The 203,661-nt window shown below is 42.7% G+C and overlaps 16 protein-coding genes across 32 annotated transcripts; 9 read left to right on the top strand and 7 right to left on the bottom strand.

Moving 5' to 3' along the window:
* Positions 1-45,121: 45,121 nt before the first annotated feature.
* On the top strand, positions 45,122-56,103 carry fscn2b (fascin actin-bundling protein 2b, retinal). Of its 3 annotated transcripts, none has more exons than XM_010906021.4 (9): positions 45,122-45,191; positions 45,608-45,713; positions 46,189-46,423; positions 46,527-46,628; positions 46,848-47,574; positions 52,508-52,664; positions 53,975-54,096; positions 54,255-54,422; positions 54,584-56,103. In XM_010906021.4, the coding sequence occupies exons 2-9, from the start codon at positions 45,706-45,708 to the stop codon at positions 54,784-54,786; spliced, it is 1,722 nt and encodes a 573-aa protein (XP_010904323.2). In that variant the 5' UTR covers positions 45,122-45,191; positions 45,608-45,705; the 3' UTR covers positions 54,787-56,103. The 3 variants fall into 3 exon arrangements, with proteins under 3 accessions (XP_010904323.2, XP_010904329.2, XP_019901784.2); XM_010906027.4 differs by having other exon boundaries at positions 45,138-45,164; XM_020046225.2 differs by lacking the exon at positions 45,122-45,191 and having other exon boundaries at positions 45,465-45,713.
* A 183-nt stretch (positions 56,104-56,286) lies between these two features.
* On the bottom strand, positions 56,287-61,229 carry faap100 (FA core complex associated protein 100). Its single transcript, XM_010864009.4, has 8 exons — positions 60,895-61,229; positions 59,678-59,799; positions 58,612-59,579; positions 58,379-58,535; positions 57,240-58,218; positions 56,979-57,086; positions 56,795-56,881; positions 56,287-56,629 (listed from the first exon to the last, which is right to left on the bottom strand). Exons 1-8 carry the CDS (start codon positions 61,048-61,050, stop codon positions 56,498-56,500), a joined length of 2,709 nt encoding a protein of 902 aa, XP_010862311.2. The 5' UTR covers positions 61,051-61,229; the 3' UTR covers positions 56,287-56,497.
* A 101-nt stretch (positions 61,230-61,330) lies between these two features.
* birc5a (baculoviral IAP repeat containing 5a) lies at positions 61,331-63,560 on the top strand. Its single transcript, XM_010906038.4, has 4 exons — positions 61,331-61,535; positions 62,239-62,348; positions 62,916-63,033; positions 63,327-63,560. The coding sequence occupies exons 1-4, from the start codon at positions 61,428-61,430 to the stop codon at positions 63,417-63,419; spliced, it is 429 nt and encodes a 142-aa protein (XP_010904340.1). The 5' UTR covers positions 61,331-61,427; the 3' UTR covers positions 63,420-63,560.
* Positions 63,561-64,023: 463 nt separating this feature from the next.
* Positions 64,024-71,206, top strand: tmem235b (transmembrane protein 235b). The gene is made up of 4 exons (XM_010864007.2): positions 64,024-64,201; positions 64,485-64,550; positions 64,725-64,862; positions 70,953-71,206. Exons 1-4 carry the CDS (start codon positions 64,024-64,026, stop codon positions 71,156-71,158), a joined length of 588 nt encoding a protein of 195 aa, XP_010862309.2. The 3' UTR covers positions 71,159-71,206.
* Positions 71,207-77,127: 5,921 nt separating this feature from the next.
* Positions 77,128-84,282, bottom strand: LOC105031513 (uncharacterized protein C16orf52 homolog B). 2 transcript variants are annotated; one of them, XM_020046303.2, is made up of 4 exons: positions 83,844-84,282; positions 83,436-83,582; positions 79,457-79,669; positions 77,128-78,178 (listed from the first exon to the last, which is right to left on the bottom strand). In XM_020046303.2, the coding sequence occupies exons 2-4, from the start codon at positions 83,548-83,550 to the stop codon at positions 77,994-77,996; spliced, it is 513 nt and encodes a 170-aa protein (XP_019901862.1). In that variant the 5' UTR covers positions 83,551-83,582; positions 83,844-84,282; the 3' UTR covers positions 77,128-77,993. The 2 variants fall into 2 exon arrangements, with proteins under 2 accessions (XP_019901862.1, XP_010904303.1); XM_010906001.3 differs by having other exon boundaries at positions 83,445-84,282.
* Positions 84,283-85,951: 1,669 nt separating this feature from the next.
* On the bottom strand, positions 85,952-94,390 carry LOC105031505 (cytochrome b-c1 complex subunit 2, mitochondrial). The gene is made up of 14 exons (XM_010905981.4): positions 94,269-94,390; positions 92,823-92,903; positions 92,383-92,532; positions 92,185-92,249; positions 91,979-92,035; positions 89,355-89,479; positions 89,162-89,259; positions 88,923-88,980; positions 88,699-88,794; positions 88,364-88,563; positions 87,916-87,996; positions 87,664-87,737; positions 86,420-86,573; positions 85,952-86,249 (listed from the first exon to the last, which is right to left on the bottom strand). Exons 1-14 carry the CDS (start codon positions 94,299-94,301, stop codon positions 86,166-86,168), a joined length of 1,356 nt encoding a protein of 451 aa, XP_010904283.2. The 5' UTR covers positions 94,302-94,390; the 3' UTR covers positions 85,952-86,165.
* Positions 94,391-95,868: 1,478 nt separating this feature from the next.
* snu13b (SNU13 homolog, small nuclear ribonucleoprotein b (U4/U6.U5)) lies at positions 95,869-99,222 on the top strand. The gene is given in 3 exon segments (NM_001303773.1): positions 95,869-96,048; positions 96,219-96,339; positions 98,715-99,222. Coding segments are annotated over 3 exon segments (387 nt in total). The 5' UTR covers positions 95,869-96,045; the 3' UTR covers positions 98,978-99,222.
* Positions 99,223-99,392: 170 nt separating this feature from the next.
* Positions 99,393-102,679, top strand: crym (crystallin, mu). The gene is made up of 8 exons (XM_010905953.5): positions 99,393-99,812; positions 99,881-100,031; positions 100,193-100,255; positions 100,345-100,446; positions 100,847-101,030; positions 101,936-102,057; positions 102,201-102,285; positions 102,489-102,679. Exons 1-8 carry the CDS (start codon positions 99,649-99,651, stop codon positions 102,551-102,553), a joined length of 936 nt encoding a protein of 311 aa, XP_010904255.2. The 5' UTR covers positions 99,393-99,648; the 3' UTR covers positions 102,554-102,679.
* On the bottom strand, positions 102,018-107,651 carry LOC105031492 (Rac family small GTPase 1). Of its 2 annotated transcripts, XM_010905969.3 has the most exons (7): positions 107,323-107,651; positions 106,052-106,123; positions 105,589-105,706; positions 104,966-105,028; positions 104,666-104,825; positions 104,211-104,364; positions 102,018-102,106 (listed from the first exon to the last, which is right to left on the bottom strand). In XM_010905969.3, the coding sequence occupies exons 1-6, from the start codon at positions 107,355-107,357 to the stop codon at positions 104,234-104,236; spliced, it is 579 nt and encodes a 192-aa protein (XP_010904271.1). In that variant the 5' UTR covers positions 107,358-107,651; the 3' UTR covers positions 102,018-102,106; positions 104,211-104,233. The 2 variants fall into 2 exon arrangements, with proteins under 2 accessions (XP_010904271.1, XP_010904265.1); XM_010905963.4 differs by lacking the exon at positions 102,018-102,106 and having other exon boundaries at positions 102,670-104,364.
* Positions 107,652-118,972: 11,321 nt separating this feature from the next.
* Positions 118,973-143,787, top strand: LOC105031472 (cytohesin-3). 2 transcript variants are annotated; one of them, XM_034292214.1, is made up of 14 exons: positions 118,973-119,337; positions 120,791-120,928; positions 130,656-130,738; positions 130,979-131,043; positions 131,443-131,509; positions 131,821-131,939; positions 133,844-133,924; positions 134,110-134,222; positions 135,289-135,437; positions 135,538-135,649; positions 139,915-139,991; positions 140,648-140,719; positions 140,809-140,963; positions 142,711-143,787. In XM_034292214.1, exons 2-14 carry the CDS (start codon positions 120,922-120,924, stop codon positions 142,781-142,783), a joined length of 1,173 nt encoding a protein of 390 aa, XP_034148105.1. In that variant the 5' UTR covers positions 118,973-119,337; positions 120,791-120,921; the 3' UTR covers positions 142,784-143,787. The 2 variants fall into 2 exon arrangements, with proteins under 2 accessions (XP_034148105.1, XP_010904230.1); XM_010905928.4 differs by lacking the exon at positions 120,791-120,928.
* On the bottom strand, positions 143,727-156,730 carry usp42 (ubiquitin specific peptidase 42). Of its 3 annotated transcripts, none has more exons than XM_010905897.5 (18): positions 156,602-156,730; positions 154,118-154,376; positions 153,121-153,330; positions 152,862-152,972; positions 152,400-152,499; positions 152,200-152,267; positions 151,913-151,983; positions 151,707-151,789; positions 151,467-151,578; positions 151,246-151,386; positions 151,008-151,108; positions 150,672-150,837; positions 148,112-148,726; positions 147,941-148,017; positions 146,717-147,835; positions 145,876-146,243; positions 145,665-145,767; positions 143,727-145,523 (listed from the first exon to the last, which is right to left on the bottom strand). In XM_010905897.5, the coding sequence occupies exons 2-17, from the start codon at positions 154,365-154,367 to the stop codon at positions 145,691-145,693; spliced, it is 3,669 nt and encodes a 1,222-aa protein (XP_010904199.2). In that variant the 5' UTR covers positions 154,368-154,376; positions 156,602-156,730; the 3' UTR covers positions 143,727-145,523; positions 145,665-145,690. The 3 variants fall into 3 exon arrangements, with proteins under 3 accessions (XP_010904199.2, XP_010904216.2, XP_019902299.2); XM_010905914.3 differs by lacking the exon at positions 156,602-156,730 and adding an exon at positions 156,068-156,405; XM_020046740.2 differs by lacking the exon at positions 156,602-156,730 and adding an exon at positions 154,779-154,798.
* Positions 156,731-157,803: 1,073 nt separating this feature from the next.
* eif2ak1 (eukaryotic translation initiation factor 2-alpha kinase 1) lies at positions 157,804-173,687 on the bottom strand. 6 transcript variants are annotated; one of them, XM_020046856.2, is made up of 16 exons: positions 172,554-172,829; positions 172,034-172,198; positions 171,496-171,531; positions 170,919-171,055; positions 170,791-170,834; positions 169,479-169,578; positions 169,299-169,379; positions 168,950-169,046; positions 168,777-168,819; positions 168,341-168,695; positions 168,072-168,168; positions 167,076-167,182; positions 162,087-162,216; positions 161,662-161,741; positions 159,490-159,723; positions 157,804-159,262 (listed from the first exon to the last, which is right to left on the bottom strand). In XM_020046856.2, the coding sequence occupies exons 1-16, from the start codon at positions 172,606-172,608 to the stop codon at positions 159,137-159,139; spliced, it is 1,887 nt and encodes a 628-aa protein (XP_019902415.2). In that variant the 5' UTR covers positions 172,609-172,829; the 3' UTR covers positions 157,804-159,136. The 6 variants fall into 6 exon arrangements, with proteins under 6 accessions (XP_019902415.2, XP_019902412.2, XP_010904149.2 ...); XM_020046853.2 differs by lacking the exon at positions 172,554-172,829 and adding an exon at positions 173,323-173,687 and having other exon boundaries at positions 157,806-159,262; XM_010905847.3 differs by lacking the exon at positions 172,554-172,829 and adding an exon at positions 173,323-173,687 and having other exon boundaries at positions 157,973-159,262; positions 162,096-162,216.
* On the top strand, positions 162,836-166,321 carry LOC106024295 (ankyrin repeat domain-containing protein 61). Its single transcript, XM_034292307.1, has 4 exons — positions 162,836-163,509; positions 163,878-163,972; positions 165,091-165,262; positions 165,931-166,321. Exons 1-4 carry the CDS (start codon positions 163,357-163,359, stop codon positions 166,144-166,146), a joined length of 636 nt encoding a protein of 211 aa, XP_034148198.1. The 5' UTR covers positions 162,836-163,356; the 3' UTR covers positions 166,147-166,321.
* A 1,969-nt stretch (positions 173,688-175,656) lies between the features above and the next one.
* Positions 175,657-184,253, top strand: pms2 (PMS1 homolog 2, mismatch repair system component). The gene is made up of 10 exons (XM_010905887.4): positions 175,657-175,974; positions 176,141-176,280; positions 177,059-177,145; positions 177,298-177,400; positions 177,897-178,080; positions 178,311-179,851; positions 180,462-180,629; positions 180,727-180,827; positions 182,309-182,478; positions 184,065-184,253. Exons 1-10 carry the CDS (start codon positions 175,961-175,963, stop codon positions 184,206-184,208), a joined length of 2,652 nt encoding a protein of 883 aa, XP_010904189.2. The 5' UTR covers positions 175,657-175,960; the 3' UTR covers positions 184,209-184,253.
* An 837-nt stretch (positions 184,254-185,090) lies between these two features.
* On the top strand, positions 185,091-191,192 carry rsph10b (radial spoke head 10 homolog B). Of its 5 annotated transcripts, none has more exons than XM_010905834.3 (19): positions 185,091-185,361; positions 185,508-185,583; positions 185,682-185,750; positions 185,905-186,027; positions 186,113-186,198; positions 186,288-186,408; positions 186,551-186,727; positions 186,815-186,959; positions 187,058-187,191; positions 187,323-187,512; positions 187,657-187,765; positions 187,878-187,957; positions 188,047-188,195; positions 188,399-188,506; positions 188,942-189,169; positions 189,254-189,347; positions 189,448-189,579; positions 190,191-190,407; positions 190,568-191,192. In XM_010905834.3, the coding sequence occupies exons 1-19, from the start codon at positions 185,255-185,257 to the stop codon at positions 190,740-190,742; spliced, it is 2,520 nt and encodes an 839-aa protein (XP_010904136.3). In that variant the 5' UTR covers positions 185,091-185,254; the 3' UTR covers positions 190,743-191,192. The 5 variants fall into 5 exon arrangements, 4 of the variants coding, with proteins under 4 accessions (XP_010904136.3, XP_019901776.2, XP_010904130.2 ...); XM_020046217.2 differs by having other exon boundaries at positions 185,854-186,027; positions 187,061-187,191; XM_010905828.3 differs by having other exon boundaries at positions 185,854-186,027; positions 187,660-187,765.
* Positions 191,193-191,627: 435 nt separating this feature from the next.
* dlgap5 (discs, large (Drosophila) homolog-associated protein 5) lies at positions 191,628-201,625 on the bottom strand. The gene is made up of 16 exons (XM_010905815.5): positions 201,497-201,625; positions 201,010-201,239; positions 199,425-199,600; positions 199,137-199,205; positions 198,946-198,985; positions 198,782-198,841; positions 198,496-198,645; positions 198,157-198,421; positions 194,936-195,109; positions 194,750-194,838; positions 194,479-194,639; positions 194,017-194,350; positions 192,922-193,769; positions 192,654-192,828; positions 192,495-192,538; positions 191,628-191,735 (listed from the first exon to the last, which is right to left on the bottom strand). Exons 2-16 carry the CDS (start codon positions 201,233-201,235, stop codon positions 191,628-191,630), a joined length of 2,919 nt encoding a protein of 972 aa, XP_010904117.2. The 5' UTR covers positions 201,236-201,239; positions 201,497-201,625.
* Positions 201,626-203,661: the final 2,036 nt, after the last annotated feature.

The raw sequence follows: 203,661 nt of genomic DNA, 5'->3' as shown, positions 1-203,661 counted from the left end.
AAGGCTGGGTGTCTCTGTAGAGCACTGTGTGACAACTGCTGTTGTAAAAAGGGCTTTATGAATACATTTGATTGATTGATTGATAAAAGGCATATGGCATGCATGAAGGATTCTGAGAGCGTTAAGGAAAAAGATGATCTGGTCTGACCAAAATCTAACTATTCTATTATAAATGAAGTCTGTATCACAACAAAACATGGATAAGGTTAAGGAGCTGGAATACTTTCAGAAGGCCTTTTATATAGGACATCTCAGTCAGTCATATCTCCTTATAGACAAGCCAGCACTTGTCTCTTCCCTACTGATTTGACTGATAATTTCTAAATTGAAGAAACTTACTAGAATTGGGGTGATTGGTCATTCTAAGAACTCTAAGAACTCTAAGTCAGTCTGGATAATAGTGTCTGCTAATATATAAAATGTAAGATATGGTGACCTAAGGGCAGACCTTGCGGAAGCAGTACAGGACCATGTGTTTAGAAGAGCGGAACAGAGATGTTAAAAGTACAATGCACCCACATCACATTAACTAAGCAGGAACGCACATTTAAAAGAGCTGGATGTTTCTGACTTTATTATATTATTATATATCGGGGACACACATTCTGTCCCCATTTAGAAAAATGATATATATTTTTAGGTTAAGTATTAGGGTTAAGGTAAAAGTCCTTTAGGTTTAGGAGATAGGGTAAGGTTAAATTTAAGCATAAAAGTTTGGTTATTAAGGTTAGGTTTAGGGTTAAGAGCTAGGGTTAGGATTAGTCAAAATATACAGCCTACACCCTGTAAAATATAGTTTCTTGAACAAAGGTGTGTAAAAAAGTGTAGATTTGAGAATTTGATACTTCCAGTGATACATTCATATATTTACATTGTATTATAACAGTATCCTTTGTCACATGGATTAGTGTCATACCCTGGCCTCATGTTACTGTAGTCAGGTCATGGTAGCTTATACAGCCTGGTAGCTACAGGACTTAAATTTTATTCTACTGGCTCCTTTGTTAACCATTGCAATGTTTTAGATCAATATTTGGTAAATGTAAGGTGATCTTAAACCTGTGCATGGTAGTGACTTTTAAACTAAACAGTGTTCAAATTCAAAATGGAGGCTGTGTTGTCTCCACTGTAGCATTTTGTTTTGTCCAAACTGGAAAAGTTTCTTTCCTGAGTGATTGTGTTAATGGTCCTTGTCCGTCAGGGTGGTTGTCTATGTAGCTCTTCTTCTGTCTCTCCAGGTGGGTGAGTGGGCAGGTCACCTCATTATGGTGGAGACACATACATGAAGCTGTGTGCCGATCTGTCTGAACACACACACAGACACACACTCCCTCAGATTTACCAACCCACAGGTCCACATAGAGGAAAGACGTACTGCTTACTTTTAATATCTCTACTACACCCCCCCACCAACCAACCAACGCCTTGAAAACACAAACATTAAGAGCTCTCTTTGACTGCTTATCTGCACGTTTGCATTAAGCTTATCTGGTTGACATTGTTAAACTACTTTACCCATCATGCCGAGGGAGATATGGTTACAATGGGAGGCCAGGGGTGGAGCCAGGGATGACCTTAGGGTTAATGAGAGAAGGGCTTTCAGATACAAAGAGAGAAACACTATTCAAAACCTTTGCTGTGTGTGTTGGGTGTGACCTACAGAAAGGGGTTGAGGGGTCAGGGGTGTGTTGGGGGGGTCAAAGTGGGGTGGAGTGGGGAGGGATGGGGGCAAACAGACACACCTCTCTAAGGTGTGTGAGGTTAGTGGGACTCCAAGGACGTCCATCAACTGGTCAATGACTGACAAACAACCTGCCTCTCTGTGTGTGTGTGTGTGTGTGTGTGGGTGTGGGTGTGTGGGTGTGTGTGTGAGAGAAAGAGAGTGCTAAGTCATTCAAGAGAAAAAAGGAAAAAGGAGTGGATACATTGGAGAAAGGAAATGGATGAGAAATGACAGTAAGCACTTTGAAAAGAGGATGTGGTTTCCAAAAGGAATTGTTCAGAGATGTGTGTGTGTGTGTGTGTGTGTGTAGTCCCATGAAGTCATGTCATAATTGGGCCATGGTTCAGGTTTAGGTTTAGGCATTAGGGTTTGATTACAGAAGTTAATGCTAGAGTTATGTTAAGGGAAGATTTGGGGTTAATATTACAGATTAAGTTTAGGGTTAGGGTTAGGTTTAGGGTTAGGGGATAGGGAATAGAAGGAAAATAATTGTTCTGGTCCCCACAAGGACGGGAAAACAAATGTGTGTGTCAGTTAGGATAAATGTTCAGATAAAGCCTGTTTGGGTCTGCACCTGCGTGTGTTCATGAACATGTGTCTGAGTGTGTGTGTGTGTTAATAAGGTGCATGTGTGCTACAGTAGGGGTATTTTGGGGTCATGGGTTGAGAGCGAGTGGAAGGAGATCACCCCTACTCTGACTCACCTCATCCATCGTCCACTTGATATCCTGTGCTATACGGCTACTTATGGGTAAGCTTGTGCGTTCCCAAGTCTGTATGTGTAGCTGGCAGAAGCTAGATAACATGACACGTGACCCAGGAGCTGGTGTGCTGTCTTAATTTTCCCTCTGCTGAGAGTGTGCTAAGATCAAACCTGCTGTTCTCTTCTAGTTCAGGACTTAACAATCAAGGCCAGATTACAGAGCGTCATGTGTGGACCCAGGGATCCAGACCTCCCCGCAGAAAGCATATTACAATAGAATGTACAGAATAGCAGGTCATCTGCTTTAAAGATTCAAAATGTAATCTCAGCCTCATGGCAAAATGTTAACAGCAGCATGAGATGAGCTATAAAATAATAGTATGAGATGAGCTATAAAATAATAGTATGAGATCAGCTATACAATTGTAGTATGAGATGAGCTATAAAACAGCACATTTTAGGAGCCCTGGGCCCCAAATGCAGTGGTGATTTGATTGGTGGAGACTGCTGACCTTTCCCGGAAACAGGCCTGTGGCTGTTCAGTGAGAGAACTCTGCACCGGGTCAGCAGGGGTTTGTTTGTGACGACACACAGTACCAGCTGAACCAAAGAAACCAGCTGTAACAACTGAAAAAAACAACCGTACCAACTGAACAAACAAGTTGTACAAGCTGAACCAAAGAAACCAGCTGTAACAACTGAAAAAAACAACCGTACCAACTGAACAAACAAGTTGTATGAGCTGAACCAAAGAAACCAGCTGTAACAACTGAAAAAAAAAAACGTACCAACTGAACAAACAAGTTGTACAAGCTGAACCAAAGAAACCAGCTGTAACAACTGAAAAAAACAACCGTACCAACTGAACAAACCAGTTGCACAAGCTGAACCAAAGAAACCAGCTGTAACAACTGGAAAAAAAAAAACGTACCAACTGAACAAACAAGTTGTATGAGCTGAACCCCATAAACCAGCTGTAACAACTGAAAAAAACAACCGTACCAACTGAACAAACCAGTTGTACAAGCTGAACCAAATATGCAAGCTGTAACAACATAAATAACCCACTGTACCAAGTGAACTAATCAACTCCACCAAGGGTACCAAATGAACTAACGAAATGTATTAATTGTACTAACTGAACCAGCTGTCCTGACACTACCCTGATTTCCCAGTGTTCATGTTGAAAGGGGTATCACAGACAGAGACAGGGTAATACTCAGTGCTGATTCATCCGGCTCATATTTGGACCAGCACCACGTACTCAGATTGAACTGGATATGTTGACGAGAGGATTTAAGCCCCCGGAGCTGTGATAACCTGTTCCAACATTGGGGACTGTGTTTCAACTGCTGTTGGGGTTTTATGAAGCGTGTAGGTCATCCATCGTAACCCTAACCCTAACCCTAACCAGTCGTGAAATTCATACTGGATGCAGCTAATATCAGCAATACAACCTGAGGTTGTTTGAAAATGTGTGTGACATTTGGGATATGATCTAGATGTAGGGAGTGCCAATCTGTTCTAGTCTGTCCTGGATACAGTAGATGACAGGACGTTAAAGACTCTGGACCAATCAGACAATATCACTGGGTTACTGGGCAAGCTAACACTCCTGTAAAACACATGCAAACCTACTGTTTTCATTTAGGACAACCTTATTCAATTTCACCTGTATGGTATTCATTATCTCCCATATTCTTCCCCATATTTCTGCAGTCAGAACAGGACCCTGGTGAGGCAAATGAGTTCCCAGTTTCTGACAATTTGTGCAGAGATTTGATTGTTTAATTCCACAGTTTCATCAGCTGTTGGCTGGTGTCAAGACGACCCTGCAGGTGAAGAAGCTGTGTGTCGGGGTCCTGGGTTAGCGTGGTTACCAGTGTTCTGCAGCGCTGAGGCCTGTTGAACATTAGGCCATTTTGTTCTCTGTCGGTCTTAGTCAGCTTCAGGCCACCTCGCCCTGAGCTGGTCTTGTTCTGGATCCTCTGGAGGAAATGTGTATCTCATCGTCATCACCGCCAGTATCTCTGTCACATTCTGCTCTGTGTCTATGTCAAACTAACACGGCTGGTGTATGTGTACCAGCCCAATGCCAGACCACAGAGATATGTAGAACTCAGTAGGGGGGCCGGGAGGACTAGAGGTTTGAGATGAGGAGTATGTGTGCGTGTGTATGTGTTTTTGCCCTTTGGCCAATGACAAACTTCCTCCTTCCAGTGCAGACATGACAAAAGAACAACTAATGAGGATGGGACCCAGTTCCCTCATGACTTAGACTTATCAATATTTCATATGAGCACTCACACACACTGGCAAACACACACACCCTACAAATGTAACACAAACTTCTGTGATCCACCAGGGACTGTAAGATGCCTTCACATGGCTGGTCATTCACAGTCCCTAACACAGGACCTTAAATCCATAAACACTCATCCCAGCATGGAGGCCTGCCTGTGTGTGTCCCTTCCGGTCATTAGGAAATGTTCTCAGATTTCAAAGATTCTCATCAATGTTGCTGTGATCTTACTGTCGCCTATTGTTTCTTAGTATGCGTCAAACATTTGTACTATTGTGTGGGACTTATTGAAATTGAGAAGGGAGTGGAAGTTACAGAACGTCTCAAAAGTATTCAACGCCAGGGGCGTCTGGTCATTAGGGGCAGGTGTGGCACTGCCCCACCTGTTGTCAACAGAAAGAATTGCAACATATTTATTTTTATTTCTCGAAGATTACTTCCTATAATTTATTATGTATGAATATAGCATCTTCCTAAATTGCATATCATTTGTGTTAGGATTTTATTTAATGTTCATTGGTCCCTGCCTTGCTGCTTCAGACTGCCGATTTGAGTTCGCAGTAGCAGGCCATAGGCTAAGCGTGAATGTGGGGCTAGCCCCTCTCTCAAAATCCAATGTACATTTTACATGTGAAAATATTAATACACATTCTCAGAATGTTAGTGTGATCAATGTAGATCACACGAATTTGATGCCAAATGGGGCTGACAGCCAGTAGCCCCACTACAGAGTAATTTTGTATTTCAGACCTGATTGGCTGTCTGTCAGTCTGGAGCCAAAATTAGTCAGAAAGAAGAGCGAGGAGGGTAGATTGGCTTAGCCAGCTTGTTAGCGCACTAACTTGAGAAAATTAATAAAGTGGATTTCATACTCAGGCACCAGTTTGAAACCCTTCATTTAGAAGAGAAACTTGAAGTAAAGCACGGGAAATTGTCATCACTCAAACTGCTGGTAAAAGTAACCGCGTGTTTAATGTGGAGTGATTCTTGAAGAAAAACTGGCTAACGGTTAACATACAAAAGAAGAGACTTCTGTTTTCCATGTCTGCTATTTTCTGGAGATGGTACTTGGTCGAGGACAGGTTACAAAGATTTGAAACACCTTTCTGAAAGGATTGCAAAACATGAGAGCAGCAGGAGTCATCTGGACAATGCTGTGAAATTGGGCTCTCTTGGAAGGGTAAATGTCGCAGCCCAAGTTGACAGTGCATACAGGAGCTCCATTGAGCAGCATAACAAACAGGTGGAGGAAAAAAGGTACGTTCTCAGTCGGATCATAACATGCATTAAACTGTGTGGAAAATGTGAAACCGCACTGCGGGGGCACGACAAGTCGTTGGACTCCCTGAATCCTGGAATATTCAGATGCATTTTAGAGACTGTGTGTGAGGGCGATTCAAGACTTCCGAGGCACTATGACACTCAGCCCATCTTCAAAGGGACATCTTGCACTGTACAAAACAAACTGTTAGACTGTATGTATGAAGTGTACAGGGAGGAGTTAGCCAAGCAAGTGGACAAGACATAATTTGTTGCCATACAGGCAGATGAGAGAACTGATGTCTCCTGTAAATCTCAAATGTTGGTTGTTTTGCGATACATGTTGCCTGACAATACAGTGACAGAGAGGTTTTTGGAGTCAAAGATAAAACTGGACTCGGCCTCTCTAATAGCATCAAGGGTGTGCTGGAACCACTGAAGCTGGGAGAAAAGCTGATCGCTCAGACTTATGATGTTGCGGCTGTAATGAGTGGAAACGTCTGAGGGGTACAGACGCCAATGAAAGAGACATACCCACATGCCCAGTTTTTTCACCGCTATGCTCACCAGGTGAACCTAACCTTGCAGCAACTTTGTTCAGCAAGGATGAGCATCCTGAAGGTATTGTTTGTAGATTTAACTGCTTCTTCCACCTTTTTCTCTGGCGCTCCAAAACGTGTTGCGGCACTTGCTGAGGCAACACAGAGACACATTCCAAGGCCACCCGCTGTACGATGGAACTTTAAAAGTAGAACTGTCAATGCAGTTTGGGAAAACCGTGCTGCGCTGCTCCTGTGTATGGAGGACATTCTCACACAACCAGGATGGGATGAGGCCACCATAAGTGAGGCATACGGCCTGTCAAAAAAACTCTGGGACCGCGCCTTTCTGCAGCTGATGGAATTTTTTTTCTTCCTTATGCCAGAAGTTTATATTTTATACAACACTGCAAAAACGGAGCATCGATGCATCTGGGATTAGCAGTGCACTCACCTGTTACAAGGAGAATGTCCAGAATACGCATAAGCAAACTGATGAATTGGCTGCCACCGTTCACGATGGAACAGACGAGCCAGGCCGACGAGTAACCAACACAGCGCCGATGGTGAAGGAAGCACGCGACACAGTCATCTCCCAGGTGGAGCAGAGGTTTTCACAAAGTGACCATCTGATCGCTGCCAAGATGGTTGACAGCTCGCTCTTCCCCCAATTTGTCCTGTCATTTTCTACATCTGAGCTTGACTGTGCGGTGAAACTATGGCCTCTAGGAAACGAGGAAAAGTTGAAGTCTGAGCTGACCACTCTGTACCGCCACACTGAGCTTCACACTGGTAAGACGGCCCTGTCTCTGTTAAGATCCATCCATGAGAACAACCTAGAGGAGGCTTTTGCTGAGACCGTCACTCTGCTGAAAGTTATCATAACAATACTTATGATGACATCCGAGTCAGAGAGGAACTTTTCCAGCTTCCAGCTTGAAGAGTTGGAAACCTTCCCTCGCAATACCATGGGACAGCCGCGACTCAACGCATTGGCCACGTGGTCCATCGAAATCCAGCTGATTCAGCAGTTACATGACTTCATTCCCAAAGTCATCAAAAAGTTCAAAAAGCCACCTTTCTCTTCAAGTGAGCCCTCAGCCTTGGTGAGTGAAAGCATGTTTTTATTATCCTGTCTTTGTGGTGCTGATCCGTGCATTGGTCAAAATGTTGTGCTGGATCGATTGATATAGATGGTGACGAGTGTCAGTGTGCCCATGCTTATCTATTAAGGTTGTTGTCATAGAATGGATCTGTATCCCTAAAAAGTTGTCTTTCAGCTTCATTGTGGCCTTCAGTGGTGTTGAGCTCATTGCTGTTCGCATATGGCCCTGTAGGCACATTGGTTCTGAACTTGGTTGCATTCCTAATTTAGGTTTGTAAATGTGACAGTGGTAATTTTACGTGTGTGAGAGAGGAGAGCAATTACACAAGAAGGTCTCTCTCTCTCTCTCTCTCTCTCCAATATGTGTACTACAACACCTGGTAGAAGCAAGCCGTTAAAAGTGTCTTGTGGAGCCACGCTGTTTGTTGATGTTAAATAAACACATCAGTAGCAAGAGGGAGTTTTGTATCTTTACTGGTATGTATCCTATATGTTGAAATGGTTTGTGCCAATGTGTTAAACGCCACTGGTCACCAACCATGGACTTTCCCACATTCTATTGATCAACACAAAAAAAGTCCATAATGTCAAATACAAAAACAGCAAATGTATTCAATTAAGGACCAATAATTACCGATATGAAACAGAAAATCATTGATTGCAGTATTCACTCCTTTTGCGATGACACACCTGAATGAGCTGTGGTGTGACCAGTTGTCTTTAGAAGTCACATGAGTTAAATGGGTGTTTCTTATGATTTCACGTTGAATGCGGCAGGGACTGGGACAATGGTCAGGGCTGAGGGACAAATGAACAGAACAAAATACAAAGAGCTCCTGATCCAGAGTGCAAAGGACCTCCAATTGGTGTGAAGATTCATTTTTCAGCACAACAAAGACCCACACAGCCAAGACAGTGCTGGAGTGGCTTCGGCACTAACAGGGGTGAATACTTATGCAACAAATCGTTTTTTGTTCCTTGATTTTATTTTTCATTTTGACATTAAGGTGATTTTGTGTTGATCACTTGCAAAAACTCCTAATTAAATCCATTTTGATTTTATTTTGGAACTCACTAAAATGTGTGAAGGTCCCAGGCAGTGAAAACGTTTGAGCAACAATGAAGATAGAGTAAAAGACAGAGGGAGGGAGAGAGAGACAGAAGGAGAGACTGAAAGGGAGAGAGAGTGTTTGTGAGAGAGACAGAGGGAGAAAAAGAGAGGAAGAGAAAGAGCTGGAGACAGAGAGGGAAAGAGCAGATAGTTAATTATTATTATGTATCATTACTTAGTTCAAAAGATTTGAAGTGTTGTCGAGTGGAAGGTGAAAGCCTGACGAGCTTCTGAATTATTTTCCTTTTTTGATGAAAAGAAAATGAAATAGATTGTATAAAAACAACAAGATGACAACCTAGGAAAGGACAAAAGAAACCGACAAATCCTTTTTAATATTTACCTTATATATAAAGGTATTTACTTCCAAAAACAAGAAAAAGGCTAGCATACAAATTACATTTGACAGGTGAGCATCTGTGGTCACCATGGATGCCTCATCAACACAATGCAGCGAGATAGAAAACCCAACAAATTGCAACCCAAAAGCAAAGAAAAAAAGACCCTTAGGAAACAATGAAAATCTTATTGTTTTCATTGTTTTCAAAAGTACAGACAAAAGAGTAAAGAACAACCTAGTATTCCATACGGACAAAACTTTAGTATGGAGGAATATAATCTGTAAACTTGCAGGAGTGTGCATTGGCTGTGTCGGTTGTCTAATAGCGTATCATGATGAAAGTCATGACATGGACAACTCTGTGCTGACAATAACCTATTCCATCAAAGGGAAGGTATTATTTCAGGGAACTGAGGCCAGTCCCTGTACCTTCGAATAGTTCTTTCCAACTCTGAAAAACGGTGGAGATCCTGTCTGACCAGCATCAAGGGCACAGAAAAGTCAGACCATGAAGAGAATGCAGAAGTCCCCAGAAACCCCAAATGGGTTTCCAGGTACCAAGGTGTTCATCTCCACCGCACTAAAAATGGGGTAAGAGGATTTGCTCTACAAGATCCCCTCGTCCCTTTCCTGCTCTTCGCCCATCTACTACCACTAATCCCTTGAGTCCTCCTCCTCCTCCATCATGCCACCACCATCACCATATGCTGCTGTTTTGGTCTGGTCTCCCATACTTCCCACCAACCACCAACTCCACATTTGATTGAAAATCTAAAAAGAATGAATCACCTCACAGAGAGATATATTATTCAGTACTATGAGACACTTAAGTGTTACAAGAATACTGTCAGAACCAAAAAGAACGAGCATACAAGAAAACAACTTTGCCTAATAAAGGAGTCCATAAATTCCCATTTTCATCACAGGGATTATTGCAACTCACATCACAAACATATTTCAGAAGAACTGACAATCCAAAAAAGAGATTTATGGACTAATCATTTTGAATCACTATTTGCAACCACACCTGAAAGCATAACATCAGAAACCAAACACATCCAAGATAAATAAATAAAATATATATAGGATAGCTAAAACCCCACTTGATTTCCCCCTGACTGAACAGGAATTGAGGTCAAATATTCAGTCACTTAAAGAGGAAAAGTCTTGTGGTTAGGATGGCATCTTGACCAAAATGAGAAAACATTCAGTAGTTCTGGAATATTCCAAGTGTCTATCTTAAAATAATTGAACACTGAGTTGTAGCATTGAATCTAATATTGAATTTCCCTGAGATCTGTTATAAAGGACACATAACCCCGTTCTTGAAGAGTGATAAGGCATCTGTGTAAACAGTAACCTGGGGAAGAAACATTTTTCTGTTTTATATTGAAGACTTCAAGAGTTCCTAATTGTACAGTGTCCTGAAGAAAAGCCAAATTGGAATTTTATCAAATGATCATTCATCAGAACATATTCACACCTTTAACTTCCTTATTGTCATGTAAACCAAAATATTTTCATGCTTTGTACGTTGAAAAAAATAATTTGATTCCTTTTGTCATGAAGGTGTCCTGTATTAAATCATTGAAGTGTTTGGAGGATGACATGATTTTATAAAATCTATGAATACCTACAGCAAATGTGCAATAAAATTGGATACAAACCAATCACTTCAGTCAGGGTCAGGGAGTCTGACTGGGTTGTAGCTTAAGCCCAACTCTAACATATGTATAAATTAACTACCAAGTCTATCAGCACGTTCCACAGCACCTGGTCTGGCCCTGTAGACACACAAGTCAAATGCACATGATGTAGTTCTGCTGCCCCCAGCAAAAGGGGTCTACAACACCATCTAAATATTTCACCTCGAGGAGAACATTTCTATAATTTTCCAAAGAAAATAACCACATTTTATGATTTGCAACATAAAATCGTTTATGATTCCTGCAAGATTCTCAGGAATAGTCAATCACACAATTTGTTCTTTTTTATTTATTTATTTATTTTTGTAATTTCAACACTAACCACCTACTATTTTAGTATTATGTAGCACTACTCCCATTCATTATTGCTGGTGTTGCAAATGTTATGAATACTGAACATGACTTCATATTATTGCCTGTTTGGCATGTCCTGACACGGCAGGCTTCCAGTGAGATCCAATGCCCTCTCTCCCTCGTTTGGATCGCGGACACTTGTTTTGTTGTTTATCGCCCTCACCTGTTTTCCTAATGACCAATGCTTGACTTAGCCCGGAACGGTCCGGAACTGTATTCCGGTACTTCTAATTTTAGGCAAAGAGCGTGTCGGTTCCTTTTTTAGGGCAAGCCTAATTAACACATACATTTTCATGAACATAGTCTTATTTGCGATTTGTCAGTTCCCGTGCTGGCTTTATCCCTGCTAATCACTGTCCCTATTTAAGTTCCTTCTTTCCAAATGTATCTAGTCAGTCTTGGTTTGGCGTATGCCTTCTGTTTCAGTTGTTCTGTTCTGCTCCATGTAGTGTTTGTTATGTTACAATTCAAGTTCTTTTATTAAATATCCTCCGTTCTCCCTGTGCATGTGTCCATGCCTCATCAATCGTTACACCGTTTTTCCATTGGTCTGACTACTATTATTTCATGTAAACTTGGATAATGTAAGTAACCTATCGAATTTAAGGAGACAGAAAGAGAGAGGGAGAGAGTGACAGAGGGAGAGAGAAGCGGTGCCAGTGCAGGTATGTGTGTAATATTCTGCATACTGTGTGTGTACCTGTGTGTGTGTGTGTGTGTGTGTGTTTGGCAGAAGTAGAAGTATGCTCTGCTTAGAGTTGTTTTGGCACAGGACTAAGTGCTGTAACTGCTCCCACATGTTGGCACAGCCTGGCACTGGAACCTCAGATGCCAGGAGTGTGTATTTGTGTGTGTGAATGTCCATAAGGGTGTGTGTGTGTGTGTGTGTGTGTATGCCAGGGGGTTGGGTGGGACTGCTCCACAGGGTGAGTGCGGCGTGGGGAACAGCCTTCAAAAATAGCCACCTCCCTCTTTCTCTCCCCCTCTCTTTCTGTCTCTCTCCCTCTTTCTCTCTCCCCCTCTCTCTCCCCCTCTTTTTCTGCCTCCCTCTTTTGCTCTCTCCCCCTCTCTTAATCTCCCACTCTTTCTCCTACCAAGGGAAGAGTGAGAGAAAAACAATACGTTCAAAGGGGACTTTATCAGCAGTGTCACCCAGTCCCACATTTGAACTCCTTTTCTCCACGTATGTGTGTGTTTGCATATGTGTGCTTATCTTGTGTGTCTCTGTGTGTGTGTGTGTGTGTGTTTGTGATAGCATTGACTTAGATGTGTTATTCTTTTCATGTCCTTTTAGCCTAAAAAATGTTGAATGCGTAATCATCCCTTCATCTTCCATGCTTGTGTGTGTGTGTGTGTGTGTGTGTGTATGCGTTTGCGTGCCGATAGCTCTCCAGCCTTTCATACCATTAAGTGTTCATCACTCCATCCCTCATCAATCATTCTGTTTTGTTAATCTATCATCAACAGAGGGGGCCTGTTTTTAAATGATTGGATCTCTCGTCCCTAGAACACACACACATTTCATGTTTGACTATCCATGTGGGGATCGAAAAAAGAACATTCCCATTCCAAACCCTGTTCTCCCTTACTCTACAACTAACACTTAGCCTCAAACCTTAACCCTAATCCTAACTCTTAATTCTGAACTCTAACCCAAACACCTGACCTTACACTTAACCCTAAACTTAGCTAGAACTCCTACACCCAACCCCTTACTATCATTCTTACAAATACTAAATCTAACTTACCTTTACCCTAAGCCCAACCCCTACCCCTGCAGAAATGGAGCAGCACCAAAAACCTGGTATTGTAGTGGAGCCTGCTCTGCCAAAACCAACGTAACCAGTTATACTGCAAGTTAAACTCTCAAAGGCCTCTCAATCACAAAGACACTTCACTACCACCCACTTGCCACTAGTGCACAACTGATAAAAAGGACATATTGTTGAGAAAACATGCTAGCAGGCAGACTTGTATTCAATAATATCTGGGCAGTATGTTTACAACTTTATGAAACAAGCTAAGCACACTGTTTATGTAAAAGCAAGAGTTAGCCAGCTCGCTACTTAAGTCAATTACAGGATTAAACAGGAAGTGTGCATTGACCACTTACATCATCGCACACATGTCTACAATACAAACAGAGTATCGCAGCATGTTCGGAAATAACAGACTCAAGGTCGTGTGTTCAATTCCCATGCTATTCCATTTTTATTAATTTAAACATTTTCTTTACTCTAATCCTTAACTTTAAACAGTCAGATTAATATCTAACTTTAACTCTAAATTTCAATCAGTCAAACAAATACCTAAAATTAACCCCTATCCTTAATCTTTAATTTTAATTGGTCAGAATTAGCATCTAACGCTAACCTTAACTCTCATTTGCCTGCAACGTCACCCGTGGAAGTGTATCCATGGGAGACATTAAAAAGATCTGATTCTGAATGCGTTCCATGCTCATCCTTCATCCACCTCACCAATGCCCCAGCAAGCCTCCTCAACGGTAATAGAGTTTTCTCACTGTGGCCCCTACTGGTGTGATATAGAGGCAGGTATGGTGTAAAGGAGGTGTCCTTAGACTAGGCGTATAAGGGATAATGAACAAGGCTAACGAATGCTCTTCAAGCCAATCACAGTTGAGTATTGAGCAATGCATGATATAAATATGTATACCCACAGCACTCACATTACTCCCTTCTCCCCCATCCATCACACTCCAAGTCAACAGCCACACACACACACACACACACACACACACATAGTTTCCATGGCGACAGATGGGCAGCCTTGCTGTATGGTTAGGGAGTCCCTTGGGGCCTCTCCTTTGTCCATCTCTCCATCTCTCTCCTTTAGTGATTACAACAGAGTGAAGAACACACACATCACACACACACACACACACACAGCGAACACACCACTTCAACCATGCCTCCTAATACACACACAGTTCCTTCAAAGTTGAGTCGATCAGGCCTGGGCTTTATAAATGACTAGGAGACCAAATCCTAACTTTAAACACATGATAATGGGATATCAATGGGACGTTGAATTAAGATGCAGCCATTGATAAACATTGGTTTACATATTGTGTAAATGAGCCATTCATCAGTTTGAGTTGACTTGTCAGGTTGGTTCTAGCTGGACGGCTACTCCTTGGAAACTGTAAACTTATGGGGAGACATGGATAGCGTGACAGATGGAGGGGAGGAAGGAGGGATGGGGAAGAGGCAGGGTTTTTTCTGATTGTGAAAAGAGGAGTTGTCACATTCAGTTTGTTTTTCCTCCAGAGATTATCTTCACCTTCAATGACTCACGTCTCCTGTGCGTGTTGGGGTCTGCAGAGTGGAACCACACACGGCGGAGGTTAGGAGGCATTTATGTGTTGTAGACACGTTTATGCTTTATGTTTATATTGTACAGACAAACATATTATTGGATGGAAGCCAATACTGGTTGCCATCCTCATGCATGTGCCGGTAGTTGACACTTTGAGTTGGGCCAGATTTTGGCATGGCTGTCATGTTAGGGCTTAGACATCATTTATAATGGCGTTTGTGGAGACCCAAATAAATATTCCCACACGGAAAACCCTATTTTCTCTAATTCCAACCCTAAAACGAACCCTGATCCTTTTCCCAAACCCTGAAACCCTAACTTTTACACAGACACTAACCCTACATTTAATTAAAGTTCAAACTAACTCTTAAACCAGAAATAGTTTGTTAATCCATGGATGGACATTTCCAAAGGCCCCCACATTTTCCTAGTTCTACGTCAGGGGATTTTGGTTCCCACAAGTACACTTACACCAGCGCAGGCACACACAAAAAAACACACACAGACACACAGATACACAGACACATGCACAAAAACACACACATGCACACGCACAAACACACCCACACACACACACACGGAATCCCAAAAACAAACTATTGCAAAATTAGAGTGAAGGCGAATCGGTCATTACCACATTGTTTGACATGTGCAATTTGGTCAAAGGTTAGGAATGTAGCCAGTAACATTTCATGTTAGGGGTATTTGAATCTCTCTGGTGTTACACTCCTAATAGGTCCTGTCCTCTTGATGGCCACACTGCTGATCCCCTCCCATGTATACTATGTGGAACATGCTGCTCTTTCCCATAAGCAGAGGCGTTAAGCTGTCCATCATGACCGCCCCTCAAACCCACATACTGTCATCTACCCAGCAGCCACCACATAAATTGAGGCTCTAGGCTTTGCCAAGGCTCTTAAACACGTTGAAATCAGCCTCACCTGTTTTGACCCTCCTCTCTCTCTAAATATCTTCTCTGCTTAGATACAGGCCCGCAGAATCCAACCATACAAGTTGTGTTATCTGACCACCTCTGGTACTGTCTGTCCACCTGCTGCGACGTTTCCTCTAACTCGGGGGATTTCTTTTTTAACCACTGCTGGTCTACCAGGGTATTGCAAGTTGTCCTCGTTTAGCACCTGATTTACCAAGATCTCAGTAGGTGGTCCTGGTGCCTTGTAACAAGTGTGGTCTCTTCTGTTCTCTACTGCTCCTTTATACGCTGTGAAAGTAAATGCCCCTTCTGCTTTACTCTTCCTGTCATGTCACCTAATCCCTATTTGAATGGGCTTGAAGATTATGTCATCAAGTTTGTGAAAACACTACCATTTAAGATACCCTTTGATTTTTTTGTGTTTGTGGATTAATTTTCTTCTGCCAGATGCCTTTGTGATGTTGTTGGCCATAGAGGACCCTTCCAATCTGTACGGTTTTGAAATAGGGTTGTGCAACAGTAGTTTGTCTTTCGTTATGCCAGTTCGTCACTTAGCTAACATTTAGCCATGTCAATTTGTTGATTAGAAGTTAGTCTAGCAAGCCGTCTAAACTTGTAATCAGGCTTGAATAACGATCAGGCATGTAAACTGACCTTGAGGGGCACCCAAGGATTTCATAAGACCTATGCAGAGAGGGGACATTGAGGAGCGGAAAGAATGAAGACAGGAAGACGAGAGGAGATGAAATAGAAAACTGGTAAGAAGGAGGGATGGCTAAATGGAGTGAGTAGGACATGAAGACAAAATAGAGGATAGGGGAATGAAGTGATGGAGAACGTGGATAGAGTGAACGGGAGTGACAAGTGATCACTGCAGATGTTGTCCAATCTGGGGACTGATTTGGGCTGTCCGTGCTTTGCCACACAGACGGCCAACACGAAAACATACTTTCATGAGATTTTCCCCGCTAAATGTCCCTACTGCCGCAATGAAGCTCAAGTTCATTTGCTTCACGTAGCTCACGTCGGAAGATAGTTATAACAGTGGTATTATAATTGTGTTTCATAAAAAATACTGGCCCCTTTGCCAGTCAGGACAAAGTCATTATCCAATCACAGCATGGAGGTTGGAGAGGGAGGAATAATCATAATAATAATCCAGAAGACACATTTATTTCATTATAATAGACAAATTAAAGTGTTTAAATGCAGAGCAGGCCACAGAGCAGCGGTAGTGGGAGGTGTGTGTGTGTGTCTATATATGCGTGTGTGTCTATGGCATGTGACTGAAGCACCGTTCCGGATCTTTCCCTCCGCTGTTTCTTCATTAACGGAGGAGAAGTCAGGGAGGACGCAGACAGGCAATTAATGCAACATCACAGCATTGGCGTTTAACCCCCACACACACTAACACACAAATTCAAACACACATTCACACACACAGGTCTACACATTCATCCCTCACTCACACTTACACACACATGCACACACGCGCGCAAACACACACGCACACTCATGCACACATGTGCACAGAGAGATTGAGCTTACATCAATAGACTCATATCTTGATAATCCTGCTTGGTGGTCTGGTCTCTCTCTCACTCTCTGCCTGCCCGTGGGTGTGTCTGTCTCTCTGACTCTACCGTCTGGATTTTTCTTGATGCACACACATTCAGAGGCTGGCATACACACACACATAAATAAGAGGTTTTTATAGTAAACTAAAACTGCAATAAGAACTACAATTAGATTTTTTTCTTAATAAAATAATTTAAGTGGAAGGTCACCCATGTAATTTAACAAAATGGTTTGGGGAATGAACTACAAGCACAAAAAGAGTGCAAATGAGGAAACAGAAATGGGTGAACCTCCCCTTTAATAATTCTAAACTGTGCTTCCAATCAAAAAGCATATTACCTTTTTAATTTTACAACGAAAACCTTGATCACGCAACTGGTATCGTCAGTTACTGACCTTTGACATCAATATGGTTTGTTAAACACATACACAAAAGCACACGAGTGAGGAGTTTCAACAACGGAAATAGATAGTAAAATAATGGCTGAATTGAATAATCGCCAAAATATGCAAAATGTTTCAGTCATCAGTTAAACAGATACTCAAACAGCCATGCCAAAATATACGTTATCCTTTGGAGTTTCATGGCCGTTGGAAAGAAAGTAAACATTAACACTGTTGCCCTGCTTCCTAGCATTGCATAACCGTATCTTCAGATCATACCCAAATGAAACCCATACCTCCATACCATACCAAAATAAACATGTCGGCACTCCACACTGAGGGGTTTGGAGGATTTTGCAGTTTGCAGAGTGGTTCTGTATTCTAGTTTGCAACGTAGCAGAACATCTTTACTAGAAGTGTACTCAGTACAATATGCTATACACAAAATGTAGACATAGTTTGATGTTTGAAGTGCGATATCTGGGATATTCTCAAGCTAATTGTTTAGTGAGCACCATCGGAGCACACATAGCCAAACTGGCGTTGTTATCCCAGTAAATCAGCTAGGATTGGTTTGGTGGTTTGTCAAATTATACTGATTTACTGGGATAACGCCTGTTTAACGCCTGTTTGGCTATTTGTCCACCGTGGACTTAAAGGAAGCCTGGTTTTTGGACAAGGCTAGCCGCCCCCACATATGACACCAGAAACATTTCCAATGAAATACAACACTGCGGTTCATGCAGTAGCTGCTGTAACAGTCCTTATTTGTGCAGACGTGAACAAAGAGAAAGCAAACATTTGTTATATCTCTCTTTGTTTTGTCACCTGTTGTGTGTTCAGTGTAACTGGAGTAAATACTTTAACAACATTTACGGCCATTGCAATTGATAGGGAAAATATGCAGCTTTCTGCAAGGCTGTTGGAGACAGACAGCCTAGTATTTGGGGGAAAAAATGTGTGTGTGTGACTTTTTGTTGAGTCTGTGAGGTGAGGACAGACATGGAACAGTCAGAGGGCTACCTCTGATCTGTGTGAGTGTGTTGTGAGAGCTACTATGTGTTTTTTTTCTTTTCTGTGGGAGAAGAGTTACCAAACATTTACAGTTCACCATTTCAGAGTGACACTAAAATACTGAGATGTGATACAACTTGATAGAGGAGTCATAGTGTTGCAAACATGTTTCAAAATGAGACTTCACAGATGTTTTTTTAAGATACAGAAACACTCTTCCAGAAGCCTTTTGACTATTTCACATAGAATTCATGGAATGTTACAGTGTTTTTTTTGCCAATGTTTATATGTTCCCTTTCAAACAATCTCTCACAGTACATACATATATACATATGTACATACATAAATACATACACTACCGTTCAAAAGTCACATTTTTATGACCACTGAAATAACACCAAATTGATCAGAAATACAGTGTAGACATTGTTTATGTTGTAAATGGAAATGTGGCTGGAAACAGCTGATTTATAATGGAATATCTACATAGGCATACAGCCATTATCAGCAAAAATCTGTCCTGCGTTCCTATGGCACATTGTGTTTGCTAATCCAAGTTAATCATTTTAAAGGGCTAATTGATCATTAGAGACCCCTTTTGCAATTATGTTAGCACAGTTAAAAAGGGTGGTACTAATTAAAGAAGCAATAAAACTGGCTAGTTGAGTATCAAAATGTCCAGAAAACAAAGTCAGTACTTGATCTGAGAAATGAAGTCTATTCCAAAAAATTGAAAGTCTACTGTGTACTACTGCAAACTGGCTCTAACCAGAATAGAAAGAGGAATGGGAGGCCCCAGTGCACAACTGAGCAAGAAGACAAATACATTAGAGTGTCTAGTTTGAGAAACAGACACCTTACAGGTTCTTAACTGGCAACTTCATTAAACAGTACCCGCAAAAAATCCAGCCTCAACTTCAACACTGAAAACGTAACTAGGACATTTCTAAGTGACCCCAAACATTTGAATGGTAGTGTACATACACACAAACTGTACTGTACACATTATAGAGGACCAACATTATTTTCATTTTAGTATGTTGTAAATCCATTGCTTTTAATGACTACCTTCCTTGGTGATGTTCTGCCTAGGCTTGTACCGCAGCCATCTTCAGTTCCTGCCTGGTGCATTTTTGTCATCCGTCTTCATCACATGAAACAATTCCTCAATAGGATTCAGGTTGGTGATTGACTTGGCCAGTCAAGAATATTCTACTTTTTGGCTCTGAAAAACACACTGGTTGCTATAGCAGTATGTTTTGGGTCATTGTACTGCTGCATGGTGAAATGCTGTCCAATGAGCGGTCGGGTATTTGGTTGGATCTGAGCCGACAAGATGTTTCTGTACACTTCATCCTGCTGCTGCCGTCAACGGTCACATCATCAATAAAGACAGGTGATCCAGTTCTAGTAGAAGCCATACATGCGCAAAGCATACAATGTTTCATAGATGAGAGTGTATGCTTTCAATCATACAAAGTTCCTTTTCTTCTCCAAACTTGCCTCTTTCCATCACTCTGGTACAGGTTCTCTGTCTCATCTGTCAATAGGACTTCCTTCCAGAACTCCACAGGTTGTTTTTTTTGCATTCTGGCCAGTACAACGAAATGCAGTTAGCAGCTAACCAGAAGTGCAAATAGAAGAGGGCAGGAAGTTTAAACGTATTAAGTATAGCATATGTTACACATGGAATAAATCAATGTGCAATGAAGGCAAATACAGTTCAAATGTACAAAATTCTAAATGTGCAATGAAGGCAAATAGGGGAGGGCAGAAAATTTGCAAGTGTTAAGTGTGTGGGAAATTAATAGTTGTGCGATGAGGCAAATGCAAGTAAAAATGGCAATTCTTATTGTACAGTTGAGCAAATTGGAGGTATAAGGTCACATGTGCAACTGAAATGCAGGGATAGCAACAATGAGGTTCCCGAGGTAGACGTGCTTGTAAAAACTGAAAAATTAAAGTACTAAGACCATTCTACATTTGCAGTGCAGGCAAATTGAAGGTGCAAGCTGGCATGTAACAACGGAAAACTTCCTTATCAGACTTCGCAAGGCAGTGTCATAATCCAGAAGTACAAGGGAGTAATGCAACAAGGTTTCTGAGAGGTGGTGTGATGGTACGAGTGCCAAGAGTGTGAAAAGTTAAGGCAAAAGGAAAGAAAAACAAAAGCCAAGCAATGACTGATGGAGTTCTTTATAGTTCCCTCATATATGTCTGAATTACAGAAACCGCACCTCACATTCAACATGTCAGGAAACAATCATCTGTGAGGTGCAATGACAAGCAAACACAATATGAACACAACTAATGAGTGAGTAGAAACAGGAGCGTCCTCGGGGAGACATCACTCTTCACCCCGTGGTTAGTACACCGGTGAGGTGGGGCGCCGGATAGGAAGAGGAGCTGCTGTGCCACGCGGAGCAGACGTCACAGTACACCTCCTAGGCACGGCTCCGGACGCCTCCACTCCCCAGCGCCCTGGGCGACCCCGAGGTTGAGGAGCCGGCAGGTCCCTTCCGAATGACACGGAACGGCCCCACATACCGGGGACCAAGTTTTTACGGCAGGGCAGAGGGAGGGGAAGATCCCTCGTGGACAACCACACCTTGTCCTCCCGGGCGGTACTCAGGGGTGTCGCCTGTCTGTCTGCTTCTTCTGACATTGGACAGTCTCCTGCAGACGAACATGACCTCATCGGACTTCCTGAACCACTCCTCCACAGCCCAGATGTCACTGGAGCTCTCCACCCAGGAGGACAGCTGAGACGGGAATCCGCCTGGAAAGGGGTCAGACCTGTGGAGGAATTGAGCATACTCCGGACAGGGGAGAAAGCGGGTCCACTCACCTGCAGCCACGGTCCGTCACAATGTCCTCCGGAAGTTCATACTGCCGGAAAACCTCCTGGAACACCACCTCAGTGACCTGGAGGGCCGGTAGTGGGACGAATCTAACCATCTTGGAGAACCTGTCCACCACCACGGCGATGGTTGTTTTCCCCTCTGCAGGTGGTAGCTCCGTGACAAAGTCCACCGACGTTTGAGACCAAGGCTGCTGAGGTACTGGGAGAGGATGGAGTTTCCCCGCCGGAGCCAGTCCTCCCTATTCCAGGCCACCAATACTTCGCTCTGAGCACTTCCAGGGTCTGACTGATGCCCGGATGGCCTGTAGCAGAGGTAGTGTGCACCCAGGTCACCAGGCGCACCTGTTCCGAGCTTCCTGTGGTCGGTCCGGACAGTGAACGCCTTCCGGGTGCCCTGTAGTCAGTGTCTATACTCCTATAGTGCCAAATTCAATGCCAGTAGCTCCTGGTCACCCACATCGTAGTTCCTCTCTGCAGCAGACAGTTTCTTGGAAAAGTAGGCACATGGGTGTAGCCAAGGGGGGGTTTCCGTGCTGCTGTGAGAGGGCCGCCCACACCCGACCATGCAGGCCTTGAGGGGGTCTGGGTGTTTCAGGAGTGGTGCCGTTGTGAACCTGCTGTTCATGCCCTCTCCACGTCCGGCGTCCAGAAGAGGCATTGAGGTTGGCCTTTCAACAACGACATGAATGGTTCTGTTATGCCAAAGTCTTGGAATGAACCGGCAGTAGAAGTTGCCAAACTCGATGAAGCTCTTTGATGGTCTTCGGGACCGGGCATGACCTCACCACCTCCACCTTCAGCTAGCCCGTACGGCATCACCAGTTATTGGTAGTGACCCGACGCCGCGCTGAATGCTGTCTTCCACTCGGCACCTTCCCGGATACGCATAATGTTTTACATGCTCTGGAGGTCCAGCTTGGTGAAGACACACACCCACCTCAGCTGCTCTTTGGCCAACGGGATGAGCGGCATTGGTTAGCAGGATTGTACTGTGATGGAGTTCAGTCCTCACCTGTAGTCAATGCAGGGCCTCAACCCCCTGCATTTGGGGGGTGGATTGGCGGATTTACCCCTGCTCCAGTGTCTCCTTTAGGTTTCCATGGCCTCATTCTCGGCCATAAAGAGCGGGTAGATCCTGTTCCTGGGGGGTGCGGTCTCTGGGGGGAGGTCAGTGGTGCAGTCCCAGGAGTGGTGGGGAGGGAGACACGTGGCTATGTTGCTGGAGAACACCCCACTCAGGTCCGCGTACTCAGGTGGGATGTTGGCTGGGAGTGCCCTCTGGGCTCTCCACCGACATGGCTCCACACGTGACGGCCAGGCAGGCTTTCCGGCACCTCATCGATCATCTCAAGTGGGCATCGCAGACCTCAAACAACGCAATAGCAATCAGAGCGCAGTAACTAGGGCCTGGTCTATGAAGCTCCCCGTGGCTCCAGAGTCAATCAGGGCTGATGAGGCTTGAGAGAAAGAACCACTGGAGAGAACCGAAAGGGCTAGCAATGTTGTTTGAATGCAGAGCACCTACTCTGCCCAATTGCTCAGTCTGGGTACTCACTCATTTCCTGCCCCGCGTCTGGGCAAGAACAGGCACACGTCTCCCCGCAGAACAGTCTCCGGTGTTCTCTCTCTTCCGCAGGGAGTCTGATGATTCCCAGCTCCATGGGCTCTGGCTCCAGCTCCACCCGAGAGGGCAGGAGATGGGAACGGCACACCAGGCATTCTCAGAGCTGCTCATCATTGGGAATCGCTAAGACGATGAAGGCCTCCAGCGACATGGAACTGCTCACACACGCCAGCTCCATTTGGACCTCGACCCACAGAACTTTGCGGAATGCTTTCCTAAGAGCCGGCTCGTTCCACCCACTGGACACTGCCACCATCCGAAACGCGAGGGCATACTCCGAGGCCATGCTCTTGCCTTGCCTCAGACGCAAAGGTTGCTCATTCCCATCCCTGCCCTCTGCAGAATGGAACACTGCACGGAACTGCGCCATGTACCTGGAAAACACCCTCAGTTCCCTAGATCCGCTGTCACCTTCTCATATTATCGCGGCCATCTTCTCAATAGTCAGAGACCGCCAGGTCCCCAAAATACAACTCACATTGTAGAAGGAAACTGCGACAAACCTCAAGGTTTTTTATCGTACTTTTCAGGCCATATGAACACAACTAATGAGTGAGTGGAAACAGGAGCGTCCTCGGGGAGACATCACTCTTCAGCCCGTGGTTAGTACACCGGTGAGGTGGGGCGCCGGATAGGAAGAGGAGCTGCTGTGCCACGTGGAGCAGACGTCATAGATGGTACTAAGCGGTGGGAGGGTGGGTATGGTTAGTGATGGGTCACAGAGTACAGCAGGATTACAGTAGATAGAAACTGTTCCTGGGCCTGCTGGTGAGAGAACGAAGAGACCCGTACCGCCTGCCTGATGGAAGGAGGGCAAACAGTTTGTGTGCTGATAGGTGGTGTTGGGGGGTGAGCAATGGGGTACTGAGTAGCGGTGTTGTGACTGCTGGTATGGTGAGTGGGGCTGTGTGGTGATGAGAGGTAGTGCTGAGTGGTGGGGTGGCAAGATGCGCTGTGGAGTGGTGAGTAGTTGTGTGGTGAGTAGTGGTGTGGTCAATGGTGGGGTGGTGAGTAGGGGAGTGGTGAGTAGGCGTCGTGTGAGGTGAGTACTGTTCTGGTCGGTGATGGGGTGGTGAGTGCTGGTGTAGTGAGGTGTGGTGAGTGGTGTTATGGTTAGTTGTGTGGTGAGTGGTGAAGTGGTGAGTAGTGGGGTGGTGAGTGCTGGTGGAGTGAGTGCTGTTGTGTGGTGTTATGGTTAGTTGTGTGGTGAGTGGTGAGGTGGTGAGTAGTGGGGTGGTGAGTGCTGGTGGAGTGAGGTGTGGAGAGTGGTGTTATGGTTAGTTGTGTGGTGAGTGGTGAGGTGGTGAGTAGTGGGGTGGTGAGTGCTGGTGGAGTGAGGTGTGGTGAGTGGTGTTATGGTTAGATGTGTGGTGAGTGGTGAGGTGGTGAGTAGTGGGGTGGTGAGTGCTGGTGGAGTGAGTGCTGTTGTGTGGTGGTGAGCGGTGGGATGGTGAGTAGTGGTGTAGTGAACTGTCAGTGAAATCTTTGGTAACTTTCACTCAGAAAAGCTCCTCCTATAGTATCAATGCATATGTATTATATTGTTATATTAATCATTGTGTCCACACATATTCCTATGCATATACACTCACCTAAAGGATTAATAGGAACACCATACTAATACTGTGTTTGACCCCCTTTCACCTTCAGAACTGCCTTAATTCTACATGGCATTGATTCAACAAGGTGCTGAAAGGATTCTTTAGAAATGTTGTCCCATATTGATAGGATAGCATCTTGCAGTTGATGGAGATTTGTGGGATGCACATCCAGGGCACGAAGCTCCCGTTCCACCACATCCCAAAGATGCTCTATTGGGTTGAGATCTGGTGACTGTGGGGGCCATTTCAGTACAGTGAACTGATTCGAGCTTTGTGACATGGTGCATTATCCTGCTGGAAGTAGCCATCAGAGGATGGGTACATGGTGGTCATAAAGGGATGCACATGGTCAGAAACAATGCTCAGGTAGGCCGTGGCATTTAAACGATGACTAATTGGCACTAAGGGGCCTGAAGTGTGCCAAGAAAACATCCCCCACACCATTACACCACCACCACCAGCCTGCACAGTGGTAACAAGGCATGATGGATCCATGTTCTCATTCTGTTTACGCCAAATTCTGACTCTACCATATGAATGTCTCAACAGAAATCGAGACTCATCAGACCAGGCAACATTCTTCCAGTCTTCAACTGTCCAATTTTGGTGAGCTCGTGCAAATTGTAGCCTCTTTTTCCTATTTGTAGTGGAGATGAGTGGTACCCGGTGGGGTCTTCTGCTGTTGTAGCCCATCCGCCTCAAGGTTGGCGTGTTGTGGCTTCACAAATGCTTTGCTGCATACCTCAGTTGTAACGAGTGGTTATTTCAGTCAAAGTTGATCTTCTATCAGCTTGAATCAGTCGGCCCATTCTCCTCGGACCTCTAGCATCAACAAGGCATTTTCGCCCACAGGACTGCCGCATACTGGATGTTTTTCCTTTTCCACACCATTCTTTGTAAACCCTAGAAATGGTTGTGCGTGAAAATCCCAGTAACTGAGCAGATTGTGAAATACCCAGACCTGCCCGTCTTGCACCAACAACCATGCCATGCTCAAAATTGCTTAAATCACCTTTCTTTCCCATTCTGACATTCAGTTTGGAGTTCGGGAGATTGCCTTGTCCAGGACCACACCCCTAAATGCATTGAAGCAACTGCCATGTGATTGGTTGATTAGATAATTGCATTAATGAGAAATTGAACAGGTGTTCCTAATAATCCTTTAGGTGAGTGTATAGGTGACACCCAAAAACATAGAATCTCACAACAAACCAATAGATGTGTGACTGTTAATAATCCTGAATCAGTCCTGTTTAAAGGAGCAATGCATGGTATAGGCTACACACAGATACACAAACTATCTCCTTATGTGCCTGCGTGTTTGCCTGAGTATATATGTGTATGTGTGTTGGTTAGAATGTGGGTTTTCAATTGGGCAAGTGATTAATCTGTCTCGCGTGACTTCTGATTTTCTGCCTTAGCAACTGTTGTCAGGTTGGAATCTCATGATCTTGATTTATCTGTCGGCCAGCACTCAGGTCCTGTTTTGTTAACAGGATTGCAGCCATTTATAACAATGTTCATTAATGTACTTAGAGCCGATAAGATGATCACTCAAACACACACACACACACCACTTTGACAATCACACGCACACACATACACATCCGGATACACACATACATATACACATAGAAGGAGATATGTACAAGCACATACACACATACACAAGCTAGTGCTAATTCAATCTGCTGACAGGGAAACACGACAAACAACATCCATTATGGCCACAGCACTAATTGGTAGAAGGAGGGGAGGACGGGGAGGGAGGGGCAGAAACAAGGGAAGAAGGAAGGAGGAAAAGGAGGAGGAGAGGACAGAAAAAAACGAAATAATCGTGGTGAGGGGAGAACAAGCCACTGTCCTCTCATGTTTTACAGCAGGACTGCACTTTGTTTCCTCCTCGCTCACTTCATTCTTCCTTTGTAAATCGACCCCTCCCTCCCTCCCTCCATCCCTGCCTTCCACCATCCATCCCACCCGCTCCTCCGCTTCTTGCTTTACTTGACAGGTGAGCAGGTACCCTGAGGAGTCCGTCCCTCGGTTCCTCCTCTCTCCTTCTCTCCCGTATTTCCTCCCTCCCTCTCTCTCCATGACAAGGATGCCTACTTACAGTAATAGCGATCTCTTAACAGTAGAACTGTCAAATGAATCAGAGAACACCTCAATAAAAAGATCAGTGTGGAACAACAGCCTGACTGGCAGTGAACATTAAGGCCGAAGCCAAATAAAGACGGTGGCTTGGTTTGCTGTGGCATTAAAAAAGCGGTGACATTTACTGGGTCCTCTTTAATCAACCCCCACCCGAAGCTTGTGTTTGTTGACTGTGTTTTAGTTGTTTTTTTTTGTTGGTACATGAAGGTTTTTATGAATACAAAAGACAGGGGACAGGGAGAGTGGTGGGGGAAAGAGAGAATGGGAAGCATGGAGGGTGTGGGGGAGGAGTTAAAAGAGAGGGGAGAGGGGAGAGGAGAGGGATGGAGCAGTAGTTCACATACCAGGAGAGAGTGATAAAAGGCACCAGAGGAGAGGGACAGGGAGAGAGAGGCACACAACACAATACAAAGAGGGAGAGATGGATGTACAGAATTAGAGGGCAGGAGATAAGAGGAGATATGAAGAGAACAGAGCAGGCTAGGCCTAGAGAGGGCCCAGTGGACATTGTTTATATTCTCTGATACATCATCCAACATGTCTGCTTATTTATGTCATTAGCTCTAGCTACTGAGCAGTCACAGACGGGCCACACATGCACGCACGCACACACACACACACACACACACACAAACACACACATGCATGCACACACTCCGCACACACACACACACGCACGCACACGCATACACGCACACACACACACACCAGGGAATGAAGACACGCTGTTAAGACAAAAGAAAGTGTACTCGTCGTAAAATAACCATTTTACAATTTCCTTAAATTGCCAACATAAAATGTATTTATCGTCTATAAACATTGTCATATTTATAACATGATATCATTTATTCTGAACTTGCAGTTTGGTGAGAAGGTGTGACAATGACCATACAAATCAACATGAAAATGTGAAAACATACATAAAATAAAATGTGCCATTGTTGAAATGTTTTGTTTTACATAAACATGCATCTTAAAAAGAGACACTTGTACTATGAATGAAAGATCATGAAATAATTTTCATTAGAAACTGTAATCCAAAATTTGGCATGGAATATGATGAAGAAAATACATTAATTGGGCTTATGTAGCCTCTTTACATTGTAATTTCAGGAAATGTGCACTATCTACAGTAATAGTGGAATAATAGTGTTTCACAATATTTAGTCACCCAGAAACAATTTGGATGCATACAAAAGCGCATCCTAAAATCCTTTCAGCAGAAGCCAGACCAACACCCTCCCACTCTAACATCAGCATCACTAAGAGATGTGATCATCTCCTTCCAAGCACATCAAGGAAAAATGACAGACTGAGGCAAGCAAACATTTCCTGGTCGCAACAATTCTACACAGTTCTGCCATCGCAAACACTATATATTATCCCTAATAAAACTCTAGCGCGAGTGGGAAGCGAGAGAGTGGGGAGAGTTCATTTGAATGGGAACTGGTCCATCCATCTTCTTCCGCTTATCCGGGGCCGGGTCGCGGGGGCAGCAGTCTAACCAGAGATGCCAAGACTTCCCTCTCCCTAGACACTTCCTCTAGCTCTTCCGGGGGACACCGAGGCGTTCCCAGCCCGGGCGGGAGACATAGTCCCTCCAGCGTGTCCTAGGTCTTCCCTGGGGTCTCCTCCAGGTGGGACGGCCCGGAACACCTTCCCGGGAAGGCGTTCAGGAGGCATCCAGAACAGATGCCCAAGCCACCTCAGCTGACCCCTCTCGATGTGGAGGAGCAGCAGCTCTACTCTGAGCTCCTCCCGGGTGACCGAGCTTTTCACCCTCTCTAAGGGATCGCCCAGCCACCCTGCGGAGAAAGCTCATTTCGGCCGCCTGTATCCGGGATCTTGTCCTTTCGGTCATGACCCAAAGCTCATGACCATAGGTGAAAGTAGGAACGTAGATTGACCGGTAAATCGAGAGCTTCGCCTTGCGACTCAGCTCTTTCTTCACCACGACAGACCGATACATTGACCGCATTATTGCAGAAGCTGCACCGATCCGTCTGTCAATCTCCCGTTCCATCCTTCCTTCACTTGTGAACAAGACCCCTAGATACTTAAACTCCTCCACTTGAGGCAGGCACTCTCCACCAACCTAAAGTGGGCAAGCCACCCTTTTCCGACTGAGGACCATGGCCTCGGATTTGGAGGTACTGATTCTCATCCCCACTGCTTCACACTCGGCTGCAAACCGTCCCAGTGCATGCTGAAGGTCCTGGTTTGAAGGGGCCAACACGACAACATTATCCGCAAAGAGCAGAGACGAAATCGTGTGGTCCCCAAACATAACACCCTCCGGCCCCTGGCTGCGCCTAGAAATTCTGTCCATAAAAATTACGAACAGAACTGGCGACAAAGGGCAGCCCTGCCAGAGTCCAACATGCACAGGGAACAAGTCTGACTTTCTGCCGGCAATACGGACCAAGCTCCTGCTTCAGTCGTACAGGGACCTGACAGCCCTTAGCAAAGGCCCGTGACCCCATATTCCCGAAGCACCCTCCACAGGATGCCGCGAGGGACACAGTCGAATGCCTTCTCCAAATCCACAAAACACATGTGGATTGGTTGGGCAAACTCCCATGAAACTTCCAGCACCCTGTAGAGGGTATAGAGCTGGTCCAGTGTTCCAAGGCCCGGACAAAAACCACACTGTTTCTCCTGAATCCGAGGTTCTACTATCGGCCGTATTCTCCTCTCCAGTACCCTGGCATAGACTTTCCCGGGGAGGCTGAGAAGTGTGATCCCCCTGTAGTTGGAACACACCCTCCAGTCCCCCTTCTTAAAAAGAGGGACCACCATCCCGGTCTGCCATCCCAGAGGCACTGTCCCCGACCGCTACACGATGTTGCACAGGCGTGTCAACGAAGACATCCCCACAACATCCAGAGACTTAAAGTACTCAGGGCGGATCTCATCCACCTCTGGTGCCTTGCCACCGAGGAGTTTCTTGACTACCTCTGTGACTTCAGCCCGGGTGATGGACGAGTCCACCTCTGAGCCATCATCCTCTGCTTCCTCAATGGAAGACGTGACGGCGGGATTGAGGAGATCCTTGAAGTACTCCTTCCACCGCCCGACAACATCCCCAGTTGAGGTCAACAGCTGCCCACTTCTACTGTAAACAGCGTTGGTAGGGCACTGTTTCCCTCTCCTGAGGCGCCGGACGGTTTGCCAGAATCTCTTCGAGGCCAGCCGATAGTCTTTCTCCATTGCCTCACCAAACTCCTCCCAGGCCCGAGTTTTTGCCTCCACAACCACCCGGCTGCAGTCCGCTTGGCCTGCCGGTACCCGTCAGCTGCCTCAGGAGTCCCACAAGCCAACCAGGCCTGATAGGACTCCTTCTTCAGCTTGACGGCATCCCTTACTTCTGGTGTCCACCACCGGGTTCGGGGATTGCCGCTTCGACAGGCACCGGAGACCCTACGACCACAGTTCCGAGCGGCCGCTTCGACAATGGCGGTGGAGAACATGGTCCACTCAGACTCAATATCTCCAGCCTCCCTCGGGATCCAGTCGAAGCTCTGCCGGAGGTGGGAGTTAAAGATCTCTCTGACAGGAGACTCGGCCAGAAGTTACCAGCAGACCCTTACAATACGCTTGGGTCTGCCGAGTCTGTCCAGCTTCCTCCCCCGCCATCGGATCCAACTCACCACCAGGTGGTGATCAGTTGACAGCTCTGCCCCTCTCTTCACCTGAGTGTCGAAGACATACGGCCGCAGGTCAGATGAAACGACAACAAAGTCGATCATCGACCTGCGGCCTAGGGTGTCCTGGTGCCAAGTGCACTGATGGACACCCTTATGCTTGAACATGGTGTTCGTTATGGATAAACTGTGACTAGAACAGAAGTCCAATAACTGAACACCGCTCGGGTTCAGATCAGGGGGGCCGTTCCTCCCAATCACGCCCCTCCAGGTGTCACTGTCGTTGCCCACGTGGGCGTTGAATCCCCCAGTTGAACGATGGAGTCCCAAGTCGGAGCACTTTCCAGCTCCCCTCCCAGAGACTCCAAGAAGATCGGGTACTCTGCACTGCCATTTGGCCCGTAGGCACAAACAACAGTGAAAAACCTATCCCCGACCCGTAGGCGCAGGGAAACGACCCTCTCGTTCACCGGGGTAAACTCCAACACATGGCGGCAGAGCTGGGGAGCTATAAGCAAACCCACACCAGCCCGCCGCCTCTCACCATGGGCAACTCCAGAGTGGTGAAGAGTCCATCCTCTCTCAAGGAGTGTGGTTCCAGAGCCAAAGCTGTGCGTGGAGGTGATCCCGACTATCTCTAGTCGGAACCTCTCAACCTCTCAACCTCACACACGATCTCAGGCTCCTTCCCCGCCAGCGAGGTGACGTTCCACGTCCCTAGAACTAGTTTCTGTGTCCAGGGATTGGGTTGTTGAGGCCCCCGCCTTCGACTGCAGCCCGATCCTCTGCGCACCGACCCCTTATGGTCCCTCCTGCAGGTGGTGAGCCCACGGGAAGGCGGCCCCACGTCGCTCCTTCGGGCTGAGCCTGGCCGGACCCCGTGGGGAAAGGCCGGCTGCGCCATACTGGGCGACGTCACGGTCCTCAAAATGTTTTCCGTCATTAAAGGGTTTTGAACCGCTCTTAGTCTGACCCATCGCCTAGGACCTGTTTGCCTTGGGAGACCCTACCAGGGGCATATAGCCCCAGACAACATAGCTCCTAGGGTCACTCGGGTACTCAAACCCCTCCACCACGTTAAGGTGGCAATGGGAACTGGTGTGGCTGAAATTCACCTAATTGCTCTGTGTTTACTATAATTACACTGACTGCTAAAAATCTACAACAAAAAAGCCTTTAGTGATAATAAATTAGCTAAAGTAAATTCTAGATACTCAAAGGTACAGTATATACACTGGGACTTCGGGAAAGTATTTAGACCCCTTCACATTCCCCACATTGTTTAGTTACAGACTGAATTTATAATTGATTTTAAAAAAATAATGCATGATACCCCATAATCTTCACGTGATACCCCATAATGAAAAAGTGAAAACTTAAAAAAAATATATAAATTGACACACTGCTAAGTGTGTCAATTTGAGATCTGCTAAGAAGCACGTTTAGAAGAAATCACAGCTTCAAGTCTTTTCGGGTACACCTCACCAACTTTACACTTTGGGTATTTTCTCCCATTCTTCTGTTTATATTGTCTCAAGCTCAGTCACAGTGGATGGGGAGCATCGGTGAACTGTGATCTCCAGGTCTCCCCAATGGGGTACATTTCCAGGCTTTGGCAGGGCTACTCAAGGACATTCACAGACTTGACCTGAACATACTCCACTGTCATCTTGCCTGTGTGATTCAGGATGTTGTGCTGAAAAATGTATCTTCCACGATTCTAAGATCCTGTGCGCTCTGGACCAGGTTTGTCTTTAAGTGCCTCTCTGTGTTTTTCTCCGTTTAGCCTTCCCTAGATCTTAGTACGTTTCCCAGTCTCTGCTGCTGAGATGTATTCCCATAGCATGTTGCTTCCACCACCAGGCTTCACCTGAGAGAAGGTATTAGTCAGGTGATTAGCAGTACCTTGTTTTCTCTATGCATAGCCATTGACATACAGGTATAATAGTTTGATTTTGACCAGACAATTGTTTTTCTTATTATTTCAGTCTTTCTGGTGGCATGTCATATGCCACTCTACCATAAAGGCCTAATTGATGGAGCGCTACAGAGATAGCTGTCCTTCCGGCAGGTCAATTTTTTTTTTGCTTTGTCATTATAGGGTTCTGTATGTAGATTGATCTAATCAATCAAGTTTATAACACAAACAAGAAATGCTGCAATAACTAAGTAGAACAAACAAGCTAGATTGCTAACCCTGTGATTGATAGTGTAATCCCTATGTGTAAAAAATTATGTAAAACTAAAGAATGAAGTCAACATAGTATATATTATATGTTATGTGCTGATTGATCAAGAGGCTTATTCAATATGTTAAATTGTGTTATTCAACACTTTAATTTTGAGACGCAAAGACCCAAACGGATTTCCATACTAGTGGATTTTAGCTCTGCAATGCAATTTCCAAAGGCACTGTACATAAAAACGGTCAAATAAAACAGTTTAAGCTCATTAATAATTTAGATGGAGATCAACGGAGATCAATAGGAGATAAAGCTACAAATGAGAGCTCCACATATACTGAGGTATAGGTTTATTGTTGTTACTTCCCTAGCGCTCTGAGCCAAAAGCACAGACCGACTTGCACCAGAAATGTTCACAGTTCTTCTAATACACCAACCAATTTTTCTTCTCTAGGCCCACAGATCAACCCATAATTAGCCAAATAATGATCATTCCATGCACACACACACACACACACACACACAAGTAACTATTTAGACAGCCTGTCACTGGGCTTAAGATGGACCAGCCCATCTAATTACCAGAACTGGCCTATGGCCAGTATGTTGCGAGCCAATCTTCAGTCCAGGCTGTGCAGTGATTCCCTCCTCTGGATCGCCTCATCCCAATCCTCAACGTCTGGGATGGGATCAGACACAAGTGGTCTGGGGCTGTCCGACTTCTTCATAGCCTTGGACTGCACATGCGTAGTTATCTGCGGAAAGCTGAGGAATGTTGAGAAGGCGGTCAAAAAAGTGTCCACTCTGGTAACACAGTTGTGCAGTGGTGAGTACAGTGCTTCAAGTCATGCCTGTAGTCCTGTATGCCTGAAGAGTCCAGTCTCTTTCCCTCTTTCTCTAAGGTTTATAATTCTCAGGGTCTTGTCTCTCTCCCTCTTTCTTGTCTGTAATTCTCAGGGTCCAGTCTCTCTCCCTCTCTAATGTCCTTAATGCTCAGGATCCCGTCTCTCTCTCTAATGTCCTTAATTCTCAGGGTCCAGTCTCTCTCCCTCCCTCTCTAATGTCCTTAATACTCAGGGTCCAGTCTCTCTCCCTGTCTAATGTCCTTAATGCTCAGGGTCCAGTCTCCCTCCCTCTCTAATGTCCTTAATTCTCAGGGTCCGGTCTCCCTTCCTCTCTAATGTCCTTAATGCTCAGGGCCCCATCTCCCTCTCTCTCTCTAATGTCCTTAATTCTCAGGGTCCAGTCTCTCTCCCTCTATAATGTCCATAATGCTCAGGGTCTAGTCTCTCTCCCTCTTTCTGTTCTGTAATTCTCAGGGTCCCGTCTCTCTCCCTCTCTAATGTCCATAATGCTCAGGGTCTAGTCTCTCTCCCTCTTTCTGTTCTGTAATTCTCAGGGTCCCTTCTCTCTCCCTCTCTAATGTCCTTAATGCTCAGGGTCTAGTCTCTCTCCCTCTTTCTGGTCTGTAATTCTCAGGGTCCCGTCTCTCTCCCTCTCTAATGTACTTAATGCTCATTGTCCCGTCTCTCTCTCTCTCTAATGTCCTTAATTCTCAGGGTCCAGTCTCCCTCCATCTCTAATGTCCTTAATTCTCAGGGTCCAGTCTCCCTCCCTCTCTAATGTCCTTAATTCTCAGGGTCCAGTCTCCCTCCCTCTCTAATGTCCTTAATTCTCAGGGTCCAGTCTCCCTCCCTCTCTAATGTCCTTAATTCTCAGGGTCCAGTCTCCCTCCCTCTCTAATGTCCTTGATTCTCAGGGTCCAGTCTCCCTCCCTCTCTAATGTATTTAATTATCAGAGTCCAGTCTCTCTCCATAAACCTAAGGTTTTCAGGTTATCCTCACCACTATCCAACCTTTAAATAATCTAGAATACACCTGTAAGCTTTTTTAATTTCAGGACACTAGTAAGTGCAGGGACAATCCCTTAATGAGCCCATAAGGGGACATATACTTTCATTGGGCTTAGCGACCCTTGCTGCATCACCCAGTACTGAAACACGCTTTTGAAGAAGAACAACTGTCACATGATCATCGAATTCAAATGGTCAAGCCCCTCCAAAAACAATTGTTCTCAAAAAGTAATCTCACACTGTCTAAAAGTGATCTCACACTGTCTCACACGTATCACCCCCAATCCCAATCCCAATCAAAAGGTTTCAGCTGTGCTGCAGGTCATTTCAGGAGGGGGATGCACTGCTCTGTCTGTTTCAATGGGCCAGAATTGGTTGTCACTCTAATTTTGTCTTCTAAACCAATGATTTGCAGGCAATCTGTGCCGATCCAGATGAGGATTTTGGATGGATGATCATGTGAATGTTCTTCCCTTCAAAAAACTAAAAAGGCTGTTTTATTAAAATTACATTTTACAGTTGTTGATATAAATGGGGAAAAAAGGAAAAGGCAACTAAATCTAGTAGGAAAACCACCCTGTGACTGTCTTGCCCAAGAGACAGTGTGTGACGCCATCATGTTCTATAAAATAAACCTGTATGCATTCAAGCATTATTTCCAGCTTGTCCCATAGGCTCCCCTAAATAGAAAATATAATGCATTGTTTTTATAGAAAATAAACATTACAAAATCATTTGTCGAACTATTTGAGCTATAAATGATAGCTACTCATTCCAAAAGTACAAGGTCCAGGGAACAAGATTGTCTCTTTGATTTTCACTGGCTGCATGACATGGGGAATCTACTCCTGGTAAATGTGATGGCTGTGGTGGGCACAAACAGTCAGAGTAACACAGAACACGTCTCCTTCGGACCTGTTTAAGAACTGTTCTGCTCTTTAAATCTCCCTTAGCCGTGTACACATTCAATGCAATATTTGTGATAGACAGAACGGTGCAAAAGTCTTAGGCCATCTGAAAAAATTCAAAAGCCGTTCATCTGAGCAGGAATTGTTTAATTGTTCTGGTAAAAACACAATAAAACATTTAAGTAAAAATGTAAGTAAAATAATTATAACAAGAACTTGATATATATTCTGTGTGGCCTACCTTGGAATGCCAAGTCGAAGCGATACTCCTTGGTAGACTGTCTCTCTGTGGTCAATTCTTCTCAGCTTCTTGCTGGATTTGCAATAACTTTTCTTTTGATTTCGACTGCTCTATGTTCTTTTCCTTATCAAAGTGCTTCCAGAAAGCTTCCACTTTGTTGAAGTCAAAGCAGTCCGTCTAACACCATGGGTGAGTTAGGCCTTCGTTAATGTGATGAACAATATATTCTCTGCTGATCAGACAAAGATTTCTTGTAAGACTTCCTTCAGTTGCAGTGTGTAATTTGGTGCCAGATGACTCTACCAGATGCTGAGCGAGCTCTTCACTGAATCTCCATCCCACAAGGGAACTTTACTGTTCATAATATGCAAATGTTTTCTGTCTGAACTTCAATTAATTACATTTCCTTATAGCATTTCTTCTAGCCATTTCACAAGATATAAATTCTTGGTACTTCTATGTTTCATTTAACATATAAATTACAAACAAAATAAACATCAGTGCTTTCATTCAATTCATTCTAACACTAATATTATGTAGTGTTGAGAAAATATACACAGATATATACCTTTAAAAATATATATATAGTGGCCCAAGACTTTTGCATGGTTCAGAATAATTTATATTTCTGCACAGAATTGTGCAAAATACATTACAGTGTACTGAACTGTATTTTACCCAACTTCACTCTAATTGTCTCTGCAGAATTCAAGTAAAACTGTACTGAACTAAACTATACAGTACTATATTCTACTGAATTAAACTATGATGTACTATACCCAGCTAAACGAATCTTTATTGCACTATACTGAATAAAAATACACTGTACTGTATTCTACTAAAGATATAACGTACTGTACTCTGCTGAACTAGACTCACATCAAGATAATTGTTTTTATTATATTCATGAATAGGGCCACTTTCACTTACCAAAGTAAATAGGCAGGAATTACTTGAGATTCTCTTTATTGTCCCATCAGGGACTCTACTGAGTTCGACTGAACTACACTAGGTTAAACTGTAGTGTTCTGTACTCTGCTGAACTACACTCTGTGAAATTAAACTATAGTGTACTGTACTGTACATGAAATAGTGATGACCAGGAAGAGAGTGCGGGTGAAGTTGTACTGTAACATACCTAACAAAACAATACTGTCACGTCCCATACTCACTCTACAAATCTTCCTACCAAACCGTTCAGTATGGGCTTTTTGGTTCCGGCTGCACATAATTATTAAATAAAAACACTTAAATAAAAACACTAGGCTATGTTGTTAAATCGAACTGAATGTCCATGCCTAGCTTATTGTGTAATAAGAAATCAGATTTTTATTTGTGCCTTTCAAACTACGAGGCATGAGTATTGCTACGTCCAGACAAGACAGAAAGTAACCCTTGCATATTAAACCAACCCTTATAATCAGATTCTGAGCCAAAGTCTTCTGAAGAGGGACACATTTCTGCGAACAGGTAGTAGGTTACCCATTCTACTCTGTCAGAAAGTCCAATTCAAAGTTGTCATTGAGTTGGCCTCAGCAAACTGCATTGGGTTTACTGCAGAATGGTGGAAGTCTAGGGCTACAGTGTCAGCCCATTACTTTACTCAGAAGTGGGAGATAAGAAGCAGGGTACTACAGTCATGCCCCCATTATGAGTCTGACAAGAGCACATCTGGGGTTCATTCATTCCACCGAAATGTTTTGTTGAACGTTAAATGTGTCTTTGAACAGGAACAAACCAAACAAAACGGGGAGAGACCTATCTGAATTTGGTCAATAGAAAGTCTGTTAGACTAAACCTTTTCAAATAAAAAGTGTCCTGTCCTGAGTGTTTCAGATTGCAGTTACACGGCCAGGGTGGCACAGGTTAGATTCCCATTGGGGAACAGCATGAGAAACAAGGTATGAAACCGTATAGACACACAATTTCACTATAGAAAATAGCATCCGCTAAATTACTCAAATACTCTTTACCAAAGCGCTGAGGCAGTGTCAATGTATTAGCATACAATGTCTGAGCAATGTGGGCATATTGATTTCACACAAATACCGTACTTCAGTAGTGTTGTTTTTTATGAGGAATCTTTTTATTTTTATCAAACACAACATTTTGTTTGGCTATTCTGATTGTGCTTTCATCTAGCATTATATGTCCCATGATCTATTTCTCTCTATGCCAAATAAACAAAGATGTAATACAGTAACTGTTGGTATTTTATTTTCCTGCCGTTCTGAACCATGAATCCGATAGAATGAACGGTTCAGTCTGGTAGGACGGCTGGAAAAAATCCCATGATAACAAACCAAAACACTAACCATGATTCACAACGGAGTCCGCTCCATCTGTAGCTAGTTTAGCCCTCAATAAGCATGTCATTTGTGGTCCATTAGATGCAGAAAATGTGTAAAAAGATTTACATATGCCAATGCGTAATTCAGTAAGAACAGGTTATGACATATAGGTGTTGAGAAAGCACGGAAAACATAAAAGGACATATCCTTCACCCTCCCGCCCCTCTGTCTCTCCCTCTCTTCCGCTGTAGGACAGACGCTGTGTTGAGGCCTTAACAAAGGCTGCTGGTGAGCGTCTAACTGAGCTGTGTGCTGGGCTGAGAGGCCAGATGCCAGAGGGAATAATGGTTAGCAACCTGAAAAATGTCCTCATCACAAAAAGCCTCCGACAGAAATAAATGAAATAGCTGTACAAAACGCATTACTCCATGCTGGTGTGTGAGTGGGTGAGGTTAGAGTGTGTATGTGTGTGTGTGTGTGTGTGTGACTGTGTGTGGAGAAAGTTTTTTGGGGATGGGGGCCTGAAAAGGTTGTGTGAGCGCTGTAGCGGAAGAAAGAGCACTAGCTACCCACCGTCAATACAAAAGTACCCTCTTGCTCACTCTTTCACACGCTCTCTCTACCTCGCCCTCATTCTAGCCCCACTCATACCCCACCTCTCCCTTTCTCCTCCCCCTCCTCTCTCTCTACCATCATTTTCCCCTCTCTCTCCTAACTGTGTATATTTGGGGATGTCTATAGGGAGGTAGGGGTCGTTATTAATCTTGCTGCCTCTTAGCTTCAGGCATAACAGCAGGGCAGCATCACTGTGTGTGTCAGTGTCTGTGCGTGTGTGTGTCAGAACCACTTTTAAACACTACGTAGATTTACAAATGCACTAAATGCTACTTGGTTTAATGGTGCTGCGAGTGGTAGACAATATTGAAACAGAAAACACATCTGGGTTTGTGCGTGTGTGTGTGTATGAGTAAAAACAGAAGTTTTGGTTGTGAATGAAATTATGATATGTGAATAAAAAGGTGACTGGGAATTTGACTGAATGATGAGTGTGTGTATGTGCGTGTTTGTGTGTGTGTGAGCGACAGAGGGAGAGAGGGAGAGAGGGGGAGAGAGGGGGAGAGAGGGGGAGAGAGGGAGGGACGAAAGGGGAGAAAGTGCATTTTGTCATGATGGATCATGAGGGACTTGCATTCTTAATGCACACTCGCACAAAACCTGTGAAAAATGAAGAGCAGCGAAAGAGAGGGAGGAGGGGCCAGGGGAGGAAGAAGAGATAGAGAGATGAGAAGAGAGAAATGGAGGACCAAAATTGAGTGAAATGAGGGACAGTGAGGGGGTGAGACAGGAGGGACAGAGGGAGGCGAAAGAGGTGCAGAGTAAGGCATAAAGAGAGGAGAGTTTTCCGTTCCTCATGAACTCATTAACCGTTGTCCTCTCCGCCCTCCCCCTGCACTCCCACAATGCCGAGCAGCGGCGTGCATCAATAACACCCGTGACAGCACGAGGAGGACGGGTCAGACAAGCAACCACAGTCACCCTGGCAACCACCGCCACCACCACTTCCATCGCCACGACAACAATCGCTGGGGCACACAGGGGAGTCCCCGTCCTCTGTCCTGGGCTCTGCCGACAGGCAGCTCTCTGGGTACAGGCGGCGAGGTTTAGCAAGTTGTTCTCAACTGGGGATTGTGTACCAAACTTAGGGAAGGAGGTTTTGAATGAATGTGAATTTGAACAACCAACACTTGTTTGAAATAAATGGGAACAGTTTTCCTTTAATCAGAGTATTTTTGATATAGTGCTAACACTGCCACCGTTTTGCAGATGTTGCCGTAGCATCAAGTGAGTTTTACATAATTTGTCATTCAAATAAAAAGGTGTGAACTGTTCCCTTTTCTGATATAATTGATAACATAAATGTAACTACAAATATTAAGTATTTGTATTTTAGCAAAAACAAATCCGTAAGTAAACGTAAGATTGCAACAGCAGAGTTGGAATCAGCTGAATACCTTGAACACCAGTCCAGGGTCAAATATCAGTTGAATCCTCTTCAAGGTTAGGGTTTGGATTTGGTTAGGCCGGATCTGATCCTGTTTATATCTGTGATTAGAATAAATTCTTACCTTGCTCTAACCAGGACCCAATAAGTGAAGGGAGAGACCCAAGCTAGACAAAAACCTGACAAGAGGTCCACTAAGCTGGGGTCCGTTTTAGGCCTACATGAGGAAGAAACATGGTCAGTCATAAATGTTTTTGAGTAATAACTCATGCTATATTTAATGAAGATAACTCTCATGTTAATATTCAATCATATAATTACTTAATTAAAGGTCGTTTAAATGTTAATGGTCACTGACACAGCTTTTTCAGATCTGTCTGTCACTATAACATTTTTTGATTCTCAACGAGGGCAGTCTGCTACTCATCAATGTATGTATGGGCTGTATCCAATGTTTGTGTTTGTGCGTGTCGTCCTATGAACAATTTTCTTTTTTGCAATTATCAGTCCAGATTCCTGTGTCATTGTTTGATTAAGCAAATAATTCGCACTCGTCTGGGTTGCGTGCATTGCTTCAGGTATGACTATGCTCGCGTTGGCTGTGGTGACAAACATTTGCTTCCACGGTAAAAAAAATAAAAATAATATTGTGGAGCCATAGTTGCAGGAGTGAGGCAGCTAACCCCACTGCTGGCTTCAAAAGAGAGAAAATGAAAGAGAGAGGTAATATGTCTCACGCAATTGGCAATACAAATAATGGCCTCTAGAAGACATACTATTGTGAAGGCAGCGTCGTTTGCATCGCACAGACGATACGGAGTTAAATATATATCTAATAATCATGTTTTTAAAAGAAATCATATTGCTGTTGTTAAGAGGACCGGCGCGAAATGTCTATCTGTGTTTGTTTCACGCGCCTCTTGATAGATGAGAAGCGACGAACTGGGAGCTCGGCCCACGGAGCTCGCGAGAGGGATATTTCCGTTCGGGCTCAAAAGAAAAGGAGGAGCGGGTATAGGATGGTTAAACCAATGAACTTGTTGTATGGAAACGGATCTGGGATTTAAACCAATGAGAAGTCAACTATTGCTATTAGCCCACGTGGGGCATGAGTCCCAAACAACACCAACCATGCCTTGAAACTAGTCTGACCAATCAGGAGAGAATAAGGTGTTAATCTCGGTACGGATTGGTTCCCAATTTCATACAGTCCCTCAGTTATCAGGTTTGTTAACCCCTTACTACCTCCGGAACAAGGTATGGTAAGCAAATGTTCGATCACCGGCACCCAAAACTGCACTATATGTTGGTTTAATGAAATAACGTGAATTAATTAATTAATTAAACAAAATGTGTGGTTAGTTAGACAAAATAAGACACACCAAAACGTAATTTAAGACAAATGCAATCTTTAAAACTAAGTTAGGCCATGCATAGCCTGAGTCAATCCCAGATGTTTTTCTGCTCACTAGAAAGGATAGCAGGTGTTGAACAAGTAGCCAAGCAAGTAGGCAAAGGCAAGTAAACCAAGAGGGAAACATGATAGCTGATGGTGCAAGATAAGGATGTTTGCTAGTGTTAGAACCGTTGGCGGTTGCCTAATTTAGAGTGTTTCTGTTTCCAATCAAAAGCAAGCCTTAGGCCTTTAAGGTGGCATGGTTTTACTAATAGCCTACAACCTGTGTACGTTATGGACAGCCATACAGGGGGCTAATTCTGACTGGACAAATGTTCGCCTACACTGTATATAAATGCACGCTGCGCATGGAGGTGAGTACCTTATAGGTAAATAATTTAAATTGCTGACAACAACGTTCAATTTAGCTTTGTACGCATTTGCACTAGGAATGGTCCTCCGAGTAGTCTATCCACTATTAAGGCAAGAACAAATTGATAGGTTGTGGTTCTCTCTCACTCTCCACCCCCCACATATTTTCCTCCTTTTTGCCCCATCCCTCTCTCCCTCTCTCCCTGTCTTCTTCTGTCTCACACTGTCCTCCTCACTCTCTCTCACTTTCTGTGTTGCAATTTAATTGCAGTGATGATTTAGGGCAGATAACGTCCACGTGTTGACGTCTTTGAGTTCACTATTACGTTTCTGGAAGGCCCCCCATTAACGAAGCAGGGGGCAATAAAACAGCGATTAAAAATAGTTTAGAGATTCCTGCCTTCCCCTCCTGTGCTGCTCAGTCACACAGGCACCAAGTCTGACAAACCAAGCATTAATCTTTTTATTTTCTTTAAAAACATTCTGGTTCCTCCAGGAGTCTGGCTGATAGGTATGTTAGCTTAATACTGCCACTTAGTGGAAACATTTGGAACTGCTACCGTTTTTTCTGGCCCGTGCCTCATCCGCTGATGAACAAACGGAGCGCTTGAATGGCCATCATAGTGTGTGTGTTTGTGTGTGTGTGTGTGTGTGTGAGAGAGAGATTATTGACAGGGTCAGACTGACAGAGGAGAACTGAGATCAGCTTTCTTCCATCCTGTCTGTCCCAAAAGGGTGTCCCCATGGAGAGGACAAGGTTTAGAAGAGGGGGATGCAGCGAAAGAGGAGAAAGAGGGATGGGAGCAAATGAAAGAGAGATGGTTTGCTGTCAGTTGTAAATGGAAAAAAGAGAAAGAGATTGAGTGAGGAAGAGAGAGAAGGGGAATGAGGAAAGAGGGACAAATCAAAGTGTTAAAGGAAAAAGGAAAGATGTATTGATGGATAGATGGTAGTAGGCATATTGGGAAAGACAGAAGAGGGGTTGTGAGAGAGGAAGAAAAGGACATAGAGAGGTGATCAGGTTGATATGGTGAGTGAGGAAGGGAGGAGAGGGTGAAAGGATGAGGAAGGGAGGGGAGGGTGAAAGGATGAGGAAGGGAGGGGAGGGTGAAAGGATGAGGAAGGGAGGGGAGGGTGAAAGGATGAGGAAGGGAGGGGAGGGTGAAAGGATGAGGAAGGGAGGAGAGGGTGAAAGGATGAGGAAGGGAGGGGAGGGCGAAAGGATGAGGAAGGGAGGGGAGGGTGAAAGGATGAGGAAGGGAGGGGAGGGCGAAAGGATGAGGAAGGGAGTAGAGGGTGAAAGGATGAGGAAAGATGGAGGGGGTGAAAATGATGCTGGAGTGGGATAGGGTGAGAAGGATGAGAGAGGAAAGGGTGACTAGGAGGAGGGAGGGAGGAGAGATGGGTGAGACGCCTGGAAGAGGGCCTAGACGAGGGAGGTTTGAGGTATGATAATGATGGGTCCGGTTGATAGAGGGAGGTGGCAGGGGCGAGGTGTAAGGGTGTTGGAGACCCTGCAGACCTGGGGAATGGCAGATAGCACTTTAATGGCCTAGAAAAGACTGGGGGCTGTTTTCTCCAACATTTTATTTTAAACTGTCTCTGTCTGCCCTGTTCTCTCATTTCTCATTTTCTGTTCTTCTCACTCCATTCCCCTCCTGTCTTCTCATACTTTAACTCTCCCTGTTATTTCTTCCCTCTCCCACCCTCTTCCCCCGCTCCTTTCTCCTCTCTTCCTCCCTGCATCCTCCTCCCTCCCTCTGTTCCTCTTTCCCTCCTCAGAGGTGTAATGATAGCTATTCGAGTGTCATCAGAGGAGCGCAGTTATGGCTTCTAATGGCTTGTAAAGCATCATTCCACAGTTGCCACGGTGAACCTGGCACAGTCGCCATCCCACAACAACATCTGGTTGGCCATCGACAGCCGTTGCCTTGCCAACGGCAGCAAGAGCGACGGAACATCAACAGACGATGACATCGCCCCCCGGCCACAGAGAAGAGCTAATGAGGCGTGGAAGAGGGTCCGCATGAAGAGGAAATATAATGACCATAATAATAATAATAATAATACAATTTTGGTAAATAGAATAATACTTTTTATTAAATCATATTTAGTGTTACTGAAGTATGTCTGTGTTTGCCTGAGTACTTGTGCACGCTTATTTGCCTTGATAAGGGCTCAGGTATGCTAATGTGAGGTTCTGATTTCCAATTCATTTCTGTTATTTCCTAGATAAGGAGTATTGAGTTCACCCTGCATAGTCCTCCTGCACACACACACACACACACACAACCACTCCAGATCTCCTTACCAAGAAGATTAATTGACTTGTACAAGGAGAACCTTGCGACTCTAGAAACAGAATAAAGAGATTGTATATCCCAGAGACATCTTAGTCTGCAGCAACGGATTGCTAGAATCTAGTCTGTGGTATTTCTCTCTTGGCTATAAAATAGATGTCCGCTCATACTTTATCCAGGTTTTATTCAATTATCCCTCAGTGTCTCAAGTTGTGCTCTCTGTTTAATTTTCTATTCAATATTTACCATTAGTTGTGCATTTGCCCCCTTTGTGTATAAAATATACTAGAGCAAACATATATCGCCACAAATTGTTTACAACAATTTTAACATACTAAATAATAAAAAAATATATACCACAAACTTCTGTGAGTCTGAAAGGAACATAGCCTTGATGGAGCCATCAGTGTATGTAGCAGGAGCTCCCTCTGCTGGCCTGTGCTGTACCAGCGGTTTATCTGGTGTACTAAGAGTGACAGTGATCACACATCCGAGATCATCCTTCATCTGATCTGTCCAAGGCATGGTATATAAGGTCTCTGTTTTTGGATCCATTATTGTGTGTATGAGTCTAGTGTTTGCACGCGCCCTTGCACCAATGCTTGTGTTCTTTTAGCACATTTTGGGTAAAGGCCAGAAGTTCAAGTCTGGGTCGCGGAAAGAGAACAGTTGTGGGGGAGGGGTTTACCATGAACTATTGTACAGTCCTCTTGTCCAAGTGTATGTGTGTATCTGGAGGGAGGAGTGAATGGTGGTGGATTAGTTAGGTTGGGATGACTGGGTGGAGGATTACAAGGGTTCAGGAATGGACACGTCTGTTTACTCCCCAGATAACGCTTATATACACACACACAATCGCTACAGGAAAGGTGCAAATATTGGAGAAAATAAACACGTTTTTCTATTCAACCTTATATTCTCTAAACCTAACCCAAAATGTATAACTTTAACCCTGATTCCTGTCCCAATTTTAACTTTCACCCCAAGCCTAAACCTTATATATATATATATATATATTGTAAGTAGACTATTTCGTCATGGTGACTGGCAAAATAGCTTTTTATTTCTCACCAGGATAGTAAAACATGAATGTACATACTTACACACACACACCTCTTTGTTGGTGCACCAGAGGAGAAAATGTGATTCGTTTCCTCTCTTGTCTCGTCTCCTTTATCTATTTCTCAGTCAACTCTTCATCATCCTCCCACTCTGAAATTCACATTTTAATTCAGATTAATCCCTTCTCTCCCTTCCGCTCTTTGTCTTGGTTCTTCTCTCTTTCCTTCTCGCACAGTTTTTCCATCGAAGCTGACCCACAGAGCTTGGAATCAAAGAAGGTGTGTAACCATATTCCACACAGGCAGGTAAGGGGAGTCACACTAGTGCCACTGCCCCAGAGGCACAGGGGGGGGGTTTCTGGTTATCCGACACTCACTGTCTGTGTGTGTGTGTGTGTGTGTGTGCACGCAGGTGTTTATTGTTTCTGGTTACCTTGGCTTTGTCACTCCGCCTCTCTCGTCGAGGCTAGGAGAAGATCGTAAAGCTAGAGAAAGGCAGGATTACACACTATACACATTCGACCAGGTCAGAGAGAGAGAGAAAAGCGAGATAGGCTTAAGAGTAAAAGAAAAGTGTGACTTCTATCACCTCAGTGTAAAGATGAAGGGTTAATTTGGGTGATTAGGAGTTGGGGACTGAAGAGGGTGTTGTGCTGTCCTAGGGCCTTACTGTGATCTCAAGGTGGAATCTTTTTTTAATCCAACAATGTGCCTACTTAAAGGATGCACCAATCAAACCTGCTCCTGGTCAAGAAGGAAACTGTAATGTGAATAAAGGAACCAAAGAAACAGAAGAAACAGAGCAGCAATGAAGAGGTGAATGAGAAGGTAAGGACCATCACACTGACTGACTGTTCCTACAGGCACTGACTGACTGGGTGACTGACTGGTCACTAAGGCCAGGGTTGGAGACTGGTCAGGAGATCAGTGGATCAATCGTTTACTAATCTCAAAGGAAGGACCTGGGAGAGACAGAGGGAACTGGGATTAAGAAAAGGACTGACAGAGAGAGAGATACCGAGGAGAAGTTAAGGCGAAAGACCGCTGAGAGGCAGACAGATAAAGAGGGATAGGCTGGTGAGAGGCTGAGAGGAAGAGAGAAAGAGGGAGAGAGACTGGGGAGACCGAGTAAAGCACAGAGTCCCGTGAGACACGAGTGAGAGTGGGGGGGGGGTACACACCGAGGGACGGGGGGCAAGGTGGTCTAAAATTGGGACAGGAGTGAAAGGAAAGGGGTAGAGGGTGACGTCACTCATCGGATTGCAATTGTCGAGTCCTGCTAACAACTATAATCCTGATTAAGAATCCGAAGGAAACAACCAAGGAGTCCTGAACAACTGAACAAGAGAAAAGAGAGTAAGGCGAAAAAGCACCACCAGTCCCCCACCACCCCCCCAGAGAGAGACGAAGGAGAAGAGGAGACAGAGGCGGGAGGAGATACAGGGGAAAAAAGGAATCATTTGAAAGGAAACATTTTAATCTTGGAATTAGGAGCACAGGCATCGCAGAAACTGCAAAAAGGGATCCACATTATCACAGTAAGTAGATTAGCCTGTGTAAAAGCAAATCAAGACGACAGGGAAATAGGAATTTGTAGTCTCCGCAATGCTTATTTTCCTCATAAATGTCTTCTCATGTCAGGTCAGGATGCCTACTAATGGTAGCAACCGTCCGCTCAAACTGCAGTTTGGTCTGATCAACCATGAGCATCGCTACCTCACTGCAGAGGCCTTTGGCTTTAAGGTAAAGGGCTTCATGTCACAGCCTGGTATTTGTTACAAGTTGTGTTCTCATCTGGACCGCTGCCAGTCTGGTCCGGCTTCAGCCACCTCCATTTTATTGCTAAAGTAGAGTGGATGCTAAAGAAGTACTTCTAAAACAGAAGAGAACAGTGGGGAAGATGGAAGGCGTGTGAGAGAGTTGCAAATTTCCCAGTTTGACAATGATCCTATGTTCCACCAGGTGAATGCGTCCGCCCCCAGTCTGAAGAGGAAGCAGGTGTGGACGTTAGAGCAAGACTCTCAAGAATCTCAGGTGGTCTACTTGCGAAGCCACCTGGGTCGCTACCTGGCCACCGACAAAGACGGCAAGGTCACCTGCGAGACAGAGGACCGGAACACAGACTGCCGGTTCTTGATCGCTGCTCAATCCGATGGCCGTTGGGCTTTGCAGTCGGAACCCTACCTGAGATTTTTCGGAGGTTCCCGGGACTACCTTTCCTGCTTCGCCCAGGTGATCACAGAGGCGGAGCTGTGGGCGGTACACCTGGCACTCCACCCACAGGCCAACCTGCTCAGCGTGGCCCGCAAACGCTACGCCCACCTGTCGCCAGATGACGGCGAAATCGCCGTGGACCGGAACATCCCATGGGGCGTGGCGGCACTCCTGACACTCGTCTACCTGGACGGGAAGTACCGCCTGAAGACCTGCGACAGCCGTTACCTAGGCAACGATGGGAAGCTGTCAGCCGAGAGTGGGCGGGGAACTGGCTACACGTTGGAGCTGAAGTGTGGGAAGCTGGCGTTTAAGGACTGTGAGGGGAAATATCTGAGTCCCATGGGTCCCACAGGGACACTGAGATCTGGCAGGTGCAGCAAGCCAGGGAAGGATGAGCTGTTTGACCTGGAGGAGAGTCACCCTCAGGTGGTACTGATCGCCGCCAACGGGAAATATGTGTCCATTCGACAAGGTGAGATATGGGCAGTAGTCTATCCCCAGAACCAGCTCCAGGCTTTAGCAACATAAGCAGTTGCTTAGGGCCCCTGATCAGTAGGGGTCCTCCGACTGCTAGGGAGCCTCTGACCGATAGAGGAGAGGGGGCCCCAAATAAAATGTTGCTTAGGGCCCCCAAAAGGCTAGAGCCGGCACTGTCTGTAAACAGTGAAAAACAAACACTACACAAGCATATATATACATCAGATAGGGCTACCATTCCTTCTCTCTCCACTCTCATCATTCAGTCACTTTAAATGTAGGTACTACAACTACTAGTACTACTACAGTACAACCCTGCCCTACACGGGACTACTAATACCACTAGTACTGCTATAAGCTTATACTTTGGTAGCCATCACTTGATACATCATGTGGTAACTGAGCTTTCAGATGTACCGTATATACATTGGCGATGGGGGTTGATTGACAGTCGGAAGGGAACGCTCTGTAATTACAAGTAGGCTGTAGTCTTCAGCCTTGTCACATCGCCAAGACAGGATGAACAAAGTTGTTGTGGGACGGCACAGACGGATCTCTGACATGAAACTCTCACCAATAAGCAGAGACGGATTGTTCTGTTTCTCACAAACCTGCACAGCGGTTGTACTGTAATAACGTTGGAGCGTCATTGTAGTATTCCACAGTGCTTAGGAACTCAAGGGTGCTATTGAAGCCCACTACGCAGCACAATGCTCTTTTTGTTTTTCATGCTTAAGCACACAATTTGTGTGAACGGGGTTACTGACAATAAGACCTGCATTATAATAGATTATTTTTTTCTCTGACTTCCTCTCTGTCATACCCGACATACAGGATCACTGTTCAAAGAAACAGCATCTCTGTGTAGCATGATAATTTGGTCACATGTCCCTCTCTCCCAGTGACCAACACACAAACAACTGCATTGTCATGGAACCGGTAACCGATTCCAGATTCTCTCTATATTACAATACTGTCTTTTAGAATCTAGATTGTAATCTAGATGAAATCTGTTCCTAGAATGTAGAGGGCTCTTTGTCAGCTGCGTGGGCTTTGGCCTTGGGGCCTGTAGACTAGTGTTACTCCAACTTGAGGGATGTAACTGGAGCTCAGCTTCATTGTTCCTGGTTAGCACTCGGAGTGATCTGCAATAACCGAATGACTGAGTGAGACGAGGAGAAAGTGATTACCTCCAGGCCAGAGGGGTATGGATTATGTCATGAGGACAGGGGAGATAGCCCGCTCCTGCATCTCTTTACTGCTGCTGAAAGACACTCATGCAGGCAACACACAGCTTTCTCTCCCACTCTTTGTCTCTCACACACACTCCTGTCTCGGTGAGTGCTGAGGTGCAGAGTGTGTTAAATAATTGATAGTGCTTTGCCAGGGTGGTTGTTCATTGAAGGCGGGGGGAGTCTGTTTTCAGAAACCCAAGCCCTGCTCTAACTTTATAGGCCTGTGGCCCACACCACACCAGGAGCTTAGCCCAGAGCGACTCAATCCACAAATCAGAAAGACAACTGGTTGTCAGTCAGTTGGCCACAGACCTCTGGCCTGAGATGGAGTAAAAGGAAGAGGAAGTGGATCCAGGGAGCGTTGGCATGAGAATGAAAAAGGAGGAGGAAGAGGAGGAGGGCCAGTGAGTAAGAGTGCACGGGAGGACCCAATTGTAATGGGTGCAAACTAGAAAGGGATTGACTGTAGGGCAACAGCAACGGTAGAGGGGAGAGGAGAGGGAGGGACAGAAGGTGAGACAGGTGGAGGGTGGGCAAGAAAGAGGGTGAGACAGGTGGAGGGTGGGCGAGAAAGAGGGTGAGAGAGGTGGAGGGTGGGCGAGAAAGAGGGTGAGACAGGTGGAGGGTGGGCAAGAAAGAGGGTGAGACAGGTGGAGGGTGGGCGAGAAAGAGGGTGAGACAGGTGGAGGGTGAGACAGGTGGAGGGTGGGCAAGAAAGAGGGTGAGACAGGTGGACAGTAGAAGGGGCAGCGTGTTAAACAAGTCGGGGGACAGAAAGTTAGACAGGTGGACCTCTTCACTCCACCTTCTCTCTCTCAGCATCCATGTGGTGTGTGTGTGTGTGTGTGAGTGTGTGTTCATCTAATCTGTCATCTTGTCTGTCCTCATCAATGTACTCCCTGGGGTACTGATCTGCTCTGTGGGAGAAAAACCCTTAAATAGACAGACACGTACACATACTTTATTTAAATCCACAAATTACATTACATCAATTAAGGGGGTGACCTTCTCCTCCACACAGCCCAGGTAGCCCATAACAGCTCAGACCAAGCAATACCTAGTCAACTGCCTTGATCCATTCTCAGGGAGGCCTGCAGTATGGAGGCCACCCACAGTCAGTCTATGTAGGTGTCTGAGACCGTGAAATATCAGGACCACCGACCTCCGTCAGGATGACAGGCGGTGTGCGTGTGATGTTGCGCGACGGAGGACAAAGTCAGCTCCGTGTAACAGTTGTAACGGCGGCCAAAATCAGGCCACTTCCTCTGAGCTTCCAACACAACTTTCTAAATAATCTAGCAACCTTTTGGTTGCTATTCAGATGCTCTGACAGCTTCCTGCCTTGTGAACACAGTGTCATCACCGTCAAATCAATCAAACTGAACTTTATTGATACAGAAAATGCATTTCATCCACTTATATCAGGTTCTGACACTAGCATGGTTGTACTTTTGAAATCGTGGTTTGCAAGGTACGAGAGTACTGCATTGATCTTGGTAGAATAATCTAGAACCTTGCCTTAAAACTAGTGATGAAAATGTCCTTGCAAATAGCAGCATGTATCATTACAACATAATCGGATATAGCGAAATGATGCAATTAAATAAAAAGTATGAGAATAGCAGACAATGAGGACAGCCAGTGAGAAAGAGAAAAGGTATAGGACAGGAGAGAGGTATCTATATGGGTGGTGTGGAGAGAGAGGTAGCTACAGTGGATATCACAAAGTCTACACGCTTATTGAAAATACACCTTTTGTGTGAAGGGCGAAATCAAGAGAAACTATATCACACCTATTTCAACCTTTTTTCATTAGATCTTTTCACACACATTCATGTGCGTGAAAATGAAAACGTGCTTGCATATTGGTAGTGGGGCTCCCACTGAGTATGGTCAGAATACTCCTCTCTTTATTTATTTTCTTCATACCCTAATTCATTTTGGGATTGGACTGGAGGGTTTGGACGATCAGCACTCCAAAGCTGCTTTGGATCATGGCCCCATTAGGGGAGAGAGGGAGGGGGATAGAGGGAGGGGGATAGAGGGAGGGAGGCAGGGAGGGAGGGAGGGAGGGAGAGAATGGGTAAGGTAGAAAAGGATAGAGAGGAAGAGGGCGATAGCTACATAGAGAAGTATAGAGAGGTTGCTAATGAGTAGAGAGTGGCTATATAGAGATAGAGATACAATAGCTATATACAGGAGGATAGAGACCTGGCTTCATAGAGAAGGGTAGTGCAAGGAAGATAGAGATGGATATATTGAGAAACATGGGGGACCGTGGGTCGTGGCTTCACCTTACCATTAATAATGGATGGCAGAGCGGATCTCTGATGGATTAGTCGTGCCTGTTCCAGTTTTGGGTGGGCAGGCAGGCGTCCAGGTAGGCCAACACTGGGAAGGGGATATGTGTCTGGGGTCTGTTCCAAACCTTACTCTAGACTAGCAGTTAGCTATGAACATTATGTCACCATGTAAATGGCTCCATCTCATCCGGCATTTCTGGCCAACTATGGTGTCAGCCACACCGTCCAGGATATCAGATGGTGATATCAGCCACCACCGATACCCCCAGATTCCTGCCTTCTCCCTCCCCCTCATTCTCTCTTTGTCTTTCTGTCCTTAGTCTCTCTCAGATGGGCTGTGTTCTGATCACAGATGAGATCAGCCTGTTATGGTGACGGTTCGGTATGAAATGGACACACACACACACACACACACACACACACTCACACACACATACAATTTGACAATAAAGCGTGACCCAGTGCTGAGATGAGAAGAGAATCTTATCGAACAGACACAAGTCCTCGTGATAAAATATATATATATATATCTTTTTTATTACTTCGATACCGTTTCACAGGCCAATAGTTGCTTTAGAGAGCTGAGCTGAATGTAGCTAAGGAGGATCCCAGGGTATGTGACCAGCGAGTAGAGGGAGGAGGTGGGCATAAGCTGCCTGCGTGCGTGTCTCCAGTCATGTGTGTGAAGATGAAGGCCTGCTTGCTTATTGGTAGGTTGCCTCCCGTTGAGTGTGATTCAAACACTCCCTTCTATTCTTATTTATTTTCTTCATACCCTACTTCATTTTGGGATTGGACTAGAGGGTTTGGACGATCAGCACTCCAAAGCTGCTTAGAGCATGGCCCCATGGGGTAGAGAGTGAGGGAGTGCAATGGGGGAGGAAGGAAGAAAGAGGGGTAAGGTGTAAGGATCTGTGTAATTAAAGGATTAAGAAAATGATTTAGGGATATTCTGGGATACGTCTCGTTTAGGCTTTAGCCCTCCAAAATCTGTTTCACCAGGGCTTTGTGGAAGTGTTGTGCAATTGTTTTTTCCCTAATACCACCTATAAAACATGGATACCAGCAGAAAGGATAATGGTTGTACTGAACGGGAGTTTATGGGTTGATGGGTAACAGAGTGGGCTAATCAAACTGTCTTTGGTTACAAAAGTCCCATTATGTTACATGGGACATTGTGTGTGTGTGTGTCTGTCTGTCTTAAGCATATTTTGATCTTTGTCTATGAAACATGTGCCTGTTCAAAGGCCTGTATATTTATAGGTATGTGTGTAAAGGCCTTATAAAAGGTATGTGCTAAAGTATGGCTTCAGTTTGTCACTCCTTTCTAATAAATGATGCCATAAACATATCAAAATGCGACTTTAACGACACGTTTGGCTCTCCACAGGAGTCAGCATCTCAGCCAACCAGGAAGAAGAAACAGACCTGGAGACGTTTCAGATGGAGATTGACAAGGAAAGCAGGAAATGTCTGTTCAGGACTAATGAGGGGAAATACTGGGCCCTGGTGGCACATGGTGGCATCCAGACTACAGCCACTGAGAGGTAACTGACCCAGAGAGGGTTACAGGACAATGTTCCCTCCTGGACATCTGCATTTAAGGCCTCTTTCTACTCATTTTGCAGACAGTCTCATCCAGAGCCTCTAACAGGAGTGTGCATACATTTTATACTGTAGTCAACTTTGTAGGATGTCCAACTTAATTTTGCAGATACTAACTGTACTAACTGTATATAACTGTATATACATTCTTCACAATATTTTAAAAATTTACAGACACAGATCACAAAAAGGACTAGTACAGATGTTTTATTTATGTATTTAAAACACTAAAATACTACTTGGAGGTACATTAAATGTTGAAACCACAGATTCAGTGAGTCATTTGCTGAGTTCTGGTGACATTATAATAAATAATTTGAAAAGACACTAGAATGACACAGTTCAGATGCCACTGTGCCACTATCTCTATGCATCAACCCTAACTATTGCTCTCACCACAACCCAAATACTAATTAAAGATTAATTTCTTATGGCTTTATGTTGTCATATGATTTAAGCATTGCTTATCCAGTAGAACACATTATGTTTCCTTCAATGCAAATGTGTAGAGTGGCGTGTCCCCCAGACCAGGACATTTTACAAACAATTTGCTACTTGTTTTACTAGAAGCAAGAAAGACGTTGTATGAAACTCAAGCAAACAGTACAGATAAAAGAACAGATAAAAACACTATACAACTAAGAAATAGTAGGGTGTGTCTGAGTCTATTCATAGCGAGGACTATAAAGCGTTTATAGTGGGGACTATAAAGGGACTAAGGTGGGGACTATAAAGAGACTATAGTGAGGACTATCAAGGGACTATAGTGGGGACTAGAAAGGGACTAGAAAGAGACAATATTGGGGACTACAAAGGGACTATTGTTGGGACTATAACGGGACTTTAGTGGGGACTATAAAGAAACTATAGTGGGGACTATAGTAGGGACTATAAGATTATAATGGTGACTATAAAGGGACAATAGTGGAGACTATAAAGAGATTATAGTGGGGACTATAAAGCAACTATATTAGGGACTATATTGGGGACTATAGTAGGGACTACAAAGGAGCTATAGTGGGGACTATAAAGAGATTATGGTGGGGACTATAAAGAGACTCAAAAACACGCTACACTTTTTAAAATAATTCCTGTATTTCGTTGCTTTTATTTTGACAGTTTACATGTAAATGTTGTTTCTGAACCTTTCTTTGCTTATAAAGTATTTTTTGTTAAGTGTCTGATACCAGGGAAACTAGCCAATGGCGTCAGCTAACAGGGATCCAAATAAACAATGAAAGATCTTGTTCAGGTCAGCCAACAGCATGTTTGTGGTGGAGTGGATGGGCCGCAGGGTGGCACTGCGAGCCAGTAACGGGAAATACATCTGCACCAAGAAGAACGGCCAACTGGCAGCTGTCAGCGACTCTGTAGGTCAGTGTGTGTGTGTGTGTCTGTCAATGTTTGTCTAAGCAAGTGGGTGGTGGGTTCCATGCTTGTCATGCTGTGTAAACCTAATATCCATACCCAACTCCCCCTCGTTCACGCTCTTTTCTTTTCCCCTCTGTTGTCTCTCTCTCCTGACCGGCCAGGTGAGGATGAGAAGCTGGTTCTGAAGCTGATAAACCGCCCCATGCTGATCCTGAGGGGAGAGGTTGGCTTCATCTGCCACCATAAGAACTCCAACACACTGGACGCCAACAGATCAGTCTATGACATTTTCACACTGCACTTCAGCGATGGGGCTTACCACATACAAGGTCAGGACACACGGACACAATCTCTCCTTCGGGAAACACACAAGCATTTCTTGGTTTACCCATCAGGGGTCTGTCTTCACTACTGCTAGTCAGTTGTCTACAGAGATCACCTGTATAGAAACTCTTAGTTCTTCTGTCTCTAAAACCCGTCATCTCTCCAGGTGTGGGAGGAAGGTTCTGGTATGTGAACAGCAGTGGCCTGGTGTGTTCAGACGGCGAGACACCGGAGGACTTTTCCTTTGAGTTCCTGGAGCACGGACGCATTGCCATCCGAGGCAAGAACGGCAAATACCTGCGAGGCCAGGGGGGCATGCTGAAGGGCGATGGGGTCACCCCGGAAAACTCTTCACTCTGGGAGTACTGATCCAGGACATCAGACCACTCTTTTGTCATGCTGAAGGCAGATGTTACCCCTAACCACAGACCTGGGATCCCATTGGGACAGATCTCCCTGATCCCATATTCTATGACTAATGAGTAGATTGGTAGTATCTGACCTTGGATCTGTGGTTCGTGGCTCCTGGACTGTCCTATGGGACTTTTTCTGCCACGCCTCGCATCCTTCAATCTACACATGACAGACCAGAGACACAGGGGCACGCAGAGGAAATGGACTCATTTTATTGGGAAAGAAAGGGAAGCAGAGACCACGATTTCAGCTAAGAATAGCCCGAGCAGAAGAAATTAATAGTGTTTAGTGAGTCTATGCGTTATAGACTTATGAAAATGTTAACGTTGTTGTCGTTTTTTTTAAACCAACATGTTGCTAGTAAAAGTCAAGATTCTATCATACTTACCCATAATTCACTTTTGCTTGGGTTTCATATTAGATTTCCCAACTGTGTTTTTACTGGAACACTGCTATTCATAGCACAGCAGAAAAACAACTACTACTATTATTATCCCCACAGAGGAGACATGGCTTGAGTTTCCCTTTAGAGGTTTCTATAGGTCCTCTGTAACTCAGTTGGTAGGGCACAGAGCCAGCAAAAAACATTATTTTCGTATCAAGGTTTGCTGTTAATTCCATTCCAATTCCACTTAATTTCTTTCATCATTGATTGACTGGAATTGAAATGAACTGACCCTGATTATACGATAATTAGGCTACCAATACAGTCGACAAATGCTACTGCTAGAAATACAGAGCCACTCTGGTGTGATACCAAGGGGCCTTACACCAATCGATTGACAGACCCTCTCTTAGCTCCTCTTTTCTTTCACCTCTATGTATAACGCTCTCTCCTCTGTGTTTATACAGTTGTTCTTTAATCCCCAATCTTCCCTGTTGTTTTGCCTAGTCTTACTTTTGGGAGTGAAGTTCAGCTGAAGCACACGTTCACAAGCATGACCAACGGCTGCATATGAAACGAGACCAGCGTGTAGGGCCGTTGGACCCCCTTGGACGTCCGCCACACAACAATACGTAGAACCGATCTATGTAGGAAAATAAGAGTGTGACGGTTGTCCTGGGAGAATTGGACAGGATTTTTTCAGCAACCCAACTGACCGTACAATAACAGGTCAGTGTGAACCCGAGTTATCCTGGAAGGAGTACAGAACTGTATGATTATGGATATTTAATAATTTTTTACTGTTGTGGTTTTATCCCTTTCTACTCTATATTTGCTCTTCATCAAAAGCTTATAAAAACAATAAATAAAAATGATCTTCGCATGTGGATGATTGATGTCTTCTCGTTATCAGTGAAGTGACACTTACGGAACAATATTTAAATCAATAGCTTTCATTTGACAGGAGCATATATAAATGCCCACACAATATATGTACAATTTACAACACATCACCAAATTGGCCAACTAGGGCTTAAAAGGGTCAGTGTGGAATCCTGCCAACATCAGTTAACCATTCAACACACACTCAAATAAAGAAATGCTGTTAGTATAACAAACCAGCAGAGGGAGACAAACAGTCTTTCATTGCATGTATGGGATAATGATTATCAGATGTGAATTGAAAATGAGGTTTAGGAAAATGTATGTATGGGTGGTTAAGGTTGAAGTTATTGGATGACGATGTTATGGATGACAACCCCACGTTGGATGGTGCCGGAGTCAGAGGATGAGAAGGGGGTTGTCTCTGAGTTCCCGGTAAATGCTGAACAGTGTCTTGGTGGTCCGTTCTGTGGTCCAGCCCAATCCAATGGCTTCTGGGATTCGAGCTTCCTGGAGCTGCTCGTATAGGGCCTTGGAGGGGGAGGAAGATGAGCAGGAGGAGAAAGAACAATTGAGGTTATACACACACTGAGGAAGATGAGAGAAAAGCTTACAGATTGTCCTTTCGTTTGTTCTTTCAACCCTAACTATGGATCTTGTTGAGAAGTCAAATGCTGGTTCTAAGAGGGGTCTCACCTGTGCCCTCTGTAGAGCCTGTCTCAAACCCAGTCCCTGGACTCCCATGGACGTCTCCTGTTGGCCAGCTGCACCCTGGAGCAGAGTCTTTCAAAACCACACAGCATGTCAGGAGGGGGGGTGGGGAGGGGGTGGTGTAGAAGACAGCCGCACACGCTAATCACCACATTCTGGGCTTCCTTACCAGAACACGGCTTAACACTGCATGGTGTAGTCCGCACAAGGCTGTCATGGAAGAGCACTCCACCTGCATCTCCACCGTCTCCTTAACACTGCCGTCCCCAACAGACACCTGGCCACAACAAACAGTCAACACCCAAACGGTCAACACAACAACACCCAGTGAAGTTCAAATGGAACTCAGTGACTTGTATATGATAACAACCAAGGCAAACTGTATTAACACAGTAACGAATCCACTGTATGTATTAAGTATCCCACACACCTGTTTGACTGCGAGTTTGACCTTGTGTCCCCCTGGACAATGAGCGTAGACCACAGAGCCCTCCTGTCCTCCCTTATCCCCTCTGCCCCTCCAGTTGTCTCCACCAGGCCCCTGAGACAGCAGCCAGCGTAAAACAGAGCCACAGACACCCAGAGGAGGGCTCTTTGGCCCCTGGGGGCCCATTGAGCATTCGGCCTCCAGTCCTAGTGCAGCTCCCAGGAGCTCTGTGGAAACCTTGATGCTTGCTGAAAACAGACCATCCTCAGATGCTACCTTCCCTTCCTCCCCAGCCCCCCTCCTAGAACCCCTGCTTCTATGTGAGCACAAGAAGTCCTCAACCATATCCATGGAAGTGGTTATCGGATAAACGGAGGGGGTCTTAGTGTCGCTATCAGGAGGCGTGGTTGTGGTCACCTGCAGGGCATCCAGCCAATCCACTGTCAGCGTATCCAGGGCCAGACTGAAACACCCACCATCCGATCCCAGACAAGATACCAGATCCCCATTGGCCAAGAGGCAGGCTAGCTCCTCAGGCCCGAGAAGGCTTTGCAGGGAGTAGGTAAGCGAGCAACTAACTGTGACAGGAAAAAATGTGTCCCCTGCTGTTGCTACAGGCAATGACACTTCCATCTCCCCAGACTGCTCTAGTTTCTGGACTGGGAATGAGAAGGTTCTAGAGACGTTCTCCCCTCCTTCATGAAGAGGGTGGGATAGTGGAACAACTTGCACGCAGAGTATCCAGCCCCGTTCTAGTACATAAGGACTTGAATTGTTCAGGACACAGGTCAGGATCAGAGAGTCTCTCTGTAGCAGACGGCTCCACTTGGCAACAATGCGACACCTAATTGGCTTCTCAGAGACAGAACAATTCTCTCCAGCCCTCTGATTGGCTAGCAGTAGGCAGCAGACATTGAGAACCTGATTCAGGTGTCTGAGAGAGTTGTTTTTGGACTGAATGGTGCTTTTCAACAACGACGCTCTGCGGGAGATACAAGAGCACATACATGAATGAACATTGACATTAAATGAACATTGACATTAAGTACTATTAAACTTGAATAAAACTAGTCAAGTGTACCCTTGTATTTACTGAACATGTGTAAATGTAATGATTAAAGGTTATTCTGATCCCTCCTCACCTCTCACACACATCTCCAACGGCCGCAAGAAGGTCCTTGATTCTCTGTCCCACCTGGGATGAGGAGAGCTGGGGCGCGCCTCCTCCCTCTGGACCGTTAGGCAGGGTTAACTGCTGGAGCCTCCCTCGGAGAGACAACGCCAACAGCTGCACTATTCCTGCGACACATACACAGTCTGCAGTCAAACCAAACGCATGAAGGTAGCAGGCAAGCCAAAACACAGACACACGCACCTTTACCTGAGGCGTTGTGAGATGGACCAGCCAGGGCAATGACCCTGCAGACATTCAGGCTGACAGGAATCTGCAGTGAACCAGACCCACTGGGTCTCTCCCTGGCCTGACCCTGGCCTCGCCTCTCCCCATGACCCACCACCACGCTCTCTCCTGGGCTTAGATCGTCCTCTCGCCCCCCTGAGACATCCAGTGCTAAAAGATCCGAGCCGGTGCTGTAGTACAGGCCCTTCCTGCCTGCGCACACGCAAACCACAGGCCCGGAAACACACCCCTCAGTAAAGCCTGCTACCTTCCCTCCCTCTCCTGCACCACCCTCACAGATCCGGACCAGCACCACCCTCCCCCATTGGCCAACTGCCACAAAACACTGCTGACTCCCATAAGTCCCAGTCGAGGTCCCCAAAAATGTAACTGGCTGTTCCAGGTTGTGTAGGACTTTGACACGGGGGCCAGCTTGGCCTGGAAGACATGAGGGGAAATAGCAGAGACGCCCATCAGGCAGGCCACAGACGATCACAGGGGAGTTGACAAATGCAGCGTCGACACCAAAGAGGAGCTTGAAAAGAAGGGGCTCCAGGAATAAATGGAAGACGCCTAGAGATGTGGATGACGGCGAAAGTGATGGTTTTGTTGTTGATTTTGAGGATGATGATTGTGGCGGTGTATCACCGCTGTAAATGCAGGCCAGCGAAGGTCGCATGACAAGTCCGCCATTTTCCTTGAAGTCGTCATGGAGACCAACTGAAACAGCCGGCAGACTAAACTGAGTCAGTTTCCTGTAGCTAGTGGCTCCATAGAGAGTAAACCACCAGGCTGCTTCTCGCTGGGAAACAGTCACCAAAGTTCCTTCGGACCCTCCCACCTCGACCACAGAACACACACCCACTTCTCTGACTGCCAGAAAATCAGACGACACCCGGAACAGAGCAGGGCCAGGGGACTGGTCGGACGGGGGAGTGGGAGCCCTGGAGGAAAAGAGCACATGGGGGAAAAAAATCCATCAAACAGGATCGGGGAGGGTCATCGTTGTCTGTATCAGTTGTTGCAATAAAGACATTCATACCTGGAGGGGAGAGATGGTAGGCTGATACAGAACACACTATCACTGTCACAGACTGCATAGAGGCGCTGCTTGTCCACACTAAAAGCTATGTGGCCCACTGGACTCGGGAACTGAAGGACAATCTGGAAAAGCAGGATTTCTTCTTGTTCATTAAGATGATCACATATTGATGTTACTCTATTGTATATGTCACCCTGTGCCTCGTACAAACCTCACATTCAGATTGACTGGTTGATTAATACATGGCTAACTATACATAGCATATTGCTTAACCACTCTCGACTTGGGTAGCATTTTTGTGTGGCTGATTGGTTGTTAATTTCAGTCTCTCCGGGTTTAAATTAGATTTATCAATCAGAGAGAGAAAGATTTAATGGAAACACACATGGACACCACACACTGTGATGGAATGAGAGGGTGGGTGTGCGATGGTCGACACATCACGGCTCATTGGCTACATCTCCTGGCCAGGAGGTCGAATGGGCCAGAAGGACAAGGGCCTAATTAACACACCTGCAACCCATTACCGGTGGAGCAGGGTAGAGAAAAAAACATGGGAGGCAACGTGAGCCCACGGACTGTACCAGTAAGAATTGACCTGCCTTGTGTTTTGGTTTTGTTATTGACTTCCGGTAAACAGGGTAGCTGTATGGTCACGGACAGGGATGTGAAAGATTATTATGAAGGCTTTAAAAGGAGCTACGCTTTTCTTTTGTTATGATCCAGCACTGCGACGCTTTCTGTTTCCCTTTTCTTTAAAAGTCTGTGGCAGTGGCCCTGGAAAAAGGCATATGTTTCTACAGCTGCTCTTTCTTGTCAGCTGTGGGCAGGCTAAACTAACAACCTGCTACAATACAGAGAAAGAACAAAAAAAAGTATGTATTCAATTATCATATCTAACCTTACTATTTTGCCACATACTTTTAAAGAGATTAATATTTTTTGTTAATAACCATCAATGTTGACAATGAAAGATCAGTGCCCACTTATTTTCCTGAACTGTCGAAGGGAGCATGAGCCTAGTTTGCCTCAGCAGATTTTCTTCCAAACTTTGACAGTTAAAATTCTTTACAAGGTAAGCATCTCAGAACAGTTGATTGGTTTGATTCAGTGACACCATTTGGCACACATGCGCAGGGACAAGAATACTGCAAATCTATGACCTCTCAGACTCTACTGATATTGACCAATCTGAATAATTTGACTTTAAACCTTACCCTCAGTTTCCGCTCTTGTGTGTTGAAGACGTACACTTCGTCATATCCAATACAAATAAACACATCTACCCCAGACCACATAATTTGCGCAGCTGTACTTGGGGAAGGGCAACCGAACTCAGCCAAAGTCTCAACAACAGCAAATCTCGCCGCCATAACTGGAAAACGTGTACACAACCAAGAAAAAAATATAGTAGCAATATGACGCTTTCAAGTTTCGTATTTACTAACTAATCGTTTCCATAATAACTATAACACTTATAGTTTCTGTGTCGTAGCTAACTTGACTGAAAAGCATCAGTTTATTGTTGACGGATATAAACTCCGCGGGTGTTTTTTTATCTGACCAATCAGAATTCAAACTGCATTACCCAAGTACCACGACAGAAAGACATAACGTAATGAAGAGTCCACCAATCATTACATCGCACACAAACTTCCGCCAAAATTTCAAAACCATTTTCCTTTAGGTCCAGTTGTACTACTGTGAGTTTAGTGTTTTTACCGATTTTAAATTATTATTTCAAATCATAATGGATGCCTTTGGTGAAGAGCATACAAAAATGTACATTTATGAAAATAGATTGAAAACCTACGTAGGTTGGCCGTTCGAAGAGGGCTGCGTTTGCACTCCAGAGAACGTGAGTGACTAATAACAAACAAATGTTGGATGATCTAGCTAACTGAAATTAGCAAGCTAGGTAATGTAATGTACCCGGTTACCTACAACACTGCTGCACTGTAATTACTTTTAAGTGTTCATGTAACTTGCGCTAGGGAAGGCATCATTTGTATATCGGGTGGTATCTTCCTATTAGAAATACATGAGGTTTACATACGTTATAATCATACGTAATAATAATGTACAAATCATTTGGATAGATACCTAGTTACCAAAAATCCGAAGTCTCGATTAGCAAATACATCATTGCCTTAGCGCACGGAATGTACTTCAATAGAAACGTACCCAACTTTCCAGAGTATACTAAATGCTCACATCTGCGCTAAAGACAACTGTGCGGCTATCTTTGATCATGTTGTAAGAATTCTCCAATTATGAAAACTACAGATTATAAATGAGCCTTCAGTGACGGGTGAGGTTTCACACACATAGCTTATTTTTTGTGTGTACAAAGCTGCAAATGTAACTATATATAGTAAATCTGAATTGAATGGTAGAGACGACCAGTCGTAAATAACGCGTCCTTCACAGCTTTTGTTGCGGTGTTAAGCGTAGCAGCAAACAACAGTTATTACTGAAGCACGTTTGGTTACGCTTAATGCGGCTTATGATGGAATTGTTTCACTCCTCTAATCAACTACACCATCTGTTATGGTTTCCAGATGGCAAAAGCTGGATTCATCCATACCCCAACAGAAAACAGTCCAGACATAGCTATGTGCTTCTTCTGTCTGAAAGAGCTGGAGGGTTGGGAGCCAGAGGATGACCCAGAGTGAGTTTGAGGACAATACAAAAAGGATGATTTATAATCTTTTATAGGCCTTGGATGACCCCAACACAGAAAACAATGCTCCAATTCCACGAGGAGAGACATTATGTTTGGGAGAGTAGTCTTTCAGGCAAACTGGCCTGGCTGAGCCAAAGAGGAAAAATGTTTGCCAATGAGGAAACGGCAGTTTATGTACATTAAGTGTTTTAAATATGTTGGGCACAGGCTATTATTAAAGGTACTTTTGAAAACACTAATAACAAGATTCTTGAAATGCACAAAACCATGAACACGAACATAATTTTGGCTAGTACCTATGTGTTAAATGCATGTAATCACATTATGCGCTTGTGCTTCAGGTCTAATAAATCTGAATGCACTACTAGTTAGGGTCTGATAAAACAGGGTAGTTCCATCAAGTCTAGCCTCTAACGCTGTGAATGTGTCCTGGGAGTTGAAGCTAGTTTCGAGAACAATTCTTCAGTTGCTACACCACAAAGATCTATGTGTTGTTGTTTCAATACATAGTGCGAATGTACTCTCCTCATGACAACATTTCCCTCATTTCAGGAAGGAGCATAAGTCCCATTCACCCAGTTGCAACTTCATCTGCTTAAAAAAGGGTGTGACTGACCTGACTGTGGAAGACTTCATTAAACTCCAGAAAGAGAAGCAGAAGTTTCACATTGTAAGTAGACCTAGAGTAGTTCTAGTACTCCTTCTGGATTATGTGTAGAACAAGGGCACCAGCTACACCTAGCGGGGTCTAGATGCAGAGTAAAACTCAATGTTCGGTCGTTTTTACTCGTTCAGAGAAAGTTAATCCTCCATCTTTCACTGCATGTAAAACGTATCAGTTGATGTTGTGGTCAGAATGTTCCCAATGCAGACACCAATGAGTGGGAAATATATTTTATCCTTTTGTGTGTGGAAAATGGTTACGAGAACACCAAGTTGAAATGTTTTATTTTCCACTCGCAGAAGAAGGCAGGCAAAGAGGACATCACTAAATTTGAGGAAGCCGCAAAACGGACAAGAGTAGAGATCATCAAGACTGCCAAGGATGAAGAGTGAAAAGAACAACGTGTGGAGAGACTGGAATTATCGGTGTTCTTAAAACGTAATCCCTGATAGTGCAGCAGCCTATTGTACATAATTGTCTGTCTTATCCTTGTGTGAAAACCCTTTTTCTTAATAAATGTTTTCATTTCCCAATGTTCTCTTGTTATTGTGTTTATTTGTTAGAAACATTTTGATAAACTTAGTGAGGGTCCATATTAGCCTGAAATCAACTAATATATGTTGTTGTTTGTCAAATGGAGAAGGAGGGAGGGAGACCTGTGTGTCTGGTGGCCATAAAATTAAAGGAGCTGCCTGCTACCCTGCTGCTGCTCAGGAAATAATTTTATCCCTCGGCTGTACTCATCCAACCTCTTCAGTAATGTTCACGCCTCAAACTTGCAACATTGTTCTTAGCTATTGACGGGTGAACCAGCATAAGATGGTGATAGTGCATCCTTTGTGGCTATATGAAAATTAAGGTGATCTCTGAGTGAAAAGGATTTTAATTATTTGTTAGCTTCTACTACATCACTATGTTCTGAAGTACTTTATACCTGCGTTAAACCATATATGGTAACTTTTTTCCGGAGGAAATATTAAACATCAACCAGGCAAGATGAAGCTCTCCTTTGGTATTCTGGTGATCACTGCAGGCATCTTCAGTATCCTCAGCTTTGGGTTACTGGCCACTGCCATCGGAACCGACTACTGGTACATAATCAAGGTGAACAGAACCAACCTGACCAACACAGAGAATGTGGACTCCCATTCTGGACTATGGATCATATATGAAGGTGTGCATTTTTATTTTGTAATTTAAACCTGTTCTTTAGGTTGTATTTAGGTGTCTGTTCATCTGAGATCATTAGCAGTAATTCTCTAATCGTCACAGAGAAGACCACATTGAAATACATGCCGTTTATCAGGCTGTTTCTTCCAGTGCACCATACACTAACATGATACTTCACTTACTGGTGGCTACAGCGGGAAGTAAACCCCCAATTCTAGGTGTTGCAAGAGCCACACTGAACCCAGTTGAATCTGACCTATTATCTTCCTGTGATTGCCCCTTTCCAGGTCACAAGGCATATTCCTTTACGACTGACTCCTCCAACCACTCTAAACCTGAGCTGCGCATGTTGAGTAAGTTACCTATTGGTGATCCCCTAGACAACCATTGTAGTTTAACACACGATGGGCTTCAGCTGTCATTAGGAAATCCGGAATAGATTCTGTCTTGTATTTGCGTGTCCAAGTGTTGGTGTGCAGAAGTGCTCTTGTAGTTGAAACGTAGTGTGTGTTTGGTGTTCCCCTTAGACATGCACAGTGCCATTGTGGTCCTACTGCCTCTCAGCCTGGTTCTGCTGTGGGTTGGAGGTATCTGTGGATTGGTCAGTTCCCTGGTCCGGAGCCCCACCCTCCTCACTGGCACCGCCACGTTTATCCTACTCAGCAGTAAGTGTGGCGTCCATCGTCATCGTTCATCCTTAGGATATCTGGTCAGAGGGCCTTTCAGTATGACCATGCCAACTCCTTGTCAATGTCGAGAAATTAACCTGATAGCACAAACAGATCTGGGACCAGACTAATATATCCTGTGGACTTTAGAGCCCAGACATTGTGGCTCATGTGCTTCTTAATCCTACAATGGAGGCTGCCAAGGGCATTTTAGACAATTGTGTAGTTTGACAAGTGAGAGACTGATGGTTTTGTTGTCACTACGTCTGGCCAAGCACCTTGGAACAACTTAGAAAGGTCTTGATAATGTCTCTTTTCCTCATTTTCAAAGTATCTGTAAGACTAAACTGCTTCATATGGCTGGAGCTGGAACGATTATGGTTTTCATTTGACCGCAGAAGAAATGTGAATGATTTAGATGATTGCTGTTTATCTCTATTCTGCACTTAATTTAAATGTTATTTTTCGTTGGCCTCCCTTTTAGTGGATGGATTACTGATATTAGTCTTTGGGTTACTATTCTTTGGAGATTTAATTGACTGCAGTAGCAATCATACACACACTGTCTTTCATTCACATACTTAGTAATAATGAAAAGGGGATTGCAGGGAATAACAGGGATTCAATTGTCTACTGAAATGAGGGATATTGACTTATCTGGGGTCAGACAGAGTTGACAAATTGAAGGGACTAGAAAGCAAGCTACTTATTTGGTTTGCCTTTATTTAGACAGGCAAGTTAAGACATTTTTAATCAAGATAATATTTTTACAGTAATGTCCTGTAAATAATACACATGAAAAAATAACAAATTTTGTAAAGACATTAAAATAAAATCCACATTTAAATGTATTAAAAATACAATGAGGAGTTAGTTTATTAGTTTATTTCTCCCTTATGAATGAAGGGGAAAAGCTGTAGCTGGAGATTGAGGAAGGGATGGCTAGTAAAATAGGAAGTAGAAAGAGACAAAACCTGACACTTTCACCAGCCTTTATTTGTTCGAAATTATCTGGTCACTGCCCTGCTAATTGCCTTAATCTTCTGTATTTATGTCACCTCACATGGTGAGCAACTTTGCACTTTATTTCGTTTGTATTCATGTTTCATCTCATATGGTGATGATTTACAGTGGGGCAAAAAAGTATTTAGTCAGCCACCAATTGTGCAAGTTCTCCCACTTAAAAATATGTAATTTTCATCATAGGTACACTTCAACTATGAGAGACAAAATTAGGAGAAAAGAATCCAGAAAATCACATTGTAGGATTTTTTTTATGAATTCATTGGTAAATTCCTCAGTAAAATAAGTATTTGGTCACCTACCAACAAGCAAGATTTCTGGCTCTCACAGACCTGTAACTTCTTTAAGAGGCTCCACTGTCCTCCACTCGTTACCTGTATTAATGGCACCTGTTTGAACTTGTAATCAGTATAAAAGACACCTGTCCACAATCTCTGTATCATGGTATAACTTACTGATCTCTTGCTTACTCCATTGTACATAATGTCTTTGTTTGTCTTTTTGATTGTGCTTAACATATTCATAACTTGGGTGGTTGTCTCACAATTGTACTGTCTTTAGCCAGGTCATAGTAAGTAAGAACTTGTTCTCATTCATCTTATCTGGTTAAATAAAAATACATAAATAAAAGATACATGGGGTTTGAGGAAGATGGGGTTGAAGAAGATGATGATGAACCCAGTGCATACTGAATCCACTATTACAATGCTAAATCCCTAGGATGCAACCAACCATAGATGACTTAATGGCACCGCTGTTTAGTCTATTGATCACCAATCCAGTTACGGACAACCTCCTCAGCCATACAGTACATCCTTTATAATCTGCATAAAGGCACTTGGAGTTAGAGTTGCAAAGGCTCTATTGTGTGGCCAGTCCATGGTACTGTATGTACCCAGAGTGAAATGGGAATTAATTGGAAAGCACCTTGGAAAGTGTTATCCTACTCATTGTCAATGGACTGTACTTAACAGGATTCTGCAGCTCATTCTTTAATCTAAAGGTCATCCAGTTACAGTGTTGTTTACTGATTACACAACCAACGTGGCGGCTCCGACCTGGCTAGTGCTCAGACTCCTGACCCATGAGCAACTCATATAATTAAAATAAGTGGGACATGGATAGATTCTACTAATTCTAACTCTATGGCATGTCCCTCTCAACGGCAGCTCTGGCCATCAAGGTTATGACCCTGCCAGTCACAGCTAGAATAACCTTGTTAAAGGAAGCCATGGGATTCAAGAGAATAGAGGTAACAAACGAATCTCTTCATGCCTCCAGTGTCAGCCCTAATCGACAGCACATGGCAATGTGTGAAATGGAATTAAGGCTGGAAATAGATTTGACTTTCTAGCTCCTTGCGAATTTTGTCTGTGTGGACAGACAAATAGTTTCATTCAGTGCATTTGTATTCAGATAGACGTTAGAATAACTACACACCCAGTAATAAAAAGTAATGTCATATTCCCAAACGAATAGGGCTGGTTTTGCAAACACTGATTAAGCCTAGTCCTTGACTAACAAAATAGGTATCCTGTATTGAGCTTGATTTGTATCTATGAAATCATCACATAAAGTACAATTTCTAATTATATATGTTATAATTGCTTCTAAATGTTTCCTGTCTCCTGCCCTGTTTAAACTTAAGAGGATATGAGGTCTTGACCCACACCTCCGGAGTACCATGCTTGAAAGTCCTGTTGATGTGTCGTCGTCGTCGCCGTCCCGCCCTCCCTGGGTTGTCCGTGTCCTTGTCCATCTGGTCATGTTTCTGACCTGGATTTGGTTTAATAGACTCTGGACTCAGCCCACAGGCATTTTTTTATTATTACAACTTGTACTCTTAAAATTCACCAGGCACAGCCAGAAGACGACTTGTCACCCCTCGGAGCCTGGTTCCTTTTTAGGTTTCTTCCTAAATTTCGGCCTTCTTAGGGAGTTTTTCCTAGCCACTGAAATTCAACACTTGTTGTTTGCTACTTGGGGTTTCAGGCTGGGTGTTTTGTAAAAGCACTTTGTGACAACTGCTGTTGTAAAAAGGGCTTCATATGTAAATTTGATTGATTGATACTCTTCCCCCATTCTCACTAAATGCAAAGCCTTCATCTATATCCAGTCACACGGCAACCTGCCCCTTTGACAGCCACCTTTCTCCTAAACATCTCTAGAGATCTTTCAACATTCCTCACGCTCTTGATCAGCTCATTCCTGAACACTGACTGCATCCCCTCAGACTTGAAAATGGCCAGTGTTTACACCCGCAAGAAAACAACAATTGATGCCTTTGACGTTAAAAACAACAAATGGTATCTTGTCTTTTTTTCCTCAAAACACTTGAGCAAGCTCTGACCAAACTCTGACCGAGCTCTGACCAAGTCTATATCAGAACAATCTCCTCAACTCTAACCAGTCCAGTTTAAGATGGGTTAAGCTCGATCTGGACAAGACAGATCTGCTTTCTTCTGGAATGAGGGATGTCTGCTCAAAGACTTGTTCGTCACAGTTGACATCTTTACTTTACAAAGAACCTTGGCAAGAACCTGGACAACACCTTGCAGTTCTCTGCAAACATGAAGGTTTCAAGGATTTTGCAGTGACACATCATCCAACACTTTTAGTTGCCACATGATTCCATATGTATTTAATAGTTTTGATAATACATTTGGAATAATAGTTTGACTATAATTCTACAACATGGAAAATAGTTAAACAAAAGAAATGGCCTTGAATGAGTAGGTGTGTCCAAACTTTTGACTGGCACTGTATAAAACACGAATAATATCACATTTCCAACTCTTCCTTTTTAGGCCAAAGGCATTATCCCTGAATGTTTTGGCTATGACAACACACAGACACCCCTTACGCTACTTTCTCTCTCAGCACATGACACTCTTGGGTAATATAGTGAAAATGAAAATGATGCTCATCTTGCCCCCTGTCAGCAATATATGGTTATTTGGTAGTCTGGCTGTTGGAAGACACCCGAACCAGAGACATGAGCTTTATCCATGGCAATGTAAAGGGCTTTGTCATCTACAGTACTTATTGTTTCTATCATTCTCCCATTGTGATATGTGGGTTTCATAAATTTTCTGTTGCTGTATTAATATCTCACCATGAGGCTAATCTTCCAAGAGTACATTAGAGATAAAACAAAATAATACATGAAAAAGCTTTCTCTTTGCTTGGTGTCCTTTTGATCTTATGCTTTTATATGTTAAATACTAAGTGGCTGTGGCCCCTGTTGCCTCTGTGGGGATCCTGTTAAGTGCTCTCTAAGAAACGATGTTATGCCTAAATGTGTACACAGGCTACTTTGTAGTTACATGAACCAGAATGTTTTATCTTGTCTCTACAACTCATTGTGTGCACATCTGGTATATTAGCAATGTGTTACTCATATTTTTAAGTGTTTGTTTCCCTGGGTTTCCTGGCACCCTTCAAAAAGTGAGCGCGAACTACATCAAGCATCAAGCAAAGACAGAATTTTTTTATTTCTGTTTCTTTTGCTGTAGTAATTAGGACCAAAGTAAAATAAAAAAAAACTAGGTTTAGTGGTTATTTTTAGAGGGGTTCATGTGTAAAACACAAATTTACAGAAATAACTGTGTGTACAGTACAGGCCAAAAGTTTCGACACACATTCTCATTCAATGCGTTTCCTTTATTTTCATGAACATTTACATTGTAGATTCTCACTGAAGGCATCAAAACTATGAATGAACATATGTGGAATTATGTACTCAACACAAAACTGTGAAATAACTGAAAACGTCTTGTATTATAGTTTCTTCAAAGTAGCCACTCTTTGCTCTGATTACTGCTTTGCACACTCTTGGCATTCTCTTGATGAGCTTCAAGAGGTAGTCACCTGAAATGGTTTTCCAACAGTCTTCAGAGTTCCCAGAGATGCTTAGCACTTGTTGGCCCTTTTGCATTCACTCTGCGGTCCTGCTCTCCCCAAACCATCTCGATTGGGTTCAGGTCCGGTGACTGTGGAGACCAGGTCATCTGGCGCAGCACTCCATCACTCTCCTTTTTGGTCAAATAGCCCTTACACATTCTGGAGGTTTGTTTGGGGTCATCCTGTTGAAAAATAAATGATGGTCCAACTAAACGCAAACCGGATTGGATGACATGTCGCTGCAGGATGCTGTGGTAGCCATGCTGGTTCAGTATGCCTTCAATTTTGAATAAATCCCCAACAGTATCACCAGCAAAGCACCCCCACACCATCACACATCCTCCTCCATGCTTCATGGTGGGAACCAGGCATGTAGAATCCATCCGTTCACCTTTTCTGCGTCGCACAAAGACACGGCGGTTGGAACCAAAGATCTCAAATTTGGACGCATCAGACCAAAGCACAGATTTCCACTGGTCTAATGTCCATTCCTTGTATTTCTTGGCCCAAACAAATCTCTTCTGCTTGTTACCTCTCCTTAGCAGTGGTTTTCTAGCAGCTACTTGACCATGAAGGCCTGATTCGCGCAGTCTCCTCTTAACAGTTGTTCTAGAGATGTGTCTGCTACTAGAACTCTGTGTGGCATTCAACTGATCTGTCTCTAATCTGAGCTGCTGTTAACCTGCGATTTCTGAGGCTGGTGACTCGGATGAACTTATCCTCAGCAGCAGAGGTGACTCTTGGTCTTCCTTTCCTGGGGCGGTCCTCATGTGAGCCAGTTTCGTTGTAGCGCTTGATGGTTTTTGCAACTGCACTTGGAGACACATTCAAAGTTTTCGCAATTTTCCAGACTGACTGACCTTTATTTGTAAAAGTAATGATGGCCACTCGTTTTTCTTTACTTAGCTGATTGGTTCTTGCCATAATATGAATTCTAGCAGTTGTCCAATAGGGCTGTCGGCTGTGTATCAATCTAAAATATAAGACATGTTTTCAGTTATTTCACACTTTGGTTAAGTACATAATTCCATATGTGTTCATTCATAGTTTTGATGCCTTCAGTGAGAATTTACAATTTAAATAGTAATGAAAATAAAGAAAACGTTTGGCCTGTAATGTATGTGTGTGTGTGTGTATTATGGTGTTTGTCTATTGTGTTAGGTGTCCTGACCCTCTCTGGTGTGAGCCTGTACATCAACTACTCCCAGCAGGCTCTGGCTGAGACTGAGAGGCTGGTTGGGGCTGAGCGCCTGGCCCAGGTCAGCACATCATTCGGCTGGTCCCTTGGCCTGGCCTGGCTCTCTTTCTGCCTAGAGGTCCTCTCTGGCCTTCTGCTGCTGCTGGCTGCCCACCCCATCATCCTTTAGTTTCTACCTAACCCAGAGGCCAGGATCTACAGAGGCCCACAAGAACTGGCCCCGAAACTTCATTGTACATTTGAAAATTGCTTCATTGTTCTGCTCTTTAATCCCACTGTATTATTTTGTAAATTTCGAATGCATTGTTTTCTTATTTTATGTATTGGTAGTAATGAATACTGTTACTGTATCTATAATGAACTATTTACGATCTAAATTAAAATGATCCAAAATTAACAAATATAGCATCATAGCAAAATAAAATTTTAGAGCAATAATGTTGCATGGAGTGGTCTAAATGTACACTTATAGCCAGAAAAACAGCTGTTAAAAGCAGAAAACTGTTTGATATTGGTTGATTAATTACATTACTACTGTATAATTGTCATATAAAATACCATGTTCTAATGTCTTACAAAAGCGTGTGACTGACTATGGGTGTAACTGCTCAAATTTAGTGCCATCTTGTGTTTGCATAAGTCACTACATTTGACATGGGCGGTATAATTCCAAATGGCTTGGGGTCGGAAATGTATACACTGACTACTGTAAGTCACTCCGGATAAGGTCACTGGGCAAATGACTAAAATGTAATGTAAATGGTCCTATAGAAATAAAAAATGGAAGAACTATTGGGCCTCGACCGCAAATCACTGTTAACTGCAGTGGGAAATTCCAGTTTGAAGGGCTCTTTTTCCTTTACATGGATCGATCTTAAAGTGCTTCGGAGAAATGAGGAAGACATGTCAGTAGGTGTCAGCATACCCTTGATGATTCCGGAAGCAAAAACTATTCCTCCACCCTTTTCACCACTACTGTGGAAACCACAACATCCGTCTGCACAAAGGAAGAGAAAGACAAAGGCCTGGATTCACTCCTATCAGCCTTAAAGGTCATTCAGGACGAGCCAACATTCAGTGTTTAATGAAGGGCCGAGAATTGTCAGGGGGCTTTATGATGCAGTATTGTCATGACGCAGAGGTGTCGATAGGACATGTATTTATGATTGTATATGTATCACAATTTATTATAATTAAATAGCGATATCATTGCAATTCAGTTGTCCAAACATATTGCTCACAGAACAGTGAATTTCTGCTGTAGAGGGGCAAGAGACAAAGTAGTTTTGATCAGTCTCGGGTAGATAAAATTGTTGATGTAAAAAGATGATCGAGGCCTAAAAGCTGAAAGAGAGAGGTTTTGAACACATCACAAAGGAACTTTTGATCAGGGATTAACCCAGGCAGAAATTCCATTATGTCTCAGTTTTAAGTAGCTTCTAAATCAGTGTCAGGCATTTTAGGATGCAGGAAAAACGTAGTCTACTCAGCCCCAGACATTTCAGTGATCTAGAATGTGTTGTCTAATTTCCTAGTCAGCCAGCTACCGAGGCTGGATCGATGATGCATGGAAGGCGCTGACTGGCCACATGATTTGCAAAAAGTCTAATCATATCTCATTTGTTTGGGAGTTGACTAGGGAAAGAGCTTTGGGTGAATCTTTGTATTTTCTTCATTCATCACATCCTCCATTCTCGTCTCCTTTTAATATATTAGAGCAGATGTTCTGATCTTCTCAAATGGAAGGGAAAGAAAGGAAATAAGGTTGAGATTCCTCCCTTTGAGGCTGTCTGCCAAGTTTCTGTGTGTTAATTCCAATATCCCCGGGAACACAGTGAACAGGGTCAGCTCCAGCAGTGCACCCCTGGAGCAGTCATGGGGTTGTGATCAATTATATAACGGTATCGGATGGTAGCAATCCGTAGCCAATTTACTCCTGGCCCCATGAATAATGCCCTGTGAAATATGAAAAAGTGAACACAAAATTGTGCGTTTAGCCAATAAGATTTTTTTTTTTATACGGTAAAGCAAAAATGTACCAAGTCTTAGTTCATTCCAACCCACATGCAGTACTTAAGCATTAGCTGTGTCTGTCTTTGGTACTGTATGGAAACCTACAACTACTACCAGGTTGACCTTCCTGACAGGTACGCCTTCACTTCTCAGAATTCTAAGTGTGTGGGCACTGAATTAATTTTGTAAAACAAAAAGACCCTCTGTAAACATTGCGACGATCAGTTTGAATAAATCCTAGCTTAAATCTTTGTGTTCCTCAGGGAATGAAAATACCAGTGGCTGTTGTGTTGTTCTGTGCTGGGGAGGGAAGGTCAGAGCAGCAAGGCTTTTGAGTGACTGCTTGACCTTTTTCAACAATTTGCCCGTGGGAGAAAGAGGTGGACATCTCAGTTTCCCAGCTGTGCCCCTGTTTTCCAGTAGCTAGCTCTCTACAACAGTATGCTGTGTTTGGTCCCAAAATGAAAACATCACACAACAACCAGTATCCATGGTAACACACCAATGTAATTTTGGTGTAATTTGCAGCTTTTTGGTAAGTAACACCCACAAAGAGACTACTTTTTATTTTACAATGATTTAATACACCTCAGATGAAATAGAATGTCCTCATGCAACAGTATGGAATAAATAGATAATTTGTCAAGTTGTGTAACTTTTATTGAGAGGTTTTTTGTCAGAGTACTTCACAGTGCTTCCTCAAACAATGACAGCCATTTTGTCTATGTAGCCTAAGTCAGCCAGTCATGAAAAACAAATTAATAGTTTATTTCCGAAACGCTATCACCATCAGATATTTTACATTTGTCTTTCTCCATTAATTATTGCTTATGGGCATCTTCGTGTGTGCTCAGGTTTCTAGCAAAAATATTATACATTTTACTATATTTCCTTTCCAATATTTTCTGAATATTAACCAAACAAATGTATTTTACAAATTGGTGATTAAGTTGACAAGCCACCGACACAAAAAAGCCCTAAAACAAGAATTTAAAAAGTTCACATGTAAAATGTTCACACATTTTATTTTTCAGCTTATAATGAAACCAAATAATTATTGATTTTATTTATAAAAATGTAGTTTTCCTGCTGGACAAAAAGGTCCCCTGATATGTGACTGACTTCGCAAACCAAAACCATGATTAGGATTATTCCAATCTCTTTCATAAGTTATTTTAAACAATAAAAGCTTATTTACCAACATTTCGGAAAAAGGTATGTACAAGATAGCGTTTTGAAATGAAATTTCAAATAGACTTATATTAAATAAAACAGAGACAGTAGGAATGCCATGATACTGTCCAGTGCCCATAAGGACTAAATGCTTGGGAAATTAATGCATTCATTATAATGTATGTATCATGGCTCTTACTTGAAATACTTTTAAATTATACAGGATACCTTGCTTCCCGTCGTCACATGATCCAACAGATTCTCAGATTTTCATAGTTTTCCCATGAATAAAGAAACAAGCCCCACTCAAAGACACCAAGTCATACTCAACTTTCAACCTTACACACATCAACATAAAAATTATGGCTTAATCTTCCCTATTGATGGCCCAAGTCTTTCTCCCACTGTTCTTGACTTCCTATCATCGTGGTCATTGGTAACAGTCTGTCCTTTCAATGTCTTTATTATCGGTGTTCGTTCAGGCTATATCCACTACCACTTCAGGGTTGTTCAGAGAAAAGAGTGCATTTCATGAAAAAACAAACATGAAATGTAACAGTTGGATAACATACATCTATGGTCAAACTATACTAAAGGCCAACTTAGTTTTATACATATATACAACCCCATTTCCAAAAACGTTGGGATGCTGCGTAAAATGCAAATAAAAACAGAATTCAATGATATGCAAATCGTTTATCCCTATATTTAAAAGAAAACAGTACAAACACAACATATGAAATGTTGAAACTGAGAAATGTTAGTGTTCCTTGAAATACAGGACACACCGATCAGCCATAACATTATGACCACCTGCCTAATATTGTGTAGGTCCCCATTTTGCCGCCAAAACAGCCCTGACCCATCGAGGCATGGACTCCACTAGACCTCTGAAGGTGTGCTGTGGTATCTGGCACCAAGACGTTAGCAGCAGATTCTTTAAGTTGCGAGGTGGGGCCTCCATGGATTGGACCTATTTGTCCAACACCTCCCACTGATACTCGATTGGATTGAGATTGGGGAATTTGGATGCCAAGTCAACACCTTGAGCTTGTTGTGTTCCTCAAACCATTCCTGAACCATTTTTGCTTTGTGGCAGGGTGCATTATCCTACTGAAAGAGGCCAATGCCATCAGGGAATACTGTTGCCATGAAAGGGTGCACATGGTCTGCAACAATGCTCAGGTAGGTGGTATGTGTCAAAGTAACATGAATGGCATGACCCAAGGTTTCCCAGCAGAACATTGCCCAAAGCATCACACTGTCTCCGCTGGCTTGCCTCCTTCCCATAGTGCATCCTGGTGCCATGTGTTCTTCAGGTAAGTGATGCACACGCACCTGGCCATCCAGGTGAAGTAAAAGAAAACGTGATTCATCAGACCAGGCCACCTTCTTTCATTGCTCCGTGGTCCAGTTCCAATGCTCACATGGCAGTGGACAAGGGTCAGCATAGGCACCCTGATTGGTCTGCAGTTATGCATGTTTTCTGACACCTTTCTATCAGTACCACCATTCACTTTTTCAGCAATGTGAGCTACAGTAGCTCGTCAGATGGATCAGACCACATGGGCCAGCATTCGCTCCCCACATGCATCGATGAGCCTTGGCCACACATGACCCCATCGCCGGTTCCCCGCTTTTCCTTCCTTGGACCACTTTTGATAGGTACTGCCCACTGCAAACCCGGGAACACCCACAAGGGCTGCAGTTTTGGAGATGCTCTGACCCAGACGTCTAGACATCACAATTTAGCCCTTGTCAAAGTCGCTCAGATCCTTAAGCTTGCCCATTTTTACTGCTTCTAACACATCAACTTTGAGGACAGAATGTTCACTTGTTACCTAATCCCACCCACTGACAGGTGCCATGATAACAAAATAAACATTTTTATCAAAAAATATAATAATAACTTGGAACATCTCACAACTATTTAGGTTATTTGGCAACAGGTCAATAACATGATTGGGTATAAAAAAGAGCATCCCAGATAGGATGGGTCTTTCACAAATAAAATCACTGCATGGGCTCAGGAACACTTCTGAGCCCAACACTTCTGAGCCCATATTAAGTGAACACAGTACGTCGCTGTGTCTACAAATGCAAGTCAAAACTCTACTGTGCAAAGAAGAAACCATACATCAACAAGATCCAGAAACGCCAGCGCCTTCTCTGGGCCTGAGCTCACTTAAGATGGACTGAGGCGTAGTGGAAAACTGTCCTGTGGTCTGACAAATCAAAATTTGAACTTCCTTAAGGGAATCATGGACACCACATCCTCCAGGCTAAAGAGGAGACCGACTATCCAGTTTGGTTATCAGTGCACAGTTCAAAAGCCAGCATCCATGATGGTATGGGGGTGCATTAGAGCACATGGCATTGGTGACTTGCACATCTGTGAAGGCACCATTAATGCTGAATAATATATACAGGTTTTGGAGCAACATATGCTGCCATCCAGACAACATATTTTTCAGGGAAGGCCTTGCTTATTTCAGCAGGACAATGCCAAACCACATTCTGCACATATTACAACAGCATGGCTACATAGTAAAAGAGTCCGGGTGCTAAACTGTCCTGCCTGCAGTCCAGACCTGTCACCCATTAAAAATATTTGGTGCATTATGAAACAAATATACGAAAAAGGAGACCCCAAACTGGTGAGCAGCTGAAATCCAGTATCAAGTGGAGTATCAAGAATGGGAAAACATTTCACTCTCAAAACTACAGCAATTGGTCTCTTCAGTTCCCATACGCTTACAGAGTGTTGTTGAAAAAAGAGGTGATGCAACATAGTGGTTAACATGCCCCTGCCCCAACTTGTTTTGAAAAGTGTTGCCGGCATTCAATATGCTGGCAACATTGTATTATTTTTGCAAAAACAATAAAATTTCTCAGTTTCAACATTTGTTGTCTTTATACTATTTTCAATTAAATATAGGGATAAATGATTTGTACATCATTGGATTGTGTTTTTATTAGGATTTTATGCAGCAACCCAATGTTTTTGGAAACAGAGTTGTATACAAAACTATTAGTTTTCACAGAAAATCATAATGTTATGCTCCAATTTTTGTCTACCTTCTAACCCCCTTTCATCTCATCATATTAAAGCTCTAGTATTTTAGTTGTTTTGACCAAAATATTTCTGAAGATAATATGATTGGTGATTCATTAACTTTTATCCTCAGGGTTAAGGCCAACCCTGTTCCAAGAATTGAACTCTAAACTGTAAAATAAAATAAAAACTAGTTTAAAGTGTAGACATAAGGAAGCTTGTTCTACAGTTTGTCAAGGAAAACCTCAAACGTACTATGAAACCTGTGACTCCTATGTAGATATGCTAGAAATGTTTCAATAAGTTAATGTTAAGTTTGCATTAAATTGCCACTCCGTGTTGTACACAACAAACATTGTAACTCATTGATTAAATTGTAAATACCTTCAATAGTAAGTTAACTCAATTTCACTCCGGGATCCGGAGAAACGTGTTTCTCGTGATGCTGAACATCTAACAATGTTAAAATGATGTTAAATAAATACCCAAATGGCACTCTATTCTTGGACGAACATTGTGGATAGGCCTCCATTTCTGTCATACGCGTGACCGCAGACAGGGGAGTGCCTGTTTCCTGTCCAAGGGGACCAGGTATAGGGGCTGTAGACTTCTGTGATCTAAAGGTGCATCGGAGAGTCCCACCAACATAGAGAAAAGGGTATCTCACAGTTCCTCTTCCCTTCCAGGTGGCCATTTTTAAATGTCAGGCCTTGCAAAGGCCTTTTCCGAAGGCAGTACTTCAAGAACAAAAGAGTCCAATATTTCACCCAGGCAAGCAGACCTTGCCTGCAAAGAGGAGTCCCACTATAGTGAAAAATATTGAGAGAACAAAAAGTACATACGAGGACCCGACCACTGTGTTGTTGGGTAGTTTGTAAGGCTGACCCCCAACCTCGTCGATGTAAAATCCTATCGGAAATATTAGAGCCGCCATGCAGAACAGGATCACTGTGGAGAGAGAACTATATTTAGAAATACAGTTTACAGTTTAAATACTTTTTTACAACACTATTCAGAGTGCCAGACATGAAAAGAAAAGAAGCCAGCATCGCTGTACAAAATCTTAGTTTATATTCTACTTTGCTTTTCAATGCTATTCAAACCTGGCGTAAGTGACAAAACGTATATCGTGTTGTCTTGTAGGGTTAAAATCTATACAAACATGGCTAAATCTGGTCATAAAGATCAATGACTCCCTGAATAAACCTATTAAAACATATTTATATCTGATCATTAAGATCAATGACTTCCAGAATAAACCTATTACAACATGTTTACATCTGATCATTAAGATCAATGACTCCCAGAATAAAACTAACAACATGTAGATACCAGGTCATTGGGATCAATGACTCCCAGAATAAAATCTATAACAACATGTTTATATTGGATCATTAAGATCAATGTCTCCCAGAATGAAACTATAACAGCATGTTTATATCTGATAATTAAGATCAGTGTCTCCCAGAATAAAACTATAACAACATGTTTATATCAGGTAATTAGGATGCATGGCAGCCAGAATAATCTAATTCAAACATTACTATCAACTGAACTAAAACAATACCATACACATTTTGGAATAAATAGTATAACTACTCAGAGCTAAAGACAAAATCAATCTCCATTCATAATAGTGCCATTACTTCGTTTTTTTATACTTCAAAAGGTCCAGTATGTTAGTCCCAGTATTCATTCAGATAATAGAACCACTTGGAGTATAATAATAAAGTTATTCTTTCATATCTCTTTGTCCACTTCCCTCCTACTAGCTCTGCTAATAGCAGCCCCATGGTCTCTGTCCCTGTAAAAATAGAAACAAGGCCCATTTACTGTAGCCTCTGTGTTTAAGGAGCCACTCAGCACAGCCATAGTTACCACACAAAAGCTTTTATTATAATGACATCCTAATGACATACACGTCCGCGTACTCAAATACATGTGTTAACAACCATTACAGAAATAACAAGAATCTCAAGGTGTTTCAAAGCCGTGACTAATGGCCAGGCCTCAAAGGCCACCCTAACTCCGCACTACGTTTAAATAGAACCAAGAGGAGACAGAGGATATTCTGTCCCATGACGACACAGCATCTTATTCCTGGACAGGTTTCTGTTGTTCTCCCATCACTACGTCGGTCTCACAGCATGACTGTCACCGTGAACGACAGCTGTTTTACACCCACCTGCCTGGTTAAATAGCAGTTTAGTAAGTAAGGAAACATACTCCCAGAAAAGGCAATCCAGCGGGCATATCGGGTGGCCTCTCGGTGCCAGTGCGACGCCACCAGTAGGCCGCAGGTCACCGTGAGGGAGATGATGCCCAGGATGATAATGAAGAGGGTGGTGACCCACTCAGGGGGCAGCCGCGGGGGGATGCAGGTCCGTTCCCGCCCGTGGATGGTCTGACACTGCCGCACCAGGCCCACCGTCAGAGAACCTGGAGAGGAGAGGTCATTCGGGGTCAGATCACACCCTTCACACACGGTCAGAGGCCCCACTGAGAGAGTACTGTCGCGCACTGACGACACTGCTCTGCCATCACACAGAGCTCGCTCTCACTCTGCCGGTCACCAGGGCTCTAACACACCGTTATGACATTTCCAACCAAAGCTTTGTTTTTTCTTTAAACTTTTTGGGGTATTTATTAGAACAAGTTCAGTTATTAAATATCCTTCAACTTGTGATGGCGTGACTATTAGATAAGATCTGTATGAGACATGACGGCATGCCGTCAGACTTAACGAGCTCCCTGGTAACACTGGATTCCTCCTCCGGTCCCCTGCGACCACCTGAAGTACAGCTCAAGGAGGGTTGGTATGGTAACAAGGCCGAAGAGTGGGACAGTGGGTCCCTGGCCGGAACCAATGGGAGAGGTCCCTGAGGAATCAATCAACGACGTAAGGACCAGACCCTTCACACTCAGCAGAGAGGGAGGAGAGGAGGCCTCACATCAGATGACACACTGCCAGAAAAAGCCTCTCTCTCATGCTCCAAAGCCTGGTGGGTCCAATTAACTCTGCTGAACACGTATGTAATGCTGCTGGCAACAACCATTAAAAAAAAAAAGACACCCCTCTGCTTCGTAACACACAACGGGTCCAGTCAGCAACACTCAACCCCCTCGTCCCATCAGCTACAAAGGACAATTCATCAGTATAGATTTTAATAAGACACATATGAAATTAAATCCTCCCACCCTCTCTTGCACTCTGATGGCGTGAGGAGTTATTCCTGAGACAGCACTTTGTCTTTCAGAGGCCGAACTCAGAAGGGAAATAGGGACAGTGGACAAGGTGCAAGCGGCATATTTAGCTGGTTGGATTAGAGAGATGGATGGAGATGAATGGAGTAATTAAATAGATTGGTCCAGCACTGCTGAGATCTACAACTACCCTATTACAGCTCTGAAACCAGAACATATATCACTGAGAAGGGGAGGGAATTAGAAGGGACCGAGACGATGAGCATCCCTCAAAATATGAGGGAGCGGTTGTTACGGTTCTGATAGATACACTAGTAAAGATGTGTCTATTTTGGTATATATATATATATATATATATAAAATATAACCCCTGATTTAATTATTTATTACCCTTGCTCAAGTTTTGTTCTTTGACAATGGTTAGCACTGGTATCCAGGCACTCTCTGGTGTGTTGTGCCTAACAACGGCCTTTGGCCATGGCATATTTGCCTTTTACCACACCCACTAGTGCCTTATTGATTAAAAAACCCATCAAAAGACAATAGTTCCCTCTCTAAAACAACCGTACCACCAATTATATTTCAAAGCTTGTCAACCGTGGAAATGGTACTTTTTGTTCCTTGGCGCCCTTGAAGGACATTAGTAATCCTCAGGACTGTTCGGCAGCTGTTTTAGGTGTGTAACACATTAGGCTTGTCTGTAGCCAGGGCACTGAGACAAAGGGAGGGGTTTATGTGTGTGTTTGAGAGGGAGAGATGCTAATGTCTGTAGTTAGTAAACACTTCCCCATGCATCAACATTCAGTCCCCTGCTGCTTCAGACTTTACTACAGCATACCTGCATAACAACCAGCCGGCACGCTACTCACACACACACACACACACACACACACACACACGTCTATAAACTTGCATAAGCTTCACATCCAGGATAACTGTTAAGAAAGGACTAAGTAGTGTAAACAGGTAAACCATTATGATTCATTTCAGGCTTAGCCACAGGTGGTGACAGAGAAAGAGATCCTTAGCCCATATAACAACATGTGTCATCGTCAAACCCTGTTTATGTGTGACCAATGAGCATCAACATGTGCCAAAACGCTGATGTGATAGGAAAGCGCACAAGCTAGCACTATGCATCATCCTTTCAACCAGAACACCGACACAGCCTTCCGTTCAAGGCAATTTTCTTCAGAATTGAACTGCGATTGCCTGGTCTGAAAGAATTCTTCCTCCCAGAGGACCTCATCAGGATAGACTACACACATCTCAATTTCCACACAACGCATCCCTCCACCTCCTCATAATTACGGACCTCTTCTTCAGACTGTCTTGCACAGCACCTAGACACCTGGCACAATAACCAGTAACAGTGGACATGACCACTATGGAGGTCACCACACTGTGTAAAGAATAAGTCATCTCTTGATTTTAGAGAATGAAAACACTGCAAAGATGGGCTTCATATGGAGCGGTATTTCTGACAGTAAACAGTGTGATCTAGTAAGCTAGAGAATCTCCTTGCTGTACAATTTTCAGGTTTACACCAATCCTCAATGTACTGAGAATGTGTCCCTTTAAACATTGTTATAAAACTAATTCAAAACCTCATTTATTGTGTGGTTTGGGATTATGGAGGTCCTATCGGAGGGAAGAGTGATGTTTTATATGTTTATCATTCTCCTGTGTTTCTTCTATTTGTAAGAAAATATTACGTATGATTATCAATTCATACTGCTAACATGTTTGGATCCTAACACAAGGGCCCAACAAGGTATTGGTGATGGACATAACCTCAACACGTCAATGGGAAAATGTCATCCACCTCCCTGTTGTTTATGCAGTTAGCAACAGTAGAGAACAACTATCTGCTAACTATACTAGCTGTGACTAAAGGTCACATGCTCATTCTAAGTGCCAGTCATCTTTGAAGCCTACCTTTACTGCTGCACTTCACAAAGTGTCCTTAGACTGGGTACTGTAGAATACAAATGCCCCAGATAGTCGGTGTGAGATGCATATAGCAGACAGAGAGTGATTGGAGAGCTGAACAAACCTCCAAGGGCATAGCCAGATAAGTGGCACTCGCTTCAAGACTCAGTCTGACCCACAATGTGTCAACTGTCACCCCGCTCAGGCAAGTGAGTTGGCGGCTGGTACTGGCTAGCTCATGTGCCTTAAAGGTGCATAGGATATCAGTGCACGTTGATGTGAAAAAGGATGATGCAGGGTGGTTGAGGACAAGCCCTGGGAGGATGAGAGGGAGGGAGAAAGAGAGGAAACGACAAAATAGCTCACTGTTTTTTCTAGGGCTGGGAATTGTCAGGGATCATAAGATATATATTTCCAGTACATAGGTACCAACAAGACAGGTATTGGGATTCTCACCATTCTAAAAGTATTTAATACTGCAAATTAATTGCGATTTAATTATCCACACATAGTGTCTGCTGAAAAGGAGCAAGTCACATAGAAAACACGGAAATACAGCCCCCCCCCCCCCCGCAAATATTGCAATATTGGACAATATTGTCAAAACTATAAGACATATCATCAAAAAGATCACTATGTAAAAATTAATTTGGTTTCCACAAAACTAGTATTTCAAAGAAGGATTATCTGTATTTAGGGATAAAAAAAAACTGGAGAGGAGGAGAGCTTTAAATAGTGTGATAGAAAATGCAGAAGGCCTTAGATGTCACAGCATAGATACCACAAAGACCCTCCAGATGGTACATTACTGTACATGCCTTGATACTAGAAAAAAAACTTACAATGCTAGTGTTGCAGAGTGGAAAGAAAATTATTAACAGGGTTTCAGCAATGTGACGCAAATTCCTAGAAGAATTGTGTGTTAAAGGGCTGAATTCACAATATTGAACACAGTCAACAAAGGCCGTTGGCCACACAGGGTTACCAGAGTACTAACTGAACACCAGACCTTAAACAGATGTGCTCATGACTGTCAAGGACATATGTCAATCAAGTTAAATGCCCTCACCTAACTTACCAGCTGCATCTCCTGTGTTGATCCAGTCTGGATTTGCAATACTGGCGATGGCAAAGATATCTGCTGCTAGAAAAAGACATCCTGATATGATTGTGAGTTTATCCATTTCTCTGACGTGGATCTTCTATACACTCCCTACTGAGTAAAGGAGGGTCGTTTGTTTAGAGTTCCTATCTCGCCGTTTCAAAGGCAAAAGACATAATGGAAGATATTCAGACATGAATTTTAAAGTCCCATATAAATGTTTTGGTCCTGGCCAGTGGATGTATTGTCGTCGATCTCTTGGGTAAGATGGGAAAGCCTCTCATCTTCACGGAGCGTACGCAGCAGTTCTGGGGTATGGTTAGGATGAATGAGCCGTTTCCGTTAACTGAAAAGTTCCCTTTGCAAACTGCTTACCTTTCCATTGCCTATAGACCATGGCCCAGGCTATGAGCTCCCACTTCTTCACCAAATATCATTGGCCAGTACTACAACCTACTAGATATATTTGAAAGATAATTAAAAGGAAAACTGTAAAGTGTAGGGACCATTTTGCCGTAATTATGTTATAAATAAAAAGATATGCTTGCAAGCGTATATAGAGGCTAGACCGCTTATATCCCGTGTCCCTCTCTCTTTCCCATCTGAGATGTCTTCCTTGCAAACAAATTGAAAATCCATAAAATACATTTCTCGAATGCAATGGTATAATTTAATAATCTTCCAATATTCCCTTTAATAGAAATACCGTTATTTGTCCTTCCTGAAATGCCAGTCAGATATATCCATTCGTGGTTATATTTATCTAGCCTAGCAATGTAGCTATTGTAGGAAGAATCAAAGGTAACTAACTCGATGCTCGATGTTTTCTCAAGTCTTTTTAGCAGACGTCAGCTCTCGCGAGATTCTGTCCAACTCTGTCAGAGACCCTAGGGAACACATTTCACTTGCATCCCATGGCCCAGGTGGGTGTATTGGGGTGCATTCAGATTCATTCGACCTTTTACCAGACCTGTTTTTGGTTACATTAGCAACCTACACTTTCCGTGCAAAGGTTATTCAAAATGGTTTTGTGAACACATTACTTTTACAGCATAAAATAATGTGTAAAACATTACAATATGACCAGAGACTATGGCATGCAACCATATGTAAAACATGACATTAAGCGTATATATTCACAGGCCTTAGCTCTACAGTCGCACAGCGCACTTCATAACGAAAAGTAGAGGTTTAGCCCTAAGCACAGTTTAGGCGTGGAACGTGCAAGAATTTGGGTGAGGACGTCAAAGCTTCTGTAGCCACAAACGTATATTCTACAACCACATAGTCCAGTTCTACAGCCACAAAATAAATCACGGTAACAGGAAATACGTTTTTAAATTAAGCTCCCAGTGGCTTACCCGGTCGACGCCGTTCTGTCTACACACCAAATAACCCATTGATCATTTCTTAAATTTGGCTTAAAATTGGTTTTTAAACCTAATTGATAAACATTGATGTGGTCGCACTGATCGATCAATAATGAATGCGCGCCCATCCACCTGACTCATATTTCGGAACAATGTTGTTTTCACCTGTAATATCTTTTACTGTCTCTATACAGCCCCGGAAACAATTAAGAGACCATTGCACCTTCTGCTTTCCCTTCCAAAAAAGTTTAAAATGAAAGCGTTCAACTTGCCGTGGTCTCTTAATTTTAACCCTTCAGCTCCTCACTCAAAACCTTCCTTATCGACTTTATTGGAAAGGAAAGAAGAAGGTGCAGTGGTCCCTTAATTTTTTCCGGAGCTGTATATTGTTGTGATCTGTGCAATATACCCATTTTGGATGCATCCAATGTTACCTAGAATGTTAATGGTCATATACACTTTAAATATTACAAAGATTATACTGGTTGAAGTTGACATAATTTTTAAGTATAATTAAGTTTATTTAGGATGATAAAACTCGATGGGACAATCATGGCAAGCCTTTGTTGAAAACTCAGTGGTCGCTTTTCATGCGAAAAATATTACATTTACTGTTTCAGTAAAAGTTTTCCTTTAAGTATACATTAAACAGTACAATGGCTTAGCAAAACTGCAAATTTTAGTAAGTGCTCAACATATTTTGACATTGTTAAGTCAAGCTGTTACCGACACTTGTTTAATTTCCTTCCCAGGCCCGAGAGAAGATGCTCATATAAATGCTGCTCTCTACCAAGCAGTTAAGGACACAGCCAAGGACCACTCTAGCATAGGTCAATCCCTTTTAACGAATCTATGCGCCCCACCCATCTCATGTGTAGAATTGTCTGAAGTGTAGTAAACTCTATGAACACTTTCGTCAAATAAATTCACTTAAATTTTTTTCAGAGAACTTAACACTGAAACCCAACAGCCATTTTTTTGTCCAGCTACAGTTACACTGTATTGTAAGGGTAGTTTGTGTGGCCGATACTTAGCCCTCGCACACCGTATATAATGCAGACAGTGTCAATGGCTCTCGGTCTTAGAGCTCAATACAACAAAACACTACCTGGAGATATTTAAGTAGACATCCTTTTAATTCATTTACATCAGCTATACAGTTCAGGAAATGGAAAGTGTAGAATTTATTTCTTGAATGACCATTGATGATCCACATAACATAGGAACAACTATAAATATTGCTGTGAGAACACTGACCGATTACTCTGTATTTTGTTTTGAATGGTCAGGTGGGTATTCAAATCAATAGGCAGACCGTTGGAAGGTTTTAGATCTCATCAACAAAGGGTGTCTTGATGAGGTTTCCACTGGAAGCCATGGATTTCTTGCCCAACACAAACTTTTTTGCAGCCTGAGAGAAAAAGAAAAAACGGATCTAAGCAAAATAAACTACACAACCCTACTAGTACACCATACAAGTAAAGACTGAGCAGCAGCAAAATAACATTTTAATACATCTCAACACACTAAAAGATTTGCATATACAATTAGGTGGAAGTTAATATTATGGGATAAGCTTACGTTGGCTACACTAGTTGCAGAGACAGAGTCAATCTTCTGTAACACAGCTTCTGGGGTGTGGTAGGTCCCTCCGGCCAGAGCCTGTGAACCCATGGCGTCTAACAAACCCTCTGAGCTTTCCAGTGACATCAGGTACTCAGCCTTCAGCTGGGTCCTACAGGGGGCAAATCAAATATAATCCTTATAGGGGAAACAGGCACATTTTATTGGAATAATGGGGCAAAAGTGGCAGTTTTACCATGTCACAGGTGCAACCATTTAAGTAAACATGTTTTAAAGCTGGAATAATTACTTTAAACAATAAATCGGTCATATCACCTCGGTTTTGGAAATACGCTAAAGGACAGGTCTGAGAAATGGAAACCCTTTGAAATTCACAAGACATTAGAAAGGCCTGACCATTACTAATAATGTGGTTTTAACCACAGTGGTTGCTTACATTTAAACTGATCTCAAACGGAGTCCAAAAAGCTGATACATTGGTTAAACTAAGCCCATGAGTAAACTAAGCTCATGAGGCATTGAAGTAATATTTAAGTATCAATGCTAATAGATAATGAATTCAAATTTTAAGTAAAAATATGTATGCAGCAGCTTTGAATTACTTGAGTCCAGAACTGATTTTCTGGACTTGTGACTCAACTTGAATTTGATCATTGGTGATTGACTTGAACTCACTTTTTCAACCATCGGTGACTCAGACTTAAATCATATTTGCTTCAAGAACTTGCAGTTAATTTTGTGTATAATGGGTAAACTATGATGGAAGTAATGAATATGAATGGCCTAGATAAATCAGAGCTGTTCTGTTTTACAGCAGGACCATCACGCCACCATGACCCACATCAGCCGGTGAGCTGTCTGGGAGCTCAGGGAGATCATACACACTGTGCAAGCAAATCGCTTCTTCGCAGCTAACCAGCCTTTCAGTTAGCTATTAGCTATTCTGCATGGTTAAGAAAAACAAACTCACCTACGAAATTAAAACCGGTAGCTTTGAGTTTTATAGTAGAACTGAGGTCTACCTAGTTTTGCCTCTCACTATGGAAAAGTTAGACTGATTTTGTCATTTTGCCAACTTCAAAATTGGTGTTGAGCGCTTACTTGTTAGGATTAACTGCATTAGTCCACAAAAAAAAAGCTCATTCTCACCAACGCTTTTCAATTAGGAAACTTTTCCAATTTGAAATGGATTTCTGGAATTGAACTGGAATTTAAACAGAATTAACCACAGCCCTGCTTACTTGGCACAGGTCAAGTCGGCCTCTGAGACCCCCCCGGCAGCAGCCTTCACCTGGCCAATGGCTGCATTGATCACCTGCAGAAAGGAGGACATGGATACTTTCATCCCTTCATCTGAGCCAATAGTTAAGGACTTTTCCACATAAAAACATTACCAAGCCTTCAGTCTGTGTAAAGCAATTTTCAGACCGTTTTTATGGACAGCGCCTTATTAAAAAGCACAGATTTGGAAATGTAAGAGACAGAATACTCACATCACCAGCTGCTGCAGACTGGGAGATGGTGTAGATTCCAAACAGGCCAGAGTCAGAGTAGTTGGCATTAAAAGCAGAGGCCTAAAAGAAGGGGATATAATTGAATAATGACATCAGCTTTGCAAGTAACTAATTCAAAATATTACAAATATTTTCTCCATATTGTACAAGGTAAATTGACCGAAAACAGTCTCATTTACAGCCATGCCCTGAGGGCCAGCAACGAGGGTTAACTGCCCTGCCCAGGGACAAAGATTTTTCACCCAGGATTTGTTTAAGCACTCTTTTACTCACTGATCCGATATTCTTAACTCCTACCTGCCACCCACGATTATAAGAAAACCACATCTAAATCCAATCTGCAGAAAACACTTAAATCCAAAGATTTGCCAAGATTAAATTCCTCCAGCCCAACTCTTAAAACATCTAGTGAGATAAGGTCACTCACATCAAAGGGGTCTGCAGTAGCCTTTGCGATGCCCTGAGTGAGTTTGGAGGTGGAGTTAGAACCTCTCTTGATGTGTGGCCCTGCCCCCAGGATGTGCTGTAGTACAGAGAAGGCCATGGCCTCATCTGTGCCCACCGCTGCTCCCTCAGAAACCACAGCAGAGTGCACCAGGCTGGACCCATTATGCTCCCGCACCTCACCTACCAGAGGGGAAGGCACAGATGAATGTTATTAAAAGTCAGAATACTGTCCATGGCAGAGGGGAACGATTAGGCGCTTGGGGAGACATCGCACTACTCAAAGATAAACAGGACCTCTGAAATGAAGGTTCTTACCGCCGCGGTACTGAGCCTTGGACCCTGTAGCACCCACCCCACTGCGAATGTTGAGGAACTGCTCTCCCACCTGCTTCAGCACTCTGTGGTCCACTCCTGAAGACATGACAACACTCATTTAAAAAGGTTCCCACATCTTTGAGGTCTGAATTAAGATATGCAATAAAAATAGAAAAAATTTAATTTACAAAAATTAAATAGATTTACACACGTTTAACACTTACCAAGCCCAACCAGAGCCATTCTTGCACTGGTGAAATTATTTTCAATAAAATTGTGCATCTAAAGGCAAAGACAAACATTCCAAGGTTTATGAAATACAAACACAGTGCTGTACTTTCTGAAGTACGACATTCTGGGTTTTGCATTTACAGATAAATATAAGCATCCATAGCATCATTCCAAAATTAGCAGTAGTTCTGCACTTCAGAACATTCCGGGACCAGGATGCTGAACAACTCACATGGTCAGCGTTAACATGGCCGACCATGTAGTCTGGGCAGAAGAGGGAGTTGGACAGGGCGTTCTTGTAAGCAGCCTCATGTAGAGCCTCAATCACACCTGAGGTGAAAAACCACAAGTCACAGTGGGATGTCACATTCAGCATTGCGCTGTCAAGTCAGGTCAATCACGTCCATCTGAGCGGGGATTCTCACCAACTTGGGGATTCTGAGCGGCCAAGGCTTTGTCCACCCTAACTCTGGGTGTAAGATCGGACACCTCCCACGGTCTGAACTCTGGAGCTGTGGTCACATTGATCAGGTACTCCATCACTGTGTCACTGCATTAGAAAAACAACAGAAATGGTCACTATAGATACACATTTCAGATTTTAAATGGCATGTTTCCGATTACATACAGTCAGTAGCCAATGTATTAGATATACCTGATTGTTAACAGAAACAGCCAAACAGCTAATCATGTAGCAGCTGTTCAATATGTAAAGCATGCAGCCATTGTCAACGGGTTGAGATGTTTATCGACCAAACATTAGACCGGGGAGGACGCTTGATCTAAGCAACTGGTTCCAGCATCTCAAAAACAGCTTACAGCCTGGGATCTCCACCACGCAGTTTACAGAATGTACAGAGAATGGTGCAATAAAATTCAAACCCAGTAAGCAGCATTTCTTTCGGCAAAAGCATCTTGTTGATGAGCGAAGTCAGATGGTAGGGTCATATTGGGGCATAGACCCAATGGGTCCATCCTGCCAATGTTAAAAGGCAGTGGGAGGCAGTATAGTAGTTTGGGGATGGTTCTTATGACACACATTAGCTCCTTTTATACACATTGAGCGTCATCTAAATGCCAGAGCATACCTAAGCATTGTTGCCATGCATATCCATTTATGGCCACAGTCTACCCATATTCAAATGGATACTTCAGTTGGATAATGTGCCATGTCACAAAGCATGCATGATCAAGCTGGCTCCAAGTGGCCAGCACAGTCTCAAAAGCTCAATCCAATAGAGCGCCATTGGAATGAGGCGGAACCGGAGGTTTGAAGCACAAACGTGGCCAAGAAATCTGCATTTGGACTGCGTGACGCTATCATGTCAGCACAGAGAAAAATAATCTCAAAGTAATGATACCTGCACCTTATTCAGCCAGTTCTGGAAGCAAAAGGTGTCCGACCCGATAATACAAACCCGATTCCAAAAAAGTTGGGACACTGTACAAATTGAGTAAAAAAAGGAATGGAATAATTTACAAATCTCATAAACTTATATTTAATTCACAATAGAATATAGATAACATATCAAATGTTGAAAGTGAGACATTTTGTAATGTCATGCCAAATTTTGGCTCATTTTGGATTTCATGAGAGCTACACATTCCAAAAAAAGTTGGGACAGGTAGCAATAAGAGGCCGGAAAAGTTAAATGTACAGATAAGGAACAGCTGGAGGACCAATTTGCAACTTATTATGTCAATTGGCAACATGATTGGGAATAAAAAGAGCCTCTCAGAGTGGCAGTGTCTCTCAGAAGTCAAGATGGGCAGAGGATCACCAATTCCCCCAATGCTGCGGCGAAAAATAGTGGAGCAATATCAGAAAGGAGTTTCTCAGAGAAAAATTGCAAAGAGTTTGAAGTTATCATCATCTACAGTGCATAATATCATCCAAAGATTCAGAGAATCTGGAACAATCTCTGTGCGTAAGGGTCAAGGCCAGAAAACCATACTGGATGCCCGTGATCTTCGGGCCCTCAGGCGGCACTGCATCACATACAGGAATGATACTGTAATGGAAATCACAACATGGGCTCAGGAATTCTTCCAGAAAACATTGTCGGTGAACACAATCCACCGTGCCATTCGCTGTTGCCGGCTAAAACTCTATAGGTCAAAAAAGAAGCCGTATCTAAACAGGATCCAGAAGCGCAGGCATTTTCTCTGGGCCAAGGATCATTTAAAATGGACTGTGGCAAAGTGGAAAAGTGTTCTGTGGTCAGACGAAACATTTGAAGTTCATTTTGGAAAACTGGGACGCCATGTCATCCGGACTAAAGAGGACAAGGACAACCCAAGTTGTTATCAGCGCTCAGTTCAGAAGCCGGCATCTCTGATGGTATGGGGTTGCATGAGTGGTGTGGCATGGGCAGCCTACACATCTGGAAAGGCACCATCAATGCTGCCAGTTATATCCAAGATCTAGAACAACATATGCTCCCATCCAGACGTCATCTCTTTCAGGAAAGACCAACATGACAATGCCAGACCACATACTGCATCAATTACAAAGTCATGGCTGCATAGAAGAAGGATCCGGGTACTGAAATGGCCAGCCTGCAGTCCAGATCTTTCACCCATAGAAAACATTTGGCGCATCACAAAGAGGAAGATGCGACAAAGAAGACCTAAGACAGTTGTGCAACTTGAAGCCTGTATTAGACAAGAATGGGACAACATTCCTATTCATAAACTTGAGCAACTTGTCTCCTCAGTCCCCAGACGTTTGCAGTCTGTTATAAAAAGAAGAGGGGGATGCCACAGTGGTAAACATGGCCTTGTCCCAACTTTTTTGAGATGTGTTGATGCCATGAAATTTAAAATCAACAGATTTTTCCCTTAAAGTGATACATTTTCTCAGTTTAGACATTTGATGTCATCTATGTTGTATTCTGAATAATATATTGACATTTGAAACTTCCACATCATTGCATTCTGTTTTTATTCACAATTGTACAGTGTCCCAACTTTTTTGGAATCGGGTTTGTAGATAGGGCTACCTAATAATGTGGCCACTTAGTGTATAATCAAAGCAGAAAACACTTACATGTGGTCTCTGAGACAGTCCACTGAATACATCATGTTCTCTCTGGATGATGTCACACTGCATGAAAAGCACACAAAAACACATTAGTCATCCAGTGACAGTGGTACAGTTTGTCCAGGAAAAATCGCCCAAAGAACAGAAAAAGATGATTTCTAGTTGTTTTTGGCTTGGGTGAGATTGTACCCACTCATTCAGAGTGTACTGACCCAAGGCTGCCTCCTACTGCCTCCACACCACGACAGATCCGGAAGGCTGAGGCACCTTTGGTAGTCTACAAAATAACAGCAGAGGTTTGGATTAACTTCATTAATCATTCAGTTGATGTTCTCAGTGTGTGAAATCAGCACTTCAATTCCTGGCTACTACATGCTGATGGAGGGTAAATAACCCAGAACCAGGCATACCAGGTTGGCAGCCAGGCGGAGCAGATGGGTGACTCCCTGGTTCTCCAGGGACTCATAGCGACAGCCAGCCTTCACAAACACACCGATCCTGGAAGCTGGGGAGTAGTTTTCCAACGAGGCTATCACCAGGCCGCTGGGAAGTTTGGTCACCTGCAAGAGATACACCAGTGAACATCATGCATAGTGGTCAATGCAGTTAAGATGTGAAATGTTAATAGTGTGGCATCTTAGTTCTAGCTTCTGATATAATAAATTCTGATATATAAAATAAATATGCATAATATATAATTATTACATTAAAAGGAAATAAATGCATTCATTTGCAAATCTGCAAACTCCTGGTATGAATGGCAGCCCGTGGAAACCTTGAGGCCTGAGAGGCTGGTCTGGGTCCAGCCACTCAGAAGAATCTCTGTGATGAGTAATTAATACCCACTGACCTGCACCTCCTGCGGATGGAACTTGACGTGCTCCGTAGTGACATCCACCTTACGGGCAGCATGGGCTGCGTAAAGCCTTGTCTGTAATGCAGAAAAGATGCATGATGACTTGATATCTTATTGCGATAGAGCTATGTGAGGTTACAGAAAATTCCATTGGTTCTATCCATATAGGAAAGAAAGTGTAACTTAAAATATGCATTTTTGTGGTTGTATTTTTCATAGTATATATGTTAGCTACATTTGCTAATAGGGCTATTACTTGATGTTACTTGGTGGCAGGTTCGGGGGTAAAAAAAAAAAAAAGTATATTGTAGTCAACAGCTAAAATTGGTTAGATAGTCAGTAGCTAAAATTGCAGAAACAATGAAAGGGCCAAATGTAAAATCATTGCAGATTTTCACATAGTTGGATGTTGTCAATAAAACATGACCGAAACCAACTGCAACATGTCACAAAACCAACTACAACATTACAAAACAAATGACCAATTCCCTGTCAACCATGAATGACACATTATTCACATTCTATGGGTGAAACTGCCATTCTGTATATGCATCATTCACGCAAAATATTTTAGTGACAATTTCCCATTAGTTTAATGGGAATAATGCATTTCAAGTCTAATAACCTGTTTGAGAAAATGTTTTCAGTTGTTCTTCAATGTAGTTAAGCCCACCTGGTGTTCATGCCTCCCACAATAGGTTCATGCCTCCCAAGAACACATTTCCCATTTTCAGCAAAAACCAGTGAGCAATTAAGTATAACCTTAATTTATTTATCAACCTTTCATTCATTGGTCAGATGCTTTAACCCAGTGGAAGCATGCATCCATTATATCAGCGGTTTGTACCCTGTGAATACTTGGATTATAAACAGGGGGTACTTGAGAAGACCAAGACCAAAGGGGGGGGTACTTCAAGGGTACTCAGTGTAGGGCAGTATTTCAGCTGCTGGTACAGAAACCGAAACAGGTGGGGAACCACTGCAAGACCATGATGCTTGCCTATGGAGCAACCAAGGGAACGGTTACCACTGGGTTTGTTAAACAGAAGAAATTGGTGGGAAACTATACTATACATATAAATGTTTTTGAAAGGAAACAGAACGTTTACTCCAGACGACACAGCAGGGAAAGTGTAAGTATTGTACTTGTCAGGGACAATCTCGGCACAATTCCAATGTCCCGCAACCTCGATAACCTTATTTTTATTAAGGCAGTATTCTTCTTCAATACTGCAGAAAGTTATCCAAACTACTGCCGGGTGTTGTTAACATTAGCTTGTCACCTTGCTAGCAGCATTCTATGCTAGTTAGTCGTGACATCACTACACTTGTAGAGCGTGAGGGATTCTCGCCAACCAAGCCATACCATGTACCAATGATACCAAAAACGTGCATTGACATTTAACTATTCAGTAATGACAATGTCAAAGGAGTTCTTACCGATAGCTGACTTATTCCCCGAATCCCCTTCATCTCCCCTCTATCCTACAAACAGGACGCTGAAACAATATGGCGGACAATGGAATGCCCTACCCAGAGTTCTGCGCGAGAGAAATTCTTCTTCGACGGTTGAAACATGCACTAAAATAAATGTATTTTATCCATGTCTCCTCCTAGTGGCCGTGTTTAAAGAAGCAATATGTAAGATATTTACTGCACTATAAGCAGATATCTGCAGTTAATATTTTACGTTAATGTTTGAAATAATATTTTTCTACAAAATTCATCAGAGTTACTGACATATTCCCCATTTAAACTTTCTCACTGTAAAATCTATCAAACCTTCTCGCTGTATCGTTTGTTTTGACTTGCAATCTCCTTATACTTGCTTTAGACAATCAAAGTACTATCTTTCCCACCCTAAACCACCCTGGACCATCTAATACTATACTGGTCTCGTTCGTTAAGGTTAAGACAAGGAGTCAAGTCGTGTTATTGTTTAGAGACAGGATTCTACACAGCGCCCCATTAAGAGGATCAAAATCCCAAACATTCTAAACCCCAACAAGCTGTAATGAAGAGACAATTATCTTGTTTTTGGATTGCTAAGGACTTGAACATCTCTCCATATATGAGGCACGTGATGCTTGAAAATGTGGGTGGATAGACTTCATGCCGGTTCGGCCCTGTCCGGAGTTATGCTCGGATAGGGCCACAGAGTCACTGGACCCCCCATCTCAGCCCCATTTTACGCTGCTATATTATTGTGCTATGGAAGTAGGGCCAGTTCTTCTCCTTTGTAAAACATCATTCCCTTCCACCCAAACATGGACTGGTACATGAGTAAATCTGATACCTAGCCCCACCCTTCTCACCCTGTCCTGTGTTTGTATCACCTCACATAAGACTTCCTGGCGGCTGTTCGATTTATATGATTGCAAACGCATCAACACAGCACAGCAGTCAGAGCAAATAATCCCCCTTTCTGGTTTAGTGTTCACCCAACTCAATGCCAACTCTGCAGCCATAAGTTCTGCCATGTAAACAGTTATCAGGAATACATTTTGTTACCCTCAAAATGTAATTCCTGAGCTACAAATGCTGATTCTGCCTGACCTGTCCTCGATCAGGGTACTGAGTTTCCAAGTGTGTCTTGAACAACCCAGATGAGTAAACCCTGAGCCGATCCTTCCGTACACTTTTTAATACCTCTGAGTTAACCACTGGAGGCAGATGTAACCCGGGAGGACACTGTAGAATAGCCACCGTAGGACCAAACCCTACCATAAAATACAATCCTACCTCTCTGGCCTGGTCATCACCCACCCACTTAAAGCTTGTGGTATTTCTCCCACCGTGTTCTTAGCATGCCTCTGGTGCACCTTTTTTTGCAGGATGTGATTACCTATGACCATGAAGAACTGTATTCCCCTTGTCTGTAATAGCAGAAGTTCGAAAAGCCAATTGCAGGGAGTTTTAACCAACAAAAGTGAACCCAATTTTCATCCCACCCACAAATCGTGTTCCATGGGGAGGGGCTTACACTGGGAAACAAGCGATAAAAAGTCCATACACATGCGCATGCGTTCCCCACCCAGTCACACACGTGTTGTTACGAAGTCGCTGTAAGTTCCTCGAGCTTTTGAGAATCTAAACAAGGTGTTGTATCTAAAGAAATAATTCCTTTTAGAATTTTCAAAAACCTTAATCGCGGGCGTACAGTCCTCCGTGAAGCATTCGCCGAGAGGAGACATATCTGAAATAAACCGACGCAATCATGGTGAGTCGTGTTTTCGATTTACCGTTTAAGTTAGCATTGCAATTGCTAACTACATGGATACTACCGGTAAAACCATAACTAGATAATGGATAATAGTAGCGTTTTTGAAATTGTTATACGTTTATTCCTAGATGGGGTTTTTTACCAGTTTTTTGTGTGTTTATTCTCAGACTGAAGCCGAAGTTAATCCTAAGGCCTACCCCCTTGCTGACGCCACACTGTCCAAAACTATACTGGACCTCGTGCAGCAAGCGTCCAACTACAAACAGTTGAGGAAAGGGGCTAATGAGGGTAAGTGAGTAGAACATGTACAAGACATGATCATTAAGGTAAATCAGCGCCGTTCATGTTGCCTATACATTTTTTATTGTAACATCCAACATTGGGGATTATTTTTGGGTTTAATTGGGACTACTCCCAGGCGAAAATGTACACAATCAGATTGTGCAGTTTTTATGAACATCTAGAGATTTAACCACGAAAACATTTGTTTAGGATTACTTGATAAAGATTTTTATTATGAAATGAATATGTTGTGTAAAAACCTGAGCGATAGAGGGCAGTGTTGTTGCTGTACTCTTTCAGAAAACAAGTATTTTCGAGTCCAAGCGGCGAATCTGCGGAACCCTATTGTAATTTACTTTTATTAGTATTTTATTAGTATTTTCTATCGAGACGTTTTTCTGAGTTCACCTACTTATGTCCACTGTTTATCATACACAGGCAAAATTACGTACTTATAGTAATAACAATTAACTGGTAACCGCAGCAACCACAACTGGCATTCTCAGTAGACTATTTCATAATTGTAAACTACATGGACCAACGTTAGCAACATTGCCTAGCGTGTAAGCAGAATGAGCATGCAAACAAATTGCTCATACTTAAGCTAAACTGTTTACATCATGCAGTATTTATACAAACATTTAATGAATGGGATGTACGGTAATATTATATCTGCAATATGACATTGTACAAAATAATTGAAGGCGTATGGAAGATGCATATTCCTATAAGTTGTAAAGAGGTTACTGTCACTTTCTGCCACCAGTTTGGCTCTGCCCACAAAATGTCATCACTGTTTACTTGCGCACAGCAATTCTGGTGTCCATAGGCCCATGCCTGTAGCGCCACTGTGGCGTTTAAAGTCACAATTTTCAAATGCTCATAACTTTTGTTCTGATTGCCCAAAATACATTAAACTGGTATCATATGATGCAGAAGGTTCTGAATAACTTTGCCAGAGGCTGTTGTAATTTCATGCCAAGTAGGTTTTTGGCCATTTTAAACTTTCTGAAAGTTTTCTCAGGCCACAAAGCTGCACAAGAAGTGAGGGTGTATTTCGGCAAGCTTTTGTCTGATTGCCACCAAACTTGGTATCCATGGTTGCAGTGACGAGCAGAAGAGGCCTGCAGTGTTTGCTCATAGTACTATCCTAAACCACCCTGGACTAGCTAATACCATACTGGTCTCGTTCGGTAAGGTTAAGACAAGGCGTCAAGTCGTGTTATTGTTTAGAGACAGGATTCTACACAGCGCCCCATTAAGAGTATCAAAATACCGTGGCAATGTGGGTGGCAAGGCCTACAGTGTTTGCCCATTACTCCTGAACACAAACCGATAACCAGACCTATCAGGCCTGTCCTCCTATGGAATTCTTATAGCTTGGACCCCTTCATTGCTGCTTGCAAATATATTTCAAAATGTAATTTGTACAAACAAATGTAATCTACAATGTCTTTCCTTGAGCACATCTCAAGAAGTGCATTTTAACTGTTGGCAATGTTCCCATTTTCTGTAACAGAATCCTTGCATTGAAATTACAGTTCAATACAACGGCAGTCAATACATGTTCATCAGAATTTCCACTTCTCCATTCCAAAGGATCCACATTTAGTAAGGGTAGTTATTAGTTTGTAGTGTTTTGTTGGTCACATCAGTTTTGTAAGAAGACAAATTTGGGACAACGGCCATGGGTATCCAATAATTCTCATGTCATTTGTGAAGTGACATGTAAAAACAAAATGCCGCTCTGTGGCTTACACTCAGTTATTTTATTACACTAGTTTGTAAAGGATTGATACTTATTTATAACTGTAAAGTCATACTTCCCTCCACCACTCCATTACTGAGGAAGGAGAAACTGTTGTAACAATTACATTATAAGTAGGTTTTCATAAAAAATGACATTCCCTGTCAATGTAGCTTGAATTCAGCCTAACGTATGAGATGTGATAAGCCTATAATATCAAGTCCTGTGCTTATGATCTATCCTGTTACGAACAGAAAAATAGCACCCCATTCAAATACAGTAAGCCAGTGGACCCCAATCCAGCCAGTAGATATGAGTCTGTTTTAAAAAAAATATACCACAATATTGAGTGTTTTTCATGGATGACTAATGGGATACAAGGCCCTTTTATGAAATGTGGAACTTGTTTAAAACGGTGATGCTGACAATTTGAATCAGCACACCCTCTAATACCTGCTGCAGTCCCCACCGTTGTTGCACAATTAAAGGGAAAAGCCTGCTGCTGCTCTCGTTAGCAAGCGTTAGCTATGAGCTTTTATCTGGTTCAAATCTGTTTCATTACCGCCTGATTGGTTAGCTATGGAGTTAGACATACAAGCCATTTAAACCTTGAATCCTGTCTGCTCCCTTCCAGCCACCAAGACCCTGAACCGTGGTATCTCCGAGTTCATCGTGATGGCTGCCGATGCTGAGCCACTGGAGATCATTCTCCACCTGCCCCTGCTCTGCGAGGACAAAAATGTGCCCTACGTGTTTGTGCGCTCCAAGCAGGCCCTGGGGCGTGCCTGTGGGGTGTCCCGCCCTGTTATTGCTACCTCTGTCACCATCAAGGAGGGCTCTCAACTGAAACCCCAGATCCAGTCTACCCAGATGGCAATTGAAAGACTGCTGGTCTGATCTCGTGCAGCTCTGCTGTTTTGTTGATAGTCTGGGTGACTCTGTGTTGAGTTACTTTATTTTGGGTCTTTGGTAGATATATTTTGTTCATGTGTATTTTACTGTTGGGGCATGCAAAGAGAATTTCCATGTACTGTGCAGTCTTTTATGATTTGGTATATTAAAATGTTTCTTTTCAGAAAATGTTCTTGCTGTAATGACTTATAACCAGAAGAGTTGCTGTAAGACCATTAAAATGCATATTCAATGAAGTTTGAATGTAGTGGAACCATTTTCAAATATGATACATTCATTAGGAATGTAAAGATGATCATGTTTCCGGTTGTTGTCGTTTAGGGAATAAAACAAAACCCCATAGGGGGGGGGGGGGGGGGGCAGGGGTATTTTAACAAGATTTAGACGTACTTTCTTACCTGGTAAAACGGTGAACTACAAGTAAAAATGATTGCGGCACGAGCACATAAGCCAAGCAAGTAGAACCCCTCAAACTGACCCGACGTAATTCGAACGTGCACGTTGTCCAAGTTATGTAATGTTTTGAACCATAACTAAGATCTTGAACGCGGCTTTTAGTCATTACGCAACGTGGAGACCAGGAGTTAAAAGCGTTAACTTTTGGACTCACCGATGATCGTAAACTAAGCTTGAGTTAAAGAAACATTTTAGCCACCATGGCCGAGCAGCTAGTTGTTATAGGTAAAAATGAGGTTGAAGAATTTTTGCATTACAAAGATTTGATCCCACGCCTGGAGGTAGCTTTGGGTGAGTTTTCCAAACCAGACCGCGAAGACATCCAGCCGGTTCGCTGTACCGTCCCGCTACAACGATACAATGGGTATGTTTGTTCGTTCATTCGCCTTTTGATCGTTCTCGGGAGAAGTAGTGATAAAGTGTTCCTGACAGATTCCTGGGACTGATGCCTGCTTATTTGGCGCATGAAGACTTCCTGTGTACAAAGATGGTGTGTTTCTACAAGCGGGAGAGTGGGTCAAATCTGCCATCAACTCGAGCCACAGTCCTGCTAATCGATCCTGAGTATGGGAATGTCAACGCTGTACGTGTAACTGATCATTGATTAGTGACGATCCATTTATCATTTCCATCTCCTGTTAAAAACAGTCAACGAAGATTCATTAAACCGCTGGTTATAATGAGTAACAATTCAGCGGACATTTGCCGGTGTTAATGCTCCAATCTAACTATTTTGGTCTGCAGGTCATGGATGGGGATGTCATCACAGCCAAAAGGACAGCAGCTGTGTCTGCTATTTCTGCTAAAGTAGGACTCTCCACTTCACATATGGCATTCATACACTTAATTGCTGCGATTCCTCACCCCCTTCAACAAACGTAACTTTCTTTATCCAGCTGTTAATGCCAGCCAAGTCGGAGGTATTCACCATATTGGGATCTGGCCATCAGGCCCTCAGCCACTACAACGTCTTCACAGAGACCTTCTCCTTTAAACAGGTACCAATCAAATGTATTTATAAAGCCCTTTTTACAACAGCAGTTGTCACAAAGTGCTTTACAGAGACACCTGGCCTTAAACCCCATGGAGCAAACAACAGTAGTGTTGAATTTCAGTGGCTAGGAAAAACTCCCTAAGAAGGTACCAGCGGGATGTGGTCTTTCTGAATGGATGTTAGTGACCCACTGCTGTAATGTTGCAATATTTCAATTCACACTGTTCAGCAGAAACTCTTATCCAGAGTGAATTTCAGTGGTGAGTGTATATATTTTCATGTATCTTCTATACTGGCCCCTTGCGGGAATCAACCCTGGTGTTGTAACCATCTGAGCTACATGGCACACCTGACATGAGAAAATCTGAAAGGCGCATTGTCTCTCATGTGTCCCTGTTCTACAGGTCCGTGTGTGGAGCTGGAGAAGGGAGTCGTCGGAGAGGTTTGCCCAGGCCGCCCTGGGTCCTGTGACCGTGTGTGAGTCCGTAGAGGAGGCAGTGAATGGGGCAGACGTCATAGTCACCGCGACTCGGGCCACTGAACCAGTGCTCTTTGGCCAGTGGGTTAAGCCAGGTGCCCACGTGGCAGGTGAGACCTCTGACTGAAGACAACAGTGCCATGTTGTTTTGATGAGTGAAGATTACATACACCCTGCTCTCTCCTGCCGTATTACATACACCCTGCTCTCTCCTACCGTATTACATACACCCTGCTCTCTCCTACCGTATTACATACACCCTGCTCTCCCCTACCGTATTACATACACCCTGCTCTCTCCTACCGTATTACATACACCCTGCTCTCTCCTACCGTATTACATACACCCTGCTCTCCCCTGCCGTATTACATACACCCTGCTCTCTCCTGCCGTATTACATACACCCTGCTCTCTCCTACCGTATTACATACACCCTGCTCTCTCCTACCGTATTACATACACCCTGCTCTCTCCTACCGTATTACATACACCCTGCTCTCTCCTACCGTATTACATACACCCTGCTCTCCCCTACCATATTACATACACCCTGCTCTCCCCTACCGTATTACATACACCCTGCTCTCCCCTACCATATTACATACACCCTGCTCTCTCCTGCCATATTACATACACCCTGCTCTCTCCTACCATATTACATACACCCTGCCATATTCTAGTCTTGTAATATCAATGCAGTGTGTGAGAGCAGACTTGCTGAAAAAGATCCTAACATACCAGCCTGTCATGTCCTACCTGGACAGCCTGGGTGCTTCCTTGTAGCTCTGGTATTCAGTCTCAGACATACTAACAGGTAGTGTATGAACTTTGTATTGCAGGTCAGTCTTAAACCAAGGCATTGCCAGTAGAGCGGTAGTGCTGTTTTAGCTGTCACATGGAGTATGAAGGATGAGCTCCCTGTAACCCAAGTGTCTAGACATCTGTCACGGTTGAATGTACTTAATTATTTAGATGTAATTTCATGGATTGAGATGAAGTAGTGTGTGTTTGTCAGCTGTGGGGGCCTGTAGGCCTGATTGGCGGGAGCTGGATGATGTGTTGATGAGCAAGGCAGAGGTGTATGTGGACAGCAGAGAGGGAGCTGCAGCAGAGTCAGGAGAAGTCATCCTGTCTGGGGTAGGTGGTGAAACTTGGCATTTATTATGTGGGTTTCTCCCCGCTGTACCTACAGAATGGAATATTAGTTTATTAAGCGCATTCCAACTGGAGTATAATGTGCTTTGCTAATTATTTTGTATGCTAATGAATACTGTCGCTAGGCCAAAGTATTTGCAGAGCTTGGAGAGGTTCTCAATGGAACAAGACCTGCCCAGAGAGAGAAGACAACTGTATTTAAATCCCTTGGTAGGTTGTCTTCCGTTATGCTTTAATCACATGAAATAAGCATTCCCAAACTGATTCCACCACCTATTTGACGTTCAATACATTTTGAACCCCCCCTCCCCAGTTTTTACAGCTTGCGTAAGCCACCCACAAGAGGCTGAGGCTCATTTCGACTAGGTTGAGGATCCCTGTGTTTTAGAATTTGATTTGTTTGTCAACAACAGGAATGGGGATTCAAGATGCAGTGGCTGCCAAACTTGTGTTTGAACAGTGGAAGCGTCATCACTGAAGAGACGTGACGATGGATGCGACTGATCACTTCAGTTCCCAGCAGTTCTGTGTGCATGGGAAGATGTTCACACTTAACCCATTCATACACCGGCCCAGCCAAGTGAAAACAGAAGGTTTAAAATGAATGAATTTATTGGCTTAAAAAAAATAATCAGCAGATTAACTACTTTATCATGTCATAATAAAACCACATTTATCCAGAAAGAGAAACCGATTATCATTGAATTCATTGTGCTGTTGAATCACAGGCAATACCGTAGAACAGTGTCACTCTCCCACACACATTGATCATTGCTCAATCAAAATAGAGATTACTTGGAAAATAGTCACTTGTAGGTATATCTCTGAACTACCGTATATTGTTAATACAGCAATTAAAAGCTACAGTATAACAAAAACAGCATGGTCAGTTACAACTTTTTGAATGCTATTCAACTGTGAGATACAGTAATAGATGTGACGACAAAGCACACTAACATCTTCACAGCATCATGATGTTAATGACACCAAAACTTGGTAACTTGAAGTCAGCGACAACTACCTTTTGAGTAGCAAGCAAACACCATATTCTTCACACCCAAACTATACTGTTGTACACGAGTGGCTAGATTCTATTGTGTAACAAACAAGGCCTATAACAAAAAGGTTACAGCGCACGCTGGTGTCTGGAGTGTGAAGCTGGCGGATTACACAGTACATTTCCATGACTGACAATACTTGTACTGGATGCATTTTGTGTTTATATACAAAAACACTCAGTTTGTGAAGCCGTTGTTTAATTCAACACGAGGGTTCACTCTTAATTGGTCTTCCAGACTAACAGGTATGTAGTCTAGATCACTGAATGCAAAATAGTGGATATTTTCTTAGATTAAGACGGGAGCACCAAGCACTGGAAGTGGTTATTTAGATTAAACTAATAAAAATTTAATCCATGTAGATGTAAAGTGTTCGCTATCGTCCATTACTGACATTGTTTTGACAATATATTTGAGGGTGGATGAAATCCATCTGTGGCCTATATTCACGGTATCTGCATAGAGTATGATAAGAATTTAGCAGCTACTTCCACAACACTAATTATTTTGAGTTTGCTGATTTATTTGAACTATAAGCAGTTGTTTAAAGATTAAGCAAATGACTGTTGCACATAGAGAAAACGCAAGAATTAACAACAAGAAATTAATTACATTAAGTGTACATAAAGCTTCTAGAAAGTAGTGACCGTTATGTGCGGTATGAATTTTGGCAACACCTCAATTCTACACAATTAATTGAAATCTGTAAACAAACAATATGGACTCTTAAGAAGAGTGGAAAAGACTGAAATTGAAAAGAGCAATTAGTATCATCTTCCAGGAACTTTTTTTTTAAGTTAACATTTTAGAAGGCAGCAGGAATTTCTTAGTGTAGGGGAAAAGCAGGGCTTTGCCCAAACCCCATCTTCCTAGAGCTGACGAAGAGTTAATTCTACGATTCGTATGATAAAAATCAATCATATTTTAAAGTAGCACGTACTAATTACAATATGAGAGAAAAAATGACATCTTGATACATATGCTTTTGTAGAATCCTCCCTCTTCCCCCTAAAACACTCCCACACCATCTACATCCTCCCCCTAACCTACAGGTGAGCTCAGACTGCAGAGACGTACTTCCTACTTCCTGTGTGTGGCATTTAGAGTAGCGAGCACTTCCTCTTCTTCTTCTTGACTGGCGGGGGGCACAGGACAGCCCGGATGGCCTCATCAAACACTGTCTTAAGGCCACGCTGTGTCAAGGCTGAGCATTCCAGGTACTTCACAGCTCCTGTGGGGGACAGAAGACCGTAGTCAAAATCACAGCAAATGGGGATTTCAATCAAACTCCTCAAATGGCCAATAGATATTACAAACTTGGCCATACAGCTTTAGCCATGGAGAAACTCCATTGTAACAGTGGTGTCGTACAGTAATAAGCTTAATTCACACCCAGGAATCCAGAGCCAAAATGACTACTGATATGAAGGTAAGCCAGAACACCCTAACAAGCCTCCTGTCTCTGTGGCTTGGGGCCAATCATGTACACGGGCACCTCCTGGACGGGACACCGTTTGTGTCAGTAAACTAACCAATCTCTTTGGCCATGGCCAGGCCCTGGGGGTAGGTGATGGGGGTGAGTTTCTTCTCCTTCAGCTTTTCTATGGTGTCCTTGTCGTCTCTGAGATCCAGCTTGGTGCCCACCAGGATGATGGGGGTGTTGGGGCAGTGGTGTCTCACCTCCGGGTACCACTGTGAAGGATATAGACAGGACAGTCAGGATGGGGAGAGGACAAATAAAAAGTCCATAGATTAGTTGTGTTGAGGATGTCGAAAATCCAATGATGAGACTAAAAGGTTAAGACAAAAACAAAGAAGCAACAATGGCCCACCTTGGCACGGACGTTTTCAAACGAGGCGGGACTCACGAGAGAGAAGCAGATCAAAAACACATCCTGTTGGCCAGGAAACAAACAGACTTATTTATAAAAGTACAAAATTACATGATCAACCTGGTAAAATGCAGTTACAATTCATAGATATCAATGTTGTAGTGTAGTAAAAACAAACCATACATGACTAAGCGAGTTCATGAACCAGTCCTTAAATCACTGCCATACAACTTTATTGCCATTGTCTAGGAGGATATTGTTTCCGGGAACACTGATGTTTGTTATTTGGTGGAACGAGTCAGAGAGCCAGTATGTAGGGCAGACAAAGAGACAGAGCCTCCTTTCACTTCCTTAACGCCTGCTCCAGACATAGTTGGTACTGTCATAATACACACTCACTGTTGTCTCAGTTTCATATACAGCCTACAAATGCTCCAAGTTGGCAACAAGCTGCATGAATTATTTCCCTAACAACTGAATAAAATGTCAAAGGATTGTTTCTTTATGCAGAGCTGAGAGAAATCCACTGTTTTTATTGAGTAATAACTGCAGCTGCCTTTAAGACACTTCATCTTCATTGTGGACACTTGTAACCTATAGCAGACATAGTAAAACAATTTTACCGTCTGTGGATACGACAGAGGTCGGAGTCTGTCGTAGTCTTCTTGTCCTGCTGTATCCCAGAGACCCAGATTCACTGGTTTCCCATCTACCATCACATTGGCAGAGTAGTTGTCAAAGCTGGAGAGGGTATAACTTGTTAAACCTCAGTGCCATTAGATGTGATCAGCATAGTAAATTAATGAAAGTTACTGGAAATCTAATGATTAAACAGGTTCCACATACACTGAACAAAGACAACATAACAGTTGAAGTGCTGGTCCCATGTTTAATTATATGGAATAAAATATCCCAGAATCTTTCCTTACAGACATCTGTGTTCCCATTCATTTGAAATTCATTGTTTTTTCTTCAGTATAAAGTTGAAATATGTATCCAGCTAAAACAACACAGCTGATAATGAAATTGGTGCTAATTATTATTATTTGGCCTGGTGTGTGGGGGAACACTGGAAACTGTACTTACACTGTGGGAATGTATTCACCAGGGAATGCATTGGTGGTGTAGCTGATGAGTAGGCATGTTTTACCCACAGCACTAAAGAAGAAAGACAGGAGGGGTAAGGAATGTAAATAAACCACCTTGCTTCAGTTTAATTTGTGTCAAGTTGAAACTGAAAGGAAATGGTTCTAAGTAGGCAACTTGAGACAATGTGTTAAACTGGATCATCTCCATATTATCTAATATGACTAAGGGAAGCCTTGTTGTATTCTGATGTTGGGGCTTCTCTAGAATAGGGACATGGTACCTACACATAGGCTGAAATAAGATTGAATGGAGATTTGGATTTACTGAAATATATTCTACAGAGGATCATTATCTGGCATAATTATAATAAGTTCTCAATAACACAAATGGCAGTAAATGACCGGATTCTGACCTGCCCATTTTACCCACGAAGTACCCCATGTGCATTATACCACTAAGCCCGTGTTTCCTCAAGTAGCCCCATAAGGCCAAGTATCCTACGGTCAGGGTCCTAGTAACCCTGGTTGGAAACCACTGCGCCAGTCTGTGGCTTGTTGCAGTAAAGCAAAATCGGTTATTATGAAGACAACATTGAATGTTGCAGTACAATCGGAATTCCTATTTTGACAGCTTGATTGTTTAAAAAAATAAATAAAAATAATAACAATACACCGCTATTGAATGTGAGGTGAGACTATTGTAATACCACGAAGACTCAGGTAGCTACTGAGACAATGAATACTACCACAGCTAGTCCTCGCGTTAACCACCTAACAGTGATTGCTATGAATGGGTAAGATAACTAGAAATAATTTATAAAAATCTACTGTACTTACTTTGTCAGCTACTGTACTTTGTCTAGGTAGCTAGAAAATAAGGTCTATACATACTCGCGACATGTTAGATTTTAATTCAGCATTCTTGTTTACTCAAACAGTAAACAAGAATGCGGAATGCGGCGTAGTTAGCTAGCAAGGTACAGTGTGCTGATAGTATCGGCATGTAGCAATTAGCTAACATTAAGCCATGTTACTGTAGCACGCCACAAAAACTTTTAACACTAACAGCGCATTACCCACAAATGTAACTTACCTAGTAACTCTATCTCGCTAAACACAGTGACAACAGTTGTCATTTCCGTTAAGCTATCAAGCAAACTATGTAATACCGAGGAAAAACGTATATTTGATCATATATTATTTATCATGATGTACATTGAAAGACCATAACTTATAAAATCGAATTATACAAATGCAAGCTCAACTCACCCGTCCCCCACCACAACACACTTGATGGCCTGCATCTGACGCCTCCCTAAACTAGCTAGCAAACTGGCTAGCTACAATTGTAGCTTCTCGGTTAGCTGGTAAATCACTCTTTTGTTGTTTGAACTTGTTTTCCCGATGGGGAAAAAACAGGTTTGAAGACTCGATTGGAGGGCCTAATTCGCGATAGTTTGTAAAGTATGAAAAATTCTTTAAATCACTGTCCTCGGTATTAACTTCGTGAAATTCCAAACTTGGAAAACAGCAGCCACCACCCAAAAAAATCTCTGCTGCTAAGCTTGAAAAAACGCCCTTAGACAACGGAAGCTGAAGCTCCCATTCCACGCAAGTCATTTCCGTTTACGGTAGATGGGATAAAGGAATTTCCGAAGGGGTGTGAATCATCCCCACCTAGCGGTAAGATTGTGGTCAGAACTAGTTCAGTTTCTGAACATTAGAGGTCAGTATTCTCTCATCAGTTCAATACTATAAAGCGGCTCCAAATGTGTGAACCTTTTCAGGGACTGAAATCAGAGACATTTTATTCAATATGCCATAATCTGATGCATTATTTACGTCGCTATTGGCATTACACAGATTGCAAGGATGTTCTCCCCTCAGAGTTGCTTACTATCAACAATAACTAAGTTGTATGAAAGTTGCTTATTGTGATTGCAGCCTAAGACAGGCAGGCTGGTAAGCTATCGAATGTGCTGTTTCTGTGGGCAAGAAAAAATGCAACACTTCAGGGCCAGCAGGGAAATAGGCTCTAAACATGGTGAGCTAGGCAACTGAATACCAATTAAGGCCGGGGCCTGTGATCTGGGTGAGAGAGGACTGCAATCATTGATTAAAGCAGGGTAGGATAGGCCTACCCCAGCCTGGGAGAGCAACAAACCAAGGGACAACTAAAGTATTACACTGTGGACCTGGCATATTTGAAGACGGGGGAATTGCAATAAACCTGGAGTCTGGGAACCGAGGTCAGAAAGGTGTAAACCTAAAACTAGGATCTGACACTGAAGGCAGTTCACAAGCATAAACTGAAATCCTACCGAATGGAGTGGGACAGACACAATCCCTACCAGGTTTGCAGGGAACACTTGACTGTCTACCTAAGGGTCAGGAAGTTCTTGGTCCTATCTGAAGGGCAGGCAACCCTTGGCCTATCAGACGGATAGGAAAATGAAAACCTACAAACGAAGAGTAAAGTCCATCTGGTTTTTATCTTGGCCAACCTTGGACTTAGGGTAAAGAATGACTTAGAGAACAAGGTCTTCATACATATCACTGTATAGGAGCAAAGTAAGTGAAAAGTCGGTCAGCAAATACATTATTTTGTATTTCACAGCATGCGCTCTAACCAGAAGTGTGCAGAGCGAAGCCCTAATCAAGGGAGTCCAAGACCTGATTGGTTTTATTGGCTGGTGATTAATTTGCCTGAAGGCCAATCAGATTAAAGGACTGGTCTTTTCTTACGACTGTTGATTAGCCATCGTGAGAGCCATCTCTCCTTCCATCCTCTCTCCACTCCGCTTCCCCTCTCATCAACAGAACTATGAAATTGGTTCGAGTTCATTGTTAATTAATCAGTGTCTCCATGGTAACTCCAACCCTGTCCCTCCAACGTCTCTCGCCTACCCTCATGTATTTATACCCCTCATCCCGGAAGAAAGCTGGAAGGATTATGTTATTGGGGTATTTGGAACGGAATGGTACAGTAATGTGATAAGCAACAATATTAAGTGGTGGATAAAAGCATAGGAAATGAATTAGTGTGGGATAAACAGGTTTGTTACAGAGACTGTGGTCCAACAGTAGCACTAACACACGTATCTCAGTGGTAGATGTTTCGCTCAAAAAGCTATGGAAAGCAAATTAATACAGGGGATGCATATCAGGGAGATAAAAATGAAGTAATATAGGCATGACATCTGATATGTTAACTGCAGTATAGCCCAGATGCACATGTTCTGCTGGCGCTATGGTAAATGAATAAAAACACACCAATTAGGGAGTCTCGTTGTCATGGTTCATAGAAGCAGTGCGGAAATTGTAGCTCTGTCTCTCTCTCTCTCCAAGCTAACGATCGTAGTAGTTATTTTTTTCTCACTGAATTATCTCACACCGAATCATCTGACATTATGTCTCAGAATCATCTCTCCATGACCACGATCATAGCATGAAAGGGCATTTGCGTTACAGCTAGATCGCCCGTCTGTGGATAATCACTATGCAAATGCTGGGCATTTGTGCAGTCCTTTACACCATGCTATACCATAAAGAGCCTGGTTGAGATTTTAAAATGCTATAGGAGTCAATAGAACATTGGGATCTTCTGACAGATGTATGGTAAAGAGGACATCATGAAACCACTGAAATCCTTTTGAGATCCTGGAAAAGTGTGAAATGACCCTGACCCCCTCCAACATACTAGGGATAAAATGACCCTGACCCCCTCCAACATACAATACAAACCTACGCTGTTGCCTGTAGAAGATCGAGTCCAGCCAAGCCGTCTATAAACTGACTGCCTTCTGAAAAGCACACAGTATAAAGACAGCTCGGTCGACACTTGTTCTACCACACCATACATACACACCAGGAATGTTGTCTTTGTGTCTCAAATTAACTTCTCTCATCTCAAATTAACTTCTCTTCCATCTTTGCATTCCTTTGACAAACCTCCTCTAGGTATCCCCACTGCTGGTTAGTTAATTCATTATGGAATTTTCTCCAAGGCTGGAAGAAGGGTTCCACGCTGTTAATGAGATGTCTTTTTTGTTGGCCTGGGGTTTGCAGTAACTTATGAAAGTACATGACAATTGGTCTGTTCATGTGAGAAAGTAAACTTTCCACTGTTGTGCTGGAAGTATAAAATGTATCAACCAGCAGCAGTTATTTTGTGCTGCATTATATATCCACAATTGAAATACTCCCAGCCAACGATTCAGTAATGCCTGAGATCAGACCCACTTATTACAGTAGAAGGAATGTTCCTCTTTGGGGCAGCATGGGAGGTGTCCTTTTCTAAAGACTTCTTCAGCGCTAGGTCTATGGTCACCGCATTAAGTCAGACTCATTCAGAGAAGGAAGGATGTCCCACACATTTTCCTTTTTCCTCCAACTGTCTCCCACTCCCTGATCTGACCGCTTCACCCTCTCCCCCCCTCTGTGAGAAAGGAAGCTCATTAGGTTAATGTGACGACGTGTGGTGTACTGCAGTGGTTGTCTAACAGCTTCACATCCGGACCAGAATCGAGCATGCTTGTCTTGGTCACAACACAATATCTTACATGGCATTTTGTTGCCATTCAGAGGCGTCGCTATGATCACAATACAGTCCGTGCTTAGCCCCCGAACGACCAGCCCTAAAGATGCCACTGTTGCCATTATATGCAAATGCGTAGCAAGAATATATATGTCAATGAGATACGCGTGGTGCTTGTATAACACATTTACCTTTGTGTCATTGAGCAGCAGATCAATTTACAGAAGTGATTGCATATATTTGTAAACTTTTTTCATGCTGGTCCACCATGGGAATCAAAACCTAGCATTGCGCTCGCTGTTCTCTTACCAAAGGAGCTAAGTGGGACTTAGTGGGAGTTTTTGGAGCTTTATTTCAGCATAGTGCAACTATTTACAACAAAGTTCTATTAGGGTCTAAATTCACCTGTACTGCCCATCTGCCCATACATTTTAGAGGTGGCTGGGTTCGGGTGTGTCGAGGCAGGTGTGGGCAGGAATGTAATACTGGTCAATTATGACAATCTTTCCCATAAAGACTTACAGGACTTTGCTTCTCTCCCAATTTGGTGCTGTTGGGATTATGGAAATGCCACATCACAAAATCTCCCCAACAGGTTTGGGAGTGTTAAGGACTGAGACGTGTCCTCCGATGCACATCTCACTAAGCCGTTTTGCTTCTTATCATGCTGCTTCACCCTGGAAGTACTAGCTGGCCTATACACGCTGAAAATATGTTGCATTCTCCACCTTTTGACCATGGTGGAGCAGGCAGTCACCCAACCTACAAAAAGGCGGCACTCGAGCTGAACGAGACATGACATCCCACTTTACTACGGTCAGCAAGTTGTACTGTGAGGTAGATCCCTGGGTAGGTAGATCCCTGGGACTGATTTGAATGATTTAGCCAACCCAACAGCTCAATCGTGAGGGGGAGAGGTGAAGTCAACCACTACCTCCGCACTTTAATCGGTGTTAAGTTATTTTGACTGAACCAGGCCACAATCCAGTCGACCTCAACATGGTACATGTACTCATTGCCCTCAATAATGACACCAACCAGAGTCATATAATCTGCATACTTGAGTTAGACAAACATTCTTGAAAATACGTTTCTTTTTGATAAGTGAATTGAGTAGGGGGAGTTCCTTGCTGTGCTCTAGTCCAGAGGGATGAAGATATTAAGGCATAAAGTCTGAAATGTGCTTGCCCATATTTATGTGAAGCAGATTATCTGTTGGGAAGTCAGTGATCCCCTGGCTGACGGAGCTGGACACTGACAGTGTTTGTCTTCTATCTAGTAGTTATGGCATGATGGTGCTGAACGCAGAGCCAATGTCCACACGCAGTATCCTTGCATCCTCAATTACGCTAAGATTATAGCATCGTGCACAGACCGGTTGTTTCTGTAGGCAAACTGCAAGTGTGTTGAGGGCGGTGGTAGAGATAGTATTGAGATGAAGCAGGGCCAGGCCCTCGAACGTTTTTACGATGAGATAGGTGAGTTCTACAGGTGTTTTTCAGCACAGGAACGAGGACTGAAGGATTTGAAACAGGCAGGGACACTGCACTGATCTACAGACAGAATTTGCTTTTGAAAACACAAGAGCTAGCTGGTCAAGGGTGGTTAGAGTACTGCCGGGGAGAACTTGTTGCGACCCACCAGTTGACCCACCTTGTTGTGACCACCACTGGCAGTTTGGCGATCAGTCTGCAAGCATACACATTCATGTTTTTATTTAATTTTAGTATGAGTTTCTTCTACCCAAAACAACACTATAAAAAACTACACTGTATATCTAATGAATGTGGATGTTGATGGAGAACGAGTCAGCTGGTTCACAGGTCTTTCAGGTGGCGTTCTATTGTAGCACCAAGCTACTGTAGGTTCAAACCTTGACTATATCACTGGCTGACGAGTGGCTGGAAAGCCCCATGCGCAAAACACAATCAGGCAGCATTGCCAGGGAAGGTGTTGTCAGGGATTTCCTGCTCTCACCAGACTCCTGCAGGCGCCCTGAGGCCCCTGTAAGGCTAACTGGGACCGCCAGGTGAGTGCACATTCCTTCACACATGTTGACCCACATGATGAGCTGTGTGGAAATGAAAGGCACAATAGCTTGGAATACAGTGCTCAAAGTATTTCCTGGACGAATTCGTAGGACTCATCCATTTTTTATTTTAGACTCTTACATCACATGGGTGTTCCTATATCCTCTGAAATGTTCCGGTAACCTCTGACATCATGTGAATGTTCTTTTAGCCTCGGATTGAAAGCAAATCACATTACGTTGGAATGTTTGGGTGAAGGGAGGCTTGTAAGTCAAAATACATTATTTCATAAACCCATAAAAATAAAGTAATTTGAAATGAACACGTTACTGTGTGACTGGGGCTGGTCAGATACAGCTATATTTTAACAGCAGTGGCAATGAATGAGACATTTTAAATTAAATTCAAAGAAAGAGCAGACATTCTTTCAGGTTCTTTACACAATCCACACACACCTACATTTTTCAAGGGAAACAGAACACTTCCTGCATCACGCCGGACATCTGTTCTCAACACAGGAAATCATTCCCCGAACTGGAGGCCCAACACTTTCCCTGCATTTCTGTGTTTGTGTGTGTGATGTTGAACTGAACTCCAGCTCTATTCACACTCTGTGTTCTGTCCCGCGATGAGTGGTCCTCAGTTCATTATTATAACCAGCTAGCATTATTTTCTGTATCACAGGCATTCTGGGTTGGAGCTGAGATAAAACAGCTGTCATAGCAGGAGAGGAGAGTGAGAGAAGAAGAGAGAGAGGAGGGGGAGAGACAGGAGGAGGGAAAGAAAGCAGGGGATCGTCAAGGGTAATCTAGAGGTTTGATTTAGTGTGTGTGTTTTGGAGGACAGCATTGCCCAACCCTCTGCTCATGGTCTACCACTACTGTCTTTTGCTACTGTTAATTACCAATCTGGTGCTACCACAACCTACTGTATTCTGTCTGTACTGATACACTTAAGTTATGTTGTACCCAGCAAAACAAATTGGTCCTGTGACTCCCGGTAAATAGCCATGTGATTGTTATTAATATTATTGCAGATTTATTCCTTGTTGTTTTTGTCATTCATACATACATCCATCTTGTGTCATTTCTTATATTAAAGACACCATAAGTAAGGATTTCACTCTGGCAAACAAAAACATGCAACGTTTTATTTTATTGTCACAAAAAAGGTTTTCTAAAGATAAGTTTTGTTTCATGATTTTAATGGATTTAACCAAAAGTTTCTTAGTAAGATTGCACGAAATCTAGAATACTTGGTGCTTCTAGCTATAACTGTAATGGCGGTTTCTGTGAAGTAGCTGTAATCATCTTCATTTGTTTACCCCTGCGGCCTTTGTCAGAGGACTATTCATTTTCTATTCCAGGAAACTGTTGTATGTTCATTACAGACAGCACAGTTGCATCATTATCCAGGTCAGATAAACATCTCATTGGTTTCTATGTCAGGGATTGCATAAATGCATGCCGAATATCATAATTTCTATTATCCTACATTCAGTTGAGTGGATATCATTGTCTGTGTAATATTACATGTATATATTCTATGTGTATTTAACAAGCATGTGCATATGTTTACTGTGTAATGTAGGCCAAGCCAAAGTCGCAGCTGAAGAGGTAGAGAACAACAAAAGATGTTGCCTTCATTCATTTTATTTATTTAATCATTACCAGATGAGTCATTTGAGAACCAAACGTCTTCCATGACCATTTGACCAAACACACAAAACCACATTAACAAAAATATAAACGCTATGTAAATGTAAAAGACAAGGAATAGAAAGGGAATTGACAGTAAACACAGAATTATACTAAATACAGTAAGACATACTGTATATTGTAGGTTTGGCGTATGGAGCAGGTGTTTGGCGTATTGAGTGCGGTGTGGAGAAAGTCTAAAGGTAAAAAGTGTTTGGCAATTTGTTTCCAGTCAGTGCTGTCAGGAAACTGACCGAAGGAAGCGTCGGTTTTCAGAGTGACCGGAGTGAGATGTGACCTATGGTAAAGGAAGAATTTACCTGACTTACAAATAAGTTGATCCAAGTGAGTTTGGCATTGTATATGTAGCAAGGGCCAGTTAACCAGAGTGTAAAGTTTTGGTTGGTAGTATAGAGTGGTGCATGTTAATTAAGGAAAGAGTATTTCAAGTATACATTCAGTATATATACAGTGGGGAGAACAAGTATTTGATACACTGCCGATTTTGCTGGTCTTCCTACTTACAAAGCATGTAGAGGTCTGTCATTTTTATCATAGGTACTCTTCAACTGAGAGAGACGGAATCTAAAACAAAAATCCAGAAAATCACATTGTATGATTTTTAAATAATTAATTTGCTTTTTATTGCATGACATAAGTATTTGATCACCTACCAACCAGTAAGAATTCTGGCTCTCACAGACCTGTTAGTTTCCTGTTAGATTTTGATAAATTGACAAACTGTTGAAGATTCTCCCTACGATATATAGCTACCCCTTCTCCCTTGGAGGGCCTATCCTGATGGAATAAATTGTAACCAGGAATGAGAGCCCCTGAGTTTGAGGGTGCAGTTCTCTGAGTTGGCCTGCATGTTCAGTCTGGATGAAGAAGCTAGTGCTATCAACTCGTCAAGTTTAGGGAGGAGTCTCCAGACATTTATATGCATAAATTATAGGCTTTTGTGGATACAGTCATCAAACACAACACTGATAGCATCCAGCATTAAGTACTGAATCTGTAAAACAAACAGTAAAATAGGTAAAATGTGTGTCAATGTAAAATAACAACCAATTCCCATTGGCTTCCTGTAATAGTTATCTAATGGCTGTTCTAGTTAACAAGTATGTTTTTAAAACATGGACATTATTTAAAGGGTGCGGTGAAATGAGGTCAGTTTCCCTTAATTGTTACACAACCCTTCAGCCATTCATGAAAGAGAATCCAATGTGTTACAGGCTCCGCGATATGGTTTAAAGAATAACAGTCATTGCTTAATTCTCAGTAACTATGGATAGTGGGGAAAGCCCAGACCTATCAGTCCTAAAACTTGGTGGCTTTTCCAAGAAAATACATTTCATACTCAATGTATTGTACCACATCCTATACACTTATCCTCTGACCCCTGAAGGAGTAGACACCTTAACCCCACCCCCATCAAAACATTTCCTTTACGGTAACAACAGAGCATCCTAACTTACCCTCCCCTGACCTTTCACTTGCTTCACAATGGCTCTTCCCCTGAACTGACATTGGCTCATGAAATCAGTCCCGGGGACATGTGAGTGGTACCTGTCCTCCTCTGAGTATGAGTCATCAATGAAGGTTGGTTCAACAAGAGTCAATATGTCGCTGCTGTTGCCGGTGGATAGTATCATTGGCTTTGATTGACAGCCAGGAACTGACTGGAGTTCCTGGAAAATACTATGTCGAAATTTGCTATGTTTAGCAATTTGTTTAATCTGTGATGTAACCACCGGGATAAAACTATTCCCACCATACATTCCTCAGGGGTATGTAAGATAAACTGTAGCCAATTTTGATTGGATCATGATATCTAACATTCTCACAACAATTCAGTGATCAATAATAACTTTTTGCAATTATTGGACTGTTAATATAGATATACACTGCATACACTGCATTTTCCTTTCTGAACTTTTAATCAGATGGAAAGGTTTACCTAACTTTGCACAAGTTAGGCCAGGCCAGTGTTTTTTCAACTGGCCTAACTCACCTGCAGATAAACATACGCTGTTAAAAAAAATGAAGGAAATATTTAAATCAAACATATATTAAAAATCTAAATATTTACTGTATATTGTGTAATTCGTTGAGAACAAAATATCTCAACAACGTTCAATAGGAACTAAAATCACCAACCGATTGAGGACTGGATTCAAACTCACATCAAAAATCTAAGTAAACAATTGAAATCACAGGCTGTTCCAACTTTTCATCACTGCAACTCTTAATGTGACTCAATGTGTATGGTCCCCACATGCCTGTATGCATTGCCAACAATGTCTGGGCATGCTCCTGATGAGACTGTGGATGGTGTCCTGTGGGATCCCCTCCCAGATCTGGATCAGGGCATCATTGAGCTCCTTGACAGTCTGTGGCGCTACTTGACAGGGTCGGATTCAGGCCTGGGGAATGTGAGGGCCAGTCAATGGCATAATGCCTTCATCATCCAGGAACTGCCTATACACTCTGGCCACATAAGGCCGGGCATTGTCCTGCACCAGGAGGAACCCAGGCCCACCGCACCAACGTAAGGTCTGACGATGGGTCTGAGGATTTCATCCTGGTACCTAACACCACTCAGGGTACTGTTAGCTAGCAGAGATTAATTGTCTGTGGCCAACACCTGCAAAACCATTCTTTTTTGGGGGGTTGTCTTGCTTTTGCCTCTCCAGGGCACCTGTTGTCATTTTCATTTGCACCAAAACATGTGATATTGATTCGCAATTACTTATGCTTCCTAACTGCATAGATTGTTATCCCTGTTTGATTGACTTGGTGTTATACTGTGATGATTACATGTTCCCTTAATTTTCTTTGAGCAGTGCATTTTGCAATTATAATCAATCAGGTATTGGTTTTTTTTTCTTTTAATTTTACAAAATATTTTTCCTGGCCTTTGTGTCATGTCAAACTCACAATTATGGTCTTACCTCATGAGAACAACAGCTGGTTTAAGAGAGTCAAAGATTGTGTCACGTCTTTGATCTTCTACTTCCACCCCATCAGTATTTTCTCTCTATGAATTACTTTGTCAACCATTTTAAAAAGGAGCTTGATAACATCCACACCTTATTCACACAACCTATTGGTCCCTGACACACACACACGTTTGTCTGTCAATTAACCCCCCCCCCCCCCCCCCCCCCCCCCCCACACACACACACACACTCTGCAGATCACATCATGCCACCGCACTCCCTCATCCAATTTCCAGATTTTCAATGAGTTGAGCTTGTTAGCCAGTGGAGTTTTTGTCTGTCTTAAGGAAAGAAATTATTCTATATGATCATACTTCTTCCAGATTCCTGCCTTTCTTATGGGTAAATGTAACTACAGCCTTTTCCAGCGTAGGCAGCAGTCCTCCCTCACCCGTGGACTGGGCAAATATGTTGTGCAGTTATGATAAGTAAAGAATGTTGTCTTATTTTTGATTCACAGGGCAATACGTTTGTTCCCCAGGGCATGCCAATCTGTAAGGATTTAAATAGAAGTTTTATTTCTCTGAGAGAGATTTTCACATTCAGCAAGTCAAAGTCTTCTTGATTCAGGAGGGTAGGTTACACTGCTTCAGAAATGTATGTATTTTTAAACCATTAGTGCCTGCTTTAAATGTACAGTATATGAGGATTGAAATATCTCCCCACTAGAGACTTGATTCTGTGGATATGATTACTCTCAGTTTCTACACAGTTAACCAGAAATGGGACTTAGAGCACTTTTGTTTGGTAGAAATAAAGAGTTTTCAAAATTAAGGGAAGATAATTTGATATCATATTTTGGATCTAGTACTTGTATTTCATCAACATTTTATTGTAAAGGTACTCCGGTGTCTGCAATTTTCAAGCACTTCCAAAAATAATATAATTCCAGTGCCCTCACTATGTCTGAGATTTTATCAACAACCACAATCAAAATCAAAAAAAGGTTCAGGTGTGCAGCAGGTCGTATGGAGACAGGGATATACTTCTTAGTTGGTTTCAATAGGATAGATGCTGTTGTCATCCTTTTTAGTTCGCAAGGTGGGATCTTTCATCTGTAAGATTTCAGATGAATGATCATGTGAGAAAGTTGCTCTAATATTCACTTTAATGTAAGCAGTTAAATTGCAATGGTTTGTCAGGATATTTGCAGAATATTTGCAGGATATTTGAAGTAAAACTAACAGCAAAAATCTTCCTGACCAGAAAAAAATTTTGAATTGAAAGAAATCGGCAAACTTGTCTCAGATGTAAATGACTAGGTTTTTAAAATGTTCCTTCCCAGTGCCAAATATTTTTAAGCTGCTTTTCCGAAATCGTATTCAAACGTTTTTACCGTTATTAATCTGACTAGGCTTCTGATTATGATGAACATTTTCTTTTCTGTTTTCGTTCGCTTTTCACTTTTTTGGTCATTAATGTTTGTTCTTTTCTCATCTGTTTGTATATTCAGTTGTTTGAGGAAAAACAAGCTTGGTTTTTAAGAAGTTCGTGTACTGTTCTGTCTGCGTTGAATAATACAAAAAATCCTACAGGGGTTCCCGGCCATAATCAAAGGTTTGTATGAAGGGGAGGAGTTGTCTGTCACTAGGGCGGAGCGAAGTAATGACGTAGGATTAACGTTGCGGTGTACAGAATTTGCTATGGGTTGCATTACATTGGAGTAACTGGCTAAAGAGGGATGTTAGTGTCAGGATAGCTATTCACATCGGATTAAATAAATCAAATGTAACATTTTTCGTTTACATTCAACATCTTTATTGGTAATACATGGATCTTTATTTACTGGCAGAAAGCTATTTATTTCGTGTGTACGGATTTTGTTATGATACATGCTCGCTGTTGCATTTCGACTGTGCACAGCTCAGTTGTCTGTGAATCGTCGGTGTGTCATTATAGTATCAGCCGTTCAGCTGTCATAAAAGCACATCTACCTTGACGTTTAAGTTTGACCCATAGATCAGATTTTTGGAAGACTGTGTCATCGTTACATTAAAAAATGGACGAAGAAAATCAAGGTAAGATGCACGATGATTCAATCACCGTCTGTTTCTGTCATTCTCTTTCTCTCCATCTCTGTTCCACAATTTGATTTGGTGTGTGGAAGGACTGATAGGGCTGTACTGTATGTGCCCTAAAGCATGAGTTATGGGCTACCGCTGTAACCCTCGCTACATGTATTTAATCACAAATTGCCTTTATATTCCTTCCAAACTATTAAGAAATGCAATGGTATTTTTCTACAGTTGTCAGTGATGGGTTGTCATTGGGCACATAGGAGTACATTTGGGTTTGGTAGTCGCCTATATACTACAGAGATATGCTGGATTTCTGTCCATATTTTATCAAGTGGTACAAGAGCCTCAAGTGTCTTGACTTAGGCTAATCAACATTTGCTTCGCTAAAGACTGGCTTCTGGATGTACATCCCAACTCCGTTTTAAACGTCAGTAATCACGCTATGATAACTTTTTTTAAACATACAGATTTTTTCGTATCAGAGAAAAAATAGGCCTATACACACGAGCCAAGTACCTATACTTTCAGTCTAGTCAGTTTACGCCCAGGTGTTCAGAACTAATTAGCACAGGTGGTCGTCTCTTTCATCCCTGACTTCCGTGGCCAGGTTCATGAAAAGGTATCACAATCCTACCCCCAGTGAGTCATGTGACTATAGCTTTCTATATAAAGCCGACCGGCATTGAGGCATACAAATACTCTTTGAACGTTACATTGCTGCAAATTAAGCAACCTAAGCGACTTTGTGTGTTGTATGATTTTTGGTGCCTGTATCTCAGAAACAGCTGCCCTCCTGGGCTTTTCACACGCAATGAGTAAAGGATTTACAGAGAATATAATGAAAATATCCAGACACATTTGTTGGGGAAAACAGATTGTTAATAGTGAAGGTGAAGAAGGCATGAATGGTAGGATTTGTGCAAGCTAGAAGGCCAGAAACTGGTAAAGAAAAATAAAAAGTGATGTGTGAAACAACATATCGGAAACACACACCTCATCAGATTTTGCATACCTTCCATTGCCTGCTCTTTGGGATTTTATGAGAGGTAGCTACATAAGCACTTTGTAACAACTGCTTTATAAACACAAACTTGATTGATCCATTGATGGATGATAAAGGAGTTATCTTTTTTGAAGGGGGAAGCCTGAGCTATGATGATCCATCAGGTAGGTATGCATAATTGACCTCACTTTGCGTTCAGCGATGTGTCGTGTGTCTTCATCAGAATGCTTGATGTTCCTCTGAGCTGCTTTCAAGTTTGCTCTAGCTTATGTGTCTTTCTATTATCAAGCTGTTCTATCTAAATGCTCGCTCCAGGCCTCTGTGAAATACAATAGATAAACCCCTGTTGTTTTCAAAAGGAAAGCGGAGTTTTGTGGTTGGAAAGCTTTCAATACAGGCACATTCCTAAGATCATTTGAATACGCGTTTGTCCCATGTGGCCTGATTTAGATGACCATGCTAAACTACAGACTGTGGCATCCAATTGTGCTTGCATGATGCAAGACAACACACAGGCACGCAAGAAAATGCAGCCAGGATAATCTTTGAACACTCAACCGGGGGTAAAGAAGAACATGTAAATGTATTGTAAGTATATGTCTAGAGAAGAGAACCAGGATTTGGCGGGTGAACTGTGAGAGTTTAGCAGCGGGGCCCTCAACCCGCAGCCTAGACTAGCACATTCTGTTGGTGTAGCGGTAAGCCTTTTCATGTTGTACATAACCTACTTGACTTACATCTACATAACTAATCTTAACATATTTTTCTCATATTAAATTGAAGGTTGTGTTTCTACCCTGTACCCTGTCAAATGGTCCACTCACACATTCTGAGTTGTGATTCAATATGTCTAGGTTAATGCCAGTCAAACCATACTGTACACTAAGTGTCAATGTAAAGAAATGGAATTTGAAGGCCTGTGTAGCCAATGGCGTGTTTGGAAGTGTTTGTAGGCGCTTTGTCCTGACGTTGGCAATGTCCTGTGTTGAAAGGAAATCGCTAATGTCAGCCGTTTCCACTATGTCACTTTTCCTTCAGGGTTTAAATGTCATGCATAAACGTGCTTCAAAAGTTTGCCCGTGCTGCGGTTGTCGATTGCATTTATTCCAGTGTTTTAACTGATGAGGTGAAACCTTTGGAGTAGCGTTGTCTCTGAACCCAGACAGAAGCGTCAGCATATGACTGTGTCGGAGAAGCATGAGGTCCAATGATCACACTGGAAAGACATGATAAGTGCATGGAAAAGATTGTGTGCTGTCTTTATATTTTTAGGAAATCTTTTTTCTTTTGCACAACGCCGACTTTGCTTTGGATCGTCTTAAATGTGTTTGGAGTCATTACAGTGATGAAACAAAGTTTTGCCAGTCAGTCAAAGATGGACATTTAATGTAGTGTGTGTACATATACAGGATCAGTCAGAGGTTTGAACACAACTACTCATTCTTGGGTATTTCTTTAGTTTTACTATGGTGTGCAAAGCTGTCATCAAGGCCACTTTGAAGCATCTAAAATATATAAATTTATTTTTTTAACACTTTTTTTGGTTACTACATGATTCAGTATGTGTTAATTCATAGTTTTGATGTCTTCAAAGTAAAAATAAAGAAATACCCAAGAATGAGTAGGTTTGTCCAAACATTTGCTGGTATTGAATATATAGGTAATCACAGACAACAATTTTTTTTTTAAATGTATTAATTTTATGTTCAGCCAAACCTTTTCTCTGAAACATGGTGAGCCATGATTTAATCTCACACAACTTATTGCTTTGGATGGTCAAAAGCTTGTACATTATGTATTATCCATAACGCTTGACTTTCCCAACATGCCAAAATTTTCCAATGCCCCCTCCCCAAGGGGTGTTATAGACACACATTCGTTTCTATTCCTGCAAAGTTTATGTAGATATCACATCTATAATACTGGAATTGCCATAATGCTGCAATATGTCATCACAGCGCTGTACTTTCATTTACAGCATACGGTCAATGTTGGGGTATAATATGTTCTGCATCAGTTGACTGCCTGTTAATGGGAGCGGGAAACAAGGCCGTGATATACAGTATTCTGTCTTAGGCACCTGAAAGTTGAACTAAGGCCATTTATAAGTGTTTTAGAAACTATATACACATTTATAAATACATAAAAATAATATATTATACTTTTTCATTTTATTTTTTTGTTCCGCTGAATAAGGACTATCTAAATAAATTACTTTAGTTCGACTTTCACTTGCCTAGGACTTTAGCACAGTACTGTAGGTGCTGGTACTGAGCATGAATACTGCCTCTAATACACAGAACCAACAGATTAACACACAGATTAATGCAAAGCACACTGAAATCATGCACACAACATACCCTGAGAGAAACCAGGGCAGGGGGCAACATGTTGTGTTCCTAAATACCTTCTACACACGTACACTCCTCTGTGCTGTTTACATGCCACAAGACGGAAGTCTGTGCGCACATTGTATAAAGCAGACCCTATATCACAAGTGGTTTATGGCCCCCAGTCTATTTATAGGCACATTGTGAGGCTGAGAGAAGTGAACACTACTGGGTAGAAGTACAAAATGGCCAGCTCTTAATAGATGCCGGTTGTGTGTTTTTAGGACGTCTTAATTCCTGTACTCAAATGGATGTAAGGAACGTGCTCTATTTAAATGCTGTTTTTACCAAATGCTGTTTGTCTTGTCAGTACTCCTGTGGTGATTGTGATAACTTTAGTAACCATGGGAAACGCCCAATGGGAAGCCCCTTTCTTTACATTCTCTCTGGGCTGGAAGCGTGGGTGTTTGTGCTTGTGCCTGTCTGTCTGTCTGTGACAGACAGGTGGTGGCAATAGTGTTTAGGAGCTGTTGAAATGGGCGCCATTAATGTAAAAAAAAAAATTTAATCTCAAAAGAATAATGTCAAACGCCTACATTTGAGATTGAAATATAAAATGTATCAAACAGCTTGCAGACAGGAGCGCTTTGTCATCATGAAGATACCGTTTGGAAGGGAGACAATAAGGAGGGTAAATGTGGAAAGGAAAGCAGGACGTACAGAGAGAAAAGGCTGAGTATGGGAGACAGTGACTGACTGCATCTGCTCTGTGCCAGCCAGGAGGCCCGCAGAGAGAGAGTTACGTGACAGCCACAGGGCAGTCATAGTGTGACAATAATTACTTCCTAATGTCCTCCCACACCTTTACCCCACCACCACGACAAATACTGCTGGCCAATGATGACCATGTAGACCTGTAACCGGAGCAGGAAACCACTAATGTCCGATTTCATTTTAAACGTAATCAACCCAAACCGCAGTTTCCATTGATGTTGTTTCTCAAGAACATGCATGATGTCACCATGACAAAATGAATGACTTGTTCAGCTGAATGAGGACTGAGGACTGGGGGCAGGTACGTATACAATGAACCAGACACACATTTTTTAAATTAATTTGTACTTCATGTGGGGAGTGTAATTATGCTCTTTGTCCATTTAAACCCCATGGGCGCGGTCACGGTGACATCATGTTGCCTTTTTCAAGAGCCTAACAGAAAATTTTTAAAACAATTTGTTTTATTTTGACCAGTAAGACTGAGTTAATAATTGTGGTGTGGGAAAGCATTGAAGGATTAGGCAGTAGACACACACACACACTCATCCAGATTTTACTATGAAGGTAAAGGTCGGAAATGTAGTACCATTAAATCTAACCTTAACCAACCCTAACCTTAACCTCAATATCATAACCTATTTCTAACCCTAAACTTAAACCCAGGTCAGGTGAAGCTTATTAAAGTGAGAACCAACCAGATACTCCTTTTTTCCTATCCTCCTAACTTCAATAGTAAACACACACACACACACACACTATAAGGGTGAGGAGTTAGCTTTGGCACTGCAGATGTGATTTAAGGATGGAATGAAAAGGACTCCTAAGGATTCCTGTACTGATGAGTCTGTGGAGAAACACCACATATGGAATTGATTATAGAGCAGGCTTCCCAACGTGCTTTCTGTGCCATGGAAGAGAGGGTAGACTTGAACATACCGCTGTCTGGAAGGATTGGCGTGCCCCACAGATAATGTGGTTTGAACACTTCGTATTGCCTGGCTCAATTGTTTATGTTATAGAATAAGGAAGAATTGGGGGGGGCAAACATTCTGTAACTTATATGCATTTTATGTGACTAGATTTGAACAGAATGGAAGCAGAGTTTTTGTAGTAAATAGTTATATGGAGACTGTAGGCTACAGGGGTTCCGTGTGTTTCTTGGCCATACTAGCTCTCATTCCTGTAGCTCTGAGAACAAAAGAATGCACAGTCGAACCAGAACACCTCTTCATAGGCTGTGCTTTAGGGATTCTAAAAAGAGGTGTGCTTCCTGTTAACTGTTGAGTACACAAGATATACAGGGATACATCAGAAATGTGCACACACACAACCCAGGCATAAATACACTTTGTAGGTTTTCTGTGAATTGAAATGTTTTTATCTTAAAGCAGAGTGCCAACTCCTTAGTAACGTGTATAGGTTATTTGCAAGGCTTTCATTTACTGTAGGAACGAGGTGGAGACAGGGGAGAAGGGTGTAGATGGGTATTGAACACTGGTCTCTGACAGGGAGCTGCATGGAGTTTCAAGTGTTTCCACTGGACCATAGCTCTGCACTGTGATTATTGTTTTGAGGTGGCCGGGGGTGTCTTAGTCTTTCATGCCTTTAGCAGGTCAGCCAAAGACAGCGTTGTTCTGCCTGCTCAGAGTAGACAAACATCAACATCCTGGACCACAAGGCAACGATTGCCAGCCATGGGTTTGTTTTCATATTCACAGTCACTCAATCCCAGTCCATCCCTCTGATTTTAAGTGGGTGCCAGAAACAGCAGCACTCTCATTCCAAGGCGTATCAGATCAGCAGATTGTGAATTCTCTGGCACTAGGCATACGGAGGAGGAGATATCAGACCCTCGCCTAGTTGATCTTAGGCCCCAGCACATCAAATGAACATGTCCAGATGTTGGATGCAAGGGGCCTTGACCGAGCAGGACAGACCACCCGGAAGGATGGGTCACCCCCCAGCAGGGGTCCGCTCTGCACTTCGTAAAACGGCAGATTAAACAATGCAATCAACGGATGTCAGTTTGGTTTAGCCCGTGGATCTCTGTTGAGTTAGCTAAACCCAAAGATATTACTCTCCTTAAAATCTTTGCTGGCCTTCCATGCAAGAATGTGAGCGATGTTTCCAAAATAATGTTGATACTCACACACATTCATAAAAGCACATTACAATACATTTGGATCCACGAAGCATTGAGATGCAAGAAAACCAGCAACTGAAAAGGGCAGACAGGTGCTTGATCTTTTTGTATATGTATAAAATAAAATGTATATTTCTTAGCATTTTATACTTTAATAAAATGGAAAAAGTGGAGGAAGGGACATTATTTTAGTTTTTTTTGCTCTAAGTATAGTAGGTCAGATTCAAAGCCATTCTTCAGCGATACGTTTTCACCAGAGTCAGAGGCTTACGCTGATGGACCGCAAAAGCCAACAGACCTGATCTATTAATGATGAGAACCAAACCCTTTCCCGTCCATATAGGTAAGCTACATAGACAGAATACAGTCACGCTCATCATAACCTCTTTTCTTTTAGCTGGCCCAGTTGTAGCCATTCACCGTGTTACACCATCCAGACAAACCGCCAGGAGGTATTCCCATACAGCTAAACAAGATAAACAAAAATACAGATGTTTGGACTGGGCCTCTGTGTCCACGTTGTCACTGCCAAAGTAGGTTAGGGGAGAGTGGGAATAGCTGGCTGGCTGGCCACTGGAAAATGTGTGTGTGTACTGTATTCATCACACGTCCACACTGTGGCTGTCATCCTCATGGTCAGATTGGGATTAAGAGCTGTTGGGCTGTGTGTTAGCTGGATTAAAGCCAGCTGGCAGCACAAGCGTGTGTTTGTGTGTGTGTGTGGGTGTGTGAACGTACATACAAGGCCTTTCTTATTGTATTCAGATCCTTTACCATTCTCTGCATTTTGCTGTGTTTCAGACTTAATTTATAATTGATTGCATTTATTTCTATCAGTCTACACACCATGCCCCATAATGACAAAGTGAAAACCCTGTTTTTATAAAATTTGTGTCAGTTTATTGAAAAACAACTGAAATATGTCATATACTTTAGTATTCATTACTTTGTAGAAATCCCAGCGATCGCAGCTTCAAGTCTTGTTGGCTATGCCAGAATTGTCTGGAAGCCACTCCAGTTGTTGTCTTGGTTGTCTGCTTGGGGTCATTGTCACACATAAAAAAAAAAAAAAAATGTTGAGGACCTCTCTGTATTTTGTGGACATTCATCTTCAATCCTGACCACTCTCCCAGCCCTAGCTGTTTAGAGGCATCCCAGTAGCATGATGCTCCCACCACCATGCTTCGCATTAAGGATGGTATTAGCAAGGTGATGAGCAGTACTGTGGTTTTGCCAGACGTAGCGTTCTGGGTTCAGGCCAAATACTCTTTTTGGTCTCATTAGAGCAGATAATCTTTTTCCGTTTGGTTTCATCAGACCAGATTATCCTTTTCCGTATGGTCTCTTCAGATAGCATGTTATATGCCTTTTAGTCAGGAGCGGTTTCCGTCTAGCTTCTCTACCATAAAGGCCTAATTGGTGGAGTGCTGCAGAGATTGTTTACTTTCTGGAAGTTTCTCCCATCTCCACACAGGAACTCTAACAGAGCTCTGTTAGGGTGGTTATTGGGTGTTTGACTACCTCCCCGACCAAGGCCCTTTCTGCCTGGTTAGTTTGGTTGGACGGCCAGCTCTAAGAAGAGTCTTGGTGCTTCCATACTTTTTATATTTCACGTTGATGGAGGCCTGGGAACTTTCAATTCCATTGCAATTTTATTATAACCTTCCCCAGATCTACGACTCAAAACAATTTTCAGAGGTCCATGGAGGTTCCTTGGACTTCATGGATTGGTATTTGCTGTGTGTGTGCCTTTCCTATCTCATGTCAAAAGACATGTTCTCCTCTGGGAAAGTAAATAAATGTAAAGAAATCAAGCCTACACACAGTATTCAGAGAGGTCTGAATACTCTCCAAAGGTAGTGTATGTGTCGGTATCTGTGTATGCGAATGATTCTGAGTTTGTGTGTATATGTCTGTTTTGGAGCTACATATGTGTGTTCGTGGCATGTCTTTACCAAATGCATATGTCTATTTACACCAATCAGATGCATCCAAATGGTGTTATGTTAAAGGGATTGTGGACAGTAGGGGACAGTTAAAGGGATTGTGGACAGCAGGGGACAGTTAAAGGGATTGAGGACAGCAGGCTTCAGATTACGGGTTAGAGTCATGGGCAGATCTCAGGGACTGCTGGTCTGCCAGGCATGCCTATCTCACCCCATCTCTACTGGAGCCAGCAAAGGGTGTCAGAGTGTTCTCCAACACTAAATCAGACCAGGCTAGCTGGAGGACAGAGAACAGAACCCGCCTGGCTGTGCCGATTACCTAGTAAAGCTTTTAAAAATGGGGAGTTGGCCCATGAACAACGTATGTAGCGGGGATGGGATTTGGTCTAAGTCCCACTCTGTTCCATGGGTCAGGCATGGATGAGTGGAACTCCTACTGATAAATGGTTACTTAGATTTGCGGTTAATCTCTGTCCAGTCCAGCAAGTGACTAAAACGTGATGGAACGGACAGTCTGTTTTGGGTTTATTTGAAGGCATTTTCATTTGGCATGTCCATTTACAGATTTTAAAATCAGCTCTAGATAATACAGCCATCTTGATGAAGGGAGGAACCCTGGGTCCTACCCAAATACTAATGCTGCATCATTATGAGCTTCCTGACTGGCTGTGTCAACCCAGTAATGGGAACTGCAGCACGTTGAAATGGTGCTGCCCTTTATAGAAGACTGGTGGTGGCCTTTAGAGGAGAATGGTGGTGGTCTTTAGAGAAGACTGGTGGTGGTCTTTAGAGAAGACTGGTGGTGGTCTTTAGAGGAGACTGGTGGTGGTCTTTAGAGGAGACTGGTGGTGGTCTTTAGATGAGAATGGTGGTGGTCTTTAGAGGAGAATGGTGGTGGTCTTTAGAGGAGAATGGTGGTGGCCTTTAGAGGAGACTTTATTGAACAGTTGGTCGTTTTTGGGTGAGGATTTCATCATAAGGATTTACTCGTCGAAGAGATTTGGGGGATTTGTTTTGGGGGTAAATTACTGGAGCCTTAACTCTGTGTTGCTCAGGTAGGAGTTTATTTAAGTGAAATCCTTATTTTCTTCATTAAAATTAAGAAATTAACAGCTACACACAGGCTGTTGTGGTGGAATGTTTTGCCAATTAAATTGATATATATTTTTATTTTATTTCCTGTGGTGGTGAAGTATGATACATTTGCACTTGTACTGGTGTCTATTGTGTATAGTCACATATAGTTGTGGCACTACTTCCTTTGCTAAATGCTTTGGGGTTGATACAGCATGTGCTTGGTCCAGTTGGAGCCACCGTGGCTGATATCTGTGGAGCCGGCTAGTTTCACAGACCACTCTTTGTCTGTGGATTGGAGACACTACTAAAGTAATTTCCTGGATGAGTCTAGGATGGGTGACTTTGGGGGTGGGGGGGGGGGAGTATTATAAACATAATGTGTCAACTCCTACTCTGTGTTCATGTTAAATGTCCACTGCGACTGGACAGCTGGAGGCCATTCATTTCCAATGGAAATGTACCTACCTTTATCTACCCTGTTTTGCTGTTGATCAGATGTGAGTAATGAGGGATGTTCTGCTCAGTGATGTCATGTGGTAGAGGGAGGCTCCTGAAGGGACACATCTACCCTGTTTCCAGCCGATCGAATGCCGCATTCATCTGGTGTGTTCATTTTGTGCAGCGTACAGTTTGGTTTAACCAGGCGTGCTCCCATCCACCTTCTCATTAAGGTCCATAAATAATCAGATTGCCTTCATCCCGATGAGATGAGTCTAACCAGATGGTTTTGTTAACCAGGATACAGAAGTGATACAGCCTTAGGCAGTGGGAAAATCTGGGTCCCATTCTTAGCCCGCACATTATAAGGAATAACGTCACAGAATTTGTGCTCTGGGAAGTGTTAAACTCATTTGCATTTGTAGGTTGACACATTACAATAGAAATAAACATGTGATTTCCGACCTCCTATGATCGTGATAACATGAACATACCGGGGAATTTCAATTTGGCATATTCTAGATAACGTTGTGCCACTTCAAAGGGGAACATCTGTAATTTCCATATCGAGCTTCCTGCTCTACGTCAACTTGAAAGTTGAACGGAAAACTTTAAACCAGTTGCACCACATTTTCAGTCACAGTTCCACTTAAGTTGTGTAACCAAAGCGGGGTTAACGCTAAAATTAGCCAACTTAATTAATGTCTCTATTTTGATGTTGAACTCCAGTCAGTAATGAGTTGTTTCTCCACATCCCTTTCATTATCATGGAGCAACGCAGTGAACCAGGAGAAGGGTCCATAACTGGCTGGCTGTTTCACTACCTGCCCCCAGACACATCCAGCCTTCACACACAATTGCATGAGATGGTTAGGAACACAGGTTTTGGTTTTGTCCTAATTAATATAATTTCTTGGACCCGTGAGCACCTCTTCCACAAACTGTAGTTGCCGACTGCTAAATTAGTTGTGGTCGCCTCTCGAGCTAGGCTCCCCTTGTTTGCTTTTAATTGGCACGATTTGTCTTTGGTTCATGTAATGTTATTCAGTTATACGTGAAGTGGAAACTCTGTAGTTGAGACCGTATGATTCCTCAACTCATGTTTCCAGGTGGACTGACTGGTGTCAGTCTTGCCATGTCCCTGCTTTTTAAAAGAGATTTAGCATATTATCTGCCTCGTAGCTGGGTTAATGAAACTGGATCACCGGGAGCGCTTGCTGTTGGTTACATGGGGGAAGGGGAGTGAGGAAGATGTAGAGAGTGATGGAAGGAGGGGGCTCTAATTCCCTGGGTGGTTGGAGAGTCGAGGGCAAAGGTTGCGTTCATCAACCAAATTCGCTTTTAATGAAAGGAAACTTAATCTGGATTGGGTTTTATTAATAGAATATTCCCCTGCGCATTAAAACGGGTCTGAAAACACTTTTATGTCGAATAATTAAGACGGATTGCCTTTTTCCACTAATTGAGAGGAACTTATCTGCTTTGATGATTGACTCTGGATAAGCTGGGTGAAACAGTCCTTCATCAGCATTAGTTAGTGTGGTGTCACACTGTGGAAGACGATGCACTGGCGGTAGGACTAAGAAGGTTTCCATGTCTTTCAGTACCTGAGGATCTCTCACTGGACGAGAGGGATGAACTGTCAAATATCCGACGGAGGAAGCGGGAACTGCTGGATGATATTGAGGTGAGGATCCCTGAAGCTGTGGCTTATTATTGTCTTGCAAAGCTTCGAGGAAGATTGTATTGGGGTTTTTGGACGTGTTTGTAGTTTATACCTTTTTCTCAGAATAACTCATCTCGGTTCCCTGTCTGTGTGTTAATTCACGTCATGTTCTAGTTAGGTACTGCCGTCATTGATTAAACATTTTCTAGAAATGAATGATATTCTAATAAAACAACAATCTTTCCTTTTCTTCCCCATTAGCGCTTAAAGTTTGAGATAGCTGAAGTCATGACTGAGATCGAGCAGCTAACGTGTGTAGGAGAAAGGTGAGTGAACAACAAATGGTCTCTTATCAGGCGCGTGCAGGTTTTTAGATGTTTTTAGGACCATTCTCTGTATTGTGTGGTGCTTTAAATCAATCGGTCTGCATCTGTGCAGTGATCAATCAATCGTTACCCGTGTACCATATCTAAGATCCATTCCAGAATGTGACACCACTACTTCATAATCCCATCTATCAAACATCCACAGGCTCAGTCTGCCATCGTTAGTGGGTCATTAGTGGGATCTCTAGTGAGAGTGCATGACTTTGATAGAATCTGGCTACATTTATACAACACTAATGGGTCACAGGTTTCTGAAAATCCAAACGTGGGATTTTTGAATGAGAAGTTTGTATGTATTGTTGGTTTTTCATGGTTTTGCTTCCATGTCATGTCTCATAGCAAAACAACACAAAGAAACAAACAGATTGCCATGGGGAGGAAGAAATTCAACATGGACCCTAAGAAGGTACGTTTTCTAAATGTATGACCACTGTCTCAGGGTTCATGGATGGTTGTGCATACAGTCTTTAATTCATCCCTGATTCAGCTGTTGGAGTTGTGTCCGGTTTTAGACTCCTGTGTTATTACAGTTTGAACCCCTCCTGTGGTTCATACTGTATGGATCTGGCTTAATGAAAAGCCTCAAGTCATTTCATCTCCAGAATGGCATTTCTGGCCATTGTGTCCAGTAACAAAGCCCTGTGATGTACTATAGCTCTACTAGACTCATTCACCCTTGTTTGAGATTAAAAGCCCATCGTCAATCTTGTCTTCCAGGGGATCCAGTTTCTCCTGGAGAATGACCTTCTGCAGCACACCCCAGAAGACATTTCTCAGTTCCTCTACAAGGGCGAGGGCCTGAACAAGACTGTCATTGGAGATTACTTAGGGGAGCGGTAAGCCATGCCATCTACAGCATCTGCCATGTAGAGAAACAATCTTTTCCTCCCTGTCATGCTCCGAGGGCGTTGCTTTGGATTTATGACCTCGGTGTGATTAGTCTGTTCACTCTAAGAATCTGAAGCAATTTCTATTGAATATTATGTTCTGAATTTATTGGTGAAAGTGGCCACTATTTCCTTTGGAATACAAATCACCTTGGTAATGAGTCATGGCAGGTGTCACAGGTCTCTCCACCCCTTTGTGGACACCTGACTAGCAAATAAATATTCAGAAAACCGCTCAGTCTGGAGTCACATGGTCAGATATCAGGTTGGCTTGGGACTAGAGATATGGCATCTAAAATAACTTGAAGACAACACAGTTGCTTCAGATCTGTGAGAAAGACAGGTAATATGAAAAATAGGTGTGTGTGTGTCCAACTATACCTGAGAGATGTGTGTGTGTATCCATCTGAGAGAGGTGTGTGTATCCAACTATACCTGAGAGATGTGTGTGTGTATCCATCTGAGAGAGGTGTGTGTATCCAACTATACCTGAGAGATGTGTGTGTGTGTATCCATCTGAGAGAGGTGTGTGTATCCAACTATACCTGAGAGATGTGTGTGTGTGTATCCATCTGAGAGAGGTGTGTGTATCCAACTATACCTGAGAGATGTGTGTGTGTGTATCCATCTGAGAGAGGTGTGTGTATCCAACTATACCTGAGAGGTGTGTGTGTATCTATCTGAGAGAGGTGTGTGTATCCAACTATACCTGCATTAATCCATCCCACTTCTGTTTCTTCTGTTTCTTCCTCTGTCAAGAATAAAGCATGTAAATGGTCAAAACCTTAAATAATAATACATTGCCATTTGGACTTAGGGTTAGGATTAGGGTAAGGTTTAAGGTCGAGCGGTCACTTTTTGGTGGGTTAAGAGTTAGGTTCATGGTTAGGAAAACAATGATTTTGAATGGAAATAATGATTTGGGTCTCAACAAAGGATAAAAAATGTGAACTGTGCGTCTGACTGGGTGTGGAGGAGTCAGTTGTCAGTATTAGGGGTAGATGTTAACTGGATCATCCCCATTCGTCCTCCACTGTTACAGCCTCTAAACCCAGAGGGAACGATCAAAGAGCCAGCTCCATCACTGGAAGTAACTGTAAACATAGGTAGGACAGCTATACTTAGTAATTAGTTCTAATTGAGTTTACTCAAAGATCTGAAACCTATCATTACATGCACTGTAATTATATTTAAGTGCGTGAGTGAGAGAGTATCTTTGGTAAATTAGTTAGTCTTGATTTAAAAATCTATTTATCCCTTTTGTTGATAATTTAACATTTGTGGGTTTTTTTGTTTTTTTTACAAATACATGCTTTTAGTAAGTTTTGGATGACATTTTAATACATCTTTATTAAAAAATAGAAGTACCAGTTCTTGAATGAGAGCTTCTTTCTCAGACATTTCTCTGACCAAAGACTATTATTTACTTGGAAAGCTTTCTTGAAGAAACATTTCCTGAGTTTAGTTGCCAGACATTTTTGTGTTATTCATACACAAAATAATGTGTTCAGGCTCCGAAATATATCATTGGATGTCAAATACACAACATCTGAAGCATACAGGTCTTTAAAGGTAATGTTGATTTCTGCTCAAACACCAACTTGCTGCTTAAACATATCTCTCTATAAAATACTGTTTTCTCTGGAATCTGGTGTCTTTCATCTATCAAATGCATGCTGGACTTTGCCAAGTATCATTGGCTCGGTCCTTTCAGGTTTTGGGATCCTTCAATAGGCCAGCTGTTAAGAATGTGTCCAGATTCTTGTGGTGCTACTTCCTCAAGCTATACATATCAATGAATAGCTTGAGGAAGAAACCTTTCTTAATGTGAAAACCTGTCCTTGTGTCCCCAGAGATGAGTTTAATCTCAAGGTGCTCCAGGCTTTTGTAGAGCTCCATGAGTTTGCTGACCTCAACCTTGTCCAGGCCTTAAGGTGAGCCGCCTGTTTATGTAACCTAACGTCAAACAAAATAAGCACAACTGGTTTAAGAATCATCTGATGAAGGTGTTTATGGTTCTGTAGGAACAATATACTCCATATACTGAATACTAATGTCTGATGTTGTGTTCGCTAGTGACCTAGGTGTCTGGCTTGCTGTGGTCGTTTGTCCTTTGCAGGCAGTTCCTGTGGAGTTTTCGTCTGCCTGGTGAGGCTCAGAAGATCGACCGGATGATGGAGGCGTTTGCCTCACGCTACTGCAGCTGTAACCCTGGGGTGTTCCAGTCAACAGGTCAGATCCACGCTTGAGGTCTGGAGGCTCACAGGGGTCAAAACACTGCTACATTGAAGCCAATCCAAAGTAGTGGGTTATATGAAGAACAGAGTACCGTTTTGGACTTTCCATTTGTTGAGTTTGATCACTATTTAAATAGATCATTTAATTATAATAATGCAGTTTAGACCACTATGAGTCAATCACCCTGAGCTTTGCATTTTACTTGAGGAATGAGGATGTAATTCAATTCTCAGTAATAGAGTCACTAATGGAGACTTTTGCTGTTTCCCTCTGACCTGGGTTAAAGTTCAAATGTATTATCTACAACAGGAAGTTAGACACCAATATAGTAGCACTAGATTAGACTCCATAATTATTTAAGAGCAGTTTTAAAATCATTCTAATGATTTTCACAATTCTGTTTGTTCTCTGAGTTGAGCAGACAGTGTGTAATGTATAGAGAGCAACATCAACAGCCTCCATGGTCTGAAGACTAGGAATTGATCCATAACTGTAGTGAAAAATTATTCTGAGAGCAAATAAGAAAAGTAGTTCAGCGTTTATTGATCAATATTGTAAAAGGTTCAATAATTCCAAGGTAATATTCTATTGATGTGTGCATTCCATTCAGCTGATATTCTTCCTTATCAAACAAATCAATAGAACAAAAAAATACTTCAGTTACATAAGAGGCTCGTCACTTAAAAGCATATCAAACATATGATATATAACTTTTTCTTATACTTTACCGGGCGAACTTAACCACAGCAGAAACACGCAATAATATCGCTGACTTGGAGTTACACAAACACTTAAATAACATCAACTGAGAGAATACAGAAGGTAGTCAGCCACATGAATTGACAACAAATGAATGAAATGAATTAACAACAGCGACAGGCTTCCCAAAACTCATGAATTATCTCTAGTCTTAACTCTAGTCCTAAGTCTAGTCTTAACTCTTGTCTTAAATCTAGTCTTAACCAGTCTAGGTTTCCTGGTTGAGCTCAGTGAAAAGGAGGGAGACGTGATTAACATGTGCATCTGTACTAAATGTACATGACTCCTTTCCTGTCTGCAGACACCTGTTATGTTCTGTCATTTGCCATCATCATGCTGAACACCAGCCTGCACAACCCCAACGTGAGAGACAAGCCCCCTGTGGAGCGATTCATCTCCATGAACAGAGGCATCAACGAGGGGGGGGACCTGCCTGAAGAACTACTCAGGGTAAGCCAGAGAGAGAGTGTGCCCGTGTGTGCGCGCATGTGCGCGCGTGTGTAAAGGCCTATTCCATTACTCAACCTTTTTATTTGTTTGTTTTTCACAGAATTTATTTGACAGCATCAAAAATGAGCCTTTCAAAATCCCAGAGGATGATGGTAACGACCTGACGCACACTTTCTTCAACCCAGACCGAGAGGGATGGCTGCTGAAACTAGGTGAGTGATGATCAGTCCATGTCTGGACTCGCCTACATGCCTGCAAATAATACAACATGTATGGTAGAATGGAAATCTATTAATGACACAATTGAACTCAATTGAAATTGGAGGTTGTCTTGGTAATTCCTTTTTCAAAACGGTTATGAACCTTCTAATCCAAATGAATGTATTGCATTATATCTTTCACGATAGGATGCCTAATTCCTGCCAATCTGGGACAAATGTTCATTTGTTTAGATAGAATGAATTGTGTCAAAGCCAAAAATGAAATCCCAACTAGAAAAAAAAGATTTGGTTTTTCGTGGTATATGTGGTTTAAGACTGTCAAAACTAAAATGCGATCACAGTGCTTCATTTAGTTATTGTATTTCCTTTGAATTTAATTTAAAGTTTGTTACCAAAATATGCATACCCATTTAGAAAAAGGAAGTGCGAGTTCTGTTTGCTTTATTTATTGAATTGTGTGAGTCATAGACTTCCATAGGGCAGATGGATATCACTAAATGTTAAGCGATGTGAAACATTTTCTGAACTTGCTAAGCAAATCTTTGGTCTCATATTGTGTTTTTGCAATACTGTGTTGTCCTTCTCTGTCCCCCCCCGCCTCACCAAGCATGGTGTTGTTCTGCCACTCCTCTCTGCTGTTGCTTTGTGTGTTTACTGTGTCCTTTGTCATCTCTGTTCAATCAAAAAGTAGTTTTCAATGTGCCCACTCGTTTTCCCCCTCACACCCTTTGACCTTTCACCTTTCTGTTCTGTTCTGTGACTGGCTGTTTCTTCTTACTCTGCGTTAGGAGGTAGGTACTCCTCCTCCCCACCCACCTTGATCTCAGGAGAAGTTGCCCTTAACTACTGATACAGGGTCAGATATTTTGTTCATCCTTATAATTAAGGTTAGTTGAGGGTGGCTGTAATCTGATCCTAGATTTATGGTTTAGGACAACTTCTCCTACCCTGCCTCCCACCCCTCTGCTTACATCATCCTGCTAAAATGTGGACCTAGCGGTTATCTTGTTTGTTAGTCAACAGATGACTAGAAGCTAGCAGATTAGTGCTCGTCTATTGACTTGTTTATTTCAGAGAAGTGTATGGGACGTGTGGAGGTTGGGGGTGACGGGGTTGTTCAGGATGAGAAAAGTCTGAAAATGCAGTGAAGAGCCATGGTCCAGTGGTAACACGTCCAACTCCATGAAAATATTCTGCTCCCCACTAGAGACCGGGGTTCATTACCCGTCTCTCCGCTTCACCTGTCTCGGCTTCACCTGTCTCCATCTGATTTCCACTGTCAGTGAAAGCCTTGAAAACAATAACAAATAAGGAGACTGTCTGCTACCTTTTAGAAATAATAATTCACTCACTACTCTGAGTTGCTTTGGATAAGAATTAAAAATGTTAATGTTGTTCACTGACTTTGGCTGTCAAACAACATAATAATATTTCAGGTTACTCTTTCAGAGTCAAGCTAAAGCTGGGTTGGTAGTACATCACAGAATGTAGTGTATTTGTCATCTCATTGAACAACCACTCTAAAAATTAGGCGAGGTGTTCAGCGTCAGGGGGTCAGGAAAAACATCTGTTTCTAGGTAGCATTTCCTGAGAACCCATTCTAATTTACAACAACGATGTAGGATTAATTGTCTTGCTCAGGGACAGAAAAGTATAATTTTTTTTCACCTTGCAGCTCTGAGATTCTATGTAGTAACCTATTGGTTACTTGTGAGGTGCTCTAACCACTAGGCTAGTTGCTGCCCCTGCGTCGTATGTCTGTGCTGTGAGGATGTGTACTGACTGCTGGCTCCGGTGCTGTACTGTATGTGCTGATCAGGGGTGTTCTGAATTGCTCCATGTTGTTGTTGCTTTTGCCCTCCAGGCCTGAACCCCCCCCCCCCCCCGCTTCCTAGTTCCTCATCTATCCACTTGGGATTCTCCTTTTTTTCCATCCCACCGGCTGCGCTTACCAGATCCTTTTAGTTCCAGTTTTCCTGTCCCTGATTTGCATTATGTCCATATGCACATTTTGTCACCCCTTTGGAGGAAGAGGCCTGATAGAGACGTTCGGGCATTTATGGCGTAGTTAAATTAGTCAGTACAGCAGCTCGTCAGGTCGTGAAACTGGAAACCTGTGTTTGGACTATAGTTCAGTCTTGCCTGCTATGGTAGTATGGACTTACTGGCTGATATTTTTAAATAGTCACTTAGTAAAAACTTTTCTCAAACCAGTTGCTCATTCACCAGATGCCTCACCTTGTGCAACTTCACAGACTAGTAATTTTATACAAACATAGAGAGACACTTCATTCAGCATAAATACATAAATCAATGTCAGGTTTTGACATGATTTGACAGGCATGCTGACATCTGTGCTCAAGAGTATTGCATGAAAATTACAAGGAACTACAGAGACCCTATATACTCCACCTGTTTTATAATGCCAGTATGTTTACACCACCTGGCAATGATGTGTTTCACATAGAACTCCAGGATTCTAAGTAGTAGAATAATAATGATAATAGTGCTAGTATTCAAATAGTGCAATATGTAATTTGAACTGTTTTAGAATTACTTATTTCTACAAAGATTACTTATTGCTTGCATAATTTTAGTTGAATCAAATGTATGTATTTAGTCATAGTGGATACATGTTGAAGCATTTTAAGTTAGGATAGCCTAAACATGTGACACCAAGTTCTCTCTAGGTTGAATGGTTCAAGAGATACTGTTTAGGGTTAATTAACTCTATGCACTGGCCTCTGTAGCTAAAATGATTCAATTGAAAGATGTACTGTAAGTATCCCAATAAAATCCATATAGAAAGGCCACTGAAAGAGTCCCATTCTTTCCCAAATTTTAGTGTAATAGAATTTCAGTAATTTAAAAAGTATAAAATATATCAAAATATTGTATGCAATCAACCTGGTCCTGAATGCACTGAGATTTCCTTGGTGTCTCTTGCTAGCTTAAACTCTGTGGGAGTAGAGAGCTAAATAATTAGATGATTGAAACTGGGGACTCTTGCATCGCATGCCCCAGTAATTAACAAACTCAAATAATCCTTATAATCTGGACTACTGTAAATAATTGTTTATCTGCCTTTATGTGATGACTGAGGCTCAAGGAGATAAGAGTTATAGTAAGCGGATATCATTCTGGGGTTCAAATGTTTTTTTTGAAAATGGTATCTTACTCATCTTGTTTCTCACACTCCCTGGTCTGTCGGACACACAGCCAGAGACAATTTTTTATTACCACTGGCCAAGTGGGAAGAGCTGAGTTTAGACCGTGAATGTTTCTGGAAATAACCCCACATCCTAAAGTACTTGAACAGGAATTTTTAATTCCTTGCAACTCACAGCAAACACTTCATTTACAGTAAATGTAAGTAACTACTAAATGGCTAGAAAAATTTAATAATTTAAAGAATGTATAGATAACCAATTCAGAATGAGATATATTATTTTACTGAAGAAATAAGTTGAGTTGAAATCAAAACAAATGAAATCAGTTGTTTCATATACTTTTGCAGTGCCCATTTGTCTATTATATGGAGTCAGCTGGGTAGTGTCTGAATATTTGACCAGCCTCCTGTGACCACACTCCATAGCCTCTGCTCAGCAGCCGCATGCTGTCACAGGTGAAAGGCTGCATTTCTGGGATTTCTGCTCAAATTGAAGCCACATTTTGACTGTTTCTACAGAGCAGACCTTGTACTCCTCAGAAAGGGAGGCTGGGGAATATTGACTCCCTAAATGAATCAGCTTAATGGACTGCTGATCAGAACCAGATGTGGCACGTGTAGGGAAGAGGTGGTTGTGGCGGGGGGGTGGGGGGGGGGGTTACAATAGGGTACTCTGGAAGCTGGGCTATATAGGCTAGTCAGTCAGTCTCAACATTGAGTCTCCATGGAAATGTGAATTGTTGCTGAAACCAAGCAACCTCTATTGTACTCCCTTGTAGTGGCTTTTATTATCATGTTATACTATGGGCCCATGTGCAACACATCTACATCCAGTTTTGTCGTCTTTTCAAGTGAGAGCGACTACACAGAAAGTTCAGATAGAAATGTACTGGCTAGATCACGCATGACTGCCTGTCATAGGTAATCATGTCAGCTCTATACATTACATTTCCACCTGCAGTATTAGCTGTCACCTCATTGGCTGTGTATGACACTGCCTTTCCGCACGGCTTGGACATTGGCTCTTCTCTCTCAGTCAGGGTGCTCCCATGTTCTTACTCAGTGTGTTTGAAATGCTTCTTGACAGGTGGAAGAGTGAAGACCTGGAAAAGACGGTGGTTCATTCTGACTGACAACTGCCTGTACTACTTTGAATACACAACAGTAAGTCTGTATGGAGAGTGAAAATACTCTGAAGACACAGACCTCAGCCTGCCCGCCACATCAGACTGTCTGGAGCATGTAGGGGCGGCCCAGCTTTTGACCTAAATGCAGTTTGGACCGGCAATTAACACAGTGCATGAGAAACATCTGTGAGGTCTGCTGAACATCTGGCCTGGATTAGCCCAGCCCCCTCCCCTGTAACACACACAACCCCCGCCCACCCTGACACACACGCACGCACACTCTGAAGATTAGAGCCCTCCCCCAGCACTGGTCCGGTCCTCAGGGTCTCCTCCCTGCCCCGTTTTCTCATTGAGAAAGAGCGGAGGCGACAGGGGCTCAGTGATTTTCGGTTCCTCAAGGTCTCCTCAGCCCCCCACCATGCAGAGCTTTCTAGGATTGGGTTACTTCTCCCCTGGGTCCTCTGTGAGAACAGTTACCTTTTTGTACAGTTGATTCATGTGTAGGCGTGTAGACACTGTAACCTTGGGAAGTTACTTAGGTTTCCTGGCCAAGTATTGCTCATTGACGCTGAGTGTTTAAAACACACTTTAAAATAACATTTTTAGTCATTGAACCAGCTCAACAAAACCATGAAATGTGGTTACATTCAAAATGATGGAGTGAATGATGTGTGTTTATTGTTTTGTCTGCAGGACAAGGAACCTCGTGGGATCATTCCTCTAGAGAACCTGAGTATCAGAGAAGTGGAAGAACCCAGGAAACCTGTAAGTACCCCAAACTGAAACACTTCCTAAGAAATGGCAATTAAAGTGCACTAATCATTTCTCTCTGTTGAACGCTGTCATCCAATCAGAACTGTTTCGAGCTTTACAACCCGAACCACAAGGGTTCGGTGATCAAGGCGTGTAAGACAGAGGCGGATGGCCGGGTCGTCGAGGGCAACCACACAGTCTACAGGATATCCGCTCCCACAACTGAGGAGAAAGAAGAGTGGATCAAATCAATTAAGTACGTTTTTCCAAGCTTTTCTAACTCACATTTTTAACAACAAAAAATGACTTCCAGGTTCCAGTGGTTAGTCAGGAGACAGACTTTCAAACCACCAGGCATCTAGAACACACACACACACACACACACACACACTGGCCCATGTGGCTGACGTTTACCTTCTCACTGTGTGTGGCAGATAAGGCAGTTAACACAAATAAGACTGCACATTCAGAGGTGATCGGGCCTCTATGGAGGTTAATGCGTTTTGTTTGATAAAGCCCTTTAAATTACCCTTTAGTCACGACAGCCAGAACACAAACACACATGTACTACATTCTCTTTCTCTGGCATTATGCCTCACTTCTTAGTGTTTTGGCCAAATCCACACTATTTATTATGCATAAATTGTGTCTAGTTCTGGAGACGATGAATGGTAAAGGGCTCTATAGCTTTGGTCCCAGGTGATTGATTACGGCTTCTCTCAGCAGAACCTTCTAATGATCACAATCAGAGGGGGAACAGTGTTATATGATACTCTCATTTGACCCGAAAATAGTGAAACACCATTAGTATTGATAGCTGGGTTTCCATTAGAACCAACAGAATATAATTTTCTGCCTTTTCTATAGTCTTACTGACAAGCTTCTTTGGATTAAGTGGATGCAGGGAGGAGATTTGACAAGAGGACATGATAATGTTCCACTTGACAAAAAGGATCATTTAGGCCAATATTCAGACCAGACTCCACAATGTCCACATTGCAGTTGTGTTGACATTTAAAGGCAATTTCATATTGGAGCTGTCATGTGCTGTTTACCACAGAGTTTCATTTTTTGGTTGACAGTGGAAATGAGCACTTACCATTCCAGTCGGAAATGACAGCTGTTGATCGACTTTTTATGACCTTCTGTGTTTTCTTTGCTGTGAAACTGTGGGCCGGGGTGACCAGCTGTGCAGAACAGGCCAGGTCTGGGTTGCTTTTGTTCACTCTCTCCCTCACTCTCTTATCCTTCCTCTTTTTCTCCTCTATTTTCCTCGCTCCTTCCCTCACACTTACCCTTCCTCTTTCTCCTTCCCTACCTCTCTTTGCCTTTCATCTCCCTCACACCTCCTCTTCCTCCTCCTCTACCTCTTTGCCTTTCATATCCCTCACACTTACTCTTGCTCCTTTCTCCTTCTCTGCCGTTCTTCCTCCCTCTCCCTCATTCTTACCCTTCCTCCATCCTCTACCTCACTCTCTCCCTCCCTCCCTCAGTCACCCTCCCTCCTCTCCCTGTCTTCTTCCCATACCGTGAGTCAGATTCAGGCAGTCTCCTCTGTAGTCAGCAGCCTGACACACGTACTGAATGGACGCCTCAGCATGTCCTGTGTTTCTTCTGCCAGGAAAACGGTGAATTACTCAGCTGCATTACATCCAATAGGATGTGTGTGTGGACATAACCCCACCCCACCCATGGCTTCTCCCTGATCATTAGCCCAGGGAATATGGGTGTATTGGTCCACAGTCTGCACTAATGTACTATGGAACAAGCCTTCATTGGGTTACATCACTGCTGAAAGCAACTCCTTACGGGTAGGGTGAGAAATATGCAACCGAGTGCAAAGTTGTTCTTGGACAGTATTGTAGATTGGAATGTGAAGTTGGTTGATGGTGAATGTCATGGAGATGGGACGGTTCCATTGATATTCTGCTAACAATAACAACCACACCTACAAAAGTGTTTTCGTTTATATCTAATAACCAATCCATTTCCTCTTATTGCAGAGCAAGCATCAGCAGGGATCCTTTCTATGACATGCTGGCAACCAGGAAGCGTCGAATAGCAAATAAGAAGTGAGGAGGACCAAGCAGTCACAACCACCCCATCATCGGTGACACCAGCATAAGCCCCCTTCAGTCCAGGAGGTCTGGGATTTGGGGATTGACTTTTGGATGCAACACCTCCCTCTCCATTTCAACAATATGGAGAAAGGACAAGATGAGGAAGGGCACTTGACTTTTTGGTCATCAGTTTATCTTCAGATGTTGTGTGAATGCAATTCACACAACTGTAATTTTTGTAATATGTGAAGTACCGTGTTTGGATGTACAGTTGTAAAGAGGACACGATGCAAAAAACGTCCCTGTAACATGCACTACGTATGGGACTGTGTGGGCTAACCAGCTGCCCCCACACACGTCCACAAAGACTGGGCTTTCCCCACATTGAAGAAACAAGGGGCATGGATATTGTGGGTAGCTCCACATTTCCTTCTAGTGGATAAGTTAGGTATGATTTGAAAGAAGAGCCTCAAACTTATGAATCAGCTGGTCTGATTTTTCACCCCTGAAACAACTGTGATACAAATACACTAACAAATACAGGGTTTATTTTCTCAATTTCCTTGTTTTATCATGGGATACCAATTAAAGTCAGTCCTTATCATAGAAATATTTCTATGGTTAAGGTGACTTGTGAAGAATTATGCCATTGTCTTAGAGCTATAATATACTGTAAATAACAGCAACATTAATTGTCATGTTTAAACAGTTAAGCAAAGCTAGTTTGTGAATTGATTGAAAGTCCACCGCTATAAATCGGTCGTTTGTTTTTAATATTTATTTTCTTGAATTACAAAAGTTAATTACCCCTTTACCTTGCGTGTGTATATATACTGTACCTATGTTTTTTGTCATTTATTTTTTGTGTTTCAGTAGCATGTGAAAGCTTAGTCTACACCCGTTTGTTCACGTTTCAAAGTTAAGCAATGAATGCCATGGACGAAACCATATACTCAAACTCCTAACAGAGGATAATTGTTATATTTCGAAAATGAACGGACAATAAAGTGTATGAGCAAAGCCAGATTTTACATGGGACAGTGAAACAACTCACAGGTATGGATCTACAATACCCCTTCTCAGGCTGATAGATACTAAAACTCCATGTGTAAAAGGTCAAGAGAATCAAAAAAATAATAATCACAAGAGCCTTGGACATTTGATTTTGGAAAAAAATGATTTAAAAAAGTGATGGTGTGGTGTGTTTGTAAACTGACCAGTCTGACAGTCAATCACATTAGGTTATAGCTTAAACCGTGTCTTAATGTATGTGGATACAGGTCTTGTTTTGAACACTAACCTGTAAGCAATATGAATTGTGATCCTGTTAACCCTGAATCCACAGTGTTCCAACATTTTCTGACCTTCCAAGTTAACTCAATTAAGCAATGAGCAGTCAATCCACAAATCACTCATATCCAAAATATTTTACAAGTGACTCCATCCATCCGATATAAAAGGCAGACACTTTTCCCATGTGTGTAAATGCCCAATCAAATCAACAGCATTCACGCCAACAAAGCGTGTAAAAGAGAAGATTTACAATTTCTGACATTAACCAAATGTATTTAAGGCTTTTTATATACCTTGTACAACGTATAAATTTGACATGCTATTGTAGAACTAAAAAGGTATTAATATAACCATTTATATTTTTGGTCTTTTTAGGTAGAATAAAAAGCCAACTGAACAGACCAAAGGCAAACCATCATACCTATTTAACTTATGTCCATAGAACACGGTCTAAATATGTTGTGAAAATTATCTAAAACAAAAAATTCAATTATCTATTGGTATTCCTGATACAGGACATTTTTTTTTCCGTATAAAAGAAATTAACTGATAGTACAGTTCAAAATGAAAATTCACAGTATTCTTTCTTATGGACACTAGAAAAAACAAACTGAATTTTTAAAATGCTAAAACAAAAAAGGTCCACAGCAATAAGTGATGACATGATTATTTTCTGCTTGAATAATGAGTAATAATAAAAGTAAAAGAATGCTTCAGTGAGTGAGGAAAAAACAAGATGCTGAGACAGCGAGGGATCTTTTCCAGTAGAGGGTTGAGACCGACCCATCTTAGGCTTCAGGAAAAACAAGAGTTATCCGAGGTAACAAGCTGGAAATATACTTTAGTCCGTTTAGGGTGGGTGTGGTGGTGTTAAGTCCACACAGAACAGCCACATTAGGCCTAGGCCTGTCCTATCTTTAAGACAGTACTCCAGCAGCAGTTTCAGCAGGGTGGAAACCAGTTTACACATCACCAGTTATACAGATGTGGATAATGGGGACAAACTCGAAGCCAACTGACATCATATCAAACCGGTCATCATCTAGACAACAAAAAGTTATTTTCCTTATTTTTCTTCCTCTGTTCTTATAAGATTATTAAACCAAGTAGTTCAGTCCCAGAGGAGGAATTAAGTCTTGTTTTAACAAAGTCCTGAGTCTTCCACTGAGCAGCAGTTGAGATGGTAAAGCTCCAGGCTTCGTCTTTTGTTTATACAAGTATATATTAATTCTTTATCATAAATGTTCAGTGAGTTAGAAGTGTTCACCACTGATAAGTGAATTAGACAAAAAGAATGTACGTGTTTAAAAAAAGAGAATCAAGTAGAATCTTAAAACATTGCGATAAAAATACTGTATATTCCCAATAATTCAGCACCACTTTCAAATACTTGGGATGTCATTCCTGTTGCTGTTAAATTCCATTGTTCCATAAAGGTAAGTTTTTTTTGCCGTATTCCAAGTCTGCAATGAGAGAAGACAGATGTTAGGATTGCATATAGTCTCATTTCACATTCAAGAAGATAAGTTAAATCCAGCTTACGTTTCCACCCAGTCAAACAAGGAGATTCCCTGAGTAACAGATTTAGAAGAAAGGACTCTTACATTGTTTTGCGTTGGTCCGGGAAAACCTATAAGCCTGGGTCATTGAACAGTCCATTGGTAGAATATCCGTTTGAGTCTCCATTGGGTCGACTGAAGCCATTAGCTAGAAAAAGACAACAATATTCAAGTCAAAATGATTGATCAGTGACAAAGAAGGGAAAAAAGTCTACAGAAATCTACAGAAACCAGGAAAAATCCAAAATGTCCAAACCTGTGTGTCCATTGAGGTGGCGGTATGACACGTTGTGAGGGGCTGATGTTGGCGATCCATTGCGAGAAGAGAAGGAGAATTTCTTGTCATTTTCATAGTGATGCCGTTTCACGTTATTGCCATTGTCATCGTCCCGGTAACGTCGCTTCTTGCTTGCCCTCTCCTCTTCGCTGTTGCTTGCTCTGCGACCGTCTTGGGGGGCATTGGGGTCACACTGCAGGTCACGGGGACCATCTGTATTCTGGTTAGAGCGGGTATCACCACCTGTCTCCTCGTCCTCTGTGTCAGTATCGTGCCTCTTCCTCTTTTTCTTCTTGTGTTTGAAGGATCTGCTGTGGTCGCTAGCCCTGTCGGAGGAATCCACGTGCCTGGAGGAAAGAACACCCAGGTCAGTGTGAATTAACCGTCAGAGTTCCTGAAGGAAAGAACACCCAGGTCAGTGAGAATTTACCGTCAGAGTTCTTGGAGGAAAGAACACCCCAGGTCGGTGTGAATTAACAGTCTTAACAGAGTTCCTGGAGGAACTGTGCAAATTAACTGTTTAATCGCTGATACATCCACACAACACTGAAATTGTGAATAATGACAATTTTGATTACAAGCTGGAATTTGAGCCTAGTCAGGTGTGATGGAACTTAAACAGCTAGTTTTAATTTTCTTTCCTCACCTTCCTCACAATGCTCCCAGAACAGTCCTAGCACAATTCCTGCTTAAGAAATTGCTCTTCGTTAAAAAGCTATTTGTTTTCTTTTGATAATGAAATAACTGCACTGGAGATTTAAAATATTAATTAAACTAATTTCTTGCATGTTTTACCATGAACGTAAAATTATCACTTTACCCATTCTCTCTGTGCCGCTCTTTGTCCTTGGACCTTTTCTTCTTACTCTTTTTGTGCTTCTTGGCCCGACGCTCCTCAGAGCTTTCCTCTCTCAGAGGCTCAGGTGGTTTCTCCGGGGCTGGTCTGGTGGAGCAGGGGGCTGGGCGAAGGGGAGACTGCCTGGGCTTGGTGGTGGAGCTCAGTGGGCTTGGCAGGGTGGTGTGTCCTCTATCTTTACCATCCCCCTTCCCTTCCCCCTTCTCCTCCCTCCACTTGGAGCGTGCGTAAGGCTCCTCTCTGTGTTCCCTGCGCTCCCTCTCCCGGCCCTCTCTGGGTCTGTGGTGGTGGTAGTGGTGACGGCAGCGGTCCTGGTCCCGGTCTCTCGGGTGGTAGGCATACCTCTCCCAGCGACGCTCGCCGTCCCAGCTGTGGTGTTTGTCCCAGCTGGCTGAGCGGTCACGGTACGACCGGTGGTGGTCTCTGTGGTGGTCTCGGTGGTCCCAGCGGTGGCGGTAGTGGTTTGAGTGACGTTCCCAGTTCCATTCGCGGCTCCTGTCCCGGTGGTACCTGTCCCTTTCTCTGTCTTTGTCTCGGTCAGAAGAGTGTAGCCGGTCTCGATCCCCATCGCGGTCTGAAGAACATAAATGGTCAGCTTCCTTTTCCCGATCTGTAGAATGCAACCTGTCTTTTTCCTTATCTCGATCCAAAGAGTACAGCCGGTCTCTTCCCTCCCGGGAGCTGGGCTTCTGGTCCAGCCGTCCATCCAGTCCTGCGGCCGGGCTGTTCTGGGTCTCCCCAATGTCTTCCACAGATCCCCTGTGTGGGGCTCCGAGGCCTGGACCAGAGCAGGGTGGGGCGAGGGCCGGGGAGACTGGAGTGCTGAGGGAACGCGGGGTTGGTGGGACTGGCAAAGGGTCGGATGGAGAGCTGGATTGTCTCAAGACGTCGCTAGGTGACTTAGGGCCATCCTCGGCCAATGAAGATGGAGGGTTGGCAGTTGTTGACGGTGCATGTTGCGAGAGGGGGTCAGAGGGATTTATTGGCCTTTTTTCAGGGGGCGAGAGGCAGCTCTCACTGCTTTCACTACGCACGCTCTCTGAAGTGCTGGCGTTGCTAGGCGTTGCGCTGTACACATCTTTGCTATAAAAGACAAAGGAACATAACACATAAGATAATAATGCGAACATAAAAATATAAAGACAGAATCGGAGAAAACAAAATGGGCAAACATCATCTATCACTGACCTTGCTTCGCCGTGGTGAGACTCCAGTCCATTAGACATGCTGGGTCCCAGTCCAGGAGATGCAACATGTCCGTTGACCTGCGAAGCACACACAGGCACACAAACACTCAGTACACTGGGTCTGAAGGAGGATCTGTAGGGGGGTTTGTGGATGTGGTGCCTTGATAACTACCTTCTCAGAGTGCTTCATGCCATTGACTTTGTGGTGTCCGTTCTGATGTCCGTTCTGGCCGGGTTTGGTGAAGCCATTGGGTCCGTTCCCATTATGGTGCACGGTGGCCTGTCCGTTAACCATGCCATTGGTCTTCAGAGCCAGTACTCTGGGGACAGGGCCGTAGACGGTGCCTCCCTTCCTGCCGTTAACGTGAGGCTTGGCCGAGCCGTTCTCCAGACCACAGCCTCCCTCCTGGTCCGACTCCTCCGACGACTCCTGGCCGTATGGCACCAGGAACGAGGCTCCGTTGCCGTCTGCGCTGCCGGAGGGTGCGGATGTGCCTGAGGTAGACTGTGACAGAGTGGAGGCGGGGGACTGTGACAGAGAGGAGGCGGGGGACTGTGACAGAGAGGAGGCGGTAGAGGAGGATGCGGGGCGGAGCGGTTTGCCTTGACCGATGAAGAAGGAGAGCTTCTGGCGCTTGGCAGGGTCGGGGATGCCTGTGGGACAGTTCAGAGAGGAGGAGGAGAGCGAGCTGGGGCTGGTCTTGCTCATGTTGCCACTGCTGGTGCTAGGCTTAGAGGCAGTGGGATAGTCCCTTAGGGAGCCATTCCCATTAATGTGAAAGTTGTTCTGGAAACAGAAAAAATACAAGACAATTGTTCCTCGTTAGGCCTTTTGACACTGCATTGTTCTAAGCCCTGACCCTGTGTTAGTTTAGCCGGTGTTCACACAAGAATGAGTTAACCCCCAGTTCTAAGGTTTAACCCTGGGCTAAGGTTTAACCCTGGGCTAAGGATTAACACTTGTATTGCTAAGCCCTGGGCTAACAGACAAATATGACAAGACAATTTTAAATATTATCTATGACATGCTATAAATGTTACGTTCTCTCAGGTACATCACTTACATGCTGTCAATGTCACGCTACCCCGATTCAGTTAACGACTTCATGAACCAATCATCGGTTGATCAAGATGTTAAAATATCAACATGAGGCAGAGAATGCAATCTTTATACTTTAGAAATATTTGCCAGATTTGTAACCAAAGCAAGCTGCAATAACTATTTCGTTAAGATTTAGCTGGTATAGGCTAATGAAATGACAAAGGTTTGCAGAGTGAAAGGATGGAAACAGAAATACATTGTAGCTGTTGGTAACAGCGCGAGTCAAGAGCGTCTGCAAAGTAAGTGAAAGGGCAGGTTTTTTGATTGGACAAACATTCTATGGTTTTGTTCTTGTCGTCATGATTCTCATCCCATTTGTTATTTTAGTCACCACATTTCACACTGGTAATTTCATCACTGTGTTTCTTGGGCTAGCCCTGAATAGTAGGTGCTAACCCTGCTACGGAGCAGGACCAGCTAGCCCTAGGCTAAGGATGGTGCTAGCCCATCTTAAATATACAGTATATCACAAAAGTGAGTACACCCCTCAGTTTTGTAAATATTTGATCTATTCATGTGACAACACTGAAGAAATGACACTTTGCTACAATGTAAAGTAGTGAGCGTACAGCTTGTATAAAAGTGTAAATTTGCTGTCCCCTCAAAATAACACAACACACAGCCATTAGTGTCTCACAAAAGCGAGTACACCCCTAAGTAAAAATGTCCACATTGGGCCCTAAGTGCCAATATTTTGTGTGGCCACCATCATTTTCCAGCACTTCCTTTAACCCCCTTGAGCACGGAGTTCACCAGAACTTCACAGGTCGCCACTGGAGTCCTCTTCCACTCCTCCATGACGACATCACGGAGCTGGTGGATGTTAGAGACATTGCGCTCCTCCACCTTCCATTTGAGGATGCCCCACAGATGCTCATTGGGGTTTAGGTCTGGAGACATGCTTGGCCAGTCCATCACCTTTACCCTCAGCTTCTTTAGCAAGGCAGTGGTCGTCTTGGAGGTGTGTTTGGGGTCGTTATCATGTTGGAATACTGCCCTGCGGCCCAGTCTCCAAAGGGAGGGGATCATGCTCTGCTTCAGTATGTCACAGTACATGTTGGCATTCATGGTTCCCTCAATGAACTGTATCTCCCCAGTGCCGGCAGCACTCATGCAGCTCAAGACCATGACACTCCCACCACCATGCTTGACTGTAGGCAAGACATACTTGTCTTTGTACTCCTCACCTGGTTGCCGCCATACACGCTTGACACTATCTGAACCAAATAAGTTTATCTTGGTCTCATCAGACCACAGGACCTGGTTCCAGTAATCCATGTCCTTAGTCTGCTTGTCTTCAGCAAACTGTTTTCTTGTGCATAATCTTTAGAAGAGGCTTGCTTCTGGGACGACAGCCATGCAGACCAATTTGATGTATTGTGCGGCGTATGGTCTGAACACTGACAGGCTGACACCCCACCCCTTCAACCTCTGCAGCAATGCCGGGCAGCACTCATATGTCTATTTCCCAAAGACGACGTCTGAATATGACGCTCAGCACGTCCACTCAACTTCTTTGGTTGACCATGGCGAGGCCTGTTCTGGGCTACGGTGCAGTGTGAACACGCCTATTAACACACCTGCTTTTGAACAGACAGTGCAGAGGCTGGTGCGTGTGGAGAGGCTGTACCTTGGTCATGTGTGGGGGTAACTGAGGCCCAATTAAGCTGGTGTTGGTGTGTCGAGGCTCTGTGTTGACCCGGGCTGTGAGGATGGGCCGTGGGGACGACTGGCCTGGGGCTCCTTGGGGCTGACCTATGTGGTTGAGTTCTCCTCCGTTCTTTTGATCATGTGACCTAGGTCAGAACAGGCAGCACACATGAGGAACTCTTAAATTAAACTCATAAATGGCTTAAATACACATTTCTAAGGTCAAACCAAGAACAAATAAAACACTCAAACCTTACACTCTTCACAACCGGCACAAGTAAGTGCCCCGTACGTCAAAATGGGTTGTGCTACACACCTGATGTAGAAGAGGACATAGGCCTGCTGGCTGAGAACCGATCTGATGTCACTGACCGACACAGAGGAGTCATTCATCTGATACCATTGGCCGTTGCTAGCCTGACAGAGGAGAGGTTAACATGTATCATCCAGACACCATACACAACTGTTCAGCATCAACCATCATAGTAGTGATGTTACTAATGAGGACGTACCTTGACATAGCAGTAGTAGTGATGTTACTAATGAGGACGTACCTTGACATAGCAGTAGTAGTGTCCAGCGTGACAGCTGAAGCCCGAGTGCACCAAGACAGCATACAGCACGTAGATCTGGGGCTCCCCGTGGGACTGAGACATGAAGGGGCGCAGGTCCAGGTACTCGGGATACCGCACGTCCTGAGGGGAGACAAACCTCAAATGTCAGCCGGGGGTCCGCGTGTCACGTTTCAGTTTCAGGTGATGTTCTCTGAACTCACCTTGGCGATCTTGCCGCCGTTGAAGTTGGCGAAACGCTTCAGAGAGATGGTGAGCACGTTGGAGCCGCGGTGGATGGTGAATCTCTTAGAGGCTGGAACCATCTTCTTGCACCTGGAAAGACACAGTCGGACGCGTTAAATACCAATGACACTAGAAGGAATGAGTACATACAGGACACAAGCTCGCAACTGCACTGTTGTAGGCACGACTACTCAGAGATAAACTGGAGAACGACTGACTTGGTGCATTTGTAGGCGTTCTCCCCGTCCAGCTGTTCAGGCTTGACAAACTGCTCCAGAGCCTTGGTGATACTGGGAGTCGTCTGCAGGGGAACAGGGGAGGCCAACTGAGAGATGCATTCTGAGGGGGACTCCTCACAGTATCACATAGTTTTTTTAAAGTACAGCATGGTAGTTCACGGCAATTAATGGTAGTTCATGGTTACCTTAATTTCCAAAGCCACATCCAAAAAAGGGTCAAACGTGTCTGAGACCGCTTTGCAGTTCAAACATTTTACTGTAAAAAGACAGCATTGAGAAAATGGTTAGGTCATATTTCTTATTCGCAAGAGTGATTTTGTCAGGGGGGGGGGAGAATCGTATAGAAATTGCCTCAAACGTTCATGTGCAGCGCACACAAAATATTATCTATTGATTTATTGGTAAGGCACCAAAAAACCCAAAGTGCAAGCAATGCTTAGCTTGAGTAAATGAACAAGACTAATGAGCCCACCTCTAGATCGGAGATACCCTCCAAAGACCTGATGGATGAAAGTGGTTGCCTGCGTTTGCCTGTCCAATCTGTTAAGAAATGAAACATAAAATCATTACAGATGATAATCAGTGACTTCTTAAAATCACAAGGGAAATCGCCTGGCACGCACACGCACAGTTCTCTAATGGATGAACAATGATTTACAGTGTAACACCTACTTGTTCCCAGGCAGGCAGGACTTTTGCATAGCATCCACAGTGTATCGCAGGAACTCGTGGGCGTCCTCTTGGCTGCCAAAGCGGAAATGCTTTGCAATCCCTGAACAGGTGTGATACATATGTAGCTATATTAGGAAGTTGCCTAATAAATTACATACACCCCCCCCCCCCCCCCCCAAAAAAAACAGCATCAGCTCTCTTTTGCAAGGTTTACTTTTTTTTTTTACTTGGATGCTGTCGCAAAAATCCTATTATTTTTGGAGGGAAAATGATTTTGCTGTTGTAATGGCTTTAAACATTGAGGAAAAAATCCCAATGTACCTCAATAGGTAGAGCATAGTGCTTGCCAGTACCATAAGTATCAATATAGCCACACACTATTGTAAGTCACCCTGGATAAGACAATCAACTAAAAAACTATTCCAAAATGCCACCCTCTGATTCCAGTTGAACACAACTTACGTTTGAGCTCGTTGATGACTCCAATGGGCTTAATCACGTTCCCCGAGTTGGCAAAGACTTGTGTGATGTGATTCTGCATGGTACACATCATACAAAACCCAGGCTCGTGACCTGAGCATCAACACAGATGATGGTCAATCAGCGACACAGTCAAAACAGAAAGAAGAAGCATGCCATTTTAAGACTCTGTCAGAATGTTGCTGTTATTTTGAAATGCATCTCCCAACTCATTTTTAAAATGCATCACTCCAAAACATACATGTTTTGGAGTGCTCCCGGGACAGCATGTAGTTGGCGAGCGGGGGGGTGTAGGTGAGACACTGCAGCGCTGAGTTGAGGAAGCAGCTGTTGCCCATATTCTGGAGACCTGAACCAATGCGAAAGCCCGGGTTCCATTTAAGGCTGAGCCGCTCCGCCGGGAACAACACCTTCTGGGGCAAAGGGATGCCATCCCCACTGGTCATCACCACTGCCGAGGGAAACAGGAAAACTAACTGTAAGATGCATGCTGAAAGCGGTGACAAAAGGACAGCTACTGGCAAATAAACAGTGGTTCTCAAACATCTCCAAGACATCTCACAATTTTGTTGTAGCCCTGAACTAGCTCAACTGACTAGTCATGGGCTTGATGATCAGTAGCCAAGCTGATTCAGATGTAAAAAGGGCTTTATGAAATAAAATTGATTGATTGTTTGATTCAGGGGTGCTAGCTTTGCACTGCATGGAATGGATGAGGTTTGACTAGAACCATTGGAAATAAGTCTCTTAAGATGGCTTTACAAATGTTCATTTTTCACTACCTCTCAAGACACTTTCAAATTAACAATCAACTTCTGACAAACACTCTGAAAAGACTTCCAATACAAAGCTAGGATATGTTTGACAGGTTAGTAAAGGCAGAAATATTCTGCCTTTGTTGTTTTTTGCTGACATACATGTGGTACCACAGGATCTACAGTTCAGGGTACAGCCTAATCATTGAGAATGTCTTAATAAAACAGTCACTAAACTGGGCCAGGGTGAAGTAGCTAGATAAACTGGTTTAGACAGTCAATCATGACAACAGACCTTGGCAACCACAGATAATTAGCACTCCCTTATTTGACAATTTTGCGTTCATTAAATCTGTATTCACTACAGGTGTACAGTCTGTTTAACTTTTCAATATATTTATTCTATTTTCAAGTACAACATCTAGACCTAGTAGCACGTTGTTTTCGTGAAGGAGATTGCCCTATGATTTAAACCCTCCTCACCTTGCTCCTTGGGCCTGTCTGCTGTGATAGCAGAACTGTTGCTGTAGACAGTAGCTCCGGGGGTAGGGCCCATGCAGCCTCCGGTCTTCAGCCTGGGGGTGTCGGAGGATGAAGGGCCTCCTGGACCCCAGCTGGAGCAGCTGCCATCCATCCTGTTCCCGTCGCCGCCAGGGAAGGTCAGCGATCCGAAGCGCTTGCACCCGGCTGACTCAAGGTCAGACTTCTCTGAAGATCTGTCAACTATGGTCATTGTTCATTGCTGTTGAAATAAGAGGATAGAGTCTAGCAACTGGGCCTTTTCCTCAAAATTAACCATTGATACCAACACACAGTCTATAGGGGCACATGGATTTCTATTGAAAGCTAACTGTCTACACGTTTCAGAAATTACATTTAAATCTCATACTGTTAGAAATGGCACTCTTCAACTAAATATATTTTTGCTAAATCACCAGGGAAAAGTGTAAAAACCCATCCTTGTGCGTTGATTGGTTTGTTTAACTGTGACAATGTTTTGGCATACATTAAGTGAACATCTGATTCTCAGTAACCGTCTATCATTGTGGTGGTATTACCCTTCTACAATTAGCTTAGTTCAGAACTAGCAGGAATCAAGTTGAACAAAACCCAAGACCGACAGTATAAGAAAAGTCAAACTTACAGGTATGAAAGCGAAAACACTGAATAAGACTACCTTTCCAGCTCTAAAAGAGGGTGAAAGAGAAACACCCCAAAGACATCTTATTTACACTTAAAAACTCACATTTGATTAAATACTAGTGGTATCTTCAAAATACCATCCACTCTGAAGATGCAGCTATTCTGAATATGGAAAATGTAGTGCAGTGTACAGCAATGGAATGCAGTGGCATTATGACAACCTACACAGCAACAGCTGAACCTATGTGACATCACTGTTTCATTTGCTATGTTCTGAGTGTCACACCGTTACTAATGTTACCAGTGCCTACATACATCTGAAATTGTTTTATGCCAGGTAGGATTTCAGTGAGTAGGTAGCCCTAATCTCAGAGCATCTACCAGGATTGACCCACTAAATGATCAGCAGGTGGTGTGTCTGGTGGTGGAAATGGGTCACATAAGTCTTGCAAACAACCCCCTGTCCATGACATAAAAGCTTTCATGGAAGGAAAATTATTAGCACCAAAAGCATGATCTTTAGATTTTGTATTCAATTCACATGTCACACTGAGAAACTCATCTTAAGTAAGGTTGATAGACATCCTTTAATGTACTAGGGTCGATAAGAGCTTTTGCTTCGAATTTGATGCACTTATTGCATATAATGTTTCTAGTGACTGAGACATATTCACCATACAAAGTAAAAATTAACTACATATATGTAGTCTATAACCGTAGTGATTAATATTATTACCTAGTTAGCGGCTTTTTAAGTCACATGGACAAATTGTAGAAGTGACACGTGACGTACAGGAACAATCACTAAAGTGAAACTGTTTTTTCCCTGAAATGCCTAGCGCAGCCTTACGAGGTGGAGGAGGTCCGAATGATAAGCAACATTTCCAGCAGATGAACCACCTGCACAGTTGGTTGCAAGAAGCTACTACGTTAGCTAACATTAGCACATGCCACGGAAAGACGCAATGTCTAAATTGCCGGGGTGAAATAATAATAGCAATCATAAAAAGAAAGTTAATCTGTTATAATTTCATAATACATAAAAGTAGAAAGTTATTATTTGTAGGATTGAATTACAACAGAAGTTATAGTCGTTTCATACAAAAAATGCTAGGCTATCTAGCTAACCAGCCATTAAAGAGAGTGACTTTTTACACATGCACGTTTACGAGAACTGTTCCCTCCCACCTCTGCCTTACAAGTCTGTCTGGTTGAGGCTTCAGCAAAAGATAGGCCTCTAACACGCAATTCGAATTGAGATCAGGAAAAATAATAACAAAACTTTCTTACGCTGTTTTTGCAACAGATGTTTGGAAAGTAAATCATGTCGTCTTTCTTGAATACACGATCGAATTGTCTACTGAGGTGTACTCACTCAGTAACCACAAACGCCATGGTAACGGCGGCGAACGTAACAATACTGCTGAAACGGGCTACGGCGATTAACATTGTGCAACAATTACGTGCTAGTAGGCTATGTATCATGCAATATTGCAAACATTTTCAGGTGTTAAACAATACATATCACGTGTATGTACATATCCGTTATAAACCTGTGAATGGAATGCCCAACTATTTGAGCATTCACAGATTTATTTTACGGGAAAGATGGCTAGCTTGGTAACTGCTAGGCTAACTACGTTCTAAAAGGAGGGGCTCGAGATTTAAAATTCACCGGTGGTTATGCGCTTGCCTCCGACATGACACTCAGTGAACCACCCGGTGTAAGATAACTATAGCAAAATCTAATGGATTAAATAATTCAAAATTCTCATGAAGAACAAATACGTTGTTCAGTATTCAATACGATAGAAATGACCTTACCTGTGTTGTTTATAAATGTATTATTATACGTATATACCCATTTCTTATTTCCAGCGCTTGTTCGTCGGTGAACAATGACGTAGCTAATTTCCCCACGGGTAAATCCGGGTACTATGGCTGAACAGCAACTCTTGATTCGCTGAGTCTCCGTGTGTTCACATGAAGCGCAGCTGCACGTACACGTCTGACCTTTGTGTTGTTGAGATACAGTACCGGCAGGCTTACCGTTCACGACTGCTTGTTGGGAATTTTTATGCATTATATGTATATATTTTCGATTGTTATGCGTGAATTTCCTAGGCCTGTTATCCTAAAAAACTGTCTGAAACCTTCTCAGGAAAGCTCATATGCAAGCTCTTTGTTGCACAATTTTTCTCAGTCTTTAATTTAATTTGACAGATTTACTTACAAGATTTTCTGACATTTTGAATCTTCAAAATAATTACAGAATGCATAAATATTTTGTAATTATTTCACCAATGTTTGTTCCCTTTCGTTTTTCACTTTTAAAAACAGAAGCAGCAGACACCTAAATTAATTTGTTTAATAAAGTCATTTTAAAACAATATTGTAGGTCTACTATTAAAACCTTTAATTCGGGTTATAGTGAGGTAAATATTTTTATTCGATGTTCAAAGTTATGTTTGAATATTTTTTATTTAATGTGCAAAGTTATGTTTATTTTTTTATTTAATTAAATGCAAATAAATGTTTTGATAACAAAATGTATGGGTGTGTTTTAAAAGTATAAACATAAATAAATGTACATAAAAAGGGTGAAAAAAGATAGAAATATTCCTCCCACCCCACATCTCTCCCCAAACCACTGCTCAGATTAAGGTACCACAGGCAAAATGTAACATTGAACACATTACAGAGTGAATTTCTCCCTAAATAGGAGGATAGGTTGCTTGATCTTCTCAAATTTGGCAAGATATTCATGAGCAAATGTATACAACTGAGAAAACATGATTATTGATCAGTCTCTCACATTGCTATCAATTAAAATCTTCCAGGACCTTATGCAGAACATCATCCTCAACACACCACACAAATGCCACATTTTTCTTTTCCTTCTTCCACAGCTCCCTCTACTGGGATGTGGGATCTAGAATACATTTAAATATGAACCACTGCTCCTTTAGCAAAAACATTCCACACATTTTCCTGACTGTTTGTATCCAAAAAGTGACAATAATCTATCACAATATCTTCTGATGGAAAATATATATTTGAACCAATTGCCATCATGGTAGACTCACAGGTTTCCCAGACTGCCTCTAATAGTTTAACTGTATTTACTAATAATGTACCAAGTTTGTTACTGCGGGTCTGAATCTTGACCATTTAAAAGCAATCCAGATACATAGATTAGTGTAAATTAAATAAGATTTATTGTAGTTTTAAAAATACATTTATTTCAATGTAATTACTTTTTGACAGCACACCTTTTGATTTCAAAGAAACCGTCCATACATTTTGAACTGAATGCCAAAAAAATTCAAAAGATAAAAGGTTCCCAGCAATGAGTTCCTGTATTTTGCATACCTCATAATATCATTAGACATATGGTTAGACATATCTTCACTGAAAATGGCTGATATCATTCAAAAGCTTACAAATTGTATTGTCAAACTAAGTATACATATGTGCAGCCATTTATTTAATTTTAAATGGGGCAATATGTAGATCTGCTACATCAATTATATATATTTTTTATAAACAAAGTAAATGTAACAAAACACTAAATCCTCAAAACATAGTTCAAACTAGATTTTGTATATCATGAATGGTCCGTCTGCATGCATAGTCTTCTCCAGTCCCATATAACTGTTTTCTACACAAACAGGGGCAGGGAATATGCTTTTTTCCATTTTTTAACTGCCAATTCCTGCTTTAACTTAAATACATCATAGCGTAAACCTTATTTTACATGATCTGAGGTTTTTGTTATTTGCCCAGCCCCAGTTGAAGCACATCAAGCCCGCTGTCTCTTTAACCGATAAAGCATGACAATAAAAAAATTTCAAAAATGAAACATAAAACAATTTAACTCAAAGAAAAAGACTTCACAGTAGCTAGAAGCAGACACTAAGGTAAACATTGGTTGGACCAGCTGCCTTCATTGTGGTACTAATACGTTCAAATGTAAAGTTATTTTTTTAATATTGTACAAGCTAAACTCATGCACCTTGAAGTGAAATGTCCCTTCTATGATTTGTATTTGAATTATATCAATCATTTATTTTTTCAGTGCTGAAAATATGGGTGCGTAATGGTGGAGTGGGGTATACAATATAGGTAAAAATGTTGCACCTTCAACTCTTTGGGTCTCAAATGTCACATTCTTCAATGAGCAAATATATACAGAAATGTTCATTAAAATCAAAAGGGATGCTGTCTAAATGTAATTGAATTCCAATTTCCAAAAGGTAAATACTGGCACATTGTTACATCTATGCACACATTGAACCATTTGCACCAATGTATTCACATGTTGAATATAACAGGTTTGATTGGCAGAGATGTTTGATGTCAGGTCTCTTCCGTGAGGTGGGATGCTTGTTGCGTGCTTTGAATCTGTAGCTGGCTGATCTGTTTCCGGAGTTGAACTATTTCCTCTTCCTGCTCTTCAACTTTCCTTTGCAAGCCATCGATAACCTGAAAAGAAAAGAATGGGACATGATATTTTACTAAAATGTATTGTAAATAGTTTAGCACCCAACCTAGCTGCATGGTCTGAAAATTACCCAGGTCAAATTATAGACATGCAATACTACTATCATTTGACTTTGTTTGATCCTGTAAAACAGCAGAGTACTGTAAATAACATAGCAAGCAGAAATTCAGCAACAACATCAAGTACATATCACAAGAGTAACACATACCATGTCTTTGCTGCTGAACAGCTCACTTTTCAGTAACTGTGCTGCGCTGGGCCGTAGAGAGGGGTCTCTGCTGGTCAGCAGTGTGATGTACTTGGCAAGAACAGGCCAACGCTGGGAGAAGGAGTGTGGGACCTTCCCCTCACGGAGGTCCTCTAGAGTACGTACACGTTCCATCTCTGTCCCAAAGGGCTGGAACAGTTCTAGCGCCAACACTCCTATGCTGTACATGTCAGACTGCAAGGGGCAAAAAAGGGCATTAGCAAGCAAGCAAGTTTATTTATATAGCACAATTCATACACAGAAACAATTCAATGTGCTTTACAAAGAAAAAACTAAAATACAGTACTCAAATGAAAACGTCAAAACAACATTGTAATATTAAAACATAGAATAAGAAAATAGAAATAGAATAAAACAGGATAAAAATCTAGGAAACTATAAAAGCTGTAAGGCTAAACGGTGTGGTTAAGTTTTACTGCTCAGTCTTAGACGCATGAAAAGAGAAGTGTTTTTAAACTGGATTTAAAAATGGATACATCTGGGCCACGTCTAAGATGTTCTGATAGTTTATTACAGTTGTGTGCAGCACAACTGCTAAATGCAGCTTGACCATGTTTAGTTTGGACTCAATTTGCTTACCTGTGTTCATGGATCTAAGAGCCCTGCTCGGCATATATTCTTCAAACATATCAGAAATATTTTTGGGGCCTAAACCATTCATTGATTTATAAACTAAAAGCACCACTTTAAAATCTATTCTGTAACTGACTGGTAGCCAGTGCAAAGATTGAAGAACCGGTGTGATGTGTACTCTTGCTCCTGGTAAACATTCTAGCAGAATCATGCAGCTGCAGCTGTTTTACAGTCTTTTTGGGGAGTCCATTACAGTAGTCAACCCAACTAGAGATAAAAGCATGGATGAGCTTCTCTTGGTCTTTTTGGACAACAAGCCCTTGATTCTGGCTATATTTTTAAGATGATAGAATGCTGTTTTGTGGAGTGCTCCTAATCTCAGCTTGTTACCTGTATAAAAGACGCCTGTCCACATAAGCAATCAATCAATCAGATTCCAAACTCTCCACCATGGCCAAGACCAAAGAGCTGTCCAAGGATGTCAGGGACAAGATTGTAGACCTACACAAGGCTGGAATGGGCTACAAGACCATCGCCAAGCAGCTTGGTGAGAAGGTGACAACAGTTGGTGCGATTATTCACAAATGGAAGAAACACAAAAGAACTGTCAATCTCCCTTGGCCTGGGGCTCCATGCAAGATCTCACCTTGTGGAGTTGCAATGATCATGAGAACGGTGAGGAATCAGCCCAGAACTACACGGGAGGATCTTGTCAATGATCTCAAGGCAGCTGGGACCATAGTCACCAAGAAAACAATTGGTAACACACTATGCTGTGAAGGACTGAAATCCTGCAGCGCCCGCAAGGTCCCCCTGCTCATGAAAGCACATGTACAGGCCCAACTGAAGTTTTCCAATGAACATCTGAATGATTCAGAGGAGAACTGGGTGAAAGTGTTGTGGTCAGATGAGACCAAAATCAAGCTCTTTGGCATCAACTCAACTCGCCATGTTAGGAGGAGGAGGAGGAATGCTGCCTATGACCCCAAGAACACCATCCCCACCGTCAAACATGCAGGTGGAAACATAATTTTTTATTAAAAAATAACAGGTAACAGGACAACTTCACTGCATCAAAGGTACGATGGAAACCTTAATGGCGTGGAGAAGACCTGCAAAGAGGAGTGGGACAAAATCCCTCCTGAGATGTGTGCAAACCTGGTGGCCAACTACAAGAAACGTCTGACCTCTGTGATTGCCAACAAGGGTTTTGCCACCAGGTACTAAGTCATGTTTCGCAGAGGGGTCGAATACTTATTTCACTCATTAAAATGCAAATCAATTTATAACATTTTTGTTGTAAAAAAAAAAGAACTTGCGTTTGTTATTCTGTCTCGCACTGTTCAAATAAACCTACGATTAAAATTAGAGACTGATCATTTCTTTGTCAGTGGGCAAACGTACAAAATCAGCAGGGGATCAAATAATTTTTTCTCTCACTGTATAGTCACTGTATAGTGCATCATATTTAGATCATGCTCTTGACAAAGTTTTTTTAATTTAAAACATTATTAGTATTTTTTATGAGAATGACTTTACCCTTGAATCATAGTGGGAGCCCTTCAGCTGTTCCGGTGCAGCGTAAACAAATGTCCCCACTCCAGTGGTGTGTGAGGAGCCTGCAGAAAGGGCACAGCGAGGGTCAAGACACACAGGACCAGAGCCAGCCAGCCTGAGCCAGGGGAAATGTCTGAGGTGAAGTTCATTGTGGTGCCACAAAATGGGATTTAATTGCAAATACCCATAGCAATATCTTCTGAGAACCATTAATTAATTTATAAATTGTGTGCATCGTCGACTTGTTAACCATTCACATAGAAATTGGCAAATCGTTGCATGGCAGATAGTGATACTATCAACAAAACCTGCAGAGCATCCACAGGTGAGAACCAGAACCCCAAGATCTTTTACTTACTTTCATAATAATAACAATTATTTTGCATACAACAATCATTTTTGCATACATTTCTCACCAGTGTTCAGTGGGGTAGAGGTTAGCTTTTCCTCATCATCTATTATGATATCCCTGCAAGCCAGCCCAAAGTCTCCAATCCTGACATGGCATTCAGGTCCATGTAGGAAAATATTCCTTGGCTTTATAAAAGACAGAAAAAAATGCGTTAGCGAAGTATAGAATTTACAAAATCATCACATACTTTCACATTTCCAAGGTGAGTGTGAATGCCTAAGAGATTCCAAACAGGGGATGCATTTTTTTAATATTGTGATTACCTCTAGGCACTTATATACTAACTGCTTAAGTATAGTTACAATTCTTATATATAGAACAGATAGCGCTAGTAATAAAACATGTCTGGGCCATGACTACATTTTAAACATCATTTCCATAAGAAAACCAGATTCAACAATGGAGTCCATGGTAAAATACCATCAAGTGTAGTTTCAAATTCACAAAGAAATCGTCAAAGGAGATATATCTAGTATAATCAAGCTTTTAAACTCTCACTCTATTAACGAGCCTGTAGAGATTTGGAAATATTCTACAGCTTTTCAAACACTTCCAAGACAGTTAAAAAACAAACAAAAAAAAAAAAAAAACAGTTAACAGTTTTTTAAAACAGTTAACTATATAGGAAAAGAATGAAAAGCAACACATTTGTAGTTTGTTAATCATAAATTATTTGCAGACCAGAAAAGGGCAATAATTAAAACACTTATACAGTAGGTCCATTATAATGTCTAAATAATTTAAATATAGATACAGATGTATACGAATGGGCTGGCGAATTATGTTTTACCTCCCCTCAAAACAATTGTATTACCTACCACAGATATATTGCCTCACTGGCCATATTTGGCACGCGGGTCTTAGTTTGCCCACCCCGGTATAGACTGTCATTATACGCCAGCACGAGAAATATTGTGCACTTGCTTCATGTTTAATTAAAAACGTATTTTAGAGTCATTATTTGAATAACGGATGGCTAAGCGTAATACAATCTATGGGTTATTTCCACGAGTGGACGACTCAAATGAACTCTATATCGACAGGTTCACCAGCAAAGAATGAAGACGTTTAAAGATTTGCTTATTATTGTCTTGTTGAGCAACACCACCACTGGTGTGCTGAAAGAGAAGTCATTTCGTTGTACTGATGAGGCAGAAAACAACAACTGAATAACCGATATTTCCAAACATACTTCAAACGCGCAACTTTTCAACAACATATAGTAAAATGGACGAACAACTATGTAATATCTTTTAAGATTAACAATGGAGTCAACCGTTAACTCTTCCGATGGTGAATTGTATGATGCGATCTTGACAGAAGACCTGGCGCGTATTATCAATTTTACCCAAAAACGGGGTTCCAACTTTGAGATCGATTTAAGAACCACGGGGCGTCTGCATGACATACTTTCCAAGGTAATCCACACAATAAAACATCAGACATTCAATTCCCTAATGATATGCTATTAATTTGCTTCCAATTGGAATCAACCAAGAACTAAAATAACTTGAAAGCCGTTTAATGCGCAATACAAAGTTATACTTTGTGGCTTCCCAACAGCTTTAATACACTTTGGTATATTAATAAAACTGCCTGGACATCTAAGGACGCAACACATCTCTTCCACGATTTGATGTGGCTAATGATGGACCTAAAACAATATTTTTATCCCTCATTAACTAAAAAGTGTTTTCTTTATATCTGCAGAGACATGTACATAAAGCATTCCCAACATATTTTTCTAATTTTTTACAACATGTTCTCTCTCGTTCATTGCCTGCAGGGCCTGGCCATTCTCCCACTCCACCTGGCTGCATGTTACAGGAAAGCAAAGAGTCTTGAGAGCCTTCTGTCTGCCGGGGCAGACCCGGACATCAGGTAGACCTATATTTGCATCTTCCAGTCAACTCAATGATTGAAGTCATACATTACAAGATCTATGACCATATTAGAACTTTACAGTGGTGCTAGTGCTAAACAAACAGGATTAGACCATTACAATATGCTGACTGTTTCTTGTGTTTCTTGTTTTGCTTTACCCCCACCCCAACTGAAACACAAACAGAAGTGAAAGAAAATCATTTGAATACAACAAATGAAAACAGAACAGAAATGCATCATCCAGCATAACAAAACCATTTTAACATGAGTATTTCCCCCATGTCTTCAAATGCTCACGGAATACTGATGTTGTTACAAGTTATACAGAAGTACAAAAGAAGCATGTCAAACTGAATCCATACAAATGGAAGTACTGGCTCACAGGCTGTGTGGATGTGAGAGGGTGCATTGGATATTAGTATGGGCCATGAGTGTGCGAGTGGGAGAGTTCAGGAGTTAGCACGTAAGACCAGTGAATGAGTGGATTCCGTCCAAAGGAGCAGCAGGGTCACAGACCAGGCGGTGCGCCAGACTGCAGGTATTCACTCAGAGCTGGCTATTCAGCGGTCGGATGGCAAGATTTTCCTCAGTCCATGTCACCTATGATGGGTCTGAAATGACCCCGTTTCTCCGATAGACCCATATAGAACAGCTTGTGGCCGAGATCCTCGACCTTCCTATGACACCATGTGTAGTTAAGTGGCCTGCAGGGCGGTCAGCTTGCTCTGTGAGTACGTGCCGGCTGATTTTACAACCCACTGGATTGTCAGCTTGCTCTGTGAGTACGTGCCGGCTGATTTTACAACCCACTGGATTGTCAGCTTGTTGAGGGCAGTACAGACAGTGACCAGACCCCCCACCGGGGATTGCTGTGTTGACGATCAATGTACAAAGGTCTTGCCAAACTTCCCCCTCTGTGGTTGGCCTGTCAGTAGCGTGACTTAAATCAGCCTGTCATTCCAAATGTCCTAAAACATTTGAAAAGCCGGGTGCTTATTGCCAGAATTCATAAATGGCACCATTAAGTCGGAAAGTCCACTACGGGTTTGTGAAAAAGATGGTCGCCACCAGTATTACAAACCTCTCGTATATGTCATCCCCTTTGCCAACTCCAGGGACCTAAGAGGCCGCAACACACTACACCTAGTGATCACCCACTGGCCTTCCATGCTGGCTCCCTGGCCCAAGGCAAGCACTGGGTTTGAGATGGCCATGACGTCTGTGCAGCGCCGAGCCGAGGACTGCATCAGGGTGCTCTGCAGCCACGGAGTCAACGTCAATGCTGAGGTAAAATCGGTCGGTACAGTGGCCCTGGGGAACATGAGTGGGTCTGTATAATTCCCAAGGCACAGTATATAATTTAAAAGATACTTTTCACTTGTGGTAGGGGAGGTGGTTAGGGAGGAATCAAAGTTAGAGGACCAACCACTCTCCCGGGGACGTTCCATAATCCCATGTTCCCTAACAAGCTTCACAGAGCCTTTAGAAGTAAAACTGGCCCACAATTGTGATCTTGGAGACTTCTTTGCCACTCTTGAGCCATCTTTCTCACGTAGCGTGGCGGCATTATACACATGCATCCTCTTCCAGGCAGCTTCATCACAACTCCAGTTTTACATTTCTGAAGTATTGCCGCAACAGCGGAGAGAAGTCTTTTCAGGTGTGTAGCTACCGTTTCATAGCCATTGTCTGTGTAGGTCAACAATCTTATGTCTTATTTCATGCAAGGGTGCTCTGGCTTTTCCAGTGTCCGCAAATGACTTAGCCTGTGTTTAAATTTCCCCCAAAAGATTCCAAAGACTCAGATGAACTAATCTGAAAATCTAATCTGGAATATCCATGAATTACAATTAATTAATAAAAAAAAAAAAAAAATTCAAGGTGCCAATGATTGTGAAACGCATATTTTTGACCAAAAAAAATATTTCTGATTTCCATTGATTGTGGCCACCTAGGTGGATAGTGACAGCCGCCACACTGCACTTCACCTGGCAGTTCGCTACGGAGCATCGCCCGCTATTGGCGTCCTGGTGAGCCACAGCGCCAAAATTAATGCTGTCGACCACTTCGGAATGACGCCCCTTCATATGGCGGCCGGGATTCTCAATACGGGGATGACAGCCAGACTGATTCAGCTTGGGGCTGACGTCAACAAGGTTGCAGTTGGTTAATTGGGTCTTTTTAGTTTTGTCATTTGTGTTCAGAGGAATGTTTCCGGTACAAACATACTGACAGTGTGTAAGAATGCCCCACATTATGTAATAAAGACGGCCTTTATTTGAAGGTGGTGAGTAAATCGGGGAACAGCCCCCTTCACCTGGCTTCCCTGGCAGCATGCAGCCGGCCCGGGCAGGCCCTGGAAGTGGACGTGAGCTGTATCACGGAGCTACTGGACCAGGGGGCTGACCCAGACATAGTGAACCACGCCGGCCACACGTCCCTGCATGAGGCCTGTATCGGAGGCTGCCCGGCGGTGGTGGAGTGCCACCTCAAGTATGGAGCCAACATTAACCGGCTGACCATTTCAGGAGAGAACTGCCTCTTTCTGTTCCTGGATCAGAAGCTGAACCTGAGGCACACATCCCTGCTGGAGAAACTACTCAACCTGACCTACCCGCTGACCATCACCAACAGGGATGGCCAGCTGCCCAGCACTTTGATGCTCCCGCAGTACCTCAAACAGAGGGACCAGCTGCTCAACCTGAGCCGACAGCCTAGAAGCCTGATGGACATAGCTAAGATCCACATCTACCAACTGTACGGAAGCAGTGCTGGTAGAGAGAGCCTTAAGCAAGTTCTGCCAGACAAGATGCACCACTTTGTGTTCCACCACTGAGAAAACACATCCAATATCACTTCTGTCAACAAGCGTGATGACATCTCACCTCCCGATATGGCCCACGAAGTCTAACAACTTTTGTCCATAGCGGTTGTTACTTAGATATTTTAACACACATTTTCTAAACGCAATCAATCACCCTCCAGATATAGGGAGGTTTACACAGGAACTACCTCATAAGAGGCAAAACCTCTTTTTGCAGGCCTTTGATGGTGCCCTTTTTGTTATGGATATGATTTATACAAACTTGCAAGAACATACCTTAAGGTCTCTATGCATGATTCCTCTTGAGTGAATGTATTCCACCCCTTCAAGTGTTTCATGTAGAATGCTGAGTGTTTGTTCAGTGTCCACTGACTCATAAGGATCTGAAACACAAAAGCCAAGACATGCTCCTCATGAACCAATCCTGCATAACATAACCCTAGTAAAGACATGGATAAAGTTGCATAAAGAACCAAAGCAACAAAGTGCCGCATCTCATAGTCATCTCAATATGTATATGCACTGGTCCAAAAAATTAAGGGAACACTTAAATCACAGTTCAGGTCTGAATGAAGGGAATATATTGAAGATCAAAATCTTTACTATACATTGTGTAATTTGTTGAGAACAAAATGTAACAACAGTCAGTGGAAAAAATAAATGAGGGCAGACATTGTCCTGCACCAGGAGGAACCCAGTGCCCACTGCACCAGCATAAGGTCTGAGGATTTCATCCCGGTACCTGACAGCAGTCAGGGTACCATTGGCTAGCACATGGAGGTCTGTGCAACCCTCCAAGGATATGCCTCCCCAGACCATCACTGACCCACTGCCAAACCGGTCATGCTGGATGATGTAGCAGGCAGCATAACGTTCACCACGGCATCTCCAGACTCTTTCATGTCTGTCACATTGTGCTCAGTGTGAACCTGCTCATCTGTGAAGACAACGGGGCACCAGTGGCGGACCAGCTGCACGGTGCTGGGCTCTGATCACAATCACTTATGCTTCCTAACTGGACAGACTGATATCCCAAGTTTAATTTACTTGGTTTTATACTGTGATGATTACGGGTTCCCAGAATCTTTTTGAGCAGTGTATTATATATACATTGTGTAGCTTAGTAGGTAAAACATGGTGCTTCAAACACCAATTACGGGTTTGATTCCCACTACAAGCCAGGACAAAAAGGCATGAAAACATGCTGCCTTACAATGTCAGTTGCTGTAGATATGAGCATTTGCATAATCACTAGTACGTTTATATTCTTACTCTGTGAGTTGTGTCGGGTGGTTCTGTCTGAGACCCAGTCTTTGAGGGAGCGTTCACACAACTGCATCTGGATATACAGCATGAGGTGGAACTGAACCTGAGGTAGTTATAGAAGTGTCCATTACAACTAGAGGAGAAAGATCGTCTATACATACACACCAAGACAAAAACACATAGACGTCCAGAGTTTGACGAGTATTGAGTAAAAACAACAGATGAGGCGGAGCCGCATATTGCAGTCCATCATGTAGGGTACAAGGTATCAGCACCTCCTTGGCAGGACATTTTGTCTCCCACTCCTTGCTCCCCATGTCAGTGTAGGAGTTGTTGTTCAGCTCCATCCGAGTTTCCGAGTTTCCCTCGGACAGGGCAGAACCGTCCCAGCTGATCGCAGGGCAGCCTTCGGCCGTGAGGCCACGCGGTCCCAGGAACACACAGGGAACAACGTTCTCTGGGATGCGGGAGTGGCTTTTCGGACACACCCCCTGTGCGCTGATCTTCTCTTTAGGAGCCAGGGAATTCCCGGGGAGCTGATCTGGCGCTTTGGCCATCGAGTCCTTCGAGTGATCAGAGTTCTCGAAGACTATCGATGAGCCGTTACTACTGACTGTACTCTCCTTGGTGCTGTTAGTGGATAAAACATGTTTGTTATGATAGCGAATCATAATTTGTCTTGTGATTTATTTATCTGAGACAAAGTCATACCGGTCTAGCAGTGCAGGGGTTTCCAGGGCTGGTAGTATTGATGCTGGATCAGAAAGACAGAAATGGTACCACATATAAATTATGAAAATATTATATAACAGGGATTTTGGCTATGAATAAAATTACTTTAAATTGCTTTACTGGTCCATGTCAGAGGACGCAAGGGAACTCACGGGTGGAGGCAGGTGCAACATGTTCCATCCAGGCAGTGTGATAGCCCACTACATTCATGTGCTGAAGACTAGATAAGACTTTCACCTCTCTGAGAACCTGAAACAAAATCAGGAAAATATTGAAGCAAATTCACATGCATTAACTTAAATCACAGCACTGAAAAATACTGCAGTTTTGGAACACATACATACATACATAGATACACATAGTGGGGAGAACAAGTATTTGATAACCTGCAAAATCGGCAGTGTATCAAATACTTGTTCTCCCCACTGTGTGTGTGTGTGTGTGTGTGTATATATATATATATATAGAAAGATGTAATATTTTTATAGAACAATAACATACCTTCATGCAATCATCCCTTGAAACATTATGAATGATAATTTTTTTCACAGCATACATCTGTCCATCCAGCTTGTTTGACACCTAAAGAGCAGATACATGTACATTTGTGCGGGAAGTCATATATTGTACTCTTTATTAATGCAATGGCATCAGTTTTAATTCAACTAAAACATTTAGTACCTTAAATACATTGCCATAGGATCCTTTCCCAAGTCTAGAGAGCTCTTCAAATTCACTGAGGTAGCGAGACGTTTGTGCATGGAAAAATCCCTCCTTTGGTCTATTATAAGAGGAAAAGAAACATGTAAAATGAAATTAAAGTTTTCAGTCAGTCAAATTTCCATCCACAGAATATTTCAAATCAAAATAACAAATAGGGCTCTAAAATGGTTATAGGACTGGGAGGATAACTTGGAAGATTGCTAAATCAACTGCGGACAAGGTGTTGTATTCTTTGCAGTGCGCACATATATCGCTCCATTTTCCTGTGACTGACAGACACTATTTGCCCACTCTTCTTTGCAAAAGCGCAAAGAATCTCTCTTCAGATCACCCCACAGATGTTCAATTGGATTCAGGTCCCGGTTCCAGCTGAAGAAAAACAGCCCCAAAGCATGATGCTGCCTCCACCATGCTTCATACTGTGGGAATGGTGTTCTTTGGGTGATGTGCAGTGTTGTTTTTGCGCCAAACAACCAAGTTCAACCTGGGTTTCATCAGACCATAACACATTTTCCCACATGCTTTTGGGGCACTTGATGTTTGTTTTTGCAAACTTCAGCCAGGCTTGGATGTTTTTCTTTGTAAGAAAAGGCTTCCGTCTTGCTACCCTACCCCGTAGCCCATTCATATGAAGAATACAGGAGATTGTTGTCACATGTAGCACACAGCCAGTACTTGCCAAAAATTCTTGCAGTTCCTTTAATGTTGCTGTAGGCCTCTTGGAAGCCTCCCTGACCAGCGTTCTTCTCATCTTTTCATCAATTTTGGAGGGACGTCCAGTTCTTGGTAAAGTCTCTGTTGTACCATATTTTCTCCACTTGATGATGACTATCTTCACTGTGTTCCACGGTATAAGAATATGTCAGGAAAAACTTTATTTGTGATTAATCAGACTCACTTTAAATGATGGGAGGTGTGTAATGACTTCTATTTAACATGAGTTTGAATGTGCTAGGTTAATTCGGAACACAGCCCAGAACACATGCCCAGTTATAAGAGGGTGTGCACACTTAAGCAACCTGGTTATTGTAAGGTTTTTATTTTAAATGTTTCCCCCTCAAAGATTTCAGCTTGTTTTTCAATTGAATTGTTCACATTACAAGTGAAAAAAGTTCTGACATGATTTCTCTGTCTAATTCTTTTACATCACAAAAACCTGGCATTTTCATAGGGGTGTGTAGACTTTTTATATCAACTGTGTGTGTGTGTATATGAAGAAAAATAAAACATCCAAGATTCATCATTAAACCTCAAATTAAAGTATTCCTACCTTGGCGTAAGGCTCTGAGGATCTGTGTTGAATAATCTTTGCCCCTGAAATGACATGAAGTAAAGCTAATTTCCAAACCGTAGGTGGGTCATGTAGGCAGAGAGTGTCAACCTGTTTTACTGGGTTACCTGTGGAGGTAGGGATATGCTGGCAGCATGTAGTAGTTCAGTGAAGGCTCTGTTGTGTTGGAGTCTGACCGTGCTGAATTCATCACTTATTGCCAACGGAGACACGAGATTCATAGCAGATAAACGCTGACCAATGACTGCAGTGGATGACAAACAGACAGCAGAAGAAGAGTTAACATAGAAATTGATAGAAAATGGTGGCTAGTATAATGTCTCCCACATGCTTTCTGGCAAACTCTAGCTGAGATTTGATTGGAATGTTTAAAATGGCTTTCTTTTTTCCCACTCTCCCATAAAGGCCACATTTGTGAAACACCCAGGTTATTGTTGCAGCATGCAGTGTCCCCCTGCTCAGCTGTGGAAGGCTGTCTCTCTTTTAGACCAGTGCCCCTTTTAGACCAGTGCCCCTCACACCTAGATTCTCCATATCTTAATAATAGATTTCACTGTGCTCTGGGGGATATTCAATGCCTTAGAAATGTGCTCATATCATACCCTAATTTGGTGCTCTTCAAGAGCTTTATTCCAGATTTGCTTTGAATTATGTTGTTTTTCTAGGTATTAAATAGGTACTAACCAACCGTGGGACCTTCCAGATACAGGTGTATTTCACCTGAAATCATGTGAAACACATGCACACAGGTGGACTCCATTCAACAAATTACTTCTAAAGACAATTGGTTACACCACAGTTAATTCAAGAGTCAAAGGGGATGAATACGTAGATAATCAATAATTATGAATTAAGTACTTAATTGAATTATATCAATCAATTACAAAACAGGAGTCAAACTGTTTTGTAATTGTAATTAATTTAGACATTATGGACTTTTTTTGTATACCTCCGTGGCAAAACAATTTTGATTAAATGCATTTTTATTTCATGTTTTAACACTATAATATGTGGAAAGGTAAGAGGCAAATGAATAATTGGAGCACTACAATTAAGTACATTTACAACTACTAGGCGTACAAAATCGAAATATTCTAAATAACTCTAAATATCTCCCAAAAAATCCCAAGAGGCAGCAGTCTGAATATGTAAAACCATTGCTAATATACATCTACATTGCATCCAATTGACAAGGTTCTGATATAATTACGTCCTCATTTACCTTTGAACAGCATACGAGAGCGGATTGGGTCGTTATCATAGACAAAGCACAGGTGTTCCAGCAAGGACCCAAGGAGCAGATGATTTGGGATGGCTGAGGCAAAGTCCTGGATGGATGGGTATTGCTTACCAGCCATCAGAACCTCACAGCTTTTTGAGTCTGAAGCTGTGGTGAAACAGAGAAGGACAAAACCGAACAAGAAAGAACAGTAAGTGTTTGGATCAATAAAATTGTGGTTTCGGTGGCTATTAACCAAAAGGCTGCTGGTTCAAATCCCAGAGTCAACAAGATTATAAAAATGTGTCATTGTCCATGAAACCCTAAGTGCTCTTCTAGGTTGTTGTGGATTAGAGTGTCTGCTTAGTGACTACAATGTACAGTTCGATAGCCTAGAAGTAATAGATGATGGGCCAGGACATGATGGCCCTCAATGTATAGATATGTCTGTGATTACTTGAATACCCTTTAAAAGGAAAATAAGCTTTGTAGTTTAACATTTGAAATAGAATGTGTTTCTTACCTTCAGCAATAACATTGGCAATTAATGCAGCGATTTCTTTCGACCCTAGGTCCATTTTGTTTACTGGTATGTGTGTTATTACATAGTTCAAAATGAAATGTCTTCATTTGCAAGATTAGGCTAAACACTCTAGGGTAAGGTAGCCCATCTTGTTTATCCATGCCAGGGTGTGCTCAGTTGTAAGGCTTATCTGTCCACAACAGTCCCCAGTCTCCTCCACCCCAGGACGTCCAGAGGGTATAACTACAACTCCATGTACTTTAGGCATCTCTCATACTTGTGTTGCTTTATTCTGTTTTCTTAAATCAGTGAATGCCCCGGGTTTGACAACAGAACCATATGATGTCAGTTGTGCTTAACTGACTGTCATCAACTATATGTATTCTACTCTAGCTACATTAAATAGCTTTTATATGGTTGCGTCTAGAAGAGAAGGGGCTTAAATTAAGATATTATTTCTGGGGCTACAGAAACAGTCATTTGTTTCCTCTTGCCAACTAGCTATCAAGATAACAGTAGTAAACTAGGACTGCAACTAACATCATTTGGCAACGTAACTAACAGATGTTCTATTTGCCCCAACCTGCTTTTACAAATAAAATGTTTTGAATTTGAATAAACCTGTTGTTTGCTGATCAACTACAGTAATCAAATTCGTGAGTGCTTGAGACTCGGCCACACATTTTCTGCAATGCTGTACTGTAGAACTGTAGCTAGCCAGTTAGCGTGCCATATTTGAACAATATCAGGTGTCTATCAACTGACTTACTGTCAAATTCAACATCATCGTCGTCTTCAATGTTGGTCAAATTAAACAACGTCCTTTCATGTCTTTTCGTGTTGGTGGGGGTTAGATTTCGACGAATCAATAAGTTGTTCATATTAGTGCTGATACTCGAACTTTCCTCTTTGATCCCTTGTTTCGGAGAGCTACACATAGCTAGCTTACCTACGACAGCGACTGGAGAGTTAAGCTTGTTAACCTTTTAATTATGAAAACATTTCCACATCTAACTGGAAGAAAATACTTTCTTTAAAATTTCCCATTTGGTTGACATGCTTAAAGAAAGAATTCGAAAGCTCGTCAATATCCCATATGGTCAACGATCAGCCATGTTTCCTACAACAGACGCACTAAGGGACCATCGGAATAGTGTATATAACGAGAAAAGAAGTCCAGTCTACTTATTAATTGACAGTAAGAAATAATGAATGGAGGCCGAATTTGAAGTGATGAGATTGTTTCACATGTATTTGTTAACGTATCCATATCATTGTGTGCAATCCATTAAATACTGTATTTTTTTTGTGTGCTGGCAGCATTATTTAGGCTACTCCCTGATCCCATGAACCCAGCTAGAATGATGAAATGTTGTCAGCATACAATTTTAAATATAAAGTGAACCGGAGTTAAATGGTGTTGATAAGAAAAACATAATTTTGGTTTGTGGTATTGAAATCTAAGATAACGCAGATAGAGAATATTATTTTCAATGTAATGTATAAAAATGAGGTGGTTCGGGCATCTGGTAAGGATGCCCCCAGGGCGTCTTCCTAGGGAGGTGTTCCAGGCACCTCCAGCTGGGAGGAGACCTCGGGTAGGCCCAGGACTAGGTGGAGAGATTATATTTCGACACTGGCCTAGGAACGCCTCGGGATCCCCCAGTCAGAGTTGGCAAATGTGGCTCGGGAAAGGGAAGTTTGGGGTCCCCTGCTGGAGCTGCTGCCCCCGCGACCCGATACCGGATAAGCGGATGAAGATGAGATGAGATGTATAAAAATGTTAGAAAGGTTTGGGGATTGAGAAGGTGGACGTGTTGGCTAATCAAGCCGGTAGAAATGGAGATACAGATTTAATGGTTGCTATATGAGTAAAGGAGAGGCTTAAACAATGATTTGGTCTAAGATGAAGAAGTAGCAGGCATTATGGGACACAGAGGAAAATGGAAGACACTACATTCAGGGACAGGCTGGGACGGGGAGGGTTGCAGGAAGAAAGAGTAAGGAGGAAATACTTTTTACTTGGTTAAGAGTGGGTCACTGTGGGCACAATAAGTATCTTCACATTATGGGTAAACATTTGACAGGTAGATTTGTGATTGTTTTGAATCTGTGTAGCATGTCCTGTTAGACTGTATGAATAATGAAAGAGAAAGGGTGACGTTGACAGAAAGTATGAGAAGTCAAGGGTTCAAGGGGTTGTAAGAGCACTTTGTTACAACCGTTGATGTAAAAAGGACTTTATAAATACATTTGATTGATTCAAATAATGTCACCTAGGGGATGACTGGAAAATATAATCAATAAAGTTAGTTTACGTGTTAAGGTTTTTAAGAATAGCAAATATATAGTTTTCATCGCTGGTTCACACTCCAGTACAGTAGGTGTCGGTAATGCACCATTAAAGTTGGATGCCAACCAACGTTAAACATCGAAGAGGAGGCAAAGAAGGAGGAGGAAGATGAAGAAGAATGATTAATGACTGAGCCAGGGACCGGTCTCTCTCCACTCAATTTCCATTCTATTTAAATCAATTCACTTTATTGGCATGACGCACATGTACATATTGCCAAAGTACAATCACAATGTTTGAACATATATATACACACACACACACACACATATATACACACATTTTGGGGGGATAATCAATAGATAAAATTAAAAATGTGCAAATACACACAAAAACAACAACAGAGAACTAAACAGTGGAAAACAGTGAGACAGGTGTGTGCTTGGTCAGACACTATCCCTCTATTTGTGGCAGTAATATACTGCGCTGCCAATACACAGCTCTCCATGCTCTCCCCCAACAGGATAGGAAGCCCTAAAACTTTTAATGATCCCTTTAAAAATGGGGAAATTATTGCTTCTGATAGCTTGGTACTTTTTACATCGTGTAAGGAAGTACAACTGTGTATCAGGTTCTGCTATGGTGCAGTGGTCACGCAACCTTTCCCTCCACTCTGACACAGACCTTCCCTGTTTCTTGTCGACATTCCATTCCAGTTGGTGGCAGTAATGAACGGTAAAGCTGGTTACCAACCACCATATAAAACCCTAGAAGATGAATAAGCTTCCAATCAAAAATGTTTTACACGGACGCGCGGAGACATGCATACATTGGCAACATGGAGGTCTAGTCTGTGCTTTTGCAGATAAAGTAGACCATTTTAGAAGAATGGTTATTATTTTAGATGAACGTGTAAATCTTCCTAGGTGTCAAAATGTGAGAGTATAATTAGCCAGCTCTTCGGCTTGCTTGTTTAAAGACTGCAGAGAATCGCCTTGACTCCTGTTGTCCCAGCTGAGCATCTAGCTAACGTAGGTAGTTACAGTATTAAAACAGCAGGTCACTGCACCTTAGTTACAAAAATATATTTGGCTGAATTCTTATACGAGTCGAGATGACGGATCCAAGGTGAGTGGTCACCGTTACTGTAGAACACATACAGGTTTCCTTGAAGTTGCTCCTTGATGTTACACCGAACTGCTATTGACCAACGTTTTGTATCACTAATACAAATACCTACACACTTGATGTACCAAAACAATATTATTATTATTCTTATTATACATTTTTGCAGTTCAGAACCGGCTGGAGCAATCAAGGCAATTGACAGGCACTCAGTGCATCAGATCTGCTCTGGGCAAGTTGTCTTGACCCTGGCCACAGCTGTCAAGGAACTGGTTGAGAACAGTATTGATGCAGGGGCCACCAGTGTTGGTAAGTGTCTTGCAATTCCTGGCAATGGTCTAGACACAATGTGGATAGAGTTTTGTCTGATTCCAGCCCATGCTGCAGCAGTACATGAACACTGGAGGAAGTAGCTTGGACCCCCACACCCCCTGGGCCACACATTAAATAGATTTTAATTCTTTACAATTATACTTTACAATTATAGTTGTGGGTGTGGAAGAAGTGTTAGATTTGAACAGAAGAGAAGTAGAGGAAGATACTTTTTTTTGTTGTTGAAGAAAAGTAGATGAGAGTTCTTTCTAACAACTGTGTTATTAGATTGGTAAAATATTTTTCTCTTACAATATATAATTTCACGTACTCCAAAGTCTCCAACAGAGGCAATCTGGTAGTTAAATCATACTGGTGCTGGGTAAAGTTTGTGATGCATTTGACCCAGGACCAGTGGAAGCACCATGATTGCAGGTTGAGGTAACAGGGCTGATGGTTTGTGAGCGACCTGTCTTGAACTTCAGCGTAATGTAAAGGAGGGAAAGGAGTGTGCTGATCAATACATTGTAAGCCTATTAATTACATGGTAACACACACCAGTCTATTCTTAAGGATGTTCCTGTCATTTAACTTGTTAGGAACAAGCGTTCTCTCCCTAAAAAGGCTATTAGGCAGAGTATTAAAAAAGGATATAAATAAATAGCTTCATCCTTTTGTTGTGTATAGCATTTTTGGGTATTTCATTGTGAATGCATGCAGATATTGAGGTTACATGATTCCCTGTTATTTAATTGTTTCTACCTATTATTTTTAGACATAAAATTGAAGGACAGCGGTACAGAACTTGTGGAAGTGTCTGATAACGGTAAAGGAGTGGAAGAAGCAAATTTTGAAGGACTGAGTGAGTATAAACTTTTCTGAATAAAAAATAAATAAATAAATATATATATATATATATATATATATATATCTAGCATACTGTATTATTGTGAACTGTATTTATGGGATACTGTAACTGTACTCATGCCCTTGATTTTATCTTCCTGTTTACAGCCTTGAAGCACCACACATCAAAGCTGAGGGATTTCACTGACCTAATCCATGTGGAAACATTTGGATTTCGAGGAGAAGCCCTCAGCTCTCTATGTGCCCTCAGGTAAAGCAGTGTTCCATCTCCAGGTTGGCTGAAGAGTATAACTTAACTATCTTAATTCCAAGGCTGAGTTCCAGTTGTCAGAGTGAACATGAGAAGTACATTGTCCCAAGAGAATTAGTGAAATCTCCAAAAAGGCAACAAAGCAGAGTCTGATCTGATTCTCAGGGATTACAAGTGAATTTTGGGTTGCAATGTCCTCCATTCATGCTTTTACTCCCTGGCCGTAAGTCTACAGCATTCTACACTCATTGAGAAGAAATTGCCAGCAGCAAACTATAATCACTGCCATGGCAACGCCTAAGTGTGAATTACGAGCTGGGGGAATAGTGGCTAGTCTTTTCCAGTAGTTAACTTGACTGATACAGTCTCCACTTACATGATGTCCACAGTCTGTAGCATGCAAGTCTTTAAAGCATCTAAGGAAGAGATGGGGATGTGCTCTCATATGGACATTTGAAGATTAGCCTTTTTCAGCTGACCTCTGTTCTTCCCCCAGTGACCTCACTGTGGTGACCTGTCACGAGGCTGCCCAGGTGGGCACCAGGCTAGTGTTTGACCACAGTGGTCACCTGACCCAGCGTTCACCCCACCCCAGGCAGAAGGGCACGACGGTCAGCCTGGGTCAGCTCTTTTATACCCTGCCCGTCCGACACAAAGAGTTCCAACGCAACATCAAGAAGGTCAGTCATTAATTACTTAAACCAAATTGTAGTTTGGTCCTAGAGAAAGTGGTGTATCATTCTTGCACTGTACATTAGTGAACCTTAACAAACCAACTGATTTAATAAAAACTGTCCTTTAAATGGAATGTCATTAATATCTTACCTTTTTCGATTCTGCTATTACGCAGCGTTTTCCACAGAGAAATGGTGTAGGGAATGCATAAAGGATTGACTCTTCTTGTGTGCAGGAATACACCAAGACGATTTGTGTGCTCCAGTCCTACTGCATCATTTCGACAGGGGTTCGTATCACCTGCACCAACCAGACAGGACAGGGCAAACGCACCCCAGTCCTCTCTACCAATGGCAGCCATAGTATGAAGGACAACATCGGAGCCATATTTGGCCCCAAACAACTGCAGAGTCTGCTCCCGTTCCAGCAGCTCTCCCCAACAGACACCGTCAAGGAAGACTATGGACTAAGTAACACTGAACTGCCAAAAGACCTCTTCACCATCTCTGGTTTTGTGTCGCGAGGGGACCATGGTGTTGGCAGAAGTGCCACTGACAGACAGTTCTACTACATCAACAACCGACCATGTGATCCTTCTAAGATCTCCAAGCTTGTGAATGAAGTATATCACATGTTTAACAGACACCAATATCCGTTCATAGCATTGAACATCACCGTTGCTTCAGAATGTGTGGATGTGAACGTCACCCCAGATAAGCGTCAGATATTTCTACAGGAGGAGAAGCTGCTGCTTGCGATCATTAAGAGTTCTCTCATTGCCATGTATGAGAGTGGCGTCAACAAAATCAGCCTCAACCAGATATCCTTCTCCACAAACAGTGAACACACTTCAAAAGATTTCTACAGAGCAGCAGAGCTTTCACCTGATGTGGAAGGATGCCAGATAGTTCCGGCATCTGAGACAGCTTTGGAAACTAGACATGATTCGAAGGCTGTGGTACCTGGCCCTTGGCCGTCTCTCAACTTAGCTGGTCTAAAGACTGCTTTTTCCATGCATACCAGCCAAGGCACTGGGGCTAAGTCGACCACCACGAAAGCAGTTAACACTGGTCCAACCCAGAAGAAGCTGCCATCTTTCTTCAGAGGTGCTGAGAAGAGTCAGGAGGAGCGAAAGTCAAGTTCACTATCTCCTTTCGAATCCAGTGAAGGTGCAGGGAATTGTTCCCCTGTGGGGAGGTCTGTTCTGGATGGGTTCAGGTATGGAAGGAAGACGGACAGCGACCTAGACCCTGGGGGAGAGAGCCTCCTGTCAGAGAGCAGCTCTTCCTCAGCCGCACCAGACAGCCTCTGTGCTACTACAGGGTTAGAGTTCACCTCGCCAGAAGTAGCTGTAGATGACAAACCTGATATAAAATGTGAGGTGCTTGATGAACCTTTGGATGAGGAAGACACAGTTGAAAGGCACATTGACCGTCAGATTGAAGAACATCTTTCAGAAGCAGCTGATGAGACAGATGTCAGTCCTGATGCCAAGAAAGCTAAACTGGAGGATAGTTGTTTCTCCTCAGAGAACAAGAACACTCATTCTGTCTGCTCTGAGGTAACCTCTGGGACTAAGATGGATGCCCCAGTCTGCTTACAAAAGAGGGCAGTGCCACTGCAGTTCTCCTTCCAGGAGCTAGGTGGCAGGCTGAGGAAGCTGCAGGAACAGCAGAGACAGAAGGCGGAAGACCAGCTGCGCTACAGGCGCTTCAAAGCCAAGATCAGTCCAGGAGAGAACCAGAGTGCAGAGGATGAATTAAAGAAGGAGATACGGTAGGTAGGGGGTCTACTGCTGTTGCACATTTGTAGGTAGGGGGTCTACTGCTGTTGTACATTGGTAGGTAGGGGGTCTACTGCTGTTGCACATTTGTAGGTAGGGGGTCTACTGCTGTTGCACATTTGTAGGTAGGGGGTCTACTGCTGTTGCACATTTGTAGATAGGGGGTCTACTGCTGTTGCACATTGGTAGGTAGGGGGTCTACTGCTGTTGCACATCGGTAGGTAGGGGGTCTACTGCTGTTGCACATTGGTAGGTAGGGGGTCTACTGCTGTTGCACATTGGTAGGTAGGGGGTCTACTGCTGTTGCACATTGGTAGGTAGGGGGTCTACTGCTGTTGGACGTTGGTTGGTAGGTATGGGGTCTACTGCTGTTGGACGTTGGTTGGTAGGGGGGGTCTACTGCTGTTGGACGTTGGTAGGTACAGAAGTGGTACACTTTATAATACTTTTATAATACTTGTCTATTTGTTTTGGCATTGACCTTGCAAAGTGCTCGATTTCTTTCTTTTCTTTCCTCCACAGTCAAGTTGAAGTATGTTACAGTAAGGGATGTTTTTTATAGTTATTGCACAGTTTGTAAAATATCTCTCTGTCATCCCACAGCAAAGACAGTTTTAAGGCTATGGAGATAATCGGGCAGTTTAACCTGGGCTTCATCATCACTAAGCTCAACTCTGACATCTTCATGATTGACCAGCATGCCACCGACGAGAAGTACAACTTTGAGATGCTTCAGCAGCACACTGTACTCCAAGGACAGAGACTCATAGTGTAGGAAATCCCTATTAAATGTAATCCCTGTTAAGGATTGAAGTTGTTTATATTGACAACCTGAAATGTTGGTTTTAAAATAAGATATTTTATCCAGCCCACAGAATCTTCACCTTACTGCAGTCAGTGAGAACGTTCTCATGGAGAATCTTGATATTTTCAGGAAGAACGGCTTTGATTTTCTCATAGATGAGGACGGTAAGTCAAATGGAAAGTACCAAAATATTTGTATTTTGTGGGAAGATGAATCCTTTCAAATGTGCGCCATGAGAAATTAATGATTGTCCATTTAATTTCCATTGTTTTTGTAGACCCACTTACCCCAGCAACTTACATTATGGAGCGCATGTTTTTTTTCTTTTTTTTTTCTTGCTGGCTCCTTTTGGGATTTGAACCCACCAATATGGCATTGCAAGGCCAATGCTATACCAACAAAGCTACAACATACTTAAGCATTTGGACAGGGTCACTAGTGTTGGTGTCTGGTGAAGCCATGCTTTTGTGTATTTGGATCTGTGCTTTGGGTCTAATGGACGCCTGACGGTTTTGTGCCAAAATTGCCTGGTATTTGGAACTGTTCATAATTCCCTCCATCCTGACTAAGGCCCTGGTTCCAGTTGAAGAAAAACAGCCCCAAAGCATGATGCTGCCACCACAATGCTTCACTGTGGGTATGGTGTTCTTTGGGAGATGTGCAGTGTTGTTTTGGCGCCAAACATACCTTTTGGAATTATGGCCAAAAAGTTCAACCTTGGTTTCATCAGACCGTAACACATTTTCCCACGTGCTTTTGGGGGACTTGATGTTTGTTTTTGCAAACTTAAGCCAGGCTTGGATGTTTTTCTTTGTAACGGAAGAAAAGGCTTCCGCCTTGCCACCCTACCCCATAGCCCATTCATATGAAGAATACGATAGATTGTTGTCACATGTAGCACACAGCCAGTACTTGCCAGAAATTCCTGCAGTTCCTTTAATGTTGTTGTAAGCCTCTTGGAAGCCTCCCTGACCAGTGTTCTTGTCTTTTCATCAATTTTGGAGGGACGTCCAGTTCTTGGTAATGTCTCTGTTGTGCCATATTTTCTCCACTTGATGATGACTGTCTTCACTGTTTTCCATGGTATATCTAATGCTTTGGAAATTATTTTGTACCCTTCTCCTGCCTGATGTCTTTCAACAATGAGATCCCTCTGATGCTTTGGAAGCTCTCTGCGGACCATGGCTTTTGCTCTGAGATTCAACTAAGAAAATCTCAGGAAAATCCTACTAGAACAGCTGAACTTTATTTGTGATTAATCAGTCACCCTAAATGATGGCAGGTGTGTAATGACTTCTATTTAACGAGTTTCAATTTGATTGGTTAATTCTGAACACAGCCACATACCCAGTTATAAGAGATTATGCACACTTATGCAACCGGGTTATTGTAAGGTTTTTATTTTTCCCCCTTGAAGATTTCAGTTTGTTTTTTGAATTGTTCACATTATAGGTCACATTAAAAGTGGAAAAAGTTCTGACATTATTTATCATTGTCTCATTCCTTTACATCACAAAAACCTGGCTTTTTATCAGGGTTGTGTAGACTTTATATATACTCTGTATATACACAATAGGTTTTGTATCATGCCAGGTAATGTTCCTATTGGTTTTCTAATTCTGAATTCCATTTTGTTGTGTTCCAGCCCAGGTAATGGAGCGGGTGAAGCTGGTGTCCCTGCCTACCAGTAAGAACTGGACATTTGGTCTGGGTGACATCGAGGAGCTCATCTTCATGTTGAGTGACAGCCCGGGAGTAATGTGTCGGCCTTCTCGCGTCAGGCAGATGTTTGCCTCCAGGGCCTGCAGGAAATCAGTGAGTGTTAGGTTTTTATCATGTATTTTCAACAATATACAGGTGCTGGTCATAAAATTTGAATATCATCAAAAAGTTGATTTATTTCAGTAATTCCATTCAAAAAGTGAAACTTGTATAATGTATATATTCATTCCACACAGACTGATTATATTTCAAGTGTTTATTTCTTTTAATTTTGATGATTATGACTGACAACTAATGAAAAACCCAAATTCAGTATCTCAGAAAATTAGAATATTGTGAAAAAGTTCAATATTGAAGACACCTGGTGCCACACTCTAATCAGTTAATTAACCCAGAACACCTGCAAAGGCCTTTAAATGGCCTCTCAGTCTAGTTCTGCAGGCTACACAATCATGGGGAAGACTGCTGACTTGACAGCTGTCCAAAAGACGACCATTGACACCTTGCACAAGGAGGGCAAGACACAAAAGGTCATTGCTAAAGAGGCTGGCTGTTCACAGAGCTCTGTGTCAAAGCACATTAATAGAAAGGCGAAGGGAAGGAAAAGATGTGGTAGAAAAAATTGTACAAGCAATCGGGATAACCACACCCTGATTGTGAAACAAAACCCATTCAAAAATGTGGGGGAGATTCATAAAGAGTGGACTGCAGCTGGGAATCAGTGCTTCAAGAACCACCACGCACAGACGTATGCAAGACATGGGTTTCAGCTGTCGCATTCCTTGTGTCAAACCAGTCTTGAAGACAAAAAGGACTGGACTGCTCCTGAGTTATGTTCTCTGATTAAAGTAAATTTGGCATTTCCTTTGGAAATCAAGGTCCCAGAGTCTGGAGGAAGGGAGGAGAGGAACAGAATCCACGTTGCTTGAAGTCCAGTGTAAAGTTTCCACAGTCAGTGATGGTTTGGAGTGCCATGTCATCTGCTGGTGTTGGTCCACTGTGTTTTCTGAGGTCCAAGGTCAACGCAGCTCTCTATCAGGAAGTTTTAGAGCACTTCATGCTTCCTGCTGCTGACCAACTTTTATGGAGATGCAGATTTCCTTTTCCAACAGGACTTGGCACCTGCACACAGTGCCAAAGCTACCAGTACCTGGTTTAAGGACCATGGTATCCCTGTTCTTAATTGGCCAGCAAACTCACCTGACCTTAACCCTATAGAAAATCTATGGGGTATTGTGAAGAGGAAGATGCGATACGCCAGATCCAACAATGCAGAAGAGCTGAAGGCCACTATCAGAGCAACCTGGGCTCTCATAACACCTGAGCAGTGCCACAGACTGATCGACTCCATTGCTGTAGTAACTCAGTCAAAAGGAGCCCCAACTAAGTATTGAGTGCTGACATGCTCATACTTTTCATGTTCATACTTTTCAGTTGGCCATCATTTCTAAAAATCCTGTTTTTGTATTGGTCTTAAGTAATATTAAAATGTTCGGAGATACTGAATTTGGGATTTTCATTAGTTGTCAGTTATAATCATCACAATTAAAAGAAATAAACATTTCATGATTGTTTTTTTGACATACTAATCTTGATCAAATATATTTAATCAAGATTATGCAATCTATGTACCTTATTAGCTCTGGTCGAATGCGTTTATGTACTGTCTCCCTCTTAAGGTGATGATTGGTACTGCTCTGAGCACCACTGAAATGAAGAAGCTTGTGGTTCATATGGGGGAGATTGAGCAGCCATGGAACTGTCCACATGGCAGACCCACCATGAGACATCTTGCAAACCTGAACATCATCTCACAAGACTGAAAGTTACTTTGGTTTTTAACTCAGCCCGGCCAACTCAACGCTTCTACAACGTGTTTACAATTTACATTTCATTAATTTACAGTAGCAACACCATACTGTTTTTGAACTAGTTCTTTCTGGGAACTAACCCACAACCTTGGTTTTCAGGTTTATTGCTCCACATCACAGCATTTTTGCTTTTAGCAAATACTGTCATGTGAAATCGAGGCCTGTTAGATTACTTTTCTTCAAATGTTGAATGGGGGAAAAAATTATCATAGTGATGGAAATGTTTGTCTCTGTACCATTATTGTTTATTTTCCAGCATGGGCAATGTCATTGTCTTCATATGATTTTACTACACTTAATAAGCGCCTTGATCACCCAGGTATGGAGATGGAGATTCGATCACATGGGCAACCTAGCCATCAGGAGGGATCAGCCAGTGAAATTGGAAGACCCACCCATTTGTCTCTTATCTTTGTTTTGTGGATGCCTTCATTAGTGTTGTCCATTGAAGTTGAGTCCACTCACTGAATAGAATCATGTGATCTCACAACATGGCAAGTCCTAACCAGTTATAAACATTCATGCAATCCCTTAGTGATTTTGTCATTGCTTAAACTGCCGATTGGTCAGAGACCTTTATGGTTTTGTTTTCTGGATGTCTTTTAGCCATCTCTGTGTTTTATCTACTGTGTTTATGTTCGGCCTTCAAATGTGTACTATATATTTATACAAATGTGGAAGTATATCTTTAATAAAATAAAAAACACATTAATCCAGTTTTAACCAAACACTGATCAAGATTACGGTATACATTTTTTGAGTTTGTAAAAGAGTTGGCTTTTTTGCAATAACCGAGGATCTCCTTAGCAACAGGCGACATAGTTGCTATGCGTGGTATGTTTACGGAACTGCTTCGTCTTCGTGACGGGAGGAAATAGCGAAGCGGGATTAAAACGAATCTTAAACTCAGTAAGTTGACTTTCTGGATGTGGCTCCCATGGTGGTAGTACATCGGATCCTCATGCTTTAGATCAACAGTTGGGAAAGACACCGATTTAATGACTGCTTCCTTTGCGTCCCAACTACCACACGACGACAAACACCTTCAGAGAAGTGACGATGAATTCGATGAGGTCCTTTCTTTATCTAATATTATTGTCCAGAGGTAAACCAATACATATCTCTAACATCTACAGTATATGAACATGAAACGATGCTTTAATATTGCTATTGTTTTTCTTGGCCATTGTCTGCAGTCAGACCTTATGCTATGGCTTATTTGGCTACATGATACAATCTATGTTCACTCAGGTATGAAGGAGAGAAGTATTTAGAGCAGTTCCATGGTGAAGGCGTGGCACATTTTCATGGAGGACATGTATATAAGGTATTGCATTATTTCATTGCTTATGGTGTCACATTTTAATCCCACTCTGCCTCAAATAAACCAGCAAACATGACATCAATCATTCTTTGTTTTTTAAGGGTATGTTTTCCAAAGGATTCATGCAAGGACATGGTGTGTATACTTGGGCAGGTGGTGTAAAATATGAGGTAATTCTATCCACCACCTTTAAAATATAATGTACCTGATTTATCAGTTGATATAACAATGCTTTTTCACTGATCCACAAAGCAGTGATTTGTTATTTGACAGGGGGAGTTTGCATTTAATATGCCCATGGGCCATGGGATATATACCTGGCAGGATGGAAGCTGTTATGAGGGAGAGGTGTTTAATGGACTCCGCCATGGTGTGGGGACATTCACGTGTGCCAATGCTTTAGTAAAATACAGAGGGCAGTGGCATCACTGCAGAAGACATGGAAAGGTATGATACTAATGCGTTCATTTGGGTTCCAATAAACCTGCACCTCACTTGTTGTCCTACCGCAGATCTCTATTTGTTTAATTAGGGGACAGTTTACTATAACCAGGAGGAGACATCCTGGTATGAAGGAGACTGGGTGAACAGTAAAAGAGAAGGATGGGGGGTACGATGGTATGTGAACTCATGTTTTGACAGTGCTGCACATCATCTTCTGTGTATGGCTGTCATACACCTTACATGTGTTCTCTCTGCTGCCAAAGTTACCCATCTGGAAATGTGTATGAGGGCCACTGGAGGAACAATATGAAACAAGGTCAAGGCAGGATGTGCTGGCACCAGCTGGGTCAACAGTACACAGGGACATGGGAGAATGGGGTCCAGGTAGTCACACCAAATCATCCTAGTCTCCACTGATATGAGAAATGAATAAACACAATATTAAGTAATACATTACTTTTCTAAGAAAAGCTTGAATTCACGTCATGTATAACCGATTTATGTTAAACCCTCTTCTGCCTCTAAGCACGGACAGGGGACCCACACATGGTTCCTGAAGAGAGTGCCTGGCTCTCAGTATCCCCTGAGGAATGAGTACGCTGGGAACTTTGTCCAAGGGCTGAGGCATGGCAAGGGCAGCTTCTTTTATGCCAGCGGGGCTGTTTACAAAGGCGAGTGGAGGAGCAACAAAAAACATGGACAGGTAAAAGTGAGAAAAACGCTAATATATTGTACTTATAGGTCAGTTTGGAGTGCAAATAATAAGACCTTTTTTTTTTTTTTTTTTTAGGGGAAGTTTGTTTTCAAAAGTGGGCATATATTTGAAGGAGAATTTATCAATGACCACATGGTAAAGTTTCCGGCCTTCTGCCTGGATCGTTCAAACACTCCTGATCTGAGTGGAATAAGAACACACACTCCGGGTCCTGAGGATGGTAAAGTCACTGGTTCCTCTGTACCTGTGAATCAACTGCATGAGCTGGTCCAGGTTTTGTTCAATCTTGTTTAAAACATCAGTCTTGTTGCATTTCAGGAGAATCTACTAGAAGAGCATTAGGAGAACACACCATCTGTAGGCCAGCCCTGCTTGGGCCTGATATGGCTCGGGACATCTCTGCTTTGCTGGAGAACCTCCCAGAGAACCAGAGAGAACAGAAGTTCAAAGAGGTCTGTGGGACTGACTAAAACAGCATTAGGAAAAATCGATTTAAACGTTTATAAATTCAGTTGTCTAATGTCCATGTTGTAATCAGCTATATGGAAAAACAGGTGTTGTACGCCTCTCCTCTCTGTACCAGGTGGAGTTTGTGGTGCTGAGGCACATAGCTGAGCTGAGGACCATCTATAGCTTCTACAGTAGCCTGGGCCGTGATCAGTCGGCAGACAACACTTTCCTGCTCTCCCGTCTGCAGCTCTGGAGACTCCTCAAAGACTGCAGCATCCACAAGCAAGGCATCACCCTAGCCCAGATTGACCGCTACATCTCTGGTGAGAATACAGAGGAATAACCACGTCAGTTACTCGCCCTGATGTTTGGCCAATTCATCCTGCTCATTCATCCTGTTCTGTTCACTTGCTTCTGTGTCAAGACCATCAGAACTGTTACATTTTCCAATTCAACTCATTATAAAGCAGATGATGCCCCTTCAGAGATCCATTCTCCCTTCAGCACCATGCTGTTCAGAAAGTTCATCAGCTGTGTCGTCATCCTGGCCTACAAGATCTATCATAAGGACATAGAGTAAGATAAATGTCTCTCATACTATTGTGTAATACTTATTACTGTAGTGACAACCTAGTGTCAACATCACCCAGCTTCACTTACTCCTGAGCCTCTGTCCTTTATTTCCCAGGCCCTCTGATAACATACTCGTGTCCTGTTTCTCCAAGCTGATGAGAGAGAATATCATTCCTAATGCAAAGAACGTAAAAGGTACAACATGTGTACACACGCTCCACTGTTAATTCGTTCTCAACGCTTCCCCACATTCACACTCGCTCTTTTGTGAATTCTGAATTCAGGGCGATTGTTTCCCAACCCTCTGCATGCCGTGATTGCTGTCAACTACATTGAAAGGTGCTGGGACATCTACAAGGCTTTCTGCAGAGTCAATCCAGCTCCATTTGGAGATCAAACACTGACCGTCAGGCACTTCATATGGATGTTCAAGGTATTACATGCCATGGTCATTTATTGGTCATTGACTCTAGTAGAAATAAAAGACTTAACTAATGTCAGACACAATATAGTAACTTGATAATAAACAGCTGTGAACAGACTGATGGCCTGAATTAAGTCTTGTGTTTTCCTAACAACCCTATCGGAGACATTATTAAAAGTTGCATGAGACTTGGTTTACTGTTCTACCACCAGGACCTGGGACTGTTTGATTCTAAGATGACTACAGGAAAACTTGTGCAAATCCTCTCTGTGGAGAACCCGGCTGTTTATGACCACTCCCACTACAACCTGGATCTAGAGGTGACCGAAGCCCATCAATGACTGATTTAATGTAGTTACTGTAGAGGGCTTCCGGATGGTACAGCGGTCTAAGGTGATTCCTCTCCTGACTATGTTGTAATGCCACTGTCCGGGGCTCCCACAGGGGGCTAATTGCCTTGGCACCCCCCAGGGTGGATCGGTCAGATTCTGGACAGTTGTCTCATTGCATTCCTGCAAATTGTTTTTTTCAGCTTGAGAATGTTCTCTTCAAGCACCCAGGTACAGTTTAAAAACGTATGGTTCAGCAAGCAGCATGATAAATAGAATGGTTTGGCAATATGTGTTTTTGCTGTACAATTAAATGGTTGAGGGTAGAAAACCAGAGTCAATGGTGGACTTAGGTAATGTTTATTATCAATGTGAATTTGGCAGTTGAGAGACACCAACTTTACCTTATGGTGAACCTGGTTCTAGATGACACTCCTGGAGTTCTTTGAGGCACTGCTGGGATGTGCAGATGTCTGGGATCTGAGCGATGTGCAGAGCTCTAATGACCAGGTGGAGAACTGCCCTTTAACTGACACCAGAGACAACCCACTACAGAGGTCCTCACAAAACACCTTGTCTTTGAGTGGACCTGCTGTGAAGCCACCCAACCCCAACATCTCTCCTGACGTTGGGAGCTCAATTGAGTCCATTGAGGTTGGTTTGACTAGTTTTCATTCAAATGTCAAATTTACCATACAAAATGTAATTTCACCTTTTGTCCAAATCTAATTCATTTAGTTGAGAAAGTCTAAGGATGTTCTCCAGCTGTCTACACTTGAGGTGGAACCTAAGAGGCCTACAGCAGTAGGTGATCTTAAATCACAGACCGAGGGTGTGTGCTCTTTAAATGTTTACTACATCTGTATAGCCTAACATACATTCAGCCGGCCACATACCAGTAGTTGCTGCATTATTGAGAGTTAATGTTTCAGAATCAGGTGGTGAATCAGCAACATACTCATCTGCCAATGAGACGACAGAAGGAACAACCATGGTGAGCTTATCATCGGCAGTAGAGCCTAAGGAGTCAAACCACCCTACCAGTGACCATCCTCTGAGCCCAGGTAGGTCTTACAAAGGCTGAGTCCATACTGTGCCTGGCTCAAGTATTCACATCCCTGGCCAGTTCTATCATATTACTAAATTACAAATGGTACATTGGCATTTTGTTCTGATTAACTAAAAACATCACTAAAATTCAATCAATTTTTTTAAGGTGGCATTGGGTTGATGTTGGGAAATATTTTATCTGACATCTGATGCGTAAGTATTGAACCCATGTGCTATGTCATTTCCCTGTATTGCCCTAACCATAACCCAATGTCCTTATCATTGGCCCACCCCATCTGGAAACCACTGAAGTAGCAATTTGTTCTTGCTTTTTAATGATTATCTCCCAAGAGCACCTGTGGTTGTTTGACAGCTTTGGAATACCTGAAGCACTCCTGCTACCAGTTCTTATTTTTTCCCCTAATCCACATAAAAACAATGTCACCATGGAATCATTGCTTTGTGTCCATGTTTTATAATAAAATAGGAACCAATTGTTCACATACCATTTGCAATTCAGTTCAATTGGTTTTACGTTGGAATACTTTAGCAAGGCCCTGTATATCCACAAGTGTTTTATACGGGGTGGCCATGTCAATCCCAGCCTGGTCGGTCTCCTACGCAGAGGCTGTTGAGAACAGGAGTGGTGTTGGAGGGAAAAGGTCCGGCCCAGCCGAGACAGAATTGGACTGCTGGATCCAGAGGACCCACCATTTCTTCTCCCAGAGGTTCTTCCCAGCATACGAGTACAGCCTGGCCCTGAGGAAGGAGGTTCTGGATGACAAGCTCAAGCAGGCGGCAATTGCCCGCATCGCTTTAGCAAAAGCAAAAGATGTCGCTAGGTACAGTGAAACACCATGGGGATTGACATACCACCCATCCAATTAAAACACTTTATTTTTTTACTATATATATATATATTTTTTTTTTAACTTGACGGACTGAATACAAACTATGCACGTTAACTACCAAAATACATGAATTGTGACTATCCCTTTCCAGGTTGAGGGAGCAGTGGGAGGCAGAAGAGGAAGAAAAGAGGGAGGACGAGGAGGCTGAACAGGGTGAAGGGCAAGAGGATGATTTTAACCCCTCTCCAGCAGCCCAGACACCTGCTGCCTCCACCACCTCAGTTGTCATGACCAAACAGCCTGGCAAAGTGGCCAAGAAGAAATGAACTCCCAGCTCATCAAGGAGTCTGGGCTACAGAGTTGGGTGCGCTGCTGTGTCAGGTTAAACCTAGTCCTTGATTAAATACATACAATTTACCAGAGATAACCAATTCAGATTTTCCTCACCTATTTATTATTTACCACCTTAGCTTTAAACATTCTGACGGTCTTAGCTGAATCTAATTAGTGATCAAAAGGTGGAATCATAGGTTGTGTTTAGATGACACTGGTGATGTAACGCACCTAATTCTGTCATTAAAATAATGCTAGTATAATCTAGTTGTGGAATTCCAGATTCAGATGCTTTAGGAAAAGTACCCAAGTAGAGAAATCTACATTTATTATTTACAAACAGTTGATTATGAACTAAACCTGAATACCCTGGAACTATATGAAAAGTGGTTAGTTTTAAGAACATGTTGACTTTCTGGTATTTAAATAAAAACATACTGGTAAGAGACAGCATACAAATAGTTCAAAGAAAGTGACAAATGTTACAAAACACTTTTCTGACAATTATTTTTAGAAGAACAAAAACTGCATGAAACTATTTTCTTTAAAATGGAAACATTCTAATTTACAATATTTCCGTTGTGCTCATTACTGATTCCCCAAATCATTTAAAACATTTGAGCATTGAAATGGGTGGAATTGATCCACTCTCACCTAAATACTAACGGTAACAATTCATTGCAGAGAACTGTTTCAGAATGAGTTTGCTGTAATGAGTTGGTCTGAAGTATTTGAGCATTTTATAACAGTGAAAGTAAGGCCACATCTGTGACATTTCCCTGTTAGACAAAAATCTCTTAAGTAAAATGTAGGCAATACAAAAATGCTGTATACACAAACACACAGTCGCAGTCATGTAAATCAGCCCAATCCGTTGCTCACAATCCATTAGAGGGAGGTGTGAACGACATGAGGTCACTGGGGCACACAGACTGTCTGACTCTGTCCATTGGATCAGGGGTGAACAGCAACAGGTCAGACAGTGGCTGGAGAGAAAGAAAGTAAACCAAGATGAGGGAACAGAACTTATTTGGAAAGCATGTTAGAATTTGACAGAACTGAGAGAAACAAATTCCTAATAGTAAAATGAGAACGCCTAAGTAAATCACACGTTATATTGAGGCCTTAAGTTCTCTGGGAAAGCCACTTTTAACGTCCTGCTAAGGGTCTGCAATTTAGAAAATGCATTCAACAGTGCTGAAGTTAAGATTGCAATATTCAACATGTAAAATGAAAAGACAACTTTCTAAGGGGTCTGCTCTCCCCTCATGACCATTACTATGACTTGGATGAAAGTCTGATCACATTGTAGGCCAAATGTATGCAGAAAGAAAATTACAAAGGATTCACAAACGTTCAGCATTGCTTGTCATTTTAGTAAACTATTAAATGTTTAACATTATTATTTGAGGATGTGATAAGGAAAGGTATTCTCTGTAATCATTAAATGGCATCCTTTCTATTTAAATTGAAATAAGACAGAACCTTGGTTTGCAACAGTTATTATTGCTGAAACCGTAATGAAACTTCAGAAGAATACGGTTTCAAACCAAGGACCAGATTGGGTAATGACAGAATCACAAAACAATTGCTATGAAGACCGCTCCAAATCTCAGAATGATCTTCTGGACATTATAGAACCATCTAGTCAAAAGGTCTAGAGATCTCACACACACACACACACACACACACACACACACACACACACACACACACACACACACACGTAAAACTAAGATATTAACCTTTGTGGTCCGTGGGGTGAACATTTGTGCCAAATTGGAAACCGCTGTGATGGGAGTGAGAGAAAAAAAAACATCACCACCAGAAGGAATAAACCATTACCAGGACAAACCATTTCTCACTAAACCCAGGTGAGTGCACAGACAGACAGCCCCAACTACCTGTGGGAGATGACACATTATCCTGAGGTGCCCCTCCAGACGAAGACACCGGACTCTCCATTTCAATGTCTACAACAGCGGGCGACAGCATCTCAGCAACACCCAGCTCCTGTGGCGACAGGCTGCCCCTCGCTGTGGGTTGGAGGTAGAGCTCGAAGTCCAGCCCTGGAAGACCCTGGAGTAGAGGAGACACGTAATTCTCTCCTCTGAACTTTGTAACCTAGGAAGAACTGACATGCTCTTCCACAACGTCTTTTGAAAAACCTACCCCGGTGATAGAAGTGTCTGGAGTCATGGTCATCGGCACACCGGCACCAGGAGAGTCGCAGAGGGAGACACCCGGCGGAGGGGAGGGCACCAGAGGAGGGCTGGCCACGGTAGGTCCTGCACAGACTGGGGTGTGGGAGACAGTGAGGCTGAAGGCATGGCACTGGACTGGGGGGGACTCTGTTATGGAGGTTCCCAAGCATGGTGGTGAGAGGGGACCTTCTGAGGGTGAGGTGGATTGGTTTGAGGAGACTGAGGTAGGTAGTTTGGTATGGTAGGCCTGTTCACTGTCCTGGGTGGAGGGAGAGGGCAGGTCTGGCTGGACAGCCACAGGACTGCTCACTTCATGCATGGCCAGGAGGTCAGATTTACCAGGCTCCTCTGTGGCCACTGATTGGCTTATGGCTTCTTGGTGCTGTTCATTTGTCAGCTGCTGTGTGTTGGATGTTGATTGGCAGATTCTCTCTGAGTCACAGCTCTCAGTGCTCTCCTCAAGACCAACAGCAGGCTCTGTAACAAGCGGAGATCGGTCACAAGCTACATCTTCCTGCATGCTATCTTGCTCCGGTTGGTCATTCTGCCCAGAGACTTGCTCTGGTTGGTTGCTGGGGCCGTCCTCTGACTGTGACTCCTTGGAAACATGTCTGAGTGGGGAGACTCTGGACAGGCTACTTTGGACAGGGGAGGAAGGTGTGAGGGACAAGTTGGAGCAGGCAGGGGTGAGCATGAGAGGTGAGGAGCACGCAGCATTGGAGAGCCTGGTCATGCGAGGTGTGAAGAACTTGGGGACGGAGCAGAGAGATGCCCGAGTGGGCGTGGCTGTTACACGGGAGGGTCGCCTCGCGGAGCCTAGGAAAAGACAGAACACGCTGCAGTCACTCCTAACCAGCTCTGCTTTCCCAGGTCCATCACACAGCCATCTTATTCATGCCATTTCCTCCATTAAAACATCTTCACATTACATCAGTTAAATAATAAATGACAATTAGCCGACGCTTTTACCCAAAGCGACTTAGATTCACGTGTATACATTTCACATGTCGTTGGCCGCAGGAATCAAATCCCGGTTATACCGCCGAGGGGGTGTGAGCCTCACCTGTCTGTTTGGCGGGACTCTCCACCTGGAAGAATCCTCCCTGGAACACCACCGGGGGCTCTTGAGGGGCCGGCCCAGGCTCCTCCACCGCAATGTCCGGCCCTGCTACCTTCGATGCCCGTTCCGCGTCGGCAGCTTGCTGTTTGGCCTTGATGGCAGCCTTGATAGCAGCCAGACGAGACTTGGCGGCGGCGCCCCCGGCAGGCTTGGGCACCGGAGCGCCGGGTGGCTTCTTCACCACCTTTCTTGGTCTCGGCGGTGGCCCGCTCTCCTCCTGCCAGCCCTTAGACTCCGCCTCCTTTAGGGCACCAAACTTCTTGTTCACATCTTCTACCTGAAAAAGGTTCAACAAGACGATTTAGACTCACATTCAACCTTTTAGTATGTCATGATTATTTCCAGATCTAGTTTAGCTAGCAATATTAGTGTAATACACCAGCGTCTGTGTATCGAGTCACACACCTGGTAATAGACCATGTCCCAGAAGCCTTGCAGGTCGGTGCAGGTGATGATTTTATCTCCTCGGCCCAGCTCGCAGTCATCCATCAAACCAGTGAACTGACCGAACCTCTCCTTCATCAACAGCCTGGCCTGTCCCACTGCAGTCCGCATACGGTCACGCACTGCGCGCGCACACACACACACCAAATGCATTGAGAGAAATCCATCGACAGCAAAATCAACCCCACACTTGGATTCTTTTTTTTTAATCCATCAGAATCAGGTCACTCACTCTCTTCAGGGATAGAAGAGTCATCCACCCGAAGCTCCCACAGCTGACAGAATCCGGTCAGTTTCTCCATCTCACTGACCACCACCGACCTGAGACACATCACACACACAGGATATACCAATACACTGACACATGAAGGTAGATGTCCCAATGGTTTCATAAAATATACTCAAATCTAACGCTGACCTGAAGTAGGACAGATCGTGTGCTGGTTCCTGGGGACTGGGAGGACACAGAAGGGCCAGAGAAGGACCGCGAGGTGGGGAGTGAACAACCGGCTTGACAGAAGAGGCAGCACTGAGCTCCATCTTGTGAACTAGGTCATCAGTGGGCCACAATGGAACAGGAGGCAGCACAAAGCTGAGGATGAAAAGGGGCACATGTGAAAATGTTATTTTCCTGTGTTTTATACATATTTTAGCACATGGATGGAATACCACCCCCAATGCAATCTTTTACAATTCAAACAGACATTAGTAGTATAACCATGAAACTGTAGTCACTGGATATATCAAATTATACTCATTTGTAGGGTTGTGACAGTACGCAGAAGTCACGGGTTGGTATGTACCGCAGATTTTAAGTAACCCTGTACGATTTCAGTACAGTGGGAAAAAGACATGCAAAACATAACATTTTCATTTATGACGTTTTCCCAAACAGGAGACCTGAATGATACGGGAGGGTCTTCAAGACCTGGCTCGTCGTTTGCATTCGTCATATCTATTTACGAGGCTGCATAACATGCTATATCTCAAATCGCATACTAAATACAGTATGCCAGATTAGCATGCGAGAAGATATGTCCATAACCACAGAACGCCAAAAATACTATGCCAAACTTTCCCAGACATTTCTGCTATTTTTGGTGGACTTTCCAAGTATGCATCCGTGCATGTTTTTTGGGGTAATACAGACCACAACCCTTGAGCAGTAAAAGAGGGGTCTCCTCGATTCTCTAGTCTTTTCACTTAAAGAAAAAGTCAATTAACATCACCAATGTTGATGTCATTCACGCATGAAGGAAAAACTAACGTTGCTGTGCCATTGAAATGAAATAGCTTTGGCAGTGTGAAGTTTGTTTTTAGTCTTGCTAGCTATTGCTGAATTCTTATCCAAGTAAGATACTAGTATGACTGGCTTGTAAGCTATAAAAAATGGCCATTGGCAAATGCCAAACACTTCATACATGCTATTTGTGGTGCAAGTAAACTTCATAAGAAACGTGTAGTCAGTTTAATACAACCGCTTAATGTCTAGCTAAATATTCAATAGTCTAACTTAATTCATACAAAATTATCTAATGTTGAGATGCAATTTTATGAGAAGTCGACCCAATACTGGCACACTAGCTAACTATATACTAAACAGTATGTACTTTTAGTAGGTACAGTCTGTAGTGTGCGATTTGATATTTAGTCCTAGGCAACTTCAGTTGATAAGTTATGGCTCCAAAATGCATCTCCTGGGGGAGTTCATAATTTTAGTTCCGCACACCAAAGTAACGAGCGCAGTTCAAATTAGTCTGTATTAATTTGGATCACAGCCCGTACCAAACCGAACGTCCTGTACAGAACAGCACGGATTTGTGTACCGTTACACCCCTAATCGTTTGTGTACTGATTCACTCATACCCAATTCTTCTGCAGCGTGGATCACCTTCATGAAGGCTAGACATAATGGAAGACAGTGGGGGAAGATGATGTACCCTCCATGTGTATTCTGTCTTCTAAAATAGTCATTTGTTTAAGTGGGACATCTGCTGAGAGTTTGAGACTGTTGTTCACTTTCGTTTGCCCAACAAGACCTGGTTTTCATTCATTTGACATTCACATGTGTGTGCAAAGCACATGCCAAAAATCACACATTGGCCCATGCCTACTACACACAAAGGATCAGTCCTTTTACGGGGCTCAACGTTAGCATTTCCTGCCACTGGCCCTGGGGGAGGAATCACTGCTCAACTCTTGACTGGCCAACAGCATACAATACATTTTAAAAAATCCAATATTAAATTGTTTTTGTAGTGGCCAAATTGGGACAGTGACTTGCTCGTTTTATTAGTTCTGACTTGACTTTTCACTGGCCCAGGTCCATCGTTATTGTCAAGCCCCAATCTATGCGTAGTTCTGTCAAACAAAGTTAGTTAATTGCAATTTTTTTGTGTGTTCAAATTTGGTCCTAAATTAAAAAAATAAATGAAAAAGCAGTGCTTTGTGTTAAAGACATCATGTAAACTATGGACATTGCTTGATTGGAAATAAAATAACCAACTTTTCTCAAGTCGGTCCATTCAAACAAGCAGGACTGGCCCTAGCCCTTTGGGGGCCCTAAGCAAAATTTAATTTGGGGGCCCCCTCTTCGCTATTGGTCCGGGGCTCACTAGCGGACAGGGGCCCTAGCGACCACCTACGTCGCTTATGCTTAGTGCCGGCCCTGCAAACAAGGTATGTCATGGCCTTTCTTCCCTTAAATTATCACATTTTCTTCCCTCAAATTATCCCACTGACTGGAAGAATCTATTGGTATCCCATATAAATCTAAATAGAAAGTTGCTGGTCTTTGATCCAATGGCACTACCATCTTCTACCATTGTGTTCTTCTTCGAGTGAGAATGTTAGAATGGGGTTCAGGTCAGGGACTGCAAACAAGTAGCTTTTTTGATAGGCGTTTGGCCACAGCCAAATACATGTCTTTATTAATTTGATTAAGGTAGACAACTTAAATAGGCAAAGGCATAAAGTAGGCACGGTAGCCAGAGATGTTCGTCCACAAACTTAAATAAATTACATATCTGATCTTTATTCATGCTCAGTATAGAAGTTGTTGGTTATGCGGTTATAATGTTTTAGTGGAAATGCGACCGGCGACAAAAGTAATGTCTAGCAACGACAAAATAACGTACCATGCTAAAAGCAACGTTAACATGTTGATTCATGCTGTCTCCAGGGATCAGTTTCAGAAAAGGGTCAGAGAGGCACGGCTCTTGTAGATATTACAATTTCCAACTTTGGGCAGCGCGGACTGATTAATCGCACACGTTAATAAGTTAATTATGCCCTAATCTAGATCAATCCATATGTTCTGCCTCCACCGGCTACAGTGGACATTAAGTGCCAGCAGGGGTCATGGTGGCTTTGCTAACGTTGTTCTCAGCATCCCAAACGTTAGCCACCTCAGGTAAACAACGCTTTAACTTTGCCAATACCTTTTTTCCAGTGATGTTCACCTTTCTCTCACTGACTGGACTGCGTCATCACAAAACTCTGTGGTTGGCACATGCTGCTTGTGGGACTTGTACTTTCTAAACTATGGGGGGGGGGGGGTTACCGTAGGTTGTCATCCTAACTCACACACTGTGCTTGTAAATAACTTTTTGTGACAAATGAAATTATGGAAAAGGGTACCTGGGTTTGAAGAAGGAATCTGCAGAACGGGGGGTGAGTGGTGTGGGCTTGAAGGAGGACAGGCCTGCTGGGGCTTGGAACACAAAGTCCTGGGGGGCGAACGACGACAGGACAGTGGCTGGAGGAAGGAGTGGGTTGGCCTGGGCAAGATCTTCCATCTTATCCTCCTTCTTCTTTGCAATTGGGGGTGGGGGGCTAGCTGCTTTTGTCTCCTTTTTGGCCTTCTCCGCTTTGGCAGCAGCCTGATTATTGTTCTCCACATTCCCTAAAATGCAGAACTAACATGTAGAAAAGCAAACGAGGCATAGTTCTGCTGAGACGTCAACTGTTAATGCTTACCCCTGGTGTTCCGACCTCGGCCAGCAGGTGGTGCTGCAGCCTGCTTGGTATTTGATGTGGTCGTGGCACCTTTGTTCCTCACCACAGGGATGACAGAGGCCAGAGGCCTATTAGCAGACCTTGTGGACGGGGCACTCACTAGTGGTTCCACTGCAGGGAAAAAAATAAAACAACAGTTGATATAGAATGAATGACCTTCGTTTTAAATTCAGACAAATAATTGTCTAAATAAACAGACTAACACACGGAATGATTTACAGACTGATGACATGGTTAGGATTGTTACCTATAGTGGTTCTGGTCTTCCTGGTTGACCTGACCGCAGCTGGTTCAACTAAAACCAGACCTGGTAGAAATCCATGGGTCAACAGTTAATACATACAGGTGTACAATCAGAACCCCATTAAGAGATCATACAGGGTAGAAGAATTGATAAAGGGGTGAACTAACCTTTTTTTGAAACCGGGACAGTGCTGATAGGCTGTGGCACCTACATTTATGAAACCGAAAACACAGAATAAGATCAATAATACGGGGATTCCAAAAACAGGTACAGTTCCTGGCAGAAATTTAAAAAAATGTAACAGCCTTAGATATAATGCCAAACAAATGTAGACCTGACAAAAACTAAAAGAAATGACCTTTGGGGCCTGCTGCCTCACGGTGGAGCGAGTCACTCTGGTGGACTGAGGTTGGGCTGCTGTCACGGCCTAGTCAAGGCAAAAGCAAAGCCACGTAATGGCAGTGGAAGAATAATTAACAACACCAGTTTGTCTGTTCTTAAAACGCTTTTGGGCACATCATCCTCTGGTGACGAGTCAAAAACATAATCAACTCAATGACAGAACAGTGACTCCCAAGGACAATGCATATGATACCTATAGGATGTCAGCGGAATACTGAGTCAGTGTTAAGCTGTGCTCTCTCACCCGGGCTTTGGTGGCGGCAGCTGGGACCTGGGGCAGTGAGGCCAGGGGCTGGGCCCGGTACAGGCCAACCTTGAACACCCCCTTCTTCTCCTTCTCCCTCCTCTCCTTCTCCTTCACAAGCTCCTTCTTCTCTTTGTAGTGGGCAAGCTTTTTTCTTCGCTCCTCTACTGCAGCGTCTGAGAAAAAGAACGAGGGAGTTGGAGAGAAAATAGATCAGTGTGGGATTACATAATATTAGTGGGAGTGGATGAAGAGGCATGAGGGTGAAGTTTGCCCAGGCTTATATTTTGTAAAAGATACTCCATCGTTTCAAAGATATTTTAACTAGCTAACATGGTCCAGTTACGTTAAAGGCCGGCTTAGGGCATGTATGCAGTCAAACCCCGTCAAGTTTCAAAATAAATAGGCAAATGGTGTGCCTTTGGTGGTTCATCAGTGATATTGACTAAATACTCCCACTCTCCAGACAATGCTATAGTATCTGGAGTAGGGGTATGCCGACCTAGCAGCCCACTCAGTAAGTAAGTCATTATCACAGGACACCGTAGACGGAAGCTAGAGCATAAGAAATGCACTTTGGAGCAGAAAAAAATAATTCAATGACATGGTATGATGGTGCATGGATCAGTTTAACTGTTTTCTACAAATATATGTTTACAACAGAAGTATTACAGGGGGCTTATTTTCACTTGCTGTGTTTGGTAGGGATCCTAACCATTGTTTTGATAGAGATGGTGTCATTAATATGGCTGCTCCACTCACTACGTTGTTGTAGGGTGCAATGTCACAAGAATTTCATTGTGCAGGACGACGCGGTGTTGTTCGCTGTATTTGACAAATAAACCTTGAAACAATGGTGGGTGTCAAATTAAAAATAATATTATCAATGTGTAAAATATAATTTTAACTGTAAAGTCAATCCTCTAAGTCTAATGGTCAAACTCAAGCACTGCAAATCCACTAAGAAGACCCAAACTCAGGCACTGATATGAGGTACGGTCACTAAATCAAAGAGGGCAGGAGAAAGGACGGCAAATTATTACATTTCCATCCCATAGGCCTGCGTAGTCTAGTGCCTTTTTTGGACATAACATACATGTTTTAAATGTTCACAAATGTTTCAATAATCAAAACATTAATCCATATCGTTTTTGCTCAAAGCATGTCTCCTGTTGTTATTATTTATTCTGAGCTGCAGTTTTGTTGATAGTCTAAGACCTACTACAACATATTTAAGGGACTCTATACAATAACACGACTCGTCTCCCCTTACTGAACGACACTGGTATAGTGCTAGCTAGTCCAGAGTGGTTTAGGGTTGGAAGGATATTAAAGCGAGTGTAAAGCCAGTATAAGGATATTACAAGTAATTGTACCGCCCGGAGAGAAAGTTTAAACTGTGAATGTAAGTCATTGAAACATTTTGTAGAAAAATATTATTTGAAGCATTAAAACATTAACTGCAGATGTCACCTTTTGCTTATTTTTATTCTCGTAATACAGTAAACATACTTACATATTACCCCTCAAATGCAAAACGTTAAAACGGGTGAAATTCCCCTTTAACGTAAAAATAGCAACTCACCTCTTGCTTGTTTTGCATTTGACTTTTTTTCCATAATTGACACATTCCCAACAGACATATCCTGTTGAGAACACTCCAGCTCAGGGACTTTGTCCAGTTGCCTGCGGATATTCAAGGCCTTGTCTCGGTTTTCTTTCTGGGAGCGAGACCGTCTGCGAGACAACTTTACCCGCAGCATATCCACACTCGTGTCCCGTTCACGCAGGTAGCCAAAACGAGCCTCCATGATACTGTGAAAAATATACAGAATTTATATATACCGATTGAAACTATTACTTATATTCAAAGATAAATATTGGTAATCGTTTGGCTATATAGACAATGTTTTCTAAATATATCTCTGGCAATACAGTATTTTACTGTTGCAAATTAGCTAGCAATCGATTGGTCAAAAAGGCTGTGTTAGTAGTAGTCACTGTAGGCTATTGACACGAATAAGAACATTTCACCAAAGTATTTTATCATTGATTGTGCACCTCTGGCTTACCTGTTGAAAAAAGTTGATATTAGTCCTGATATCCAAGCTTTAGTTGTCAAACTAGCATCTCTTATTGACGAAGAACTAGCTAAACTACACAAGCTGCTAACAACATGGCGGTTCAATTTTGAACATTCTACTAGGAGACGGTGATTGGCTGAAAGTTACATTTCCGGTAGAGAACGTTGCATTGATAGGGCTAGTTAGAGATTCGAAATTTAGCGAGTTCGTTTGGAGGGAGTTCCTCATTGGATCATGCATTGCAAGTTACCACACCACATCGCTGGGGTCCTGGATGTCAACAAATATATTGTATATACAGGTGCTGGTAATAAAATTAGAATATCATCAAAAAGTTGATTTATTTAAGTAATTCCATTCAAAAAGTGAAACTTGTATATTATATTAATTCATTACACACATACTGATATATTTCAAATGTTTATTTCTTTTAATTGTGATGATAATAACTGACAACTAATGAAAATCCCAAATTCAGTATCTCTGAAAATTTGAATATTACTTAAGACCAACACAGAAAAATGATTTTTAGAAATGTTGGCCAACTGAAAAGTATGAGCATGTACATCACTCAATACATAGTTGGGGCTCCTTTTGCTGCAGCAATGCAGGTTGGCATGGAGTCGATCAGTCTGTGGCACTGCTCAGGTGTTATGGGAGCCCAGGTTGCTCTGATAGTGGCCTTCAGCTCTTCTGCATTGTTGGGTCTGGCGTATCGCATCTTCCTCTTCACAATACCCCATAGATTTTCTATAGGGTTAAGGTCAGGCGAGTTTGCTGGCCAATTAAGAACAGGGATACCATGGTCCTTAAACCAGGTACTGGTAGCTTTGGCACTGTGTGCAGGTGCCAAGTCCTGTTGGAAAATGAAATCTGCATCTCCATAAAGTTGGTCAGCAGCAGGAAGCATGAAGTGCTCTAAAACTTCCTGGTAGACAGCTGCGTTGATGTTGGACCTCAGAAAACACAGTGGACCAACACCAGCAGATGACATGGCACCCCAAACCATCACTGACTGTGGAAACTTTACACTGGACTTCAAGCAACGTGGATTCTGTGCCTCTCCTCTCTTCGTCCAGACTCTGGGACCATCATTTCCAAAGGAAATACAAAATGTACTTTCATCAGAGAACGTAACTGCAGCAGTCCAGTCCTTTTTGTCTTTAGCCCAGGCTAGACGATTCTGACGCTGTGTCTTGTTCAAGAGTGGCTTGACACAAGGAATGCGACAGCTGAAACCCATGTCTTGCATACGTCTGTGCGTGGTGGTTCTTGAAGCACTGATTCCCAGATGCAGTCCACTCTTTATGAATCTCCCCCACATTTTTGAATGGGTTTTGTTTCACAATCCTCTCCAGGGTGCGGTTATCCCTATTGCTTGTACAATTTTTTCTACCACATCTTTTCCTTCCCTTCGCCTCTCTATTAATGTGCTTGGACACAGAGCTCTGTGAACAGCCAGCCTCTTTAGCAATGACCTTTTGTGTCTTGCCCTCCTTGGGCAAGGTGTCAATGGTTGTCTTTTGGACAGCTGTCAAGTCAGCAGTCTTCTCCATGATTGTGTTGCCTACAGAACTAGACTGAGAGAACATTTAAAGGCCTTTGCAGGTGTTTTGGGTTAATTAGCTGATTAGAGTGTGGCACCAGGTGTCTTCAATATTGAATCTTTTCACAATATTCAACTTTTCTGAGAGACTGAATTTGGGGTTTTCATCAGTTGTCAGTTATAATCATCAAAATTAAAATAAATAAACACTTGAAATATATCAGTCTGTGTGGAATGAATGTATACATTATACAAGTTTCACTTTTTGAATGGAATTACTGAAATCAATACACTTTTTGATGATATTCTAATTTTATGACCAGCACCTGTATATTTGTTGACCTGTAACACCAAGTATACATTTTTAATACACAGAGCCTCTATATCACCTATAGCATTGAGTAATTGCCTTGTTTGGCTGGAACTTTAGGGAGGGCCAACCAGGCACGATTTACCAAAAAAGGCACCACAGCAGACAGAAAGATCACATTACTCAACCCACTCATGTTGAGTATTGTGAAAAAAGGCTGCCATGACGTAATGCACCCTCCTAGGGATGGCATGGTGAGCGAGAGCAAGCCAGTGACTCAACCACAGAAATAGGGTC

This window comes from Esox lucius, chromosome 5 (genome assembly GCF_011004845.1).
Source record: "Esox lucius isolate fEsoLuc1 chromosome 5, fEsoLuc1.pri, whole genome shotgun sequence".
NCBI lineage: Eukaryota > Metazoa > Chordata > Actinopteri > Esociformes > Esocidae > Esox > Esox lucius.
The sequence above is the reverse complement of the archived record's forward strand: the minus strand, read 5'-3'. Positions and strand labels throughout refer to the sequence as shown.

Coding starts and splice junctions, on each gene's coding strand:
- faap100 (XM_010864009.4), bottom strand. CDS start 61,050: ATGGCGGCGAGATTTGCTGTTGTTGAGACTTTGGCTGAGTTCGGTTGC. Junction 59,800..60,894: donor CACAAGAGCGGAAACTGAGG/GTAAGGTTTAAA, acceptor CTGCTTTTCCAG/ATTGTCCTTCAGTTCCCGAG. Junction 57,087..57,239: donor TCAAACTCGCAGTCAAACAG/GTGTGTGGGATA, acceptor TGTTGTGGCCAG/GTGTCTGTTGGGGACGGCAG.
- LOC105031513 (XM_020046303.2), bottom strand. CDS start 83,550: ATGGATAAACTCACAATCATATCAGGATGTCTTTTTCTAGCAGCAGAT. Junction 79,670..83,435: donor AGATGCAGCTGGTAAGTTAG/GTGAGGGCATTT, acceptor TCTCCTCTCCAG/GTTCTCTGACGGTGGGCCTG. Junction 78,179..79,456: donor CTGGATTGCCTTTTCTGGGA/GTATGTTTCCTT, acceptor CTCTCTCCACAG/TGATCCTGTTCTGCATGGCG.
- LOC105031505 (XM_010905981.4), bottom strand. CDS start 94,301: ATGAAGGGGATTCGGGGAATAAGTCAGCTATCG. Junction 88,564..88,698: donor CAAGGCTCAGTACCGCGGCG/GTAAGAACCTTC, acceptor CCCCTCTGGTAG/GTGAGGTGCGGGAGCATAAT. Junction 87,738..87,915: donor AGTCTGCAGCAGCTGGTGAT/GTGAGTATTCTG, acceptor TCCTTTCTGCAG/GTGATCAATGCAGCCATTGG.
- tmem235b (XM_010864007.2), top strand. CDS start 64,024: ATGAAGCTCTCCTTTGGTATTCTGGTGATCACTGCAGGCATCTTCAGT. Junction 64,202..64,484: donor ACTATGGATCATATATGAAG/GTGTGCATTTTT, acceptor GCCCCTTTCCAG/GTCACAAGGCATATTCCTTT. Junction 64,551..64,724: donor ACCTGAGCTGCGCATGTTGA/GTAAGTTACCTA, acceptor TGTTCCCCTTAG/ACATGCACAGTGCCATTGTG.
- LOC105031472 (XM_010905928.4), top strand. Junction 130,739..130,978: donor AACTGCTGGATGATATTGAG/GTGAGGATCCCT, acceptor CTTCCCCATTAG/CGCTTAAAGTTTGAGATAGC. Junction 133,925..134,109: donor AACCTTGTCCAGGCCTTAAG/GTGAGCCGCCTG, acceptor TGTCCTTTGCAG/GCAGTTCCTGTGGAGTTTTC.
- dlgap5 (XM_010905815.5), bottom strand. CDS start 201,235: ATGGAGGCTCGTTTTGGCTACCTGCGTGAACGGGACACGAGTGTGGAT. Junction 199,601..201,009: donor AAATGCAAAACAAGCAAGAG/GTGAGTTGCTAT, acceptor TCTTTTTCTCAG/ACGCTGCAGTAGAGGAGCGA. Junction 193,770..194,016: donor GAGTCCCGCCAAACAGACAG/GTGAGGCTCACA, acceptor GTCTTTTCCTAG/GCTCCGCGAGGCGACCCTCC.
- birc5a (XM_010906038.4), top strand. CDS start 61,428: ATGGATGCCTTTGGTGAAGAGCATACAAAAATGTACATTTATGAAAAT. Junction 62,349..62,915: donor GAGCCAGAGGATGACCCAGA/GTGAGTTTGAGG, acceptor CCCTCATTTCAG/GAAGGAGCATAAGTCCCATT. Junction 63,034..63,326: donor AGAAGCAGAAGTTTCACATT/GTAAGTAGACCT, acceptor TTCCACTCGCAG/AAGAAGGCAGGCAAAGAGGA.
- pms2 (XM_010905887.4), top strand. Junction 176,281..177,058: donor TGCAGGGGCCACCAGTGTTG/GTAAGTGTCTTG, acceptor TATTATTTTTAG/ACATAAAATTGAAGGACAGC. Junction 180,828..182,308: donor TTTTCTCATAGATGAGGACG/GTAAGTCAAATG, acceptor GTTGTGTTCCAG/CCCAGGTAATGGAGCGGGTG.
- crym (XM_010905953.5), top strand. CDS start 99,649: ATGGCCGAGCAGCTAGTTGTTATAGGTAAAAATGAGGTTGAAGAATTT. Junction 99,813..99,880: donor CCGCTACAACGATACAATGG/GTATGTTTGTTC, acceptor TGTTCCTGACAG/ATTCCTGGGACTGATGCCTG. Junction 101,031..101,935: donor GCCAGGTGCCCACGTGGCAG/GTGAGACCTCTG, acceptor TGTGTTTGTCAG/CTGTGGGGGCCTGTAGGCCT.
- usp42 (XM_010905897.5), bottom strand. CDS start 154,367: ATGACCATAGTTGACAGATCTTCAGAGAAGTCTGACCTTGAGTCAGCC. Junction 147,836..147,940: donor TCTCACCACGGCGAAGCAAG/GTCAGTGATAGA, acceptor TGTCTTTTATAG/CAAAGATGTGTACAGCGCAA. Junction 145,768..145,875: donor CCACCTCAATGGACACACAG/GTTTGGACATTT, acceptor GTCTTTTTCTAG/CTAATGGCTTCAGTCGACCC.
- eif2ak1 (XM_020046853.2), bottom strand. CDS start 173,491: ATGTGTAGCTCTCCGAAACAAGGGATCAAAGAGGAAAGTTCGAGTATC. Junction 169,380..169,478: donor CCTATGGCAATGTATTTAAG/GTACTAAATGTT, acceptor TCTGCTCTTTAG/GTGTCAAACAAGCTGGATGG. Junction 161,742..162,086: donor ACTGAACACTGGTGAGAAAT/GTATGCAAAAAT, acceptor CCCTTTCTGCAG/GCTCCTCACACACCACTGGA.
- LOC106024295 (XM_034292307.1), top strand. CDS start 163,357: ATGGAGTCAACCGTTAACTCTTCCGATGGTGAATTGTATGATGCGATC. Junction 163,510..163,877: donor TGCATGACATACTTTCCAAG/GTAATCCACACA, acceptor CATTGCCTGCAG/GGCCTGGCCATTCTCCCACT. Junction 163,973..165,090: donor GGGGCAGACCCGGACATCAG/GTAGACCTATAT, acceptor TGCCAACTCCAG/GGACCTAAGAGGCCGCAACA.
- rsph10b (XM_013133776.3), top strand. CDS start 185,255: ATGACTGCTTCCTTTGCGTCCCAACTACCACACGACGACAAACACCTT. Junction 187,766..187,877: donor ATCTATCATAAGGACATAGA/GTAAGATAAATG, acceptor TTTATTTCCCAG/GCCCTCTGATAACATACTCG. Junction 188,507..188,941: donor ACTACAACCTGGATCTAGAG/GTGACCGAAGCC, acceptor ACCTGGTTCTAG/ATGACACTCCTGGAGTTCTT.
- LOC105031492 (XM_010905969.3), bottom strand. CDS start 107,357: ATGCAGGCCATCAAGTGTGTTGTGGTGGGGGACGG. Junction 106,124..107,322: donor TGTGTTGTGGTGGGGGACGG/GTGAGTTGAGCT, acceptor TTTCTTCTTTAG/TGCTGTGGGTAAAACATGCC. Junction 104,365..104,665: donor GGCCATGGCCAAAGAGATTG/GTTAGTTTACTG, acceptor TGTCCCCCACAG/GAGCTGTGAAGTACCTGGAA.
- fscn2b (XM_010906021.4), top strand. Junction 46,424..46,526: donor AAGGGATCCACATTATCACA/GTAAGTAGATTA, acceptor TTCTCATGTCAG/GTCAGGATGCCTACTAATGG. Junction 54,423..54,583: donor TGGGGCTTACCACATACAAG/GTCAGGACACAC, acceptor TCATCTCTCCAG/GTGTGGGAGGAAGGTTCTGG.